The sequence below is a fragment of the Candoia aspera genome, chromosome 3 (genome assembly GCF_035149785.1).
Source record: "Candoia aspera isolate rCanAsp1 chromosome 3, rCanAsp1.hap2, whole genome shotgun sequence".
NCBI lineage: Eukaryota > Metazoa > Chordata > Lepidosauria > Squamata > Boidae > Candoia > Candoia aspera.
Genome location: NC_086155.1, coordinates 203,293,660 through 203,582,017, shown reverse-complemented (window position 1 = coordinate 203,582,017; position 288,358 = coordinate 203,293,660). Strand labels below are relative to the sequence as shown.

Genomic DNA, 288,358 nt, shown 5'->3' with positions numbered 1-288,358 from the left:
TGAAATCAATGGAGAACCCTACCTACATGAGTGGGATTTGTGACCGTGTCCCCTGTAATTGCAGTATCTGCTGTCCTCCTGTTAAAGTTTGCTGTCTTAGTCTTGTGCAAGGAAATAGACTCTTTATTTGAAGCAAATAAAAAAGGTGTCTTTTCTTTTTGCACAAGCCTCCCATCTGATCCAAGTGGATTCAGGCACAGGTAGATGTACAGTTTGATTGTGATGGGATTAGGACTTCAAAATATTATGTCAACCAAGCCTCATCTTCCATCAAAGTTCAGTAATACTGGTTTTCACTGAATTTGGGGAGCAAATTGATCTGAAGCAGTATCTTCCCCAAATGATCAGAAAGGGTTTGAAATAGAATTTAGGATCTCTCTAGTGTTAGGAAAAATATAACTCATCCAGTTTCACCTATTTTAAGATTTATAAATATTGTACCAGTTTCCATTGCAAGTTGCAAATAAAGGTGACGAATGTGCATTAGTTTCCTACAACTCCCCCTTTCTTCAAGATATCTTGCAAATACCTTGCTGGCCAATGGTCAATATGGAATGTTTATTTTATTGTGCCTATATATTCAATTTATTAGACATTTATTTATTGGCTGCCTGTTTGCTTGCTCTCATGAGTTCTGTATTGTCACCAGGAAAACTGCATAGCTCTCTCTTAGGAGAAAAATCCCTTTTAACCTCTCAATTTTCTTGTGGCTGTCCAGGTTTTCTGAACACAATGTAGCCTAATTTAGGACTTATTATATGCCTGCTTCATCTCTCTCTGCAGGAGTCTGTGAACAAAATGAGAAAAATGCAAATACAGAAGAAAAGAAAATTGAGCTGAACACAATGGCAGAGTTTGGCCCTACCTCATTATTTCCTTCAGAGGTTATCAACTGGACTGACTATCCAAACTGGACTGACTTTGAAAATTCCCTAATTTCAACTGTTCCAAATTTTAGTGAGAGTATCATCCTAAATGTCATTCTTTTTACTCTCTGCTTTTTGGGACTTTTAGGGAATGGAAAGGTCATTTTGATCCTTGGTTTCCATATGAAGAGGAATTCTTTCTCCATCTACATCTTGAATTTGGCTGTGGCTGATTCTGGAGTACTCATAATGCAGGTTTTGACTCAGATATCCCAGATCCATAGTCCAGATGATTTTAGACTATTCTTTATTTTCGACTTTATCAATTATGTAATGTACAATACTAGTCAACTTTTACTAATAAGTATCAGTGTGGACCGATGTGTATCAGTGCTCTTTCCAATTTGGCATCGATGCCATCGGCCAGCAAAATTGTCCCTCACTGTATGTATTATTATTTGGGTTCTCCCCGTTGTGTTACTTGGATTGGATATGGTAGTTATAAGTTCAGGCACATTTTTATTGTTCCAGCTTATTTTCAATAGTCTGATTTCTTACCCAGTGATGGTCATCTCCACTCTGATCCTGCTTGTTAAAATTTTCTTTAACCCACACCAGCAAAAGTGGAAAAAAGTGTGGAAGGCAACCTTGCTTGCGCTCACGTGCTTCATTGTATTTCGTTTGCCACTAAGCGTCCTTTCCGTTATTACTTATATTCTACTAAAAGACATAGATTTAAAATGGCTATTTGATCGTCTGTTTGGGGGCTCGCTAAGAGGAGAAGAAGAAGAAGTTTTGGCCTTTTTTTTCAATATTGTCTATGATATTCATCCCTGGCTTCAACATATATTTATTCTTTTATTGTTATCTAAGATCTGTGTCATAGTAAATAGCAGCATCAACCCAGTCCTTTATTTCCTGGCTGGGAGAAAAAAAGAGGATAAATCCAGAGTATCCATGAAGCTTGCACTCCACAGGGTTTTCAGAAATGAGGAAGACTCCAAGGAAGATGAGATGTAGCCTGGTGAAACCCAGTTATGAACTTTTCTGAAAAGATACACATGCCTTGCATTATTGGTTGGGCGAGGAGGATGTTGGCTTGTTTGTTGTTTTTTTTATGTACAGGAGTGTACAACGAACTCCCACCATAATTTCCCCCACATGTTACATGATGGAGATAGAAATAATATTCTAAAGCATAAGCCCAGAGAAGCTAACAATGCAGAATCTAACAGTGCAATCACTTTTAAATATAATTGTCTCCCCACCTGAAAACTGGAAAAATACTTGGGACAAAGCAATCATATGTCTGGATTTGTTAGATTTTAATGCATGCTGGACCACACTTCAGACTTCTTTGAGAAGACGGTATGTATGAGACTTCACTGCTATTATTTGGCCCAAAGCACACAAGGTTTGCCAAAGTCTCTAGTTTCCATCTTTCTCTGTACAACTCCATGTGTACCATAGAGTCAATTTAATGTTAAGATGTTATTTTTTTTATTTATGTCTAAAAAGCATTAGTGAAAACTTGCTGTAAAATGTTTTGTCTTAGCTTGCTATAGGGTTAGCTGAAAAATAATTTGTCACATGACCATGCTCGTAAAAATAATCTCTAATAAACTTTCTTTCTTTCTTTCGTTCATTCATCAAATCTGTATAGCCACCCATCTCACAGAAAACTGATTCTGGGTGGCTTTCATCAATCAAATAAAAAAACACATACACAAACAATCACTACAAAAGATATAAAAAACAATATTAAAAGATAAATATGATAAAAATCAAACATCCAGACCCTAGGCAAGAGAGCAGCAATGGAGCCATCTAATCATGTCTCCAGTTCCCTGTGAGACCCAGGGCTGGTGACATAACCAGGTCTTGAGGGACTTCTGGAAGGTCAAAAGGGGTGGAGCTAATCTAATATCAGGGGGAAGAAAGTCCCTCTTCTCTTTTATCAGGACAAAATAAACTACATATTTTAAAGATTGGCTGTCACAGGGGCTTCATGGGTTCATGAGACCTGACCCAACGTACAGTATACAAAACACCTTTGGGTGATTTTTTTCCCTCTCTTTTTATTAGCAAAACAAGGCATGTTACTGGTTCCATTTTCATACAGGGAAAGCATTTCAGACAGTACTTAGTTATGGAATCTAAACAGCAGCTAATTAAGCCAGATTCCTTTCCCTCCTTCCCCACCCCCCTTTCTGAAAAGGTCTGATTTATATGGGCAAACTTTTTAAAGTTAACTCTCTCTCTCCTGGATGTGACTGCAGCCTACAGCCTAAAGGGGTGCATTGTAGTTTCTAGAATCCTACTTAGAATCAAGCAAAGAGTAATTATTCTGGCTGGCATTCTCTCTCAGGCTGGCAGGATGTGGTCTTCCTCTCTTACTTTAGCTTCCCATGGAATATGCAATCTGCACAGGGAGACTTGTCCCTCATTGCTCCCTTGTTTCTTCACAGGTTTTGGATCCCCTACTAGCTCTTCTTCAAGAAGCTTGCTCCAGGCTCTCCTGGAACCAACAAACTCTCAACAGCCAACACTGTTCACAATCTGTTTTATTTTGCCATCTATTTATTTTCTTGCTCCCACTGGTCTCTCTCCCTACTACTGTCTCCAGGTCTCTCCACCCCTTGCTAGCACAGCAGTGACCCCCATTTCTTATTAGTTTATCTCTCCCTTTCTGCTGTCATCTAGAAAGACATATGCCTGATAAGACAAGATAGCCGATAGCCCTGGGTTACCGCTCACTGTGACACAGATCCTAATCTATAAATTTAGGGGTGAAGTCCTCCTACTGAGGAATGAGTGATACTGCTGAGAGCTTTTCTCATAGTTGGAAGTGTTTTGGCCAGAAGCTGATGGGTTAAGACTAGGGAAGATTGAGGAGAAAGGAAACGGTGCAGCATTCCCAGCATTTAGACCTCCAAGGAGACCAAAGCAAGGGAGGAATCAGGAATTCTGGCAGCTGATTCTCCCCCCTCTCCGTTCCAGAGTCTTGGGTGATGCCACTACCTGCAACCAGTCAGACCCCTTCTCGCCCTCCAGAGTCTGGGATCTTGGGTGGAGCTCGGCCCTCTGAGTCTTCTCCTCACCTCACACAGGAACTGACACTTGCCCTGCCCAGTTCTCTTCCCTCTCCAGCTCTTCTCCAGCCTTTTCTCTCCAGCTTCTCCTTCCCCTCCAGCAAAAAACTTTTACTCTCCACTCCTTCTCTCTCTCTCTCTCTCTCTCTCTCTCTCTTTCTCACACACACACTCACACACACACACACACACACCAATTTTGGGTGATTCTGGCAGCACATGTCCCACAGCAACTGAGGAGATGGGTGCCCCCCCCCCGCTCTAGTCCCCAACACCTATATGCCTCCGTCTACCAATGGAACTGCTCACTCAAAATCTCCCCACACCAGCCCTGGCTAGCAGCACAGCTGCCCTCCAAGGCCATGACTGAGCTCTTCTCTCTCTTGCCCAATCACACGACATTTTATAACCAGTTGGTTACTGCATGGAAAGGAACCCTCCACTGCAACCTTCTTCCAGCAAGGTGACCTATCTTACTGCACCTTTACAATGGGATGTACCCATTTCCTGTACTTGAAGACTCTGGCTATAATAATAACTTAAGCACCCAGGTTGTTCATTTGCTGTGTTAATCAACTCATGAGTCATTTGCCTCCCTGCAGTTGAGGGTGGTTTCTCCTTTGAGGGACTATAGGCCAGCATCTCAACACAAGACCAGGACATGTTGTTTCAGAGAAAACATGATAGCACCCCAAGGAACTTTGTGCCTGGTTAAAACTTTGTTGAGGCAGACCTTTATAATAAAAAACATTTTGATATTACTTACATGCAAAGGAGCATGTCATTGTCCCATTCCATTTGCGATCTACAGTAATGCTTTCTAGTGTAGTTTTTCTGAATTCTACAGACTTATTGATGACCATTCTTTGTGAACATATCTACAACAAATTCAAGCTGAAGTGTTCAACCATCTGAACAACCATCTTCATGGACTTCCAGAGTTGAAGACTTCAACTTCCCAGATTTTCAGCAATGGCCATGCTGGCTGAGGAATTCTAGCGGGTGATGTCTACTCATCTGGAAATTGTCAACACTAGAGCAGATGATTCACAAGACATCAGTTCCTCCATGGCTGAAGAAATATTCTATTCAGACTATTGAATTTTGATAACTGCTGCTGACTCCTGAGAGTCAAACCTTTCTTGGTTTGCGAGTTTCATAGAGTATCAGCAGCTGGGAGACTGCTTAGGAAAGGCATGCTTTTAGGTTTCTCACAGAGCAATATTTGAACTAGATGGAACATATATAGGAGACCCAAAATTCTTCTTCAGGTCTCATGTCTCTTTCTCCTGCCCATGCATTACCACAGGCTGAGAGTTTCTTGTTCTAGAGCAGATAGAACAGATAATGCTTGTTCTATCATAAAAGAACCTTTGTTTCTACCTTGCCCCCTCTCACCCTCATACATAATAATAAGAGTACAAAATCACCATCAGTCAATTGCAAAAAGCAGTTTTATTTGGAACAGCTTACATCCTGTGACAAGACCATTAGTATTGTGGAATCAACACAGGACTCAAAGCAAAATTTAGGGATCCCTATTTCAATGAGCCCTTAAGACCTGGCTCTACCCAGGCCCCTGACTTAGTTTGTGAATTCACAAAGAAATACATTTGCTACTTTCCTGGGTGGATCCCTCTCTTAGGACCTTTCCACTAAGATGGGTTAGTTTCTGGGCCCTTGTCTTCTCATTACAACCTCCTCTGATTTTAGTTTAGGTGGAGAAAATCTTCTGCTTTTTATTTTTATCTTCATTCATTCATTCATTTCATTTCTATGATCACCTACTTGCTAAGCAACTCTGTGTTTGTGTGAGCAGCCTGTCTTTCGCTGCAGTCCTCTCTTCCAAGGTCTGCAGCATTTCCATTCACTTCCAACTCCCATGGGGTCTTTTCAATAGTAGTGCCCTGAAATTTTTCCATAGTTCTGCCATGAAAACACACAAAACTCAAAGCCTCCAGATCTCCAGCCAGAAGGTATTTATTTTCAGGATCCAAAGCGAGGACAGACAAGGGTGCCATAGCGTGATTGACAAGAACCCCAGAAGCTCATTCATGCTCCCGCTGAGTTACAACTGCTCACCATTATCTCAAGGAAGCAACAGGAGCAAACAGGACTACTCTTACATGGCATTTAGCAGTTATTGCAGATTTTCCCCACCTTTGGTAAACCTTTCTCTCTCTCCCCCCACCCCCCACTTTATACTGCTTTATTGTATTATTGTAAAACACAAGTAGTCCATTATATTATTTGGGTACAGTGGTATGTATACAGTGTGGACTGGAGATTATGAACACTCTCATGTTTAGGTAACGTAAAATTTTAAAGATAAAGAAAAAAGAAATTTCTATCAATAGACTATGCACTAAATGTTCATGTTGGTAAGCATAAAGTTGTTTAAATTTTACATCTACAGCTAAATGCAGCATTAATAGACAACTACAAAATACATGGAGTTATTTGTCATATAATAATGGTTTCTATCTTAACATTGATACTTAATTTTCTCTTCTCTATTGTTACTAATTACTGTTTGTACATATAAAAAGGGAAAAGGGAAATGGAAACAAACAAACAAAAATAAACAGCAAAAAGATCAAGTTAAAAAAAAGGCTCTTTGGCTTCCAACTCCCCCCCTTTTAGGGTTCCCGCCCTTCCCACGCTAACCCTAACCCTAACCCTTTTCTCCCTCTCCCAATCTGCAGTATTTATAAGCATTTAGGACCCCTTAGAAGCCATCCTGTGCGTGACCATATTTGCCCTGCTGCCTGGTAAACCTTCCAAAGGGATGTCTCTCCCTGCAGATTTGTGGAACTGCAAAGGACCTTTTAGTGCCCACCCGTAGCTGCTTCCCTGCTTTACTGGCCATCTCGCCCTCCTTCTTTACTGGCCTGGGGACCTAAGATTTGGCCTGTGGCGTATTTTTCTCTTCTGTGGCTCTGGAGCCATGGCATATGCGTGACAACCGTCTCTCTTGCTCTTTCCTATTTAGCTCAGGGGTGAAAGCCTCACCGTCGATTGCTGAATTGGAATTGGATTCAAATTGCTTCTATTTGAATTTTATTTATTGTTGATTCATTTCAGAAATTAATTAGCTTTGGGAGACATTTCTAAACAAGGGGAGGAGTGGGGTCTTGATGCCTTCCCTGTATTTGTAAAACTCTTATTTTTCGCAAGCAAAAGAAACTGGTTTCTTTACAAAGGTCACGCAGTGATCCTGCAGAGAATTAGTTATGAACTAATGCATACGTGTCTTGAAATGCAGTCTTTTATCTGTCTATTCAGATGAAAGAGCCAATGTGTTCAAAGAGGTTCAGTATGGCCATCAGATTATAGCCTTAAATGCAATCTTATTCAAGATTCCTCAGAAAGAAATGCAGAGGAGCTGGATTTGAACTCTTCTCTGTCGCTCCAGGAGCTTCCCCTTCTTTGAAGACCTTTTGCAAAATGATCTTCAGGCCCTCCTTGGATTGAGCTTGCTTCCTTCTCCCAAACAAAAAATAGATCACTGGATTAATACTACTGTTGAGGCAGGAACACAGCATAATAATCAAAAATGGCAGTCTAGGGGAAGTTCTGATTCTAAAATGCCAAACAAGCACCCTAGAGACATTTAATGGAAAAGCAAGGATGAGATAACAGAGAAGAGTAATTAAGATCATCAGTAAAAGCCGTCCCCGTTTTTTCTGTTTGGATTTAAGACCTATTTTGATGAAAAGAATCACAGTAGAGACTGCGATCGATGGCAGGCAAAGCACAGCAGTCACCAGGTAATGGAGACTAGGGAGGTGGTAATATTCAAAAACTCCCATGAATAGCATAATGTTGTGAATTCCACCCAGGAGGAAGGAGAAGATCCAGAGGAGGGCACACACAGCAGGGGACAAATATTTTGGCTGGGAGCAGCGATGCCAGATTGGGAAGAGGACAGACACACACCGGTCGATGCTGATGGCTGTCAGAAGAAAGTGACTATTGATGTACATGATCTGGTAGAAAAATGCACAGATAAAGTTGAAAATATAGTCTTCTGTAATATCAGTAGCTTTGTTGATGTAACGCAGAGCTGTAAGTATAAGGAACCCAAAGTCAGCAATGGCCAAATTAAGGACGAATGTGGTGAAAGCGTTCCTCTTTATCTGGAAGCCAAGTAGCCAGATGACGTATCCATTGCCCACAAATCCAGTACAACAGGTAATTAAAATAAGGCATATCAAAATAATCCATCCTAATTCAGAATAGATTGTCTTTTCCGCATACCTATATGAGTCATTGGTATTGTGGTATCCATAATATTTTGCAAAAGCATCCCGATCTCCCAGGCTGGAGTTCATGGATAAGCTTGTGTAATCTTCTGAAAATCTCTTCCTTTTGAATAAAAGTTCCTTTTAGAGGAAAAAACAAAGAGAGTGGATTCAGTCATTCCAACCTCCTAAATAACACCAATCTTGTCATTTCTTCATTTCTACCTCCTGTGTGGACAGCTTGAGGGACTTGGCCTAAGGAATTAGCCAACTCCTTGACCTGTTTGTTACTACTCCTAATGTGATGGTGGGGGAATACAAATGTGTTCCTGCCTCCACGTTTTTCCATCAATATCTTTAAATGTATTTGGTATTGGATGGTATTGGATGGTTTCAATATACTGAAGTTCCGCAAAGTCCTCTCTACCATTTTGCCACCATTGCTCTGTTACATTAAAAATCCCCATGTGAGCTATAAAGCCAAACTAAAAGAATGTTGGTAACTATGTAAGGAAGCATTTTCCCCAATGCTTGTACAGTTTGAGCATGGTGGACGGTGCCTGGAGTATAAGACGGATGGAGTAAGAGAGGTCCAAAAAGAGAAGACTCGTTCTCCATTGGGAGTAATCTCTGTGGGGAGAGAGTCATATCTGACTTGAGACCAGGAGTTAGGAGATGACCTGAGAGAAGGGTTCCAGCCAAGGGAGAGATGGACAGATTACACACTTTACAGAGACACATATATTCCCCTCCCCAAAAAAGGAACACAGAGACAAAAAAACAAAAACAAATATACATACAAACACCCCACCTTAATCTACTTAAGTGTACACGATTTCCTGTATGTGTGTGTGTGCAGACTTTCTGGGATTAAGTGGGAATCCCGAAGCTGATGCACAAACAAATGGCATAAATTTTCATAAGGAAGAGAAGAAGAAAAAGGATGAAAAAGGATATTGGGTGAGCTAAAACGAAAATGGTGGAGCGTCTTGAGACTTCAACCTCTGCAGCTGTGGGTTTCGGACAGTTTAATGGCATGAGAGATACTTGTATCATTCTGTTCTGATGGCTGCAATTATGTTGGAAAATGAGTTCAAACCAGAAAAAGTCAATTGAGATTGGTGTGACTATCAGCCTATAAAGATGGGAAGAAACATTCTGACCTCAGGTAGAGAAAGATACAGCTACTGAAGGAATGGCTATGACTGTATTGGCATGTCCCTGGATCAGATTAACCCTTCCAAAATACCTGAAAGTCGTGGTCCCGGGTCCCCCAAGTTTGTGAGGAGAAGATTATTGTGTCACGGTCTTGAGGGCTGAAGCGACTGGGGCTGGCAGAACCTGCAGACAAAATGTGGTGGATTTTTAGTCCTTTTTAGATGAAGTTCGGAGAGCTCATCGACAGAAGGAAAGTGGATTGAATTTACCCCGTCCTTGAGTTATAATGTTCCAAGTACTGACTGCAGAGTTTGATATACCTGGAAGTAGATCCTGAGCAGAAATCTTCAGATGTGTTTTTCTACAAGGCACAGGATTCAGTGCCAGAAGAGGAGGTGATGATGAATCTCAGGCGGAAAACATGGAGCACCTTTGCTGCTGGCATGAAAAGAAAGTCTAAGAGCTGCACACAAACTCTGTGCCTTGCCTAATCAGGAGGTAGCATCGTGTGACACAAAGGTGTGGCCCTTTTGCTTCTTAAGATAATCACCCACAGGAAATGTAGGAGGAGGGTACTGGCAATGAACCTGGGCCATTAGCAAGGAAAGGGGATATTTTATATATATCTCTGTGACTGGCTTCCTTATCTGAGAAATTTTATCATGAATTTCTCCGCCAAAATCTCTCATCTCTTATCTCAACACTAAAAGCTGCCCTAGGTCCTGTTTGTTTGCACCGTTATCAAATTCATGCAGAATGTAGTTTTGAGTGATGTGTATAGAATTCCTGGGGCACATTGGAAGGCCATCAGGAAGAAGCTGAAAATTCTCACTCCTATGCCATGGAATGACGCTTCTTTCGATCTGTAGAGAGGAAAAAATGTCCACAACTTGTATCTGTTCTGGCAAAGCCTCAATTAACAAGAAGCCAAACAGCAGTTATCAATGGATTGCAGAAGATTCTACCAATAAGACCCCATTAATTTGAATTAAACAATCTGAGAATTGCTAGAGATGGTCTCATCCTACTGGGAAACCAAACCTCATCTCCATTTAGATGTGAAAAGGGTGGATTTGTGCATGTTTTGCACAAATATAGAGATGAAGGTGGGTGCTCAATACAGCATATAAAATGGCAGCTAATGCAATCAAAAGTCAAGTCAGGCAGAGTTAATTTCCAAGCACTGCTCAGGAAGTGTAGTGGCTTTTTCTGAACAAAACCTTTTGGGAACAGGCAGAGTATATTTCTTGTAAGAAGCTCTGATTAGAGACACCCTTAGCTGACTGACGTGGGAAGACCAAAGAGCAAACATCACTGACGGTTGGATTTCTCAGCTGATAAATCTTACTTGGACCACTGAGGAGAAGACCCAGCAGATCACAGTCCTCCCACTGTACACTCTGCTCTTTTGTTCTGATACGGTCTTCTCCTTAGTGCTCATTTCCCCTCTTTCATCGTTAGAAATACAGGGGTGATGCCGGGAAAGCTTAACTTCCCGCCTGGGGGTTCCTTTCTGCCAGTGCTCCTGGAGGGGTCATGGCAAAGGTGTTGGGCCCAAAGCCTGTTGTGAGAATCCTTCCCCACCAAGGGCCATCAAGTCAGCATCCTGGGACCCCCCCCAGGCGAGGAGAGCAATTCTGCCCTGTTAGCCTGGTTTAGCCTTTCACAGGCTGCGTGTGTGGGGTCCCTCATGCCCATCTGCCAAATGGTTTCCGTCATAGGACATAGGACAGAGGAAAGATCACCTGGTGTCCTACTTTCTGTCTCCATTCTGCTACGATTATGTACATAAAAGGGTTGAAGCTGGGAAAGACAGAGGCCCCTTCGCTTGGGAGCGTCCCTGGTAATTTCGGGGGCTCTTGAAACTCTGTGCCTTTGGACAGGCATCAGCAGATACACAGTACAGATCATGGAAATGGCTGATTTCAAGTCGTCTCTCCTTTCTTGCAGTTTGCCCGCACCCTGCGGGTGTTTGGGAGGGCCCTGAAGACCCTTGTGACCTGTCCAGAGCCACTGGGAGGTGTGCAGTATATGGATTTGATCCCTTTTCTGGCTGTTCCCCTTCCCCTTCCCCTTCAGTCATCTCTTGCCTGATTTCAAGTGTTTCTCTGCTTTTGACCATCTTTTCATCCCTTTTCCCCAACTAAGAGCGTTTGTGTTTCCTCATGTTCAGGAAGGAAACTTCCAGCTATATTTCTGAGTAGCTGAATTGTGCCTGCTCCGATCTGGATTCAGGGCTTCACCGGGAGTGAGCTGGGTGTAAACGGAACTGGGAAGGACCCACAGCCTTTTACCAATAGTCGAAACTCAGCCAGATTCAGAGATTCAGACCGAAAGGGGAAACGTGTTCCGTCAGTCCTGCTGCAGAGAGGAATCCTGTTGCCTCCAGATATTGCAGAACTGTCTCTGGTCTGAATCCTGTGAAATGGTCCCCTGATTGGTTGGCATATTTCTCCATCAGACTGGAAATGCAGGTAGTCCTCGACCTACAGCCATTCATTCAGCGACGTGCAAACTTACGACGGCACTTTAACAACCAGTTCTTGGAGTTCTGGCTGTCCCAGCATCCCCACAGTCACGTGATTGTCATCTGGGTGCTTGGCAACTCATTGGCACTTAACAACAGTTGCCAAGCACCCCACGATCATGTGATCATCATTTGCAACCTTCCCAGCTGCCTTCCCCAGAAAGTCAAAGGGGAAGCAGGCAGGGATGGTCACAGGTTGCTGGGGTAATTCTCGCCCCCATGCTCACTCCTCCAGCCCCTGTGTGCTCATGCCACTCCAGCAACCCGTGCACTCCTGCGCACCCTCCCTGACCCTTGCCATACCTCCCCCACGCTCTCTAGTGCACCATCACACACACTCCCTGACTGACACAGCGTCTCTCAAGTGCCCCCTTGCACCCTCCCTGACACATGCCTCTCATGCACCCTCCCCAGCCCTCCCTGATCCACACTGCATCTCTCTCTCACACTCACACAACCTCCCTGACACACACAGTCCCTCCCATGCACCGCCTTGTACCCTGCCTGACCCATGCCTCTTATGGACCCTCTCTGACCTGCTCACCTCTCGCACACCCCTCATATGTTCCCCGCACCCTCGGACACTCCCCGACCCCCTCTCGCACGCTCACAAACACTCCACATTGGATTCTAGCTATGAGCAAGCAAAGAGTACTGAAAGACAATGCTTTTTAAAAACAAGAGGACCGCCGACCCCCAGATTTGTTATGAATATCAGAATTGAATGGAGGTGACAGGCCTTTAACAGATGGAATTCCACTCCCAGTTCTTGTGAACTTTCTTCATTCCAAAATATAAATTAATGTGTGGAGTCTCTGGTCGTCTCTGAGCTTGGTAGTTTGCCTGGAGACGTTTCATTCCCCTAGAAGGTAACAACATCCGTGCACTGATGAAGTTACCTAGTCTGGCAATGAAATGTCTGGAAACAAACAACCAAGCTGAGGGCACACCAAAGACTCCACTGTTCAACCCTGAGCTACAGACATTCTCTTCTAATTTAGTGTGTATCTATATCGCTAGAGAATCACGTTGCTATTGTTGAACAATTGGGAATCCAAAGTATTACAAATCCCAGTCTGTGGAACTTCTAGCCTTGGGAGTCACATTCGTCCCCTAATTCTCTTGTCTGAATCTCTAAGAATTTGGTAACTTTTGTCAGGCCTTTAATTGTCGATAACTGTCCTGTTCAGACTTTGAGGCACCCAGGCAGATTTACTAACAAACTCTTTATTAAAAACAACTATTTACATCAGCATTGTTTGGTAAATAAATAAGGTAACCAGTTTCATTCAAGACCACCGAGGCAATAATGGATGAACAGGCAAGGCTGTAGGATCAGACTGTGGCAGATCAGCAAGGTTGGACTCGGCTAATTCTTTGATTAATGTGGTCAGACTTGGTGAAGCTAGGGCATGTGGCAACATAGGTTCTGGCGGTAAGGTACTGTGGATTGGCAGGAGTGGATCAGGCTGGAACACGGAGTCTAGGCGAGTCTGGACTGGAACCAATAAACAAGGCTTGACTCTGGAGACTAAGCTAGGCTGGACTGGAAAACCTAGGCAATGCTGAGAACTAGAAGCAAGGCTGAACAGGACTGGAGATTCCAGGCAAGGCTGAGAACTCAAAACAAAGCTGGAGTGGACTAGAGAATCTTAGCAAGGCTGAGAACTGGAGGCAAGATTGGACTGGAGAATCTAAGCAGGACTGAAGACTGGGAGCAAGACTAGGCTGGACTGGACTGGAGAATCTAGGCAATGCTTGAATCTGGAAGTATAGCTGGATCACACAGGAGCATTGCAACGAGGCTTGGAGCTGAATGTGAGACTGTGCTCTGCAGGAACTTCAAGAAGAGGCTCAGCTGGAGTGATGGATGCAGAAGGCGAATCTGTGGAGGTAGAAGACTCTGGTGCTGATTCCACTCTGGCTATAGGCAAGGCTTCCGACGTAGGTAAGGAATTTTCTGCAACTGCTGTGAGGTTGAAGGATCAGTTGTCTCCGGCAGTTTGCTCTTCGAGCATCTTCCTTTTATGCCAATCCTTTCCGTGTCTTTTCTCTCCGGCAGCCAATCAGGTTGCTTTCTCATTCAAGCGCTTCTGAGCTGTCCTGTCCCAAGCGCTGATTGGAGAATTCAAATTCTCCTCCATGGCTTGTCCAATCAGTGTCTGCCAGTTCTCCTGCTCTGCTGAGTCACTTCCTTGTTCACTTTCCCCAAACCTATCCTATTGGGTTTCGTTTTCCCCTTCTGACTCTGAATAAGTTTCATTTTCAGAGTCAGAAGCAGTCTGAAACCTTACAATTACAATAAGAATGTATTTGTCATGTTCACCGTTTCAATGTTCCTGCTACATCGTAACGTTTCGCATGTCATTTACCTGATCCGTGTTTGATCTCGGGAGGGAGGAGGATTCCACCTCGGGGAGTCGTTATCTGTTGGCTGCTGGTTTGGAATGTGTTTGGGTTATCTCATGTGTTCAAGGTTACTTTCCCAGGATCAGTGGAAAACGATTAACAGCACCTGGGAGGGGGGTGGTTGCAACGGCCGAGCAAGGGGAGGGATTATGTTTTGAGCCAAGGGTTTTTAGTTTTATTTGGCACGCTTTTATTCATTCTCAGCTTTCTCTGTATTTGCATACTATTCTTACAATAAATCAGATATCATTAAGTTCCTGCTTGTGAGTCTGACTCTGTTAGGATAGGCAATCATTACAGTATTTCTTATGTTCTAACTCATTTGGGTTTCTTTATTTCTTTATTTTCTTTACCGTAATTTTTCCAAACAATACATTTGGGCCACCCTGTCATGTTCACATGTTTCAATGTGCAATGTACATCGTAACATTTCACATGCCAAGGCGCTGATGCGCGTTTCTAGTTGGGAGGGAGCTGCTGTGAAACCTTGCGCTCCGTTCTGTATCTATGTTTGTTTCAATGGAATGTGTTTGGGTTATCTTTTGTGTTCAAGGTCTGTTTCTCACGGATCAGCAGAACTTGTTAGAAGCACCTGGGATTGTGCACTTGAGACGGTTCTACGGGGGGAGGGATTTCATTTGCATCAGGGGTTTTAAGTGTGATTTTGGTGCACTTTCATCATTCTCAGCTTTCTTTGTACCTGCATGCTATTCTTTAATAAATCAGATATCTTTGTATTCCTGCTTATGAGTCTGAGAATGTTTTAGAATAGGCAACCATTACATAAAGCTGAGAATTACCAAAGTATACCGTTAGCTCCTACCAAGATTCATTCTTGCAAGGGAAGTTAGTTAACGATGGCTGAGTCGAAACTCACAATCGGAGGACTTGAGGAGCTGGCTAGTTCGGTGCCCGAGTCGATGGTCTCGAGTGGAGAACTGACCCCCCTCCCTCCGAACTTTCATACCACCTGAAGCATTCGGGGTCCAGCCCTGAGCTGGAGGAATCCAGCAAGGGGGGAGAACCAGAGTAACCGGGACGGAGTGAATCGCCCGTGGCGCTGATCACTTGGGCGGCGATGGAGAAACCCCTGCCGGGGGTGTCCCAGGCATCCTGGAAGACCCGGTTCCCACTGACCCCAGATGTGGGTTCCCCCACAGTAGCAATGGGGAGACGGCCTAATGGGACAAGGAGGGAGGAATCTCAAACCCCTGAAAGGCTGAGAGTGATTGAGGCCAAAATAGAATCGATGGAGTTTATGTTAAAAAACCTGTCTTTATCATTGGCTGGGCAGGGAAGGCACGACGGAGGCCCCAGCTTCGTGCAACCATCCCCCATCCTTCCACCCAAACCGCCGGTGGAGTGAGGGAGGAGGTGGCTCCGGGCTGGATCTCCGCCTCGCAGAGGGGAAACTACCATGTCCCGGAGCCCCACCACCCAAGCAGCCGCTGGTTCTGCTTCAGCAGGAGGGGGAGTGAAGGACTTTTCTGTCAAATTTGACGGAGATCCAACCAAGCTATCTTTCTTCCTCACTAATGCAAAGAGTTACATGCGGCAATGTGGACAATGTTTCCAGTCTGAAGAGGCTAAGATAATGGCAATTGCCACCAAGTTAAAGGATAGAGCGGCTGATTGGTATGTACAATTAACTGAGGCTGACTCCCCTGATCTCGAGTATTTCGAAGACTTTATGCTGGCGTTAAAGCTGCATTTTGAGGATCCTTTGGCCAAGACAAGAGCTAAGAAAGCACTGAGGGACCTCAGCCAGGGCCAGATGTTGGTAGCCGATTATGCCCTGGAAATTAAAGCTTTGGCCGGCAAAATTCCCGATTGGTCTCAGTCAACCCTTATAGAATGGTTTAAAGAGGGGCTCAGTCGGGACATCCTAAAATGGGCGCCGTGTAGAGATGACCCAGAGTCGTTGCATGAGTGGATCTGTCTGGCAGGGAAGGCTGAACATGCCCAGCAAACTTTCATGCAAACCAGCTGAGCTGAGAGACCACCAGCCACCATGAGGGGACCCAGAAGTGCCGCAACTGCTGCCTGGCCAGGCTACAGGGCCTGGGAAGAGGAGAGAGGTCGGCGCTACATGTGGGGTCAGTGTCTCCAATGTGGAAAGGAAGGCCACTGAGCAGCAGACTGCCCAAAAGCCAAGGGGGCCATTCGAGCGGCAAAGGCACCAGCCAAATCGCCCCCCCCCCTTTGCAACAGGGGACAGCAGCCAAGGGAGCAGCCAATGAGGAGGAAGAGCTTTACTTCTTCGAAGAGGCTGAGGCTGCCTCTAAGGAGCCGGCGGGAAACGCCAGCCACCTGCCCTGAAAAGTGCCGGCGGGCAGGTGGAGGAGGACGGGCGTGAAGACTCTATGGTGAGTTCCGATTGCCCCACTTTAACAGTGAAAGTGAAATTGGGCTCCCGCACTAAGTCTACGGAAGTCTGGGCTCTAGTTGACTCTGGGTGTTCCAGGTGTCTCATCCACCCTGATTTGGTTGCTGCTTTGGACTTGCCTAGCTTTCCCCTCCAGCAGCCTTTGATCTTTACCCAATTGGATGGGTCACTGGCGGGAGGGGGCCCGGCAACCCATTTCACTGGAACTGTCGCAATGCAAATGGGCAGCCACAGGGAGGCTTTAAAATTTAAAGTGGCTCCTGTTGGCAATCCCTTGGTGGTGCTGGGGATTCCTTGGTTGACTATGCAAAACCCATAAATAAACTGGGAGCACAGGACTGTGACTTTTAAGGATGGGTTTTACCAAGCTCCTGCACCGGAGAGAGCTTCACATGTGGGAGTGAGAAGGGCCGCGATCGCCATGCTGTGCCCCAGCTTGGCACCCTTAGAAGGCTTGCCCGATTGATACCGAGGCTTTGCAGACGTCTCTGGGGAAGTGGAAGCAGATCAGCTGCCCCCCCCCCCCCATCAGAAGACTGACTGTGCAATAGAGTTGGTGCCCAACACTCAATTGCCCAAGCCAAAAATTTATCTGATGACTCAGAAGGAGCTTGGGGCCTTACGGGACTTTATTGACAAAAATTTGTCAAGGGGGTTTATTGAACTGGCTAATTCCCCAGTGAGGGCTCCTGTGCTATTCAGGGAAAAGAAAGATGGCACACTTCGGCTCTGTACGGACTATCGGGGGTTAAATTCCATCTCAATATGCAACAAGTACCCTCTCCTCTTAATCAAAGACATGTTAGCTCATCTATCAAAGGGCAAAATTTTCTCCAAGCTAGATCTCTGCGAAGCCTACTTTCACATTCGCATAAAAGCTTGGGATGAGTGGAAAACAGCCTTCAATTGCCCACTAGGCTCATTTCAATACAAAGTCCTCCCATTTGGCTTGGCAGGGGCACCAGGAGTCTTCATGCAGTTGATTAATGAAGTCTTACATGATCATTTGTTTAAGGGGTTTTGGTTTACTTAGATTATGTCCTCATTTACACTGAAACCGAGGAGGAACACGAACGCCTCCTCAACCAGGTTAAGCAAACTCAGAAATGCCAAACTGAATGCCAAGCTTTCCAAATGTGAGTTTCACAAAACACAACTTGACTATCTGGGTTATAGGGTGTCTGATAAGGGCATTGAAATGGACCCTGGAAAGGTTCAAGCGATTTTATGTTGGGAACGTCCCCGCACCCGGAGGCAATTACAAAGCTTCCTCGGGTTCAGCAATTATTATCGCCAGTTTATCCAGGGGTTTGCTGAAATTGCTTTACCCCTGACTGATTTGCTCCATACCAAGGGCTTGGGGGAAACACACAAGGTGAAACACCCTGGGGCAGTGCTGAATTGGATGCCTGAGTGTCAGGCCACGTTCAAGAGGTTAAAAACCCTCTTCACAGCTGAGCCCATCCTACAGCACCCCGATCCTGACTGCCCCTTTGTGGTCCAAGTTGATGCTTCTGACTTCTCAGTTGGAGCAATATTGTTGCAAAGTGATTCTGACGGTCACCTAAAACCCTGCGCTTATTTGTCCAGAAAGTTTTCTGAGGCTGAGCACTGGTGGCATGTTTGGGAGAAGGAGGCTTTTGCTGTGAAAACCGCTTTGGACGCCTGGCGTCACCTCCTGGAAGGCGCTAAATGCCCTTTCAAGGTGTGGACCGATCACAGAAACCTGGAAGCCCTCCGCACCCCCCGGCACCTCAGCCCTAAACAAATTCGCTGGGCTCAGTTTTTCAGTCACTTTGACTTCTGGTTGAAATTTATCCCGGGCAAGAAGAACTTTTTGGCTGATGCATTGTCCTGTTTACCTCAGGACATCGACCAAGTGGACAATGTGGTTGGGACTGTTCTCACTGAACCACAACTGGGCTTGGTTGCGGTCACCCGCAGCCAGACCCATGCGCAAATGGCACCGCCCCAGACGCCTTCTGCAAAGCCAAAGGTCGACATTCCTTGCCAATTGCGGAAGGACTTTCTCCAAGTCCTGAAATCTGACACTTGGTTGCTAGCTAATAAAGACAAAGTTTCTTTTGATGACGGCCTGCCATGGATGGCTCACCGCCTTTATGTGCCTGAGGTTTTAAGGGCTCATATTTTGCAGCATTCCCATGATGACAAACTGGCTGGTCACTTTGGGTTTGTCAAAACCTTGCATTTACTCCACCATCAATTTTGGTGGCCCACCTTAAGATGAGATGTCAAAGACTATGTGGCTTCATGCCCTGTTTGTGTGATGTCTAAGTGTAAGGCGGGGAAGCCGCAAGGGCTTCTGCAGCCTGTGGCAAGCCCCTCCCATCCCTGGGACGAGATTTCTATGGATTTTATTGTTGATTTTCCTCCCAGTCAGAAGAAAACTGTCATTTGGGTGGTCAAAGATTTTTTTCCCAAACAAGCCCATTTCATTCCATGTGCATCCATCCCATCTGCCCAGCAGTTGGCATGCCTCTTTTTACATCACATCTACTGTCTCCATGGTAGACCCTCCCACTTGGTCAGCGACTGCGGGACACAGTTTACTTCCCAATTTTGGAAATCATTTTTGAAATTGACTGGCACCAAACAGGCACTCTCCACGTCCTCGCATCCCCAGACTGACAGGGCCACGGAGATTTTGAACTCCACCAATCTCAACACTCAGAGAAATCCATGACCAAATCATGGCTTCCTCTAGCTGACCAACCCCAAGGTGGAAAGTCATCATTGGTTGGTTCCCTTGAGCAATCCCAAATCTGGGAAGAATGCCTTATTTCATAGAAAGGGGCTAGCAATTCGATGCAGCAGAAGGAAAGGTCATCCCCTCTCCCCCATATTAAGAGCTGTCACACCTATGTCCTGGAGTGATTCTTTAAATTCCATATTTTCTTCCATGTTTATAAATGTCTGTTGGTCTTCCAATTCTAATGATCACACCTAATTCTCTAGAAAGGAAAAGTCCCATAATGTGTATCTGTTCTACACATTAGTCTCAGTTAATAAAAACCCAACAGGGTTCCCCAACCTACTTTCTACCAAAATTTGACTCCATGACTTTTTCCCAAATAAGGAATGTAATAATTGCTAGATGTCCCTGCTGAAGGAGAAAGGACATGGTGGGAAGCATGATACCACTGACATGGATCTGATCCAGGTGCAGGGAAAGGTGAATTTGGGGTTCAGAGTAGGTCAGAACCAGGAAGAAAAGAGCTTGTTAGGAGTATATTGAGACAGTGAAGCCACACTGAAGGAGAAGGAAGTTGTAGGAGAAAGGGAAGCTTGTTGGGGCAAAACTGAAGAAGGTTTGGAAATTTAGATTGTGAATAGATTATTGGTAGCCACTTATGGATCCAAATTAATTTGTTTTTGCTAGACTTCATGAGTTTCTTTCAAACAGCAATAATGCAGAACAAGGATACCACGGCTGCTTATTCAGTAAGCAGTAACTTGGGAAAATTCTTACATACCTGGAAGGCAAGGTTGATCATTAATCTTAACAATCCATGAGCAGAAAGTACGTATGTGATAATCACTCTTTGAGGGATGGAAGGATGTTCAGAGAAAATGGTCCATTAGGGACAGCATATGGTCTTTTGCAGCAAAGCACTGGTGTGCCTCAGATTATCTGCTGGAAAATGATATTTCAATAAACCTACTTAAAATGCAGTGGCCTCATCCATTTTTTCTTACCAGATTACAGGAAGATCATGCTCTTTTATTGGCTGTTGAGACAAGTGTTGAAAAGGGTCTGAGGAGCATTCCCCCCCCCTTTTTTCAACTTATTGCGGCAAAACTGAAGAAGGTTTGGGAACCCCAGCATCTCTCTGAATTCTCTCCAGAATCAGATCATCCTATTAAAGAGATCATATGACCCATTCAGTTGAATCCTCTGCTCAGTGCAGGGATCCTACTTAAACCGTCTCTGAAAGGGAGCTGTCTAGACTCTGCCTTGTCACATTAAGGTCTCACAACACTCCTCCTCTGAGTTCCCAACTTGAAGGGACTGCTCAGGTCCTGGGCACTCTGTGGTCAATCACACAACAGACAAGTGGCCTCAGGCAGGAAGCTTACTGTGGGACCCAAAGGGTTTTTGGTCCTACTTGCTTCTTTTTGTGGGATAGTACATGCCCTGACAGCTAAAACTCATGGGGCAGAATTCATTAGAGAGCAAAAAAAAAAAAACTTCTTCTTTAGTGGAAATCTAACAAAATAAATAATAAGTACTCCAAGAAAGTCAAAGAAGGAAATCCTGCACACTGTAGTAATTAGCAAGCTTTGATACCATACCCCATTTTCTAAATTCTAAGCCTTGACGTTCAACCTAATCACACACTACTACAGGCTTGGCCTTACCTACTTTAAAGAATAGCTGGAGGGAGAAGTTGAGATAGATGGCACATTCTCTCAGTTTTGGCCTCTCTCCTTCTCCTTGTTTGGTGCTGGGATGTCCTGTGTGGGTCCATGGCCTAGAAGTTTTTGATGGGAGTTCACTCCAAGAGCATGCAGAAATATGGGGGAAAACAACTTCAGGGCATTTCCCACAGCAAACTATGGGAGATCTGCCTCATGCGTCTTTCAGGGCTCACCCTTGGAGCTCCTGGCTTGAGCAAGGCTAATGTGATTGTCATGATCTAAAAAAAATGGGAATAGAGTAAAACTTGGCAGATCATAATAAAGGCATGCAGTTGATTTATTATTTTTTCCTAAACTCTATTTTCTTGTTGAAATATTGGCACATTGACAGTGGTGGCCTCTTCCACTAGAATAAGCCACAATAAACAAACACACAAACAAATAAATAAAAGACAGCCAGTTTGGCCTAGTGGTTAAGGTGCTGGGCTAGAAACCCGGAGAGTGAGAGTTCTAGTCCCACCTTAGGCATGAAAGCTGGCTGGGTGACCTTGGGCCAGTTGCTCTCACTCAGCCCAAGAGCCAATCAGGCGTGGTATGAGAGTTCTAGTCCCGCCTTAGGCATGAAAGCTGGCTGGGTGACCTTGGGCCAGTTGCTCTCACTCAGCCCAAGAGCCAATCAGGCATGGTATGAGAGTTCTAGTCCTGCCTTAGGCATGAAAGCCAGCTGGGTGAGTTGGGCCAGTCACTCTCTCTCAGCCCAACTCACCCTCAGGGTTGTTGTTGTGAGGAAAAGAGGAGGAGGAAGGACTGTTAGGTATGTTTGCTTCCTTGACTTATTTATAAAAATACTAAAGGTGGGATAAAAATTAAATAAAGAAATAAAGAAGAAGAAATAAACAATCTATAGGTTTATTCTAACAAAGCAAGTAGAAGCTGGGGAGGATATAATTAAATCCATGAAATGCAGTGGAAAAAGGTTTCATCTCCCCTCTAGAGCACTTGTAGTAATCATCATTAAAGCTGTTCTTTATCTCATTGAGATCTGGATTTCTGAGATGGAACTTTTGGATAGAGTACATATGTCCGCCCCTCTATTCGGTTAAGAGAATGTTTTCCATATATTACGATGCCGTGAAGCTTGAAAGATTATCAAACTACTTACCTTTACCGCTGTAGGTGTCCCACATATTTGCTGCAATGGTTACATTGCCATTTTGAAGAATCTGGTGCAGTCACATTTCACACCCAAGTGTGATCTTGGTAGAGAGCATGTTGCTGAGCCCTGTTAAGTTTGATGTTGATGTTTTGGTAGGAGAAAGTTACCTCCCCATCCCATATTAGAGGGGTAGAGTTAACTGCCCCCCCATCAGAAATAATTGATATAATTTGATAGTTACCAGAGATTATACAAGAGCCTCCCCAGCTGAGTCAGTTGCAGTTCTGATTCCAGAAGAAGAATGGACAACAGTAGATAAAATAAATGCAACCAGCAAAGCTTTATTGGCTCCTGATCGACTCCAACAAACATGGTGGAAAAGGCCAACACCAAGGCTCACACTCATGCTTAGGGGTCTTTTGGTACACACTTTTGTAGCCCAAAACTCCACCATTCTATCTGGAACTGGGAAACAGTGCTGGGGTGATTGACCACCGAATGGACATTTAGTTATTTACATCAGCAAAAACACGAGTGCAGGAATGGGGAATAACTGTTGCTCCCTGCACTGAGTGTGGGAAATTGATTGATGAGAATGGGACATTAGATACATGACTAGGGAGAGTGATGGGTCAATTATGTTGTTAGCAATAAAAGGAAGTTTATTTAAAAGCAGAAACCACAGGAATCTTATCTCCCGTGTCTCCCAGTGCAGAGAGGCAGCAGAAGGTTCCTTGGGGTAAAACAGGAAAGTGCCAAGAAAAGGCTAGCCTCAGACGGGGGTTCATGTGCTGGTCAGCCACGCAGAATAATTTTTAGATCAGAGAGGCAGGCATTTGACAGCATCACTCCATGGCGGTGTGGTAAGAGCATTCAGCTTCTTTTGGAAGGCCTCCCCTTGTAACACAATAAATCCAGACCCTTGAACTGACACCTTAGTCTGCAGGAGCCAGAGTATAGGAAGGATATAAGCAAAGAGGAATTTGTGACATGTTTAGCATGAAGATGAGAGATTTAGGAGCAGAGGTTCATGAGAAAACTTCTCAGATCAGGGGACCAGTCCAGTTCAAATAAAAAAAAGGATGTCCCTCTTCTTGCCAGCTGCCTAGGTTCAGAGGCAGTCTCCTCCTTCTACGTTCACAGTTGGTGATTATCTGGAAAGACAAGAACCAGATCTTTGTGTCACATGATGTAACACACTGATCAGGCAAGACACGGAATATGTCTAGTAGTGTGGGGCTTTTAGCAAGATCTGCTTTCCTGTCCCAGAACAGAAAGAAGGTTTTCTGCAAAATATCTGCTTACCATCGCCTGCTACTTGGACATTAAATTCTGTTAATTATCCAATAATACATCTGGCAGTTTCAATTTTGGACATTGTAAGCAGAGCCCAGTATGTGTGGAACCTACAGTTCTTCATCTGAGGAACTACAAGTACCCTGACTAGGACTTAAAACCCATCACATTTTCTCTGCAAGTTCTGCTTTGGCCATCATCGGTCACTCCAGCCGTCAATACTATGAAACGGTAACCTTCTTCTTCTCACCAACCTCTGGGAGTTTTGGAGGGTGGAGCAGCAACTAGTGATGAGGTCTGGGGAGATTGTATTTGGGGGTTTGGGGGGAGCTTGTCTTTTCTTGGTCAGCTGGAGGAAGCGGTGATTTCTTCATGGACTTGGGATTATGAGAATGGTGGAGATACAAGTGACCATCTTTGATAATTCTGAGCAATGCAAATGTTAGTATGTGGAATGGATGTACTGGCTGTAGTGCGCTTAGACACGGAACAACTGCCAATATAAATCTTTACCTTTAATCATAAGATACAATTGGAATAGGACAATTTTCAACTCAGCCACTATTTCCTGGGATTTGGGACTCTCTCTATACCTGGGTGAGCCATGAGAAATTTTTGTAGATGAAACTGATCTGAGGAATCCCTTTTTTTATGACCTACAAACACGGGGACGGAGAGGGACCTTCATAGATATGGGCAGAAAGAGCTTCATTTAGAAGCAAATGTCCATCAAGCTAAGGAGATGCATTTGCTGAGCTGGTTTGGTAATCTTTTACATCCCTAGTGTGCTTCAGGTGGGACAAAATGACTGGAAAATTGGCAAGGGGCACATTGATCCCCCTCTGGGGTCAGGCTGCATCAGTTAGTGCTAAGGACTGAACAGAAAGGGCATGCGGAGCTTCAAAGGAGAGCCTTATCGCAAAGAAGCTTTGAAGAAAGCATGTCCTGCAAGCTGAAGAGTGAAATTAGGCATGTTCCACATGGTAAAAATAACTTTTGGTGGATAGTAGAAGCAATTCCCTCCCTAGTGGGAGATATTTTTTAATTGGTTTTATTGTAATTCTTTGATTTTTTATCATTGAGAGCTGGCCAGAGTCACTGAGAATTGGGAAGCATACAAGGTTAATAAAGTGTTCTTCTTGTTGTTGTTGTATTTATTATTATTATTGGCAGAGGTCAAAAAGTTGGCTCAGTCTTTCCACAGGGAAGATAGAGATGAAGATATGACAATTATTGAGGAATGATTGAATCCACTCTTCTTCTTTTCTTCTAATAGCAACTTCCTTTCCAAAAGAAGAGATTTTTGGAGCGTTACCAACGTCTCTTGATGAATTTCAGCCTGGGAAACATGAACACTACAGAAGAATATTATGAATATATTACCAATGATTACCAAAATGAGTTCATCTATTCTGAAACAATCAAACTGTCAGTCATATTTATCATCTGCAGTCTTGGACTCCCAGAGAATGGGATTGTCATCTGGCTACTTGGCTTCCAGGTTAAAAGAAACTCTTTCACCTGCTTGATTCTTAATTTAGCTGTTGCTGACTTCGGGTTCCTTATATCTATGGCTATATGTTGCACTCATGTTTTTACAGGTTTTATACCACCAGGAATTCCCTGGGTGATCCTTGTATCATTCTTGTACATCACATATATCAGTGGTCTATTTCTTGTGACAGCCATCAGCATCGACCGGTGTGTGTCTGTCCTCTTCCCAATCTGGCATCGCTGCTCCCGGCCAAGATACTTGTCCCCTGCTGTGTGCGCCCTCCTGTGGATCTTCTGTTTCATCCTGGGAGGAATTCAGAACATTCTGGAACCTGTATCTGAACGTGATATCAACTATCTTCATTGCCTCGTGACTGCCGTGGTTTGCTTCCCACTGATCACAACCTCTGCTGTGATCCTATTCATCAAAATCAGCCTTAAATCCAAACAGAAAAAACGGGGAAGACTTTTAGTGATGATTTTTATTAGTCTTCTCTGTTTCCTTATTCTTACTGTTCCATTATATATCACTGTGGTCATTGATATTTTTTTTGACAACAGTTATTTCTTTGGATTTCCTGAGTTTGATTACTATTTTAATCTGTGTGCCTGCCTCAACAGTAGTGTTAACCCAGTGATCTATTTTCTGGTTGGGAGAAAGAAACAATGTCAATCCAAGGAAAGCCTGAAGGTCATTTTTCAAAGACTCTTCAAGGAAGGTTAAACTCCTGGAACAGATAGTAGAGTTCAAACCCACTTAACTCATATTCTGTAAAAGCATATTTTTAGCTTGTCACTAATGATGAGTATCTCTTCTGAGTAGAAAAATATTTTTCTTGCCATAGAAATAAAATGTAAAAGGTTTATTTTTTTCATGGAAGAAAAAGAATGTTATTAGAGTTCATTATGAATATTGGGAAAAGATCTGGGAAGAAAACATTTTCTCTCCACTGCTAGAAGCCACAGTAGGTACCAGAACCAGGTCAGAACCAAAGGTGGTGGTGTTGCAACTCCAGAGGGTCCTGGATGACATGGATTATCTGGACCCCTTTCAGTCAGGTTTCAGGCCAGGATTTGGGACAGAAACTGCATTGGTTGCACTTATGGATGATCTCTGGTGGGAGCGGGATGGAGGCAGTGCATCCATCCTTGCTCTCCTTGACCTCTCAGCAGCTTTCAATACCATCGACCATGGTATCCTTTTGGGACGGCTCAGGGAGTTGGGGGTGGGTGGTGTAGTTCTGCGCTGGTTCACCTCCTTCCTCCATGGCTGGTCCCAGTCGGTGGTGATAGGAGAAGAGAGATCCGACCCTCGACCCCTCCATTGTGGGGTGCCGCAGGGTTCGGTTCTCAACATCTACATGAAACCACTGGGTGAGATCATCACCACGGGTTGAGGTATCATCAGTATGCTGATGATACCCAATTATATATCTCTATCCCGTGTGAGGTAAGTGATGCAGTGACTGCCCTTTCTCAGTGCCTGGGGGCTGTGGGGGTCTGGATGGGGAACAACAGGCTTGAACTGAACCCTGGTAAGACGGAGTGGCTGTGGATTGATGGTGCTTCATCTTCCAGGAAATTGTCATCCTTAGTTCTGGATGGGGTTGCACTGCCCCAGACAGACTCAGTGCATAATCTGGGGGTTCTCCTGGACTCACGACTCCTGCTTGAAGAGCAGGTGGCAGTCGAGCCAGGAGGGCCTTTGTGCAACTTCGGGTTGTGTGCCAGTTAAGCCCGTTCCTGGATCGAGAAGCCCTCCGAACAGTCACTCACACCCTGGTTATCTCCCATATAGATTACTGCAATGCCTTCTACATGGGGCTACCCTTGAAGAGTATCCGAAAGCTTCAGCTGGTCCAGAATGCAGCCGCATGGGCTATTTTTGGTGCCCCTAGGTCGGCACATATAACACCGTTTCTGTGCAAGCTGCACTGGGTTCCAGTTTGCTTCTGGGTCCAATTCAAGGTGTTGGTTATTACCTTTAAAGCCCTACATGCCATGGGGCCAGGTTACCTGAGGGACCGTCTCATCCCCATTACATCAGCCCGCCCCACCTGATCATCCAAGAGAGGGCATGTTGCGGACCCCGTCCATAAGAGAATTTCATCTGGCGGGGTCCAAGAAACGGGCCTTCTCTGTAGTGGCCCCCGCCCTCTGGAATATCTTGCCCCCGGAGGTGAGGCAGGCCCCCTCACTCCTGACCTTCCAGAAGGCCCTGAAAGCCTGGTTCTGCCGTCTCGCCTGAGGCAGGAAAGCGAATAACCATTTTTGGGGGTGGCTCGCACCTAGAGTCCCTCCCACCAGCCTGGATTTTATACCTTTCTTGGATTTTATTTATTTACTGTATTTTATTATAACTGTTTTATGTGGTTTTAATGTTATATTTTGTGCTGGATTTTATTGTAAACCGCCCAGAGTCCCTCTTTTCAGGGAGATGGGCGGTGGCTAAATTTGAGCAATAAATAAATAAATAAAATAATCAAACCGGCAACTATAGTTGTCTATCCATAGCTTCCACTCCCTGATATAATTACTAATCATTTGTGGACGCCTCACTTTAATTCATGATTAGCCACAGACAAATCCTTTTTTATGACCACCCGATGTGAACAATGGGGCTTTCAAAGGTGGCTTATAATTTTAGCAGTGCTGCATGTGTATGGATTCAGTTAAATGATGATGCTCCTAGGATCATTGTTCGTGGTAGAGGGTATGTCTGTGTTGCAACACTAGATCCAGTTTAGTGGGAGAATGGAAGTTTATCTCACTCACCAGTTAGAGAATGTTGATGTAATGTATCCCAAATTCACAATACCACTGGATATTATATAACAGTAGAGTATGAAACAAAAGCTTTAGGCTGGGAGGCTGAAGAATGGAACTTTAAATTTCCCATGGGATTTAATATTAGCTCAATTACTCAGTTAATATGGAAAAGTAATCAAGTACAATCTCAACTGCAAGCCCTATTCAAAACTGATAAAGGAATGATGTTAAAAATTAAGCATGAACATGCTGAATTAGTTAGAATTACTCAAGATACTAAGGATTTAACCATCCATCACTGGTGGGATATTTTTTCAGGATGGATCCCAACTATGACCAATATTTAAAATTTGGCCTGGCACCCAGTAATTGTTTTTGTAATAGCTATTTGTATTCTGTTAATACTGATGTGCATTCTGTATGTTAAAGTTAAGCAATTGTATACAAATGTACAATTTATTACTTGAAGACATGGAATTTATAAAATATAAAGGTGTGAGGAAAAAATTAAAATATGCCAGGGGTGGAGTGTAATGGCAATGCAGAAGACCATTGCATTTCGAGGAGGTTAGGTGACATATTTTGATTTTTGTCCTTCACACAAAGAAGCTTAGAGTTTATTTTGAGTTATACTAATGTTTAGCTGGCTTGTTTTTTCTTTCTGTTTGAAATGGGGTGGGGGGAGAAGAGAAAACCCCAAGTTGGTTTATGTTAGCACTAGGTTATCTGTATAGCTTCCCAGGCTCTTGGATCATGTCATAAACAGGTGCTGCAGACCCTGGTGACTATCCAGTCAAGGTCAGGTCCTGCAGACTCTGTACCATGGAAACAGGATCATGAGGCTTTAGGGCCAGACTCTGATAAAAACCTCAGGATTGCCTTTTGAGTTTGGGAGCTTCTGCACAGACCTGAGCGCTGGCTGCTGTGGAAATTGAGCTGCCCTGGGATGCTTCTGCTGTCCTTATTAAGGGGCTCCTGGCAGCCCATGGGAGATTGGCTATCAACGTGCTTGGTATGTAATGATTTTTTTCTTTCTTTATGCCATACATATTATTCTTCCGTTTAATCTGCCTCAACTGTGTTTCTGCTTAAATTTGTTTCAATCAATCACATTGCAATTCTTGAACAACTGGGAATCTAAAGTCTTACAAATCGCAGCCTGTGGAACTTCTACCCTTGCGAGTTATATTCGCCCCCTAATTCTCTTGTCTTGGTCTTTGAGAAATCTATAACTTTAGTCAGGCTTTTAATTGTCGATAACTTTAAAAATGTATTACTTATTTTGTAACTCATTTGGGGTCTTTTATTTTTTATTTACCCTACCTTGATTTTTCCAGACAATAAGTTTAGGCCACACTTTTCAAATCATTTTTTTCAAAGAGAAAGGCAGCATATCAATCAAGCAAATATATAATAAAACTTACACAGAATTATAATCAGCCTTTGAATTGATCTTCCATTCATCATCATTTTGATTGCACACTTTTCTTTTCCTTTTAGCACTTGCAGTGGGTCCTGTCCATAGGACAATATTTTAGGACCTTTGTTGTCAGTGTGATGTCTCTGCTCTTAACTATTTTATCGAGATTTGTCATTGCTCTTCTCCCAAGGATTAAGCGTCCTCTGATTTCCTGACTGCAGTCAGCATCTACAGTAATCTTCGCACCTAGAAATACAAAGTCTTTTACTGCTTCTACATTTTCTCCCTCTATTTGCCAGTTATCAATCAAGCTGGTTGCCATAATCTTGGTTTTTTTGAGGTTTATCTGCAAACCAGCTTTTGCACTTTCTTCTTTCACCTTCATCATAAGTCTCCTCAGTTCCTCTTCACTTTCAGCCATCAAAGTGGTATCATCTGCATATCTGAGATTGTTAATGTTTCTTCCAGCGATTTTAACTCCAGCCTTGGATTCCTCAAGCCCAGCATGTCGCATGATGTGTTCTGCATACAAGTTGAATAGGTAGGGTGAGAGTATACAGCGCTGCCACACTCCTTTCCCAATCTTAAACCGGTCCGTTGTTCCGTAGTCTGTTCTTACTGTTGCTACTTGGTCGTTATACAGATTCTTCAGGAGGCATACAAGATGACTTGGTATCCCCATACCGCTAAGAACTTGCCACAGTTTGTTATGGTCCGCACAGTCAAAGGCTTTAGAATAGTCAATAAAACAGAAATAGATGTTTTTCTGAAACTCCCTGGCTTTTTCCATTATCCATCGGATATTGGCAATTTGGTCTCTAGTTCCTCTGCCTTTTCTAAACCCAGCTTGTACATCTGGCAATTCCCACTCCATGAATTGCTGAAGTCTACCTTGCAGGATCTTGAGCATTACCTTACTGGCATGTGAAATGAGTGCCACTGTTCGATAGTTTGAACATTCTTTAGTGTTTCCCTTTTTTGGTATGGGGATATAAGTTGATTATGTAAGTCATATGTATAGTTATACTCATAATTCTCTGTTGAAGCATCGAGATATGCCAGGCTGAAATTCATCAATAAGCTTTTGCAATTCTCTGAAAATCTCTTCTTTTTGAATGGATGTTCCTTTTAGGGAAAAAAAAAAGAGTAGACTCAGTCATTCCTGTCTCCTAAAAAACACCAATATTGTCACAGCTTCATTTCTACCTTCCCTGTGGACAGCTTGAGGGTTGTGGCCTGAGGGATGAGCCAACTCCTTGACCTGTTTATCACTACCCCTAAGGGGGAAAAAAAAATGGAAGTCTGTTCCTGCCTCCACGTTTTTCAGTAAATATCTTATAATGTATTCGGTATTTGATGGGATTGGGTGGTTTCTATAAATGTAACATTGCTCTGTTACATTTAAAATCCCCATGTGAGCTATAAAGCCAAAATAAGGAAGCATTTTTCCCAATTCTTGCACTTGTTTTAGTATGGTGTGATGGTGCCTGCAGTGTAAGAGGCAGGAAGTAAAAGAGGTCCAGGAAGCAGGACACTCAGCCTCTATTGGGAGGATAAGTGCGAATAATCTCACACAACGCCTTAATCTACTAAAGTATACAAGATTTCCTATATGTGTTTGTGTGTGAGTGAAGACTTTCTGGGATTAAGTGGGACTCCCCAGGCTGATGCACAAACAAATGGGATGAATTTTCATATAGCAGAGAAGAGGTAAAACTGATGAAACACAGTGTCGGGTAAGAAAAAAGGGGAAATGATAGAGCATCTTGCGACCTTGACATTTAGAACTGTGGGTTTTGGAGAGTTTAATAGATTGTGATATACTTGCATCATTCTGTTCTGATGGCTACAATTAGGTGGGAAAATGAGTAAAAACCAGAAAAAGTCATTTGAGATTGGTGTGACTATCAACCTATAAAGATGGGAAGAAAGATTTTGATATCAGGTAGAGAAATATACAAATATAGAAGGAATTAGTATTTACAAATTTGCATGTCCCAGGATCAGATTAGCCCTTCCAAAATTATGACATACTTGGAAACAGTGGTCCAAGGTCTCCCAAGTTGGTGAGTAGAAGACTATTTGTCACACTCTTGAGGGCTGAAGTGACTGGGGATGGCAGAACCTGGAAACAAAATGTGATGGATTTATAGTCCTTTTTAGATGAAGTTCAGAGAGCTCATCGACAGAAGGAAAGTGGATTGAATTTACCCTGTCCTTGAGTTATAATGTTCCAAGTATTGCCTGCAGAGTTTGATATACCTGGAAGTAGATCCTGAGCAGAAATCTTCGGATGAGTATTTCTACAAGGCACAGGATTCAGTGCCAGAAAGGCAGGTGGTGAAAAACTCAGGCAGAACACATGTGTGACGAACCTGACTCCATTACTGCACAGCTAGATTGCACGTCTCTCACGTAGCCTCAGAATGCTGTATATTCCCTTATAAGGGCATGACTTGTATTTCCCTATTCTCTTTGTACTCACTCCCCCGCCCTGATAGAACTGCTGAATAAAAGGAGGTGGGGGCGTGGCACGCAGGAGGCAGCACCAGCATCCTCCTGAGATGTAGCGTCTCTCACCACAAAAGAATCCTGTACCTACCGTTGTTTTTTCGACCTCACCCTTGCGAGGGAATCGTTGGCTCATTCCCCCCCAGGGAATCCCATAGACCGAAGGGCGAAGGACTGGTCGCGCGACGCGACAACTGGGGGCTCGTCCGGGATCCCTTCGGTCTCACGGTGTGATCTCTGTCTAGAGGTGCACTGCCTTCACTCTCGTTACTACGCACCTGGAAAAGGCTCTGCAATCGTAAGTAATGGGCTCCCCACTCTCCAAAGTTTCGTCAGTTCATAGGGACGAACTTTATGATTTAGTGAAGAAGGCTAACTCTTGTCAAAAGGCTAACGGTACGACCATCTTTCCCATTTCAAAAAAATCGGTGACTCAACTCCTACTGTACATGGAGAGACACTGCCCTGTCTATCCTTCAGAGGGGTCGCTCAAAGCATCCACTTGGGAAAGGATAGGAAAATATTTTCATGATACCCCACGAGCACCCGTGCCTATTCTGACTGCCTGGAAGGCTGTCATGGCGGCCATCAACACTCTTTACCCTCCCCCGTCTTCCCCGGAGACTTGCCCTTCTCCTCCCGACCCAAAAATCCCACCCCCTCTTGCCGCCCATCTCGATGCTGTCTCACCACCACCCCCTCCATACCCAGCCGTTCCTTCTCCCCCTTCAGCTCCAACGCCCGACTCCCCTCAACACCACCCCCTCGGAGGCGCCATCACTGAACTCCTCTCCTCCCCCCTCTCATTGGAAATGGAGAGTCCCTCTGCCTTTCCCATGACCATCGGCCTAGGGGCGGCGGGAGGAAATTTGTATAACAATATTGAACTTAAGGTTTTGAAACAAATCAAAGATGCTGTAACCACCTACGGCTTGCACTCTCCTTTTACTAGGGGAGTTTTAGACTCTTTAGTTACTGCTAACACTGTTATGTTATTGTATGATTGGAAAATGCTTTTTTCTATGCTTATGACCCCGGCGCAATACGTTGTGTGGCAATCTGAATACGACAAAGGGGTGGAAGTAGAAATTAGAAGAGGTCTTCCCGCAGGGGTGACCGCAGATCAATTATTAGGAAAGGGACAATTCGCAACCTTAGTCCAGCAACAGAACTCCCCCCATCGTAGTTTTGCTATCATTCACATGTGCGCCATGAATGCTCTTAAAAGAGTGGATGATTCCGACTCTCAATCCACCCAAACGTTTCTGAAAATTATGCAAGAACCAAATGAACCATACGCTTCCTTCATAAGTCGCCTTCAGATTGCTTTAGACCGACAAATTGATAATGCCACGGCTAAACAAGAGCTGCTAATGAAACTTGCTTTCTCTAACGCTAATCATGACTGCCAGACCATTCTGCAACCCGCAGTCAATCAACCGGGTGTAAAACTTGCAGATTTCCTGCAACTTTGCAGAATCGTTGGCACCACCTCTCACAAAGTGAGTGCCCTCGCTGCCGCCATTACCACCTCGCTGCCTTCTGCTAACCCCTCCTCTCAGCTCCATTCCCCGGAAGCCCTCGCAGTCACTCGTCATGGAAATTGCTTCAATTGTGGGAAGCCGGGCCACTTTAAGAATCAATGCCGTGCACCCGGGGGAGGTGGTGCGCCCCCTTCCACTCAAAGGGGGCCGCCCCCCCCTTCCAAACCTAAAACTCCTTGTCCCCGGTGCCGCAAAGGCTACCATTGGGCCTCGCAATGTCGCAACAACTCCTCCCTTCACCAGCCTTCGGGAAACTAGATCGGGGGTTGTCAGCTAACCCCGCCCCAAAGGCTGAATTACCCATCACCAGCTTCCCTGTGGAGTTGGCAGAGGATCTTTTGTATGACGATCCGGGGGCTGTCCTTTCCCTTCCTCTCGTTGTCACGCTGAATAAACCCCTTCCTCCTCTTACCCCTGCTTTGCTCATTCCCAACTCCTCGCTCACGCTTGAGGGAATGGTTGCTGCTCCCTACTTGTATGACTCGTCAGATCTGACACGAATTGCTCTGGCAGGAGTGGGAGATAGGTGCTTTTCCTTAGATAAAGGAACAGTTGTCGCCACGCTCATACTTCTCCCTTCTCCTGATACGCCATCATTGTTTGCCTTGCAGCAACCAGTCCAAACCTCTAAACCCACCCTCCTTGTCACACTAAATGGTCGCTCTTTCGAAGGCTTGATTGACATCGGCGCCGACGTCTCTGTCATTCGTTCCGCTGAATGGCCCTCCTCCTGGCCTCTCGCCGAAGCCTCCTCGGTGCAAGGAGTAGGCGGAGCACAGGCCGCTAAGGTCAGCTCTCATTGGCTTTCTGCTGCGACTGCTCATTCTAATATCACAGCTTATCTAAAGCCTTATATCCTGCCTTTACACTGCAACCTATGGGGCCGTGACTTGCTTTCACAGTTCCACGCTTTTATTCAACTTCCCTAATGGCTTTGCAGGACCCTTTAGGGTCTCTCTCTCTCTCTCTCAAAACCTCTGTGCCGGTATGGGTTGATCAATGGCCACTCACCAAAGAGAAACTGGACGCCTTACATATCCTGGTCCAGCAGCAGTTAATTGAAGGCCATATCGAAACCTCCACCAGCCCATACAATACTCCGGTATTTGTCATCAAAAAGAAGTCTGGCAAATGGCGCCTCCTACAGGATCTTAGGGCTATCAACACCATCCTTCAGCCCATGGGACCTCTGCAGTGTGGACTTCCCAACCCCAACTTGATTCCGGAAGGGCACGACCTCATTGTAATAGACCTCAAGGATTGTTTTTTTTCCATACCTTTGGCACAAAAGGACAGAATTATTTTTGCATTTACGGTACCGGAGCTCAACAATTCAAAGCCTACTGCTCGGTACCAGTGGAAGGTCCTCCCACAAGGCATGTTGAACTCACCCACAATGTGCCAATTTTTTGTTGATAAAGCATTGCAACCCTATAGATCCCAATTTCCGCATTTTCTTGTGTATCATTATATGGATGACATTTTAGTCGCTGCTGAGGGCCCGAAAGGGACAGTTCAAAAAACTTTTCCTACTCTTTTAGCCACCCTAGCAACGGCAGGGTTACACGTTGCACCAGAAAAGGTCCAGTCTCGTTACCCAATGCAATATCTAGGCCACAAAGTTTTAGCCTCCACGGCTGCCCCACTTCTACCTATGCTCACGCTTCCCCAGCCGACCACTTTGGTCCAATTACAACAATGTCTGGGGGTCATTAACTGGGCCCGCGCATACCTCGCTTTAACTACACCCATGTTATCACCTTTATTCCAAGCGTTAGTGGGTTTGACAAATCCAGCTGACAAGGTGTACCTTACAGAACAACAATTGCATGCCCTACAACAGGTTAATGCCGCCCTTACGACCCAATGGGTGGACCGTGCGCTCACTGACAAACCACCCTCTCTTGCCATTCTTTCAACACATCAATTACTGACTGCCATCATTGTCCAAACGTCTGATAAGAAACATCTACATATTTTAGAATGGCTACACTTGCCACACACACCTAAGACATCCATCATCACCAGAGCAGCACAAATGGCCTCTCTTGTTGAGAAAGGCCGGAAGAGGATTAGAGCCCTAATGGGACTGGATGTTTCCACCCTGTACATTCCCCTTAAGGTTACTCAATGGGAACCCCTCCTACAAAACTCCACTGCATTGCAGGATGCCTTGGAGGACTGGTGTGGCCAGGTGTCATGCCATCTTCCCCCTGATCCTCGATTGCAACTGTTGCGAACAGTACCCTTCACACTAACCTCGCCGTTCGTTCAGCAGCCACTCAAGGAAGCCCTCACTGTTTTTACAGACGGCTCCAAAACCATAGGGGCTTGCATATGGCAAAATAATCGCAAATGGCAAAAACGCCTAACAGCCCCACAAGCATCCGCCCAACAGGCTGAATTAGCCGCTTTTCTGTTAGCCTTGTCTCTTTTCCCAGAACAGCCTTTGAATGTTATATTAGATAGTATGTATGTCACTCAAATGGCTGTGGCCATGTTTGATGCATATATTTCCCCTGTTACCCCCCCCTCTCTCATGACGCTTTTTTTGCAGCTTCAAACTTTCCTGAAGGACAGAACATCCCCTTTGTTTGTAGCGCATATTAGAAGCCACCAACAGCTACCCGGTTTCCTGTCCGAAGGCAACCACATGGCAGATGAGGCTTGCAAAATTATGGCCTCTTCCCCTCTTCCTCCGCAGCTTTTAGCAGGGGACAGCCATGCTTATTTCCACCAAAATAGAAAGGCCTTGGTGCGCCAATTTGGCATTACATATCAAGAAGCTACCGCCATTCTTCAACAATGTCCAACCTGCAGTTTGCAGGCAAAGTGCATCCCTGAGGGTGTTAATCCCAGGGGTGTCCAAGCTTGTGACACATGGCAGATGGATGTCACTCATTATCCCTCCTTTGCACCTTGGAAGTACATCCATGTATCTGTGGATACTTATTCGGGATTCATCCTGGCAACTTTGCAAAGAGGAGAAGCCACGAAAAACGTAATCAATCATTGTATTCGCACTTTCGTCACATCGGGATGTCCCAAAACTTTGAAAACTGACAATGGCCCTGCTTACGTCAGCACTCCCTTTGCTGAGTTTTGCCGTAAGTGGTCCATTACCCACAGATTCGGTATACCATTCAACAGCCAAGGTCAGGCTATTGTGGAAAGGGCTAACCAGACTCTAAAGAATGCCCTTGATCGGCAAACGGGGAAAAAGGCCTTAGGCCCCCCGAACCTCCCGATGTTACAAAATCTCCTTAATCTCACCTTGTTTACCTTAAATTTCCTTAATCTTACCGGTACCCCCTCTGCTACGGCCGCATCTCGACACTTCTCTAAGCCAGTAGTTCCCTCTTCCCGTCCCCTTGTTTATTTTAGGCAACTGCCCAGCCCTGAGTGGAAAGGCCCTGCGCAACTCGTCACCTGGGGAAAAGGCTACGCTGCTGTGCAACTTCCTGATCGAGTGCTCTGGGTTCCTGCTCGCTGTATCCGGCCATATCATGGGCAGCCTCCTGACAAGCACCTCCTTGATCCTCCTTCTCTGTTATCTCTCTTCCATCTCTGCTCCCCTCACAACGAACCCTAAAACAACCTCTCTCATTCGAACCCATCGTTTACGCTACCCTGCCATCATCGGCCGCAGCTCAGCATCCAACGCCATGGAATGTCTTCAACGCTCTCCCATCAAAAGCAAAGGCACCTTCTGGCGCTGGTTCCGCAACAACACCCTTCTCCAAGATGGCGATTCCTACTCCATCACTTATCACTTCCGCCAAACTACCCTTGCTGTCACCAACGTACAGTTGACCGATCTAGGACAATACCACTGTGAAATAACAAAGTTAATTAAGGGGTTCGCCACCTCATCTCGCCTTACGCTCACCTTGTTTCAACTCTCCCTTCCTGAGCCCGCCCGTTGGCAGGGACGACGCCTGCTGGCATCCGACGCCCAGGAATCGCATCGCCCTTACAGTATCACCTGGACAATCCGCGATGCCTTGGGTCAGGTCCTGAATACCTCCTCCTGTTATAGCCCAATTGCATCTTGTTTCCCTAACCTGTATTTTGACTTTGCAGAAATGCTTCTAGGAGTGACAGCCTATAGGAGGCTGGACGGCACCCCATCGCCCAGCCACTCCATCGTTAAAAGGTATCCCCTGTATGTGTGCCCAGGACATGACACCCGCCCTGATCACGTGCACGACTGCGGAGGCTTAGCAGATTATTTTTGCAAGTCTTGGTCCTGCGTTTCCACCGGCCACATCGACTGGACCCCTCCATATAAGACTGATTACATCACTCTCACTCGGTTGAGAGAGGACATTAGGTGCACCGCAACCAGAAAGGGTGCGGCAGGACAGGGGGGTTGGAATAGATGTAATCCGGTTATTGTACAATTCACTGCTGCAGGGAAAGCTCAGGGGAATGCCTGGGACTCAGGTGTAAAATGGGGAGGTCGTATGTATGCCAGATGGCCCGGGTTTCATCATGGCAACATATTCTACATTCAACGACAGGTCACTCTCCCTCAGTCCCCACCTGTTGGGCCCAATGCCGACGACATTCACTCCACCTTTCTTAAACCCCTCAACAAACAAATAAACCCCCTCGTCTCTCTTCTTAACTCCTCCTTTTCCCTCGTTCACACCGCTTCTAACACATCTCGATGTTGGCTTTGCTTGTCTTCCTCTCCACCATTCTATGAAGCAGTCGGTTCTCCTGACCCTATCCGAAACTCTACCTCAGCCTCCTCCTGCCGCTGGCAAAACACCACGTTGACTATCACCTCTATAATAGGGCAGGGCTGCTGCCTTGGCCGTGTTCCTGCTAACTATACTCAATATTGCCTTAATTCTTCTCATGATCACTGTGCCCTCTATCTTCCAAAAAATCGCTTGAACATCAACGGTTACACCGGCCATGGTGGCTACGGTGTACTCTACACTGCCTCTGGTAATCTCTCTGCCCGATTGACAGGGCAATACTTCATCCCTGGGAACAACTCTGTTTGGGCATGTTCTTCTGGCCTCACCGCATGTGTATATGGCGATACCTTGTTACGAACTAACGCCTTTTGTATTCAGGTGCTCCTACTCCCCAAAATCTCCATCTATTCCCCTGACGAACTTATCTCCATCCTAGAGCCCCCTCATTACCCCCTCAAGGCTAAGCGCGAAGTAGTGACTGCTGTAACTTTATCAGTCCTACTGGGCTTAGGTGCGGCCGGAGCCGCCACCGGTGTGTCAGCCCTTGTTGTCAATGATCAGAACCTGCGTCACCTTAGTGCTACCATTGACGCTGACCTTCGCGCTATCGAACAATCTATTGTGGCGCTACAAGATTCCCTTACCTCTCTATCCGAAGTGGTTTTGCAAAATCGTAGGGGTCTCGACCTTCTGTTCCTCAAACAAGGGGGACTGTGTGTTGCTCTAAAGGAAGACTGCTGTTTTTATGCCGACAACTCAGGAGTAGTATTGGACTCTATGAAAGAGCTAGATTCCCGTTTAAAAACAAGGGAATCGGAGCGCCAACAATCCATGTCATGGTATCAAAATATGTTTAGCATTTCTCCGTGGCTAACCACACTGCTGTCCACTCTGTTGGGGCCCCTCCTTTTACTGATTCTCGTATGCACCATAGGCCCCTGTGTGCTGGGTCGCGTTCTCCGCTTCTTAAAGCAGAGACTTCATACATTGGACTCAGAGGTATCCGAGACAAAGATTGCTGTTCAACACCTGGTCACTGCTGTAGGTATGGAGAAAACACCACTCTTGGGATGGTCCTCTGATAGTGAATCGGAAATGGACAAGGACCCCCAGTCACACTACCCCCCGGAAGAGGAAGCTGGGATGGGTCTCCTTGGACTGAAGAGTCCCTGGCTCCCCGACTCAGACCCTCTGGGGGGAGGACTAAATTAAATAAAAAAGGTAGAAATGTGACGAACCTGACTCCATTACTGCACAGCTAGATTGCACGTCTCTCACGTAGCCTCAGAATGCTGTATATTCCCTTATAAGGGCATGACTTGTATTTCCCTATTCTCTTTGTACTCACTCCCCCGCCCTGATAGAACTGCTGAATAAAAGGAGGTGGGGGCGTGGCACGCAGGAGGCAGCACCAGCATCCTCCTGAGATGTAGCGTCTCTCACCACAAAAGAATCCTGTACCTACCGTTGTTTTTTCGACCTCACCCTTGCGAGGGAATCGTTGGCTCATTCCCCCCCAGGGAATCCCATAGACCGAAGGGCGAAGGACTGGTCGCGCGACGCGACACACATGGAACACTTTCTCTTCTGGCATGAAAAAGAAAGTCTAAAAGCTGCACACAACTCTGTGCCTTGCCTAATCAGGAGGTAGCATCATGTGACACAAAGAAGTGGCCCGGTTGAAGATACCTACCAATTTTATCATGAATTTCTCAACCCAAGATTCTGATCTCTCTTCTCCACATTAAAACATGACCCAAAGTGCACCCACTTGCATCCTCATGCACCCTTGCTGACCTATCTTTGCACCCTTCCTCACCCTCCCCACACTGCTCCCTGCCTCTCACTCACCCTCCCCAACTGTCCCCTGTACCCTTGTACACCCTGTCACTCCCTCCCCCCTCTTCAAATTACATCTTATTATTATGGATAATAATAAACATTTAGATAGGCATTTTTGAAGATCCTAAAATGAGCCACTGAGTCTCTTCCAGCCCTTGCCTTTGCTTCCTCAGAATTACCAGCTAGAATTACTGGTATTTCCACCAATCTCAACACTCAGAGAAATCCATGACCAAATCATGGCTTCCTCTAGCTGACCAACCCCAAGGTGGAAAAACACCATTGGTTGGTTACCTTGAGCCATCCCAAATCTGGGAAGAATGCCTTATTTCATAGAAAGGGGCTAGCAACTCAACGCAGCAGAAGGAAAGGTCATCCCCTCTCCCCCATATTAAGAGCTGTTACACCTACATCATGGAGTGATCCTTTGAATTCCATATCTTATTCCATGTTTATAAATGTCTGTTGGTCTCCCAATTCTAATGGTCACACCTAATTCTCTAGAAAGGAAAAGTCCCATAATATGTATCTGTTCTACACTTTAGTCTCAGTTAATAAAAACCCAACAGGGTTCCCCAACCTACTTTCTACCAAAATTTGACTCCATGACTTTTTCCCAAATAAGGAATGTAATAATTGCTAGATGTCCCTGCTGAAGGAGAAAGGACATGGTGGGAAGCATGATACCACTGACATGGATCTGATCCAGGTGCAGGGAAAGGTGAATTTGGGGTTCAGAGTAGGTCAGAACCAGGAAGAAAAGAGCTTGTTAGGAGTATATTGAGACAGTGAAGCCACACTGAAGGAGAAGGAAGTTGTAGGAGAAAGGGAAGCTTGTTGGGGCAAAACTGAAGGAGGTTTCAATTGTAGTGAAAGACAGGCTGTTCACACAAACACAGAGTTGCTTAGCAAGTGTGCAGTCATAGAAATGGAAAGAATGAAGACAAAAATAAAAGACAGAAGATTTTCTCCACCCAGCACTAAAATCAGAGGAGGTTGTAATGAGAAGCCAAGGGTTGAGGAACTAACCTATTTTAGGGGAAAGGGCCTAAGAGAGAGATCCACCCTGGAAAGTAGCAAGTGCATTTCTTTGTTCCTTTGTTTATGAAATTTGTAGGTGCCCCAATCTCTTGTAACTCTGGGCAGCTTAGGAATAAATTTAGATTGTGAATTGATTATTTGCAGCCACTTAAGGATCCAAAATAAGTTTTTTTTTTCTCTAGTCTTCATGAGTATTTTTCAAACAGCAATAATGCTGCTTATTCTGTAAGCAAGAACTTGGGAAATGTCTTACATACCTGGAAGGCAAGGTTGATCATTAATCTTCAAAATCCATGAGCAGAAAGTACGTATGTGATAATCACTCTTCGAGGAATGGAAGGATGTTCAGAGAAAATGGTCCATTAGGGATAGCATATGGTCTTGTAAGTAAAAATGTAGATTAACCTCTTACTTTATGGTCATACTATTATGTAGAGTTTTCTATAATCTTTTCCCCCCCCCTTATTTATTTGTTTATTTATTTATTTTCTATTGCACCTTTATTGTTTTTTTATAAATAGCTCAAGGTGGCAACCATATCTAATACTCCTTCCTCCTCCTATTTTCCCAACAACAAGAACCCTGTTAGGTGAGTTGGGCTGGGAGAGAGGGACTGGCCCAAGGTCACCCAGCCGGCTTTCATGTCTGAGGCGGGACTAGAACTCTCATACCACGCCTGATTGGCTCTTGGGCTGGGAGAGAGGGACTGGCCCACGGTCACCCAGCCGGCTTTCATGCCTGAGGCGGGACTAGAACTCTCCTACTACACCTGATTGGCTCTTGGGCTGAGAGAGAGGGACTGGCCCACAGTCACCCAGCTGGCTTTCATGCCTGAGGCGGGACTAGAACTCTCCTACCACGCCTGATTGGCTCTTGGGCTGGGAGAGAGGGACTGGCCCACAGTCACCCAGCCGGCTTTCATGCCTGAGGCGGGACTAGAACTCTCCTACCACGCCTGATTGGCTCTTGGGCTGGGAGAGAGGGACTGGCCCAAGGTCACCCAGCCGGCTTTCATGTCTGAGGCGGGACTAGAACTCTCATACCGTGCCTGATTGGCTCTTGGGCTGAGAGAGAGGGACTGGCCCAAGGTCACCCAGCCGGCTTTCCTGCCTAAGGCAGGACTAGAACTCTCATACCGTGCCTGATTGGCTCTTGGGCTGGGAGAGAGGGACTGGCCCAAGGTCACCCAGCCGGCTTTCATGCCTGAGGCGGGACTAGAACTCTCCTACCATGCCTGATTGGCTCTTGGGCTGAGAGAGAGGGACTGGCCCAAGGTCATCCAGCTGGCTTTCCTGCCTAAGGCGGGACTAGAACTCTCATACCGTGCCTGATTGGCTCTTGCGCTGAGAGAGTGGGACTGGCCCAAGGTCACCCAGCTGGCTTTCAGGCCTGAGGCGGGACTAGAACTCTCAGTCTCCTGGTTTCTAGCCTGGTGCCTTAACCCGTAGACCAAACTGGCTCTATATAATAATCATCAAATCCATATATAATAATTTCCTTTTGTTTGTTTGTTTCCTACAAAAAGTCAGTAAGGGGATTCCGGGGGTTTCTGGTGAAGGAGTATGGCAGCAGGTCGAGCTCTGTAAGAGCTCGGAAAAATTAATATCTACAACGCTGCGGTTGAGAGTCCTGCGGAGTCAGAGAGAGATGGGCAGACCTTGTAGGGAGCACTAGAAAAGGAGCGCTGCTGGCAAAAGACTCCAGCAGCTTCGGAATGGCAGGCAAAAGCTTTGCTTTCTCTTTCAACACTTTCACTTTCGCCGCAACAATAAAGTAGCCAGGAAGCCTGGAGGCACATCTGTAGAACCCGCGTGAGCAGCCTAGCTAGCTAGACAATTCTGCAGCCCCCTTCATCTCTATTAAAAGAAACAACAACTTTTGACCACAGAAGAGAAAAAGAAGAAACTTTCTAAGCGGGGGAAAAAAAAAAACTTTTCTATACTTTGGAGACAAAAAATCTTTACTGCCAGTCCTCACTTAAAAGGAACTGAATTAATTAATTAATTTCTAACACCATATTGGACTATATTGCAGATGTTTATAAGATTATCTTGAATTGTATGCTCTGTATGTTTTGATATAAATATTATACATTGCTTTATATAGATAAATATAACATTAGGTGTAGTGATTAAGATGAGTAAATAAAGATTTTTATAAGAACAAAATGAATACAAGGAGACAGAACAGGAGAGGCTCAGAAGCCGGGGAAGGAGAATGGCTGAAAGCCATGCTTGAAGATCTTACGCAAAAAACAATCCAAAATATTACTCAAAATCTAACGCAGCTATTAGAGGAGAAAATAGATGGATTTGAAAAAAGGTTAGGTCATAAGTTAGAGACAATGGACAAAAGAATAAAAGCAGACATTCAAGAGGTAAGAGAAAGAGTGGAGAAATTAGAAGTAGAGAATGATATAGAATTAGACCGATTAACTATGTTAGAGTTAAAAGAAAAAGAACATTGTGTTGGACTTAGAGGTGTGCCTGAAAAAAAAGAGGCAGAAATAAGAGAAATAATGGTTCAAATGCTTGCAAGTTTAATTGAATGGGAGGAAGAAAGGCTAGAAGAAGATATAGAAAAAATGTTCAGAGTTAACTCGAAATATGCAAAAACTAACCGGAAACCAAGAGATATAATAATTGAATTTGCTAGGAAAAAGACAAAAGAATTGATAATACAGGCCTCCTATGGGAAAAAAAATAATATCGAAGGAGAGGAGATTATGATATTGAAAGACATAACACTGAGAATATTAAAAAAAGAAGAGATTATTTCTTTCTCACTGAAGTCTTTAAACGAAATAAAATCCCCTTTAGGTGGGAAGTATTGGAAGGAGTTAGTGTCACATTCCAACAACAAAGATATAAACTGAATACTATTTTTAAGGCTCAGGAATTTCTCAGAAAATATAAAAAAGATTTAGAACCAGAAACAGATAGAAGGGAAAGGCCAGAAAGTAAAGAAAGTAAAGTGAAACGTTTAAATACAGAGGAACAAAGTGCAGAGGAACTAGCTTCAAGTTCTAAAGAATTTGCAATACTCCTCTCCAATGAGTGAACTAAAATGCCTTTCCTGGAATATAAATGGAGCCAATACTCCAGCTAAAAGGAAACAAGTTTTTCACTATTTATAAAAATTAAAACAAGATCTTATATGTCTTCAAGAAACTCATATTGTGAAAAAAGATAGTAAATATCTGGTAAATAACAAATTAGGAAATGAATTTATAGCAGCAAATGAAAAAAAAATGGAACTGTAATATATGTAAAGCCCCATCTAAATCCTAAATTAATAAGTGATGATAAAAATGGGAGATATTTAATAATAGAATTAGAACTACAAAACTCTAAAGCAATATTGGTTGGAGTATATGCCCCTGATGATAATCAGAATAAATTCTAACAAAATTTATCAAATGAACTTTCCGAATTATCCTATAACAATTGGATTATGATGGGAGATTGGAACGGAGTTACCTTACCAATTATTGACAGAAAATCTGAACAACAAATAAAAAAAATCAAGGAAAATTGCCCCAATCTTTTTTTGATATGTCAGAAAATTTGACTATTGTAGATGGCTGGAGATATAAAAATGGTACAGCTAGAGATTATACATTTTATTCAGACAGATTTAAATAGTTCTCCAGGATCAATATGATATGGTTATCTAAAAAATTGGCGAATAAAAGCCAGAATTGTGATTAACGAAGAGATAACACAAGAATGTCAAACAGAAAAAGGAACAAGGCAAGGCTGTCCGCTATCTCCTTTATTATTTATATTGGTATTGGAGGTTCTAACAGAAGCTATCAGAAAGGATCATCAAATTGAAAGGATAAAGATTAAACAAGAAACATATAAATTAAGAGCCTTTGCAGATGATTTAGTTATCACTTTACAAAACCCGTTAATATCAATTGATTACTTATTAAAGTCACTACAAGAATATGGAGAATTAGCTGGTTTTAAAATAAATAATCAAAAAACGAAGGTGATAAATTTAAACATGCCACAAAATAATCAGAATGTATTAGAAATTAAATCAGGATTTAATAGTGTTAAAAAAGTTAGATATCTAGGGATAGAGATTTCAGCCAAAACTAGTGATTTATTTCAAAATAATTATGTTAAAATATGGAAGGAAATTAAACAAGATTTATTGAGGTGGGAAAAATTAAACTTATCACTTATGGGACAAATCTCTGCACTTAAGATGAATATTCTGCCGAAGATGCTACTTTTATTTCAAACCATTCCAATAGTTATAACTGATAAAATTTTTAAATTATGGCAAAAAGATCTTTCAAAATTTATTTGGCAAGGGAAAAGACCAAGAATTAAATTCAAATTACTACAAGAGGATAAGGAAAGAGGAGGCTTGGGTCTTCCCGACTTCAGGTTATATTATGAGGCATGTGGTCTATTATGGTTAAAAGAATGGATTACCCTACAAGATTATAAATTACTAAATTTAGAAGGACATGATTTAAAATTTGGATGGCATGGCTTCTTATGGTATAACAAATTGAAAGTAAATAAAACATTTAATAATCATTGTATTAGACAGTCCATTCTTAAAATTTGGGAGAAATATAAATCTATTTTAACATTGACAATACCGCTATGGATATCTGTTGTATATCTGATGGGCTGGGGATGCGATGGAGGGAGCTGGATGGTGGGCCATCTTCAAAGAATGCACCCCCAGTGTTTATTACTGGTGGCATGTTCTGACCCTCCATGTTCAGACCCAGGCCCTGGACAGTGGACTTGTGGGGGTCCTGGTCTTCGGCTGCTGCTTCTTAATGTCAGGTGAGTTAACAGCAAGTCCCCCCTCATATGTGATTTGATCATGGAGGAGGGGGCTGACCTGGTGTGTATTACCAAAACCTGACTGGGCTCTGAAGGAGGAGTGGCTTTGTCAGAGATGTGCCCGGTCAGGTTTCAGGTGTGGCACCAGCCCAGATGCCAGGGTAGGACAGGAGGGGTGGCCGTTGTCATCCTAGAGTCTCTAGTGGCCTTCAGGGGTGCTGCTCCACAAGTGACCAATTGTGAGACCCTGTTTTTCAAGTTGGGTTCCCGAGAACAGTTGGGAGTGCTGCTACTGTGCCAGCCTCCCTGCTGCATAGCAACCTCCCTGCCTGAGCGGCTGGGGTTGGCAGTGGAGTTCTCCAGGCTTGTGGTTCTATGGGACTTCAACCTGCCTTCCCTGGGGTGGGCCTCGGAGGCAGCGTGGGAGTTCATGGCCACCATGGCGACCATGGGCCTATATCATCTTATTCGGGACCCAACTCAAGACAGTGGTCTCACGCCAAATTTAGTTTTCTTGTCGGAGCAGTGGCAACATGATCTGAGGGGAGAGTTATACCTATCCCCGTTGCCATGGTCAGATCATGCCCTGGTGATCTTGAGATTCTCCTATGCTGCCCCCTCCACAGGGAGGCAGGATCCATTTGACTGGTCTGCCCCTGGTGACTGATGAACCCAGCAGGGTTTCAGAGGGAGCTGGGGGTTATCCCCAGGGAGCTGCTGCAGGGTCCAGCAGAGGCCCTGGCTGTGGCCTGGAATAGGGAGGTGGCTGGGGCCTTGGACAGCATTGTGCCTGTGGAGCCTCTCTTGTCCCATCAAACCCATCACTCCCCATGGTTTACAGAGGAGCTGAGGGTTTTGAAGAGGATTAAGAGACATCTGGAGCACTGCTGGAGAAAGACAAAGACTGAATCTGACCGAACACAAGCTAGAGCTGCTGTTAAGGCCTAGCTTGTGGTGGTAAGAGTGGCGAAATGTCAGTATTTCTCCACTCTTATTGCATCTGCAGAATGCTGCCTGGCGGCCCTGTTTAAGATCACCTGATCCCTTCTGGGGAAAGTGGGGTAAGGATTCCACCTACAGGGCTGTGTTGAGGAGTTTTCTGGGCAATTGCAGGATAAAATTGCTCGGATCCATTCCACGTTGGACTCCCAGTGTGAGACAGGGTCTGCGGAGATGTCCAGGGAAGGGACTTACCCAGTTATCTGGGAACAGTTTGATCCTGTTGGGCCCAAGGAAGTGGACAGGTTCCTCTGGACTGTCAATGCCACCACTTGCCAAGTAAAACCATGCCCCTCCTGGCTGGCGAAGGCAGCCCGGGAGGGGATGTATGGCTGGGTCCAGACAATGGTAAATACGTCTTTGAGAGAGGGAGTGTTTCCAGTGGCCTTTAAGGTGCATTGGTGCACCCACTCCTCAAGATACCATTGCTGGATCCTACTGTCCTGGACAGATTTCATCCAGTCTCCCACCTCCCCTTTCAAATTATCTAGAAAGGGAAAAGTCCCATAGCTTTTATCTCTTCTACCAAAGTCTCAATTAACAAAAACCCAATGGGGTACACCAAGCTACTTTCTACCCAAATTTACTCCATGACATTTTTCCAAATAAGGAATGTATATTCCTTATTATGGAACCTGTATTTAAACATGATGGCATCCTGTATCTCCATTGCCTCATGACTGCCGTGGTTTGCTTCCCACTGATCACAACCTCTGCTGTGATCCTATTCATCAAAATCCGCCTTAATTCCAAACAGAACAAACAGGGAAGACTTTTAGTGATGATTTTAATTACTCTTCTCTGCTTCCTTATTCTTACTGTTCCATTATATATCACTGTGGTCATTGATACTTTTTTTACTGACTTAGCTTGTCAGTAATGATGGATATCTCTTCTGAGTAGAACAATATTTTTCTTGCTATAGAAATAAAATGTAAAGAGGTTTATTTATTTTTTTTCTCCTGATAATGTTATCAGAGTTAATCTTGAATATTGAGAAAAAATGTGGGAAGGAAGAATTTTCTCTCCACTGCTAGAAGCTACAGTAGGTACCAGAATGAGACCAGAACATCATCAAAATTACTGTACAAATACTAAAACTGTTTTGCAGTTGAGATTAATGATACCAAGCTATATCACAGGGATAGTACAGAGAATAAAGTCCCACATTTACTACCAAATTTATACATATTGAAAGGGGAGTAAATCCAACTGGTTCGACAGGATTCCTTTTGAGTAGACATGAATGAGATTGTACTTTATTGCTATAATCTTAAGTCTGGGATTCAATCTCCTTGAACATATTGATTCCAGCTCCTGAGTTGAAGTTTAAGAGACATCGACCAACAGTCCTGAAGGAGTGTTCTGGAGGGCACTGTCCAGGCTAACTTATTGCCCGGTGGCTTGGGAGGCTCTGAGAGGCTGGTGAAAGGCCCTTTCTCTTTAGGATGTTAAATTGCAGCAACTGTCAGGGAAGAAATGGTGAACTGAAGACAGCTCCACAGAAAGTACCAGCGACCACAGTGGAATGAAGGGCCGGCGAGTAGACTGACTCTTTGTAATTCTTCTCCAGACACGGAGAGGACTTGAGATCATCCACAAGTGCTCCAGAGAGTTGCTCCTTGTGAGGAGACTGCAAGGCAGCGGTCTCTGCTGGGTTTATTGCTCTGGGAGATGATGCAAGGCCCTCTTCACTCACACCAATGTCAGTGCCTTTATGGACACTGGGTTTGCATTCCTCCTTTTCTAATCACTTTTGGTGAAATTGCTAGTTAACTGCTTTTCACCTATTAGGAAACTTTGGATTGACAGGTATATATATTTGGAATAAGAAGCAAAAGTGAGAATAGATGTTGATAAAAGTAGGACACCAGGTGATCTTTCCCCTGTACCATGTCCTATGACAGACACGATCTGGCAGGTTGGCATGAGGGACCCAACATACACAACCTGTGAAAGGCTAAACCAGGCTAACAAAGCGTAATTGCCCTCTTCTCCTGAGAGGGTGTCCCAGGATGCTGACTTGATGGCCCTGGGAGAGGCAGCGGGAGGATTCTCACAACAGGCTTTGGGCCCAACACCTTTGCCATGACCCCTCCAGGAGCATTGGCAGAAAGGAACCCCCAGGCAGAGAAGTTAAGCTTTCCCGGCATCACCCCTGTATTTCTAACGATAAAAGAGGGGAAATGAGCACTCAGGAGAAGACAATATCAAAACAAAAGAGCAGAGTGTACAGTGGAAGGACTGTGATCTGCTGTGTCTTCTCCTCAGTGGTCCAAGTAAGATTTATCAGCCGAGAAGTCCAACTGTCAGTGATGTTTTGCTCTTTGGTCTTCTCACGTCAGTCGGCTAAGGGTGTCTCTAATCAGAGCTTCTTAAAAGAAATATAGCATAGATAACAAAGCTGCCTGTTCCCAAAAGGCTTTGTACATAAGAAGATGCTACACTTCCTGATGGGATTTCCAAGTGCTTGGAAATGGACTCTGCCTGACTTGACTTTTGATTGCATTAGCAGCCATTTTATGAACTGTATTGAGCAACCAACCCTCATCTTTGTATTTGTGCAAAACGTGGCCTAAGTCCTCCTTTTTCACATCCAAGCAGAGATGAGGTTGGGTTTCTCAGTCGGATGAGACCATCTCTAGCAATTCTCAGAGTGTTTAGTTGAAATTGATGGGGCGTGATTAGTAGAACTGCTGCAATCCATTGATAACTGCTGTTTGGCTTCTTGTTAATTGAGGCTTTGCCAGAACAGATACAAGTTGTGGACATTTTTCCTCTCTACAGATCGAAAGAAGCATCATTCCATGGCATAGGAGTGAGAATTTTCAGCTTCTTCCTGATGGCCTTCCAATGTGCCCCAGGAATTCTATACACATCACTCAAAACTACATTCTGCATGAATTTGATAATGGTGCAAACAAACAGGACCTAGGGCAGCTTTTAGTGTTGAGATAAGAGATGAGAGATTTCGGCGGAGAAATTCATGATAAAATTTCTCAGATAAGGAAGCCAGTCAGAGATATATATATATATATAAAATATCCCCTTTCCTTGCTAATGGCCCAAGTTCATTGCCAGTACCCTCCTCCTACATTTCCTGTGGGTGATTATCTTAAGAAGCAAAAGGGCCACACCTTTGTGTCACACGATGCTATCTCCTGATTAGGCAAGGCACAGAGTTTGTGTGCAGCTCTTAGACTTTCTTCTCATGCCACCAGCAAAGGTGCTCCATGTTTTCTGCCTGAGATTCATCATCACCTCCTCTTCTGGCACTGAATCCTGTGCCTTGTAGAAAAACACATCTGAAGATTTCTGCTCAGGATCTACTTCCAGGTATATCAAACTCTGCAGTCAGTACTTGGAACATTATAACTCAAGGACGGGGTAAGTTCAATCCACTTTCCTTCTGTCGATGAGCTCTCTGAACTTCATCTAAAAAGGACTAAAAATCCACCACATTTTGTCTGCAGGTTCTGCCAGCCCCAGTCGCTTCAGCCCTCAAGACCGTGACACAATAATCTTCTCCTCACAAACTTGGGGGACCCGGGACCACGACTTTCAGGTATTTTGGAAGGGTTAATCTGATCCAGGGACATGCCAATACAGTCATAGCCATTCCTTCAGTAGCTGTATCTTTCTCTACCTGAGGTCAGAATGTTTCTTCCCATCTTTATAGGTTGATAGTCACACCAATCTCAATTGACTTTTTCTGGTTTGAACTCATTTTCCAACATAATTGCAGCCATCAGAACAGAATGATGCAAGTATCTCTCATGCCATTAAACTGTCCGAAACTCACAGCTGCAGAGGTTGAAGTCTCAAGACGCTCCACCATTTTCGTTTTAGCTCACCCAATATCCTTTTTCATCCTTTTTCTTCTTCTCTTCCTTATGAAAATTTATGCCCTTTCTTTGTGCATCAGCTTCGGGATTCCCACTTAATCCCAGAAAGTCTGCAAACACACACATAGAGGAAATCTTGTATACTTAAGTAGATTAAGGTGGGGTGTTTGTATGTATATTTGTTGTTGTTTTTTTTCTCTGTGTGTTCCTTTTTTGGGGAGGGGAATATATGTGTCTCTGTAAAGTGTGTAAGCTGTCCATCTCTCCCTTGGCTGGAACCCTTCTCTCAGGTCATCTCCTAACTCCTGGTCTCAAGTCAGATATGACTCTCTCCCCACAGAGATTACTCCCAATGGAGAACGAGTCTTCTGTTTTTGGACCTCTCTTACTCCATCCGTCTTATACTCCAGGCACCATCCACCATGCTCAAACTGTACAAGCATTGGGGAAAATGCTTCCTTACATAGTTACCAACATTCTTTTAGTTTGGCTTTATAGCTCACATGGGGATTTTTAATGTAACAGAGCAATGGTGGCAAAATGGTAGAGAGGACTTTGCGGAACTTCAGTATATTGAAACCATCCAATACCATCCAATACCAAATACATTTAAAGATATTGATGGAAAAACGTGGAGGCAGGAACACATTTGTATTCCCCCACCATCACATTAGGAGTAGTAACAAACAGGTCAAGGAGTTGGCTAATTCCTTAGGCCAGGTCCCTCAAGCTGTCCACACAGGAGGTAGAAATGAAGAAATGACAAGATTGGTGTTATTTAGGAGGTTGGAATGACTGAATCCACTCTCTTTGTTTTTTCCTCTAAAAGGAACTTTTATTCAAAAGGAAGAGATTTTCAGAAGATTACACAAGCTTATCCATGAACTCCAGCCTGGGAGATCGGGATGCTTTTGCAAAATATTATGGATACCACAATACCAATGACTCATATAGGTATGCGGAAAAGACAATCTATTCTGAATTAGGATGGATTATTTTGATATGCCTTATTTTAATTACCTGTTGTACTGGATTTGTGGGCAATGGATACGTCATCTGGCTACTTGGCTTCCAGATAAAGAGGAACGCTTTCACCACATTCGTCCTTAATTTGGCCATTGCTGACTTTGGGTTCCTTATACTTACAGCTCTGCGTTACATCAACAAAGCTACTGATATTACAGAAGACTATATTTTCAACTTTATCTGTGCATTTTTCTACCAGATCATGTACATCAATAGTCACTTTCTTCTGACAGCCATCAGCATCGACCGGTGTGTGTCTGTCCTCTTCCCAATCTGGCATCGCTGCTCCCAGCCAAAATATTTGTCCCCTGCTGTGTGTGCCCTCCTCTGGATCTTCTCCTTCCTCCTGGGTGGAATTCACAACATTATGCTATTCATGGGAGTTTTTGAATATTACCACCTCCCTAGTCTCCATTACCTGGTGACTGCTGTGCTTTGCCTGCCATCGATCGCAGTCTCTACTGTGATTCTTTTCATCAAAATAGGTCTTAAATCCAAACAGAAAAAACGGGGACGGCTTTTACTGATGATCTTAATTACTCTTCTCTGTTATCTCATCCTTGCTTTTCCATTAAATGTCTCTAGGGTGCTTGTTTGGCATTTTAGAATCAGAACTTCCCCTAGACTGCCATTTTTGATTATTATGCTGTGTTCCTGCCTCAACAGTAGTATTAATCCAGTGATCTATTTTTTGTTTGGGAGAAGGAAGCAAGCTCAATCCAAGGAGGGCCTGAAGATCATTTTGCAAAAGGTCTTCAAAGAAGGGGAAGCTCCTGGAGCGACAGAGAAGAGTTCAAATCCAGCTCCTCTGCATTTCTTTCTGAGGAATCTTGAATAAGATTGCATTTAAGGCTATAATCTGATGGCCATACTGAACCTCTTTGAACACATTGGCTCTTTCATCTGAATAGACAGATAAAAGACTGCATTTCAAGACACGTATGCATTAGTTCATAACTAATTCTCTGCAGGATCACTGCGTGACCTTTGTAAAGAAACCAGTTTCTTTTGCTTGCGAAAAATAAGAGTTTTACAAATACAGGGAAGGCATCAAGACCCCACTCCTCCCCTTGTTTAGAAATGTCTCCCAAAGCTAATTAATTTCTGAAATGAATCAACAATAAATAAAATTCAAATAGAAGCAATTTGAATCCAATTCCAATTCAGCAATCGACGGTGAGGCTTTCACCCCTGAGCTAAATAGGAAAGAGCAAGAGAGACGGTTGTCACGCATATGCCATGGCTCCAGAGCCACAGAAGAGAAAAATACGCCACAGGCCAAATCTTAGGTCCCCAGGCCAGTAAAGAAGGAGGGCGAGATGGCCAGTAAAGCAGGGAAGCAGCTACGGGTGGGCACCAAAAGGTCCTTTGCAGTTCCACAAATCTGCAGGGAGAGACATCCCTTTGGAAGGTTTACCAGGCAGCAGGGCAAATATGGTCATGCACAGGATGGCTTCTAAGGGGGCCTAAATGCTTATAAATACTGCAGATTGGGAGACAGAAGAAAGAGGAGAAGTTAGAAGCCAAAAAGCCATTTTTCACTTGTTCTTTTTGTTGCTTATTTATTTTTGTTTCCCTTTCCCCTTTTCCCTTTTTTTATATGCCTAACAAAAGCAAGTAATAATACAGTAGAGACCTAAGTACTGAGTATCCAGCTTAAGAAACAAAAGGTTATTATATGACAAATAATTTCACATATTTTGCGGTTGTCTATTAATGCCACATTAACTTTAGATGTAAAATTTAAACAGTCTTATGCTGATCAGCATAAACATTTAGTTCATCACAATATTGGTTTAAACCTCTTTTTTTTTTCTTTTTCTTTAATAGTTTAAGTTATCTAAACATGAGAGTGTTCATAATCTCCAGTCCACACTGTATAAATACCACTGTGCCCAAATAATGTAATATACTACTTGTCTTTTACAATAATACAATAAAGCAGTATAAATCACGGGGGGAGAGAAAGGTTTACCAAAGTGGGGGAAAGTCTGCGATAATCGCTAAATAGCATGTAAGAGAAGTCCTGTTTGTTCCTATTGCTTCCTTGAGATAATTTATTTATTTGTCTTTATTTATCCAATTTGTCCCCGCCCATCTCCTCCCATCGGGGGACTCTGGGCGGTTTACAACAATCAATTGAAACAACAATCATAAGATATACAGTGTAAAATTACAATAATAAATAATATAAATAAGAGTAAAGATAAAAAGTCCAAGTGGCAAAAGAATCTGGTGTATAATGGTGAGCAGTTGTAATTCATGGGAAGTGGGAGCATCAATGAGTTTCTGGGGTTCTTGTCAACCACACTGGGGCACCTTGTCCGTCCTCGCTTTGGATCCTGACTGAGTGGAAATGCTGCAGGTCTGGGAAGAGAGGACTGCAGTGCAAGACAGGGGCTCACACACACACACACACACCCTTGGTAGCTGTCCACAGCAGCTTACCAAGTGGGCGGTCATAGAAATGGAATGAATGAACAAAGGTTAAAAAATACCAGGCAGAAGAACTTCTCAGGCCAGGACTGAAATCAGAGGAGGTTATAAAGAGAAGCCAAGGGTCCAGGTATCAGGCCAGTTTAGCGGAAAGGGTCTAAGACAGGGATCCCCCCAGGAAAGTAGGAAGTTTATTTGTTTGTCGGTTTATGAAATTTATACGCTCCCCAATCCAGGGCAGCAAGTTGGGGTGGGCAAGCGGGGCATGTGTCCCAGGCGTCACGCTGGGGGGGATGCCAAAATGAGCGCTGGGGGTGTGTGTGTGCCAGAATGGGTGCAGAATCCATGTTTTCCCTGGGTGACACAGATCCTAGCTGCAGCCCTGCCCCAATCTGTTGTAACTCTGGGCAGCTTAGAACATACAACTTGCAAGTTTCTGTTAATGTAGCTTTACAATCATGTAGAATGAGTTTATCTGTCCATCTTTCCAGTCTGGTCTACCTGGTAATGCTGACATCAATCTTGCAAGTCTGAAAATACAATTCGCCCCCATCTCTTTTACAGCCCGAGAAACTAGAGAGGGTCCCTTCTGAGCCTCTTGAACCACCCGCCATCCTGTCCATTACCTGACCGTTCCCTCAGCAGTGTCTCTTGGCCCAATCTCCCATGGTCTTTCCCATATACCATTACCCTTAAAACTCTCTTCCTTAGCCATGTTGGTCAGAGAAGTTTCATGGTTCTTTATTTGGTTTCCTTTCCTCCTCCTAAGTCCATCCTCATCCTCTCTCTGCCCTCATCCTAGGCCTTAAAGAACTACACTAAAGGCTTACCAGTACTACCCTTCCTTCTGTATAGACATGGATCAGATTATACTTTAGGGACATTGTTCCATATATATTTAGTTGGGAAAAGGAATCCTGAAACTCAAAGGGTTCTTATCTTCATGCAGAAGTCTGCATGAAGATAAGACTATAAGTGACATTTCATGTGCCTGAAGGAATCAAATTATTCCAGCCAATTGGTACGTTGTAGAATACTAACTTCCTGCTTCATGTGTGGATGAATTAGACAAGGATTAGTGGTTCAACCCAGGGAACCAGAAGGGATTCTTAGTGGGTAGGGAATAAACCTCAAAAAGCCTAAAACATAATACAGTGTATCTCTACTGCTCCTGTTGATGTTCGTTGTTTGCTAGTTAAGTAAGAACAATGGTTATAATATATATATATATATTGTAAATAATATATATAACAAAAAAGTATGTAGAGTAGTGAAACTAACGAATACTGTTAGTTTCCATCCATTTTTAAATCTTTTGCATATGCTCAATGCTAAACCCTTAAAGATATTAATATTTATTTGCCTATTAAAATTTCATCTTGGCATAAGCGGCTTTTCCTCACATGCAGCCACTTTTCCTAAGGAGTTCAGAATCCAAAGAATCACATTCCCTAGTTTCCAGGATAATCAGGCAATGTGAATTTTGTCACTTTCTTTAAAAATGCAGGCTCCTAAAATATTGTCCTATCGACAGGACCCTCTTTAAAAGAAAAAAAAAAAGAGATGAAATCAAGAGGATGATAAACAGAAGATCCATTCAAAGATCCATTAAAATGATGCATAAGGTTTATTATATGTTTGCTTAATTGATATGCTGCCCTTCTCTTTCAGAAGAATGCTTTGAAAAGGGTGGCCTAAATGTACAGTTTGGAAAAATCGAGGTAGGGAGAATGAAGAAATAAAGAAACCAGAATAAGTTGGAACATAATATATTGTTATTGTTATCGACAATTAAGGGCCTGACAAAATTTACGGATTTCTTAAAGACAAAGACAAGAGAATTAGGGGACGAATGTGACTCCCAAGGCTAGAAGTTCCACAGATTGGGATTTGTAAGACTTTGGACTCCCAATTGTTCAAGAATAGCAACATTATTCCCTGGAGATATAAACACACACTAAATTAGAAGAGAATATCTGTAGCTCGGGGTTCAACTGGGGAGTCTTTGGTGCACGGATGTTGTTACTTTCTTGGGGAAAGAAACGTCTCCAGGCAAACTACCATGCTCGGAGAGTTCCACGAACTCCTCACATTAATTTATATTTTGGAATGAAGAAAGTTCACAAGAACCGGGAGTGGAATTCCATCTGTTAAAGGCCTGTCACGTCCATTCAATTCTGATATTCATAACAAATCTGGGGGTGGGCGGTCCTCTTGTTTTTAAAAAGCATTGTCTTTCACTACTCTTTGCTTGCTCATCGCTAGAATCCAATGTGGAGTGTTTGTGAGCATGCGAGAGGGGGTCGGGGAGTGTCCGAGGGTGCGGGGAACATATGAGGGGTGTGCGAGAGGTGAGCAGGTCAGAGAGGGTCCATAAGAGGCATGGGTCAGGCAGGGTACAAGGCGGTGCATGGGAGGGACTGTGTGTGTCAGGGAGGTTGTGTGAGTGTGAGAGAGAGATGCAGTGTGGATCAGGGAGGGCTGGGGAGGGTGCATGAGAGGCATGCATCAGGGAGGGTGCAAGGGGGCACTTGAGAGACGCTGTGTCAGTCAGGGAGTGTGTGTGACGGTGCACCAGAGAGCGTGGGGGAGGTATGGCAAGGGACAGGGAGGGTGCGCAGGAGTGCACGGGTTGCTGGAGTGGTGTGAGCACACAGGGGCTGGAGGAGTGAGCATGGGGGCGAGAATTACCCCAGCAACCTGTGACCATCCCTGCCTGCTTCCCCTTTGACTTTCTGGGGAAGGCAGCTGGGAAGGTTGCAAATGATGATCACATGATCGTGGGGTGCTTGGCAAGTGTTGTTAAGTGCCAATGAGTTGCCAAGCACCCAGATGACAATCACGTGACTGCGGGGATGCTGGGACAGCCAGAACTCCAAGGACTGGTTGTTAAAGCGCCGTCGTAAGTTTGCACGTCGTTGAATGAATGGCCGTAGGTCGAGGACTACCTGCATTTCCAGTCTGATGGAGAAATATGCCAACCAATCAGGGGACCATTTCACAGGATTCAGGCCAGAGACAGTTCTGCAATATCTGGAGGCAACAGGATTCCTCTCTGCAGCAGGACTGACTGAACACGTTTCCCTTTCGGTCTGAATCTCTGAATCTGGCTGAGTTTCGACTATTGGTAAAAGGCTGTGGGTCCTTCCCAGTTCCGTTTACATCCAGCTCACTCCCGGTGAAGCCCTGAATCCAGATCGGAGCAGGCACAATTCAGCTACTCAGAAATATAGCTGGAAGTTTCCTTCCTGAACATGAGGAAACACAAATGCTCTTAGTTGGGGAAAAGGGATGAAAAGATGGGCAAAAGCAGAGAAACACTTGAAATCAGGCAAGAGATGACTGAAGGGGAAGGGGAAGGGGAACAGCCAGAAAAGGGATCAAATCCATATACTGCGCACCTCCCAGTGGCTCTGGACAGATCACAAGGGTCTTCAGGGCCCTCCCAAACACCCGCAGGGTGCGGGCAAACTGCAAGAAAGGGGAGACGACTTGAAATCAGCCATTTCCATGATCTGTGCTGCGTATCTGCTGATGCCTGTCCAAAGGCACAGAGTTTCAAGAGCCCCTGAAATTACCAGGGACGCTCCCAAGCGAAGGGGCCTCTGTCTGTTGCCACTTCAACCCTTTTATGTACATAATCGTAGCAGAATGGAGACAGAAAGTAGGACACCAGGTGATCTTTCCTCTGTCCTACGTCCTATGACGGAAACCATTTGGCAGATGGGCATGAGGGACCCCACACACGCAGCCTGTGAAAGGCTAAACCAGGCTAACAGGGCAGAATTGCTCTCCTCGCCTGGGGGGGGTCCCAGGATGCTGACTTGATGGCCCTGGGAGAGGCCGCGGGAGGATTCTCACAACAGGCTTTGGGCCCAACACCTTTGCCATGACCCCTCCAGGAGCATTGGCAGAAAGGAACCCCCAGGCGGGAAGTTAAGCTTTCCCGGCATCACCCCTGTATTTCTAACGATGAAAGAGGGGAAATGAGCACTAAGGAGAAGACCGTATCAGAACAAAAGAGCAGAGTGTACAGTGGGAGGACTGTGATCTGCTGGGTCTTCTCCTCAGTGGTCCAAGTAAGATTTATCAGCCGAGAAATCCGACTGTCAGTGATGTTTGCTCTTTGGTCTTCTCATGTCAGTCAGCTAAGGGTGTCTCTAATCAGAGCTTCTTACAAGAAATATAGCATAGATAACAAATCTGCCTGTTCCCAAGAGGCTTTGTACATAAGAAGATGCTACACTTCCTGAGCAGTGCTTGGAAATGGACTCTGCCTGACTTGACTTTTGATTGCATTAGCAGCCATTTTATGAACTGTATTGAGCAACCAACCCTCATCTTTGTATTTGTGCAAAACGTGGCCTAAGTCCTCCTTTTTCACATCCAAGCAGAGATGAGGTTGGGTTTCTCAGTCGGATGAGACCATCTCTAGCAATTCTCAGAGTGTTTAGTTGAAATTGATGGGGCGTGATTAGTAGAACTGCTGCAATCCAGGGATAACAGCTGTTTGGCTCCTTCTTAACTGAGGCTTTGCCAGAACAGGTACAGTGTGTGGATGTTTTTCCTTTCTACAGATCGAAAGAAGCGTCATTCCATGGCATAGGAGTGAGAATTTTCAGCTTCTTCCTGATGGCCTTCCAATGTGCCCCAGGAATTCTATACACATCACTCAAAACTACATTCTGCATGAATTTGATAACGGTGCAAACAAACAGGACCTAGGGCAGGACCTAGGGCAGAAATAAACAAGTTTTTCTCTTCTTCCTAGTTTCACACTGCCTTTTCTCCAGAATGATTTGGGAGAATATAAAGTCTTAGATGAGAAAATTATCTTCCAAAAATTCTTTTATTTCAGACAGTACCCATTTTAACCTCTGATTTACCAATTAAACAATGCAGAAATATATACCCAAATTTGTACGGCAGGATGAAAAACCAAGGGTTAAGTACAAGTTGTTACAGGATGCAAAGCAAAGAGGAGGATTGGGTTTGCCTGCTTTGAAACTATACCTTGCAGCGTGTTGCTTAGGTTTGATGAAAGAATGGATGTTGCTGAGAAAGAAAAGGCTTTTGGAAGTAGAAGGACATGACTTGAGATTTGGTGGCATGGATATTTATGGTACAATGAACGTTAGGTTAATGTAGACCTTAAAAATCGTATTTTCAGGAATGCCATATCGAGAATATAGAACAGATATAACTTAGGTTGTACCCAAAAATACCTCTGTGTTTCTCAGCACCGGAAGCTTTTTATAGAAGATAAATTATAACTAAACATAAATGGTTAACTTACTCTGATATACCAAGATTTTGTCAAGGAGAATGTAAAATAAAATCAAGAGAAGAGTTGGTGGCAGAAGGATCTACTTGTCAATGGTTTTCTTATGTACAATTATTAGAAAGATTTAGGTAGGTAAAAGAAGTTTTGATTTTATACATTGTAAGACTGAATTTGAAACAGAATTGTGTGCAAATGATGAACATGTTATTGCTAAAACATATGAACTTTTACTGAAATTTGAAACAGAAGAAGAACAGGTGAAAGACTGTATGATTAAATGGGCTAAAAACTTTGGTTATAATATACAAAAGGATCAGTGGGAGAATATGCGGTTGAAAGAGTTGAAATTTATATTATGTTATGTTATGGCCTTAAAGAGAATTTTTATAAAATGATGTATACCAATGACTCTGGAAAAACTGTCTTGAATGTATAAAGGTACTTCAGATTTATTTGGAAAAGTAATCAACAAGAAGGGGCATTTTATCATGCCTGGTAGACACGTAAAATAGCTAGAAAATTTTGGACTCAACTACATATACAGAAGATTTTAAAGATTAATATAAAATTGGGACTAGAAACTTTTCTTTTGGGACTGATAGATAAAATCATGGAACTTTGTTCTTGTATATGACAACTGCAGTGAGATTGTTATAGGCAAAAAGGTGGAAAGATTCAACTTTACCCACAATGGAGGAATGGATGGTGAAGATGATGGAACTTGCTGAGATGGCCAAACTGACAGCTTTAATTAGAGTCAAGTCATTATCTAAGTTGTATGCTGATTGGAATCCCCTTACTGATTTTTTGAGGGAAACAAAAAAATGAAATTATGATGTATGGTTTTGATGATTAGAAAAAAGAAGAAAAATAGATCATACAAAAAATGTTAGTAATAGTGTAACGATAGAATAAGAAGTTAATTTACATTTTTTACTTATCAGTGCTGTAAAGGAAAATCAGAAGTCATTTCTTTATATTTCTTTTCTCTTTCTTTTCTCTTTTATTTTTTCTGCCCCTTTAGCTTGTCTTTTCCTACTTCCTTCTTTTATCTTTTTTTCCTTATTCTAAATAAAAGGACTGGTAGCTTTTTTAAAATCTTTTTTTTTTTTTTTAATTTCAATAATTATTTGGACAAAAAAAGGAAAACTCTCCTCACTCAACACTTACCTCAACAACCAATAAAAGAGCAGGATCTTCTTGTAATCTGATAGCGGCTAACTGATTAGGCCCCTGCATTTTAAGTAGGTTTATTGAAATATCAATTTCCAGCAGATTATTTGAGGTACACTGGTGTTTTGCTGCAACAGACCGTATGATTATCCCTAATGGACCATTTTCTCTGAACATCCTTCCATTCCTCAAAGAGTGATTATCACATACATAATTTCTGCTTGTGGATTTTGAAGATTAATGATCAACCTTGCCTTCCAGGTATGTAAGAAATTTCCCAAGTTATTGCTTATAGAATAAACAGCAGTGCTATCTTTGTTCTGCATTATTGCTGTTTTAAAGAAACTAATGAAGACTAGAGAAAAAAATAATTTTGGATCCGTAAGTGGGTACTATTAATCTATTCACGATCTAAACTGAGTCATGGTCTTTATGTGCATGTCCATGCAGTAGTGTGAATGTACATTTATGTACTATTTTTCAACAGAATCTTTTTCACCACGACTATAAAGAAATATCACCATTTCCAATGCACATAAAGAAAACATAAAATTATAATTATAATTCCAAAGGTCAAAGTGATAAGAAATGCTGTGTTTTAGACTTCTACTGCATCTAACATGTTTACTTGTTGCCTCGCCTTGTCCTTCCAGAAGACAATCTGCATGGCTTTGTACAAGATGTCACTGCCCTCGTCACATCTGTCAAGTGAAAACTGGCAAACCAATGTACATAATGTACCAAAAGCAGCAGAGCACTCAAAAACTAGAACACGAAGATGTATGAGGCTTATGTTGATTTGCCTACCCAGATACAGGCAGTCCTCGACTTAGGACAGCCGTTGGGGCCAGAATTTGTGACTACCATCAACTGTTGCAAGTGACTGCTAGCAATCGGGACTGCTAGATTTGCATACAAAAGAAGGAGCTGACTGGTTAGCAAAATAATTAGCAAAACTAATTATTGCATAACGTCAGAAATTTCTTGAAAATGTAACACTTGATTTGTGGATTAAAAGATCTTTTTTGATTTCTTTATTTGAAAAAAAAATACTGACTGAATAACGAACTTTTAGAAGCAGGGATCACATTTTTATCAAGTTCAGGAAGATTACATTTATCATGTAAATAGAAATGAGTCTTGGTATTTGGATATTTGTGTTCTGTGCTAGGTCTGGTGTGTTATATAGGAGGGTTGCAATAGAGCAGGTTCCTCAACCTGGGCAACTTTAAGATGCGGGGACCTATCATCTGGTGGAAGTCTGACTGCTGCAGAATAAAATGATCTAGGAGTGCAGTTCAGAACTACATTATCCATCCTTCCTTCCTTCCTTCCTTCCTTCCTTCCTTCCTTCCTTCCTTCCTTCCTTCCTTCCTTCCTTCCTTCCTTCCTTCCTTCCTTCCGTTTTTCCCCCCTCTCCCTCTTTCTGTCTGTCTGTCTGTCTTTCTGCAGCCACATTCCATACTCATCTTTAGCTTCTGACTGACAATAGTCCTGGGATCCAGTTCAGGCAGAGTTTGCATGGTGCTCTGCACTGACATTAAGTGGAGTTGAATAGGTTGTGATCCAACATATCAAGGGTAGCCAGTCAGGGCCTCCAGTATGATTTTATTTCTTTGGGATGTTTTGTGAACACAAAAATTGTATTTTATTATTCTATGTTTAGAGAGAAGCAGATTGAGTAGATGCAGCAATATATTGCTTTCAGATCGAGTATTATGATGATATACTGTATTTGAAGAAGTCTTGCACATCTCATCACACTCCCAAATAAATGGAAAAAAATTGGAACTTTTCCACTTTGGCCTGTTGCATTTCATTTTCTCTCTTTCAAGCTAGATATTTTGATCGGTGTCATTTCAAATTTTATTCCAGTCTTCTAGGTGACCCTGTTGTGTCCTTGGCAACATTTCATGCCTTTATCTAACCCACTGATTAGAACACAGACAGACAGACAGACAGAGTTTACTGCACCCAAAATTGCTGTCTATTCTTTTTTTTTCAAAAGGAACCACTGTTCTACATTCTTGGTTTATTGCCTTCTGACTGGCATCATGAATTGTAGAGACAGTGTGGATTTTCACTGTATTCTGAACTTCCACACAACAACTTGAAAACAATATCCTGAGTCATAATACTAGCCTAAGAGGGTCCAGTTGGCCTGAGTGCCTCTAACCTTTGTAAAGATGGCAAATGTCTCCACCCCTATCAAAATAATGTGGCAGGTGACTACATTGTAACTGGGACATACATAAAAAAACATCTGGGAAACACAGTTTGGGAGCATTCTTAATATGGAATTACTTCAGTTCCTGGAATGCAGCAATCAGACTGTGTGTGTGTGTGTTTGTGTGTGTATTCATTCATTCATTCATTCATTCATTCATTCATTCTATATATCCACCCATCTCCAACCAGTGACTCTGGGCAGCTAAATATAACAAAGAACAGGCAAACAATTAGAAAAAATATATAATTGTTACTATAAGAACAAATGTTAAAAAACTGATCCATGCCCATCTAGTTTCTATACTGAGTTGGACAGGCTACAGGCTTGCAAAATTTGTTTGGCTCAATACACTTGATTCAAGTTATGAGCAAGCATACAGTAGTGAAATGCAATTACCCTTACTCCTTCCTTCTTATACTCCAGGCACCATCCACCATGCTAAAACAGGTACAAGCATTGGAAAAAATGCTTCCTTACATAATCACCCACATGCTGATATTGTAGCTTTAAAGATCACAGGGGGATTTTAAATGTAACAAATGTAACATTTCTACCACATCATGTGCATCAAATGTAAAAATGGCAGCAAAGTGGTAGAGAGGACATTCCTGAACTTCAGTATATTGAAACCATCCAATTCCATCCAATACCAAATAGATTTTAAGGTATTTATGGAAAAACGTGGAGGCAGGAACACACTTGTATTCCCCCACCATCACATTAGTAGTCGTAATAAACAGGTCAAGGAGTTGGCTAATTCCTTGGGCCAGGTCCCTCAAGCTGTCCACACAGGAGGTAGAAATGAAGCTTTGACAGTATTGGTGTTATTTAGGAGACAGGAATAACTGAATCTCCTCTCTTTTCTTTTCCTCTAAAAGGAGCTTCCATTCAAAACAAAGAGATTTTCAGAGGATTACAAAAGCTTATTGATGAATTCCTGCCTGGGAGATCAGGATGATTTTGCAAAATATTATGGATATGGCAATACCAATGGCTCATATACGTATGCAGAAGAGACAGTCTATTCTGCTTTAGGATGGCGTCCAGATAAAGAGAAACCCCTTCACCACATTCATCCTTAATTTGGCCATTGCTGACTTTGGGTTCCTTAGAGCTGTACTTATGTGTTCTATCACCATGGCTTCTGATATTATAAACAAGCATAGTTTAAACTTCATCTGTGGGTTTTTCTACCAGATCATGTGCATCAATAGTCACTTTCTTCTGGCAGCGATCAGCATTGAGTGGTGTGTGTCTGTCATCTTCCCAATCTGGCATTGATGTTCCCGGCCAAAATATTTGTCCCCTGCTGTGTGTGCCCTCCTGTGGATATTCGCTTTTCTCCTGGGTAGAATTCTGAACAACATGATAATTACAGGAGGCATTGAAGATTACCACCTGTTTGGCCTCTATTACCTGGTGACTGCTGTGCTTTGCCTCTCATTGATCACAGTCTCTACTGTGATCTTTTTCATCAAAATATGTCTTAAATCCAAACAGAAGAATCAGGGATGGCTTTTACTGATGATCTTAATTACTCTTCTCTGTTATCTCATCCTTGCTTTTCCATTAAATGTCTTTGGGGTGATTATTAGTTTTTCTACTGTTGAAAGGAAATCTGAACTGAAATATTTGGGTAGTTTTATCATACTTTGTTCCTGCCTCAACAGTAGTGTTAATCCAGTGATCTATTTCCTGGTTGGAAGAAAGAAACAAGCTCAATTGAAGGAGGGCCTGAAGATCATTTTGCAAAAGGTCTTCGAAGAAGGGGAAGCTACTGGAGGGACATAGGAGTCCTCTGCGCCTCTTTCTGAGGAGGCGTGAATAAGGTTGCAGTTAAGTCTATAATCCTATCAGTGGGACTGAATCTCTTTGAACACATTGGCTCTTGAATAGGCATATAAAGGACTGCATTTTGAGAGAAGTATAAATCAGGTCATAACTAATGCTGTGCACAAACACTATGAGCTTTATAAAGGAACCAGTTTATTTTGCTTGCTAATAATAAGATTTTTACAAACACCGGGAATGCACCAACCCCCCTCCTTACCCCATTTCCAAATGTCCCCAAGAAGCAATTAATTCATGAAATAAATCAACAATAAATACAACTAAAATAGAAACAAATTCAGCAATCAATGGTGAGGGTTTCACCTCTAGCTGAAATAGGAAAGAGCAAGAGAGACAGTTCTCAAGCATATGCCATGGCTTGGGAGCCACAGGAGAGAAAAATACACCACAGGCCAAATCTCAGATCCCCAGGCCAGTAAAGAAGGAGGGGGAGATGGCCAATTAGGCATGGAAGCAGCTAAAGGTGGGTACCAGAAGTTCCTTTGCAATTCTCCAAATCTGCGGGGAGAGACATCCCTTTGAGAGCTTTACCAGGTAGCAGGGCAAATATGGTCACTCACAGGATGGCTTTGAAGGGGGCCTAAATGCTTATAAATACTGTAGATTGGGAGAGGGAGAAAAGGGGGGAAGTTAGAAACCAAACAGCCTTTTTTTAACTTCTTCATTTTGTTCTTTGTTTGTGATTCCTTTTCCCCTTTCACTTCTTTATATGCACAAGCAATAATCGGTAACAATACAGTAGAGACCTTAGAATTAAGTGTCCAGCTTAAGGTAGAAACAGTTATTATATGACAAATAATTTCAAGTATTTTTGTCTGTTAAGGCCACATTTAGCTTTAGATGTAAAATTTAAGCATTCTTATGCTTATCAAATTGAACATTTAATTCATAGTCAGTATTGATAGAAACTTTTTTTTTCTTTATCTTTAAAGTTTTACGTTACCTAAACATGAGAGTGTCAATAATCTGCAGTCCACACTGTATAAATACTACTGTACCCAAATAATATAATGTGCTACTTGTGTTTTATAATAATACAATAAAGCAGTATAAATGGAGGGAGAGAAAAAGGTTTACCAGAGGTGGGAAAAAATCTTGCCCATTATGGCGCCCTTTTCTTTACTTGCTTTGGATCCTGAAAATAAATACCTTCTGGCTGGAGATCTGGAGGTTTTGAGTATTGCATGTTTTCATGGCACAGCTATTGAAAAGACCCTATTGGAGTTGGGATTGATTGGAAATGTTGCAGGTCTTGGAAAAGAGGACTGCAGTGACAGACTTGCAAGGCTTCCCAGGTAGACCGGACAGGAAGCATGACCAGACAGGGTCATTCTACTTTATTGTAAAGTTACATTAAGAGAATATTGCAAGTCTGAATGTACAATTCTCCCACCATCAACTTTACAGCCTGAGAACTTAGCGAGGGTCCCTTCTGAGGCTCTTGCTCCAACCACTAGGCCGCTATGGGATATCCTGCCTCTTATCTGACCATTCCCTTGGTAGTGTCTCTGCTCAGTCTCCCAAGATCTTTCTCACATACACACATGGGATCCCCAAGCCCAGTTGGACATCCAGGTTTTGACGGTCTTCCAGAAGGCCACTATGGTTGGGGGCAATCTCACCTCAGGGGGAAAGATGTTCCTGGGGATGGGTGCCATGGCAGAGAAAGCTGTCTTCCTGGGTCGTGAGACATGAAGCTCCTTGGCTGATGGGATCCATGGCATGCTGTTTTTCTGGACCTGATGGGATGGATAGATGTAACTGGGGGAGGTGGTCCCTCATGTTTCCTAGTTTGTGTTCTCTGCTAGGTTTCGTGTGTTATACAGGAGTGTTGAAATAGAGTAGTGTTTCTCATCCTTGGCAACTTAAAGATGTGGGGATGTCAGGGGGCTGGCTGGGGAATTCTGGAAATTGAATTTCCCACATCTTAAAATTGCCAAGTTTGAGAAACACTGTAATAGAGTCTTTTGCCGATTTTGGTTAAGTGGAGGTGAAGAGGGCCATGACATCCAGGAAAACCACAATTTCATCATCACTTCTGCTCAGGAAGTGGGGTCAATATGTTGAAAGAGATTTAATCCCAGCTATAAGATTACATCCTTAAGTACTCTCCTATTCCTGTCTACTGAGAGAGAAGTCCTCTTGAAACAAATTTATTTATTTATTTATTTTCATTCTCATCTTTATTATTTTTATAAATAGCTCAAGGCAGTGAACATACCTAATACTCCTTCCTCTTCCTATTTTCCTCAAAACAACAACCCTGTGAGATGAGTTGGGCTCAGAGAGAGTGACTGGCATGAGGTCACCCAGCCGGCTTTCAGGCCTAAGGCGGGACTAGAAGCCTTCCTTATGGTCCAGCTCTCGCAGCCATATGTTACTACGGGGAACACCATTGCTTTAACTATGCGGACCTTTGTTGTCAGTGTGATGTCTCTGCTCTTAACTATTTTATCGAGATTTGTCATTGCTCTTCTTCCAAGGATTAAGCGTCTTCTGATTTCCTGACTGCAGTCAGCATCTGCAGTAATCTTCGCACCTAGGAATACAAAGTCTTTCACTGCTTCTACATTTTCTCCCTCTATTTGCCAGTTATCAATCAAGCTGGTTGCCATAATCTTGGTTTTTTTGAGGTTTAGCTGCAAACCAGCTTTTGCACTTTCTTCTTTCACCTTCATCATAAGGCTCCTCAGTTCCTCTTCGCTTTCAGCCATCAAAGTGGTATCATCTGCATATCTGAGATTGTTAATGTTTCTTCCAGAGATTTTAACTCCAGCCTTGGATTCCTCAAGCCCAGCATGTCGCATGATGTGTTCTGCATACAAGTTGAATAGGTAGGGTGAGAGGATACAGCCCTGCCGTACTCCTTTCCCAATCTTAAACCAGTCCGTTGTTCCGTGGTCTGTTCTTACTGTTGCTACTTGGTCGTTATACAGATTCTTCAGGAGGCATACAAGATGACTTGGTATCCCCATACCACTAAGAACTTGCCACAATTTGTTATGGTCCACACAGTCAAAGGCTTTAGAATAGTCAATAAAACAGAAATAGATGTTTTTCTGAAACTCCCTGGCTTTTTCCATTATCCAGCGGATATTGGCAATTTGGTCTCTAGTTCCTCTGCCTTTTCTAAACCCAGCTTGTACATCTGGCAATTCTCGCTCCATGAACTGCTGAAGTCTACCTTGCAGGATCTTGAGCATTACCTTACTGGCATGTGAAATGAATGCCACTGTTCGATAGTTTGAACATTCTTTAGTGTTCCCCTTTTTTGGTATGGGGATATAAGTTGATTTTTTCCAGTCTGATGGCCATTCTTGTGTTTTCCAAATTTGCTGGCATATAGCATGCATTACCTTGACAGCATCATCTTGCAAGATTTTGAACAGTTCAGCTGGGATGCCGTCGTCTCCTGTTGCCTTGTTATGATCTCTTCTTCTTCTGTTAGGTCCTTGCCATCTTTGTTTTTGATCATACCCATTTTTGCCTGGAATTTACCTCCAATGTTTCTAATTTTCTGGAAGAGGTCTCTTGTCCTTCCTATTCTATTGTCTTCTTCCACTTCCACACATTGCTTGTTTAAAAATAATTCCTTATCTCTTCTGGCTAACCTCTGGAATTTTGCATTTAATTGGGCATATCTCCCCCTATCACTGTTGCCTTTTGCTTTCCTTCTTTCTTGGGCTACTTCTAGTGTCTCAGCAGACAGCCATTTTGCCTTCTTGGTTTTCTCTTTCTTTGGGAGGTATTTTGTTGCCGCCTCCTGAACAATGCTGCCAACTTCTGTCCAGAGTTCTTCCGGGACCCTATCTACTAAGTCCAGTCCCTTAAATCTATTCTTCACCTCCACTGCATATTCCTTAGGAATATTAGTGAGCTCATATCTAGCTGATCTGTGGGTCTTCCCTAATCTCTTTAGTCTGATCCTAAATTGTGCAAGAAGAAGTTCGTGATCTGAACTACAGTCAGCTCCAGGCCTTGTTTTTACCGACTGTACAGATGTCCGCCACCTTTGGCTGCAAAGGATGTAGTCAATCTGATTTCGGTGTTGTCCATCTGGGGAAGTCCATGTATAAAGCCGTCTCTTAGGTTGTTGGAAGAGAGTGTTTGTTATGCAGAGTGAATTGTCTTGGCAAAATTCTATCAGCCTATGTCCTGCTTCGTTTTGTTCTCCCAGGCCATACTTAACTGTAATTCGAGGTGTCATTTGACTGCCCACCTTAGCATTCCAGTCTCCTGTGATGAAAATAACATCTCTTTTAGGCGTGTTGTCCAGTAGGTGCTGCAGGTCCTCATAGAACTGCTCTACTTCAGCTTCTTCAGCATTTGTGGTTGGGGCGTATATTTGGATCACTGTGATGTTGGATGGCTTGCCCTGAATTCGAATTGAGATCATTCTGTCATTTTTTGGGTTGTATCCAAGCACTGCTTTAGCCACTTTACTATTAATTATGAAGGCTACTCCATTTCTTCTGTGGTCCTCTTGTCCACAGTAGTAGATCTGGTGGTCATTTGATGTGAAGTGGCCCATTCCAGTCCATTTCAGTTCACTGACGCCCAGAATGTCTATCTTTAATCTTGACATCTCACCAAGAACCACATCCAATTTGCCCTGGCTCATAGATCTTACATTCCAGGTTCCAATGGTGTGTTGATCCTTAGAACATCGGATTCGCCGTTCACCACCAGCACCGTCGGCTGCTAGCCGTCCTTTCGGCTTTGAGCTAGCTGCGTCATCACGTCTGGGGCTAGTTGAGCTCATCCTCTGTTCCTCCCCAGTAGCATTTTGACCATCATCTGACCTGAGGGTCTCATCTTCCGATGGTATACCGACATATCTCTGGTTGCACCGATCCATTTAGTTTTCACGGCAAGAATACTGGGGTGGGTTGCCATTACCTTCCCCAGGGATCGCATTTAGTCTGACCTCTCTGTCATGACCTTCCCGTCTTGGGTGGCCCTTCACGGTTTAGCTCATGGCATCATTGAGGTGCTCAAGCTCCAGCACCGCGACAAGGTAACGATCCTTTGCTGAAGTCTACTTAGGAGGAGCTATCAATAGGTTCAAAGAGCTTCCATCCCTAATGTTACAGCTATAATCTTATTCATCTCTACTCAGAAAGAAGCCATGTTGAAACAATGAGACTCCCATCTGTATTTATGTTAGTAAACATGGGACACAATTCTCTGCCCTAACCCTGAGATATTTGTTTGCACCATTAATGTCACTTGCAAAATAATTTTCCTTAAGTCAGAGTCGTTCTTTTAGTTTTCTGGTGTGGTTCTGAGTACTTGAAGGCATAACGTAAAGATGTCGAGGAAGAAGGCTTCCATATCCCTTGAGATGATCCAGCCAAGAAGCCAAACCCATGATACTAACACAACTTCTATTGTAAAGCTACATTAACAGTTTTGAAAGTCTGAAAGCACTTCTCCCGTTCCTCACCTTTCCAGAGAACAATTCTGAGATGCTTCCAAAGGTCCTTTTCCTTCTGCAGGCTCAGATGTCTCTTGTCAGTCCCCTCCCTTCAGCCACCCAGGTGCAGAGCTCCTCAACACAACTCCAGAGAGAGAGACTGCGAGTGCTGGGGGAGAGGGAAGTCTAGAGAGGAGAGAAAAGGCAGGTAAAAGGATTGAGACTAGCTAGAAAAGCTTTTAGAAGCAAGAATCACATTTTTATCAAGTTCAGGAAGATTACATTTATCATGTAAATAGAAATGAGTCTTGGTATTTGGATATTTGTGTTCTGTGCTAGGTCTGGTGTGTTATATAGGAGAGTCGCAATAGAGCAGTGTTTCTGAACCTTGGCAACTTTAAGATGTGTGGACTTCAACTCCCAGAATTCCCCAGCCAAGACCTGGGTGGGGGGAAAGGAAAGACTGAAAGAACTAGAAAATAGTTAAGGTAGTGTCAGCCCTTCCAGGTAGACCAGACAGGAAACATGACCAGATCAGCTAATTTTACTTTATTGTAAGGCTACATTAACAGAACCTTGCAAGTCTGAAAGTACAACTCTCCCAACCTTCCTATTTATCACTTGGGTGGTCAGGGAGGGTCTTTCCTAAGTTTCTTCTTTAGACGGTCACCCTCTCTCGGACTTCCTTTCTTTTTATCTGATCGTTCCTGAAGCATCATCTGTTCTCCAAGGTTGCCCTCACATTCCATCACAGGCAGGAACACAGAGATTGAAATTGATAGTTTAAATAAGAGAGAAATAGTTATAAACTTCCTATTATTCTAGTAGGAAAACTGTGGTAGGAAAATATAGGTAGGAAATACAGATAGGTAGGAAAATAGAAAGTTCAGAGTTAGCATTGCATTCAGAAGTAAGGAATAGGAGTTTAATTTTGTATAATAAAACAGTTTCTGTGGGATAAAACAAATGTAGTCTTTGGGTCTCTCCTCTGTGCCTAAGGTTCCCCCTTCACCAAATTGTTCCTTCGATGGTACAGAATAAGGAGGGATCACCTGGGGTCCTACTTTCCATCTCTGTTCTGCTGCTGTGATGTACATAAAAGGGTTAAAGCTAGAATAAGGAAAGACCACTCCCTCTGGGACCGTCCATGATAACTGCATGGTGTTGTTACCATTCATTACCTGAAGTTTGGTGGCTATTGATTGAGATAGAGATAATGTTAGAGCTGATATTAAGTCATCTACCCCTTAATCTCTTTCCTGTTTTTCTTTCTTTCTTTCTTTTTTGGCCCTGCCTTTTATCTCATTTTCTCCCTTAGCTGTTTTGGTGCTTGCTACTGTATAATTAAAAAATAATAATCCAGCCATAGCTTTTTGTAGATGAAATGAGTGGTGGATATGCTTGGTCTGATCTGGACCCAGGGATTAACTGGGAGTGTGCTGGGTGAAAACTAAACTGGAAATGTCCCACAACAATTTTCTAACAGGGTAAACCAAGCTGATGTGGTCTGCAGGTTATGGCCAGAAGATGCGAGACACATAAAAAATAGGTGGAGATTTCATTACACCATCGTTGCTGCCATCTGGACTGTCTTGATCATATTCTGTGGACACCTTTGAACCCAGCTGCAGATTTCAGGCTGAAAGATGAAACTGACTCACCTTTAAATCACATTGAATGCAATCATGTAGAAAATAAGGCCTTTGGAAAAATATAAGCAGTCTGAATTGTTAAATCTGTGTGGAGTGGTCATTTCAGGTTATAAACTGAGGTTTACGGCTGTTGAAATAAATAAATAAATAGCTGCATAAAATCCTGGGTTTCATTTAGATGAATGGTATTTATTTGAGCAGTTCATCTAGGACTCTTTCATAGAAAAGCCAGAGAATGGGATGTTGTATAAAAATATGTATTGATTAGGATATTACCCAAGAAATACCCTTACCCAAGGAATACCCTAATCAAGGAGCTACCAAGGAGAAAACCACACTTCCACCAACATTGGAAGGGCAAGCCACTGTATATAACCAGGGAGCAAACCCGATTCCCTCAAACTGATGATGTTACTTAGTTTCATCATGAAATGTCTGCAAGCAAACAACCAAGCTCAGAGAGCACTACGGGCTTCACAGTTCAACCCTGAGCTACAGAGATTCTCTTCTAAATCCAGAGTGGTGGTTTTTGCAAAAAGATGTGTCAAATGCAACTCGCTCTTGGATGAGAAGCCTATCGAACAAATAGGTTTTTTTTCCATATTTAGGGGTGGGTTTTACGGATACAGATCCTTGGGCTAACCACTTCAAATGAAGTTCAGTGAAAGCCACAGCAAGCTCTAAAATGCTAATTACTCAGTTATAGCCACTCAAGCATTCAGATCTTCATTTTAAAGGTCCACAAGGCAAACATTGCACTGGTGTTAATGTATGGTACAGCATTGTGCCTAACAGTAATTAAACTCTCTAATTAATGGTGGAGGAACCTGACAGTTGACCAACAATGTGTCTTGAAGAACAGATGGGCACATTTCAACCCACCACATGATGAATCAACTTCTCAAAATCATCTCACAGCTTGGCTTCTTAGCACAATATCTATTCTCAGCCAGACCCCAGGCCAAAGCAATATTAAAACAGAGTGTTGGACATTAACACCTAAACTTACGTTGAGTCACTTGCCAACATCAGGTCACTGAAATGGCTGGCCAAGAATAAAATGTCTTTTCAAACAGAAAAATGGGTCTGATTCGGTACCATAGGAGAGCCCTTACCAGGGCAAAATTTGAGCAGCTGGGTTCTATAGTTAAATACAGATAATTCCAATAGAAGATAATATCTGTAGTTCAGGATTGAACTGTGGAGTCCCTGGTGTCCTCTGAGCTTGGTTGTTTGCTTGCAGATATTTCGTTGCCTGACTAGCCAACGTCTTCAGTGCTGGGTACTTTAGGGGATCCATACATATAGATCCACACATATAGGTGATCCAGTGCTGAAGTTGTTGCCTAGTTGGGCAACAAAATGTCCGCATGCAAACAACCAATCTCAGAGAGCACCAGGGACTCCACAGATAATTCCATCAAGTGCCATACTATGAGAGAGTGTGTCTTTGTGGAACACCAGAAATAGAAGACATTTCTCACGTCCTATTTGACTGCCAACTATGTCCCCCAGCAATGGGTCAGTATTTACAGACACTACTTGATGAAACTGCACATTGGGACTGTCACAAAGGATTATCTTATTTCCTCCAAGGCAGAAACACATATATAGTCCTTAGAACTGCTGAGTGTATAGTCAGGACTGCTCAACTGAGAACACATTTTATGGAAACATTGGGGTAGCATGTAAAGACGATACATTCATCTAAACACATACTGTTTTGCATTTTAGTACTCATCTTAGGTTTCTGTATTCTATTTTATCTTACACTATTTTATCTCACTCTTTTACCTTTTCTCTTATTGTATTCTATTTTATCCAGCTTTCTTCACTTTACCTTATTTTATTCTCAGAAGCCCTGCAGAATAGCTCATTTTTGTGCTACTAATTCAGATTCACATATTGCACACAACATCTATATTCTTTCATTGCTTTTAACATACTTTGGCAAGACAGTCACAATTTTTGGCAAGCATCAAAGAAAAATTTGTGGCAGACAGAAGCTCGTCACTCAGATTCAGGTGACCTGCAGTGTTATCTAATATCCAGCAGATGGCATTATAAACTTATTGAAATGACCCTTGATCCTACAGGAATGGTCACTACTTAAGCAGTTAGTTATTTTTTATCTATGTTTTAATTTATGTATTTACCATATTTATAAGTTGGCCCAATCAAGTGGGAGTCTGGCCAGGGAACAACAGAATTGGTATACACACTTCAGATCATAATATAAAATAAATATTAAATAAAGAAGGGGCAGCAGGACCAACTATCTCTGCTGGAGTAACACACGTTTAACTTGCTTCCTAAATACGAGGAGGGGGGGGAGGCATGATCAATTATTGGGATAAAGGGTTCTAAAGCATGAGAGCCACCACTGAGAAGGGTGATCATCATGCCCATCGACCTTGCAGAGTGGGTTGACCCCCAACAGGCAAATTCTATCTCTGCAAAGTCTTGCTAATACAACCTGGTGCAGTCTTGTGAAGGGCTTTAAAAACAATGATTAGCATTTTAAATTGGGCCCAGAAGTCAAGTGACAGCCAATGTAGTGACTTCAGGTTAACTGTGATTCTATGCTAATGGGGTTGTCCCATCAGAAACCATGCTGCTACATTTTGAACCAGCTATATGTTCCATGTATTTTTATAGCATGTATCCGCAAGATGACCTATATATGTGGATCTACAGCTCTAAGTTCTCATGTTCATCAACTTGATCAAAGGACTTGGGGGCCTCTTGTGACTCTTGTGAGAAGGAAAAGGGCCTGGAAATGAGGCAAATCAAAGCAACTTAATGCTTTGCAGACCTACCTTTGCTGATCTTGAAAAACTAAGCAGTGTCAGACCTCAATTAATACTTGGATGAAAGGCTACCAGGAAATCTCAAAGTTCTGGCTTGATTGAAAGCATAAACAACACCACCCCAGAAGAAAGTAATGGTAGACAACTTCCATTTGCTGTAAAAAAAGAAAAAAAAAATTAACATGGTCATGCCCATGAAGTTGTCAGGAATCAAGCTTGATTTGAAGGGGACTTGAAAGCTACAAGTGTGTATATGCACAACAGCTTCTCCATAACATTGTTCTTCTATTAGAGCAAAATTAACAAAACCCAAATCGCATTGGTTTTTGCAAGTGATTAATCCCATTTTATTGTTGTCAAACCAAATCTGTTCCTCATCAGCTGAATCTTGTGACCTCACCTCTAGGTTGTCACTTAGCAAAAATTTATAAGACATCTTGGTATATGAGCATTGCATCTGAAAATGCATCATGTTTATGGAGTGTGGTTTGTCCAGACACACACAATTTCTTTTTTTATTATTTTCTATTTTTTTAAAAAATGTAAGCTGCCCAGAGATGTTCTGGAATTGAGCAGCCTCTAAATTTTAACAATAAGAATAAAACAACCTTCCACCTGTTATGTCACAGTTGCTAGATTTTAATTAATAAAACCATTAAATCTTTTGTGCTTTTTTTTCAAAAACAAAAACAAAACACCACACTACTTTATTTGTAGTTTATCCCTTTCCTTATTATAAACAATTTTGTAACCATCTTTCCCTAATGAGTTGTTTTAATGCAATTATTGCAATGTATTTTTTAATACAAATTTCAAATATAGGCTCTTTGAGGGATATAATGACCCCCTATATAAGCTTTTGCATACATGGTTGAACCACAATCAGGGTACATCAGTAGACTGAACCTGTTATCAGAATTTGATGGATTGTACCAAAGTTCTTCCCATGTAATCTGTAGCAAATGTCTTTTGAATCCTTACTTGCAATGTGCCATTGGGAAAATCAAATGTTTGAATGCCCCCAGGTGATAAAAATAGCACTAGAAGATGCATTCAACCCTTTGCTTTGGGCAGCACAAGGTTCAATAACAAAATAATACAGAGTCTAATCTCCATTCAGTTTGTACAAATCTTACAGGCAAATCTTCTCAGCCAATGGAGAACCTCACTTCTCATAACAGATCCCTGCAGTTAGTGGTGTCCAATAGATCTGGACAAAATAACCTGGGAGTTGGATCAAGAGAGGATGACTGCTGAATTGCTTTCCAAACAATTCCTACATTTTATTTAAGCTGCATGTCAGAAATCAATCTGGCACAGAGCTGTCTCCTCCAAATATTTTTTTTTGCTCTCCCAATCAGGCAAGATCTATCCTACTTCCTTGTTGTCTTCTTAACTTTTCAGAATGACACAGTGCACCATACCTCAGTTCAGAATTTCAAAAGAGGGAGGGAGAGATACCAGTTTTAATATTAGCTGAGCCTCTGGTGATCTTAATAGCCAGCAGTGTCAATAGAAGTTAAGGATGGAGGAAAAATGTGTTCCATCTGCATCTTTGCACAAATTTACCCATTTGGTACCTTCTGGTTTGATATGCAAACTCAAGCTGTTTGCATGCTTGTGAAACCCACATTTTCCAGAATTTGGTTCAAAACTAAAAAAAAAAAAAAATGTCCACAGCAAGATACAAAATATACATATTACAGGAAATTTCTCTCTCTCTCTCTCCCCCCTCCTCTATCATGCATTTATTTAAAATACTCCCCTACTTAAAAATGCTGCACATTTTAGGAAAGATGGTTAAAGAGGCACTTAGACATAAATTTGACTTTATAATGGTCTTCTTCTGGTACAGGACAGAAGACCTCAGAATTTCTTATCCTGAGTGTATATTTTCTCCTCTTTTAAAGCCTCCCTCCCTCCCTCCCTTCTACCATAGACGCAAACAGTTAAATCTTAGGATACCTTTCACTTTGTTTTGTCTCTAGACCACATTGCTCCCTTTCTCATGAAGCTTTTCCTAAAAAATCCCAAACTTTGCTCGCTGCCCTTTTACCCTTTCCACTGCCTATGTCTTATTTGCTTCAACATCTGGGCAGCAGCCTCTATGAAATTTTGGCAGATCTTGAGAAGCTAAACTGAATCAGACCTGGTTAGTATTTCGATGGGAGACCACCAGTCAATTCCAGAGTCAGAGGCTAAAATGGGCAGTTCAAAAAAGATCCCAGAAGACAACAGTAATGTTGCCAAACTTGGAGTTCAGGTCCATTTGTGACAGCATCTCTGACTCTGCTCATAAACTTAACAGGGTAATTTTTTACAGGAGTGCTCAAAAGATAATCCCCACCATAGAAAATTGGACTTTCCTGAAAAGAGAAATGTGTTCGGGGTTGCACGTTGAAACATTTACCTATATTCTTCCTCCCTCCTCCTTAAACTCCACTCCAGCCTCCACCCCACCTCAATTTACACACCCTCATTCCTCCTACTGACCCCTCCCAAAATCTGCTTGACTCTCTGCTCTTGTCTGCTTTGCATCTTTCCAAAGTTAGCTTCACTCTGAGCAAGAGGGACATGGAGATTGGTCTTTTCTGCTGCAAAAGCTTTGGAGGTGAAAGACTGCCTCCTCCCTCTCTTGCCATTTCTCTTTGGGTCTGTTAAGGGGGAAAAAAAAAGAACTTGTAAGGAGTGTCTTCGAGTCTTTGGATAGAAGAGGGCTGGAGAGACATTCTTCCCAGCTGTCTTTTCCATTTGAAAGTTGCCCCACACTCTGCCTGGATTTGGTTTGCTTTTCATGCTGGCTGTGAGTATGACCTGAAGGGCTGGAACTGATCTGCTTCTCCAAAAGCTGCTGGAAGACTTCACCCACTTTTCCTCAACAGGTAAGAGGCACCACATAGAAGAGGAAGGGTGCTTGTGAAACCTGAAGGCAGTTGGCACTTGCTTTTTAAAAGCAGCTTTGGTGGGAAATGCACAAGACTTCCTTTCCACTGCGGATTGATTTGTCTGTTTCTGAGCAGGGGTGGATGGATCTGCGGCTTCTGTCTGGTCATCCAAGTGACCCAGTTCTAGGTGTTTACTCTGCTTTGGAGAATCAAGTTGCTCTGCTTCTGTGCTTTTAATCAAACTGGGCCAGTTTGGTTGGGTTGCCTGTTCTGCTTTGAGGAAAGGGAATTTGGGGCAGGCGAATGCAGGCACTAAAGCACATTTGTCAGAGTGATGTAGCTGCTCTGACACTTTGACCCAGGGCATATCTTCAATTAGTTTCTTGAAGGAGCTGCTTTGATTGAACTTTCAGTGAACAGAAGCACCTTCTCAAATAGATTTCCAGGCTACCTACCTGTTCAGAAACAACACACTGAGTGTCTTACAATTAAATTAAATTTAGAGCGAGTGATCTTGTGATTCCTTCTACTAAAATCTAGAAATATCTGAGATGCTGAAAGCAAGTCTTCCTGATGGCAAGCATAGCAAAAACTCTTTGGGTGCATTCAGCTGGTAGACTTGGATGACTTTCTTTGAAAGAATGAGCTAAAGCTCACTTTTTCACCCTATCCCTATTGCCTACAGAATCGTAGCTGGTTTAAGAATGCAGATGAGTTTTCTAACCTGCTTCTTTCCAGTATTTTGGTCATGTTTGTCTTCTTTCAAAGCCACTGTTGCTAAATGATACATGATCTACTTTGCTGTAAATAGCTGGTGAAATAAAAATACAACTCTGCTGTAAATTATAGATGGATTCCAGCTTTGGTCAAAGTCACGCTGCAAACTGAGTTACACTGATTCTCATTCATCTGTAACTTCATAAAGTAGTGTCCATATTCTCATTAAAAAACACTGTTTTGTATCATATTTAAAGCACGACACTTCTTGGTATATTCAGCTGCTCTCTAATTATAAGTTACATTCTTGGGTTTCAACATGGATTTAAGAATAGTAGGCTAAAGTGGGAAAACCCAGCCTTTAGGGAGACCACACAGAGTGATACCACCACTCTCAGTAGGACAAATAACATCTACAAAGGATTTTCTAGAGGTGGCACCAACATTGTGGATCTCCCCTGACATTCTGTCAGGTTGTCAACACAATATGAGTGGAATCTGCAACCAGATCCTGACATGTAGTATATTGATGCAGAAGAAAATGATGTCCAAGCAGGGCCCCATCTGATTCCTTCTCCTTTTTCCCACCAACTGTGACTTCTTCAATCTTGGGTCCAACTTCTGCAGCCAGAGGGCATGTTTTGATCCCACTGTGGTGGCTTTTCTGCATCCTTTAGCTTTTGGATAGATTTGGAGGAGTTTCCCTTGCAGGAGGGTGTGTTCTGACTACCAGTGGAACAGTGCTTTATGTTACAAGTCACGTTCCCTCATTTTGAAAAGGTTGGGGCTGTTTGATGATGATGATGGGTTCCACGTGGGATGACTTGGCACCTTGCTTGACAAGTAAGAATCCCGTGCAAATGAAAGCAGAATTGGTGTGGAAAAAGCTGTCTCCTAAACAGCAATTCTGAATATTTAAGTTCTTCAGATAGCGTTTTTACCTTCTACTTACTATAGAGAGCTGGTTTAGTGTAATGGTTAAGGCACCAGGCTAGAAACCGGGAGACCAGGAGTTCTAGTCCTGCCTTAGGCACAAAGACAGCTGGGTGACCTTGGGCCAGTCACTCTCTCCCAGCCCTAGGAATGAGGCAATGGAAAATCACTTCTGAAAAACTTTACCAAGAAAACTGCAGGGACTAGTTCATGCAATTGCCAGGGGTCAAAAACTGAGTCAAAGACACCCCCCCCTCAAAAAACCCTTACTATATAAAGCAGCAAGTAAGTTTTGCATTATACTCATAGCTGATAGAGCAGCACCAGTGCACATCACTTGACACTTTAGATCCAATCACAGTTACCAGCAATAGTGCTGATCAAATAAACAGCCCAAATTGCAAGTTCTTCACACATAAGGGATTGCAGGAGACTCACATAATATTGTTAATTCCGCATCAGACCAAGCTTAGATTTTAAGGTAGATTCTACTATACTGTTTTGCTGTAATGAACTAACCATGGGGAGAAGATCCTTCTTTGGCCATTGACTCTGCTCTTGAGGAGGAATATCAGTGAACATTCTGAAGCTCAGACTTTAAATGGTTGGTTGCAGACTTAGGTGGTTGTCAAAAAAAGAGAGATAACAGTACCGTCAATTATGTTACCTCTCTTTCTCCCTCTGCCTCTCACCCTTTCTATGTATCACCCAACACCTCTTCCAATTTATCTCTTCCGAGGCAAATCTATTCAGTTAGTAATGTAAAATGCCTTCTGGTGCTTTCTGAATTATGCTACTTCAATGTGCATGCATCAGTAAGGACCACATTGTATGATGGTTACATACTTAGAAGCATGCTAGGGTGAATGAATGAACAAATGAATGAGAAGTTCTTGAAGTGTCAAATCAATCACTTCTGGTGCAAGGATGCTCAGAAGACACAGACCTCAGTGGTCTGCTCTTACTTGTCAATGCATGGACAATACTTCTGCTGGCACTCCCAGCTAAGCAGTGACACAGAGGACAGGTTGCAAAGGGGCTGTGGAAAACTTGCAAGGAATGCAGTTGCTCTAGAGGAGACATGCTATGATTGCACTAATGGGCTATGTGAAGGTTCGTTTTCAAATGCATTGCACAGCCATAATTAGGGTGCCAATAAAGGCCCACTGGAGGACATTTTTATCTATTGCAGCCAAGTTGAGTTGTCCACTTCAGGTGAGATGATGGCCATTTCTAGCACGCTAGGCATTGGCAACCTGAAGATCATGCAGGACTTCACAATAATTGTAATCAAGTGAGTGCTAGCAAAACATATAAACAAATTCCTTTTGGATTCCTATTGCTGATAGTTTGGGGGCATGCATTTCTATGCTACATGTCAGAGCTAGAATTTGCTGCAAAAAAAAGCTGAGAATTTTTCAGAAGATACTTGTCCCTTTCCTACTAGCACATGCTATAAAACTGTTCCATACATAATTCTTATGGAATGCTTTGGAGAAATGTATTTTCCTCCCCCCAAAACTTTCTTTTTCTTTTTTTTCTCTTTTCTGTTAAATGTCATCTTCTGATAAATGCCACTTCAAGGCACATACTTAATCACACTTAAATCTTGCTAAAGAGAAAGAACCCTCTTTCTCTTGAGAATGAAAGCCATCTCTGAATTGGCAGGGAAAATTGATGATGGGCATTTTCTGCTACATGTTTTGAATCTTATGTCTTAGGGATCGAGATATATGGCCTGAGTGTTTTTATCAAGCATCCCAGAGTTGGAAAGAGACACTGAGACCCTCTTGTCTGACCCCCTGCTCAATTGAGGCATCCAGCTAAAAGCGTTTCTGACAGTTTGCTGTCAAGTTCCACTTGAAGTCATCCAAGTGGGGAACCTTCATGTTACTTAGGATGATTCTGTGTTCTGTGTTCAGTCAATAGTTACTAGTTCAGTCAATCAACCAAGGAACAAACAACAGCCCAATCAAGGAGAGGACAACACCTCCACCAACACAAACTGGACAAACCACGGTATATAAACAGAGAGCAAGGCCCACTCCCTTTTCGCACTGAAGATGTTGCCTAGTTTGGCAATGAAACATCTGCAACAAGGCTAGACGTATCTAGTTCCCGCAGTCCCTCTGAAACTTAGTTTCAAGTCTACAGGTCACCCTCATCCCCATTATCTGAGTTTTTCTTTAAATATGTGCCCGAAACCGGGTTCTGTACTCATTGAGGTTCACCTTACTTCCAAAAACCAACTGTTTTCAGCCCTAGCCTCGAATCTTCAAACTATCACTTCCCTGATCCTATTATTAAGAAGCAGGGTGATCCCATTTTTTTTCCATTCATAAAAACCCTGTGAAATAGGACAGGCTGATACCAACTAGAGGTTCATTCCATGAGCATCAAAAGTGGTTAAGTTCAGGAGCTGTGCTCTTCTTGTTCTAACTGAAGTGCAGGGACGGGGAATCTATAATTTTTCAGATGTTTGTTTGTTTGTTTGTTTAAAACATTTATATAGCCGCTCATCTTAAAACAATTCTGGGTGGTTTACAACCAATAAAATAATATAAAAATGATATAAAATGATATAAAAGTGTATAAAAGCCAACAACAATAAAAATAAAAACAGAAAAACCTGGCACCACAGCCACACTTCTCTAATGCACCCACGTTCTCCTCCCACCCAGGTCTCACCCAACCCCAACACCTGGGGAAAGAGACAGGTTTTAAGCACCCTCTGGAAGGGTAGAAGTGTAGGGGCATGTCAGATTTCAAGGGGAAGTGTAATAATTGCCTATTCTGACATACTCAGCCTCACAAGCAGGTTCTTAATGAAAACTGATTTATTGAAAGAATAGTGTGCAAATACAAAGAAAGCTGAGAATGACCAAAAGCGCGCCAAATACAAACTAAAAACCCTCGCTTCAAACCCGATCCTGCCCCTCGCCCCACCATAGCAACCACCCCCTCCCAGGTGTTAGTAACCGTTACACATCGGCCTGGGAAAGTAACCTTGAACACATGCAATAACCCAAACATACTTTTCTCAGTAACAGTAAGGAGATTACAGCCCGGCACGGCTGAAATACTCCTCCCAGAAAATGACAGACACAGATCAGGAAATTGACATGCGAAACGTTACGATGTACCCAGACCATTGGAACAATGAACATGACAGGAAGGGTGTTCCATAGGGCAGGGATTGCAATGGAAAAGGTATGCTTCCAAGGCCCCACAAGATGGCAATATTTAAGGGAAGGGACCTGGAGCATGCCCACCCTATTCACTCTGGTGGTATGGACAGATGTCCTCAGGGAGAGGTGGTCCTTTAGATAACCTGGTCCCATGCCATGCAAGGCTTTACAGGTAATAACCAGCACCTGGAATTGCACTCAGAAGGAAACTGGGAGCCAATGCAGCTCGTACAATGGAGATGCAACATGGGTGAACCTAGGGATGCACACCTCTGCATGTGCTGCTGCATTCTGGATCAGTTGTAACTTCTGGGTAGTCTTCAAGGGCAGGCCCATGTAGAACACATTGCAGTAATCCAAATGGGAATGTTGATGAATTACGATTCTCAGCACGGTGACTGCTGTGGGATTCTGGAAGTTGTAGTTCAGCAATATCTGGAGGACCCGATTGATTAGAGGATTACATGCCACTGCCTTTTGATCCTTAATACCTAATCCAATTGTCCAGCTTCTGTTCTCCCTTGCCAGCTGATGAATAAAGAGATGAATGAAAGCATTTCATAATTCCTAAGTCTGCAAAGAGTATGGGTCATTTGAATCAATCCACATATATAGCAAACCTGCAGCGTATCGATTTGATTTTCATTCTTGTTAGAAAATGCTCAGAAATGACTAACAATAGAGACGGAGCAATGGAAAGCAATAGACAATGCACCAGACACAGAAGGAACAGGTGCCAAGAGAATAGGCAGATATGTTTGGATGCATGTGTAGACTGGAGAATGAACTGCATGTGCCCTGTCTTCTATTGCTTTAGCATATGAGTTGCTTCTCAAGTATCTGAAACATTAGAAATAGGTGAGTTTCTGTTTCCCAAAGAATCACCAGTCATGATTGGCCTTATTCATCCAGCTACATCTTGATTTACTAATTGCTTATGTGACATCAAGTTGTTGTTGATTCTTAGCAGCCACATAGATAGGTTTTTCTCCATGATGATGTCTCCAACCTGGTCCTTCAGGTCTTCCAATGGTGCATCCATGGCCACTGTAACTGTGTCCATCCACCTTGCTGCTGATCATCCTCTTCCCTTCCCTTCCACCTTTCCCAGGATCAGAGCCTTCTCCAGAGAGCTGGGTCTTCATATAATATGTCCAAAGTAGGATAATTTGAGTCTGGTCGTTGTGCCTCAAGTGAAAACTCAGGGTTGATTTATTTAATAATCCATTTGTTTTTTGTTTCTTCCCCCCTTGGCTGTCCATGGTATTTTGGGAAGTCTTCTTCAACCCCGAAGTTCAAAAGCATCAATACTCTTCCTATCCTGCTGAACAAGTGGTAGTTATGACCACTCCTCATACTTTTGGTCATTGCAGCATCCCACAGTCATGTGATCATGATTTGCAACCTTGCCTGTGACTTCCAACAAGCAAAGTCCATGGGAAAGCCAGTCAATGGGGAAGCTGGCAGGAAGTCACAAGTCATGATTATGCAAGGTCCTCACTTAATGACATACAGCTCTCACTTTATGACAGCAACTGGGACTGCTGGAGCTGCTGGAGCTGCACAGCACAGTCACATGGTTTGTTTGTTTATTTATTTATAACTGTGTTGCTTAACTATGGAATTTCCAGTCTCAGCATTGTTAAGCAAGGAAGACCTGTATTTTAAAAGAATTAGGGCCCCTGACAACTACACCCTCCTTAAAAAAAAAAGGTTCTGTCCCACTCCTTACCATAAATGTTATATTCTTGGTCTGTATGACCAAGCTGTTTTGCTTCTACTCATGCCTTTTGCTTCAAGTACAGCTTCCTTTCTCCCTGTGGGATGTGGAGTGCCATCCTTGTTTGGCTTTAGGACGTGACAATATGGTCCGTGCTTGCTTTTGAGAACAATACAGGACTATAATTTACAGCAACTGTAATACATTCCTTATGGAACCTTTCCATTATTTTGCACATCTGGCTGTACCCAAGTTAGGGGCTGATAGCTCTGTTAGCCCAAGAATGCTGTGTCTCATAGCACCTGAAGCTGTCAATCAAGTGTCCAAGCAACATCCTCTAATAACAGAGTTTAGAACTTCCTGTCTTCCTCTCCCAACTTGGCGCAAACTTAGCTGCTGAATTACAGACCACATAATAACAAGTAGCAGACCACTTAATGGCAGATGCTACAAAAAGAACAGCATCCCAAAATAGACATATTTTGGGTGAAAAGAAATAGCTGGTGGCTTGGAGAAACAGCTGGAAGATTCATATGGCTTAAAATCTTGTTTAACAGCTTTTATCCCCTTCTTAACATATCCATAACTTTCTTGTCTTCTGCAGTGGAGGAGTTAATGTTAAATCCAGCCCTCTTCTGTTAAAGTTGGCATTTAAACTCCCACATGGAAAGCAGACTAGGAAATAGTAAGACATTACAGAGATAAAGGTGAAGACTGGGAAACAAAGCAGCCATCCAAGGCGGAAATGTCCTGACATGTGTTTTAGGAGAAATGTCAGGGTGGATAGTAGAACATATTTTTAAACTATATTTTAAAGTGGGTGAGGCTTACACTAATTACACACAGATACACCAATCCTGCTGATTATTTCCTGAATCCAGATTGGTTTCTTGGCAAGATGGCACTCTACTGAGTGAGTGTAAATCTGATTTTTTCTTACATAAAGATAGGTATGTATGACTTTCTGCTTCACTGCTAGAGACAAATCTTTCAGCATCCTGCAGAACACCACTGCAGTATAATGGAAGAAGTGGAAATATTGGGGTTGCAATATTGTGGTAGCAAGCTCTGCCTTCGATCACAAACCTTAAGTGGGCTTAAACAAACTCTGAATGCCCTGGCCAATTAGCTTGGAGAAAGCGCTTGAAATCAACCATAGTAAAACTAAGATCCTGATCTTGGCAAAGAGGCCCAAACTGCACACCTGGAGGATAAATGGCCAGTGTATTGAACAAGTGAAATATTTTAAATATTTGGGCGTGGTTTGCCATCATCAAACTCAGTGCACACCAAAATTATGTCATACAAAATGCTCAAAAAACAGAGGCTGCAATTCGGTCTTTTCACTTCACAGTGAAAGCACAGCATATCCTAGCAGCACTGAAGCTATATTCAGCTAAGGCTCATGCACAACTACTTTTTGGTGCCCAGTTAGGACCTTACACTCCCTTTACTCCTCTTGAAAGGGTCCATTCTAAATTCCTAAGGGCTAGATTCCAGGTGACAACCAGAGATAAGTCGGTATACCATCGGAAGATGAGACCCCCAGGTCGGAAGATGGTCAAAATGCTACTGGGGAGGAACAGAGGATGAGCTCAACTAGCCCCAGACGTGATGACGCAACTAGCTCAAAGCCGAAAGGACGGCTAGCGGCTGTCATGCGCTGCCTACCACTGAGAGAAACACAGACACTGATTCAGGGAAGAGCAGGTTCAGGTTTATTTCAGCGTAGTGCTAGACGAGAAAAAAGCTGAGAGTGAAGGGAACACGCCGGTGCGGGGTTTAAATAGCCCGCGCCGGTCAGCGCCCCCCCCACTTTGGGTTGTGTCATCCCCCCCCAGTCCTGCATGCTTCCGTGCCGGTAGGTGAAGGGTTGCAGGGCCCCTGCTGGTGCCCCGGGCTTCGCCCATAATCGGTTTCTTTCTCCGGCCGGTGATTGCTGTCAGCTGGGCGATCATCCGGCCGGGGTCATTCCCTTCTCCTCGGGGTCTGTGTCTGTTGTTGTGCGTGCTTTGCTTATCTTAAATCCCTTCCTCTGCTTCCTAGGTATTGTCATGTGTGCCGTTGTGCTGATGCCTTCAGCTCAACGGTACTCATGACAGCGGCCAACGGTGCTGGCGGTGAACGGCGAATCCGATGTTCTAAGGATCAACACACCATTGGAACCTGGAATGTAAGATCTATGAGCCAGGGCAAATTGGATGTGGTTGTTGGTGAGATGTCAAGATTAAAGATAGACATTCTGGGCATCAGTGAACTGAAATGGACTGGAATGGGCCACTTCAGTGAACTGAAATGACCACCTGATCTACTACTGTGGACAAGAGGACCACAGCAGAAATGGAGTAGCCTTCATAGTTAAGAGTAAAGTGGCTAAAGCAGTGCTTGGATACAATCCAAAAAACGATAGAATGATCTCAATTCGAATTCAGGGCAAGCCATCTAGCATCACAGTGATCCAAATATACGCCCCAACCACAGATGCTGAAGAAGCTGAAGTAGAGCAGTTCTATGAGGATCTGCAGCACCTACTGGACAACACGCCTAAAAGAGATGTTATTTTCATCACAGGAGACTGGAATGCTAAGGTGGGCAGTCAAATGACACCTGGAATTACAGGTAAGTATGGCCTGGGAGAACAAAACGAAGCAGGACATAGGCTGATAGAATTTTGCCAAGACAACTCACTCTGCATAACAAACACTCTCTTCCAACAACCTAAGAGACGGCTTTATACATGGACTTCACCAGATGGACAACACCAAAATCAGATTGACTACATCCTTTGCAGCCAAAGGTGGCAGACATCTATACAGTCGGTAAAAACAAGGCCTGGAGCTGACTGTAGTTCAGATCACGAACTTCTTCTTGCACAATTTAGGATCAGACTAAAGAGATTAGGGAAGACCCAGAGATCAGCTAGATAGGAGCTCACTAATACTCCTAAGGAATATGCAGTGGAGGTGAAGAATAGATTTAAGGGACTGGACTTAGTAGATAGGGTCCCGGAAGAACTCTGGACAGAGGTTCGCAACTTTGTTCAGGTGGCGGCAACAAAATACATCCCAAAGAAAGAGAAAACCAAGAAGACAAAATGGCTATCTGCTGAGACACTAGAAGTAGCCCAAGAAAGAAGGAAAGCAAAAGGCAACCGAGATAGGGGGAGATATGCCCAATTAAATGCAAAATTCCAGAGGTTAGCCAGAAGAGATAAGGAATTATTTTTAAACAAGCAATGCACGGAAGTCGAAGAAGACAATAGAATAGGAAGGACAAGAGAGCTCTTCCAGAAAATTAGAAACATTGGAGGTAAATTCCAGGCAAAAATGGGTATGATGAAAAACAAAGATGGCAAGGACCTAAAAGAAGAAGAAGAGATCAAGAAAAGGTGGCAAGAATATATAGAAGACTTGTATAGGAAGGATAACAATATCGGGGATACCTTTGACAGTGTGGTCAGTGAGCTAGAGCCAGACATCCTGGAGAGTGAGGTTGAATGGGCCTTAAGAAGCATTGCTAACAAGGCAGCAGGAGACGATGGCATCCCAGCTGAACTGTTCAAAATCTTGCAAGATGAGGCTGTCAAGGTAATGCATGCTATATGCCAGCAAATTTGGAAAACACAGGAATGGTCATCAGACTGGAAAAAATCAACTTATATCCCCATACCAAAAAAGGGGAACACTAAAGAATGTTCAAACTATCGAACAGTGGCACTCATTTCACATGCCAGTAAGGTAATGCTCAAGATCCTGCAAGGTAGACTTCAGCAATTCATGGAGCGAGAATTGCCAGATGTACAAGCTGGGTTTAGAAAAGGCAGAGGAACTAGGGACCAAATTGCCAATATCTGCTGGATAATGGGAAAAGCCAGGGAGTTTCAGAAAAACATCTATTTCTGTTTTATTGACTATTCTAAAGCCTTTGACTGTGTGGACCATAACAGATTGTGGCAAGTTCTTAGCGGTATGGGGATACCAAGTCATCTTGTATGCCTCCTGAAGAATCTGTATAATGACCAAGTAGCAACAGTAAGAACAGACCAGGGAACAATAGACTGGTTTAAGATTGGGAAAGGAGTACGGCAGGGCTGTATACTCTCACCCTACCTATTCAACTTGTATGCAGAACACATCATGTGACATGCTGGGCTTGAGGAATCCAAGGCTGGAGTTAAAATCGCTAGAAGAAAGATTAACAATCTCAGATATGCAGATGATACCACTGTGATGGCTGAAAGTGAAGAGGAACTGAGGAGCCTTATGATGAAGGTGAAAGAAGAAAGTGCAAAAGCTGGCTTGCAGCTAAATCTCAAAAAAACCAAGATTATGGCAACCAGCTTGATTGATAACTGGCAAATAGAGGGAGAAAATGTAGAAGCAGTGAAAGACTTTGTATTTCTAGGTGCAAAGATTACTGCAGATGCTGACTGCAGTCAGGAAATCAGAAGATGCTTAATCTTTTGGAGAAGAGCAATGACCAATCTCAATAAAATAGTTAAGAGCCGAGACATCACACTGACAACAAAGGTCCGCATAGTTAAAGCAATGGTGTTCCCCATAGTAACATATGGCTGCGAGAGCTGGACCATAAGGAAGGCTGAGAGAAGGAAGATGGATGCTTTTGAACTGTGGTGTTGGAGGAAAATTCTGAGAGTGCCTTGGACTGCAAGAAGATCAAACCAGTCCATCCTCCAGGAAATAAAGCCAGACTGCTCACTTGAGGGAATGATATTAAAGGCAAAACTGAAATACTTTGGCCACATAATGAGAAGGCAGGACAGCCTGGAGAAGATGCTAATGCTAGGGAGAGCAGAGGGCAAAAGGAAGAGGGGCCAACCGAGGGCAAGGTGGATGGATGATATTCTAGAGGTGACGGACTGGTCCCTGGGGGAGCTGGGGGTGTTGACGACTGACAGGAAGCTCTGGCGTGGGCTGGTCCATGAAGTCACGAAGAGTCGGAAGCGACTGAACGAATAAACAACAAAGAGATTCCAGGTAACCCCTTGCATTCCAAATGTAGCATTAAGGAGGGAGGCAGGGCTGTCTAAAGTCGAAATAGGTGCATGGACCTGTATCATAGCACACTGGTTGAAGTTACTGTTCTTTCCCACAGGTTTGAGTTCTTTCTATTTTGAAGACAATTACCAATCAGTATGGTTCACAAGAGTCTAACAAAAACTTCAACATCTTGGGTCTTCCAGGGAGGCACTCCTAATGATGGGTTATGAATGTGCACTCAGCGCATTTAAAGAAAGACTTGGAAGCCCAACCGGACCAGCCTGCTCTACCTAAGAACATTTTGCTGAGCAGTCAAGCCCTTATTTACAAAACATTGAGATACTTAAACCACCTGACTGTTTCCAAATTCTGAAGAGCGCTAACTTTAGCATGCTTCAATGCTCCCCTACAGCAGTTTTGGAGGGCCGATATAAAAAAGTCCCCTATGAGCTGAGACTGTGCCCCTGTGGACAAGGGGCTGTTGAAATTACAGCTCATGTCCTGCTATACTGTATCCTCTATAAGGACTCAAGGACCCACCTTATAACTCCTTACCTGGTAAAACAGCTGGGAAATTCTGATCTTTTTTATGTACAGTTGTTGTTATCAGTTCAGATCAAACATCTTTATTACGGTCTTTGACCAGACTTTACAACAGAAGAAGAAAAATACTTTAGTCCCACAATTCATTACCAGGAAAGGAAGGAAAGCAATAAAACAGTAAAACAACATATCTAATTAAAAGTTTTGTGCAATTGTATAACTTGATAAAAAATATTTGGCCACCTGGTGTGTGAGTGTGGAGCCAGTTGTTATCAGATGAGTATGATTCCATCTCCTTGAACGTAGCTAAATTTTGTTATACTGCCTGTAAAATTAGGCAGACTTTGATTATCCACTGATGAACTCACCACCAAGTGTAATATTTTATCTTGTTTTGTTTTTACTTTATTTTTAATGTGTTTTTGTTTGCAATTCTGGTCAGTGACTGCAATAAAAACATTCATTCATTCATGGGGGCTGCAATATTTTGGGAGCAAAATTTGCTGGTGAGGGAACGTAGACCATCACTCCCTTATCTAAGCTACTGTATCTATGGTTACAATGAAAGTATAACCATAGCTTGAAATACAAATGGAAACTATAACCAGGGCTGTATCTTCCACATTATAATGCAATTCACTTTACTTAAAGTTCTCTTTAAGAAATACATATTCAGGGTTTCTATTTTCACAAGGATCTCATTTTCCCTGCATTTTTAATAGAGTAATTGTTATTTCTGGACTCAACACAAAATGGTGAAATAGTTGTGGATACAGATTTTTCCGAGCATCTAAAGCTTTTTAGCATTTCATTTAGCATTTCATTTCATTTCATTTCATTCCATTTCTGTTTGGCCCTTGCGACACATAAAATTTGAGATAAGTTAATGAAAGGTGGTATAAAGGTGATATCCTGTATATATATAAAAAAACACTTTTGGAATAACAATTCAGAAATGCAAAAATATTCCACACAAAACAAACCGCTGCAATTTGACAAAACAGCTTAACAACCAAGCTTATCCAAATAAGAATATCTTTGTCTGGACGTGGAGAATATCAAAGTTGAAACTAGCCTGAACTTCCTTGGCAGGAAAGCTGAGTTTGGGAGCAGACATCTCTCAGGTTCTCACTGAAAAAAACAAAACAAAACAAAACACATAATCTCTTCCAAGTATGGTGGGAGAAATTGAGGAGGTTTAAGTGTCTCTTATTGAACATTTCCAGGAATGGTGCAGTTGTTGCACTAGACTTAACTAGGAAAACATTAAACATGTATCCATGAATGCTTTACCATTTGTTTCTTTGTTGGGCCCAGAAAAAAAAAAAAAGACATTTGTACTTCATGCTCCCATAAGACGGTAGCTGTGGTTATATTTCTCACTCCCACCCAAATGTGACCCTCAAGACTCAGGGCTGCATCCATGTGGACATAAAAATCTGAGTCTTCAAGAGGAGTGTAACCTTATTCAAGACAAACTGAACACCTGTTGACTGATCTACATTTTGACGGAGAATTGTGTCCCTGCCTTAGTGGATTGCACTTCAGTTTGTTCATCCTCATGAACACTACATTCTAAGTCAACTCCTGCCAATTAAATATCATTATGCAGAACATAATGCAAGATAGAACTTTAAGGAAGACAACAGTCCAATGACAATGAAGATGAACAACAGTCCTGAAGGATTGGGATGGTCAATAATCTCAGGTTGTATAGAGGTCTAATAAAATTAAGAGGCACATGTCCAGATGCCAATTGAAGAGAATCTTTGTAGCTCAGGGTTGAACTGTGGAGTCCTTGGTGCTGTCTGAGCCTTGTGGTTTTCTTGCAGACGTTTCATTGCCAGACTGGGCAACAACATTTACGTACCATTCAAAAGAGACAATAGAAGAGAGACAATAGAAAAGCCAAGACCAGAACACCTCCTCAGCAGCAAAACACCCAGATATGCAAAGATTAACACCAGGACTAACATCAGATGAACAATCAAACTGGACACAATACCCTAATCAAGGAACTATTAACTCAGTCAATCAACCAAGCAGCAAACAACAGCCCAATCAAGGAACTCCCAAAGAGAGACCAACACCCCCACCAACACAGTCAGGGCAAGCCACGGTATATAAAAAGAGAGCAAGGCCCACTCCCTCTTCGCACTGAAGATGTTGCCTAGTCTGGCAATGAAACATCTACAAGAAAACAACAAGGCTCAGAGAGCACCAAGGACTCCACAGACTAGATACCAGTATAGTCTATTTTTCCCTAACATCCATGGTTTAACCTACCCTGTGCTTTTTGGGGAGGTTTGTGGCCTGCAAAAATGATGCCACTTCTTCTGGACATTATTTCATTCAAAGTATGAAAGGAATGCAAAACAGGAACATGGGAGGCTGGGGAAGAGGGAAATGGACAAAATCGTAGAGTTGAGTGGTTTAAATTCCTTCTGTTGAATGGCAGGATGATGGTGGATCTTTGCCACAACACCAACCCAAGGAATGTAGATTTGGGCTGGAGAAGGCTAAAAAGTAGTTAAGCAAATTCATTACAGAGACTCTTTTCCTTTAAATACTACCTGTTGCATTAACATATGCAAATATATCAACAAAACCTTTTTGGAGAATGCAGCTATTCTGGTAACAAGTAAATTAAGAACTCAGGAAATCTCTCAACTTCCAGTTTCCTTACATCTGATTTTATTTTCCTTCCAAAATAAGTTAATTATGGTCCTTTTTACCAAGAAAGTTGCTAATTTTCCTATATTCCTTCAAACTTAAAGCAAATTCTCATTAGAGGTGGGTGGATCAGATGAGCTTGGCTTTGCTTAACTAGAAACAAATCAAGGTATAAGTGTCGTGAAAGGTGTCTGTATTTATCTTCCTATGCCTTTTGGTTCACTGGTGTACTGAAAAAACTAATAAATCTTTTTAATGGTCTGCTTTGGGGACTAAACTGCTAATTGGTCATATGTTTGTTCTGATAAAGTCAATATTTACAGGCAGATTGGAAGTAGGAGTACAGGAAAGTTACATTCTGAAATGATTTATTACTGTCCTTTAATTTTTAAAAAAAGTTTTTGCATTTAGAGCAGCACAGAAGAAGGTTTTTGTGGCCTCATAGCTATTACAGGAAGCTCTGGAAAAGAACTCTCAAAGCCTCAAAACGATGTAAGTGCATCAGGCTTTTAAAAATATTTATTAAAAATATAGGTGAGGACTTCCACCTTGTAGAATTTAGAAAGCCAGCCCAACTCACCTCACAGGGTTGTTGTGGAGAAAATAGGAGGAGGAAGGAGTATTAGGTACGTTGCCCCCTTGAGTTATTTATGAAAATAATAAAGGCGGGATAAAAACAAACAAACAAATAAATAAATCACCTTGATCACCTCGATTGACCAGACTGTTGCCAGACAGAGTCCGGCTAGTCGCAACTCACTTTCCATTCATCTCGAATCCTGGCTTTTCTTCTCCAGGTTCGGCCAAAGTGCTTGACTATTGGATCTTCTCATCTTTTTGGAGGTCAGCCAAACATTGCAAAGCCCTGCCTCACACCTGGTTGCACACCTGGTTGCAAAGCCCTACCTCACACCTCTTAGTGGTGCAGCAGTGACCCTGGCTGTCTGATGGTGAAGTACGGCAGAGTGTGTTCTCCGGCAGGTTCTGCCAAGCCGTAAAGGTGTCAGACTGTCAGCCAAAGGGTTTTACCCTTTAGGTCATGGCTAGCTAAGTTGAGGAGGCACGCAGGTCACTGACAGCCGAGCCAGCGGGTGACTCAAATCTGTGGATAAAACAACAGCTTGCGAAACAAACAAACAAGCAAACAACTAAGTACATTTTTCTAGTACAAAGACCTCGATATACTTACCTACTGGCAAAGAAGCAACAACTCTAATTCATCAGCACAAAAACCTAAACAGAATTTGTTGCCTGCCTGAATGAACAAATCTAGCAAACCCTTTCTCCCAAACCCTTTGTTTTCCATTTATGACAAAATGTATGCTTCACACTCCATTCTTATCAAAACACCCATGAGTTACATTCTTGCCCATCCTGCTCTAGAAAAGAAACATTTTTCTACCTCTAATGCCTTTTGCAGCCAACCCTCTCCTCTGTCTCATTCTTTCTCTCTTGTCTACAAATTCCAGACTGTGAGAAAAAGCCCATGCTTTTCTCTTTGATCAGTGATAAGCCGGGGAATTCCTGACCCACAGGAAAATGTTTAAAGCCCTGTTTCCTCCACTTTGCTTCATGTTTCCAGATATTTTTATTCAGTTCACTCATTTATCTGTCTTGGCTGTCTATTATTTGCTATTCTTTCCGGGGACCACCACGTAGGAAATAGATGTCTCATCACAGGCAATTTCCAGACTTCTGAATGTCTGCATTATTGTACATTTGTGAGCTGCCACAGTCAAGAATGATTTAATTTATTGTATTGGATATTATGTTTAGACCAACTTTTCTCAACTTTTTGACCCTGGAGAAACCCTTGAAATATTTTTCAGGGCTTGGGGAACCCTTGCACATTCAGGCTCAGATATAGGCTAGAAGTTACAAAATGATTATATTCTTTTCATGGGTAGGCCTGGATATATGCACTAACAGTGTTCTTAAACCAAAAAATAAAGAAACTTACCTCTTTAATATGAAGTTGCCTGAATTTAATATTTTTTAAAATAAATCCTGATCTCCCAGGGAACCCCTAGTGACCTCTCGTGGAACCCTCAGGTTTCACTGAACCTTGGTTGAGAAACCCTGGTTGAGCTCAGCTTCTCATCTTTTCATGGTCACATCCATGTCATTCTCTTGGCAACAGAATATAAATGATTTGCCATCATCTTCTGGGATTATATTTTTTTAGATGTTTAGATATTTTATTCTGCCTGTATTATTTTTATAAATAACTCAGGGTGGGGGACCATACTTAATATTCCTTCCTCCTCCTATTTTCCCCACAACAACAACCCTGTGAGGTGAGTTGGGCTGAGAGAGAACAACTGGCCCAAGGGCACCCAGCCAGCTTTCCTGCCTAAGGTGGGACTAGAACTCTCCTACCACGCCTGATTGGCTCTTGGGCTGAGAGAGAGGGACTGGCCCAAGGTCACCCAGCCGGCTTTCCTGCCTAAGGCGGGACTAGAACTCTCCTACCACGCCTGATTGGCTCTTGGGCTGAGAGAGAGGGACTGGCCCAAGGTCACCCAGCCGGCTTTCCTGCCTAAGGCGGGACTAGAACTCTCCTACCACGCCTGATTGGCTCTTGGGCTGAGAGAGAGGGACTGGCCCAAGGTCACCCAGCCACCTTTCATGGCTAAAGTGGGACTAGAACTCTCAGTCTCCTGGTTCCTAGTTTGGGACCTTAACCACTGGACCAAACTGGCTCTTATTTCAAACTGGATTTTATTTCAACTTCTCAGTCTAACCTGCACCCCTAGGATTACTAGTGATCTTGCATCCAAGTATTAATCAAGTCTGATCCTGCTTAGCTTTCCAGCACCAGCCAACGTCATCTAGATGCTCCCAACTGAGTTGTCCCTTACGTTGAGCCAATCTTTTGATAACTCTATGGATACATTCATGTAGTTTTCTTGGCAGTAATATTTTCCATTGCCTTATTCCAGGATTGGTGGTTGCTGTTGTTGAATCCCTGATTCCTCTGGAATCCCCTGGTGGTCCCCCATCTAAGTACAAACCAGGCTTAATTCTGCTTACTGTGTAGAACAACACAAGATCCAGCAGATTTTGATGAACATGCTGAGATATCCTGATGTTCAAAGGTTAATCAAGCTTTGGGCTATATTATTTATTATTTATTTATTAAAGAGATTTATATGGCAGTCCATATACTCTGGACAGCTTACAAAAATAATAAATATTACCAAAAGAAGCATTCCTTCATATTTTGTTCTATGTAAGAGAAGCATGGACCTTTCTTTTTCTAAACCAGATTTAAGCTTATTGCCTCCTCCCTTCCTCCCCTACCCAGTGTTCAAAACCTATAAAAAGGCATGACACATTAGTTCTTTTATTAACACAATTCCTGAACTGTACTAAAAAAGAAAAGGTTAGATTTCATCCCATGGAGCCAGAATAACTTCCCTCCAAATATAAATAGCAGGAGGCAGTTGCGTGTATGTCTCTCTCTGTCTCTCTGTTTGTAAAAAATGGTGTCCTCTAAACAAATCTCTTAGTAAGCATTTTTGGAAACATTGAGAATCATTCTGAGATTATTTTGGTGCTCCTCAAGAACGCTCAGGCATTTGAATCCAATTCAAATTCTACTTGACTTCATTGTCATGTTAAATTTGATTTCATTTTAAAGCTGCTCCTAAAGTTTATTTAGACAGCAGTCCAGGGTTTTCCATCGCCCTCTCCCTTTGTACAGCATAGCCCAGAAGTGTAGAAAAGTATGAGGTTTTCTGAAGTTGAGAAGATTGAGAAGTGATACACAGCCCCTCAGGCTCTACAGTCCTTCCAAAGTCACAATCAAATTGGTAATGTTTTAAGGCAGTCAAAGGGGAAAAATATGAAGGAATGGGAAATGATCATCCTAATTGTGTTTCATTAAGTTCATTCTAATTAAATTGAAACATAAAATTAAGCAAATGTAATCCTTGCCTAGGTCATTCTTATTTTAGGAGGGTGGCATCCCATATGCCAGCAGTTCTCAAACATTTTAGTCTCGGGATCCCTTTACACTCTTAAAAATGATTGAGGGCCCCAAAGACCTTTGGTTGATGTGTGTTATATCTATTGATATTTACTGTATTAGAAGTTAAAACTGAGAAATTTTAGAATACGTATTTGTTTGACTTCATGGAGCCCCTGAAAGTGTCTCCGAAGCAGTTGAAACCATCCATTGCTGTTTTTCTTTTCAGGAATACTTTTAATTTACTTAAGTGATAGTGAAGTTGCTAGGAGAAACCCCTTGATTGTAACAGTTGTTTAATAGGGAATTATGAGAGTCTGGGGTATGCTGTCCTTTGAGCAGAAGAGATAGCTGCATTTCTGCCTATAACCAAAGGTTGTCTGAGATTGTCTGTGAAATCCACTTCTGATAGTGAGATCTTCTACACAAGGGCTTCTCCTGCTGATCTAACTGGTCAGGTGCTCAAAAGAAGAGATGTGATCCCTCAGACAGTCCTACAGCCAGGAGACCTCACTTTGTTAGCTCTTGGCTGTGAAGTCTATTTTGAAATTTAAAAAGTCCCCACACCAATACAGTGATTTTACCTCACATTCCTTCTGCCTGCTTTGCTTAAAATTTACTCCTCTTCCCTTCAAATATGGGCAAATTTGAGGTACAGCTGGAATTCTAGTTGAAGCTGGTTAAAATTGCTCCAGCAGACCTCAAGGACAATTATTCAGGGGTGAAAATGGCCCATTAGGAAAGGGATCCTCAGATCAGTATGGCCTGTTGAATTGAAACATGTGCATGCATGGTGATTTTAAGAGGAGCAAATTCCCTGTTTTGCAAAAATGAGGGAAGACATAGAACACTTTATTGTCATAAAGTAAGGATGAATGGTATCACTGTGATTTTTGAACATTTTTTTTAGATAGCTGGATATGTCTTTGACTACCAAAACTCTTGGTGGCTACATATAGTATTTGGAATACTATATATAGTTCTATCACTGAGTTCCAGCCAGGATGTAGGGGTGTTGGCAAAGTTGTGGAAAAAGAGAATCAAATGTAATTCACAATCCTTTGTACATGAAGGTTCGTCCAGTGATGAGGGATGGTAGGAGCTGAGATCCAGAAATATCTAGAGGGTCATAAATTTTCATCCCTGCTGTCCAGGGGTGGAAACAGAGCAGAAAACGGGTACGATTTTGATCCCAGAAGTGATACAGTATCAGTTTTGAAAATGTGATGGGAATGTACCAGTATGTTCTTGTGATGTCATTATGTGATGAAATCATGATGCCAGTGATGTCACATGCCCTCCTTCCTCCCTGCTTGTGGATGTCCATGAAGTAATTGATAATGTGAGAATGATCAAAACACCATTTTAGAAGGACAAGTTATCACCCTGGACAAAAACATTGAGCTGATTATATGCCAGAGAATCCCATCAGTATTTAGCTACAGACTCCACATGTCTGTCTCCAGCAGGCAAAAATATATTTTCGAAGTCTCAGCTGGCCCTTGTTCAGGAATGTCCAAACTTCATCTGTGTCAGGAACCATTAATAGCTTCTTTTAAAAGCAAGAGATCAATATGGGTGAGAACTCGGATCTAAACATAGTATTAGGAGCAAGGAATTGCACTCAACAACTGCAAAAAGGTTAACTTAAATTCCTTTTTTTTAGTCTTTACATTTTTGTAGTAATTTTATTAAAGATTATAATTAAAACGGTAAAAACTAATACAAGCTGAAAAAATGAAGAATAAAAAGAAAGAGTAAAAGGTGCAGAAAAGAAAGGAAAAAAGAAAAAAAAAGAGAAAGAAAAGAAAGAAAAGTTATATATATATACACACACACACATATATGTGTGTGTGTGTGTGAGAGAGAGACTTCCCACCTTCATCACAAGTATACCATTTTAGTAACATCACCTCCTCTTAAAATACAACAAATGATATTTTCTTCCTATATCCCATTTCTTATCTATATAAAAAAAATCATCATCATTTCAGTCCTGGTGTCAGCAAAACTACATTAAGGGTTACCAGAGATAACAACATATCTATTTTAACCTTGTTCTAATAAACCAACTTTGTATTCCTTCCTTTTACTTCTAACAATCTTAATCTTTAGTCCATTCAAATAATGTTGTAGAACTTGATTTCTTTTCTTTTCTTTATCCCTTCTCACAAGATTTTTCAAAACTTTAGCAAGTCGGTTTTGTAAATCCAATATAGGAAAATTATCCGGTCACTCTATTGGTTTATTGTATGTACATCCCTTTTAATTATTAAGACATCAGCCAGTTTCTTTTGTATGACCAGTGTAACATCTTTTTCCATATCATTCTTGTAGCCTGTCATTTGTAAATCCACTTTCAACTCAGTCTCAGTCTTGTTAGGTAGTACTTGTTCCTCTTCCATAACATCTTTTATACATAATCTCTCCATGGAGACAGATGTCTCTGTTGACACTATTAAAATTAACTTCTGAGTCTATTGTTCGAAAATATCCTTTAATATGTCCAATGTTAGAATATTTTGCTTCATTCTGTGATTGTAAATCTAGATTATGCATTCTTCTCCTTTAATTGTAATCTGTAGTTCCTTCTAGTTCCCTCTACTGTCCCATATTTAAAATCTTATTGAAAAAATCAAAACAAAAGCATTTTCCACAAGAAGGATGCTTTATAATTAATTCCAAAATCTCATTTCAAATTTATCTAGACCCTTAGTCCATTTGTAACTTTCTAAAATCAGGCTATTAATCACCATTTTTTTCTTTATTCCAAAAAAACAATTCTTAAACTTGAAGTTAAAACTTTCTTTCGCTAACAATTGAAGGAAACTTACCTGGTGCTGCCAAAATTGTTGATCCAAAGGTTTCTAATAGTTGAAAAGCAGTTAACAAGGAATTTCCTAAAGTAATTAGAAAAGGAAGTATGCGAACTTAGTGTCCTTTCAAGGTTGCTGACTGTTGTTTGAGCAAGAAGTCTATTCCCTCATCTCCCAGAGCTCTAACTCCACTGGAGACTGCTGTCTTGCCATCTCCTCACAAGGAGCAACTGTCTGGAGCACTTGTGGGCAATCTCAAGTCCTCTCCTTGTCTGGAGAAGAATTACAAAGAGTTGATCTACTTGCCAGCTTTTCATTCTACCAGGGTTGTCAGCTCCACTTTTTGTGGAGTTGTCTTCAGTCCACCATTTCTTCCTCCAGAAGAACATTTTTTTTTTGAGTGTTGAAAATAACAATTACATTTCCACTGGGATAAATCATCAAATAAATTTGCAGGGCCTGGATGTTAAAATTATTCATGCTGTGGAAAAGATCCTCCATATTATTAAAGGCAGGAGCAGCTTTGAAAGTCAAGTTAGGGCAGTTATTATCATTATGGTTATTGTTGTTACAAAGAAAATTGTACCAGTACAGGTAAATAAGAACATGGGAAGCACTGTAGAGTAATGGTGAAGAGCATCTTCCTTAAATTATAGCTAATTTATGATAACATGCTATATCTCAAGACCTCTGGGATGTATCCTCCAGGAAATGCTTCGGAGATGATTCGTCTCAATGTTTCTTTCACTTCACTCAAAATCCAAAATGCTGATTAAATTGTGCGTAATAAAAGTTGAATCTCAGCAAACTGGGATCATATCTATCACCTAGGTTCACCCAGTACATTAAGCCATGGCTTAATTTTGCCATGGTTTATAGAAGAAACCCCTACTGCTTGAACCATACATTGCACTAATCCAGAATAATGGTTCACAAACTGCAACAGCTAGATTCACCCTAGATAATAAGCCAAACTGAAACATCAATGTACTTCATCCAGACTCCTTCAATAGTTTAGGTTTATGGATTAGCCTTTCCCAATGAGGTAACCGTAACAAACTGGGAATGGGAATAATTTAAAACCTCCCTGCCAGACCCCTTTTTTCAGGGGCTCCCCTTAAAAGGTACTCAAGGATAGGTTGGCACCAGTCAAGTTCAACCTCTGGACCTAGAGTCCATCCAACCAGAAGAAGGCCTGCCGTAGGCATCCATACCTAATCATGATAACTCCTAACTGACAAATTGTACATCAGGATTCATCATGCATTTCCTCCCTTTTGCACTTGCGACGTGACACTGCAGACATGTATTAAAGAGGTGACATCTTGATGCATCCTTTGTCACTTGTACCTCTGCTCCCTCTTCCCTTTGAGGCCTGTGAATCCAGATCTAGAGCAATTTCCAAAGTCACTTATAGGAGTACACCCTAAATTCATTGTCTTTTCATCCAAGCAGGCCTGTTTCCTTTCCAGCCTAAATCAGCATTCCTCAACCTTGGCAACTTTAAGAAAGGTGGACTTCAACCCCCAGAATTCCCCAGCCAGCTGTGCTGCCTAGGGAATTCTGGGAGTTGAAGTCCACCTACTATCTTAAAGTTGCCAAGGGTGAGAAACACTGCAATAAATGGTTAAATTTACAGCTGACAGAAAATTTTGTTTTAGTTTGCATCCCTGCCAACAGTGCTCTGTGGTCCCCATTTTGTGAGAGTGCCCCCAACATGCTTTCCAAATTCCAAATCTGCCTAATAGGCTGAGAGTTTGCCCAAACTACATATATGGTCTAACTGTGTCAATACCTTAATTGTACTAAATATTGGCTGCACTCCCCTTATCAAAAAAAAATTAAGTACCGATTAATGCATTACAGGAAACCTGATTTTATTATTAATGACAGTAAGATGCTCATTCAAGAGACAATGGAAGGGCTAAGTCCTACATCAGCCTAGGTATTCTATGCATCTGATGAATTAAGCTACAGGTCATGAAAGCTTTTCCCTTTTAAAAAACTTTGTTAGTCAACCAGAGGTGCTACCAGACCCCTGATTTGTTTAAGCTACACAATGTCGCTAATAGGAGAGAGAAATGAACATCATCCTTGCAATGTTTTAAATGACAGCATTGGTATTTTCCAAACTACTTAATGCCAGGATTTGCTGAACTGGATTGCAGTAGTGTGTCACTGTTTTGTCTCTCTCTCTGTGTGTTTTCCTGCAAAAAGCTTCAACTGTGTCTTACAGTGTTGCTAGGACACCTACTGGACAATGGTTAAAATATACAGCCTGGCACAAAACCCAATTTTTAAAACCAGCTGCTGTGAATGCTGGAAGGTTTCCAAATTCTGAATAAGGCTTTAGAATTTGATCCTGAAAGAGAAAATGTTGCAACCTCATCTGGGATACAGTATGTTGACGGGGAAGTAGTTCCCACTGATTTAAATGTGGTTTACTCAAAAACAGATGTGCATAGAACTTCCACTAAGGTGGTATCACCAGATGTTTCCTGAGCTGTTAATGCTGGTTGTGGGTGATGGATGCTGAGGTGCCACAGATCTGGCAGACACCACTTCTAAATTCTCAGTTAAATTCAATGATACCCCTACTGGATTTTGATGCTTGGTATAAATGCGCAGCACAATGAAGTGGTGAATAGTGAACATGTTTAGAAGGACCAAAATTAGCAAAAGCACATCTGCCTATCTTCCAATAAGTTTTAAAAAAAGTAGGACTGTGTATACCACAAACATATTTCAGCACCACTGCTTTTGTCTCTGCTTTTCCCTATAGTATCTTGTCCTTTTTCATGCTTATGCTTGAGCTAAAAAAAAGGGTGCAACTAGTTTAAGAGTTGCATTAAAGCAGCCACAACTCCCTACTCCTCTCCCCAGGCTGCTTTAACACATAGCAGAGACAGGCTGGGCTTAAACTCATGCAACATCTGAAGCACTTCTTCCAAATTATTTCCAAGAATTAGATGATAGATAGATAGATATGAGAGGCAGAGGCAGAGGGATAGATAGATATGATAGATAGATAAAGAGAGAGAGAGAGAGATTAGACATAGATGGTAGATAGATAGATAGATAGATAGATAGATAGATAGATAGATAGATAGATGGATGGATGGATGGATGGATGGATGGATGGATAGATAGATAGATAGATAGATAGATAGATAGATAGATAGATAGATAGATATGAGAGGCAGAGGCAGAGGCAGAGGCAGAGGGATAGATAGATATGATAGATAGATAGATAAAGAGAGAGAGAGAGAGATTAGACAGAGATGATAGATAGATAGATAGATAGATAGATAGATAGATAGATAGATAGATAGATAGATAGATAGATGGTTGATTGATAGATGATAGATGATATAGCCAACATAGTAAGACATTTTCTGCCAGATGTGCTACCTTCACTGTGGCTGGAAATAGCCCATTTCTCCCCCTACTAACATTTCTGTTGCATTAACATTCTCAGCAGTTTGGATCCACCTTTCTCCCTGATAGAAACTGCCATTTTAAAAAAAAAAATATCTGTGATTCTTCACTCACTTTTCCACCAAAAGATAGACAAACCTGTATTTGAAGACCCATTAAAGGTACAGCTGTAAAAATCACACATACACAGAGAAACATAAACTTGGTATCCATCCAACCTGAATGGGCAAAATTGCTTTACCCATCAAAACCCAGCCAAAACAGAAGCATTTCTTCCCACCACTGAAGAGTAGAAAGTTCCAGCATTGGAGGCGGAAGTTTCTTGCAAGTATCTCTGATAAGAGGGGATGGTATGAAAAGCTTCTCCCCCACGTTCTACCACCCCAGCAGGCTGCTAGAGAAGAATGATATCCCACACCGATTCCTAGCAATGCAGGACTTTATGTATTCCAAACAACCACTGTTCCATTCCCCACCTTATCTTCTAACTGTGGCAATCCTTCGTATCCTCATGCGTGTATTTATAAATATTCAGATCTATTCAGGACATTCATTTATGTCCTGTGAAGAAGCACCATTTTTTTTTTTAACCCAGGGACGTCATAACTATGGTCAAAGAGACAAGAGAATTGCTACAGCCAGCCCTGTCAGTAGCCTGCAGCCTACTTTAAATGTTTCAGACAGTTCAACTCAGAAAGAGCTACTGTAAATAGGCCCAAGTCTCCACAGAAGAGGAGAGGAAAGCCCTGAGGATAATTTCCGGTCTTCTGTCCTCAACAGTTTTCTGTCCTTTTTCAGTAATCTTCTCCCTTTGGGACTCCAACAAAGACCTTTTAATCTGCTCTTTCAAAAACGGGTGAATTTGCAGTTGCTTTTTCTGTATATAATCTCCAGCCCTGTCAGTTAAAAAAGATTGACAACATTCCCCTTCTTCTTAATCTCACCTTTTGGGGATGATTATTAAGGAACTGGGGAACCCATGAGAAAGCTACACAGCTGACAATTGTGCCATGTACAGAAGCTTTTGTGTGAGGTTCACTTTGGGCTATATTTATTTCTTAGAGACATGGGGAAGCTAAGACCCATTCAGGAAAAGTCAGGAGACTAAATTCATGAGAGAGCAGAGGCAGTTTTTATTTCTTATTAAGTGAAAACTTGACAGTAAGAATCATGAGCTCTCCAAAGGGTAAGATAATGAAACAGTGCACAGTATAGCTCAGGGTTTCTCAACCTGGGCCACTTTAAGATATGTGGACTGCAACTCCCAGAATTCCTCAGTCACAGCGATGCTGGCTGGAGAATTCTGGGAGTTGCAGTCCACACATCTTAAAGTGGTCCAGGTTGAGAAACCCTGGTATAGCTAGTAACAAGCCTTGAGACCACATCCCAGTTAACAGATACTAAGCTTAAATTCTAAGTTAATTCCATACCAATTAAAAAAAAATGATCTTACCCACTTTAGAATAGAGCTGGGGGAGCCATGTCATAGATGTTACATGCTCACCTAGTGTGGGTGACCCTCCTTCCCTCTTTCTTATGCTTCTTTCAAAGGGAGCGTCTGCTCTTCCTGCAAGATCTGCAAGCAGAGATCACTAGGGACACAACTTCAAAATGATTCCTGTAAGAGGCCCTTGGCTAGTCTCTCCAAGTAAGTCCACAAACCCTAGTGACTTCTGCCTGGGTTCTTATCTAAGCCTGGTTGCTATTAAATTTCATGATTAAGTCAGGGCACTGTGTTTTCATATCTTTCTTATCAGATAGCTGTACAGGTAGTCCTCAACTTATGACCATTCATTTAATGACAGGCTGAAGTAGCAACAGAATGGGTGCTTTATGGCCTGTAAAGCACTTCTGAGCATTGCAAAGTGTCACACACACCCCCATGGTCACATGATTGCATTTCAGGCACTTGGCACCCAGCTCACATTTATGACCGGTTGCAGCGTCCCACAGTCACATGATCACATTTTGCGATGTTTTTTGCTGTTTTCCAGCAAAAAAAAAGCCCATTGGGGAAGCTGGATTCGCTTAATGACCACTGTAAAACTGGTTGTAAAATCGGGTCCAGTCATATGGTAACTTGACTTACGACCTCAATGATTTACAGTGGAAATTCCAGTCCCGATTGTGGTCATAAATCAAGGACTACCCGTGTGCCTACTTTCCATGAAAACCAACTGCTCAACCTACCTTTCTCTGTAGACCATGGCTAAGAAGTTGTCTTTTAGTGAATTATACTTACAGTCCTTCAAAAGACATTCAGAACAATGAGGTCCCGAGGGAAACGATGTACAATTGGACAACTACTGTATATCTGATATTCTCCCTAAGAGCCTGTCTCCTTGGTGCTACCCTTTTAAGCGGTGGTTTCTTAACTGAATAATTTCTTTTCATTATTATCATTCCTCTCTCTTTTTAAATTTCCTCTTTTCAGACACGGGTCTGTAGAATAATTCCCAATACTGAAGGGGAGGATAAAAAGGCCGTGCTGTCCCTGGGAACTAAGAAGACATGCCTCTTGTAGGAAGATACTTGGTCACTTCCATTTTGACACTACTTCTTCTTTGGGGTGGAGAGAAGATTAAGGCTCACAGGGCAGGTAAGTGCAGGTATTCGTTGCAAGGAATATTCATGTAAGCGGGGCATAAGATCTGAAAATTGCAGGGGGCAAAACAGTGACAAGTTTTATTTATCACTTTACATTATTTCACATTATTTCTCATGTGGCCTCAGCATTATTTATTACTTTTTGAGCAAAGAAGACATGCTCTGTTTAGATGCACCAGTTGAAAGCATTGAAAAAGCATCATTCACTCTTGACTGCCTGTCTCATTTATAAGAGCAAAATGAAATAGTGTCTCTGCTACTTAAAAAAGCGGAATAATGTCCTTCTTCAATGGGCCACTTTTGGGTTTTTCAATGAAATCGTTGTTGAAGCCTAGTGGCTCTTCGAAGCCCAGTGTGGCCTCTTTATTAAATTCTTCTAAAATACAAGTGGCTGAAACAACCAAATATTCAGATTGATTCGAAGCCCCAAATCTGATTGTTTCAGTGATTCGGTCTGAAGGTTTGTTTCAAAAGGATGATTCAGTCAAGTTGTTTTCAGCCCCTGTTTGCAGCTTGCCAAGTTCCTCTAGAAGCACTTGCTCAAAGTAAGATCTGAACCAGGGAGTTTTACATGAATGGAGTAGGTAAACTCCACTGAACATGATAAGACTTGCTTTAGAAGTATGCACTCAAACACCATTATAGCTCTGATGTAAAAGGTGCAGAGCCCTGGGCCACGCTGCAATTTTTGAAGCATTCGTTGGAATCTATAAAACCTTTCATTTAGTCTTTGAGCAAAAGTAACCGATATATAAAGAGCTGAAGGATTTGCCCAGCCCCAATCATCACTAGCCAGACTTTGAACATGGCAAGCATTTATCCTGCTATTTATTTATTTAAATGGGCTGCCTGACTTTGGGTAATATAAAACAAAGACAATTAAAATTGAATAATACAAAGAGCCTACAAAACAGATGTCCAGAGAAAGAACATCAATGCCACCAAAGCAACATTCCCACCAGGGTCCACCAACCAGTCTAGCTTAAGGCCTGCGGGAAGAGCCATGTTTAAAGGCATCCTTAAACAGGGTTAGGATGAGGGCCATACAAATCTCTGAAGGACACCAATCCAGAAGGTAGGCACTGTGACAGAATAGGCCTGTTTCCTGCATCAAATAAGTAACTCTGTCGAATTTATGGGACCCAAAGCATTCCAACTTTGCCTGATTGTGTAAGATGAGCAAAAGCTACAGAAGATGGATGCCGTGATACCAGAATTCCTGTAGGAATGGAATTCACTCCCAGCTAAATTTATGGTAGATTTCTTTTAGATACTTACTTCTGGGGACAGAGTTTGAAAACCCTCATTCAGCTATATGAATAAATACATAGAGAAAGATGCTTCTCTTGGCAAAAGAATTATTCTGAACCTGTTTTCGTACCCAGTGAGTCACCCACCTGACAGGATCTGTTTTTGTTTTGTTTTGTGAAAACTTCTCACTGGTGTTAAAGAAAACAGTTCTTCAGGCTAATGATTAATAAAACATAATAGCACTGGTTAAGAGAGAATATGGTATCTCAGCTGTAGAAACGGAGAGGCTTGGTTGAAAGCAGACAACCTGCTTTTCAGCCTGTTGCATTAAAGGGGAATGGAAGGCGGGAGAACAGAGCATTGTCTGTTGGGATTTTTTTTTTTTTAACTTGCCTCATAGACATGCAGATGGAGTAGACAAAAGAACTGAGCCAAGACATAGCAGTCCGCAAGGGAGAGAGAAGGAGACAGAGGAGATTTGCATACTACAGCAAAAAGCAGAATTCAGAACTAGTTTTAGAAACTGCAATTAAAAAAACAACAACTTCTAAGGGAATACTTAGCAGTGGATCCCTCAGGTGAAACATGTTCAATGCTTTGGAGAAACAGAGAGCTGCTAAGTCGTTCCCTCAGGTAGAAATTGCTATGCTGGACAGAAATGTCTATGAATGTTGTGGTTCTCCTGGCCGTCTTTCTCTCTTGTGCTTTAGGAGCCTCTCATATTTCCCTTGCAGGTTGTAAGAACGTTCACTATGATCTCGTCTTCCTCCTGGACACTTCCTCCAGCGTGGGGAAAGAAGACTTTGAGAAGGTCCGCCAGTGGATAGCTAACCTGGTGGACACTTTTGAGATTGGACCAGACAAAACCCGTGTGGGGGTCGTCCGTTATAGTGATCAGCCAACTACTGAGTTTGACCTTGGGACCTATCAAACTCAGCAAGAGATAAAAGAAGCTGCAAAGGGCATCAAATACTACGGGGGGAACACTAACACAGGGGATGCCCTACGGTACCTCAACAGTTACAGCTTTTCTGCACAGGCTGGTGGGAGGCCAAATGATAACACCATCAAGAAAGTAGCGATCCTTTTGACTGACGGCAGGAGCCAGGATTACGTCTTGAGTCCTGCCTCAGCAGCACATAAGGCAGGCATCAGGATTTTTGCTGTGGGTGTTGGTGATGCCCTTAAAGAAGAATTGGATGAAATTGCTTCTGAGCCGAAATCTGCCCATGTCTTCCATGTCTCTGATTACAGTGCTATTGATAAGATACGTGGGAAGCTGAGAAGAAGGCTTTGTGAGAGTAAGTAAACAAACCGTTGACTTGCCACCAAGAAATTGTGCCGGGTGTGTTGATCAGTTTACGAAAGGATGACCCTATAAATTCTAACTCTCTCTCAGTGTGGAAAAGGGAAAGTGTTCTTAAGGCCCTCACCTGCACAATTAAATCAGCCATTAGTAAATTTATTGCAAAATTCATGCCTTGACTATTTATGTAGCCATTTAAAATGCTGAGATCCCTTTCTGCAGGGAAACCACCTGAAGAGTTTTACTTTAAGTCACAGTTTATGTTAACAGAGAAATGTGCCAGTTCTCGTTATGGATACCTCTGGATATCTGCAGTTGGAAGAGCCCATCTTAACTTTCTTTCCTGTCATTTTAGATTTTACCAGGATAAAGTTTGAGAAAATCTGGATACCTTTGCAAGGGGTTGAGCAAAATATTGGCTGGATTTAGGGAGTGAGGGCAAGTTGGCTGAAGGATAATCTTCATGAGTGTTCATTTAGAAGGTTATTCATAGATCATATCACAGAGAATATTGTATGTTGTATTTTTTTTTCCAGAAAGGAATAAGCACTGATAAGACAGGGTAACAACTGAATAATAACACAAATAAGATATTATAGTAAGTTTCCTCAGATGTTTCCATCTGGGTAAAGTATGCATGAAGTTTGATCCTTGTAAAGAAGCTTTGAAGAGACCTTTGGTGTTGCATTTAGGAGAGCCAATAAGACTTCTCCAGCCTTTATACCATTCAGGGGTATCTACCAGCTATAGTTAAAAAGTCAAGATGGTGGCCACAATGATAAGGTTGAAGCTCCACTTGGTTTTTATGTGTGTTGCTTCTCAGCCTTTTGGCTAAGATCAAGTGTAGCACATAAAACAGGAGGGGCTTTGTTCATACCATTGCAGCCACTGTCTTGACAGTTTTGACCACATACTGAAGACTACCCTGATGCCATGAATGAACAACCTGTACAGCTGCATGATAACTGTGGCAACTAGCTTGCTATAGGGGAGCCAAGCCACACTCTGTAGAAGGCTGCCAATCAATGGTTGCCAGTGAAAGGAATGTCTCCAGGTGGGATCCTGGCTGTTCTGCTGCTAATCAGTTGATTGACAGACTAATGGTTCTGTTGGACTTGGGAAACCTATTTTCCTCAGTGCAATAATGATTTGTAGTTTGACAGGCTGCCAGCGAGGAAGGGTTTTTTTTTTTTAAAGTGTGTGTGTGTGTGTATGCATGTTCCTTCTCTTATGCAGATGTTCTGTACTTCTGACTTATATTCTATTCAATTTAATCCAGTGATCAACTGGTGGACAATTAGAGCCAGATTTCACTTGAGCAACATGTTATCCAGATCTCATGAGATTTTTCACTTTAATCAAAGTTAACATCTTTGCCTGATATTTTAAAAACAGATAAGTCTTGGATCTCATTTTGTTTTACATGTTCTTTGCATGCCCAGTAGTGAGTAGATTGGATTGACTGGCCAACTAATGCTTCCCCCCACCTTCTCTCTGTAGTACAGCTCATTGTCTGTTTTGCAGCTGCTTGATTACTTATGCTAATCAAAATTGCAGGGTTCACGTCCTAAACTCTCCTTAGACCTCATGAAGTTATACCCAACGACAAGACTTCCTACTTTCAAACTACATTATAATCTCCAGATGTCACACAAAGTTGAGCCTGGTTGACATTTTCATTTGATGGATATCACACTTTGGTGTGATAGTACATCACTCTTGTCCTCTACTTTGGAGTTTACAACTTGGAAGGAGGAAAATAATAATCTTCTAGGGAATCCTGCCTTAGAGATGAAGGGGAAGTTATTTTCTTTCTTCCCACACAATGATTCTGTCAAATATAATGAAAACTACACTTACAGTGGAACCTGGATGGGATAGAAGACCAAGACTTAGCTGTTTATTATTTTTCTCCTAAAAGGACATGCATCTTTGTTATCCTTAATGATATTTCAGTCATTGCTTTGGAATAATCTGTTCCCTTCAAGAAGTGATGCTCTCCCTCTGAACTGACTTTGCCCTCAGTGACATTAATATTTATCTATACTTATCAGAATCTGAATGATATTATCTTGTTGTGTAGCATTCATCCTAATCTTTTGGGACTGAATGAAAAAAAAATCTGGTCCATCATTTACTGAACATGTGAAAAGATTTAATATTGTCTCCACCAGGTAATACTTTCAAACAAATCTACATGGATCTTTCCTCCAAAGCTGTTTAAAATGTATTTTAAAAGTGTTCGAAACTTAAAGCACACACTTTAAAAATGTGTTTCAAATGCATCACAATCAAGCTCCCTGAGACTCTAACTTTTCCATAACGATACTGATGTTTACCCTGCTGCGAATTGCTTCGCCTTTGCTAATTTATTCTCTTCTACTTTTGTCAGTGCTGATATTGCTGTTGGTTACAGTTCAGCAATTTTTACTATCAGTGTTATTTAGTTCCACTGTGACAGATGATTACTGTTGTGGCTGCTGCGGCTGCCATTTTTCTGATTTAGATGCTTCAGTTTTTATTGTGGTGCTTTGAAGTATGAGTTTTAATGCCACACGTTGCTGGGAGTGTGAACAGCTGGGAAATATTACAAATAAGAACAAATAATGAGAAGATGCTTTCCCATATGGAGTGATTCAGAGATAATTGGTCTGGAGGCTTCTTGAGTTGTGTTGTCGCATTGTTCCTGAAAAAGATCTTTATATCTCCCTTTTTTACTACTATCTCATGATTTCTCAATGCCTGGAATGGAATGAATGAGCATAGCTAGGACCGATAGCTATCAGTTGAGGCCAGGAGTGGTTATTCAGGCTTCTAGAGATTGGGGCCAAGATTCTTTCTTGCCAGACATTGAACTAAACCCTTTCTTCCATCACACTGTATCTTCTGCTATTGAGTTATCAAGTCCTGAGAAATGGCAGGTTGTTTATAGAGATGAGCCCAGCTACCTGGCAGTATCTACCTGACTCTAGCTGATCTTGAAGAGCCAGGTAGGGTTAGATCTAATTAGTACTTGGGTGGGAGATCACTAGGAAGCCCCAGGGCTAGACTGGGAAATTGAAATAAAACATCCAGGTAGAAGACAGTGTTGAACCACTTCTGGAATGTTTTCAGGAAAATCATATAGGTGTATGTATGAAGTCACCAGAAGTGAAGACTGACTCCAAGGAAACATTACTGTTTACCATTAGAGACATGGACTTGTGCTCCTAAGTAGAAATTGCTTTCATGCAACAGTCTTTATTACAGATATTTGAAAAAAGTTAATCTTTATTAACAAAGCTGTATCTCCTGAGTAATAGGCAGGCAGGAATTTTAATCCACTATCATTTTTCACGCTGATATGAATTGGACATAGACAGGTTTGCCCAATCCTTTCTTTTGTATTATTTGACAATATGAGTGTTGATAGATTCCATGCCCTCATCCTTTAACACAGTTTTCCCCAATCTATCATTAGTGAGTGGCATCAGGAGAGTAACTCAAAGTATTCCTAATCCAAAAACCGTGCTTGCTGGGAATTCTGGGAGCTGAAATCTTAAGACAATTGGATTGTGCCAGATTTGGGAAGGCTTCTCTAATATCTATATATAACAAATTAAACATGGTTTGCTCAGATCTTCTATCAGTTTCTGCTAAGCAGCTTGCAAACCTAGAGAACATCCTAGGAGTTCAACCCTGACCTACCTACAGTATATTAGCTTCTACTGCAAAGGACATTCCATTAGCAGTTTTATCTCTGTCTCAGTTCCTGTAAAACCATTCCATCGATCAAAAAGGGAGATCAAATTTTTTTTTTTTGAATTAATATATAATGGATTTCTGTTAGAAAATGAAAAGAAAAAAAAAAGTCAGTACCCACTCCAGCAGTTGTTTTTATGGTTAGCTGAGGGAAGATGAGTGATCTTCAGAAAACAATGCCTGGCTTTATATTTCCTCAATCCTTCATCTCCCATGGTGCCACCCACAGTTCCAGAATCCATGCAATATCAGAAACTGGCTGGTTATTATGTATCTATTTATCTAGTTATTTATCTACTTATTTCTCAGGCCCTGGAAAATAAAAAACCCACACAAGTCTGGAACTTCTCTATAGACCTTTGTCTACTTTTCAAGTCTCTGAATGACTTTTCCTTTCCTGATTGTACTGCATCCTTCCAACACTTTGAAGTCTATGAAAACCTCCACATTTTAGCTAACTCCCAAGGAATGGACAAGAATCTGGAAAATGAATTTCTGCAATGCTGCCAGATGTTCGGGTGTCATTGGCACTAGATACTTTGATTCAACTATTACTTATTTGCTCATAAAAGGGGCAACTTCCCAGGGCCTTTTTGGAAAACCAGGTTAGCATGCTCCCTCTTAAATTTCTCAGCCTGGAGGTAGGTTGGGATGAAAAAACGTAAAACCCCATTTGTGCATTGTCTATAAAAATGTCTTATGTATGTGCCAAGTTTCCTTGCTGAATCCAACTCCAGTAGTACAGTGTCCCATTGGTCTAGTTGAGACATTTAGGATTAGCAGCCTTCTGGAAGATGAAGGTACATGTATACAAATGAGCTGCCATCTCACCTTTAACATCCTACATGTTCTAAATTGTCCCATAACCATATTATCTGTACCCAAAGCAGCATCTTATGTTGAGATTGATAAAAAAGTAGAAAGATTATTGCTTCTCCAGTCCTTCTTATGGAGGATGAGCTTGAAATATGCACTTTTGGCTTAGATTCCCTAAGGAACTTCAAAGCACACAGTAGCCCAAATGTAGCACTATCAACAACTCTTTAAAACATTCTCTTCTTTTTCTGGGATTAAACAGCAAAAGTATCATAATCCAGGGAGAAGATGCAGCTGCATTAAAGAAATGCAGACAGATGTGAGGCTTTCACCTCTATACACTCCAAAGTAACTTTTCCAAGTTATTTCTGGAGGGTTACAGAGCTGTGTGGCTCACTGAACCTTCACTGTGTGGTGGATATAAAACAGTTCAACCATGGAATAACAGGCATTCATGATTCACCCTTGGGGTGATGCAAGAAACAGGAGAACTAAGAATGAATGCCTGCAACATGGCAAGAGTTATAGCAAGAAGTAAGAATGTGTTAGAGTTCCTTCTTTTGCTGTCAGCATAAGATTGTTGATAGAAAGTTTATTTTTCCTTCCAAAATAGGACTATGTTTGATGCTGCTGAAGGTGGGTGTAGATACAGAATCCTCAGCTGATCCTAGAATACTCAAGGCACTAATTGCTTGTGGCCCCAAGATAAATTTGCTTCCCTTTTTATAGCTTCAGCTAGAGGGTGATTCACACAGACAGACAGACAGACACATGCTACTTTGGTAAAATGGGATTTGCCCTTTCACAAAATGCAAGCATCATAGAAATTGGGACCACAGAGGTAACCAAATCTGCTATTCACAGTGGGTGGATCAACTGACCACTGAAGCAGATACTGACCCTAGTTTTCAAATACCAGGGAAGGATTCTTACTATAAATTAGGGGTAGCAAGCTGTGGCCTTTTGATCCACCTTCTTGTGGTCTCTGAAGCCCTCCAAGGGTACAGATGGCTGTAAGCTTCCCAGCATTTAAAACTGGAAGCAAATGAACACTGGGCTCAAAATAGGATTAGCATGGGGTTTGATTGGGGGAGGGGGTGGAGACAGAAAAAGGAAAAATCTCAACTTAACAACAGGGGGGAAAAAAAACAACCTAGAAATTCCTAAGTGCAAAGATGGATGATATGATCACACCCACTTGAGACATTCCTCCACCCGCTTCTCTCCTGGCTGCTATAAAAAATATCAGGGAGTTCAGCTCCTGGCCATGGCCCCCAAAAAGTTGCCCATCCTTACCATAATGTTTAGTCTTTGCAAAAATATTCTACTCTTCCTTCACATTTATGAGCCCAGGTTTTCACCATATTTGGGGAAAGCTATACATCTCAAAGTAGCTTGTGGGCTCAGCTAAATATTGACATTTCCCTCAAGTCAAACTTGAATCCTGGTTACTCCATAGAAACATCCATGCAATTTTCTTGGCAGCAATATGGAAATGGTTCGCCATTGCCTGCATTTTTGACTTCCTAGTCTAGCCTAAAGTTCTGAGACTTCCTAATCAGATCCAACTTTGCTTAGCTTTTCAAGATCAGTCATGAATCGTGGTTGGCTACTTGTAGGGAAAGGTAAAGACTTCCTTGAGTTGCACTTGACTTATGGAGATTACAAGGAGACACCCTTGTTATTTTCTTCACACCAATATGTAACTGGTTTGCCACTATCTCCTTTAAGGGTATCCTATAGTCTCCCATTCCAGCACTAACCAGATTCAAACCTGCATAGCTGTTTTTTGTAGTATAATCCAAGTTTGGCTAAGGGCTGCCATTGGCGGTGACTCAGACTCAACAATCCAAATGTTAAACTGCATGTTGCTTTCCATTTTTGTTACTCGTTTTAGTTTTATTATTCCCCTTGGAGTACAGTCTTCTGAGACCACCTTTGGATTCTGCTTTCTCTCCTAAGCTTATATGGCAAGGAAATAATGTTGATTATAAAAAAAAAATGAATTTCACCAATGATTTCTTAGCCTCCAGCATTCCTGCTCCACTCAAGTGAGTCTAGACTTGTAACTCTACTTCTTTGTTTATTCAATCAGCTCAAGTGAATCAGTGTATCCAAGCAGTGGAGGATGCAGTCGAAAAAAGAGGGGGTGGGGGTGGAAACCGCAGTCCTCTGCAGCAGTTTAGAAAACAAGACATGGATTTATATAGAGAGTGACAGGCAAGCTGGAGACTTTGTTTCTGCATAAGGTGATGGAGGGGGAATCCAGTTGCTGCAATCTTGGAAGCTCTCAAATTTTGCTTTCTTGCAATATACAGGTGGGGCAAGCAGGGAGGCCAAGCAAGGGTTTTAACTTCTCCTGCCAGCTTCTCTTAAGTGCTGAATGAGTAAAGGGCATGTTGTTTATTCATTTAGTCGCTTCCGACTCTTTGTGACTTCATGGACCAGCCCACGCCAGAGCTTCCTGTCGGTCGTCAACACCCCCAGCTCCCCCAGGGACGAGTCCGTCACCTCTAGAATATCATCCATCCACCTTGCCCTTGGTCGGCCCCTCTTCCTTTTGCCTTCCACTCTCCCCAGCATCAGCATCTTCTCCAGGGTGTCCTGTCTTCTCATGATGTGGCCAAAGTATTTCAGTTTTGCCTTTAGTATCATTCCCTCAAGTGAGCAGTCTGGCTTTATTTCCTGGAGGATGGACTGGTTTGATCTTCTTGCAGTCCAAGGCACTCTCAGAATTTTCCTCCAACTCCACAGTTCCAAAACATCGATCTTCCTTCTCTCAGCCTTCCTTATGGTCCAGCTCTCGCAGCCATATGTTACTACGGGGAACACCATTGCTTTAACTATGCGGACCTTTGTTGTCAGTGTGATATCTCTGCTCTTAACTATTTTATCAAAATTTGTCATTGCTCTTCTCCCAAGGATTAAGCATCTTCTGATTTCCTGACTGCAGTCAGCATCTGCAGTAATCTTTGCACCTAGAAATACAAAGTCTTTCACTGCTTCTACATTTTCTCCCTCTATTTGCCAGTTATCAATCAAGCTGGTTGCCATAATCTTGGTTTTTTTTGAGGTTTAGCTGCAAGCCAGCTTTTGCACTTTCTTCTTTCACCTTTTATTTTTTTAACCCTTCTTCTACAAAGCCTTAGCAGGACCATCCAAGCATAGTGCATGTGTCCAAAGAAGGCATCTTGGAGGGTGCACCAGCAATTCTTTTCTTACCTATTGTGTTCTCAACCCTCCGATATTTCAAACGTTATCATCCTGAGTCAACTAACATGCTAACAGTCAACACTCAGACAAGCCAGGAAAGGAAGGGAGAGTCCTTGTTCTGTATATATAAACACAAGTAGGCTCGGTACAAAAGCTGATGCTAGGAAGTGCATGGAATAGGTGATTAACTCCAGGGACATGGTGTTAGATTTGTCCATAGGATAGTGACAGACTGTAATGGTATGTGAGAAAGACATTGAAATACAGGGCGAAGAGATGCTGCCTAGGGAATGGTCAGATAAGAGAGACCATAGCCTGCAGCTGGATAAAGGGCACGACAAGAGGCTCAGAAGGGACCGTCCCTAGTTTCTCAGGCTGTAAAGGAGACCGGTGGGGTGGGGGGAGAATTCTACTTTCAGACTTGCAAGATTCTGTTAATGTAGACTTACAGTAATGTAGAATTAGCTCATCTGGTCATGTTTCCTGTCTGGTCTACCTGGAAAGGCTGACACAGACAAAGAAATCTGAGATACTAACTACCTGTGATTGTAGTAACCTCTGAAATCTTTGGAGTTTTTCCTTCCATATACCACATCCCCCCTCCTTCCTAAAGATGGGCTTTTTCTGAAAAGTTTGCAAGTGGCCACTCTTGACTTCCTGTCCTGCTAAGATGGTTTATAAAAATCCTTGTGTGAGGGGAAACCCAATGGAACTGTGCTTGCTGTTGGTCCTAAATTCCTGCCATGAAAGCCCCATATCAAAGTTGATGGACAGCCTCAGCATTTTACAGGTTAGTGTGGAGGTGCTCCTGATAGATCTAGACCAGTGTTTTTCAACCTCAGCAACTTTAAGATGTCTGGCCTTCAGCTTCCAGAATTCTCCAGCCAGCCATGGTGGCTGGGAATTCTGGGAGTTGAAGTCCAGACATCTTAAAGTTGCTGAGGTTGAGAAACACTGATCTAGAGGTTTGATGGAATGAAGTGTTCAAGCTTTAATGAGTGGATGGATGGATGAATAAATAAATAAATAACAATATAATGGAGAGATTCCCTCAAACTGAGATCAGCTTCTAACAGCTACATGTCTAGATCTGTGGTTTTCTTGGCAACAGTACAGAAGTGGCTTGACATTGCATTCTTTCAGACTTTTTTTTCCAGCTTTCCACTCTCATTTTATAGCCCAGGGATTTTCTGGTGGTTTTGCATCCAAGTGCTAACTAGGAATAGCGGCTAAGCTTTCTTTAGGATCAGCCAAGTGCAGCTAGGTGCTACCATCCACTACAAAATAATTAAAACATTATTAAAAGCAGACCTAGAAACACTGTTAAAATACATTCCCTTCAAACAACTTAATCCTCCAGCATGGCAACAGTTTCAGCAGGCAAAGCCTGCTTATCTAATAAATAAATATATTTTTACCTGCCTCCAGAAAGATAACAGAAAGATAAGAAGATTGGTGGCTATGTATGGTACCCTGTCCTTGTTTATGTGGCCCCAGGAATACCAACCCCCAAAACTCATTTGGCTAAACCAATCAGTGTGGCTCTCTATTTTAAGAAGAAAAGCACTCCAAGAATGTATGGGAGTCATCTGAAGTCATCTGTATTTTGAGTTACATCAATAAATAATCTGAATGTAGCTCAGGTTAAATATAGGCCAGAAGTTACAGAATTATTATATATGTTTCATGGATAGGTAAAGGTAAAAGTTTGAAGTTGCCTGAATTTGAAATTTTTTAAAATAAATTGTGATCTCCCAGGGAACCCTTAGTGACCTCTCACAGAAACTTAGGGTTCCACAGAACCCTGGTTGAGTAACCCTGTCTTAGAAGTGCAACCCTTAGGCTTTGAATCTCGTATTTTGAGGTTGAGTAATTGTTGTAAATCACACAGGTGACTCAAAGGGAATCTGGGTCTGGCAATCAGATCTGGGCTGCAAAGCTCCAGATGACCACTAGGTGGCAGGAAAGAGATGCAGAATATTCTAACCCTTTGCTACCATCTAGAAATCATCTGGAGCTTTGTGGACAGGGCAAAATAGTGCAAACAGCCTGGATTGTCATAGTTTATTTATTTATCATTTTTTTTATCACCGCCCATTTCCCCCACATGGGGGACCCTGGGTGGTTCACAATGAAAACACTTAAATTTCAATAAAATCATAAATACAACCATTAATCAGCATAAAATGCAATAAAAATCCAAGCCATGGCAGATCTAATTCAAACCATAAGGGCATAAAGCTGGTCCCCGCAGAACTAGGGAATCAACCAGCCCCAAGAATGGCTCTTCCCCTCCCTATTCCAGGCAAGGCGACAAAACCAGGTCTTCAGCTGTTTTCTGAAGTCCAGGAGGGAGGGGGCTAACCTCACTTCTGGGGGAAGGGTGTTCCAAAGGGCGGGAGTTGTTGCAGAGAAGGCCTGCCTCCTGGACCCCGCCAGATGGAATTCTCTTACAGACGGGGTCCGCAACATGCCCTCTCTGCACGATCAGGTGGGATGGGCTGATGTTATGGGGATGAGACAGTCCCTCAGATAACCTGGCCCCATGCCATGTAGGGCTTTAAAGGTGATAGCCAACACCTTGAATTGGACCCGGAAGCAAACTGGAACCCAATGCAGCTCGCACAGTAAGGGTGTTACGTGTGCTGATCTTGGAGCGCTCATCACTGTTTCAGAATGCTTCAGAAGTGGGACACGTGGAAAGCTAAAGCAAGTCTCTAAAGTGTTTCCATTGGCGTTATGTTGGGCGTCTTCCCTTCGATCACATAGCTGGCATTCTCAGGCACAAGATTTCTTACTAACACAATTGGTAAGATGCTACTGCTTCTCTTTATTTTTCTTTTTTTCTGATCACCATTTCCCCTTTAAACCTGAAAGCAGCAGTTGTTCACCCCACTAAGTCTGAAAAATTGGAGCAAAAAGCTGTAATGACAACTGTTGGAAGCTTTTAAAATGTCAAGGGTTTTTGCTAGGGAACTCTATTTAACGACACCAATAAAATGCTCTGCATACACCAGTGCTTTTTATTGAATCACTTGAGTAGAAGGTATTTGTGGCCCCAGTGAAGGCAAAAATCATTCTTCAATGCCATAGTCCCAGGGAGTAGGGGAATTGGTAGCTGGGAAAAATAGAGGCATAAAAAGCCAGATTTTTCACCCTTCTTTGTAAAATCATATATTTGCACATGAGGATCTGTGTGCCAGTAGATCTTGATGTTAGCACTATGCTTCTGAGAAGCTTTAAATCACAACTTTAAGTTGTGTGGACTTGAATCCCCCATGCTGGCTAGGGAATTCTGGGAGTTGAAGTCCAAACATATTGAAATTGCCAAGTTTGAAAAACGCTGATTTAAATAATGGAATCATAGAGTTGGAAGGTACCATAGAGGTAATCTAGTCCAAATCCTTCTCAGTGCAGGATCCACTAGAGCATGACTATTCAGCTTCTGACTGAAGAATCCAGTCAAGAAGAACTCACTTCCCCAAGTAGCAGCCTGTTTCTCTGGTCACACCTCAGAAAGTTCCTCCTAATGTCTAGCCCAGGGTTTCTCAGCCAGGTTCCAAGGATCCCTGGGGTTCTACCAGAGATCATTAGGGGTTCCCTGGGGTGTCACAATTTATTTAAATAATTATTTCAAAGTCGGGCAACTTCACATTCAAGAGGTAAGTCTCATTCTTTATTTTTAGTCGAAGAACACTGCGGATGCATCTATACGGGCCAACACAAGAAACAAATATAATAATTTTGTACCTTCTGGACTATATTTGAGCCTGAGTGTACAGGGGTTCCCTGAAGCCTGAAAAATATTTCAAGGGTTCCTCCAGGCTCAAAAGGTTGAGAAAGGCTGGCCTGAATCGATTTCCTTAGGTGTTTTAACCCATTGGTCCTGGTCCTGTCTGTTGGGGCTTCACTCTGGGGAAGGTCCCCCCTCAAAGTTGCTTTGCAAAATAAACTGGCTTGCTAGTTTCTCGGAATTAAGTGAAATGGACCATGTGGCTGGCCTCACTCTGCTTTAGACCCCTTCTCAGACTGTAGTGCTTGAACTACCAGAGGAGATTGGGAGGAACTTTTCCTGAGGTGTTATCCAAATTGCTGACAATCAGGCCAATGCTATCAGATTCTTTTGGTGCTTGCCACAAGGTTTCACCACTGAACAACTTTGTCATGCAGCCTGGAAGGACTTTGTGCAGTACTGGAGAGAAAGGGTATCTTCTCCTGAAAGGCACCTTCTTCTGCTGCACCAGCCCAAAGTAGTCCAAGGCCACCTAAGAGTGTTAACTAAATTAAACAACCACCAATATGGCTGTATCTGTCCCCATTTTTTAAAGCATTGTCTGGTTTCTGCCACCTGTCATTCTGTTGGACCACCCTGTCAGAGTGTGCTGGAAAGTGTTTGGCCTGAGAGATCAGAAAAAAACACACACCAGGCATTTATATAAAAATAAATGTACTTACAGAAGGCACAAAAACATATTTACAAGCTCGTGCATTCACACGCGCAGAGCTGTGACTGGAAGGAAGGCTGCGTAAAAAGGAAACTGAAACAAGTCCAGGCAAATCAGGAGCTTTATCTCATATGGTCATTCTTTTCACACTCACAACTGAGGATACTTAAGTTTGACCTGTTCACCCTGCCAGAGTGATTTGTTACCATAGTAACCGTACTCCTTTCTAACACCCTGAAATACCAACACACCCTCTCATCTTCTCGGCATCTTCCTAATCGTCCTGCTGATTCACCCCCATCTCTCTCCCCTCCACACACACACACTAAAAAAGTTGTAAATGGTTCCTATGAACCAGATTGAACAGGCTGGATGAGGCTGGTGGCTACCCCAACTGCTTCATCAAGGGGAATTGGGTGGCCTCTTTGCAGCATTTTTCCAGGTGCACGTCTCATTGATGAAGCAAATCTAAGTTCACGCAGGCCTCACTAGCATCAATGGATCTGTGCAAACTTTGACTTTGCAGGTAGCTGCGATGAAAAGAGACTTGGATCCGGACTTTGGAGGGCTGAAGCTGGCAAGGGAAGAACAAAGGCCAGATGTTATGCAAACACAGAAAAGATGTTCACCTTCCAGGCTGGGAAGAGAAGAAACGGCAGCCTACTGCTTTAGAAAGGTTGGGGGCGAAAGTACCCTTAGAATTTTACCCCTGGTTCAAAGGCAGAGGATTTGTTTCCCGTGTTCTACAGCAAACTGATCTTCTGCATGCATAGAACTTCTTTGGTATCCACAATTAAAGCTATTTATTTAGACCCGCTGTGCATTTGAGGCTTCTGCATTTAGTTATTGAGTGGGGAATTGAATTCTGGAGAGGAGACTTATTATTCCCAGATCTGACAGCACGGTATTGTGGATTGTGGTGAGATATTAAATGGAGAACAACAGAAGGGAGGCTCTGTTATGGTGCCTGCAAAATGAAATGGAAGAGAGTCGTAATTGAATTAAACCACGAACTTGTTAGCACTGCACAGGAGAACATGCTAATGGTAGGGAGCACTTTGCGGCTGTAGAATAAGAAAAACACGTGCGCATCATTATAATAGATATTGGAGGAAATGCTGATAAATCTCCTCACTAGAGTTGAACCTTTTCTACCTGCAATTATCCTATGGAACAAGTTGTGAGGCATTAGGAATGGAGGTAGCAGCTGAGGGACTCCCTGATTGCTCCTGTCTTTGTCCCTGGGAGTGGAAGGCTGAGAAGGCCTTCCTTTCAGCCTCCTACAGGAAGAGGAGAGTCCATCCTTCTTTAATTTCCTTCTCCCTTCCCCCTTCCTCTCCCATCTCCCCTCCTCTTCCTTCTCTCCCCACCTTCCTCTCTTCCACCCTCCCCTCCCCCTCCCCTTCATTCCCTCTTTTCTCCTCACCTATCCCCTCCCCTTCCCTCTCTCTTCTCCTTCCTACCTCTCTCCCTCCCTTCCACTTCCTCCTCTCCCTCCCTTTCTCCCTCCCCTCCCCCTCCCCTTCATTCCCTCTTCTCTCCTCACCTATCCCCTCCCCTTCCCTCTATCTTCTCCTTCCTACCTCTCTCCCTCCCTTCCCCTTTCTCCTCTCCCTCCCTTTCTCCCTCCCCTCCCCTTCTCCTTCATTCCCTCTTCTCTCCTCTCTCCCCTCCCCTCCCCTCTCTCTTCCTTCCTTTCTCCCTCTCCCTCTCCTCTTCCCCTCCCCCCCTCCTTCCTTCCTTCCTTCCTTCCTTCCTTCCTTCCTTCCTTCCTTCCTTCCTTCCTTCCTTCCTTCCTTCCTTCCAGCCAATCAGGCATGGTAGGAGAGTTCTAATCCCGCCTTAGGCGTGAAAGCTGGCTGAGTGACCTTGGGGCAGTCCCTCTTTCTCAGCCCAAGAGCCAATCAGGCGTGGTAGGAGAGTTCTAGTCCTGCCTTAGGCATGAAAGCCAGCTGGGGGACCTTGGGCCAGTCACTCTCTCTCAGCCCAAGAGCCATCAGGCGTGGTAGGAGAGTTCTAGTCCCACCTTGGGCATGAAAGCCGGCTGGGTGATCTTGGGCCAGTCCCTCTCTCTCACCCCAAGAGCCAATCAGGCGTGGTCTGAGAGTTCTAGTCCTGCCTTAGGCATGAAAGCCGGCTGGGTGACCTTGCTCCAGTCACTCTCTCTCAGCCCAACTCACCTCACAGGGTTGTTTTTGTGGGGAAAATAGGAGGAGGAAGGAGTATTAGGTATGTTCACTGCCTTGAGTTATTTATAAAATAATAATATGATAATAATAATAATAATAATAATAATAATAATAATAAGTGGGAATATATGTATAAGAACCAGTAACATTAATGTCATTAAAAACAGAACTGAAATCAGAATCTTTAGAATTAGTTCACAGCCAAGAATAATTTTCCCTAGGCTGAATTCTCAGGGATAGACAGGAGTCAGCAGTGTGGCCAAAAGAACAACTAAATTAGATTGAATGAAATTTACATTTAAATTAAATTCATCGTAATTAATAGGGTTATTCTCTATGCATTTAATGCCTTTCCTTCCTTGTCAAATTAACAATTAAAAACTTGCAGTAATTTTTAGAGGGACTCAAAACTTTATCAAGGGTTCCATTCAGTAGTTTTAATTTGTTTATTTTACAAGTTTCAGAGAAAATACAGAAAACGGCAAAAGGAAACCAACTAACTGGGGGTGGGGGAAACCAAGAAAGACAAACTATAAACAGAAATAAAAAAGAGAAATACAATTAATGATAAACCATAATAAACAAAAAAAAAGGAAAGAAAAATAAAGTTACAACCAATATGAACATATTCCCTCTTTATCAAGTATTACAAAATCTGAAAATTTCAGCTGTACAGGTTAAATGGAAAACTATTTAAAACTTTTTGGTGAAAGAGAGAGAGCAAGTTTGATTAACAGGTAGAATAACACAAGAGGACAACTGTTTTGATCTCCCCTTGTTAACATAAGACTTAATTCAAGATCATCAGGGAACAATCCTAAAATCTGTAGTCTGTTCTGACTCTGTCAGACTTCACTGTGGTTTGTCAAAGTTAAGATCCGTTTAGTAAGGAGGCCATTTGATCCCAGAGGATTAAAACAACAACAACAAAAAACAAAGTGGGTACAGCAACACCTGTCTAATGAAGACCATCACCTTCTCTATTTTGTCATTTTGATGATAGATTCCAGGATTAAATATAGTATCTTTTTGCCTGTGTGGGTCATTAACAGTCTCAGGCTGTAGATCAAATGTGAAATGAACTGGTCTTTAGTTATTAATGGTGCATAGGAATTTTGACTCCGCTGGGTAAGGGTAACTATTTGCCATTAATTGTTTTGCTTTGCTTTGATCTGATGCCACACTGAATAAGGGGAAAAATGGGTCTATAAAAGTAATAAAAATGCCTTTCTTGTGCATGATGGATAAGAGGAGAAATGGGTCCATAAAAGTCATAAAAAAATCTTTCTTGTGCATGATCCATGATCAAAACATATGGAAATAAATTCTGAGGTAATGGACAACTCCTTTGAAGGCAGCTATAATTTTACTATATACAGTACACACACACACACACACACACACACACAGTATATATACAGTATATACATTTTTGGGGGGTGGCCAGTGATGCAATTGCATCATCAAAGCAGGTGGAGCCATGATTTTTCAGATGAGGGTTTTGTTTTGTGGTGGTGTGCATATCTGCATGGATGTGTTTGAGCCTTAATGAAGGCTTACACACTGTTTTGGTTTTTCATGCTCCCAAACAACTGGAAATTATTTCTACATTTTTCTGTGGCTCACTGTTGAAATTCATTGGGTCTAGTGGTTGAGGCAATGGTCTAGAAACCAGGAGGCTGTGAGTTCTAGTCCCACCTTAAGCATGAAAACCAGCTGGGTGACCTTGGGCCAGTCCCTCTCTCTCAGCCCAACCCACCTCACAGGGTTGTTGTGGGGAAAATAGGAGGAGGAAAGGGTATTTGGTATGTTCCCTGCCTTGAGTTATTTATAAAAACAATAAAGGTGGGATAATAATAATAATGTTAACAACAACAACAACTTCTGAAGGTTAGGGTGACTTCCAGAAAGGGGTTTAATGATTGGATATGGCTTGTGACTATGTGTAGTTCAGATATATTTTAAGACAAAGAGAAGCTTCTTCAGAACAAAGGTAAAAGTCAACCAACAAAAACTTACCCAGGTCACCTCTACAGGTAATCCTCGCTTAACTTTCACAATTGGTACCGGAATTTTGGTTGCTAAGCGAAGCGGTCATTAAGTGAATCTGACCCAATTTTACCACTTCTTTATGGCAGTTGTTAAGTAAACCTTGTGGTTTCCCATTGATTTTGCTTGCCAGAAGCTGGCCGGGAAGGTTGCAAATGGTGATCACGTGACCACAGGACACTGCAATGGTCATAAATGCAAACTGGTTGCCAAGTGCCCAAATCATGATCACATGACCCTGGGGGATGCTGTGAAGTTCGTAAGTGTGAGGACCGGTCGTAAGTTGTTTTTTCAGGTCATAAGTCTGAACCATCAATAACAAATGGTCGTTAAGTGAGGACTACCTGTACTATGATGTAAGACATGAGTTGATCCCACTTATATATACAAGAAGCAGGCAACATCCATCAAGGAAAATAAATGGATGGAAAACTAGCCACTGCCCATGAGTCACAGGAGGAGGCTTAACCAGAAGAAACAAAGGAAGAAAGAGGGTAACTCTTCCACTAGGCTTATTTCATTGTAGACATCAGCCTTGTTTTAAGATTATGGGGGTAGCTGTAAAAATAATCATGTAGCTTTCTCTATCTCCAAAATGGGCATTACTAATATTTTGGTTATATTCTGTTCTAATAATAAGCCACAATTTTATCCTCAGTTTGCAAGAAAAAATGTGTGACTTATGCTTTTTTGTTTCATTTTAAGTACATGCAAGTTAGAAAAGAAGTACCGCTGTCTTTGTATTCCTTCTACTGACTTCCCTTTGTATAAACACATCTTTTAGGGCAACACATTTTCCAAAATCCAGGCATGGCTTGATTAGTCTGAATATATATAGCCCAGCACTCTGAGAACTTAATAAACATCTCAGCCCTATTGACAAAAAAATGTTCAGTCCACAGCTTCTTTCTTTGTAGCTGTGCAACAAGAATATGAAATTATATAATCTTGCCAGGCTCCAAGATTAAAACTGCTATCAAAGAAGACGGGACTGCTTATTTTCTGTTTGACTTAGGAGATTTGGCCATGTGTTCCACTCCTGTCCCCATGTTTACTAGATATTACTCTTGTGGTACAACCTAGTTCTGCCTCTTGACCAGAAATGACTAGATAAAATCCTCTGTTCTCAGTAGATCCAACCTAATTCAGCCCTTTATCTGCTCAACTTTGCTAGTTAGATGGGTGGCTCCACATAGCTTTGAGCTTCGGAAGAAATACCACTTCTAAGACTTACTAGGGGAGGGGTGGAGATAGTTACAGTATCTCTCATCGGAATTCTCCAGTTCCTTCACTGGGGTGTCTATTTAGCAGAACATACTGTATGAGTACTGTAGAACCAAGCCCTTGAAGAACATCTGAAGACAGATTCTTATGGTCCAAAAGGACAAGGGACACTTATTAGGGAAGTGACATATTTCTGAACATTCACAGCTAGATATGATGATATCAGAATGATGAAAGATTCATGGTGATATCATGACACAAGCAACCCCCTTTTATCCTTGCATCACAATGTTGCACAGACAAGTATATAAAAGGTGGAGCTTGCATTGCAATATCTTGATCCAATGTATGGTTATTTGTCCCTCTGTTTCATGTCAGGAGAATGTGTTGTTTCTCAACCACTGGCAGTCAGAGAAGTATATCAAATGTGTAGCAAACACCTCATTTTATGGAGACTGTGCATTGGTTACATTTCATTGGTTATGACATAGAGGAAGGATTGTGTCTAACTTTGCTGTTTTTTCATAGTAAATCTGCTCATTCCACTAACAAATAGGGCTGCTTTCTAGCCAGATATATTCCTTTGTGAGATCTCTACATCCCTCTTTAACCTCTACTCTAGACAGCATTCCTTGCATAGTTTCTTGCTATACATAGATTGATCTCAATTAAAAGCAGCTCCTTCCAGTCCTTCATACATTATCCTTCTGTTCTTATGGAGACCTAATCCTTTTTTTTTAAATAATATTTTTATTGAAGTTTAAAAATACAAAGATGAAAAGGGCAGAGGGAAAAAAGGAAGGGAAGGGAAAATGGTTTTGTTTATAGATATGAGATCAGATATGGGACAAAGAGATTTTTTGTGTTGTGTTTTTAGAGAAAATAAGTTATGGAGTAAAGGAAAGGAAAATAATATGAAATTGATTTACTTGTTTGAGGTTAGAATATATATATCGCTATTTCTCTTAATGGACTTCTGCTGATTAAGACTGAATGATGAGGCTTTATTATCTGCTATAGATAAAAGATGAGATGGGGGATGAAGAGATATTTCATTGAAATGTTAAAGAAAGTAGTAAGTTAGTGAAACTGTTTGCACTTGTCTTGATGAAGGGGGAAGTCATTTCTTTATGGAGACCTAATCCTATAGATAAGTGTAACACCAAGGAACTGGTGAAGTCGCTGGGAGCCAGGTGGCTCATAAATTTAATAAATTATTGGTATTATTATTATTACTATTACTTCCTGGAACTACTTATCTCCTGGCACATCTGCAAGAAAGAACAGCTTGCTTTCCACTTGTAAGAACAATCCTTCTGACTTTCTAGCCTGCTTTGATGGGGTCTCATCTACTTCATTTTTCACATGGGTCCATTCTATACCTGAAAGCAGGTATAGAAAATACATACATACAAATATGCACACAACTACAAAACAAAATTATATATATATATGTGTGTGTGTGTGTACATATAATAACCACATTGTTATAAAAACTCAAGCACATTGTTCTAGCTTTATTATTATTTTGATTTCCAAAGAATGAATTCTAAATTTCTAGAAAGAGAGAGGGAAAAATAATCCATCGGTAGCCTTTTTTTTTTTTTTGCCTTGTTATTTTTTTGCCTTATGGGGTTTCTCTTGTAACTCCCCTAGTTTTTTTTTTCCTGGTCAACCTTGACAGTTGACACATGTTCAACATTCTTTACAATACAATTCCCCAAGGAATCTTTGACAGATGAAAGCTTACCTACTCTTGAAAGGAAGTAAAATCCAGAGAAAAATGGAAAAGAAAATCTCAGCTTAATGTGGGACAACAATAGGTATTAATAGGGGTTTGGGTGGAATGGAAGAGGCTTATAAGGCAAGAATTTATTGCCACAACTGGAAGCTGTAAATTTTCACAAAGGAAACCAAGGACACTTTAGGGTACTTTTAAGGTCTTGTTTTTCATGTGAACAATCTTTTCAAACCATTCTTGAAGAATCTATATCGGTGTTACAAACATATATGATGCATCAGTTTCCCACAAGGACTTAATACATCTGCCGTTATTAGAAACAACATGGAAACTCCCCATGGCTAACTGAGTGGTATCTCAAAATACAGAGCGTTGGATTAACAAAGGCTGGTGCAACAGGACAAAGGCTACTGGGACTACTCTGAAGTCACCTGGCTTCCTTTTGCTTAGGAGCCCAATACCAACAGGGCAGTATCACTGCCAACATCTGTGAGAACAATATACTCTGGAACGTTAAACTTAAAATTGTATAAGAAAACAAAACTAAAGTCAGTGTTTGCAAAATTAGGAATATTTTCATTGAAGTTGGTCATTGGTTACTTAATTTTTGCATTGAATTTTGGATGCTAAGAGTCTACATTTCAATATATTAAAATGACTGATCAATAGGTAGAGATAGACAGACAGACAGACGGACAAACAGCTTTGGAGATTCCACCCAGCAAAATCTGATCTGATCTTCTATTGAAACCTTTCCACATTCCAAGCTTTTTCTTAAATACCCGGTTTGGTCTGAGATCTGGATACGTGCCAGAAGCCAAACGAGCAGAACAGCTGCCATTCCTGTCTCATCTCTAATTTTGCCTCTGGAAATAGCATGAGCTGAAGTCCCAGCTGGAACTGACTCACTTGCTGTCCAATTGGCACTTGTTCTGCTGAGACGTGAAAGTTACAGGGTCTGATTTTATAAGACAGTCGGTCACTGTAATTGTTTCATCGCTCCCTGTAATTTGCTGTAGACAGAACAGGGATAAAACACTAGCTGGTTTCAAACCTGTATAAGGGCCTTCGTACAATCTTTAACATTTTGAAAATGCCAGCTTAATTGGTTTGCGAAGTTGCTGAAACTTCTTGTTTTACTTACTCTTTTCTCTTTTATGGGAGTAAGAGGTTTTTGTTTGTTTTTTTTCCCTTCCTTTAATGGGCCTAAGATATTTTTTCCTGCTGTTTTTCATCCATCAAAAATTCACATATTTTAGACATGTGATGGCAGTGGACAAAAAAAAAAAATGGAAACGATGACCATGCTTGGCAAAGTTGAGGGACGGAGAAGACGCTAGGTAAAATGAATGGATGGTTTTAAAGACATTACGGGACTGTCCTCGGAAAAGCTACAGGCTATTGTTTAAAGGCAGGTTGAGACGGTGAACATTTGTCCAAGCAATTCCCAAGAATGAAGACAGCAAACCATTATATTATTGTTTTATCATTATTATTTACAATTGTTTGCTACCGTATATATACACACACATACATACACATAATGGCTTTATGACCGTAAAACAAGGAATAATGAAAAAAAGGGAAAGAGAATATAAAATTCCAGCACCTGTATTTATAAGGGATAAATTAAAACTATTCCAAAGTCTGTCTTGAAGATTTCTCCATTCCCAAGCAGACACATACACGCACACACACACACACACACACCCTACACACTTTGGAACAGAGGCTTCTGTTTTTCTACATTATTTTTTTTAACTTCTTCCAAAATTCTCTTTTTAAACATGGTTTTGTAGATGATTAAAACCTCTTTGGCTGACCAGTTTGGCTGAAAGCAGTTTGGCTGACCAGTTTGAAAAGGCCTCACAGAAAGGAGTTTCTTCTTGAGGTTTTTCCTTGGAATTGAATTCAACTTCTGACCTTAAAAAAATTCAGTTATGATCTACTTTCTCTTGGTTTTGATTTGATTTGGTTTGTTTGCCTCCGATGTGGCCTTTCTTTATGAGACTCAGTCTCTAGATGATCCTGTTGCCAGTCAAGTGGAAATAAGTTACATTTTGCTTATTTGTCTGCAATAGAGAAGTCAACAAGGATGGAAAGAGATACTTAAGAGATGCATGCTGCTCTTCAGAGTAGAATGTAAAAGAACTGAAAATGGAAGTCCTCTGGGAAGTTTGAACAAATGAAGTATATTTTAGAGAATCAAAGAACTGGTGTACCTACAGTTGCCTTCTCCAAGTTGTGCATCCTCCAGATATGTGCACAACTTGGATTAATTAATGCATTGTCCAGTTTTAATTAATTCACCTACATACACTGGCAATTGTTCCAATTAACTAAATGTTCCAAACCTTCAACTCAATCTTACAAGCTTGAGCGCATGCTATATTAGAGGCTCATTTGTCTCCAGGGGAATAACTTCACTTTGGTCTCTCAGCATTTGAGCTTTCTGTGTCTCGTCACCCTTCATTTCCCCAAATCAATTCCGGTGCTCAGTTCTTTCAAGGCCAGCTGGAAGGCCAGGGAACTTGTAGGCTTTAACTCAAGACTTGTTAGCAAGGGAGGTAGCTGTTTATCTTGGCACTGGCAATTTGAATGCATGATGAATGGAAAGGAAATAAAAGGTATTTAGGCACAATTTTTACATGAAATTATGTTTGTCCTCTGTGTCTTAGGTTTTTTTTTTTTTCATTTTTAGCCCCATTAAAATGTGATATAGCTAGAAATGAGAGATGTTAGGTAGTGATATATAAAATTCCCTTCTCACCTGATGGGTGGTGTGTGTCTTCCTCCACGTCGGGTCCTCTACCAGAAGCCTGGGAGTTTGAGGCTTCTGTGCAGTATCTTGGCTGTTCCTAGCACTGCACTCTTCTGGACAGAGAGCTCAGATGTTGCTCCTGGGATCTGTTGGAGCCACTTTCCCAGCTTGGGGGTCACAGCCCCGAGTGCCCCTACCACCACAGGGACCACTTTGGCCTTCCCTTTCCACATCCTCTCTAGTTCCTCCTTCAGGCCCTGGTACTTCTCCAGCTTCTCATACTCCTTCTTCCTGATGCTGCTGTCACTTGGCGCTGCTACATCTATCACCAATGCTGTCTTCTGGTCCTTGTCTACTACCACGATGTCTGGTTGATTGGCCAGTAGCTGCCTGTCCATCTGGATCTGGAAGTCCCACAGGATCTTAGCCCTGTCATTCTCCATGACCTTCTGTGGAATCTTCCATCTGGACTTGGGAGAGTCTAGCCCATACCCTGTGCAGATGTTCCTGTATACAGTGCCAACTACTTGGTTGTGTCGTTCAGTGTATGCTGTTCCTGCCTGCATTTTACACCCTGCCACTATGTGTTGGACTGTCTCTGAGGCCTCTCTGCACAGTCTACACTTCAGGCCATGTCTGGTGTGGCAGACCCCTGTTTCTATGGATCGGGTGCTTAGTGCCTGTTCTTGTGCTGCTATGATCAGTGCCTCGGTGCTGTCTTTTGGTCCAGCCCTTTCCAGACACTGGTAGGATTTCCCAAGGTCAGCCACCTCAGCTATCTGCAGATGGTACATCCCGTGCAGGGTCTTGTCTTGCCATGGCACTTCCTCTGCTTGATCTTCCTTCCATGTCTGCTGCTGCCTCAGGCATTATCTCAGCAGCTCGTCTGTGGGTGCCATCTAACTGTTGTACTCCAGGATGCTCTGGGTCTAATTCAGGACAGTGGCTTTGACATACATAAATACATACATACAGTACATACATGAACCTAAAGCCATATTTAGATTCAGGCTGGGACAAGAAGTAAGCATATTCCATTGACATTGTCCATTTTCTTGTACTTATAAATGGCCTGCTTGCCTCCATGCCATGACTGTCCTCAGCTGCTGGCCCGTAATAACAAAGAGATGTAAAACCCTTATTTTATATTTCATCTGCATTATAAACGTCATAGGTGGAGTTCCCTTTTTTTTTTACTTTCCAACTTAGTTCTCCATTGACAATATGGGAATAAATTGCCAGTTTGGCAAGAATATCCTTCAAAGTAGATGAAATGTGGAGGAGGAGGAGGAGGAGGAGGAGGAGTTATGGAGATTGCTGGTGAAGAGGAGAGGGCCCCCCTCCTCTTCACCAGCAATCTCCATAACAGGAGGAGATTGTTGAACTCATGGTATGTGGATGTAAGAAGACTATGCAGACTGAATATTTAGAAAGACACAATCATTGATTCCTTGGAATCTTAGAAATAATTACAGTAGCAGCAAAGGATTGGTGGAATCCAAATACTGAAAAAGTATTCGAGAACGAAGAGATTAGATCCTATGGGGCTTCCAAATACAAACTCATAAACATTCAGCCCATAATGAGTAAATGTGATAAAGAAAGTCATAGTGGTGCCAATAGTGGTTGATGTGCTATACCAGAAGTTCTGGAAAACCACTTGGAAACAACAGGAATGGACACCATCTTAATTCATCAGTTATGAAAACTTGTGTTTCTTGGAATAGCAAATATATTATAAAAACATCTTTAACTATTCTAGATCCTTGGGAAGCATCCAATAGTTAAAAAAAAAGTTCCAGATCCAGTCAGATCTTGTAGACTGTGTGTAAACAGCAATCATCATCATCATCATCATCATCATCATCATCATCATCATCATCCAGACAATACTTTTGTTAGGTCCAATTCTCTAGAATTCTTCATCTATCTGTATGCAAAGAAGTTAAAAATGTGAGAATTTTAGTGGTGTTCATCTCTTCCCACAAAGAACATTAGTCTAAGGAAGCAAGTCTGCCTCCTATTACTGTGTGTCATTTGAGGTCCATGATGTGTTCCACTTCCCAAGAAGCAAAAAAGTTCCCTTACGACCTCTGGTGGAATACTGGAAAGGGCTGGGCAGAGAGTTGAAAAAGAGGAAAGGGAAAGAATTGCTCAGAGCTGGACCAAGCTGGACCATTCTGTTGGGAATGCTCTGTGAGCTTTTTTCTATACTTTGCCCATTGTTGTGGCTTTTTCCTGTACTGTGAGTCTTCACACAGATACACTGTCTGCTTTGATATGTCCCACTCTACTGATTGCTTCTCAGCAGAAGGTTCAATAGAAAAGGTTGTGAACAGTCTTATAAAAAATCTGGAAACCTTGAAAACACTTTGGGATAAATGAAGAAGCAACCTGTTCACCATCTAACACAGAGAAGAGGTATCCATCCCATATTTATAAACTTAGCCCTATTGCATAACAACTTGCTGAATTAGTCTGCTTTGGTTTTGCATGTTTCATCTTTTTCTCTCCCTTATTTATTTATTTATTTATTTATTCATTCATTCATTCATTCATTCATTCATTCATTCTAGCAGTGTACCATAATCTGGATACTTGTTAGATATGCAGTATCCTGCATTGGTTAGACAGATATATGCATTGGTGATACCTATTTATTAAAGTCTTAGGGCTGTAATAAACTTGATTTGATTAGATTTATTTATTAAAGTCAGGTCTAAAATTATGCACCTGATCTTGTTATATCACAGTTTTGCTTTTTGCTGGCGGGGAGAGGGCTACCTCTATTTCTCAATCAGTTGTTGTGGCTACGTGGGCTCATTTTGCAAACAATATAATGTCTGGTTTCATGATTGCATAAGGTAGGACAGGATTATTGCAGAGTTCAGTTAGGCAGCAGATAGTCAAAACCTTTCTTCAAAGGGCAATGGTATGTGTCAGAGGACAAGCATCCTTAGCATGAGATTAGTGGGTTAAATGATGCATGTCATAGATGAAAATAGTGCATGGACTGCTATGAATTATGTGAGCCTATTTTGTTTTCAAGTGCTGTATTCCTATTGCACATGGTAGATTAAAGATGGTACAATGATTCTCTTGATTAGCACAGCTTAGGGCTTATTTAGTTACCTATCCTTAGTTGTTGTTGATTTGCTTTCTTCAGACCCAGCTCACTTTGTTTGTTAGGAAGACCTGGATTTTCTTTTCCAAGTTCACCAACTAGTGCAATTTCAATCATTCCATATTTATGTTGGTAGACCAATAGGGTGGAAGGAAGGCCAGAATGTATTTCTTCCATAGTCAGGTAGTTCTTTAGACTTGACCACTATCTAATCCTGCTTCATCCTGGATAGAAATTTGCAGACAATTATTTCCTCCAGAGTCAGCACACCAGGACACATCAGTAATACAGGACATATCCCTTGACAGATGCTGGTCTAAATTTTAAGCTTTTGTTAGGGATTTACTCCTGCCTAATCAGGCAAAACACTGAATTGCAGATTTAGAAGGGGTCACTGAGACTGCTGAACTCAACCTCTTGCTTATTGCAGGAATCCAAATTAAAATAAGCTTGTACTTGAACGCACTGAATAAAAATGAGCTCTCAACCTCTCTGGATTATTGGTTCTAATATGAAATTACTCCTACTGTTAGGATGTTTCTCCTAGCATTAATCTAATTTGTTGATTGATCATGTTTCATGAAGTCGTTGTTGACTCTTAGCAATCACATAGATAGATTTCCTCCAGGACAAACTGTTCTGAACAGTTCCTTTAGATTTTCCAACTGTGCATCCATTGCTGTTGTAACTGAGTCCATCCACTTTGCTACTAGTCATCCTCTTATTCTCTTTCCTTCTACCTTTCCCAGCATTAGAGCCTCCTCCAGAGAGCTGGGTCTTCACATAATGTGTCCAGAGTACGATAATTTGAGCCTGCTCATTTGTGCCTCAAGTGAGAACACTGAGTTGATTTGTTCAATGAGCTATTGGTTTGCTTCCTGGGCTGTCCATGGTATTCTCAGGAGTCTTCTCCAACACCAAAGTTCAAAAGTGCCAATACTTTACCTATCCTGCTTCTTCAAAGTCCAACTTTCACTTCCATAAAGTGTCAAAGGGAATGCCATGGCTTGCACAGTTCTGATCTTTTCATCTAGTATTAGTCTTCCTATAATTCAAGGTTATTATTCCTTGTTCTGCCCTGTAAGACAACAAGTGATCCTTCAGGTAAAGGGTGTTTTTATGTCTCCCTTCAGTTTTCTCTATTCCAAGCTAAACATACCCTCAAGTTCTCCTTGCAGGACTTAAATTCCCCAGCTCATCTGCACTGGCTTTCTCAAAACATGTCCCAGTTTGCTAAATTCTTGAGTTCTGGGGGCCAGTCCTGGACACAATGTCAAACTGAAGCTGTGGCCAACACAGGACCAAGTGAAATCATCCTGCAGATACAACACAGCTGGATATGTTATTTGCTAAGGAGTGTAAATCATTTACTCTCTTTTCTCTCTGTATTGTATGCTTCTGGGAGAGATGATGACACTTTCTCATTTCTAATTTGAAAAAAAAAAACATGTGCCCTTTCAAATATAAATTAACAAAGAAAGAAGGTCTGTGTGGTGCAAAGAAAAGTGGCTGAACATCATGGGCTTCCCAAAAAGTATTATAATAAGTACCTCCTCTTTGGGGACAATTCTCTGCACTATGGTTAATGCACTGGACTGTTGTCAATAGTTGAGGAAATGCAGTCAGAGTACCCTGTTCTGTATCATCAAACTAGATTCATCCACCCACAATGACTGGCTGTGACTTGGTGATACATTGCCTGCATGCTGAGAAAATGCCTTGAGCTCTTCTAGTGATAGAAGGGATTTATCAGCAGCTGGCTCCATGCAGCTATTTGCCTTAGTCAGTCATGCCCTTTTCTGATGATTGTTTGGGAATCTGCCTTGGTGTGCAATGACATATTATTATCTGAATAACTGCTGGGTTGTTCAAAGGTGCTTTTCCAGGGAAGAGAAGGTATAAAGAATAAAAGTAGGCTGTTCCCAATGAAACCCATAGCTGGTTTATTCATCTCTTGGAATAGTGGTAGACCATTGCTCATTGTATGATAGATCTTAATACAAGGAGAATGAGGAACAGCATATGGGTCTTCCCAGGGCTCACAGGCACTTGATTTTTCATAGTGTTGTCAGAAGTGTGGAAAAGTGCTAAATTTCAGTTCTACTTTGCCAAGAGGTGGTAAGCCAAAAACAAAAAGAAGTTACCAATCAAGAGAGAGATCTTAGCAATGGCTCCAGTTTAAATGTCTCTTCCTTTTTATTCCCTCTCCTTGCAGATGTCCTGTGTCCGAATGTCCGCGTAGAAGGAGACAGGTTCAGACACAGCAATGGAGAAACAGATGACATACCAGGTAATGAAATATTATGAACAACCAGTTCTTGTTCTTGTCACATTGGAAAGCAGAGATGTGTTTTATACAGAGACCGTATCAAGCTCCAAAGTGGCATTTAATACTGGCTAGGACTGTACCTTCTCTTGAAAGGGAGCAGAGGGGATTATTTAAGAGTGCCATGCTGTCTTTCTTCAGCAAAGGATCGTTACCTTGCCATGGCGCTGGAGCTTGAGCACCTCAATGACAGCATGAGCTAAACCGTGGAGGGCCACCCAAGACAGGAAGGTCATGACAGAGAGGTCAGACTAAATGCAATCCCTGGGGAAGGTAATGGCAACCCACCCCAGTATTCTTGCCATGAAAACTAAATGGATCAGTACAACCAGAGACTGACAGGAAGCTCTGGCGTGGACTGGTCCATGAAGTCACAAACAGTCGGAAGCGACTGGACGAATAAACAACAACAACATGCTGTCTTTATCAGGCAAGGAGCAGAATGTTAGATGGGATCAGTTTAGATCCATTTGCTCATTTAGCAACAGCTTCAGGAATATGTAGCATTGAACCAAAGCTTTTGTTTGGTATAGCTTATCTTTAAAATAATGAAGAATAATGATGTGACTAAAAAAAGATGAAAACCTTTGACCAGCTTGTTTCTGCATTAGAGCATTTGAAGGGTTGTTGAGGGACATGTGTGTGTTTATTTTGTTTTGTATATATATGTGTTACTTTTGTGGGGGAAGAATTCTACAAGGTTGTAAAGAGCAGTGCTATTTTCATGCACCATGTTTTCCCATCTAGTAAAGCTTTTGGAATGATGCTTTATCATTCTGTATTCCAGGAATAACGTTTTGGGTGGAAATATGGTAGACCCAATTGGCCAGCAGTGACAAAGCATGCATTTGATGGAGTGCAGGGGAGAAAACCTGGCCGTATTAATATTTCCAATAAGTTCTTCTCTCGCACAATAAATACATATGTATTTTTTAAAAGAGCAGAAGTCAAAGCCAACAGAGATTTCTCTTCCCCAGGAGGGTCTGATGAAGAATTTCAAAAGAAGCTAAATGCATTTCAAAATGGGAAATGAGACATAGGTGTCTCTCATATTATTACAGAATTTCCATAACTAAGTCATACTTTTTTAAGTCTGAACCCGTAAGGTGCTTTCAAACAGCTGTAAATCATGGCTGCAGTTTAGAAGAGCATTTGCAACAGTGGCAATATATCAAAGAAGGATCCCATTAGAGTTGTTTCCAGGGTCTTTCATGGGGTGAAGCCTTTGGGCACTGGACAAGAATAAATGCCTTATTACTACTCCTGATTGAAAAGAGCACAGAGTCAAGGGAGGGGAATTTTTCCAGGAAACAAAATACCTATAAGGTAATTATTTGCAAGCTGTAATATCTTTAAAATTACAGACTTGGCAAAGGATCAAAGTGCACCTTCTACCATCCCAAACAACATCAGTTTTTGAACAGAGTGGAAACTCTAAGAGAGGGTCCTGAATTGAAGGTGTGTGTGTGTGTGTGTGTGTTTGTGTGTGTGTGTGTGTTCAAAGATGATGACTGGGTTTATATGGCATCCAAATCTTAAAATTGGGTAACAAAGTACTCTGTTTGCATAATGTGAAAGGCCCACACCAAATAACCATGATATGGGTGATAGCCAGGATCCTACAAAATGGTTGGATATCCCTCACATGTTGCATACCAAATGGATCAATCCTAGTTTAGATAAAGCATTCCTGACTCTGGCACTGAAAAGAAACTCATAGCTTACCATATGGTGAGTCTCCCCTTCCCTCTCTAAGGACACATCCATGCTGCACTCTTACATGGCTATTATCCTGTGCCCAGGTGAAATTCTTGGACCTCAAGTAACTGGAAAAACAATGAAAATGTGCACAAATAGAAGTGCAGGACCAAAAGTATACAGGGAAATATAGGCAATATAAGGAAGGAAAAATAGTATTAAAAAATTACCAGGCTTCAAATCCCAAACCTTCTATTTACAAGGCAAGTGCTATAACCACTGTGTTATTATAATGGTCTTAGTAAAAGTAATTCTGGAAGACATTAGTGACCATGGTAATCATAAACTTATTTCAGGGGATAACACCGCCTTTACAGAATAACCCATGAGCTGCTGGATGGGGCACCAGTCTAGCATGTTAATATTAACCTGGTAATTCAGTTCTCCTGTGACAACCCTTGAATTTAATATTGATAATTAGTACTTTTATTTAATATGCACTTATATCTAAGTGAGAGCCAGTTGGGTGTAGTGGTTAAGGCATCAGGCTAGAAACCAGGAGACCATGAGTTCTAGTCCCACCTTAGGCACAAAGCCAGCTGGATGACTTTGGGCCAATCACTCTCTCCCAGCCCTAGGAGGAAGGAGGCATGGGCCAACCACTTCTGGAATCTTGCCAAGAAAACTGCAGGGACTTGCCAGGCAGTTGCCAGGAGTCAAGACTGACTTGAAGACTATATCTATACACACACACAAACACACATATATGTACATACATACATACACACACACACAAAATACAAAACCTAATTTTCCTAATTTCTCTAAGTGAAATATTTGCATAGATTAAGGTTCCTTGTTTGCCATAATTTTATTTTCATATACTGTAAGTTGCTTAGTAAATAATAGGAAGGCTGTTGACTCTGCTGGGGAAAGTTGACCACCTCCCTTTAAATAGCACACTGATCAGATTGAGTTATTCAACAAAACACATTAAGGAACTTCCTTTGTGTAGAGGTTACCTGTCCATACCCATGACAACACTCTAGTGGCATCCAGAGCTTTTGAATTATAGCTCCCATAATCTTTTCCCATTGTGAATGCATGGAAATGCAGAATAATCTGGAGAGGCTCATATTACCTTCCACTGGCTAAGAGAGGGAACATTCCCAAGTTAAACTTCTGGCCACTGGCAGTCTGGACAAAGGCAGACTGGAGGTTAAGGGAAAGTCATTTTCTCTTTCATATTTTTTTTTGGCTGGATTCACTCTTTGCTCCTAATTACAAGTTTTCTTTAATACGATGTGCAAAGTCGCCAATGATTACATAAGGTGATGTGGGTGGCAGGACATCAAGACTGCTTGAAATCCTTTCTTAGCATTGAGTGTGACTACAGCATCTCTGTGGGAAGGTCCATGAAAGAGAGAAATGGAACTTAATTCCAAAGGCACAAAGCCAGCTGGATGACCGTAATCATAATCTGCTAACTCCAGATTATGTTGAGGCTTTGTTATCCGAACCAACATCTTGTCCTCACTGGGACATGCTTGCGCTCACTCTGAAGGAATTCAGTTGAACTAACTGTAACCATATCATACATGGACTGCAAAAGCTGAGTGAAGACTGGATAGTATCAGAGAGATACAGAAACACATGGGTTTTGCAGACCAAGACTGATCACCTTCTAGTGGACTTCCAGAGTTTTGCGATTGTAAAGGAATTTGGAGCTGTCTTGGGGAGAGGACTTACAGAAGTGATTTTGCGGTCCAGAGATTGAAGAAAGAGTGAGAGAGAGACTCAAAATACCCCTGCCTTGATTATGTTTAGTATAAGATAGTAGATAGAGAAACTTGGTCAGGTTTTCAAAACTCTGTTATTATACCCAGGACATTATACCCAGGATATCTGAGGGAACATCTCATCCCTATTACATCAACCCACCCCACCTGGTCATGCAGGGAGGGCATGTTACGGACCCCATCTATAAAAGAATTTCATCTAGTGGGGTCTCAGAAGTATGCCTTCTCTGCTGTAGCTCCTGCCCTTTGGAACATCCTTCCCCCAGAGGTGAGACAAGCCCCCTCGCTCCTGGACTTCCAAAAAAGACTAAAGACCTGGTTTTGTCAGCAGGCTGGGAATGGAAGGGGGAATAGTTATACCTGGGGATGGCTAGCGCCCTAAGTGATTCTGAGGGTCCTGTTACTCTCATGGACTGATTAAAATCTTTTGCCACTTAGATTTTTATATTTTTATTTTATTGTATTGTTGTATTGGAATGGTTTTAAATCTTAACTTCATTTTATTGTAAACCGCCCAGAGTCCCCCATGAGGTGGAGATGGGCGGTGAATAAATTTATATAAATAAACAAACAAACAAACAAATAAATACACTGCTATGATAAAGTAGCATTCCTGGAATATATGCAGAGTTTGTTTTTTGACTTGACAGGCTGACAGCAGTCCATATCTAGTAGCCCTGAGGAATATTGAACATCTCCTGAAATGCTTTTTGAGTGGGAGCAACATTGTCTCTCCAGTGACTGAAGCCAAAAAGTATTCCTTTTCAGGAACACCAATACTTCTAGCCAACTGCTTGGTGCCATATTTTAGGATGCTGATTTGGAACAATGAAATGGTCCTGTGTTCTTACTGTGCCTTCCAAAGTCAGTACCTCTTTTGTTTCAGATAAAGGAAGATGATGGTACAACCTCACTTAATACTTCTAATAGCTAATATGACTTTGGTGACTAGCCAGTTAATAAACCAGTGATCACTCCAAAGGGCTTAATTAATATATCTACCAACACTTAGATGTTACAAACCCATTTTGGTCTTTCATGTTTTCTTTTGTTGTTGTTTTGATAGGGTTTGACTTGATGGAATTATTTAGCGTACGAGAGATATTCAGAATGAAAGACAATGGAATCCTCAGCTCATATGTTCGACTTGGAAGCTTTCCCATTGTGCAGCGAACACAGTAAGTTCCCCCTCTTCCTTTGGACTTTTTCTTCTATTATTTCATTTCCCTGATATAGTTCTTTTAAATTCAGGCAGAGAAGGTAAATTATAGGTAAGAACCTTCGCACTTTGAGGATGGCTAAATATTGATGCAATAAGGCTTTTCTTCTATAGATTTTTAAAGGGGACAACAATTATTAAAAGGGAACATCATTTTATTATTATCTTTGTAAATGCAATGTTCAAATGTGTATTTGACCAATCCAGGAGATTTCTTCAGCTAAAACAGAGCACTGCAGTCATCAGCTCTACCAACAGAGTGATCAATTAATCATATTCAAAGAAAGAAAAAAAGTTAGGGTTGGGCTGGGGAATTGGAATCATCCAGTTCTCTAATACATCAATAAGACTTAACCTTACAGTCCAGAATTGCAATTCTCTAAATTTCCACAAGATTTAGATAGAGGGTAGTGACTAAATGAAACAGACCCACCATGTTCAAACAGGAAAGGAAACCAGTAACAAAGGACTTAATGAATGGAAACACCCTTCTCCCAGATGGTTTTAAAGGATTTCTCTTTTTTCTATGATCTTCCAGAACCATGGAAGTAGAAATACATTTAGAGGTAACATTTCTGGATCAACAAAATGACAAGAGGGCAAAAGAGGAAACAGTCTTGGATATGATCTAGGGGGGCAGGATGGGCCAGATGATTGTTGCTGTTGACCTGTGTGTTCTTGGTTCTTTTGGAAATGGTAGGGATGCTGAAATCCATGCATACAACCGTATTGCCAATAAAGTCAAGCCTACTCATTATTGCCTTCAGAAGAAACTTCTTAAAAATAATAGGTAACAAGAGAGTTGAATGGGATAGCCAGGAGCGTTGACTCTAGAAAATGTAAAGAATGACTACTGGGCACAATCATAGAAGCTTAGCTAAAATGTGTACTGCAGATGAAGGAAGTTTAAACCAAGTCCAAGTGGAATCCAATGTGATTAGGACAACTCAAGAAGAGAAATGAAGATGTCAAGGCTCTTTTCAGAAATGGAAGTCTGTCCAAATGAGAAGAGCAGAAAACCCACAGGTTCTAGCAGACACATTCAGTAGACAATAAAGGCTGTGTATGTGTGAGCATGAAAGACAGTAGGAGCTTCGTATTATAAAATAATTTGAAACAGCTTGTGTCCGATTAGGTCATAATGATAGTCTTAACAGAAGCAATGTGTTTTCTGCAGCAGGCAACTGTGATGAATATCATTAGCTCCTTTAATTCTGCATTAGCACCATGCAGGTTTCAAGGAGGAGGAGGGAATGTCTAGAATGTCACAGAAGAGTGGAAATTCTTTAAAGCCAACTGAGAGAAGGGTATCTCCATTCGTTAAATCCATTGCTGCTGCATTCATTTCCTGTTTGTACAAGACAGCACTGTTTCAACTGCTCACTTTCCAATATGTACTGCCGACTATCACTGAAGCAGCAAAATGCCCAAGCAGGAAATCATAAGTACCATAGCTGCTGGGCATGGCACCAGAGGAGGTTCTCAGCTTTTCTGTCAATGTAGGAGTTTTCAAACATCCAGGGGTTTGTTTCTTCTTAAACCAAGGCACAAGTATTTACTTACTATTTACACAGAGAAAGGAACTACAGAATGTATGGAGTGATTGTCAGACAGAAGTCATGGTTAAGTTGATCCTGCCTGCCAAATATTGAATTTTCAGGAAGTAATGTAAATGGATGCCCCACTTTTTCTGCACTGTTGCAGCTGTTTATGTCACAGGATTTAATTCCTCTGGTTCTCCTTTCTGCTTTCCCTCTTATGGCTAACAAACACATGCACATTAATGGCCCATTTTTTAAAAAGCAGCATCTACTAGGCCAAGGTTGATTTCAAAAACCAGAGCAGGAGGAGAGATCTCTAGGAAATCTCAGGGGTGCTGACTAGACTGGGAAGTTAAGAACATGTGGAAGAAGTCAAGTGCAAACTACATCCAAACTGTTGCCAAGAAAACTAGATGGAGACAAATTACCAGGAGTTGCTTTTAGTTTTTTTACAACCAACTAGAGAGCAGTTTGGTATCGTGGCTAAGACAGTGGGCTAGGAGCAAGGAAAGATTAGTTCTAGCCTTTGGGGCAGACATCAACTGGATGATTTTGGGCCAGTCACTCTCCCTCTCTGTCTCTCAGCACTAGGAAGATGGCACCAGCAAACCACTCCCAAAATATTGCCCAGAAAAATTCCATGGATTTGTCCATGTGGTCACCAGAAGTCAAGACTGACTTGAAGACAGATTCACACATGTGCGCACACATACACTAGCCAAATAACTTTCCTTGCCTTGTGTAATTAAAGTGACATCTATGAAAAAGAGGGAGGAGATTTGCAAATATACAGCATATGCTTAGGAAGAGAAAACTCTAAAGAAGAACCATCACCATCGTCATCTCCCCAAAATGATGTCCATAGCTTTCTTACTGGCTGTAGTATGCTAGCTGACAAGTGGCTGGAGAAATATGGAAAACCAAGGAAAGGAACAGAATGGAGTTCTATAGGAAGAGGTCATAATCAGGTGGCTACAACTATGTTCAACATCAATAACCTGCACTATACTGATGATACTACTCTGCTATGTGAAAATGCAAGTAATCTGAAAGCTGTAGGAAAGAAAGTCAAGGGCACAGTGAAAAAAGGAAAAAAAAAACTTAAATATAAAGTAGACTAATGATGACAGGTACAGGAACCAACTTTAAAATAGACAATGAAAGACAATGAAAGTGAAGTGGTGGATAGCTTTGGTTTCTTAGGATTGACTATCAGCAATAAAGCAACCAACATTCAATAAATATTCCAGAATAACACTGGGGATAAGCAAGAAAATGAACAAATGGATCATCAAACAAATGGATCATCAAACAAAGTTCAGACCTAGCTCTCTGGAGAAGGCTCCAATGCTGGGAAAGGTGGAAGGAAAGAGAAGACCAGTAGGAAAGTGGATAGACTCAATTACAGTGGCAATGGGTGCACTGTTGGGAGACCTGAAGGACCAGGGTGGGGACAGATACTCCTGGAGAAAATCCATTTATGAGGTTGCTAAGACTTCTTGCCAAACTGATGGCACATAGTCAATCACAACTTTGTTCACCCTAAGAAATATGGTTCTTATGGGAAATAAAGCAACGGTAGGAACTTTGAAAAAAATCTGTCTGAGCAAATAGACCAGCTATCCAATTATTTAATACATTATTCATTCCTGTTCTCCATCTCTGCAGGTTGAGAAAGAGGTTGTGACATTGGAAGCAGTAACATTTTAACTTCACTCCCATCCTAATTTTTCTTTGCTTCCTTATTTTTGGGAAACAATTTTTTAAATATGTTCTATACTCTCATTAAACTGTTTATTGCAGATGTTTATCGCCTTCCTTCCTTCTCTGCTATGAGAGCGGGTGAAACATTTAGTGCTTCCTACATATCCAAGGCCTGTTTGATCAATAACCATTATTATACCACAGGGAACAATGACTTTATTCTCCTGCTTTATGCTTTTGAAGAACCGTTGCCCAGATGTACATAACCCAAATGCTTCTCATTACTTTCTCTCCCCCCTCCTGCTTCCTCCAGAGATGTCTTCCCACAAGGACTTCCAGATGAATATGCCTTTGTCACCACTTTCAAGTTCCGCAAGTCATCCAGGCGAGAAGATTGGTATATCTGGCAGATCATTGACAAATATGGCATACCACAGGTAAGGTTGCTTGTTCAGCCTTAAAAAAGTTGAGCTTTTGTTTTCCAGCTTACTGTACAACACTGTTTTTTGTTGCCCATAGCACCTTGATTAATAAAACTGGTTTGGGTGTTCTAGGTCAGCTAGGTGACAGTATCTAGGTAGTCTTGGGCTGATCTCCAAATTTAAGGAAGATTAGGAGTGGTTACTATTTCAGTGGGAGTCCACATGTGAATCCCAGGACTGTAGCACACCATTTCCATGCTCTTGCCAGGAAAAGAACATGGATGGATCCTGAGGTCACTAGAAAATGAACCTTACTCAAAATAGAATAGTTCAAAATACAATGGCTGCAAAATTAAGCAAGATTCAGTTTGGTTGGTATTTGGAAGGGAGACAACTAAGAAATCTTCAGGCTGGAATGAAGGCTGAAAAACATTCTGGAATAAGAAAATACCAAACCACTTCTTTTTCCCAAAAATACCCAACACAGAGGTGTCCATAAAGTCATCGGTAGTCTAGCTTGACTTAGGATGTTTTACATTGTTCTGTACTAAGGCTGGGGAGGGAAAGATTTGTATGTTCAGGAACTGCACTGAATGTCTGGTGGGTGGCTGGGTAGCTGAGATCTGCAAAGTAGTAGAATCATTATATATGTAGATGCAGATGATATTTTGGGAAGAATTTCTTCATTGTTGCTGTTGTTTCAATTAAGAGATGCCTATTTTAGAGTTAACACTGTGCATTTCATTGATAACCTACCTCAAAAATTGGAGGAAATCGTGATGTCAGCTGACAACAGGCTCTAAGGGAGCAAAGTTTTTGAATTAGCTCCAAAGTTGTAATTTGCTCATCTTTGGGAAGACCTCTCCTCTCCTCATAAATATGATATGTCAGGATAAATGAGTGGGACCTTCTTTATGTGTGTCACCTAGGATGGTAGGAGGGTATGATAATAATGGCAAGAACTGGTATCTGAATCATGCATTTCCTAGACCGTAGGGCAATATGTTCTGCTTCATGCAGAAAAGTACCATAATTTGGAATAGCATAATTCTTCAAAACAACTCACAATCTCACTCCCTTACTGGTACAAAAATATATATATATGAAGATTTGATTGATGTCCATAACTACTGTATAATGAAGATTTAAGCAGTTTTAACAAAAATATGCTCTTCAAGACCGCTGACATTTGATTGAATGATTTTTGGCTGGCAAGCAGATCTCTCCAACATTGAAAGGGAAGAAGAGGTAATTCGATCCCCTGCCATATTTGTCAGTCATGATCACGCATCAACAACATAATTGGCTAGTGAGAATTGAGGCCCTACATGTTCACAAATTCCCTTGTGCAAAGATTAAAAAAATGGTTAGATTCCTCCTTCTCCCATGTGGAGGATTCTTTATGAGTTAAGGTTGGTTCATAAGTAGATTCCCTTCTCATGTAGGCCAAAAACAAGGCTAGGAGGCCATGCCTCTGCCCATTGTCTAGCCTATAGAAGCATGCATGAGTCAGTCTCCTTACACATGCATTGTATAGATGAAGGGATTTCTCTGAACTCCCAGTTAGTTTTTAAATATATATTTCCCACTGCTGAAGTGTCAAGCAAGTTTTGATCAACTGGAAGCATGATCAAAAATTAAGGTGGTATTAATCATGAAAGTGTCAGTGCAGTGGGTGAATAAGTTTCCAAATCAATTCAGAAATCAAGTACCAGAGATCCAGGTTAATATTTACATTAATCAGGACCACAGGCAAAATCAATAGATAACTGAGATGTTCTATTATTATTTTCTCTCTCTCTCCCCCCCTCTCCCTTTCATCTAGAACTTTAGCAATATGGCCAGCCTCAATTGCAGGCAATCCTGGCAGCTGGAAGGAATTCATCCTCATGACCAAGACCTCAATCTTCAAAATCTTTTTTACTTCAGAGGAAGCCTCTTTCTCATCTGAAAATTTCTTCATTAGAACTGACAGTTCACCATCCTGCACAGTCAGGGACAGGGTCTTGCTTTCTTCTTGCCTTTTGTGAACAGCATAGCATACTTGATACATGTAGTACTGAACTGGGAATGGTGGATTCTCAGAATCAGGGATACCCCTGGCTGCAGATCAGGGCTTCTTAAAGCCAGCAACTCTCTGGGACATCCAAGGCTGTTAAATTTTATTTACTGTTGTACTAGAGTCTTCCATAATTCCTCAAAATTGGATATGCCAGTTGAAGCATACCAGTTTTGTGGTCCAAGATATCCAGGGTACACCATAAAAATGGATTCTATACTTGATGAACTTTGTTCTTAGCCAACACATTTCTTCATATGTTTAATAGCTCCTTTGTTGAATGTTTGTTCTGTAAATGGTCCTGCTTTTACAGTCTTGTGTTTGTTTTCATAGGTTTCTATCCGATTAGATGGGGAGAACAAGGCCCTGGAGTACAATGCAGTTGGACTCACCAGAGATGCTGTGAGAGTGGTTTTTAGAAATGGACGCGTCAATGAGCTTTTCGATCGTAACTGGCATAAGATTGCACTGAGCATCCAGTCCCAGACGGTTTCCTTATACATTGATTGCAAACTGATCCAGACATTACCTATTGAAGACAGAGAAAATATTGACATTCAAGGCAAAACGGTGATCGGTAAACGCCTTTATGACAGTGTGCCAATTGATGTAAGTACCAGGGGCACGGCCCACAGAGAAAGGGGATCAGTTGCACTGCCAATCACATTCCTTGAATATTGTTTATTTACTTAAACTATGAATACAACACTTGTAATTCCATGCATCTTCAAGAGCTGTATAGCACTGAAATACCTTCAATACAGCATAAAATAATGACAGATTTAACATTTAGCCAGTGGCCACAAATAAAATGAAAATAGTTTCTCTTCTATTTATACATCTCTGAAGACAGAGTTTCTTAAGTGTACTAGAATCACACCATCTTTTTTTTGCTTCCATCTTTAGCATATATGATTTCTAGAGCTATCAGTACATTTGGCATGTTTAAAGAAAATAAGGATTTTTTTTTTCTTTTTAGATTATGAATGCATTCTATTTAAGCAGATGTGCATACTGCAAAAAAGCAAGGAAAGCTAATAGTCTTTTGGGGGAGATGGGCAGTAATTAAATTGAATAATAAATAAATAAATAGTACCTAGTTAGCCCTTCAGATAGCTTGAACTTTGAGAAGCAGCTCTGTCACTCATAACATGGACCAGCGTTTTTAAATCTTGCAACGAATTTCAGAATTCTGACACCAGCTTCAAAATGATCAAAACAAATAAAACCAAATAAAATCAACACACAGGAGGTTGTAAGAATGATGAAATGTTCAGTCTGTTTGCTAGTTTTCCTATCCCGACATGGATTTTAAAAGCTAGTATTACACAGAGAAGGACTCTGAGGTTCAGACTTCTAGATGACCGACATGTTTGCAGCTTGATGTCCTCAATCCCATTAACCAGCTTCCAGACAGTCCTACAACACATCTGCTGCCTTCTTACATTTGTTGTTCCAAACTTCCTGGCCATGTAAACATTTTTCCACTTTTTTTCTTTCTTGCAAGAGCAAATGTAATGATCAGGATTGACATTATGTCGGAAAATATCCTCTCTGACTCATTATTTAGATCAGTGTTTCTCAAACTCAGCAACTGTAAGATGTGTGGACTTCAACCCCCAGAATTCCCCAGCCAGACAGGCTGGCTGGGGAATTCTGGGAATTGAAGTCCACACATCTTGAAGTTGCCGAGGTTGAGAAACACTGATCTAGATCATTTTCTACTACAAACTTGGGGCAGAAGTGAGCTAATTGGCACCATTTCTTTTTTCCTTTAGTTTGACCTTCAGCGGATGGTTATTTATTGTGATTCACGGCATGCTGAGCTTGAAACTTGCTGTGATATTCCTTCTGGACCTGTAAGTTTAAAATGTAGACCTGCCTTGCAAATGTTCATAAGGGCATACCCATGCAACAATGACTCCTTGTTGTTCTTTCTTTCTGAACGGCTACACCTTTTGCTCCTTCATCTATATCCCTCTATACAGTACAGTCTTGACTGAACACCTCCCCATTTAGAGACTTCAGTTTCCACCCAAGGACTTCTCCAACAAAATAAAGGGCATCCATTGTCTTCAAAGTAGACCGGATGTGGCATTTAAATTTACATTAACTTATATATATTGACATGATTTGAGTCAATTTATGCAATTCACATAATGAAGTTATTACGGCTGCTGCAAATGATGTCACTATAATCACAGTGACCTCTTATACAATGGGTATCAATTGACAAGAACGATGAACTTTCAGATTTAACAGACATTCAGAAGTAGTGCCCCCCTCTCCCCGATGGTCATTAATTTGAGATTTTTTTATAAGCCAATGTAAATGCATTACAGAGAAGGGGACTGTGGGATATATATTGCCCTTGAAAGGTTATGGCACTTCCATGTGGTCCATGTCACCCCCAGTGGCCCATTGTTACCTTATCCAGAGCCATGATGTGACCAGTAAAATCTGACCTACTGTCCCTACACCTGGCCAAGAAGGGCCCCAGAAACCAGCTCATGACCTTGCCCCCATCCTTGCCTTACCATGTTAGCTCACAAGCAAGAAAACTTAAAACAAAAATACTTTGAATTATTATTGTTGCCTTCACCAAAGGACAGCAGGAGAGCTATGGAACCAGAAGGCAGAGACTGGTGGGAATCCCCATTCATGGGAAATAACTCCTCTGAGCCGAAAAGCATTGAAGAGATTAAGTTCCCTCAAATCACACACATCTTACTCCAAGCCAGAATGGGATGTGTTTGGCTTTACTGTAGCCTGAAATGTGAACTCTGTCATGGGTGAAGCACACCAGTGTGGTTGCCCGTCAGGGATGCTGCCTAGAGAACCATGGGGTATGATGCTACCAAAGCCCTGTGCATTGGTGTCCTTGATGAGAAATGATGAATGGGTTTCAGTTCTGCTGTAGGTAAATGCAAATAATTATGGGTGGGTTGGTGGGCGAGACTACTTTCTGATATGCAGTGATATTCCTGTTTCTGATTTTTATCAATGTAGTGTCAAGTGACAGTTGTTACAGATGTTCCTCCTCCTGCAATTCCACCAACCCTTACAAATGAGCAGGTTGGGTATATCAAGACAGTCAACTGCTCCTGTCCTCCAGGAGAAAAGGTCTGTATCTCAGTCAGCTATGTTATAAATAAGAGCCACTGAAGTCAAGGGGATTGCTCTAAGGCAGTGTTTCTTAACCTTGGCAACTTGAAGATGTAGACTTCAACTCCCAGAATTCCACAGCCAACAAGCTGGCTGTGGAATTCTGAGAGTTGAAGTCCACACATCTTCAAGCTGCCAAGATAGAGAAACACTGTTCTAAGGGATATGCCCTGGGTTGTGGTTTCTTAAAGCCCAGCATACCATAACAGAAATGGACAACCTGTGGCCCTTGGATTGCATGTGGCCTCTTACTCACTTTGGGGAGAGGATCCTCTGCTCATGATTCTGAAAACTGCAGGCATAGTTTTATGCTACTTTTGACATGGGAAACCGATAAAAACTTTAGCATAAGCCCTAAAATAGGTATAGAACTATTGGGGAAAAAACCCACAGGAAACCATTTTTAACAACCCCACCTCCTTACTTCATATGGTCCCACCTTTGCTCCTTCCCAGAAGTTAAGTGTAGCCACCAAAGGGTTGTCCCCTTCTGTTCTGAATGACATAAAAGAAAGGTGGATAATAAGACACAGTACGATTTAAGTAGGACTACAATATCTGGGCTGCAAACTTCTGAATGACAATTTGATGAAGCCGAGGAAAGCTGGCAAGGATACATTGCTGCCATGTAGTGGTCATCTGAATTTTACAGCCCAGAGATGGTAGCCCCAGTTAAAGCCACTGTGTTTTTTCTCCAGCTTCATGTAGCCGTTCCAGAAACTGCTTCCAGCTGTCCTTGCACATGTGTGGACAGTTTACACCAGGGTTTCTCAGCCAGAGTTCCGTGGCACCCTAGGGTTCCATGAGAGGTCACTAGGGGTTTCCTGGGAGATTATGATTTATTTTAAAAACATATTTCAAATTTGGGCAACTTCACATTAAAGAGGTAAGTTTCATTCTTTATTTTTAGATGAAGAACACTGTTCATGCATACTATATACAGGCCTACCCATGGAATGAAGATAATAATTTTGTAACTTCTGGCCTATGTTTGAGCCTGAATGTGCATGGGTTCCCCAGGACCTGAAAAATATTTCAAGAGTTCCTCCAGGGTCAAAAAGTTGAGAAAGGCTGGCTTACACAGAGCAAAAAAGTCAGGACTCATAACGTGTTGGAAGCAATGAGGAATTTTGCTATTAAATAGTCTAAATCTTTTGTTTCAGGGGGACAGAGGCCTCCCTGGATTTGAAGGATTGAGGGGACCGAAGGTTAGTGTTGTCCAAAGAATAAAACACATTTAAAAAATGAAATACAAACTACATATGCTTTCTTAAGGATTTATTCTTCTTTTTATTCCATTCACTGTCTTTCTGCAGCCTTAAATAGAGAAGCCACGTGCATTTATTTATTTGTTTGTTTGTTTGTTTGTTTGATTTCTGTAGCCGCCCATCTCAGCAAGTGACTCTAATTGGTGGCACTTTTAACTAATAAGGGAGCCTTTCACAAGAAAATATGAGAAATTGCTGAAAGAAGAAAACTATTGTCTGATGACCAAAACACTGTTATCTTTTAATAGCCACCACCTTAACCATGGCTGGATCCCAAGATGATTCCAAAAATGCTAAGGCCCAGCCAACTTAATAGAATGAAATGCAATTTTTGAACACGATGCCTGTTTTAGACATCAACCTTAAAAACTCAGTCCGTTTAGAGTGTCCCACGCCATCTCTAAAACTGTGCCAGGGACAATACAAATTCCTGCTTCTTAACACTTGAAGCAGACTTGCCTACACAATTTGTTCATTGTGCTGGGTGGTTTCTCTGACAGTGACATTGCATTAAAGGCTTTTTGTCAAAGGACATTTTCTTCTTCTTCTTTTTTTTCCCTTCTTCTTTCAATGTTTTTTTCACCCATGATTTAGGCTTGCACAGTGTAATGGCTGGATGACAATATTTTCCATTACCGTGTTTGCAGATGACACCTGATCCATTATGCAAAGCAATGCACTGTACTTTATAGTTATTACACTTTCATTCTTAGTTGATTAGAATTTAGGTCAAGGGGCACTAGAAGAAGACAGTACAGTAGGACCTAGATCAGACACACTGTCATTTTATTTATCCCAATTTATTTATAAGATCTGTGTAAGTGTGCTTTCTAACTAGCTCTGGAAATAGCAGGTACCATTTGAACATCTGCATGGTGGCAATATTCTTGCATACAGCTCTTGTCTACACAATCTTGAATCCTGTATTCACATGTGTATTTTCCTCAAGTAATCTCTATTTCTTTTCCTGGCCTATCCAGTATTTTCCTCTATCTAATTAACTGACATTTCCTATATCTTATAAATAGCCTTTCCTTCCTTCCTTCCCCCCTCCCTCCCTCTCTCCTCCTCCCTCCCTCCCTCTTCCTCCCTCCCTCCCTCTTAATTAATCCTTCCTTCCTTCTTTCTTCTCTGACTGTCTGTGTTAGATGAAGCAATGTATAGTTCACAATAAAGTTATGTTTCCAAAAAATATTGGCTGGTGTAATAAAAGTCAGTGGTGAGAAATCATATCTTTCTTGCTAACATATCTTTGTTTTTGTCAAGGGAGATATTGGACCAATTGGATTTCCTGGCCCAAAAGGAGACAAAGGAGAACCAGTAAGAAAATTTATAAGACCCTCCAATGTTCCCTTTCTGTCCTCAGATAGGCATACACTCATGAGAAAATTCATGCAGATAAAAAAATCAGAATAGGTCTTCATGAACTAGCTTAAACAAAATTCTAAATCCAGATATTGAAGATCCCAGCTGAGTATTTTAAAATAATTAGCTATGGAGGAGACCTGTAGTGATCCCATGAACTCTACCCACAGTTGATATCCCTGACCTTTCCATTGTAGGAAAACCAGATGTTCAGCCAGACATAGTTACAATTTCTGTTCAGTCCTTTGCTTATCCATATGGAGAAGTCTTGGTTGGAAGAGACCTCAGCCAGTGTGTTCATATCTGGTTTTCTTCCTGCTTCAGCATCTGGCTGAAGCATAACAGTTTTACTATGAATTATATCTGAAGGGATCTAAAGAACTAGCTAAAAAAATAGAAGCAGAGGTAATATTGACTTCACACATTAAAGAGATTGTCCTTCAATCCATCCCCTGTCTTGCAGAAGAAATTCTAATTAGAACTTTTCAGATCTCATTTATTGGAACATATACTTAAATCTTGGACTGATCTTTGGAACACTTCATAACAATTCCACTTCATGCCTGGTTACTCCAGCTAACTTCTAAAGGCCTCCAGTTATTATTGTGAAATATAAAATAATGTTCTGATCCTTCACCATTTCAAATAATTTAAATGGAAGGGCTAATAAAGTACAGGTTTTCAAGTGTTACGTTCAGGACCACACTTTGTCAATGTGGTTATTATCCAGTTGTATCAAAACAATTCCGCCATTTCCCAACAATCAACCATATTAGCTAGGAATTATGGAAGCTGAAGTTCAAGATACCTGGACAGCACCAGTTTGAGGGAGTTTCCTCCTGATCCTAGCTAAGTCCATAATAGTAGAGCCGTTTCCTTGATGTCCTGGTTTGAATCCTCCATACAGTCTGATTCATGCTTTATAATCTCTATAGTAACAGAAGATACAGTGTGTATTGATTGAATTCCTTCATTGCTATTTTATAGCTTGACCCAGCTGTTATCACTGTGCATTATTTCTCACACTCCTGCTATTCTTAGTGCATCTGCTGACCCTGGATTTATTGATTTCTCTTTTCAGGGTGGGGAAGCGTTTGGCCGAGCAGAAAAAGGAGAAAAGGTATGGTTAAAATATAAGTTGAAGAATACCTGAGGTGTGTGGCTTAGTTCTGTGTGTCTTCAAGGATATTCAGGCTGGACAAGTCACTCTATAGTCCAATTTCTTCCAAATTGCATTCCAATTCTTCCTTCCTTCCTGTTTGTATTGCCAAAGCTGCCAGCTCTATTAGCAAAGGAAAGGGGGAAATTTCCTCATGGACTCAACCCTTAAAGATCTCCATCCATAACTACTCTTCCCTTCGGCATCTGGGTTGGCAACAACATTGACACCAGAGAAATTCAGTTGTTGAAAATTGTCTGTGGCCTCTTTGACTAGGATATGCATTTGAATACAGCAGTTGATAGAGAATCTGATTGTTGTACTTCTCTGGGTTTTGTGATGTGATTCTCGACTATAAATTCAGCACATATTTAAGAGAAAATACACTCACAATAGTATATTTAAAAATGTTTAACTGATCATTTACATGAAGCTTTCAAAGAATGATATTTATTGTGCACATATCACAGTCACGTTCGAAAGACTTTTGCTCTATGATTCTATGTCTATCTACCATCCATCCATCCATCCATCCATCTACCTGTCCACCATCTACGTATCTACCCATCTAACCCATCCATCCATGGGTTAAAATCTGCAAGATGGTGAGTACAACTTCACAATCCAAGGCCCACCTTGTTTTGTATGCATGTAAGAGACATATACATGTACAAAAGGAATGGGGCTTGGATCGTGATCGTGACCTACCATCTTGCAGATCATGACCTCTCTCTCCCCCCATCAGGATGCCTGCCTCTCTGTCTGTCTGTCTGTCATGTCAGAAGTAAAAAGGTGCTGGCTGAATTAGCTGTCTCTTAAATTCAGCACCACTTCCACATATTCAGCTGTGATTCTGCTTTCTTTTGCTCCCTGCTTCTCTAGAAAACAAAGAACTCCACATACCTCACTTTGTCCCCATTGCTGTATTTTTTTTCCCTTCATTTCACCTGGCATTTTGACACAAGGGCGTGATGGGCGGGAAACTTCATTCTATGTTCGCACTGTGATGGAGATCTGTCCTTGAAAGGTCTCAGAATGCCAGCCCTCTTGTCCTTTCATGATCAGATAAAAAAACTAAGGGTTTTTGTGTGTGTGTGTGTTGTTTTGTTTTTTTCTTTTCCCTTTGGAACGCAGCAATTGCAGGGTTTCTGTTTTATTCACTGACCTGAAATACTGAGCATATCATGGTTTCAAGATCCCGTAATTGCGTGTCTCCGCAGCTGATCTCTCAGCACCACAGGAATTTCAGGGAGGGCAGACAGGCTTGCAAGTTTATTTGGCTGTTCTTCACTTTGGAGTGGCCTGCAATATTTTATTCTGATTTCCTCCTTCCTGGGAAAGCGAATGGCCTTTAATGGGAATACAGTGACATCTACTGGCTTCTTTGATATTGTGAAAATTTTCCCTGCAGGAAGCATTCAAGCAAACAAATTGTCATGCAAATTTTTCAGTTACATGGATTTATGTTTCTATTATTATTATTATTATTATTATTATTATTATTATTATTATTATTATTATTATTGTTATTCACAACAACGTGAAATCACAGCTGCCAGTTCTTTAGCTGGTGTTTGCCTTCATTCTCAATGAGTTCTTCCCAAGAACCTAGGATGGGGTAATGTACTGGCGTAGTATATGAGTGGATCCAAGCAGTGTGGCCTTTTGTAATTGACAGATGGAAATTTTCTCGATGCACAGATTTTCTGAGTGCCGTCCATGGCTTTTTAGAATGGCACCCAGTGTGCCGATAACCACTGGGACCACCACAGCGGGTTTATGCCATAATCTTTCAACTTCAATTTTCAGGTCTTGATACTTTGGGATCTTCTCCAATTCTTTGTCTTCTACTATCTGTTCTACTATCCCCTGGTATTGCCATATCAATTATCCACCCTTCCTTCTTTACAACCAGAGTTAAATCTGGTGTGTTATGCGCCAAGACTTTGTCAGTTTGTATTGGGAAATCCCACAATATCTTAACCTGCTCATTTTCAACTCCTTTTTCAGCTATATGTTCCCACTAATTTTTCATTACTAGCAAATGGTAATTTTTACAGGTGTCCAACTGAATCATTTTGGTGACTGTTTTGTCATTGTTTATAGTCAGTGTGTGCAATCTTCTTGCATGAGCTAACTGCTGAGTATAGCTGTTATTATTAATGTTAACATTATTATTATGATGGCTATTATTCCTGCTATTGTATGATTATTATTGCTATATTATTACTGCTATTATTATATTTTTCTAAGCATTCCTTTAGATTTATGTGGAGCTAAAAGCCATTGTGGTAAATAGCAATAATTGAAGCATGTCTTTTTTCAATGTTTTTACATTTATTAAAAGGATTTGAGGTGGGGGGGAAATCAAGTCAGGCAATTGCCTAAATGGAAAACTGGAAACATTTCAGTTGAAGGGAAACCAAGTTTGATTTTTCAGCATCCTGCACCCCACACTAATAATTTCCTCTTCCCAAGTGCATTAAAATTGTCCTAGTTATTTAACCAGCGTCATCTGTATTCAATTTATCTCATTTTCTCTTACTATTTGCCCCTTCCGTGGTTGGCCATAAGTCATCTATATAACTTAATTGCTTAAATGAGAATAAGGCTCAGTTGCTCAGTGGGATGCTTCATTCCAAATCTGTTAGCCAATGTTCTAAGGCAAACTCTTAGGAGTGATGGATTGCTTTCCAGGAACTCAAACCGCCCTTTGGTTACCATGCTTACTAAGATATTAAAAATGGTTTATTTGAATTCAGCTCCTAGACTTCTTCATTTACAATGAGATTTCTGGGGTTATCATGGGCAGCAATTTATGCATTCTTTCTTCTAGCAGGTTCAAGCTCTTCTTGCCACATGATCAATAAAGTTTGCAATATTTGCAGACATTAAATATTTTTTCTGGGCCAGAAAAAGCAACAGGGTTCTGCTTCTCTTTGTGTCACCAAGGGCATCTATGCCAGACAGGGGCACCCATGGCAAGGTTAAAAAAGTCAAGGTGATGGCCAGTATTGCATGATCATCCTCCCACTTTTTGACGTGCATCTCATGAACAACACATGTAAAACTGGGGTGGGACTTTGATTGCACATCTGTGACTGAGAAGTTAATGTTTGTTTTTTTTATCGCTCCTCTGCTGATATCCCTGCTTCCAGTTCAGATCTGATAGCCCTAACATAAAATTTAGAATAATTAAAATAAATGATTACGTTGCAAATGTGGAATCAATGATCTTAATCAGTGTGACTATTTTAATATACAAAAGATAGTCTACTGGAAAAAGCCCAGCCTTTTTCTCTGATATACTGTAGATCTGTTTTGGAAAATTAGATACCAGACATGATTGAGGGCTGTTCTTCCAAGATCTTGGAGTTCCACAGCTATGAAGGAGATTAACTTGGAAGACTTGGAGGTTATGCAAATAGCAGTTGTGTGGATGCCTCATCAGCTGTAGAAACAGCTGTAGAGAGATGGGAGGAGTCTCCCTCTATGTCATGGTTTCAAATATGCATTGCCTCTCCAGAATGGCTATTTGATTTCCTAGGGAAACTTCTACAGGTACTCCTTGACTTATGACCATTTGTTTAGCAATCGTTTGAAGTTATAACTGCTTCTTTCACTTACAACCATTGCAGTGTCCCCACGGTCACATGATCAAAATTTGGGCACTTGGCAAGTAGCATGTATTTACAATGGTTGCAACATCCCGGGGTCACATGATCACCATTTATGATCTTCCCAGCTAGCTTCTAACAAGCCAAATCAATGGGAGAAGCTGGATTCACTTAACAACCACAGTGATTCACTTAACGGCCATGGCAAACAAGTTTGGAAAATCGGGTGTGCCTCACTTAATGACTGCCTCACTTAGCAAGGGAAGTTCTGGTCCCAATTGTGGTCATAAGTCGAGGACTACCTGGATTGCAGAAGAGTATATTTTTTCCCAAAGCCAAGAACTCATCATGTTCTTTGTGTAGTACGTTAAGGTCAGACTCTAAAAGTAGCTCTGCCCAGGAGCAAAATGAAAGTTAATTCAACTTAAATTGAATTAGATAAGCATAGGAATAAGAGGCTTGGATCTTGCTACCTTCTGCCTAACCTACACAATCTTAAGGGGAAAGGATGCTATCGATACCTGCCTCTAGAGAGATCGGAGGGGCGAGAAGCCAGAAAATGGCATTTTCTAGGACAGCCCCATTACAACGGAACAGCTGATCCTCTGAGATCAGAATAGTCTGCACTCTTTTATCAAATAGGAAGCAGTTGAGGGCTTTTAAAACATGTCTTGGAAGATAATGGCAGATTAAAAAAAAGAAATTTAAAGATTTCATTTTAATATATCATTGACTTATCATTTTAATATATCATTGAAAGCGGGTTGTGGCCAGCAGGACTCTGTCAGGCAAGGTGATCAAGGTGATATCATTGCAAGCCACTATTGAATAGGTAGCCTACACATTACTGCAAAGAAATGAATGTTTCCTTCTATCTGGTTAAGAGCTGGAAGAGTTTTGAAAGCCACATTCAAGGCTTTGGAGAGCCACTTGTTACCTGGGTGTCCCAAACTGTGCAAAGTGGAGGTCAACAAAGTCAAGATGACATTTTGACTGCATGGTAAAATTCCAAGCCTTTTTTTATTTGTGTGCAATATCCATGTATGCACACATATAAAGGCTTTGTTCTTACTGTCATAACAGATATCTTGACATTTTTTACCCCCTCCAGACACCATTATGTGCAACCCTGATTTACTGACACCAGGATAGTTTCCTTTGAAATGCATGTAGCAGCTTCAGAGAAGAGAAACAGGTTAGAATCATAGGACAGGTGAAATTCCATTTCCCTTGCCATTATTCTTCCAGATTGCAAGCTCTTCCAACCTCCGTGTCACTGACATTCACAATGTGTTGACAGGGGTCGTTGAATCCCATTTCCTGTGTTGTGTAAACTCGAAGTGCTGTGTGGGCATCATGAAGTTTTCAGCTCAGAAATCTGCCTTGTTAGCAAAGCCTGTGATTCATTTCTTTTTCAAAAATATCAGCATGCTGCCTTGTGGATTTTAGGAGTTGTATTACTTTGACCTCTTTTAGGAGAAAGTTATATTTTATGCAAATATTTTTCATTCTGCTCTTTTAGGGTGAAAAAGGACCCCAAGGTTTACCTGGTTTAATGGGCGAGAGAGGAGAAAAGGTAATCATCTATACAAAAAAAGAAAAGAAAAAAAGATAACTATCTTTTAGTTATTAACTATAAGTTATTTAACTTATAGTTATTTAACTATCTTTTAGTTTTAGTATTTTAGTATTTTAGTTAGTATTTTCCAGGGGCATAAAAAAGAATACAGACCATGATTATAGTAGTTGGGATTTTATACGACTTTTTCTGCTGTGTTTTTTGTTAGTCAGTGCAGTTCAGTCAAATGCAAAAAATTGGACATCAGTGCAAATTGTGAAACATCAAGTATGACAGAATAGGAGATTCAGTAGAAAATGAAAACTGAAATCATAATCTTGATGGTCTACTGTGTGAATCATAATGACATGTTCAATAAATTTGCAGCTCTGGATAGGGTATCTGGCTATTCTAAAGCTTAAGTACAAAATCTTCCATTTCCCAAATCATTAATGTCTCTAATCTGATTTAATACCTGTCCATTGAAGCATTTTGGTGCAAGATAGCTTGGAAGAGAAAAGAGAAAGAAGGAAAACAATAAATAAATTAATTTGATATATAAATTAATAAAACAAGGATCAAGTGCGATGGAACCAGTTCTAACAAACTGGTATTTGGGTGCTAAAACATGTCTTGCATTGTATCCTTTCAGAACACAGCATTTTCCTGTGCTTTTAAGTATCTCAGGGACAGAGAAATTATAACCTGACTGCAACTTCTTAATGAATTATTTCTCCTAGTCCGGGGATATGTGGGGAAGGGAAAAGGGAAGAAGACTGAAAGAATTTGACAGCATTTTTAAGGGTCCTGAGACATGAACAAGAGTTTAGCTTGACCTGCTCATGGGTGAAATAGAGAAGGAAGTGGGCTTTTACCAGCTTACCATACAGATCAGTTCTCTGACATCTGCCCAGACCTAGAAATACTTCCAAGCACCATTCTCACAGAATCTCTTCAGTAAGTTTTATTAAGGAAAAAGAAAAGGAGGGGATTAAAGGAATTCTGGCAACTGAACTCTTTCTGATCTACAACCAATATATGCCAAAATACATTCCGTGGAAGAGAATATCTGTAGCTCAGGATTGAACTGTGGAGTTCTTGGTGCTCCCTGAGCTGGATTGTTGGTTTGCAGATGTTTCATTACCTGACTAGGTCACATCATCAGTGTGAACAACTGTGGGGTTTACTGCCTGTTTATATGTCAGTTTTGGTGGGGCTATGGAAAGGAGTACATTGCAGTACATTACTCCAACAGCATTTATCAAGAAATTAATTCACTGCTTAATCCCTGTATTTTGGAATTGGGTGATACACCACCCTTGAGATCACAACTTAATGTGGCCCAGGGTGAGAGTGATTAGATTTGCCTTCTTTATTATTCATGCCCTTCTGCTTTTAGCCAATGCTATTTTTAATTATCATTATGATTTTCCACAAATGTTTTGTTGTGGTAATCTTTATTCTTTTAGGGTTCCCTTGGTGCACCTGGCATCCCAGGGAGGGATGGTGCCAAAGGAGAAATGGTAAGCTTTTTCCTTCCTTCCTTCCTTCCTTCCTTCCTTCCTTCCTTCCTTCCTTCCTTCCTTCCTTCCTTCCTTCCTCCCTCCCTCCCTCCCTCCCTCCCTTCCTTCCTTCCTTCCTTTGTTTCTTTCCTCTTTTCCTTGTAATGTAAGCCAGGTGTTATGGATCAATCTTCACTGAATGGAATATGTCTGGGGGATTAATATTACTATTTCAAATCTAAGAAAACAAATAAGAGCAGGTTATTAAGCTCAACAATCCTATTTTGGGGCCAAGGGAGCAAACAAACTTGGTATAGATTATCTGCTCTTGGAAGCTCTGAGGAGGAGCATCAGTTGCCATTCATTAAAATGCTGTGCTGTGACTAGAGACTTCACAGGAGCAGTTGAGCAAATCGGATCAACAAAACACGGCTATTTATTTCCTTCCCAACAAATGTTTGCCTGCTGAAATTTGATGAGTAGAAACACAAGAACTCTGGTGGGATCTGAAAGCAATCATTATCCACTTCTGTGTCTACAATGGTGCAGTCAATCTTCTTAATCAACAGTACATAATTAAGAGGGTGCCAAAAAGATTTGGGGTGATGAAATCAATGAAGCCTCTTTCACTGGGATGTAGACTTCCATATTCCAAGATGTGACTTGTTGTAATGGTATGTGGGGATGACCTTGGGAGACAAGAAGAAGACCCCCAGCCTAGGCAACGATTTGATAAGGGGCAGCTCAGTCCGCAGGTGGGGGAAAAGCATGGGAAGCGTTTCAGGAGGGACCCTCCCTCGTTTTCCGGTGACTAAAAAGAGAGGAGGGGAGAAAGATTTTCAGTCTTGCAAGATTGATGTCAGCCTTGTGAGGTAGTCCAGACAAGAAGCACACCCAGATGAACTAATCCTGCTTTATTGTAGGGTTACATTAACAGAATCTTTCAAGACTGAAAGTATTTCTCCCCTCCTTCCTTTTTAATCTCTGGAAAATGAGGGAGGGTCCCTTCTGAAACACTTCCTGTGTGTTTCCCCCACCTGCAGACCGAGCTGCCCCTTATCAGACCATTGCCTAGGCTGGGGGTCTTCTTCTTGTCTCCCAAGGTCATCCCCACATACCATTACACTTGTATGGCATTCAACTGTATGTCTTCATCACACATCTACTCTGCTTCTCCTTAAGAATGGAGCTAGTCTATCAGCAGAAAAGAATGGTCTTTTGGCTAGCTGGGCTAGCTAACTATCAATGGACAAATCTAGCTTCTTTTTGGCACAGTTGTTCTTTCCACAACTGTGAAAGATTTCATGGACTTGAACCTGTCCAAGACCTCCAAACTTAGCTCAACACCTTAGCATCCTATCACATTGGCTGTCACAGCTATTGTCACACTTTTCGATTCTCTCTCTCTCTCTTTTTGGAGGGGGGAGGAGACAAATGTCAAAATTCAGCAAATTAATAATAAAAGGTATTAAGGGTTTATTTTAAAGTGCATACCTTGAACTCATGTTTTAACACTGACGTTTTTTATTAAACCATACCTTGAAATGTGCATAACAGTGACAGAGTAACCACTAGATCTGTATCTAGACCTCTAGTTTTTTTTTGTTTTTGTTTTTTTTAAATCTTTGAAATAGTTCTGGCATGAAAGATGGTTACAGATTAAGCCACCTTTTTCTTGAAAAAAATTCATGCTTGTTTGATATGGAAGCATCACTTTTTTCTAGACATAACTAAATGGCAGGGTAGGATTTCCAGTGCAGAAGATCTGATTTTCTTCCTCTTGAACCTTCATTTGGAGGATTTTATGCAGCAAAACTGGGGAAGATTTCTCTGCCAGAATCCTTGGAGTAATTGTATGGAAAAGCCTTCCAATTCTCTCAAAATAAGGCATCTTTTTGGTTTCATAGATCAACTAGCATATGATTTTTCAGTATACCCTGGTTTCTAAGGTGTCCATGGTAAACCTTTGCAATAAATACTATTTTGCCTTTTCTTTTAGGGAGAACCTGGTCTCCCTGGAGCACCTGGTCTTCCTGGACCATCTGGCCCAAAGGTGAGCATATATGAATATACTTAAGCAACATCATGAATGAGATTCATAGAACCTTCAGGAAAGATTTATATGTTTGGGAATTATACTGAAGGTGATTTCCAACTTAAATATGTCTACCAAAAGGGGTCAGGTGCACTCAATTCCTGGTCAGGAGAGACACCTAACTCACATTCGTAAGTAACAGTTTGCCTAAAATCTGGTTCACTGGAAAATGTTGTGACTTTTATCATATATTGTATGCAAAGAAAATGTACAGAGCCCTTTTGATGGTGCCTTTCCCCCATTAACTGCTGTTGCAAATAGCTGCAAAGTAGTATTTACTTATTTCCACTCTAATAAAATAGTACCAACATAATTCTATAAAGTTGTCAGCATATCTGTTTTCCCCTGCTCCCTTACTTCCTTAGTCAGCTTTTACGCTAATGTGGTGGCTCATTTATTATTTTGCCAATACTTTACTACACTGAGAATGTTGTGTTTGATTTCTAAAATATGGTAATAGCTTGCCTGGCTGAAAAGTTATTTGGGTCATCAAAGATTAAAAGTGGTATTAGTTTTGATTTGTACTCTCCTTTGTATCTAAGTTTCTGCATTTGTTTTTTACTGTTTCAGCAAACTATCCACCAGCATTTGCATTTGTTGTAACTTTCCAACCTAAAGAAGTAAATATAAACTCTATACTGTTTCTTACCAAGTTTTGTCTCAGGGAGTTGTAGGCCATTTATCAGAACCTCCAAACCAAACCACACTTTCAGTTTGTCCTCTAGCATGGAAAATGCAAGACACGGAAACTGATTTATCTTAAAAGGCAGCCAGTTTGGAAATTCTTAGGGAAAAAAAAATACAGTCGGGTAATAGACTAGTTTTAGGGTCCTGGTACATGGACAATTTTTGATGCCACCCTTTCCCTCCTTCATATCTTAACTCCTAGGATTTACTAAATTTATTCCTTCCACATTCCTTCCTTCCACATAAATGGCCAGAAAGGTATAGAGGTGAAGCCCTGGTGTCTCATGGATACATTCATGTAGTAGAAATTGGTTATTGTCAACTATATTATTATTGTTTTCTTCCAGGATGTCTTTCTGAGACATCCCTCTGCAGGTGGGCAGCTAATAAATTTGAATGAATGGATGGATAGATGGATGCATGCATGCATGCATGCATACATACTTACTTTGTCTTTTTACTTCCCAATCTAGCCCTCAGCCCTAAGATTATCTGAAGCTTCTGACTTCAGTGAAGATCAGCTAGGTGCCTTCACTTAGTTTGTCCAAACACATACAGTTCCTCCCAGATTTATTGCTGGTTTCTACCGGTGATAGAATAAGCTAAAGTAGCTGAGGTGTCCTTCCTCATCCCGTTGCCACATATGGACAAAACCATGACTTTTCATATTTATGTCAGTTTATCCAGAATTGCTTGATCCCAACCACAAAAATACGCTGGTGATTGGAAACACAGAAATACCCACCTGGTTTTAACACTCAAATAGTTTGCTTTTCAGGAAGGATAACACAGTGTTTACAATATTGTAGAATTACCTTTTAAAGAGGATTGGTTATGATGATAAAGGTCAGAAGAGCTGCACATTTGTTCATGTAAATAGCCTACCATAGATTTTGATTATGTTCTCAAACCTTGTATTTCTTTCATTTTGCTCAGGGAGAAGAAGGGCATCCTGGTCCCCCAGGTCGTCAAGGTTACGTTGGAGCACCTGTAAGTCAGGATTTCTTTGCTGTTTTTAATTTAATATCTTAAATGAATACAGCATAATTTGTAAAATTCAGTTGTATGACAAGTAGATACTTGATTTTCAAACCTGAATCAGAGCATCACATATTATACAAAGGCAATGGCAAAACCACCCCGCTATAGTCTGCCAAGAAAACACAGTGAAAGCTGCGTCCCTCCAAAGGGTCAGACGTGACTCAGTGCTTGCACAGGGGACCTTTCACTTCACATTTGGAGGATTATCAGGTTAAGGAAGTCAGAACACCTCCACTGAATAAGGTCAAAGGTAGAGCTGTGCAGCACTTCGGATTCAATTACCAAGATAGGTTTTCTGATAATCCAACCCTGGAGAAGATGAAGGGTTGAGAAGAAGCTCCTTTAATATCCCCTGGAGTGTGGACTCAACTATGAAATGCAGAACAGACTTACTCAGAAGTCTATTTAGTTTCACATTGTGTAACATCCATCTGGGAAGGTCAGCCATGGACATAATAGTTCCCTAGGAATTTGTATTTGAGCCATAGTACCTTGCAATCTGGGGATAACATATTGATAAGCCTATGCAATGAATTTGCATAGCTTCTTTTACTGTCTTCAGAACCTTAAAGTCTGAATTAAATTTTCATACATCTGAACCAGCTTGAATATTCACAGAACCAAACTGAGCAAAATAGAAAAAGGAAGGGAATTATATGTGCCAGAAGTAAACATTCCTAGTAGATGTGCCCTCTCTTCCCCATTCATTCATCATATTCCAGACATGTATAACAGTGTATGTTGCTTAGTGAGAAATATATGCATTTTTTTTAGTCTGTGCAACCTGTAATTTTGCTGTAACTTAATTATTCAGATTTCCAATGAAACAAATAAGACAAGACAAGTTCAGGAATAAGACAACTCCATAATAATTAGCCCTTTTGGTCTCAGTTTGTCTTTTGTAGGTTGTAAATATACCCCATCGATTTGATATTAGTTTTCACAAAATATTGAGGAGAATATTGAGGAATAACTTAGATTGTTCTCTGCAGTAGCTGCTTTCAAAGAAGTTATTCTGGCAAGCTGCTGTACAGTTAAGCTCATGGAGATGGTCAATTTTGTATAACTTACCCATGGCAAGTGTACATATACTGACCTCTCCAAAGCTCATATAAATTGATCATACCATGCTAATTCCATGGGCTCTTGTCACATGGATTGCATATTTTTCTCTCTTATATTGTCAACTTTTACTTCACTGTTCTTTAGATTAAGTTATGTCTTTTGCTGGAGAAGGTCATTCAGTTTTTGTTGGCTTCCCTGATCTGGTTGCAAAACATTTTACAGTATTCTTAAAACATCTTAAAACCAAAGGATTGGGGGTCTTGATGAATGCTCCAAGACCAATTAGCATAGAAAACTGTTTTCTTTTTTTCAAAATAACTATAGTTTTATTCTAGAAAGATACTTAATAAATAGAGTCTAAAATCAGTTCTTTCTTCAACAGTACTCAAGATCTGTGAGTCACTGTGTGAACATTCTTAGGGTACCAATAGCTCATCTGGTTTTGCTCAGAGATGTTTTTGCTGTGAATATGATCCCTGTAATTTCCTATTTTGTTTCTTTTTCTCTTTTAGGGCTTGCAAGGGGAAAGAGGAGAAAAAGGACCCCGTGGAGACAAGGTACAAATAATTTGTCAAATAGTATGCCATGAGTAAGAGAACAAGTTTAGAACAGAATTGGCTCATGAAGGACATTCCATGTCAAACATGTCATACTCAGGACAATATATTTCTCTGGAAGTCCACTTGAGCTAGATCATTTTCTAAGTCACGCTAGATATGAAATATTCTATGCAGGCTAAGTATTCCATGTAAGGTGACCAGGACCCTTCACCCTTGTCATCTAAGCTCATATACTGGGATCAGAGTTGCATTATGTCAAACAGTTCTGTAATGATAATGTAGCATATTGTGGATTCTTTTCAAGTAATGCTGGTTTTTTTGGCATTATTCCCCTCCGTTCTATTTTAACATCTTATTCAGCAATATGAACATCTAAAAATTTGACCCTAAATTTCATTGTAGATACAGTTTGATAACAATCATATCTGAAGCAAGACCTTCAAGTTATCTTGATGACATGTCCTCTGTGGCCTTGTTGTTTGCACAACACACTTAACGGGGTCAAAGGGGAAAATTAATGTTTCATAGGAATACTCCAGCAGCCCAGACAGAGAACCCAGAAAGGATGAGGTTTTTTGCCCCAAACTATTCCAGGCCTTTTGGTGGTTAAATTAATTTTGGTCAGTCAACCATGTCATGCAAATTGGTTACTTGTTATGAACTGTGCCTTGAATGGCTTCATGGAAATGAAGTTATTCTTGTCTTTTACTTCCCTGCCCCGTGGTTTCATGGTTGGGGGGAAAAAATAGACAGAAGAGAATGGGGGTGATATTTCTCTCTCTCTCCCCACCCCCAACCCCCACTTCTGATTGGATTTGCATTAAACCTGATCACTACCATCAAGCCTATTTCTTCCTTTGGCAAAAGCAAATAGGAAATGAAAGCCACACAGAATCTTTTGTAACAGCTGGGTGGACTCAGAAAATGTTGCTTACTAACTAACTAAATGATCCAGAGTCATTCATTGCTGGTGTGCCTGGGGCTAAATCTGAGGCCTGCATGGGGAAAGGAGATGACCCAGCCAATTGGATTGACCAAACATGGTCTCCATAAACATGTCAGTCCATATAGGAATTTGTCAAATAATTAATTCACTGCCTTTCAGATGTTCTCAATCCCAGCACTGAAACAAGCAAGCAAGGGACCTTCTGGGTCAAATTTTGGCAAAACAATATAGGGCAGCCTTTCTCAATCTTTTGACCCTGGAGGAACCTTTGAAATGTTTTTCAGAGCTTGGGGAACCCCTGCACATTCAGGCTCAAATGTAGGCCAGAAGTTACAAAATCATTATACTTGTTTCATGGGTAGGCCTGTATCTATGCATCAACAGTGTTCTTCAGCTGAAAATAAAGAATGAAATGTGAAGTTGCCTGAATTTGAAATAATTTCTAAAATAAATCGTGACCTCTCATGGAACCCTAGGGTGCCACAGAACCTTGGTTGAGAAATCTGAAGATATTATCCTGGGCAAATGAGAACAAAACAGTCAAAATCAGGTACACGATTAAGTACAGGTTGGCTTTCAGAATCCATGATAGGAAATCAAACAGAAATGGTTTTTAAAAGCCAGCAGTTCAAATGAACCTACTTACATGTTCAATCCCAGGTAAATTGTGCATGAGAATACAGCTCTTCCAAGACTACTTCATGGAATGAGACCTCCAACAGTGCTTTTATGTTTCTTTGCTCAGGGAGAACCTGGCCTTGACGGTTTTCCTGGGAAACCTGGCCTGGACGGGAAACAGGTATGTGGCTAGCTTTTTATGTCAATAAATAAATAAATAAATAAATAATTAATACCTTTTTTAGAGTTAGTTATGCATGGAAATGCAAGGACTTAGGGCTGGTGGTCATCTTCTGAAATGAGGCCTTTGCATCTATCTAACACCACATTCTACCACACATCCTCTAGATTTAAAATGGTAGCTCCCTCAGTGGTCTGATGGGGCAGCTGAAAGACAGTGGAAAGTATTATGGTCTATACTGAATGGTTCCCATGAACTACCTGATTCTTTTCAGGTCCTCCACCTCACAGCTGGAAGTGACACATCTGCTTGTGGGTGTGCTACTGGCCATTGATGGCTGGAGAAATGGCTTTCCCTCTATCGCTTTATCATTCCCCATGTTTTCCAATATACTGCAAAAAGTGTTTTTCAACCTGGTCTAGATGAGACCATCCTGCAAGATGAATGTGTTGGCTTTGCTCTTTGTAGAGACAAATGGAATACTTGAGTCCAAGGTTCAATCCTCCAACAGGCCAAATAATCATTGTGCTTGACGCCTATGAGTACTTTGACCAGTTTTATAACTGTTTTTATTATGATAAAACCTCTATCATAAATTCCTTTTTGAATTGATGTGCAGTTTTTATTTAGGAAGTAAAAATCAAATGCACAGGTATAAGATAGGGGATATCTGACTTGGTAATGATACCAAGAATGGTAGCTGATTTCACACTGCATATGAGCCAGCAGTGTGAGGTGGCAACCACAAAAATGACAAATGCCATGTTAGGCTGCATCAATAGAAGCATGATTTCTAAATCACCAAATCATGGAAAGGAATTATTGCAGTCTATTTTGCTTTGATCGGACCCCACCTCAGTTCTGGACAAAATACTTTAAAAAAGGATTTAGGGAAATTAAAACAGGTTCAGAGAAGAGCAATAAAGTTGATCAGGAGACAGGAAGTAAACCTGAGATTGAAGGAGCCGAGCTTGTTAGTTTTGAGAAGAATGACTGAGGGTGGAGGTGGGGAGGTGTATAGGTAGTCCTCGCTCAACGGCTATTTGTTTAGTGACAGTTTGGACTTACGACAGCGCTGGTAAAATTGACTTACGACCAGTCTTCATACTTACAACCATTGCAGGGTCCCCCTGGTCACGTGATCACAATTTGGGTGCTTGGCAACTGGTTCACATTTATGACCATTGCAGTGTCATGTGGCCATGTGATCACCATTTTTGACCTTCCTGGCTGGCTTCTGGCAAGCAAAATCAATGGGGAACCACATGATTTGCTTAATGACCACATGGTTTGCATAATGCTTGCAGTGATTCGCTTAACAACTGTTGCAAAAAAGGTCGTAAAATCAGGTCAAATTTGCTTAATGGCCACTTTGCTTAGCAACTGAAATTCTGGTCCCAGTTGTGATTGTTAAGTGAGGACTACCTGCAATAGCCCAGAAAAAATATCACGGAGAAGAAGCCCAAAACTTGTTCTCACAAGGACATCAAAGTACAGGACAAGGAATAGAGAATTTAAGTTACATGGATGCAGATTCTTATTTAATGTCAGAAAAATCTTCCTAACAGTAAGAGCAGTTCAAAACTTGATCCAGGTGACCCAGGTGAGGTCTCTTTCACCAGGTGGACTAAAGGAGAGGTTTGGTTTCTCATTTGGTTCTGACCCTTCATGATCGAATGGACACCATTTTGCCAGGATTATCTATCCATAACTGCTTCTTTGAATTCTTATGAGTTTACACTTGTGGCATTAATGTCCCATGCTTGTGAGTTTCCTGAAAGAATCAGGTTGGCCACTACGGAACACAGAGTGATGGATTAGATGGAGCATTGGCCCAATCAACACAGTTCTTTTTATAGAAGGAGACCTGGCTCTGCTGCCTCACCTGGGGTGGGAAGGGGAAGAGTTCCTCCTGGGGGTGGCTGGCGCCGTAGACCCCTCCTCACCGAATCAGATCTCATCGCCACTTGGATTTTATATCTATTTTTATCTTCTATTTATATTGATTATTTATATTTGCATTTTTATATGTTTATGGTTTTAATGTCAATTTTATTGTAAACTGCCCAGGGTCCCCTTTTTGGGGGGAGATGGGCAGTGATAATAAATTTGGAAACTAACTAACTAAATATTGTTAGATGGGTGGAAAGTCTGCTATGTTTACTAGTCTAAGCTAGACAAACCAGTAGTCTCAGTAGAATAGGATTTCAAATGTGAGTTGTATTCTTTTGCTTTATTTGCCTGTATGTTCCAAAAACAAAATAAAAGAACAAAAATCTCCTTTGCCCATCTCATCTAAAAACTACTGTAAGCCAAACTTGTTCCACCAAAAACTTCCCCCACGTCCTACTACTCACCTTCAAAGTAGGCAAGCTTACGAGTTTTTCATAGGAAATAATGATTCCTTTTCAGTGTTAGAGTACAGTACAGCACAGCTTTGATTTGAAATTGGATTATTTTTTTCCAAGACTGAGGATATTGCATTAAGTTCCAATATAACTTCATTCTTCTGTGCTGCTTAAGGAGACCTAATGCCTGACTCTTCTGATGCTTGTCTTCTTTAGTTTAAAGCTCATCACTGTTCCTCTTGAATACCTTTTGACATCTGCTTATTCCTATTTCAGGGCACCAAAGGAAGTCAAGGTCAACCTGGAGTCATAGGACCACGAGGAGAGAAGGTAAAATGAGGATTATGTAGCGGACCAATATATGTGTATTCATGCTCTGAAAAAATATCTTTAAAAGGTGCTTTGGAATGTATGGGACAGCAAGCTTGAAAGCAGACGCAGCTTCTTTAAGAAGTCTCAGTAAAGATACAGCTACCATAAATAGATGACCTCTTAAAACAGCTGCATCTTTTTCAGGCTCATGCAGCAGCCTGAAAAGAGATGTTGCTGCTTTAAACAGATCCATGCTTGCAATTCCTCAAAGTCTGATCTCTCTCTTATGGATCATTTTTGCAACCTTGATACAAATACTGTGTGTGTCTGTTTATATGTATATATATCATGCAAATATTTATTCATTCAATTTTATATTGTATATGTTGACTGTGGGAATCTTGTTTCAAAGGTCTTTAAACTGTACTGCAAAATTAGGCAATTCTCTAGCATCTGTTGAATTTCCTTTTGATACCTAGCTATTATCTCTATCTTTTTATCTCTATCTATCTATCTATCTATCTATCTATCTATCTATCTATCTATCTATCTAATCTCACCATTGGAAGACCTGAAAGACATGTATGAACAGTTTAGGGACAAATCATCAGGGACAAAATCTATTTAGTTTCTTGCTGACTTGATAGCACATAATCAATATTATTTAAATAATTTTCACTATGCTGCAGATACAGTAATGATATTTTCAGTGGCCACAGACCATAATTTTTGCATATTCCAGTGGCTGAAGTCTGCAGGGAATAAGGCATTGATGTAGTTTTTTCCTCTTTTTTGTACATTTGTTTGTTTATTTCCCACTGGAAAGTAGTGGAAGCTCATGTCATCTTGTGGTGGGATCAGTCTATGGCATGTATGTAGAGGAGTCTACTGCACTGTTTGAGGGGTCTATGAAGGCTTGGGAAGGCTGTGGGTTGCTGACCCTTTTTTTCAATTCTTCCCACTCAAGTTTTATATAAATCAGTGTTTCTCAGCATTGACAACTTTAAGATGAGAGGACTTCAGCTCTCAGAGTTGTGCTGGCTGAGGAATTCTGATAGTTGAAGTCTTCACATCTTATAGTTGCCAAGTTTGAGAAACATTGATATAAATCAGCTAAGCAGGCTGTAGGAGGCTCTTGCTGGTCAGCCATTTAATTATTTCTCTCTGATTTGTTTCCAAATATAGGGTGAAATCGGGCCTCCTGGGAAACCAGGCTCAGCAGTAAGAGTTATTCTATACACAGGTTTGGTGTGGGATGGTGAAAAATCACTTCTCGGGAATTTGGGTGGGTATTCGGGCTTTACAACTCTTGCAAATATCTCCTATTTTTGATATTTTTGATAAACTGCCCAGAGTCCCTCTTTTGGGGGAGATGGGCGGTAACAAAATTCAAACAATAAAATAACTGAATGAATGAATGAATGAATGAATGAATGAATGAATGGATGGATGGATGGATGGATGGATGGAAGCCATATTCATGTCCATGCATTAGTGCTAAAAGATTGTTCTGAAACTGGGATGTGTACAACAGTTTCTTCATTCTATGCAGGTTGGAGAGAAAGAATGAAATCTTCTCTCTTGGCTAGAGCTTCTAAGGATTATTGTAGTAGTAATTTGGGGATAATGAAGTAAAGGCCAATTTCTGACACATCTCTTAGCTTATGGTCCTGAAGTAGTTGGAAATTTACAGGGAAATCAATTATTTTGTACTCATACATACCAAACAGCCAAATAGGTAACAATGATAATGATGATGATTAGACTGTACATGCACATGGGTCTTTTTAAAAAAGTATATGCTGAATTTAATTTTTAACTACCCTGGCTGCTGTTTTTATTATGTTATCATGTATTCATTGTGCATGTTAACCATTGTTTAGAAGGTTCTGAAGAGTGTCATACAAATTAAATTAAATTCTCATTATTGATATTGTTATTTCAGTAGGTATGAAGTGCTACAGGCTGACAGGGCCATTTAATGGAGCAACACAAAGCAAAATTGTTCCATTTTTTATAGTCAGTACCACTTTTTTGTCAGGTAACTGAAACATATTCCATAGGTTAACTTCTCACCAGCTCTTAAGTTGGGTTGCATCACTTATGAAGATTCCCCATGCAGGCCAATCAGTAATTTCATAGAACAATTTAGCTGACTCGGAGTTCTGACATAGCAAAGAAGTTGGGATACAACTGTGTGGTGTAAATCTCTCTCTCTCTTCCCTCCCCTCCCTTCAGACAGTATCCTCATGCATGGACCTTAAAACATAGTCCCTATATGCTAGGGACCTGAAGACTATCTCCTGGATACCAAAAAAGACAGACTTCTTTTTCCCTTCTTTTTTATAGATAATCTTTTTTGTTTCAGGTGCAGATTGAAGGCTTGAAAGGGGAGCACGTAAGTCCTTTCTAAATGCTTTAGCACTGGTGATACACATACAGGTAGAATACACGCAGTGTTACTTAAACACAGACTCAGTGTGTTTGTTCAGGAATGACATTTCTGTCATGGAAAACTGACCAAAAATATAGAAACACTACTTCAAAGGTGGTGCTGCAGACCTTACCATATATGAAACAGCAGCATCTAATTAAAATAACAAAGTGATGCTGGTAACAGGGGTGTCTGCAGGGGGTATCAAAAAAGTCAAGATGTTTGCTGTGACCATTCCACTTAGAGAAGGATGAAGAATAAACATTGTACATTTAAGACCCCAGGACTCAGAGGTCCCAGGGATATGTTCAAATAACTGATAAGCAAATGTGAAAATAAAATCCCATGAGGAGAGTTTGAATACAGAACAAAACTTCACAGTGCCCATTTTAACTTTGAAATTTGTTTATAGGGAGCTCCTGGCCCACGGGGACCAATGGGGCCTCCTGGGACTCCGGGTAGCCCAGTAAGTAATTTTATTTCTGACCTATTGGTAATCTGAATGACCTGTGCAATGATAGAATATATTAAACATCAAATGAAACTAAGTTGCATTTCATTTTGAAGACAGGAAGTAATGCAATAATGATTTGGGAAACCTGGTTTAGGATATACTTCTGTTAAAGATCCAGGAGAATCACTATAGTATACAATGCTGGTTTAACAGATCAATAGTATAACTTAGTAGAAAGAAGGTAGGTGATTTTTTTTTCTGTTCTATCAAAATTCTCTTGTTTCAATATTGTGTAGTAGTACATTTAAAACTGCAGATATCAATCACTGTGCTAGGTTTAATGGTTAAAACATGTTATATATGTAAAAAGTATCAGGTATATTGAATTATAAATCTCCAGTGACTTAAAAAAAATCTGTCTGGGATTCTGGACAGCTGTCAAAATAAGAGTAGAAAAAACTATATTAGAGAGATAAACTATAAGGTGTAAGATGGCTTTCTGTCTTCCTAGTTTGCTGTGTAATAAAGATCTTTCTTTATAATCAATACCCATGTTTAACTTTTTGAGAATCTTTGGGTTGTAACAGATTTGAAATCTGTATCCCCTTAACTTTCTTTTCAAATGAAATAATGCATGCTCTCTGTGTGGTCAGATAAAATGTTCCAAGTATACAAAAAATCCATGATCCAAAATTCATGTACTAGAGTGGCACAAATAAGTCAGTCCACCCTTTCTTCTGTGGAGTTTAAAAGTTAAAATTCTTTAAAAACAGGTTTCCTAAATTAGGCTTTTTAAAAAATGTTTAAATAGTGTTTTCTGTGTCAGTAGAAAACACATAGAACTATGACAGTTGTTGGGATTCAGGATGTCCTTTGATACTATAACTTAGTTTAAAGTGACCCTGAGGAATGAAGCAAAACACAGATAACAAGTTGCAGAGTTGCATTTTGGGCAGAAGTGTGGAAAACAGGATCATCTGATAGTACTTATAACAATGAAGGTATGTAGATCTGGGTTAAGGCAAGATGACGGAGCCAGCCTTAAGGATTTCGGTGATCATGTTATTGCTTTTCCTGTCTATGTCATATAATTAATTATCCATCACTCTTGATGCACCTTTTCTCTCTCCTACATAATCCTTTGTCAATCTATTGGCAGGGTTCTCAGTAAGTTTGATTGGGAGCCCAGCAATCACTATTTCAGGGTATTTTTTTTTTCAGATCTCCATTGCTTTGGTTCATATCATAGGGGATAGCTATTTTTCCCATGACATGCCCCCAAAATGGAAACCATTTAATATCAAAGACAGTGTATGCAATCACACGTAAAAGAAGAGTATCTTCTTTTCAGGGACCACCTGGACTAGAAGGCAAGATGGGCCCTCCTGGTCTACAAGGTCTACGGGTGAGCAATCTTTCTTGTTTTTGGATGCCTCCATTCCTTCCCAGTAGAGTTCTCTGGTTTATTTGAGAGGATAAAATGCTGCCAATATCTCTCCCTTTTCTTGCTTCAAGCCTAGAAAATTATTTTTAAAATCACTTATTTATTTCTGTGTTAATGTACTGTAGTGCAGCCATGTAATTTTAGACCGGGATAGAATAGCTTTGCAAAGGAGATACTGCTTTAGATAGCCAGGGTTCCAGTAAGAAACATTTTTCATTTTTCCCCTCTCTCTTGCCTATTGACATCCATGATTTATAATAGCTTCTCTGTTCCTGAGATGTAACAGCAAATCCCAAATGATGGTTGCCAATCCAGATTGTATTCTGAGGATGTGTTCTGGCATTCATGTTCTGCCTTAGGGCTTGCTCCAGGCACCTTGCTGATCATTACAAAAACAGAATGGTGGACAATATTAGACTTTAGAATGACCCACCACAGCAAATCATGATGGATATAGCAATAAAATGAAAGCTGTGTTTGCTGCCATGCTGATAAGTGTGTATGTATTTACAATATGCAGAGGTGGCATATACTGTAGATTAGCAGATAGATAGCATATTTCCACACTAGGCTGCTTGCTCTCTTTCCTATAAAACTTATTTTAAGAATAAACAAAATAGATAATAGTGCATAGCCTAATAAGAAATCTCATGGTGCTCTCCTTGATAGACTTCTGGACATTTCTGAACAGTTACTGTAAGGGCAGCCAGGTTTTAAAAGAGTTATAGACATGCTCATGGAGGATTAAACTACTAGAGAGTAGTAATTTTTATGAGTGCTTACTACCTCATAAATCCTAGGCAGCATGCCTTCAGTACTGGATTCTGGGAAGCGAAGACATCCAATAGATGCCACTGTTATGTTAAAATGATGTGATGTGCCTGATGGTGTCATCGTGCAAACAATACAAGTACATAATGTTGGCAGAGTGCTAGAAAAGCCTTTGGCCCAGGAGAGATCAGAAAAGTCACACACCAGGCATTTCTATAAAAAATATTTTATTTACAGAAAGCAAACATATTTACAGGCTTTCAGTGAGAGCTGCTTAACTCTCTACATACCTACACAGAAGGGAAACTGAAACTAAAACAAGTCCAGGCAAGTTCTTCTCCCCAGGTGCAAAAATTAACATCCGAAAAGGGGACAATTAAATTCAACCTCTTCACCCGGCCAAAATGATGAGTTACCATAGTAACCTTAATCTGTAGTAGAAAACATATTAACACATAATTCATATCTTTTGCATGATGACACCATCATGCACACAGTGTTGCTTCTCTTTGCTGCAGCCACAGGGATACCAATTTTGGGGAATCATAGAAGGTGTCTATCACCCTCCAGTCTGGGCTTGTGAACCTCCCCAATACATCCATCTGGCCACTGTGAGGCACAGAAACTTGGAGTAGACAGGCCCTTTGTTGATGATTTGAATTCAGTAGGAGACCTTGTTAGAGGATATGCTCCTGAACATAAGCAGAGTGCTGAAAGAATACTAAGGGTTTAAATAGCTGTACATGCTATTAAAAATGTTCCTAATCAAAAGGAATATAGGTGTCTTCAATTTAGATACGGGGTCAGTCCAGCTATCAATGAATACTAAAAGGGAAACAGGCCCATGGATGGCATGTGAAGACCCTTCCCCTCATTTCTCTTCCACCATTTGCCATAGGGGTCAAAAAGCTCATAGACACAAAGAGATAATGCAATCTTAGACACCTTTGGCCAGATGGAGCAAAGCAGAACCAGAGCAGATAATGGCTGTGGGGTTGGATGGCTATGAAAGCTCCATTCCCAAATTCTTTATATTATTTTGGAATTAAATATCTGGTTCAGTTAAAGTTTTCTTACTTGGAATACTTGTTTGGTTGAGTTTAAACTTGGATCATCTTCTTCCTACTCTCATGAATTATTCATGTCTCACTGGGCCATTGTTTTTAATTGCTGATCTCTACACTCTGGGCTCCAGAATGAGAATTCATATTTTTTCTGGCACAATTCCATTCTGCTGCAGTAATGAAAATTGTACCAGGTAATCCAGAAAAAAAATAATGTAATGGACTCGAGGATAATAAATTCTCATATAGAAATGAGATTAAACTCTCTCTTGTGTGCTGTAAATCTATACTGAATTACAGATTTATTTTTCTTTGCTACTTCATTTTGCTGGAGCCAAAGTAGAGCAGTTAACAGCACTGCTTAGAATGAGAGGAACATGGTCTCTTTCAGAAAGCAATATAATTCTTTCCCATTTACTCTTGTTGCTCATTTGGACTGTGTCTTGCGCAAAAATGCCTTGAGCACAATATAGGAAACAACACAGATGGTGCTACTCCAAAGCGATCGTGGTTCCAAAAAAATTAATCACATTGGCTGACAATTAAATTCTACTTAGGTTGGAACAGAGCACTTCAACAACCCTTCTGGTCAAAACTGGACAATTCATGAATCTCCATGAATTTTCATTGGCTTCTTGTGGTACCAGAACATGGGGGAAATATTTGCTTGAACCTGGACTGGATCCATTCCCAAAAGCAGACCAATCTGAACTGGAGCCCATGTCACTTGCTTCCTTTCTATATGTTCTTCCTTCTCCTCATGCTGGACATGAACTTGGATTCATGAAGGAGAAGGCCATCAGTTTTCTATGTTACTCCCAATATCAGAGGCACATTTTTGCTAGGCATCATGAATGGATGGGTATGTAGTATTGGAATGGGAAATTGCCAGAGGGTTCTGGATCTAAAAAAAAAAAAAAAATGGGTCTCATTTTGCTGGAGCTTATCTGATGTTTTATGAGGTCTACATATTATGATTTCTGTCCACTGACATACTCATTTAATTAAAAATTAGCACTCTTTCCATCAATATACATTCATTTTCTCCATCTTCTTGCTGATTCATGAAGAAGAAAAGGTGTCAGTCTTCTGTATTACATCCAAAATCCAATAACATTTTTTTTTTGCCCCAGTTGTTGGGGATCATGAATGAAAGGGTGCAGTTGTACTAGAGTGCCAGTGGGTTCTAGAACTAGACACATCCTCAGTCTAATTTTGCTGGGGCGTATCTTGTTATGAGGACAACCAAAAGCATGGATTTCTACCTGCTTTGCACTTTCTTGTCAGCAGCAAACATTTGACTGATGGTGTAGGTTAAATCAACAGTGAAACTGAAATTTTCAGCAAAGGTACGTTGCATTCATTCCCAATTTGGCACAACTGAGCTATTTTCAAGTTGCTGATTGAGGTAATTCATGTGCCTCTGATTTATTTCAGCTGCACAAACAAGGCTTTGGTTTTTTGAGGGGGCAAACTGCATACACACACAGACACACAGACAGGAGTTATTTCAGTTTTTCCCACACATTTCCAATTACGTGTTATTGACTTTACTGGATAATGAGCAAAGGAAAAAATGCATTAAGGTAGGATGTAATGAGAAGAAAATATGTGGGAGCAGATGGGTGGGTGTGTTTAAATTAACATTCTGTCCCTTGAAAGTCTTGAGAAACAAACCACTGCGAACATCCATAGACATTATCACTGGCACTTCTGAAGTGCCAGCTCTGTCTGTCCTGCCACTACCCTGAATTTTTATTTTGCAGAGTTTAGATAGAATCATAGAGTTGGAAGTGACATCAAAAGTCATTTAGTCCAACCTCCTCTGAAGGGATGGAGGGATAGAGGGATGGAGGGATAGAGGAATGGAAGGCTAGACAGACAGACTGATAGATGGATATACATTGCATATGTGTATGTCTTTGAGGAAAACATTTGATATAAATCAGTGTTTCTCAACCCCAGCAACTTTAAGATGGTGGACTTGCTGTGGGAATTCTGGGAGCTGAAGTCCACAAATCTCAAAGTTGCTGGGGATGAGAAACACTGATATAAACAGATGACCCTGCTATGCCTTGTATGTATGTATGTATGTATGTATGTATGTATTTTAGTTCCCATAGCCGCCCAGAGTCACTTGTTGAGATGGGTGGCTATAGAAATCAATCAATCAATCAATCAATCAAATAAATAAATAAATAGGTTTGGCACACATGATACAAAATTATTCCAATTATCTTTGTTGCCTCCTGGTCAGGAGAATGTTATGCACTACTGGGGGAGAGATTCTCTTGTTCAGAATACACAAAGCATTGAGGATGCATATTTAATAAAAGTAGTTAATTTTCCATCATTATACATTAGTGTGTGTTTGTATGTATATGTACGTATGTATGTATGGAAGTCTGGCTGATTTACAGACTAGCACAGAAATGCTGCATTCACCTGAAATAGGAAGTGCTTGTTGCAGGTCATCTTTGAAACATGCACAGCCCTGTGGTTGGCCATTACCTTGAAAGTCTTTGCTTGTGCTTGTGTTAAAGTAACGTGGACCCTTTTTCTGAATCATCTTCCAAACCTGCATAGCAACTCTTTTGAATTGTACCTGGAAAATGGTTGACAGCCAATTAGAATCCATAGCTGTCTCTCTCCACTCTCCCCTCTTGTTTAAAAGGACAGTGGAAGACAGATTGGTTCATAAGGCACTTGCAGGTAACAATTGTTACATTAAAAATTAAATTAAGCTAAATTAAATTATTACATTAAAAGACAAATTACTTTTAAAATGGCCTTTGTTTTAATTACTGTGTTCCTATTGATTTTTTTGCCTTATTTAATGGCAGATCACTGATTATGGATTTTATGATCTATTTTAAATTTTCTTTCACTGAAGATAGCTTGCCTTTTTTTTTTCCTGCTCTAGACTTCTTAGGAAGGAAGAGAAGTATAAAACTAAAATAAACAGTAGCTCAGCTCTCTCTACAATGTTGCCATCAGGTACTGGTTAGCAACATTGCTACTGCATTTTGGCCCAGTTGAAATATCTGGACACCTTTCAAGGAAAGCTCCATTCAAAAAATGTTGCAGCACTCAAACCCTAATGTAATAAAATCATGGGTTATAAATTCTCCTTAACACAGATACCTGTAAAATTAAGAAGGCCCCTTGAATCCAAGGAATTATCTTGCTGTACAATCTAGTTTTAGTTTATGACTCATAATGAAACAGTCAAATAATCCATTGAACTTGTGTCTGTTCATAACTTTTAATCTTCTCTTCCAGGGCAAGAAAGGAGAGCTTGGTCTCCCAGGAATTGATGGCTTATCTGGACCTCCAGTAAGTAATCCTGATGAGATACAAGTCTAATCTTTGCCAAGGTGCTGAAAATCAAGCTTAATATGTTTGTGTTGTGTGGGATCAAGAAGTAGTTTCCCAGTGTGGAAATCTGAACGTTAGCTTTTATACTGTTTTATTTATAGTACCATTGGATGCACAGCTTGGTTTACTTGCAAGGCCCTCCATGATCACATTTACAAAATGCATCTGCTTTTGACTATGGGCAAACTTCCCAAAGCTCTTCATTTACACTTGGAACTGCCCTTTGAAGTGCAAATGAACTACAGGTAGAAGGCAGAGTGCCCCTTGTGTATGTGATGCTTTAGAGAACATCAAAACACAGATTCCAGGCTTTGAGAATTTACAGTCTATGTTTTCTTGGAGAAGGCTCAAAACCTACAATATGTTATGTAGTGTGAACTACTGAAATGGATTATTGACTATTTTTTTTAAATAATGATTTGTTTTGTGATCGCTATGTAAGGAGAGCCTGGCAATTCTTGCTCTTCAGGCTTTTATTTTTTAATTAGATTTTTATTCCATGTTAGTTACTGAAAAAGGAACAAGAATGAGAAGCTGATGAAACATCCACCTTGACATTTTCTCACTGCCGCTAGAAATCTGACATGAACAGCACAGAACAAATCCAACAAAGGCATTTTCTTCTCCCATGTTAAGCATAGACTGACCTTTTCCTAGCTCAGTTTCCCTTTTAACCACCCCATGCTTTCCTAATTGCTATAAAACTTCTGATAAATTGGGTTGCTTTTGGAGAGTGGGTCAGGAGGAGAAAAACATCCAAAAATATCTAGCAATATTTCTAAAGAAGACTGTGGCTAGGGAGTAAGTTCAAAGATACTTCATGCAAAACAAGAAGAGCACAAATGGATTTGGGGAACAAGAGAAATATTGCTATATGCTAATCAGTAATCACAACAACAACCAAAGCATGTATATGGACATTTAAAGATCAGAATTGTGCAAGCCATGGTATTCCCTATGTCACTCTATGGGAATAAACTTTGGACTTTGAAGAAGCAGGATAGGAAGAATCTTGATGCTTTTGAACTTTGGTGTTGGAGAAGACTCTTGAAAATACTGTGGACAGCCAAGAAAATGAACAAACAAACAGATAATTGAATAAATCAACCCAGAGTTGTCACTCGAAGCACAAATGACCAGGTTCAAATTATTCTACTTTGGACACATTATACAAAGACCCAGGTCTATGGAGAAGAGTCTGATGCTGGGAAAGCTAGAAGGAAAGAGAAGAAGAGGATGACCAGCAGCAAGGTGGATAGACACAGTTACAGGAGTGATGAGTTCACCTTTGGAAGAGCTGAGGGATCAGGTTAGGGACAGATCATCATGGAGAAAATCTATCTATCTGGCACTAAGAGTCAACAATGTGTTGATGGCATGTAATCATCAATCATGCAATGTCATACCATGGGATTTAATGGGAAATAGATATTTACTGGTTTCCAAATCCATATTAATCATACATTTATCTATTGTTTCCAGTGTCATCATTTGCAGTCTTCCTGGGAAGAAAGGTCCCAATGTTTTCATTGATGTTTACTCCCCAAACAAGGATTTTCAGAAGTAGAAGGGCAATGCTGATAGGTGGCATTGGTCTCTCCATCCTCAACAGAACATCTGAAATGAAAAGCAGTTCAAAATTCAAGGATGGGCAACTGCAGGATATATCTTCTCCTAGCCCTCTACTGATGAAAAGTCCTTTCTGAAGGCCCCAGAGCCTCCAGGGATCACAATCTTTCTGTGCTTTAAGGCTTCTTCCTTCATGGTAGAACCCAGTTAGGGAGAAGGTATTTGGGGAGTCCTATGTGACTTAGAATGAGGTGATGGCCTCATCCTTGGGGGAGCTGGGGGTGTTGACGACCAACAGGAAGCACTGGCGTGGGCTGGTCCATGAAGTCATGAAGGGTCGGAAGCGACTGAACGAATAAACAACAAAATGTGACTTAGAAAGTAAAACCTCAAAGGGGCCTGGCCTGGCCAAGTGGTCTTCAACAGGATAGGTTGTGGTATCCAAAATACCACACTAATAGAGCTATCAGCAGAGGAACCCAAGGTGCTCAACTGGAGGGTTTTCATTGAGAGAACTTTCAAAGTTTTGCTAACCCTCCTTGGCCTGCCAGATGTTATAATACCTGACTGCCATTAAAAAAAAACACAATGTAGTATATTAAAGCATAATTATATTTTAGTTGTTCGCTGAGTCCTTGGAGCTGCCTTTCAGTTGATCAGAAAAGCACTGAATTCCCAATTTGAACCAGTTTTTCAATTAAAAGCTTCAGCAATACCTGAATTTTTTTGGGCTTCCCATCAGTTCTTCAGAAGTGCCTATTAAACTAGACATTCTTGCATTTCAGTACATTGGAGATGTAATTTGAGGTTCTATCTAGTCTCAATCCCAGACTGGCTGTGAGAATTAGGAAAATGGATGGAGACTGTCCATACAGTTCGACTAGCAAACTTCATTAATGTTTTTCTAAAGTTTTAAGGGAGGCCAGCGCCTTCTAACATTTCACTAGTTTCAGAAATACTCTTTTGTCAAGAATCTTTGATATTTTGTTTGAGTAAAAAGGGAAATCTTTAAACTGAGATGTACTCCTGGTGACTTCATGGATACATCCATACAGGGTTTTGTTTCTGTCAACACTAAATAAATAATTTGCTATTGATTTCTTCTGATATGTTAAGTTCACTTCCCAGTTTGGATTGCCTTGCCATCTCTCATCCAGATCCATCAGATTTGATTTGACTTAGCTTTTTGAGTGTGGACTCAGTTGCCGTTGCCTAGCTGAGCTTTGCTTAAGTAGGCTCCAAATTCCTTTGAAATTTTCATATTAGACAAAATTGGTTACAGTTATCATACAGACATACTTCCTCCAGCAGCTTCTTTTTTGTTCCAGGGCATATGAAACAATTTCAAACATCTTCCCCCCTACAGGGGGGAGAGTGGGGTTATTCATTTATTTGTTGACCATTGGCAATTTCCCTGTATTGTTATTTCTGCTTGTTTTGCCCCCTCCTTGAAATGCTTAAGGCAAAATTTCACAGTCCTTAGTGGTTAAGGCAACAGGCTAGAAACCAGGAGACTATGAGTTCTAGTCCCGCCTTAGGCCTGAAAGCCGGCTGGGTGACCTTGGGCCAGCCACTCTCTCTCAGCCCAACCCACCTCACAGGGTTGTTGTTATGGGGAAAATAGGAGGAGGAAGGAGTATTAGGAATGCTCCTTGCTGTGAGTTATTTATTAAAACAAAGGCGGGATAGAAAATAAATAAAATAAACAAATAAATTCTGTGCAACTGTTACTTTCTCTCAATTGCTTCCCTATCTCCCTAGTCATTCCATACTGCTGGAAATAAATTATGTAAAAGGGGTCAAGCCTCTGCCTCTTGGTCCATCTCAAACAATAATTGTCCAAAAATGGAACAGAATACACCCACCATTGGTGTCGAGAGAGAGTCCAATGAAAGAAAGACTGAGTTTGAAAATGGTCAGTCCGACCAGGGATCATGGAGAAAAAAAATCCAGAAAAACAAAACAAAAACAATGCTTCCCAGTAGGACAATCAAGCAGCAGCTCAGAATATGGATGATTGTCCCATTCCGTTCCAGACCACACCCCCATCTCCCCTTGGTTATGGGCTCCAGAGCAGACCATATGCAGCTACCCCTACAGTATGCTTACTGGTATAGACATAGACATAAGCACATGGCTGCTACTATAATAGGCTGGAAAGAACTTCAGGAGCCAGGCTCTGCATGTTTTTCCTATTTTATGTCTTTTCTCTCTCCTTTGTTTATTCCTCTGAACATGTGCATGTACTTAGGGACAAACATGATAGAAGATACCACTTACAGTACTTCATTGTAACTGACCCTCGCTCAGATTCAGGAGTTAAGTTGCATCTGTGCTAAAGATCGAACGGCTCTAGGCTGTTGTTTCCTTCCTTGACTGTTGGTTAAATCTTATCAATGCCATTTATATACAGTACTATTTAAAAGTTATCACCAAAGGACAAGGAAGGGAACATGCAGCCCAGAACATACTTTTCCTAGCAACCCATATCCATAGGAGCAGGAAACAGCACCAAATAAACAGGAAGAAACAATACCCTAATACAGGACCCATCAAGGAAGAAATCATAATCTAACCAAGACAGGCAAGGCAAGCTGCTATATATAAACAGGCAGGAAACCCCACTCTTCCTTGCACTGATGATGCTACCTAACCTGGTAATGAAACATCTTAAGGAAAACAACCAAGTTCAGAGAATGCCAAGACCCCACCAGTTCAACCTTGTGCCACATATATTCTCTGTTATTGGATCTGACATATTCAGCTCTTGCATAGATTTGCTAACAGCTCATGCTGTTGGTAGGTGACTGTATTGCGACTGAAAACTCTCCCCCTGACCTGAGTTTGATCCCAGCGGAAGGTGGATTCTCGGGTAGCTGTCCCAGCTTGACTCAGCCTTCCATCCTTCCGAGGTCAGTAAAAGGAGTACCCAGCTTGCTGGGGAAGGTGACGACTGGGGGAGGCAATGGCAAACCACCCCGCTCTACAGTCTGCCAAGAAAACATCGCGAAAGCAGCATCCCCCCAAAGGGTCAGGCATGACTCGGTGCTTGCACAGGGGACCTTTCACCTTTTTTTCATAGATCCGCTACCACTATGAGAAACATAAGGGCATACTCATCTGTTTTCACAGCAACCATGGATCCTTGGAAACAGTTAGATTTTTATACATTTTTCTTCCAGAAGTGAAATGAACAGTTTGATATTTATTTCTTGTACTTGTGGACAGAGAGTGGACTCTTACCTTCAGCAATTCGCAGAAGAATAATACTGGGTACTCACTTCATTTAGATCACTTACCTTTCCTCTGAAAAGGCAGGTGTCACTCAAGTGCCATTCACTGGCTGAAAAAAAAAAGGCTTACATTGATTATATCAGTAAAAGCTCATTTTCACTATTTACACTTTTCAGTTCTCCCATCAGTTGCATCTGTCTTCTGGGTAAACTGTACTATAAAACTTTAGTGACAGGAAAAGTAGTATTTGTTGAAGTCGTCTCACTTGTACACAGAGAAGAGAAACCTTACTTGTAGCAGATAAAGGAACTGTTATTCATCTCTGCAAAAACTGAAAGTTAGAAACAATGCTGGTGAGAAAAATCTACTGATGGATTTTATGTAATTGTCTTCTACATTTCTCTGCAGGGTCCCCCAGGGCCACCTGGAATTGATGGTTCTCCTGGGCTTGCTGGATCTCCAGTAAGGAACAATATTTTTATAAAAAACATTAAAGTTAGCAACGTTTGATAACACTCCTTATCTGAGGTTTGGAGGTGATCCATTCCAGAAGATCTTTCTCTCTGGGAGTTCAGTCTGCTTGGCCAATCTCAACTTCATGGCCAATGCAGGACCCAGAAAAGAAGTTGGGTAAAGGAACTTTCCTGCATAAAAACAACATTCTTCTTATATTTATGAGGCAAAAGAAGACAGGGCTGAAAAGAGGAGAATGCAAGCCTAATTCGTTATTGACTCTAGTAAATAATCTAAAAATAAGCACTATACTATAATGAGAGCCCATTTGGTGTAGTGGTTAAGGCACCAGTCTAGAACCTGGGAGACCGTGAGTTCTGGTCCCACCTTAGGTGCAAAGCCAGCTGGGTAACCTTGGGCCAGTCCCTCACTCTCAGCCCTAGGAAGGAGGCAATGGCAAACCACTTCTGAAATCTTACCAAGAAAACTGCAGGGGCTTGTCCAAGTAGTTGCCAGGAGATAAAAACTGACTCAAAGGAACCTCAAAAACAAAACAAAACAAAAACAGCAATAATCCCATAGTAGCTCTTGTCGTATACTTGGCTGGTGGGAAGGGGTGGCAGATAACACTACGGAAATCTGAATCTGATCATCTGTTCTGTTCTGTTCTAGGGTCAACCTGGAGAAGTTGGCAGAAATGGTGAACGTGGGCCACCGGTGAGTTCATGTAATAGAATCTTCACTGCCTGAATATGTGTGCATTTGGGTGAATATAAAGGTAAAACAAGCAAACAACTTCTTTCTAGGTCAGGATTTATTTTGCTATTAAAATTTTGTTGTTTTTCAAAGGTATTAAGATAATTAAAAAAGAGTAACAATCTAGGATAAAGACTATGGGTTAGTCACATTATCATTTGCTAGCATCACCCCATTTAGATAGCTCCTGTGCTTCTAGGCCTTTCCTATGGATCTACAGTGAAAGTGACATATTCTAAGAATCATATATCATATGCATTGCGTATCAGTGAAGATTTTAGCCTGCTACTTAAACAGGATTAGAGATGACAGTACCTGGTTCCACCCACAGCTTCCAAGATTCCAGGGCTTTCCTGTAAAATGGACAACTCTTTTCATCCTTGTACATTTTTTATTTAATCTAATTAACACACTCAATATGCATGGTACCTGAACATTGCGAAGAAACATATCTACATCTAAATCTAAATTCTGCAAGGAATTTAACTTGTAAATGTAGATTCAGGTGTGTTTAAGGGGTGAAATAGAACAGAAGGAACAGCAGTAGCGAAGTTAGCATGGAATGAGTGCAGGGAAATAAAAATTCTTTTAACATTTGTCCCTTGATCCTAAGACTGCCTTGATAGATTTTCTTATTTCATCTTGGAAAGAAGGGGGGCAAAATCAATCAAACCACCAAACAAACAAATCTTTGCAGGCATTCAAACTTAAAAGCTTGGTTTTCACATCTGACGTCAGACAAGATGGGTGGGGTTTCTTCCACAGAAATACTGTGGAAGTCCACAGACTTTTTGCACTGACTTTTTCAAATGCCCAATAATTTCCAAATACTTAATCTTGAAAAGGCTTCTGTTTTACCATCACCTGGATGATGAAGACTATGGTTGAATGCACCAAGTCTAGAAGCCATGCTTATGGCTTGGAGTCGTGTTTCTCAACCTTGGCAACTTTGAGATATGTGGACTTCAGCTCCCAGAATTCCCCTGCCAGCATGGCCATTGTTAAGAATTTTGAGGTCTACCCATCTTAAAGTTGACAACGTTGGGAAACACTGGCTTAGTATAATAAAAATGAAGCCTTTGTGGCTTATTTAATAAAGCAAGATTTAGCAACGTGTATGTAAAGTTGATCATAGTTTTCCATAGTTTTTGCCTATATTCAATAACTATTTTCAATGTACTCCAAGTTTTCAATGAACTTTGAGATACTTTCCTTTGTCATTGCTGACATCTTGTGGCCATTGCTGAGACTGCTCTCTTGAACTCCTTTAAAATATGGTCATAACCACAGTTACTCAGATATCAAATCTGCTGAGCGCTGTGAGGTTTATTCCCTCATATACATTCTTAGGACTACAGCCTTGGTTCCTCTTCTCCAAACATGAGATAAATTTCTAACGCTACACTGGCAGACCTCAGAGAAAGAATCTCTTCCCACCTTTTCCAACGTTGGCCTTAAGGCATAGATTCTCATACTTCAGAATAGCTATGTGCTTCTCAAATTGTTTTTCTGTTGATTGATGGGAAGATGGAAGGCTTCAAAATCATTTGCCATGTCAATTGACAGTTATTTTCATTTTTTTAAAATAAATTATTACAATTAATGAAACAATCTTCAATCTAATAAAATAAATTAAAATTTTAAAAAAAAATTAGAAAAGAGACCGCCCCAAATCAAGTGCAGATACAAACTAAGAAAGAAAGGAAAGAAGAAAAAGAAGAAGAGAGAAAAAAAAATCTACCTTACATTTTATATTTATCAATAGTCACCGACTTACTAATGAATTTTCTACTATAAAATGAATAATACAATATTATTGTAAAATAAGCAGTATAATATTGTAAAATGTCACAGATTCTCTGCCATATAACTCATGTTGCCTCATTCTTTGATCAGTAGAAAATACTGCCTTTTCCAAAACAGATAGATCACACATTTCCAACAAGCATTCCCTGATATCTGAAATAATACCACATTTCCAATTTCTCAGTATGATTCTTTTGGCTACCCGCCACATTGATACAGCCATAATTCCTGATCAACAGTCAGATTCCTTGATAGCTCTGTTCCTCTTGTGGCTGGCTTATTTCTTACACCATTTATTTATTGTGTCTTCTTGTCATTAATATTATATCCAGGGTTTACTTTCAACGGTTTGTTTCAACATATACTAACAAAATAGTCCATCATGTGGGCAATATAAATCTTGGAAATGAATGATAAGTATTACAAATGTGCAAAGCTAATACACTGGAAGATGAAAACAAATGTCTGGATGGAGAGATGGATTGAAAATAAGAGAACAAAATTTAATAAAGATGCATGAAAAGGTCTTCATTTAAGGAAAAGACAACAGAGCCAAAGGATAGGATGGGAGATTAACTGGCATGGAAACACCACATGTGAAAAGCAACTTGAAATTGTAAGGGATTCGTAGATGATTATGATTCAGCAACACAGGTAGTCCTCACTTAACAACCATTCGTTTACTGATGGTTCAGACTTATGACAGTGCTGAAAAACTGACTTACAACTGGTCCTTTACATTAATGACTGTCACATGATCCCCACGGTCAGATAATCATGGTTTCGGCACTTGGCAACTGGTTTGCAGTTATGACCATTGCAGTGTCCTGTGGTCATATGATTGCCATTTTCGACCTTCTCGGCCGGCTTCTAGGAAACAAAATCAATGGGGAATGCATGATTCACCTAACGACCTCATGGTTTGCTTAATGCCCATGATGATTCACTTAATGACTGCCACAAAAAGGTGGAATCAAGTCAGATTCACTTAATGACCGCTTTGCTTAGCAGCTGAGATTCTGGTTCCAATTGTGGTCATTAAGCAAGGGCTACCTGTATGCCTTGCTGCTAAAAAGGCGAATACTTCTTTAGATTATATCAATAAAAGTGTAAATTCCAGATCATGGGAAGTGAGAGTTTCACTGTACGCTGTGTTGGTCAGTTCCACCCTTTGGATATTTTGTCCATCACATTAAAAAAAGAGTTTCAGAGACACTGGAAAAGACGCCAAGAAGGGCAGTGTGCATCTTCAGGATTGGAAGCAAGATTTACAAAGAGGGAGCTGAGTATGTTGTGCCCTGAGAAAAACCCTTCTAGGGTTGTCACCCAGATAAAGTTTAGGACCCATTCTTTTTAATCCCGAAGGAATTCTGTGCTGCAGCCTAAATGGCTTGTCTCTCATACAGTTTCTTAAGCCCAATCAGAAAGTGTAGCCTGAACTTCAGCAGGCTGGCCGTGGGGTCAGGCTGGTGCTGGGTCTGCACTACAGGACCTGGGTGGTTGCTCCCCTGATTCTTGCCCTTCCCATCCATTCAAGGAAGGCAAGCTTTGCTGGCTGGATGTTGTATAGACTGTTCTACTGTGCCCGCTTTCTCCTTTTAGGAATTGTCTCCCTTTCACTCTTCTGGTGCCTTTCCTTTATTTTGCCAGATATTTGCACATGCGGATTCCTTCACCCTCCCTTCTCCGTCTCCACATGCCCTCCTTGGATACTAAAGCAGACCCTTCCTGTTTATGTTCATCTCCCTTCTCTCTTCCCTCCCCCCTCCCTCCCTTCTTTTTTGCTTATCAAAGAACTCTGGAGCTATTCTATCTTGACTGATGGTAAATCAACTGTTGAGTCGATCCCATCAAAATTCTCAAAATCTCCACCCGCTTCTCAGCTCTTATGCAGTCAAAATCTTCAGCTAGGAAAGTTTTTTGGTTTTTTTTAAAGAAAAAAAAATCCCAGGCAATAGGATTTAATCTCCCCAGCACATCAGCTACTTGTTCCAAGTTAAACAGAGCATAATACTGCAGAATCAGGTTTGGGGTATGTCGCAACCCTGTTTTGACTGTTTAGAAAGAGGTGGTAGATGACATCTGACCTTCAGTTATTTTCGGATAACCTTTACCTTATCATCTATTTACAAGGCAAAATCTGTAATATGCATTGCTGTTATCAAAGTATGGGACCTCATGCTAGTTTCTTTGATGCTTTGAAGAACATGGGACAATCCTTGATCATGAAGATGTGGATCTCTGTGTAATTAAATCATCTGAATAACTGGCTTCTTTAGCTTCAGTGCAGCTGTTGGGTTTGAATGCTGTGGTGGTGATGCTTTGGTAGAAACCAGTAAATTATCCCAGATTGATTCAAATTGTCAGTCTGGCTCAACAGCTTGATTTTGTTCAAATCATCAGTTTGATTCACTAAAAAAGGGTGCTTTCACATTTACAAAAATGTGTCAATTAACAAAACTATTCTCATGCACCTAATGCATTTTAAAATCATATAACAACTGAAGCTTTGTGATACCTCATGTCTTCTAATGGTGAAGATTGAGCTACCCTCTGTAAAGACATATCTGAACCCAGGAATAAATGCATGTGGCTTGTTTTTCTTTTCTTTCTATTTTTTAGGGTTTACCAGGAAAATCTGGTCAAGATGGTTTACCTGGTCTTCCTGGCTCAAAAGTAAGTAAGCTTAGTGGCACATCTATGCTGATCTCATTCCCGGAAAGATTTAAGTTAACCATTCCATAGCCTGATAATTTCAAACAATCATTAAGATCTTTGCTTCTTTACTCAGTCCTAAGATGCATGATAAATTTCTGGCTAAATTCAGTGGCTAGTGGTTGAAACATCATGGTTTATTAGTTCCAAAATAAGTATATTAGAAAAGGGGGAAAAAAAAAAAAAAGTTCCCAGGAAGCCATAATAGCTGTTTCAAATATCTGGAAGATACCATGCGGGATATAAAATATAGAAGCATTCCAAAAACCCTTGTGTTAGTTGATTGTTTGCACAGATTGGATTATGCACCATTTCCTTGCACAAACATGGCAGCCTCCATATTTGCATGCATAAAACATGTCAGCCACCATTCTTGCACCTCTTTCCCTACCTGAATTTACATAAATCAAAATTTATATTTCTTTTACTTAAGAAGGAAGAACTAGAACTGATAGAAATTGTGAGAAAGCAGTTTTCAGTAAAACTGTAGACAAAATAGGCTCTCTTCTGTTCTTAGGGGAACCCCAAGCATTCTTTGAAGCATCTAATTCTGTCCTTATTTAACAACTGTATTTCCTGTCGTTGTCTTTATGGCTAATTTTCTTCTGTGTTTTTTTAACAGGGAGAACAAGGAGAAAGGGGAGAAGATGGTAAACCTGGCTCCAAGGTAAAAAAGAAAATTCAAAATTCAAAAATTAAATTAAAAAAAAAAGAAAATAAGATATTGGAAATATTGTAGGTCTATCCATGTAATTGCTAAGAATTTACTCTGACTTGATGGCATATAATCAATCAAAATGGAAAATGGGCAAAGGTTATTCTCAGCTAGCTCTACCTGTGTTTACCCCTCTTCAAAAATGTTGCAGATATGGTATGTGGAACTTCTTGCCACCATGTATAATAAAATTCCCAAAAAGAATTCAAGAACCTTTCATTCATTACCATGGAAAGTAACTTCTCATGCTCTGATTCTATAGTCTAAAAATAAGATGGAATCATTATGAAAACTTTTGTAGGTGAAGAGATTGAAAGTACTTATTGAGGGAATTATTAACCAAAGGAAATACAGAATTACTTTTTGAATAGCAGGTACATGGATTAACTAAATTATGATCTATGCTTTAGGGCAGAATATGTGGATAACATCAATACATACTGCAATTTGCAAAATCCAATTCCATTAATATGGCACCCTCCTTTCTTCCGTGTGTCCCCATATCTTCTTTCATCCTTCATTGCTCAGAAGTCGGAAAGGGCAGGAGAGGGTTGTTAGGTAAATCTCCATATAGCTGTTAAATTAATAGCTTTAAATTTATTTCTAATTTATTTCTAATTAACAATTTTGGGTGTAAAGTATAGCAGCATCAATTGAAAGGCAGGAATAATTTCAACAAATTGTTTTGAACAACAGAAGCAAAAGAAACACATTCCAAAATTTGCAGTGATCAATTGTTTGAAGGCAAATTTACATTGAAAGAAAATTATGCTATGCTACAGTTTATATTGACAAGATAATTCCTTCTCATTAGTTCACTGTTTCTATGATTCAGTCACGGTTCAAATCTTGCAGAAAGGAGGTTTTCTTGAAATATTTTGCAGTTTAGAGTGCCTTCATGATAATTAGATGAAAGAATGGTTCATGAAGGTCACAGACTAACATAAGATAATTTGATGCTTATGCAAACTTTTCAGATCCCACATGTTTAACAGCAGGAAAGTCATTTTCTAAGAAATGCTTGCAAACTTGTATGCAAATGTGCAAAACTTCTGCTTGAAAAAAAATAAAGTAGAAAGTCAGTTGAAGAATGGTCAATAGCATACACATTCTCTGTGTAGACTGATTGATGGGAGGAATTTTAAATTGCAGATAATTTTTTTTAGCAACAACATGGAAATGATTTGCCATTGTTTCTTCCCAGTCTAGCCTGCAGTCCCCTTATTTCCTTGTAGACTCTTTTCCAAGTATTAACTAGGTTTGATACAACTTAGCTTTGTGAGTTCAGCTAGCTGCTGTCATGTAACTAAGTATTGGGTAAAGCCAGGATAAAGACATGGGCAAGGTCAGAATAACAAGTCAACATAACATCTTTCCATTTAAATAACTATCAATTACATTCAATGAACTATAATTAATATGATTCATCCCTATGTGTTTAATAAATACATATCTGGCATCCCTCATGAATCTCTGTTTGGAAGAGATTCAAATGTCTACAATAGATTCTTCCTTTACCAGAGGAAAAAAGAAACTAAAAGTAATTCTGCTTTCTTATTCATACTTTAGCTTTAGATATAGATATATAAAAGTTTAGAAAACAAGAGGGAAAATGTCTCCTTTTAAGCCTTGAGGAAACTTGCTATTTTGCTATTTTTCAGGGTGAATCAGGCCCCCCTGGGCCCCCTGGCATAGTGGGTGAGAGGGTAAGTACTGTCTGTGCCAAAGTAGTCTAAGTCTGTAAGGCTATTTATTATTATTATTTTTTATTTGTTAGATTTATAACCCACTTTTCTTCTGAGAGCTCAGAGCTCAAATGGAGATCTCCCTTCATTTCATAGCCACAACAACAATTCTGTGGGATAGGATGGACTGAGAGGGACTGACTGGCTCAAGGTTACCCAGGGAATTTTGGGGGAGCAAGGTAGAATTGACCTGGATCTTCTTCATATTAATTCAACACTGTAACCCCTACTCCTCACTGTGCCACTGTTTCTGGGTGGTCATTCCATTGAAGCAAGAGTCCTTCTCACAACATTCACCAGCCAACAGTACATAATCTATAGAAGCATTGGCAGCAATCTTAACTGGAAAGATTAAGAGGATACATGTGTAGGGACTCAATAATAAAATATTTTTGTGACCTATATTGGCTGCTAAAAATGAAAGCTTGGCAGAAGCGACCCAGTAGGATGTGCAAATCATTCCAGAACCACTTTGATTTGAGTTATATATATATGATGTGTGAGCACACACACAAGTCCACCAAATCAGTGAATCAATTCAGTGGTACCCAATTTGATTTCTTGCATCAAATCCATTGAGTAATTCCGTTGATTGGTTCGATTAAGTGGGTTAATCAAACTGAAATTTCCCTGCAGTTGAATCTTCTACAACTTTAAGTATATTATATTCTCTTTTGTCTTGCTTTAGGGTGAAGCTGGTCTTCCAGGCTCACCTGGTTTGCCCGGTCTAAGAGGAGAAAAAGGAAATCAGGTATGCAATTCAGGATGTTTACCCACTTTTGTTTGATTCGTAAAAGAATGGAGACTTCCACTTGAAGAACAGTTGGTATGTGCCAACCCTCTGGGCTTTCCCACAAAGAAGTATGCAGTGATCTTTCTCTCACTAAACTCTGTTTTACTGTAATTTACTGCTTTTTAAATGTCCTGTCTTTACCCCTATGGTTTGAGAGTAATAACATATGGCATGAGGTGCTGGTTTAAGGTGGTGGTTGACATCTTTAAATCTTTCATGGCTCAGACTTTAGGGATCTACAGGACTTTTATTGGGCCTTGCTGCCCACCCAGCTTGATCAGGAAGATTGGGCACCTTCTCAGTGCCTTTCTTAAAGAATATCATCTACAGATTGCTGGAACAGTATTTTTCATTGCTGGAACATTATTCTCCCAGAGATTTTACATGCCCCAACGTAATTGAAATTTAAGAAGGCTGTGAAAATCCTGTTAATTCAGCTTGCCTTTATAAGGGAGGTAATTTGAGAAGGATTCCTCTTCTGTAGGAATATACAGTTATGTGGATTTTATGATTCCTTAGCATAGGGATATTTTATTATGTAATATTATTTCTTGTTTGGTGATTTTTTTTTCCTGTTTTAACCTGTTTCTTGTATGGTAGGATTGTAAGCTGCTCACAGTCTATTGATGATTGGAGTGGCATAGAAGCCAATGAAATAAATAAATGAGGGTATCCATAGATGCAATAATTTAAAAAAAATGCAAAAGTGTATTGGGAAATAACTAATTATGGGGCAAATGCTTCTTACTTTGTTTTTCATTACTGCCTGGGGATAATTAATTTTTTGTCTTGGGGCAATGGTATTATTCTAAGGCCTTGTTAAGTCCATCTTGATATCTTGAGAAGGTCTGAGAATCACAGAGCTTCTGAGTACCACAGTACCATTTACTTCATGGATGGGAAATGGAGACCCTTGTACAACCTTTAGACCTCTTTCTGGCAGACTGTATTGTCATACCAAACCACTGAGGAACTGAGCCATGCAAGACTTCTTCTACCATCAAACTCCTGACCCCATCCAAACCTCAACAAAAGTCCAGAAATTCAAACCCTGATCACTTCTACAGCATCACCATCTGACATTTGTGCCCCTTAGTTGTAATATAAAATGTGTGGTCCGTAAGGGTGCAAAGGTTTTCCTCTCCTGATTAATCAGCTTCCGTTCCCATTTCAAAGTCCAGGAATTCCAGCCCAGCAAAATCATTGTCTCCTTCCCGCAAGGAAAGGAAGTTGTGTTTTTTAATGAGATTTTGAATCTGTTTTAGAAGTTGGTACAGCTTCTCCCTGTTAAACCTCGGTCCTTTTTCTCCTCGAAAGGACTTGTGCAATAGGCTCCTGTTGAAAACAGAAATTACAGCAGAAAATATTTTGGATCTATTTTTGCCACCCAGGATCATCCTACACGCTCTTATTTGTGTTTACAGGGTGAGAAAGGAAGAGCTGGGCTCACTGGCTTCAAAGGTGAGAGAGGAGACAAGGTAAGTTTCCTGATAATTGAAGTAATTCCATGGTTTCTATGCACATATAAGCCTATAGATACATTATAATATTAAGGGAATATGCTTACAACCCATTCGGCATTATTTAATAAAAGGTAATTCAACTTCTGGCTTAAATATTAACAACATGGCAGGCATTCTGTATTTTCCCCATGTTCCATCTAGATTTATTATCTCAGGAACATACTGTATAAAGAAATAGAAGAGAAGAGGAAAAGCAGAAGAATGTCCAAATGAGGCAAAAGTTTTGGCGGTGGTAGCCAAGCCATTAGATCCTGAAGAGATTATTATAATTATTTAGTAATGCATTATTTATTAATTAAACTTGTATGCTGCCAGGTTATTCCAATTCCAAGTGGCTTTCAACAAACCAAAATGTAATACAAACATCTACAGTAAGAATGAATACCTGCACACACACACACACACACAGAGTATGAATGGACATCTGCATATTGTGTATGCAGATCTCTGTGTATATAAAATAAAACATGCCCTTGTGAAGAGAGATCCCTGGATTATTTCAGCTACATCTTAATTTTGAAGAAAGAAGGAAAAATCCAAAACAAGGAGGCCATGCAACAGACCTTGGAAGGAGACAATCAAGGAAAGCAATTTGATAAAGTGTCCAGCTAAGCCAAACATATTGCTCTCTGGAAATCATACATCCTTGAAGTGGAAATAGTAATAACAATCAGGGAATGGGAGAAACTGAAGAAATATTGAGTGGTATGGACAAGGGAGCCAGATCTCTTTTCCTTCTAATAATAATAATATTAGTGAAAGGCCTTGTTGTGGCTTCAGTCAGTGGCTTGCCTGCCTTCAGAACTTGAGAGCATTTTTTATGATCCATGGCAGAGACTACCTTGTAGAAACAGGGCTGAACGTGATTCAGCAAGGCAGGGGTGCCCACAAGACAGGAAGTCAAAAATCAAGATGGTAAACACATGGAAAATATGGTCAAGGCTCTGATTGTACAGTTGTGACTGCCATCTTGATTTTTTTTACTCCCCCATGTAGGCTTTCCTGGGCATCCTTGAGCTATTATAATGGTCTGTGGGAATATCCTTGGGAGAAACATAAGAAATATAATATCCTTGGGAGAAATATAAGAAATGTAGCCATAAAAAGTAGTGATCAATCAACTTGTGATTAGTCGTTACATTAGGCATTTTTTTTAATAATTAGAGAGTGCATGAAAGGAGTAACAAACTGATTGCGAGGTCATGATATTGGCAGAAAGGAACCTTATTTTTTCCCAGGATTGGCCTGATTAAAACTTCCTATTTAAGGAGAAATCATTGTCTACAATTGCCGAAAACACTACTTTTATCATGTCTATTTTAACTGTATACCATCATGAATGCTTATGGAATGTGGCAGTATAAATATGTGATGAATATTTATTACATTTATGGCAGATCCCCTTGTCATTGAAAGATGAGTTTGTCTACCATAGTTTACATTTAATAAGGTTGGATATGGAGCTGGGGCTCCATTACTTGTTTAATTCTCCTCCCTCCCTTCCTTCCTTCCTTCCTTCCTAGGGTGAAATTGGTCTTCCTGGTCCCCCAGGTTTACCTGGAAAAGTAAGTAGTTTTTACTCACAGACTGAAACACAATTTTTAGCCATCTGGTTTCTATTATATTTTATTATATTTTATTATACTTTATTCTTATTGTATATTTATTATGGTAGTTATATTGATACTGAATTTTAATTCTGTTTTTGTAAACTGCCCAGAGTCCCTCCGCTTGGGGGGGAGATGGGCGGTAATAAAATTTGATAAGTAAGTAAGTAAGTAAGTAAGTAAGTAAGTAAGTAAGTAGAACTGCATTTAAAAAGCTATAAGGATGCCTAGTTAGCCTTGGTTGATTTCAATAAGCTCAGCAGGGTTAGATCCCATTATTTCTTGGATGGGAAAATCCCATCACTATAGACAATGCTGGGAAGTGTGTATTTGTATGTGTATGCACATATACGCTTGACTTGAAGTGTCTTTACCTTAAGAGAAACTGCAGGGATTATGAAGGAATGAGGACATTGGGTGGAAAAGTGATAACAATGTTTCTGAAAATCAATGTTTCTTCTGGCCTTTAAGGTGAAGATGAGTTTCAGTCAGTCAACTGCATTATTTGGTTTGTGTAGAGCAGTGACCTGCAGGCATGTACAGAAAAAGCATTATGTAAAGCTGCTTGAAGAGGAAATATGTGAGTTTCTTCTCATGGAAGGAAACAATCATAACGGACATAAGTCAGTTGGAAGTTCTCCAAAGCCCTCTTAGGGTTATACTCCTACAAAACTTTGGCTTCATGTTGCACAATTTTGTGAAGTAAAATTGCACAATGTGTAGATCTCATGAAGGTGCTGAGCCACAACTCATATTGCCCATCAATAGTAAGTCATGCTGAGTATTGTGATTCAGCACATCTGGAGAGCCATACTCAGTGCATTCATAATATGATTTTCCCATTGCCTTTGGGGTATGTTATGTTTCTGGACAAAGTAAAAATAAAAAAGGAGTATCACTGTGTATTTATCACCATAATGCTATTAGGTTGTTGTTGCTGTTATTATTATTAATTTACAAAATTGATACTGAAATCTCTTGTTATTTCCATTGTTTTCATTCTAGGCTGCCCTATTTACACCACGGCCTAGTATTCCTGTAAGTAATTTTTATTTCTTTGATGTCTTCCTGGTTATGCTTATATTTAACATGCTTACATGGGCAAACTATTAAATGTTAAATAATGGTTTCGTATCCCATGCACCTTTTAAAAAGATACATGTAAATGGCAGCTGCTGGTGAAGATCATGGGGTTCCTTCTTGCAACAGGAAGGAGGCTGCAGTAAGTATCTGTGAGAGCCAAGCACTCATGGGAATCTGGGATCTTGCAACATCAGCCCTGCAGCTGGATAAAATGAAGCCTCTGGAATGGCCAGACCTGGTATAGATGTCCACCTAACCTGGACCTCAGAATAAAATCTCCAGATTTCATCTCTAGCTTAGCTCCATCAGTTGGCCTCTGGGAACAAGATTTCCTATGGCCCATGGTAGCACTGCACAGAAATCTTGGGCTTAGCTTCCTTCTGAGTAAGACTTTCCCTCTGTAATTTTAAGTCAACTGTTGAAAGCAGACTGAGCTGAAAGAAGGGTTAAATTCTGTTGACAGACCATTCTGTACAATATATGGAGGGAAACTTTGCGTGGGTGAGCAACTCCAGTTATTTCTTGATCCCTCTGTTTTAACAGGTGGAAGATCAATACCTTTTCCAACCTTCCTTTCAATATATCTTAAAATATTTCAAAACGTGCAAGGAAAAAAGGGTGAAGGGAGAGAATATCAGGCTACCTTCCCTAGATTAACTGTCTGCCTTAGTTTCAAAAACAATAAGAGTTTTCCTTTTTCCTTACTCAGTATCATCCTTCTTCTTAATCTAATTATTACACAACATTGCCCTTTAGGCAACGGTATGATTAAAGAAGGGACTACAAGCTTGCAGTGGTGTTATTAATATTTTCCCAAATGAGCAATCAGAAAAACTGTTAGTAAAGGTGGTTCAAATAGTACATTAATTTAAGCAGCTCACATTTCCCTGTCATGTTCCTCTAGACCAGTAGATGACAGCAGATGTTCTTCATAAAAGAATGATGCAGGCATGGCTACTTAACATAGATATTTAGGTTTGGTAAAACCTTTAAGAACAATAGAATAAGTGTTCTCTGTTTATCTGTCCTCTTTCTGGGGGCAGATTTCTTCTAGAGCATTACACCCCCTATTGTTGTTTATTCATTTAGTCGCTTCCGACTCTTCGTGACTTCATGGACCAGCCCACGCCAGAGCTTCCTGTCGGTTGTCAACACCCCCAGCTCCCCCAGGGATGAGTCCGTCACCTCTAGAATATCATCCATCCACCTTGCCCTTGGTCGGCCCTTCTTCTTTTTGCCCTCCACTCTCCCTAGCATCAGCATCTTTTCCAGGGTGTCCTGTCTTCTCATTATGTGGCCAAAGTATTTCAGTTTTGCCTTTAATACCATTCCCTCAAGTGAGCAGTCTGGCTTTATTTCCTGGAGGATGGACTGGTTTGATCTTCTGGCAGTCCAAGGCACTCTCAGAATTTTCCTCCAACAGCACATTTCAAAAGCATCAATCTTCCTTCGCTCAGCCTTCCTTATGGTCCAGCTCTCGCAGCCATATGTTACTACAGGGAACACCATTGCTTTAATGATGCGGACCTTTGTTGTCAGTGTGATGTCTCTGCTCTTAACTATTTTATCGAGATTTGTCATTGCTCTTCTCCCAAGGATTAAGCGTCTTCTGATTTCCTGACTGCAGTCAGCATCTGCAGTAATCTTCGCACCTAGTAATACAAAGTCTTTCACTGCTTCTACATTTTCTCCCTCTATTTGCCAGTTATCAATCAAGCTGGTTGCCATAATCTTGGTTTTTTTGAGGCTTAGCTGCAAACCAGCTTTTGCACATTCTTCTTTCACCTTCATCATAAGGCTCCTCAGTTCCTCTTCGCTTTCAGCCATCAAAGTGGTATCATCTGCATATCTGAGATTGTTAATGTTTCTTCCAGCAATTTTACCTCCAGCCTTGGATCCTCAAGCCCAGCTTGTCGCATGATGTGTTCTGCATACAAGTTGAATAGGTAGGGTGAGAGTATACAGCCCTGCCGTACTCCTTTCTCAATCTTAAACCAGTCCGTTGTTCCGTGGTCTGTTCTTACTGTTGCTACTTGGTCGTTATACAGATTCTTCAGGAGGCAGACAAGGTGACTTGGTATCCCCCCACTAAGAACTTGCCACAATTTGTTATGGTCCACACAGTCAAAGGCTTTAGAATAGTCAATAAAACAGAAATATATGTTTTTCTGAAACTCCCTGGCTTTTTCCATTATCCAGCGGATATTGGCAATTTGGTCCCTAGTTCCTCTGCCTTTTCTAAACCCAGCTTGTACATCTGGCAATTCTCGCTCCATGAACTGCTGAAGTCTACCTTGCAGGATCTTGAGCATTACCTTACTGGCATGTGAAATGAGTGCCACTGTTCGATAGTTTGAACATTCTTTAGTGTTTCCCTTTTTTGGTATGGGGATATAAGTTGATTTTTTCCAGTCTGATGGCCATTCTTGTGTTTTCCAAATTTGCTGGCATATAGCATGCATTACCTTGACAGCATCATCTTGCAAGATTTTGAACAGTCCAGCTGGGATGCTGTCATCTCCTGCTGCCTTGTTATTAGCAATGCTTCTTAAGGCCCATTCAACCTCACTCTTCAGGATGTCTGGCTCTAGCTCACTGACCACACCGTCAAAGCTATCCCCAATGTTGTATATCCTTCCTATACAGGTCTTCCGTATATTCTTGCCACCTTTTCTTGATCTCTTCTTCTTCTGTTAGGTCCTTGCCATCCTTGTTTTTGATCATACCCATTTTTGCCTGGAATTTACCTCCAATGTTTCTAATTTTCTGGAAGAGGTCTCTTGTCCTTCCTATTCTATTGTCTTCTTCCACTTCCGCGCATTGCTTGTTTAAAAATAATTCCTGATCTCTTCTGGCTAACCTCTGGAATTTTGCATTTAATTGGGCATATCTCCCCCTATCACTGTTGCCTTTTGCTTTCCTTCTTTCTTGGGCTACTTCTAGTGTCTCAGCAGACAGCCATTTTGCCTTCTTGGTTTTCTCTTTCTTTGGGATGTATTTTGTTGCCGCCTCCTGAACAATGCTGCCAACTTCTGTCCAGAGTTCTTCCGGGACCCTATCTACTAAGTCCAGTCCCTTAAATCGATTCTTCACCTCCACTGCATATTCCTTAGGAATATTAGTGAGCTCATATCTAGCTGATCTGTGGGTCTTCCCTAATCTCTTTAGTCTGATCCTAAATTGTGCAAGAAGAAGTTCGTGATCTGAACTACAGTCAGCTCGAGGCCTTGTTTTTACCGACTGTACAGATGTCCGCCACCTTTGTCTGCAAAGGATGTAGTCAATCTGATTTCGGTGTTGTCCATCTGGTTAAGTCCATGTATAAAGCCGTCTCTTAGGTTGTTGGAAGAGCGTGTTTGTTATGCAGAGTGAATTGTCTTGGCAAAATTCTATCAGCCTATGTCCTGCTTCATTTTGTTATCCCAGGCCATACTTACCTGTAATTCGAGGTGTCATTTGACTTAGCATTCCAGTCTCCTGTGATGAAAATAACATCTCTTTTAGGCGTGTTGTCCAGTAGGTGCTGCAGATCCTCATAGAACTGCTCTACTTCAGCTTCTTCAGCAATTGTGGTTGGGGTGTATATTTGGATCACTGTGATGTTAGATGGCTTGCCCTAAATTCGAATTGAGATCATTCTGTCGTTTTTGGGGTTGTATCCAAGCACTGCTTTAGCCACTTGACTATTAATTATGAAGGCTACTCCATTTCTTCTGTGGTCCTCTTGTCCACAGTAGTAGATCTGGTGGTCATTTGATGTGAAGTGGCCCATTCCAGTCCGTTTCAGTTCACTGACGCCCAAAATGTCTATCTTTAATCTTGACATCTCACCAAGAACCACATCCAATTTGCCCTGGCTCATAGATCTTACATTCCAGGTTCCAATGGTGTGTTGATCCTTAGAACATCGGATTCGCCGTTCACCACCAGCACCGTCGGCCGCTAGCCGTCCTTTCGGCTTTGAGCTAGCTGCGTCATCACGTCTGGGGCTAGTTGAGCTCATCCTCTGTTCCTCCCCAGTAGCATTTTGACCATCTTCCGACCTGGGGGTCTCATCTTCCGATGGTATACCGACATATCTCTGGTTGTACTGATCCATTTAGTTTTCACGGCAAGAATACTGGGGTGGGTTGCCATTACCTTCTCCAGGGATCGCATTTAGTCTGACCTCTCTGTCATGACCTTCCCGTCTTGGGTGGCCCTTCACGGTTTAGCTCATGGCATCATTGAGGTGCTCAAGCTCCAGCACCACGACAAGGTAACGATCCTTTGCTGAAGTTCACCCCCTATAGATTTTGTATTTTACTGTATTTTTCCCTTGAAAAAAAATCTGCAAAGTAGTCCTAGACTGTCTGGGGATAGAAGGTTAGAGTTGGAAGTTCCAGGGAATTTAATGATGCTTTATTTAGGGAAGTTAGTGGAACTTTATCAGCTGTGCTCTATATCCCCAAAATTGACAGTCCTATACTGTTGCCAAGAAAATGACAAGAATCTGTCCATGAAATCACCGCAAGTCAAGCCTGACTCAAGAGAGCCTTTATTTTTAATTATCCTAACAAAATATGGAATCAGTCCATGTTCCTGCAAAGCTGCCTGTGGCCATTTAATTAATATGAGTGTCAGCTTGGGAACAGAAAAGTCAATTCAGCAACTGAAATGAAAGGACTTGTTAATGGATTTCCATCTCTTGACAGACAGAGGTTGTATCATTCTGCTGTAATGGAGGTTGCTATATTTATCACTTCTATCACTCTTTATCTAAACAAAATACAATTATTTTGTTTTCTATTTTACTCAAGGGAGAACAAGGGCCAAAAGGTGAAAAAGGTGATCATGGAGAAAGAGGTGAACCCGTAAGCAGATTATTATGCTCTTTCTTTTTTAGATAAAACATTCCAAATGAGTAGAAAGTTGAAATACAGGCAGTATGGTCATTTAAAAAAATAAATTGTAGAGTTAGATAGATGTGCATATCAGATTTAAACATTGAACATTAATCAACTAAGATGGATAGCTTTAGGAAAATGAACAGAGTGAGTTGTTATTACTATGTCTGTGTCGGTTTCTACATTATGTACTGGAATTCCCCTTGTCTAGCTTTCAAAATGTTCAGGTTATGGTGCAGGAGAAGGTGAAAAACCTCTTCTAATGCTAAAATAACATCTCTTAGTTCAAGATATTCAGTTTCACTACTAGTGAAAAAAATATCACATGTAACTGAGATCATTTATATGTGTTTCTTTTCCTGCCCCTTTGTTTCTGTAGGGAGAACGGGGTGTTCCAGGAAAACTGGGTCCAATTGGACCTGCTGGGCAACAGGTAAGTTAAACCAGATTGAAACTATTGAATGTGTAGTAAACTAACTCATATCTTACGATGATGCAAACTATTCATAGGACCACTGCTTAAGGCACTGATATGGCTAACTTAAAGGCCTGTTGTACTGTCTGAACTGGCTATCCCAACTGAGCTGTCTTCTATGGATTTGCATGCTCAGACAGTGTGAGGAGGTGGTCATCCCAATGGTTCAAGAGGACATGCCACCTCAATGTTTCAAGAAAAAGGTTTGCAAGATCATATTCATATCTATCATCATCATCATCATCATCATCTTCCCATCTTCCCATCTGTGGAATGAAATCAAAGAATGGTTTGAGGATGTGGGAATAAGTATAACAATTTTGTATTTAACTTAACTATGTGTACATGAATGTGCGACTTGTGTAATTTGTTGCTCATTCTGATTGATTTTAAGATTCTAGGAACTGCCATTGTTGATCATGTCCGAGGCTTATATAATCCATTCTTTCCCAATATAGTCAACTGGGTGTTCATACAAAGTGCAATAAAACTTTTATGATCACTATGAACATGTTCCCCAGTAATTGGTATTCTGAGATACACCATCTCTGGAAATATTTAGCTTTGATCTTTTTTAAAAAATAAAAAGCTAACTTTGATGGATATTTTTACCAGCAGCCTAGAAACATTTGTAATAAACTAGTAAATTATTAAGTGTGTTCTTGGGGCATAACCATTTCTTTTTCCAGAAGAATCTGCAGCTGGGAGATCAGCCAAAGTTGGTAAAAATTGTCTTGACTATGAGTGACCCTGAGAAGCACCAAATCTAGGAGATTCCCAAACTATGTAACTGACTTTTAGTGGAAGGATAATTCTTTTCTGACATATTTATACACCTTCATCCTGATCATCAGATTTACGCAACCAAACCTACCATTTACATGTTGCTTTTCCATTGTATCTGTGGAGGAATAAATGTATAGACTGCATGAATCCAGCCTCTACTTGCAAGAAAGGGGGAACTGATGATAATAAGAACAAAACATTCATAAATACAGAAAGTCATATTTATGATGTGTGTGTGTGTGTGTGAGAGAGAGAGAGAGAGAGATATTTCTGAATATGTTTTTGAACTTACACAAATTCTGGAACAAGGAGAATCTTAAAATTTCTATTTCTACCTTCATTATACTGAGATCTGGAAAAATGGTATTAGTTTCAGCTGAACAAATATATGAATGCAGAATCATAAACTGCAAGGCAGCAAGTGGCTGTTTACATAAATAAAATAAAATATGTAATATTTGAATGGCAGGTGTCCAGAGCAGATTGAGATCTTATAATGACTTTCTTAACCTACAGGGGAGCCATGTTGGTTTTTTTCCTAAAATTGTTTGGTCTTATGTTTTCTTTCTTTGAAAGAAACCAGCTGAACTAACAAAACCAACCATGGCCTTCTTTTGCTGTCCTCCATTTTTTGCTCCTTGAAATTATTTGCAACTGTATTTTTAATACCTCCTTCTTTAGGAACTTTACCTATTTTATACCCTTTTTCCTATTAGCTTTTCCTGCAGTGAGATCCTATTTATTGTTTATGTCAGGTTATAAAAACCCACATTTCTGAAATCCAAAATACATATTGAACTATGCACACTTTCAGTTTTCCTTAAAACCAAATAGTCCATAGTACATGGTCCTTTCTTCCCCACGTTTTGGTTATTTCTACCTCTTCAGCTAAATCTTCCCTATTGATTGGTATCAAGTCAAGGATAGCTGGTTCCCCTGTGCCTACTTCCACTCTCTGAATGAAAAAATGTTTTCAGAACATTCAGGAATTTCCTGACAGGGCCATGCTTTGCAAAGTTGGTCTCCCAACAAATATCAGAGTAATTAAAGTCTTCTATAAATAGGACTTCATTTCTTTTTAAAAAGATTTGCCATTCTTTTTCTTTTCTTTTCTTTTCTTTTCTTTTCTTTTCTTGATTTGCCATTTTTGAAAAGCATCATCTGTGTCTTCTCCTTGGTTGGCCAGGTAGTAGGAGACATCAACAGCAATATAGCTTTTATTTGTTATCCAGATGTTCTTTACACACTGCCAAGTTCATTCATGTAGATTGCTGAGCAGGAATTAATATTCTTAACACTTCTTTCTTCCTTTTGCTTCTGTTCCTTTTCAACAAATTGTATCCTTCAAAGTCAGATGATAAAGACATAGTCATTTGTCCTGGGTATCTCAACTTGATGCTCAGGAGTTATTATCTTTTAGTGTATGAAACCAGGGAGCAACATTCTTTTCCTTCAACCATTAAAGCTCCTTGAACAGCTGTTTTGGCATAATTTATTGACTGCCTGAGCTTCTGAATATTTGTCCCTTCCACCTCCCCAGCTTAACCATTGTTTCTTTTCTTTAGGGTCTGAAAGGGCAAGAAGGAGCAGTAGGTCAACCTGGACCTCCAGGAGAAATTGTAAGTCACTGCCTTAAGAATAATTTTTCCAGCTAAATAAAGGTCTAACAAATACTGGGTTACATTAGAGCCTTTCCATACCTGAACTTGTACTTTTTTTTTTTTCCAAGACACATATGGATTAGGAATCATCATCATGCATTAGGAATCATCATCATGCATAATGCATTCAAACATGATTCAGCAGCCAAATAAAAACCATTTGTCAAGGAATACAGGAGGCAAAAAAAACCACAAACCTCTTAGTCTACTGAGAAGTATTGAGCTTTGGACCAAAGCCCCGTTCATTTCACTGGAGTATACATAGGAAAAAAATCTTGCTGTGTTTGATCTAAAAACTCTGATCTAATGGCCTAATTAGCTCTTATGGCTGTTTTGACATGGTGAAGAGTTTAAATTAACAAGTGCATTTTTCTAAGTTTTCTCAGTTTTATCAATTGTGATTATGGTGGCAGTGAGTACACCACTGGGAATCTTGAAAGACCTGGCTGGGGACAGATTGTCATGGAGAAAATCTGTGTGGTTGCTAGGAGTCAAAAACAACTTGATGACACATAATCAAATCAATTTTTCTAAGTTTAGAATTCTGGTCTTTTGACTATGCCCCCCCTCCCTTTCATTTTCTCAGCCTAGAACTTATATCGCTACTGCCTACCTAAACCTGTGACTTCAAGGCAATCAGATCAAGGGCATCAAAGTTTAAGTGTTCATGTGTGCATAGTACAGTATATCCAGATAAGATATAGACCACACAATTGTACTGTCCATACCTCTTTGCCAAAAAGAATTGTAATCAGGGCTTACTGTCCATTTGTCAATAATAATAATAATAATAATAATAATAATAATAATGCAAGAGCTTTGCTGGATTAGGTGAAGGAGCCCATCTAGTCTAGCATTCTGTGTCATACACTGGCCAACTGGATGCATTGTTTATAAGCACAGGTAATGGGGGTGTCTGCAGGGTGTGGTTAAAGAAGTCAAAGAAGTCAAAGGATGGTCATGAAGGTGCAACTGAAGTTCCACAGCAATGCCCATAAAATCAGGCAGAGTTTTGATGGCACCATTATGGCTGCCATCCTGGCTATTTTTTACTGTGCATTCTCATGGGTGGAGTGAGATGTGCTTCCCGTGATTTAGTTGTGAGGTGGCCAGTGGTGTTGAAGTGAATGTGTTATTTTTTTATGGCACCATGATCTCTTCTGTGGTCTGCAGCCCCCCTGGATTCCTACACTTCCATTCAATCCCAAGGGAAGACCTCATGAGGTGGCTTTTTCTGCTTTCCAATCTAAAACAGCCAGGGAGACTAAAGAACAATAGAAAGTTATGTAATTGTAGTAGTCGTATAACTAATTCTGCAAAAAAGCAGCATTTGCACACTCTACTACCTGCCACAGTCGAGTCGGTTCAAAAATACCATCAGGAAATGAAAATGAAATACTCAAAGCACCCTGAGAATATTATAACCAAATGGAAGCCTCTGTGACACCAAAATGGCAAAGTAAGTTTTAGGCATAGCATTCGCTGATGCTTAATGCATAATCAGAACCGTAGGAAGAGACTGCCCAACCAATTTTTTTTTTTTTTTTTAAATGAGAAATACACTCCTGGACTATTTAATCATATGGCTGAACTGGAAAGTTCTCCCTTATTCAACATGCATGTGTTGACTGGTAAAGCTTGTAGAATTTCATCTAAATGTCATTGCAATGTTGAATTTGGGAATAAACACGGTGAATAAATAGAGTGAACTAACATAGCTTGAAGGTGATGCTATGTAAGAATCATCCCCTTTCTTTTGTCCATGGGAGTTGGGTGGCCAATAAACTTAAATAAAGAATTTTGAGACCAAATTTACATAAAAGTCAGGTTTAAGCACCAAATATCCTTCAAAACTGTGGCTATGATTTATTTCCACAGGGTACCCCTGGTCCTGCAGGACCACCTGGCCCACGCGGTTTGCCTGGAAATGTGGTGCGTATACAATGGCAAGGAAAGAGCTGATTATCTGACAGAAGAGTAGCCCTGAACATGATTACTAGCTTAATGCACACTGGTTATCCTGGTGGCTCAGGTTTATCACATTTGTAGGGGAAGGAACTTTACCCCCATCAACTGCATTTGCATGGCTTCTCCCTTGAGACCTGCTGTTCTTGCCTTTAGAGCTACTGCATTTGAAAATGCTTCAACAAGCTGGGATCTGTCAGGAGACTTTGATGGGAACAGCCAGACATTTGGAGAAACTTCACTGGCTTTATTAGAATTCACAGAATCATAACATTCTAGGATTCAAAAGGGCCTCTGAGGCCACTGAATCCAATCCCCTACGCACTGCTGAAATGCCAGTGAAAGCATCCTGGATAGGTAGCTGCCTAGTTGTTTGCTTCAAGTCATCCAAGAAAAGATGAGTTTTTCTTGCAGTCTATTGAACTATTCTTACAGTTCAAAAGTTTTTCCTAACATGCAACTACTGTCCTGTAGCATAACTGCAAGGAACATGCTTCCTCAAAGTACCCTGAGATATTTCCCTTGCTGTTTCAATGTGGTGCCATTTTGTGGGAACACGTCATCTTTCCAATAAAAGAAAAGAACATTTGTGTACCAAATGATCCTTGCTGTTTCTTGCCCCTTTTCTCTCTGCTTCCAAAGAGAGAGGGGATTTTGTTGTATCCATTTTGAAGGAGGGTCAAATTCTTTGAAAATGAATTGGACTCTGTTGTAGGCATGAAAGACACAAAGCTATATTTTACTTCAACATGCAGCTGCAAGGATGTTTCTAATTGCTCTTGGTTGAAAGAGTGCTGCATTTGCTCTACAATACAGCATGCAAATATTTATTATAAACAGTTTTGAGATTTTTAATGGGAAGTGATATACAAATGTTACAAAGAAATAAATATGGAATATTTAATAAAATTACCATGATATAATATTCATTAAAGAAAGTTAAAGAGATGATTGCAGGCAATTTCCATGTTTGCTTTCCAATGAAAAACATAAAGCTTCTGAAATGCTCTGATATCTCAGGAGCGTCATGATTTCAGAAGAAAAATAAACATGAAACTAGTTTCATGTTTATTGTTGCAAATAATCTGTTTAACCTGTCACATACCTGAATCAAACCCATATAATTCTCAGTCAACCTGTTCCACAGCGGAGTTTGAATTGTTGCATATTATTTCTTTACAGGGTATACCAGGAGGCCCTGGTCAGCCAGGAAGTGATGGACAGAAAGGAGAAAAGGTGAAAAACTGAATCTACAGCTAAGGTGTAATGGCTATTAGCAGGAGGGAAAGGGTGAGGGGTAAACGTTGAAACAATTATAACAACATCAAATGCCATGTCTTATGAATGCATCAAACACTGTGATGTTAGTGTTAATATGTTTTCTACTACAGATTAAGGTTACTATGGCAACTAATCATTTTGGCCCGGTGAAGAGGTTGAATTTAATTGTCCCCTTTTCACATGTTAATGGTTCCATTGCCTAAGGGAGGAACTTGCCTGAACTTGTTTTAGTTTCAGTTTCCCTTCTGTGTAGGCTTGCAGAGAATATGCAGCTGAGAGAAATCTCTCCTCTCAGCAAACAGCCTTTAAGTATGTTTGCTTTCTGTAAATAAAATTATTTTTATAGAAATGCCTGGTGTGTGACTTTTCTGATCTCTCCTGGGCCAAATGTTTTCTAGCACTCTGCCAACAGTTAGTACCTAAGAGTGGCATTTGCATGATGAAATTACCATGTATGGGTCATCATTTTGGCACCACAGGGGTTTGCAGAAGATACTCTTTAAATAAGATACAATCCATATCATGCATTATTTGAAGTACTTACCTGTACACTTTTGTATCTCTTCGACTGGATCTTGTGCATTTCAAATACTCTCCTGCACTAGTCTGAACAGCAACAACGAGGGTAGCAATTAGTACACTTCCAGTAGTTTTATTAGCTGAGCCATAGCAGATAATATTAAAGCTGTGGGCTGTAAATTAGGCGGAGAAAGCTCCATAGAGAAGGTACTCCTGAACCCTCTGTAGTTCGTCACTGTGGCTTAAACACAGCCAAGAAGAGAAAGTCCACTGCAGTCTGATAGTCTGGGGCCAAAGAAGTCCACAATATCTAATCCAGGGCTGGTTGTAAACCAAACAACTGCTTGTAGGACAAGGAATCAGGAGAAACTAAGAATGTGAAGCCAGAGGAGTGCAGGTCTAGTAGGAGAACATTGTTTCTAACAAGAGGAAGGGACTTGGTGGAGTCTGAGCCCTTGCCTGGTTAGAGGGCTTAATGCTTTCTGCTCTCAAGGAGGTGTGCCAATATTGGCTGCTCAGCCCTCCTTAGCTAGCAATGCGTTTTAGGGCCTGCACTCTCCCAGTCTGAAGATTCAACTCCTTCTTTGCCGAATGGGTAATCTGCTCTGGGTCTGAGTCATTATTCCCTGGCGGCCGATAGCCTATTTTCTGCCTAACTGCAGGCTGGGAATCTGCCTCTTCAGCCTCAGAACCAGAGAAATCCATGATACGCACTTCCTGCTGCTAGCCTCTACGTGAACAGCACAAATGTCTGCAACGAGGGGGGCTTAGCATTTCTTTTTACAAGATCTGAAATCATGTGCTGTGACGACAGTGGCTCCTGTAAGCCATGGGCTTCTGCAGGGGTGACAAGGGAAGGCAAATCATGACACGTGTCTGACGATCTTATCATGCAAATGGCACAACCTGCATGCTTGTGTCAGGCATCGTGAACTCATTACATAATTGTGCCATTTGTGATGACACCATCACACACACGGTCTTCTCAAGGTCATCGTGGCTTGTTGTGGACATCACTGCTCTTGGCCAATGTTTCTTGCATTACTTCTGTGCATCACTTCTGTGCATTATCCTCCAAGGCACATAGATGGCAGTGAAGAGTTAGGACATATCCACGTCTTTCATGTCAGCTTGGTAATTTAGCGCCAATGAGGCATTTCAGACCTCGGGAAAGATTACAGTATAACACAAGACTTGCCAAAGACCAAGGAACAAAGATGTGCTTCCCAGGAGGCCTAAACTCTCTCCTTAAATATGAAAAAGATGAAAAAGAGTCCCTCATTGGTGGTCATTTTAGTCTCATTATTTCCTTGTCATGCAGGTAGATAAAGGATGGATAAATAGAATGAATTCCATCCTTGAAGGAAACCTGATACAATGAGGCTATTAAAAATCCATGTGATTTAAAGAAGTGTTTGCAATCCAAATACTAAAGCGCTTATATTGATTTCCACGTGGTCTTTGGGAGAAAGGTCTAGATTTTTTCCTTGGCTTCTCTATTTAGGAAGAACAGGTGGTATGCTATCCAGAGTCACTGCCATTCTGAGTGAAAACTTCTGAAATGGATTAATAAAACAGGTAAAAGGCACTGCCTGTCTCAGATCCTCTCCTAATCATCATCTACTCCCATTGTCCTGTCTGCAGGGAGAACCTGGCAAGGAAGGGCAACCAGGTCCACCTGGGCGAACAGGTGAACCAGGAGCTGTTGGAGAACCTGGATTACCTGGAAAGGGTCAAGTTGGAGAAAGGGTAAATCCAATTCCTAAAATATTTGTGTAAGCAGATACTTGTCAGATTCAGAATGATCTGATCAACCCAATTTCCTTTTTGTTTTGTGAGTTATGATTGGATTCTACAGTGTTCTGTACTTTATCATTGGTTTACCTGAACCAGTTTGTTTGTTTTTTAATTGTAATAGCTGCATTTTCAGCTGGCATCTCTTTTCCTATGAACTGTTTATGAACATGCCCAGGAACCTAATATGGGGAAAAATCATATTAAACGACTATGTCAGAAATGTTGCTACTATTATTCATTCATGTCAAATTTTAATCTGACTGGATCACACATACCCTTCTGCATCCTGGCAACTGTTAGAGGAAAGAGTCTGAAACTGGAAGGACAATAGGTTGAACAAACTGTGAAATTAAACATGAACACACAAAAGCTTTGGAGCTCATGGGTACTCTGCAAACACAATTAGGCAATCTTCTCTGTAATCCAATGACTTGTTTTTGCCAGTGATTTAGTGACTGACTTAGCTGATTTTTCTGGGTTCATTAAGTACACTGAATCATCAACTAATCCAATAGGCTAGGTTTCTACAAGGTGTTAAGCCACACCTACACACACACATGCACACAAAAACCTACGTACAGTTAAAACTAACCAAGTGTGATATGTGCAAATAGAGCCTCTGTGTAAATTTGGAGGAAGATAATTTCTTAAGCACCCCATACAATAGACACTAAAAGCAAGGTAATTATTGGAAGATTGCAGACTAAGTATTAACTAGGCTTTTATGAAGCAAACAAAAGTGCCAGGAGAAGCCTAAAGGAATTTGAGGGAGTGACACAAAGAAAGTGAAAGTACTTTTGATATGTCCTCACTCCAAAAGAGGACATGGCATTACTTACTTAAACTTAAAACATTCATGAACATTCCAGAAGAGGGCCCTATTATATTATGTTCAGTCGAACACAGAAAGCATATCTGGTACAACACAGTATCATCGGTACTCCTCAAACTTCAGAAAAGAGGAGAAAATCCTATCCCAAATGTGGTCTATTCAAACATTTCCACGCTATAGCTTGCATCTGCCTGTAAATGATGCAGCTAAAATAATTTCCTCAATGTAAATGTCTCCTTACTGGTTTCTTAAGAATATCAGAGTTGTAAAAAGCTTCAAGATCAACTTGTTCTAGTCCAAGACCTTGTCCTTGCCTCAGTCCAATACCTTCACCACATCATGGCTCAGTTGACAGAACATAACATGTTGGTTGACTAACATGGTTTGAATAGTTTGTGGGTTTCCATGCCATTGTCTTTGTATGTGTTATGAACTGGACCATCAAGTTAAACAATCAACGCATGCATTTGTTTGGGAGTACCATGTTTTCTGAACATAATAATATAGTCCACCTTGATGTAATGGACCATTTGGGGGTGCTATATATTACTTCTGAAAGTCTGCTAAATTTGAAAGTATTTTGATTGCATTAATTTATGCAATTTCTCTAATGACATAAATATAACAAAATTTAATGTAGATATAAATGCCCTTTCCAGACTACTGTGAATAAACTTGTCTGTTATTTCAGGGGAGAATGTCCAAACAGAAATGTTTTCCATTGCAACCACAGTCTATTAAATTGAGGGTTTCCTTGTAATATATTATTACCCCAGGTTTAGGGGTTCTGATTTGCCCCTTGTAAATGGGTTCTCCATATGTCTATTCTTGAGGATGAGCAGACTCACGGCTGGAATTCATGTTCTTTTTCAGCGGTCTAATAAATGGATGTATGGAACCTGGTTTTCCAGTTGGGAAGATCATGTTGACATCTTTTACATTTGTGTGCATTTCTAGGGTGAAAGAGGTCCACCAGGTTTACCTGGACCCTTTGGGCATAAGGTAAGCACCTGCTTTGCCATTCTGTTATAAACTAAGGACTGATCTGCATTTCCTGCTTGTAGAGGAACAGGACTGGCCACATATTATTTCAGGAGGATAGGAATGGAGAATGTCATCAGTTTGCCCCTACCTTGCTCATATGTGATCTTTACCCAAGGTCTTTGCAAATGACATAGTGCTTTCCCACCTCTGGTGCAAACAATGATATTCAGTCCATCTCTGGTCACTGATGGTCTTCTGGCATGAAAAGTTGGACTTTTCTATTATTTCAGCAGAAGAACAAAACAATGCCTGCCTGGCTGCCTGGCTGCCTGGCTGCCTGGCTGCCTGGCTGGCTGGCTGGCTGGCTGGCTGCCTGCCTTCCTTCCTTCCTTCCTTCCTTCCTTCCTTCCTTCCTTCCTTCCTTCCTTCCTTCCTGTTCTGCCAAGATTCCCTTTCTAATCCAAGGGATAGGAAGTGTTATGAAACTGTTGCCCTTTTTTTCCCTACCAGTTTTCAGAAGACCATCCCACAGAAGGGAAAGCCATTGGACCTTAGTTTCCTGGCATAGCTGAGGTGGGGGATGGGGAGGGGACTCTACCAATCAGGGAATGCGATAATAGTAGTACAAAACACCTGGCCATCATTGTAACAAAATGGAGGAAGGGGTAGAAATCTGGAAAAGGATTCTTAAACCAGCTTCATTTGCAACCAAATGAACCAATTTGCTGGCAATGAAATTTGAGGGTTTTTTTTTTTAAGCTGGGGTTTATTTTTAATTGCAAGATAGAAAGCTGTTTCAAAGCAAAGTTTCTCAATGCAAATATTGTTTTAAAAGTGAATGGTTTCATCACCGAGTTGAAAGTGAATTTTTCATAAATTTGAAATTTGGTTGAATTACTTAGTTTGGATTCCACTCTATTTTTAAATGGAGGGTTTACAACCTGAGAAGTAATAGGTTCAATCTGTTTTAAAATATTAAAAATAATAGTTTCAATCTTTCATTTTTGTGATAATTTTTCAATTATGTCATGCATTGTCAAATAAATTCAGCACGTTCACCACTGTGAAATAAGGATGTTACATGTACTTAGCAATGCAAGATAAATTCATCTGGTTTACATTTCAGTGTGGCCGTATCCAAATACTATAACAGTTCACCAAAACTATGTAGGAATTGGAACAAAATATTTTTTTTCTCCTAAATTTTGCAGTAGTTTAGAAATTAAAAAAAGAAAGAAGGAAATAATGGTGATGATGCATTCTATCCTTTCTGCACAGTGAGGAAAGTATACATAATATTTTGGGAGAAATTATTTGTAAAATGTATATTTAAAGAGTCATTCAGGTAAAATGCATGAATGTACAACTCTTTATGTTTGTACAAATAAGAATGAGATGGAATTACTTTAAAAATGGAAATGTAAAAAAACACTGAGTTAAAATCACTTTAATCAAATCTATCCATCCCTATTTCTATTTCTTTATTTTATTTCTTTCCTTTTCCCCTAACATCTAACAGGATGAATTTCACAGCCCCCAAAATAACCCAGCCAGCTGGGTGCCATTTTTTTGCAGGGGAGGGGTGCCTTCGAGTCATTGTTGACTCCTGGCAACTGCCTGGACAAGTCCCTGCATTTTTCCTGGCAAGATTTTGGAAGTGGTTTGCAATTGCCTTCTTCCTAGGGCTGAGACAGTGTGGCTGGCCCAAGATTACCCAGCTGGCTTTGTGCCTAAGACAGAATTAAACTCATAGTCTCCAATTTTCTAGCCTGGTACCTTAACCCCTACACCAAACTAGCTCTGCCTTAATAATAACCTGGAAATATTTGATATACAATCTAAATTTAATATGTACAGTACTTTTGAAAGGGAGTAGAGTCACATATTTCCTTTCATTCTCCATAACTCATAATCCAACAAGACCATGAGGAGAAGAGCATGTGTCCTAACATAAATGGATATAACATGGACATGTTAAAAGGTCTGGAAAATAAGACATATGTTCCTTTATTGAAACATACACTAGTTAACTTGTCTTTGTTAGGGAGATCGAGGTGCCCCAGGTATTCCAGGCCAACCAGGAGACAGAGGAGCCCCAGGCATTGGACTTTCAGGACCACCAGTAAGTATGAAATGTGTTGCTTACTAATTGGTGATGAACCTCAATGAGTCTTTGAAAGGTGGACCATGTTTGGATTTGTGGTCTGAGCCATCTACCCTGGGGGAAAGGACAATATCAACATACATTATTACCGAGTTACCTGTGCATCTCTCTGCATTTCCACCAAAAGCAAAACAATGATGCTGATTATTTGACTGATAAAGGATTTGCTATGGCTATTTATTCCCTTTTTATTCTGCATCTTTAATACTTCCCAGGTAGCTTCAATTATTATCAGTAGTAGCATTAATGTTAAAAACCAAGCAAATGGCATTATTATTATTATTATTATTATTACTCAAATTTTGTTACCACCCATCTCCCCCAAAAGTGATATACATAATTAACTGTAAATACATAATTAACTCTTCAGCAAAGGATCGTTACCTTGTCGTGGTGCTTGAGCTTGAGCACCTCGATGATGCCATGAGCTAAACCGTGAAGGGCCACCCAAGACGGGAAGGTCATGACATAGCGGTCAGACTAAATGCAATCCCTGGGGAAGGTAATGGCAGCCCACCCCAGTATTCTTGCCGTGAAATCTAAATGGATCAGTACAACCAGAGATATGTCGGTATACCATCGGAAGATGAAACCCCCAGGTCGGAAGATGGTCAAAATGCTACTGGGGAGGAGCAGAGGATGAGTTCAACTAGCCCCAGACGTGATGACGCAGCTAGCTCAAAGCCGAAAGGATGGCTAGCAGCCAACGGTGCTGGTGGTGAACGGCGAATCCAATGTTCTAAGGATCAACACACCATTGGAACCTGGAATGTAGGATCTATGAGCCAGGGCAAATTGGATGTGGTTATTGGTGAGATGTCAAGATTAAAGATAGACATTCTGGGCGTCAGTGAACTGAAATGGACCGGAATGGGCCACTTCACATCAAATGACCACCAGATCTACTACTGTGGACAAGAGGACCACAGAAGAAATGGAGTAGCCTTCCTAATTAATAGTAAAGTGGCTAAAGCAGTGCTTGGATACAACCCCAAAAATGACAGAATGATCTCAATTCGAATTTAGGGCAAGCCATCTAACATCACAGTGATCCAAATATACGGCCCAACCACAGATGCTGAAGAAGCTGAAGTAGAGCAGTTCTATGAGGGTCTGCAGCACCTACTGGACACCACACATAAAAGAGATGTTATTTTCATCACAGGAGACTGGAATGCTAAGGTGGGCAGTCAAATGACACCTGGAATTACAGGTAAGCATGGCCTGGGAGAACAAAACGAAGCAGGACATAGGCTGATAGAATTTTGCCAAGACAATTCACTCTGCATAACAAACACTCTCTTCCAACAACCTAAGAGACAGCTTTATACATGGACTTCCTCAGATGGACAACACCGAAATCAGATTGACTACATCCTTTGCAGCCAAAGGTGGCGGACATCTATACAGTCGGTAAAAACAAGACCTGAAGCTGACTGTAGTTCAGATCACGAACTTCTTCTTGCACAATTTAGGATCAGACTAAAGAGATTAGGGAAGACCCACAGATCAGCTAGATATGAGCTCACTAATATTCCTAGGGAATATGCAGTGGAGGTGAAGAATCGATTTAAGGGACTGGACTTAGTAGATAGGGTCCCGGAAGAACTCTGGACAGAAGTTCGCAACATTGTTCAGGAGGCGGCAACAAAATACATCCCAAAGAAAGAGAAAACCAAGAAGGCAAAGTGGCTGTCTGCTGAGACACTAGAAGTAGCCCAACAAAGAAGGAAAGCAAAAGGCAACAGTGATAGGGGGACATATGCCCAATTAAATGCAAAATTCCAGAGGTTAGCCAGAAGAGATAAGGAATTATTTTTAAACAAGCAATGCGTGGAAGTGGAAGAGGACAATAGAATAGGAAGGACAAGATACCTCTTCTCAAAAATTAGAAACATTGGAGGTAAATTCCAGGCAAAAATGGGTATGATCAAAAACAAGGATGGCAAGGACCTAACAGAAGAAGAAGAGATCAAGAAAAGGTGGCAAGAATATACGGAAGATCCGTATAGGAAGGATAACAATATCAGGGATAGCTTTGACGGTGTGGTCAGTGAGCTAGAGCCAGACATCCTGAAGAGTGAGGTTGAGTGGGCCTTAAGAAGCATTGCTAATAACAAGGCAGCAGGAGACGACGGCATCCCAGCTGAACTGTTCAAGATCTTGCAAGATGATGCTGTCAAGCTAATGCATGCTATATGCCAGCAAATTTGGAAAACACAAGAATGGCCATCAGACTGGAAAAAATCAACTTATATCCCCATACCAAAAAAAGGGGAACACAAAAGAATGTTCAAATTATCGAACAATGGCACTCATTTCACATGCCAGTAAGGTAATGCTCAAGATCCTGCAACGTAGACTTCAACAATTCATGGAGCGAGAATTGCCAGATGTGCAAGCTGGGTTTAGAAAAGGCAGAGGAACTAGGGACCAAATTGCCAATATCCGCTGGATAATGGAAAAAGCCAGAGAGTTTCAGAAAAACATCTATTTCTGTTTTATTGACTATTCTAAAGCCTTTGACTGTGCGGACCATAACAAATTGTGGCAAGTTCTTAGCAGTAGGGGGATACCAAGTCACCTTGTCTGCCTCCTGAAGCATCTGTATAACAACCAAGTAGCAACAGTAAGAACAGACCACGGAACAACGGACTGGTTTAAGATTGGGAAAGGAGTATGGCAGGGCTGTATACTCTTACCCTACCTATTCAACTTGTATGCAGAACACATCATGCAACATGCTGGGCTTGAGGAATCCAAGGCTGGAGTTAAAATGCCTGGAAGAAACATTAACAATCTCAGATATGCAGATGATACCACTTTGAAAGCTGAAAGCGAAGAGGAACTGAGGAGCCTTATGATGAAGGTGAAAGAAGAAAGTGCAAAAGTTGGCTTGCAGCTAAACCTCAAAAAAACCAAGATTATGGCAACCAGCTTGATTGATAACTGGCAAATAGAGGGAGAAAATGTAGAAGCAGTGAAAGACTTTGTATTTCTAGGTGCGAAGATTACTGCAGTTGTTGACTGCAGTCAGGAAATCAGAAGACACTTAATCCTTGGGAGAAGAGCAATGACCAATCTCGATAAAATAGTTAAGAGCAGAGACGTCACACTGACAACAAAGGTCCGCATAGTTAAAGCAATGGTGTTCCCTATAGTAACATATGGCTGCGAGAGCTGGATCATATGGAAGGCTGAGAGAAGGAAGATCGATGCTTTGGAACTGTGGTGTTGGAGGAAAATTCTGAGAGTGCCTTGGACTGCAAGAAGATCAAACCAGTCCATCCTCCAGGAAATAAAGCCAGACTGCTCACTTGAGGGAATGATATTAAAGGCAAAACCGAAATACTTTGGCCACATCATGAGAAGACAGGACACCCTGGAGAAGATGCTGATGCTAGGGAGAGTGGAGGGCAAAAGGAAGAGGGGCCAACCAAGGGCAAGGTGGGTGGATGATATTCTAGAGGTGATGGATTCGTCCCTGGGGGAGCTGGGGGTGTTGACGACCAACAGGAAGCTCTGGCGTGGGCTGGTCCATGAAGTCATGAAGAGTCGGAAGCGACTAAACGAATAAACAACAACATAATGAACTGTATCTTACATAATTAACTGTAATCTTATATAATTAACTGAAATATTAAAATTGTCATACAGAAAATTCACCACAGATAAAGCAAAAACAGATGAAACACTATCCCTGGGAGAATCAGTAGTCAAATTCTGATTCAAATCATCGATTAGATTTGAAAAATCAATCCCATTTGATCCCATCATTCCCACTGAATTGTCAAATAGTTTTGAAGGGGGAAAACAAACAAACAAACTCTGCCCATGTGTAGAAGCATTCAGATCAGTTTGGAAGCACTGAGTTTTTGATTTAAACAGACTTCCAGATTTTAGTTGGAAAGTCAATTCAGTTCAGATGCTTAATCACATTACCTTCAGAGTACATCTCCAACCTGAATGTTGGCAACACTATAACTAATTATAACTACTTTTCAAAACAATTGGCCAGAAATTTAGAGAGGTTGTTTTGGATAACTATATCCACTGATTAACGTATAATTTCAGAAATTGTCCTTGTTGTATATTCATTTGATATTATGTGCCCAGCTATATTTATGTTATTCATTATCTCCATTAAAATGAATGTGAATTATTATTATCAATGTATTTTCAGGGACCTGTGGGACCTCCAGGAGACAAAGGGCCACCGGTACAGTAGGTCTTTCTAACTGTATGCAGTATGTGGTAGGAAATGGGATGGAAAGATGATTGTGTGCTCTCTCATTATATCACCTTTTGGTTTGCCGGTGGTGGTAGAAAATTCAGATATGTACAGTATCAGTTAGTACAGAAATATTGACTCCTTGATTCTATTCCCTACATTCCCAAATGTCCTACCTTATGATATTGCTTATGATCTACAGATGTCCAGGCCCCAACACCTTCTACAACTTCTGGTGAGCATGGGTTCCTGGGCAGCATTCTGAGCAGAATGCCCCAGGGTTGAATTATTATGGGATTCATGAAAGAAAAATTGTGCTCACTTCTGATCATCTCCATTTCCATGCTCTGTTCATTTGCTGCCAGTGGGCATGATGGTACCTCTTTAGACAGAAGGCATTTTCAGAAGCTAGGGATCAGAGTGTTATGTGTGATTTGTCCCCATTAGAAAAAAATCCTATATGCAGTCAGGATGCATCAAGTGCTTCTCCTTGTTTCACCAGGGTTCCCGAGGTTTACCAGGCATCCAAGGCCCCCCTGGACAGAGTGGTCAGGATGTAAGTAAAAAGGCTGATGGTTTGTTCATTTATGAAATGCAGTGCATTGTTGGTCAGAAATAATTACACTAGTGGACACATATTTTTCCTTGTCTCTCCAAAGCTAACACACACACACACACACACACCAGGCCCAAATAACAATATTTTCATGAAATGTTTGAATCAAAATTTCATTGGAAAATGGGGAAAAGGTAATGGATGACTAAGTCACAGTCATTCAGTGTGTGACTTAGAGTAACTTGTATACAGATTCTCAAAGATCTTCTAGTAGGTTATTTGAAAACATATCTCAATAGCTTGTTGGTGAAGTACAAAATAAAGCAGGTTAAACTGTAAGATATATCAAAACTATTCCAATAATGCAATACTGATAAGGCAATCCATATAATCAATAAATACAGTCAACTCCCTGTGTTAAAGGAAGAGGAAGGCTTGAGGAAAGGGGAAAAAAATTCTCAACACTCTAACGATCCTGCCTGGAGATGTTGTGTGGTTAGCCACTAAGAATCCATTCTTTTAATGATCATGGATCTGTTTCACGGTGTCCAAGGTTTCTCCAGGTGACCGATTCTAAGAGTTAACTTATTATTCATACCTCATTTTTCCAGGGTTTCAATCAGTAGTAACTGCTTTCTAGAAATATTTCTTTTCTATTTTTAAGGGAGATGGAAGCATAGAGTGATACAAACTTACAGAAGGAAATAATGAGTGAATTCCTTCTTGGTTGCTCTTCCCATGTGCCTCCTGTTCTAGCTTAGCTCAGCAATGTAGAAAGAAATAATTACAGTAAACAGCCAGCGGTATGAAAGGAAAGGAAAATGTAGACAGATGGAAGTAGGGGGTAGAATTGATGTTCCAAAACTCTGCTTTCAACTTTTACACAGGATGACATCGATGCATTAGTTGAAGAGTGCTAAGTAAGATCCCTTCTCTTTTCAAAGACCTAGGTGGGAAGATTTGAAGTATGATTGACTGTTTTGTTTTGTTTTTTTCATGAGAAAAGGAATGGTCAACCTATTGCCCCATGTGACCTCCAAGGCCTTTTCTAAAACATCTATCCAGATTACATCAGGATCATGTCACCAGAATTTGGAAGAAACCACTGAATGTCAGCATATGTTGTAGAAACCTCTAAGTGAAAATAGAACACATGCATACATTGACAACAAGAACCCTTTCTTCTGTGGATTGTGAAGTCTTTAGGAACCTGGCATAACTTCCTGAATCATTTATTTATTTATTTAATTTTATTTTATTTTCTATCCTGCCTTTATTATTTTTATAAATAACTCAAGGTGGTGAACATACCAAATACTCCTTCCTCCTCCTAGTTTCCCCACCACACCAACCCTGTGAGGTGAGTTGGGCTGAGAGAGACAGTGACAGCTTTCCTGCCTAAGGCGGGACTAGAATTCTCCTACCACACCTGATTGGCTCTTGGGCTAAGAGAGAGGGACTGGCCCAAGGTCACCCAGCTGGCTTTCCTGCCTAAGGTGGGACTAGAACTCTCCTACCACGCCTGATTGGCTCTTGGGCTGAGAGAGAGGGACTGGCCCAAGGTCACCCAGCCGGCTTTCCTGCCTAAGGCGGGACTAGAACTCTCCTACCACACCTGATTGGCTCTTGGGCTGAGAGAGAGGGACTGGCCCAAGGTCACCCAGCCGGCTTTCCTGCCTAAGGCGGGACTAGAACTCTCCTACCACACCTGACTGGCTCTTGGGCTGAGAGAGAGGGACTGGCCCAAGGTCACCCAGCCGGCTTTCCTGCCTAAGGCAGGACTAGAACTCTCAGTCTCCTAGTTTCTAGCCCATTGCCTTAACCACTAGACCAGATCATGCTACTTACATGTACTGTGGAACTTTCTCCCCCCAGAGATGAGGTCAGTCTCATCACTCCTGAGCTTTCAAAGATCTCTCAGGACCTAGTAATGTCAGCAGGCCTGGGAACCCCCAGAGATGGGGTAACTAGAGAGGTGGCTCTATTAACATCCCTTTGCCTATTATTTTCTTTTTCTGTTTCAGTTCTGCTTTTATAGTATTTAATGTTTTTTTAAATAATCATTGTATAATGGTTTTAGGTAATGATTGTTTATATATTTATTGTTTCATTGGATTGTTGTACACCACCCAGAGTCACTTTTCATGAGAGGGGTGGCTATATAAATTTGATTAATAAATAAATAAATATGACTATTGTGAGAATAATTTTACTAATGGAACACATTGCAGCTAAAGAGAAAAATCTTGGCATCTCTGCGTATCTCAGTGTAATTGTATTGTAGGGATGCAACAACACCATGTTTTTGTTTTGCTTTTTTGCAGGGCTTACCAGGAAATCCAGGGGAAAGAGGACCACCAGGAAAACCAGTATGTCCCTGAATGATCTTTCCCTCTTTCTCTTCATTTCCTTTTCATTGGCACATTTGATTAAGAAATCAATTTTGTTCCAAGTAAATAGCTTTACTGAAGATCTATGAATGAATAGCTGAGAAGAAACTCATATTGTAGATGTCTCTACCACTCTTTTAACCTACATCAATGGTAGTGGAGCTTCTGCTCTTTTGTGAGATGTGATTCAATAATGTGGTCCTTCAGAAAGACTTGATCCATTGTAATTGGGTCAGTGGGTGGATAATCTATCACGAGCTCTTTCATGTTCTACCAGACTTTCTGAAAATGACTCCCATAAATGACGTGGGTGTTTTTAACTTTCTTCTCTTAGGGTTCCTCTCCTCTCCTCTCTCCTGATGATATCAGTCTCTTAGTTAAGGTAAGGCCTTTTCCCAGGTGTCCAAAGACCTAACACTCAGGGAGAATTGATGGAAATCAACAAAATCTATAAATGCTTGTAAAACTTACTATGCATACAAAATATAAGAACACTAGTCTCAGGAGAAAAATGTAGATGTGCAGAAGGTGTTCACTAGAGCGGAGGAAGTACATTTATTTCCTTTTATTTTTTCCTTCTCCCCTTAAGTAAAGCCTTCTTCCAGTCATGCTTTTGGTGGACATCATAGACACATTTGCCCTTTTTTGGTGGATGGGCAGGGCAGCAATATGAAAATCATTTGTCATTGTCTTCTTCTTGGATAGTTTTTCAACTTCTCATTCTAGTGCACAGCCCTGGTACTCCCTACTGATCTCCCAACAGGTCTCCAATCCAAGTACTAACCAGGCCCAGCTTGAGACCCTCCTCTCCCTGAGGCTTCTAAGGGGAGGTGATCCATATTGTACCTTTTGATTTTAGAGAGACATAGAAGAATAGGATGAAAGTGTCCAAGTAATTCATGTTTTCCTCCTTCAAATATTTGAGACCATTGAATGACTGGATACTCCAGGTCACATTTTGCATGGGTAAAATGGCATGTACAAACAGCCTAAGATAAGCCTGCTGGAGCAGGTTAAATATCAAACCAGGACCATCCAGTCCCAGTCTTTTTTTCCCACAGTGGCCAAGGTACTTCTAGAAAGTTCACACAAAAGGAGCTGGTGTAGGTACTTATCTCCTGCCTGAAAGAAATGCCAGATGATTCCAGGATAATGCTATTCTGAAAGAGCACTTATCTCAAGTTCAAAATGAACATGGCTTTCAGCTGATATCTACTGAGACCAGGTTCCTTCAAAATGTACCCATGAGAAATACTTGTGTAAAACCAGAGTCAGTTTTGATGGATGACTAAACCTGCTAGTCTAGTTGTCTGTCAGAACTTGCCTTCGCCTCAAGTCTCATTCCCAATTCATGTTAAGGAGAGTGATTGGTGTGTGTTTTCCTGGTGTTTGTGCTGTTTGGTGGGAGAGAAAAGGAAGGAAAACTGGGGGGATCCACCAGTTCCTGACCTTAACAAGCCCTGTACACTGCAAGTATAGACATCCCCATTTGCTTCCATTCTGCATTTGGAAGGATAGCAATTGCCAATGGGGGCAGTGCTGGCTCAAGGACTGGTAGATAATGCTAACTCAGCTATGAGGAAGACCCCAGAAAACCTATGATTTACAAAGTTTATGACCTATAAACTAGTAAAACATGAGCATAAGTGTGTAGTGCACACAGATCCATATAAAGAAACAAAGGGTTGTTTAACCTACATACAGTACAATTCATAATTCAGTATAGTAAAGCCAAGGTGGACTTGCATTTGGGAAGAGTTGTCTGCAGTTTCAGTGACACTATGATTCTCCTCTCTTAGGATGTTTGCAGTGATTGTCCCCCTGGACCATCTGGTCTCCCTGGAATGCCAGGACAGAAGGGTGATAAAGGCCCCCAAGGCCCACCTGGGAGTGATGGCCCAGTTGGAAAGAGGGTAAGAAAGACTTGGAGAATAAGAGACATCACTGCAGATCTTGCTGTTCTTCCTTGTAGATGTTATTTTGTGGGCCAGAGGAAGAGAGAAATGAACTCTGCTAGGATACTTGGCAGATTGTTCTTGCAATAATAATGATCCTTCTTTGAGTACTTCAGATTAGTGATTTATTGGGCTGTCTCTGTGGCCTGCTTGCATTACCGATGTATCCCCAAAGCAATGTCTAGAAGATGTTGTAAATCACTAGGACAGAAGTCCTCCTTGATTCTGTTTAGGTAGTGTCAAGATATAAGGCAAATTGTCCAACTTGTCCTTCCACAAGGCCCTAAAGACCAGGCTCTTTCCCCGAACATTGGGCCAGACTATGGGATAAGCCCATATAGAGGATAAGACCTTTGAATAAAATATGTATTGGTTGGCTTTGGCTGCTTCTGTTATTATTGTTATTTTTGTTATTCCATTATCCTGTTTTTTTTTCCTGTTCCATAGATTTATTGTATTATTGTATTGTATTGTATTGCATTGCTTTGCATTGCATTGCATTGCATTGCATTGCATTGCATTGCATTGCATTGCTTTGCTTTGCTTTGCTTTGCTTTGTTTTGTTTATTTTATTTTATTTTATTTTATTTTATTTTATTTTATTTTATTTTATTTTATTTTATTTTATTTTATTTATTTATTTTCCTTCTTTCCATATTTCCTCAAACTGTAAGTGGTCCAGAGCCCCTCCTGCAAATTGGGCAGGCATATAAATCAATATGTCAATAAATGAATAGCAAACAAACAAACTTAGAGCTGCAGTTGATAGGATTTTTGAGGAGGGATGACCATGTCGGCAGATGGTCAATACAAAACAGGGGTGGCTATTGCATTCAGGTGCATGGAACTGCGTTAGTTTTTGCCATTTGAAAAATGACATGCTGTCATTTGTGTGTGTTTCCTGCTTCAAAATGGAAGGAAACAGAAATTCAGCAGTGTAGTCAGAGGAGGTTCTCTAGATTCCAACATTTGTCTAGCAATGGCTCAGAAGTAGAGCAAGTCATTTGTGAAAATTGAGTACCACAGGTAGTTCTGACAATATGCACACCATTGATCAGACTGTCCTCCTTGCTCAAGTCCTCAGGTCATGTCCAACTTGTCTAAAAAGTCTGATATCCTGATCTACTTCAAGCATCACCATGTTGAGGACTGAGGAAATGAATTAGTGTCTGAATCATGCAGCACAATAAAAGGCATGTTTTTTGGTCCCAGGAATGGGAAAAACACCACTGGGATCTTTTCATCTGGTAGTAACATCCTGTACATGATACTGCTTCAGGTTTCCCATGTCACAGGCCCTCTCCTTATCAAAGGATCTCATGCAATAAAGCCAGCAGGCAGAGGGACCTCTTCTACACAAACAAATGGCATGATAAATCTGTGATCAGCCTCTACCAAACTATATTGGGGCAGAACCCAAAGTAAAATTAATTAATCAAATCCATCATCTAATATGATTTCTCCCTTCTGTTTAAGTATTCTCTCCTTCTTCTATGTTTAAAACAACAACACAGGGAAATGGGATCACCATGTCCTTCCCATGGGCACAGACCATTTTATGATACCAGATTTTGCCAGGATACTATAGGAATGAAAAATCAAGCTAGAAAATGTCTATTTGTAAACTTTGTTTTCTTTCAGGGAGAACCTGGACTCAGAGGTCCCCCTGGGCCTCCAGGAGTGGAAGGTCCCAAGGTAAGATGTACATTCTCTCCTATGTGGCTCTTGCTTCCCCAAAAAATATGTACTTGAAAGAAACCAGTTGTCTAATCTGCCATGGGAAGGGAAGACCCTTTTTAGGAATGGAAAAGAGCTATTCAAAGGAGAAAAACATTCCAATTTCAAGGTCTATCAAGTCTTGCTTCCTACAAAAGTGCTCCCTTTTATTCTAGCATTTAACAGTCTGAATATGTTCATCTCACCTATTCCTTTTCTAAGAAATGAGATGAAGTAGGTAATACATGAAACAATTCCAGAAATTTGACCCCATTGGCATGCTCAAGGAAAACTTCTTGTATTCATATGGAGATTTGGGTTTCCAAAATTTTTGCTCCTCAAAAGGTTGAGCTGGAGGAAGATAAGGTGAGTTGGGCTTCCATGGAACATCTGTTCCCAGTAGATATTAAATCTTTAAGAAAGAATTACCTGTGTCACAATTCAACTCTGTGAAACTAACCATAGACCCTAACAATGCATCAATCAAAGCAGGCTCACCTAACCAGATGCCCTTCAGTTGTATCAAGACTGCACTCCCCACAAGTCTCAGCCATCATAGCACTTCCCCAGTCAGAGGTGGTGTGCAGTTTGGGGATCTTCCTGGACTCATGGCACCTGCTCAAAGAGCAGGTACCAGCTGTGGCTAGATGAGGCTTTGCACAGGTTCACCTTGCGCAGAAATGCATCCATTCTGGACTGGGAGGCCTTCTCTCTTAATCACCTCCCACTTGGATTACTGCAATGCACTCTACATGGGGCTGCCTTTGAAGAGCATTCAGAAGCTGCAGCTGGTCCAGAATGTAGAGGTACAGGCAGTTTTTGGCATCTCTCGATGTGCTCATATAACACTGCTGCTCCGTGAGCTCTATTGGCTCCCAGGAGGCTTCTGGATCTGATTCAAGGTGCTGGTTATCACCTATCAAGCCCTACATGGCATAAGACCAGGCTATTTGTGGGACTGTTCGTCACCCATTGTTTTTGACCACCCACTAGGTCCAGAAGGAAGGGCATGCTCCATATCTCTTCCAGTCATCTTACTGGACTTTCTTTTTTATTAGGGTCCTAAAGGAGACCATGGGGCATCTGGTGAGGCGGGACTGAAGGGTGAACAGGTGAGATAAAACAAAGAAACGGCATGATTTCTTGAAATAATTCAGTAAGCAACAGCATCCTTGACCATTCCTTACTCCCCAAATAAAGATCTGTGTCCTGCTTTTGAGTTATGATTAACTTATGCACCGAGCACATGCCAGAATATTCATATGCTTCTAGGTATAATCATCATGGCTCCTGTAAGAATGAAAGTCATAGGTTGGAAGATAAAAATGAAGAACTAGCCATTAGTAAGGCATCTGATTTGCATAAGTAATAAAACATGAAAGGAAAATTTAGAAGACTGAAAAAAATAATTTCCTTTGAAGGTATCATATTATCCAAAATGAGAGAGAGAGTGTGTGTGTGTGTGTGTGTGAGAGAGAGAGAGAGAGAGAGAAAGAGATGGAGAGAGAGAGAGAGATGGAGAGATGGAAGGAGATATATATATATATATATATATATATATATATATATATATATATATATATTATTCCATGACATTTGGCTTTTTTGAATTGAGTTATCAGACAGCATAATTTATTAGAAAAGATAAATCTTGATGTTTATATGAAAAAGTGGTGACAGAATAGCTGTTGATATTTCCCCCGAGAGCATTATCAAGCCAAGAATGAAAGCAGATTTTGTTCTATCTCCTTAGAGGGCTTCTATTACCCTCACAATCTCGGTATCTGCCTTGCTTGGTCTGACACAGGAGAGCCTTGATCTTAGCAGCTGCCATTCCATTTATGCTGGTTATCAATCTCGGCTGCGCACTATGATCGAGAAAACACTTAAGATGCATCCCAGCAATCTCTGTAGCAAATGCAGCTGTTGCACTGCTGCACACAGGTTTACACATGGGTGCATTTACAAGAGAGAGGAATATTTAGAATGTCTCTAACTGGGAGCTGCTGTTTGGAAGCAACCAGATTGTTCTAGAACAGCGCTTCTCAATTGCAGCAACTTTAAGATGTGTGAACTTCAGACCCCAGAATTCCCCAGCCAGCACTTTGGGAGTGGAAGTTAACACATCTTAAAGCCACTGAGGTTGAGAAACACTGTTCTAGAGTTTCAAAGCAAATTTGAGAAACTTAATTTAATGATGTCTGGCCTCCGAGGAAAACTTGAACAAGTTAGAAAGCCAGCTATTAGAAATATGATGCCATGATGTCTTCAAAGGAGAAACAATACAAAAGAGGAACTGGTACTTCCATGGTATCACCTCTTTGTACTTTGTCAGCCTCAAGGAATGGAGGCAGGAAAGTGAGACAAATTATTTCTTTTTTTCCTCCCACCTGATCATCTATTTTCTTTAGCAGCAGTGCCAGGAAAGTTTCACTGTAGCATAAGTCACCATATTCAGACACCAGAGCCATTGCAAACAAACAGCATTGTGATGTCTGAATAATGGAACATCTGCCTTGTATGCTGTTCATGTGATGTCCAGATTTAGCCATGGATTATACCCAAGTAGATGCTGTGGGGTTAAAGTGAGTTTTGGCTTTGTGCTACAATTAGGAGAGGAAAAATAGCAGAGGGGACCTGCTAAACCAGCCTTTCTCAACCTTCTGACCCTGGGGGAACCCCTGGAATATTTTTCAGGCCTCGGGGAACCCCTGCACATTCAGGCTCAAATATAGGCCAGAAGTTACAAAATTATTATATTTGTTTCATGCGTAGGCCTGTATAGATGCATTCACAGTGTTCTTAAACTAAAGATAAAAAATGAAATTTACCTCTTTAATGTGAAGTTGCCTGAATCTGAAATAATTTTTGAAATAAATTGTGGTCTCCCAGGGAACCCCTAGAGACCTTTCGCAGAACCTGTGGGTACCACAGAACCCTGGTTGGGAAAAAACTGTTTGATAGCCCCCATGTTTTTCTATCTCAAATTGCTTTTCACAAAGTGAGATTAAAATTGCAAGGCTTCAATTCTGCGAGGCTGAAGCAACTTTTTCAATTGCAGCAGCTACATCAGGTCCCCAGGAAGGTTTTAATACCCTTTCAGAGAAATACTTTGTTGCTCCTCCAGATTTTGTTCTTCACACACAACAAAAGTAATTAAAAAAACCCCACCAATATAATTCAGCTTTATTACAGATGCATATATTTATTTGCCTGCATTTCTGATACATATTCATGTGCAAACACAAACAAACATTTTTATTTATTCAAAGATAATTATTGCTATGTGCTCAAGGGAAAAATAATAATCCATGCTATATTATATGGAAACCATTTTCCTGGGGAAAATAATTGACCCAGCTAAGGATGAAAGTAGGTGAGATACTTTATAACTCATATTTTGTCTGAAAGTAGTAATAAGGCCAAGAAGATGGTTTATACCTTGGAACCAAAACATTTTGGCTGGTAGATTGTTTGCATACAGAAATGTGTGTAGACCCCTTATTCTATTCCCCTTTGGGGTAAGTAGCATAATGCAGAGTGCAGAAAAGAAAGCCAAAGAAACGAAAGAAATGGGATCCAAATAAGAAAAGGAAATATAGTTAAAATTAATGTACACCAACAGTATACTTCTCCATATCTTTCTATTATTACAAACCATTCTTGGTTACACCATGCCCATAGGCTGCTTCATACATTGCTTTCATTCTTTAAATGATCCAACTTTTTTCATTTTTTTTTTTTTGAGGATGTCATGCATCCCATCCAATTATATCTTTCTTAATCTTCTCCTTAATTTTCCCCTGTTCACTCTGCCTTCATATATTTGTTTTGCAATTTAATTCTCATCCATAGCTCTGTATGACAAAACAGCCATCTAACATTCACTGCAAATTAGCCAGGTTGTTAAACATATAATTCTCTGCATATAAGAGTACACAAGCATTCATGGATCCACCAAGATACCTATTATGTAATCACACAAGTATTCCTTATATATCTATCCATCAATACACTAAACAATCAAGGGGACATCACATCTTTAATTAACTCCCTGTTGAATGTCAAAACATCAGTTAAACATTACATTTATTCTCATTCAGGCTTTATTTCCATCATATACTTCTCTCATTACATTCAGCAACCAATCTTCAGCCATATTTATGCAAGAATTCCATAATTAATTAACATTCATTTTGTCCCATGCTTTCATTAAATCAAAAAAACAGTCTCACTTTCATGCTTTCTCAAGGACCTGCTGAAGAGCAAAATCTACTTGCCATAAAGCTGCATTGCATTCAAGTTTAGCTCTTGTACCTTGTGAAACCTTCTCCAGGAAATAAAGCCAGACTGCTCCCTTGAGGGAATGATATTAAAGGCAAAACTGAAATACTTTGGCCACATCATGAGAAGACAGGACACCCTGGAGAAGATGCTGATGCTAGGGAGAGTGGAGGGCAAAAGGAAGAGGGGCCGACCAAGGGCAAGGTGGATGGATGATATTCTAGAGGTGACGGACTCATCCCTGGGGGAGCTGCGGGTGTTGACGACCGACAGGAAGCTCTGGCGTGGGCTGGTCCATGAAGTCACGAACAGTTGGAAGTGACTGAACGAATAAACAACAATGTAGTGTATTAATACACACTTAGGGTGGTAGGTTGTTTGCTTGTAGCCCTTAAGGAGAACATGAGCAATACTGTGGAAATAATATTGTGTATAATAAATATTGTTTTTGTCTGTAGGGTCATCCTGGAATACCTGGCTTCATGGGTCCCCCTGGGAGTCCAGGCCCAGCTGTAAGATTTTTGTTTGCTTTTGATCTTCCTCTATTAGAATGGAAACCAAATTATTGTCTTGTATCTATTTGAGATGATGATGATGGTGATGATGATTCAATAATTTTGATGTTGTTGTTGATGATGATTCAACAATTTTGTCCCACAGTACCTTGCAGTATCACATAGACTCCTGCAGCCCAGATCTCAGAGGTGTAGCAGATGTTGTACCATGGCAGATGGCCTGACCTTAATAAGATGACCCCATATAAAAACAGTTGCAGCACTGATGTGCCAAAGTTGTTTGCAAGCCATATGAGGCTTGTTCAGAGATATGAATTCTGTATCAACAGAATGATCACATATGCTTTTGCAGGGTGTGGCTTGAAAACCTCAGATCTGTCATTTGTAATAGAAAGAATTGCTACATAAACAAACAAGTTTTCTCATTTTGTTTAGGGGCCAGAGGGCTCCCCAGGACCTGCAGGACCTCCAGGAAATCCAGGAGAAATGGTAAATTGCTGTTCATTCAGAATATTGGAGAACCCCTATAGAAAGGGGTCTCAGGGCTTCTAGTAAAGATGGGTGGGGGAACTGAGATAGTTAAGCCTAGGAGTGGTAGGTTCCATGAAGGTGAAAATTCTAAAAGCTACCAGAACAGCTTCAAGCTTGTTTCACTGAGGCTTTGAGACATTTCTTAAGACTTCTGGAGTTGTCCCTTTCTCCCTGAACTGATCTTGGTGATAAATTTGGAAAATCTTTTGGAGGGACAGAGGGGGGTGGATATGTCTTCCCAAAAAGCTATTGTAGTCCTTCAGCTCTGGGTGAGAGACAGGAACTGGTGCAATGACTGTACTGAGCAGGGACCTGATCTTGCATCTTCCTGGTCCAAGCACCTTAACCACTACAACACAGTATCATGTCTGGGTCTCTTTGGCAGGGGAAAGGAGGTCCTCCAGGGCCTCAGGGACCCCCAGGATTACCTGGACTTATGGTGAGTATGAATAACATTTCTATATATTGATTCGAGATTTAATCTGGAAAATAGGGTCTACTCTCAGTCCTAGGGTCAAATGGAACTATGGGCAATATTTTTACTGGATCCTGAAATATTTCAGCTGGAGTGGAGGTACAAGTGTATCTCAGGCTGAGGAGAAAAATTCATGGGTGGCTAAAGATTTTGTGCCTATTATCTCCCCACCCCCGCCCCCTTGTAGCTACACGGCAGGTTAAGATGGTACACTGTGCACATATTGCTTGACATTTTAAAAATTCTCTTAATTTGAGTTGGCATGCATGCAATCCAATAAAAATTGTCCTGATTTGAACTTTGTGATGCAGTCTATTAAGAGAAAGAAAGAGAACTCATTTGCTGAAGGAAAAAAAAATATATAAGAGGAGGAAAAGATAAGCCAATGGGGTGAGAGGAATCTATTAAGAGATCAAGGTAGTCCAATATCACTGTGATAGAAAGAATACTTTGCCTGCAGAAAACTCCAAAATCTCCACCATCAAAGGATCCTAGGAGATCTTTTTACAGCTCTGCATCTCATCATCTTGAAGATCTGTTCTACTCAGAATCAAGATTATTGGCCAAGATGAATCCATAATTTGACTGAGGATAGTTTTACAATCATGCATGGGTAACTCTGCTGCTATGTTCAGTCCTCTGGTGTTGCCAGCAGCAGTTCCTCCCACCCTCATTCTTTGTGCTGAGCTTGCTTTTTACAGCAAAGTGGGAAAATATTGTTCAAGAGAGTCACAAAGCCAACCCTCAGAATGCGTAGGGAGATTGGGAACATGGTTGTTTTAATTGATTGTTGTAAACTGCCCAGAGCCCCCTGATGCGAGGAGATGGGTGGGGACAAATTAGATAGATAAATAAATAAATAAATGGTGTCAAGGCACCACAGCACCTTGGCTGCAGAAAGGAAGGGGGATTCCAGGAGCCAGAAGGTGGGATGAAACAAGTATTCTCAGCAGTGGGAAATGGCTTTGCTATAGCTCTGGAGGAACCCTGCAAAACTGCCTTTACAGTGCTTATGGCTAAGAAAGGAGCCAATAGTTAATCAACTTAGTTTTCTGAGCTCCCTAATGTCAAGGAGATACAGGGGAGTGGTATCCTTCCATGTGTGAAATGGCTCCAGATTATATTCACTGTGGAACCAGGAGCTCAACTATATTATCATCCATGGACATTTAATGGAAAAAGATGTGAAATTATCTTAAAAAAATGACTGGAGTGGGTGTGATGACATAGGTCAACCTAAGTCTCCACCCACTCTAAATGAATCCCTTCTGCACCTGTGAATCTAACTGTGGCTCTGGATCTTGACTAATAATGATGGATCTTCTAATTATGCAGCTTGTGGTGAAAGATGATGGGACTGTGAGGCCTGGAGGCAGTTTGAATTTTATCACAGTGATATGATAGCAAGCAAAACCTCAGAGGTTCACTTAGCAAAATAATTCCAGTGAAGAATATTAACTAAAAGAGCTTATACTCTTTAGCAGCATCCTCCCAAACAGAATATTGATTTTCACCAGGTGTATGAATGTGTGAAGCTATGTTGGCATGGAACTAATCGGCAGTAAACACCATTAATGAACTCACTAACCACTTATTGCTCCACCATTAGAAGCATGACCTGATGTGTTTGAGGTGCTTATCTGTGAAAAGGGATACATCATTTTAGATAAACTAAGTATTATTTTGTGTATATGCATTTTATGCATTTGATTGGCTCAGACACTGAAGCAATGAACCTTAATTAGTTGGTTTGACTTGCTATTTCTCATACAGCCTAGGTTTTTCTCTGTGGATTTTCCACACCACTGCACTGGCAGGTTTGCTACTGGGTGTAGTCTAATTGTGTCTAATGTTCCTAAAATAGTCATCTTAGGTCAATTTTTCCTTTTGTTCCTGCCCGCAATAACTTTAGGAAACACAACTGTGGATACCCACAACCACCCCCAAAAAGAAATAATGCAGAATGCCTTCGCGTCTGTAATCTTGTTTATCTACTTGGGGTTCTGTTTTAGGGTATGGCTGGAAAGGACGGCAAAGATGGCAAGCCAGGATCACCTGGGGAACCAGTAAGAAGATAGTTTGTTATTAATCTAATCACCTAATGTTCTTTGTCACTGTTCTTTGCTCTTTGGCTGAAGTTCTCTGATGTCACAGGTTCCCCTTATACTCATAATATTGGGTGAGATAAGACACTTTTCATGCCATGCTTTTATGCATTTGTATGTCCCTCTGTGAGGGAACTAAAATGTCATTTAGCCTCAGAAAAAAGCTCTGGATCAGTGAGACTGTTGGTGGTTTAGAACTTAGATTAGAGAAAACAAGGTCTGCGTGATACTTAAAGTCTGCTACAGTATATGGGAAGGTGTAAAATGCTCTGTTTTCTGTTTCAGTTTGCCTGGGCAAGTTAATCTGATTGCAACCCTAGGATTTATCTTGTGACTTGAAGCTGGATGTAATCCTAGAAATATTATTTCATTTCAGGCTTTAAAAATGTAGTCACTGGTCCCCTCTAGTTTTACTATTGTAAAATCCACTGTATTAAAGATATAATGCATACAGGGAAATTAGGGTGGATTGGACTTCATCTGCTTTTTATTGCATATGGCAGGATGGACAGTCTTTCCTTCCCTTCTCTTCTCTTGTGAGCTGAGAGTCTTGCTTGGAGGTGGCTGGATTGTGAGGGCAGGACCTAAGAACTGAACTACAATATTGCTGGCCAAAATTTCCAGAGCTCCATCAGAATATGTTTGTTTGGTTGTGGCACCACACATCGTATGAACTAAGCCGGTCAGCATGGAAATTTGATTTATGACTTAGCAGTACATGAATCTGTCCTAAATGTCCTTTGTCTGTTTCAGGGTAAGCTGGGAGAACCTGGGTTACAAGGCCAAGAGGGTGCTAGAGGAGTGCCGGTAGGTCCTGTTGTAGGCAATTCTGGGGCAAGGGAAAGGGGTGACTTTTTTCCATGAGATCATTCTCCAAGTGGAGAGGCTTACAGTATGTATAGTTGTACATTATCTAGTTCAGAATGACCACTTCTTGGATGAATAACATGGGGCAGCCTATCATATGAATGATGCCAATATTCAGCAAGGCACAAAATCTGTTACTGGAGAGAACTGGATCTGTTTTTGGAGTTCAGGTGTGTGTGTGTGTGTGTGTGCGCATGCGTGCGTGCACATACACACATGTATACATGAAAGATAGTTTCCATAGTTTCAACTGGGAAACTGTGAGCATCCTAGACCAAGCCAAATCCAAAAACGCCAGAGAATTCCTGGAAGCCTGGCACTCAGACAAAGCAGCCATCAGCAGACACACAGAGGTAAACAACATTTACAGACCATTCAAAAGAGACAATAGAAAAGCCAAAAGACCAGAGCGCCTCCTTGCCAGCAATCAACACCCAGATATGCAAAAATCAACACTAGGAGTAACACCAGATGAACAACCAAACAACACAATACACCCTAATCAAGGAACTATTAACCCAGGCAATCAACCAAGCAGCAAACAACAGCTCAATCAAAGAACTCCCAAGGAGAGAACAACACCCCCACCAACACAAGCAGGTCAACCCACAAGAAGGTCAACAGAGGGCAAGGCCGATTCCCTTTTTGCACTGAAGATGTTGCCTAGTCTGGCAATGAAACGTCTGCAAGAAAATAACAAGGCTCAGAGAGCACCAAGGACTCTACATACATGAAAGAAAGGGAGAACCTGTTGTTCAAATATTGTCTTGCAAGGGAACTCACTGCTATATGTATATGTCTGTACGTCCCTCTGTGTGCATATTCCATGTGTGTCATGCTCTGCGTTTAAACCTAGAAGCAAAGTAGACATCATCTCCAGGGAAAGGAGATGGTGAGATATAAAAAGAAAAATAATGTGTGAACAGAGCTTAAGCCAAAAGCAGGGAAGAGGTTAAGAGAACCATCTGAAGTACCCAGTTTTGGGAGAAGAACATTTAGAGGTGTCCATCTCTTCTCTTTCTTCCAGGGTTTTAAGGGTCCAAGAGGAGATACAGGAACTCCTGGCATGAGAGTAAGTAATACAGATATGCTCAAGTAGAGTCTTGGTTTTGTTGTTGTTTATTCGTTTAGTCGCTTCTGACTCTTCGTGGCTTCATGGACCAGCCACACCAGAGCTTCCTGTCGGTCGTCAACACCCCCAGCTCCCCCAGGGACGAGTCCGTCACCTCTAGAATATCATCCATCCACCTTGCCCTGGGTCGGCCCCTCTTCCTTTGCCCTCCACTCTCCCTAGCATCAGCATCTCCTCCAGGGTGTCCTGTCTTCTCATTATGTAGCCAAAGTATTTCAGTTTGGCCTTTAATACCATTCCCTCAAGTGAGCAGTCTGGCTTTATTTCCTGGAGTGTGGACTGGTTTGATCTTCTTGCAGTCCAAGGCACTCTCAGAATTTTCCTCCAACACCACAGTTCAAAAGCATCGATCTTCCTTCGCTCAGCCTTCCTTATGGTCCAGCTCTCGCAGCCATATGTTACTACGGGGAACACCATTGCTTTAACTATGCGGGCCTTTGTTGTCAGTGTGATGCCTCTGCTCTTAACTATTTTATTGAGATTTGTCATTGCTCTTCTCCCAAGGATTAGAGTCTTGGTACAAAATGCTTTTTTTTTAGAGGTCACCATTGCTAGTTATAACTTTGAGGTGGGGGAAACAGTATCCACTGGATTTCTGAAGAAGAAAATGTAGAGTTTGCCAACCACATAAAAACATAGGGTGACTGGTTTCTTGTTGAAAGCTGATCTGCAACTATGCTGGGGCAAAGGAAGCAGTAGAATGGGTGTACTTTAAATTACATGATGGTGCATTTAGAATCCTTAAAGGGCAAGATTTACTATGCTTTAATTTTGTTTTCATTTCCTCCATCCTTCTTCTTTATTACAGGGAGAACCAGGTCAACCTGGAACTCCAGGCCGGGAGGGACAATCAGGAAAAGATGTAAGTGTTAGGAACAATGAAACCTGTATGTTAACTTCAATGGGGAAAAAATCTTAAAAATAGTAACAATAATATTTCTAGAATTTACTTCCAAATGTCCGTCATCGGAAATTAATTCTGCTCTCTGTGCCTGATTTACTTTACTTTACTTTACTTTACTTTACTTTACTTTACTTTACTTTACTTTACTTTACTTTACTTTACTTTACTTTACTTTACTTTTACTTATTTTTATTACATTTGTAAACCGATTCCCATTGACTCCATATCTCATCCCCCTGCTTTAACATTTCAATCTTATCACAAACTAGATGACCCATGACCTGTTGGGTCATCATTTCAGAAATATTTCCTTACCAGATTCTTCAATACCTTCAAGAATGGCAGAGCATCTTATGTACTGCCTTCACTGAAAAAGTTCTTAAAAATTCAGGGAGAGATGTATCTGCCTTGAAAATAGCCAATGTTGAACTGTATAGCCCAGTCAAACATCAGGAGTTAACCACAGGAAATGTATTATGACATTTTATATTATGTCATAAAATGTTTTATAAGATTTGCCAAATTTCTATGCCATGGGAGACATGACTCCTGGATTTTGGAGACATTCTGTAAGTTAGTCCTTTTGAGGTACCTTGGTTCAAAAATTGTTGCCCTGTGATGCACCGTTTTGCCCAGTTAAAGGTTACAAAGTATCAAACAAACACAAAGGTTTTAGTAGTATATAGATAGATAAGCACGGTTAAGATGTGAGTTGCCCCCAAAATGGCCTCAGGAGGCAAAGGCAAAGGAAGTGAAACAGTTAAAATGCCTGCCTCTTTAAGAGCAGTCAGGTCTATGGCCATCATAAGACAGGTAGTGTTGGCTGTCTGAGGTCAGGAATCAAACAGTTCTGAATCCTAAGATGAGCAAGTATCCTTTGGCTTCTGACTTTCTTGATCTTCAATAAGGCTATGCTATATGACTTTTTTCCCCCCTCTTCTGTTCCAGGGAGATCCAGGGCCTGCAGGACCACAGGGCCCTCGAGGACTCCGAGGAGTAGCAGTGAGTTATTTTGCCTAGTGAACTCGGAACAAGTCGTTCTAAGATTAACATATCCTTCAGGTTCTAGGAGAGACCCTACAGAATCCAAGTGATTCAGGAGAATTTCACTATAGAGAGTCCATGCAGTCTAACAGTGAAGATGTTGCAAAGGAATTCTGTATACAGTTCATTTTGGAAGCAGATTTTTGCAGCTTCCTGGGAAATGTAAAGAGTTGGGGGGCAACTTAATTGAGAACTTCTTCCTTTCCTGATCTGGAAGATAGATAAACAGACAGACAGACAGACAACCCAGAGTCCCTCTGTTGGGCGGAGATGGGTGGTGGCGAAATTTGATTGATAAATAAATAAATAAATAAATAAATCCCTTTGGTTGGGGTTGATTCCTGGTGATTATATGGGGCAGAGGGATCCCTTCCCTTCCCTTCCCTTCCCTTCCCTTCCCTTCCCTTCCCTTCCCTTCCCTTCCCTTCCCTTCCCTTCCTTTTTGCTGAGATATTTCTGTGATTGATTGTTCATGTGCCACCAAGTTGATGCTGACTCTTAGTGGCCACATAGGTAGATAATAAAAGTTCTCAAAAATCTGATGAATTTGTATGTTGCTGAAGAGTAGAAAGGTATGAGTTTTAAGGGAACCAACAACAACAACAAAGCCTTTAGCTAATTATCACATCAAACCTGAAGTCCTATGCAAGTTTGGGGTTATTTTGTGGCATGTCACCAAGTTAAACCAGATGGCTAGGGCTTGATAGCCAAAGGCTGACAGAGCAGTTTCTTCCATGACCCTTGGAGAAAAGCTGACGGTCCAAAATATATTATCCAAAAGAGAAGAAGATGAAAATGTTTCTGATCACAGGACTTCGGTTTCATTCATCAGGGCTCTTCATATGGTTTGAGATTGATTGCTGTCTTCTTTCCTTTAGGGCAAGACAGGACCTCCAGGTGCCCCAGGAGAAACTGGTCCTGCAGGTAACCCAGTAAGTACTGTATTTACTGTCTCCATCACCAGTATGAGCTTACAATAGCACAGGCAATCAGAGCAGCCACAGTGAGGCCATGTGCCAGAGAGGCCAACTGTATACATGGTCTAATTTGCATCAGTTAACAAAGTACCATGCATTATTTGTGTACTGAAAACTATGCTCCCCCAAACTGGCTGTTTGTTGTTAAATTTCTGCAGGATGATCTGCAGAGGCCTGGGGGTTGGCAGCATGGGATCTGGAAGCCACAGAAAGCCCAAAGCCTGCAGGATACCCATCCCTTCCCTAAACTAAAGAGAAGAGTGTCTTACTGGTTCATTTGTCCTCATCAGGTGGTCACAAGAATCAAGAGACTCCACATTTTTGCAGGCATGCCACAAAGAACTGTTTAAAATTAATTTCAGGGAGAAAGAGACCTGGGAACTGATTATATCAGTCCTAACATTCTTCTTCAAGGTTTTGCTCAGGAGACTTAATCGGCATCTCTTATGCAAGTAATAAACAGGTTTGTAGTGTGCTGTACCGTCATTAGGATAATCTGCAAACTTTAGCACTTTGATTGGCTGCTGGCAAGTCAATGTGTTTATCATGTTCTGAAGAATTGGGGCCGGAGGTGGCTCTTGGGTCTCAACTTCATATTCCTTCTGAATGATACTGATCAGAGTATTCTTTAGCCCTTATGTCTTCTCTTTTTCACCCCAAGGGCTCCAAGGGAAGCAAAGGTGAAACTGGTAGCCCAGGAGTCCCTGGTTTCATTGGGCCACGAGGTCCTCCTGTAAGTAGCAAATCGATGATGACCATACTGGGGTTAGAATAAGAACCCAAAATAATTAGGAAGTCCTCATGAAGGTAAGGTAAAGATGAATCTGAGTCAATCTTAACTCCTGGTGACTGTGCAAGAATATTTTTTGTTGTTTCCTTGGCAATAGTGCTGAAGTGGTTAGCCATTGCCTTCTTCCTGGATGTTCCTTTGGCTTCCCATCTACCCTGGGATTCCTTGATGGTCTCTCATCCAAATCCTAAATTCCATCCCTACTTAGATCCCAGCCCAAAACAAGGTTGGCCTGGTCCTGCCACCTGCTGAAATACTTTCTTCTTCAGTAGCTCATGGTACCAGCAATTCATATAAGTAGTGCTTTGTGTGGTTGTTGGAAGCAATGAAGTGTATAGCCAAGAAAAATACATTAGTGAAATTGCCTTTTTTCCCCAGTTGCAACAAATAAAATACAGTAACACTAGCCTTTTTTTTAAACTTTCTTTTTTTCTCCTTTTTATTGTATTGTTATAAATCTTAATACATTATGCTATTTCAGTACAATGCTATTTATATGATATAGTAATTACAAATTCTTGACATTCTATTATTGAGATAACGTAGACTACTGGAAATAAAGGAAGGAAAAGAAATAGTTATTCTATCAAAATTAGCTAAAATTTAAGATATCAATGTTATGAGCAGTAAAATTATTTGGCTTTTTTATTCAAAATTAAATATAACATTGGAAAGGAAAAATAAATAAAAAAAGAATATACTGGAACTTGCATCAGGGTATATGTTATATAACAGAGGTTTCGATCTTAAACTAAACTGCTTAATGTTAAAATCTTCATTGGTATCTTGGTATCTGTGTGTGTATACACACACACACACACATTAATGAAAGAAAACAAAATGAACAAAGCAAATTTAACAAAAAGTTAAATACCAAAAAGTAAAAAAAGAAGAAAAAAGGAAGAGGAAAAAAAAAGATAATACTTTTTTTTTTTTTTTACAAAAAAGAACTATTACGTTTCTGACTTCCCCCTTTCTATATATCTGCTAATTTGCAATATTTGTACATATTTAGGCCCCTTTAGAAGCCAAACTGTAGGCCAGTGTTTCTCAGCATTGGTAGCTTTAAGATGTATGGATTCTGGGAGTTGAAGCCCACACACCTTGAAGTTACCAAGGCTGAGTAACCCTGCTGTAGGTTATTTGCCATGCTGCATAATGTGGTTTATCTTTCTGTTCCACAGGGCGAACCAGGTGAAAAGGGGGTCCCAGGGAAAGAGGTAAGTATATTGTTACCTTCCTCACACATAGATGCTGTTTCATTAGAGCTACTAAGAGTGACTGCAAAATTTCAAATACCCCTGAAGCTGATTTTTAAGGTCAGAATGGTGGAATGTGCAGGACAAATTGGGAGTTGCTACTAACTGGCCTCAAATACAGCGATGGCTGCAGTTTCGAAATAAGGCATCACCTCAGTCATACAACTTGTAGATGAAAAACCATGATGGGTAGAGAAATCAGAAGTTACCATATTCCTCTTGTAAATGTATTAAACCTTTGCCTAATATATTTGTAATGTGTGTGGATCACGTCATTAATTTGATCTGTAGCATTAATTGTGACACAAAGAATCCAGTTGATCTGATACTTTGATTCAAAGTGTTGAATTAAATTTAATTAATTAAGTCAAGTTAACTGCCATAGGCTAGTTTGCCAGGAGTGTGTGGGTCAAAATTTGGCATTAAATAAAATAATAATAATAATAATAATAATAATAATAATTATTATTATTATTATTATTATTGATTAAATAAAAAAAGTAGGGGGGGCCTCACCTGCATATCTTTGTAAATCATTCAGTTGATTTAGATCAAAAACTGGGTTTGACTTTCCAAGTTTAGTTGAAAAGTTAATTCAGTTCAGAGATTCAATGAACTGGTTTTAAATCAAATCTCAGAAATCAAAGTTTCATACATCCCTAATAAATTTACTATATTTTTGCTTGCTACAATAAATATTATGATAATTAGTGCAATATAATTAATTTTCCCATTCACATTAGTACGTATGAATGAGAGATCACCCCCCCCCCCAAATACTATCTTTATAGCTGTTCTTTAGACCTCTTCTCCTTTTTTCAGGGCACCCCAGGAAAACCAGGAGAATTTGGAGGAAAAGGTGACAGGGTAAGTAAGAGAGCTTTGTTCATATCCCAGAACTTTAAACCAAAACTGACAAATGTCAATGTTAGCTTTCTGTGACACTTCAATAGCAGATGACGTGTAATCACATTGTATTTGCTCATAGGTAAACTAATTCTTGCTATTTAACCTATTTCTGAACCAATTTCATTGAGATCATCATCACCCCAGCTAAATTTCAGAATTTACAGGATTCATAGGTCCCTGATTGTCAATTGATAGCCTCATATCCAGATTACAGTAGGTGGAATTTCCCCTTTTCACCCAGAAAGGACATCTGAAGGAAGTTCTGTGGGAGATGAGTGACTGCCACCTGGATTTCCCCACCACCACCTAATGGAGTAGTGTCTGGTCTATCTATCCAGCATTTTTAATAGCTCTCTGCTGAAAAGTTATCACCCTTCATTTTTTGCTTAATCAAATCTAATCCAGTCTGATCTGTCTTTTTTGTCCTTCAGGGAGACCCTGGAACCAAAGGTGAAAGAGGGCCAGCAGGGGAGAAGGGAGCATCAGGTGATCCAGGAGTTCCTGGTCGCAAAGGACACACAGGATTAATGGGCTCCCCAGGACCATCAGGAGAGTCAGGACAAGTTGGGCCTCCTGGCCCTCCAGGACAACCTGGATTTCCTGGACCTAGAGTGAGTTTAGGGGAATGTAATTTTGGTAGGCTAAGACAGAAGTCTGCCGACATGGGGGGGGGGGGCAGGGAACACAAGGAAACCAAATGGCAAAACATGTGGTGAGGTTATGATGCAAACTCTGACCTGTTTGTACCTTTGATGAAATTATGTCCTGCTACAGTTGCCTCTGTATGCATCTTATCAGTTGTTGTATTTTATTTTTTTAACTCATCAACTATGAAATGCAGCCAAATGTTAAAAATTACAATGGGACAACTATCCAATATCTCATATCTGTTTCATTGTGAACTATCCATCATTGTCAATTACTGGCAGTCTAGTTATTTTAATATATTGTTGAGGGCTCCATGAATAATTTGCTATGTGGAGTATCTGGAATCTCTGCTAAGGACAAGTTTGAGGAATAGCTTCTGGAGGAAATGAATTTTGGGTTCCAGGTTTTCTTCAGAATCCCAAAATGCCTTCAACACCATTACTGCCATCACCAAATGCATCCATTATAGCATTTACATGCTATTATGTGTATTATTTAAGACAGAGAAATATTGAGGAATAATCTCATGCTTCCTTCATGAATGATTATTCATGAAGGAATAATCCTCCATTTTCTTCTTATAGATACAGTATGCCCAACCCTTTCCTGTATTAAAATCTGGAACCATTTAGAGTTATTACACTGTAGTTGATTCCATTCTTCCAAAGGTTTGCGACCAAAGGCCCTAGGAAGCCTTTGAAATGCTAGAGTGTGTTTCCTAAAGATTTTCTTGAAGATGCTATAGTATCACACATTTTAACTTAAGAAAGAATGAGTGAACTTTCTTAGCTGCTTAAGAAGGAGATTAAACTCATTCATAAGCATCAGTATTTTAAGCTCTGGTATCTTAAGGTATCTTTTTTTTTTCTCCTAGGGGGATCCTCCATCAATAGAAACATTGCGAAGACTTATTCAAGAAGAGTTAGGAAAACAACTTGATGGTGAGGGCTTGTATTGTGAAATCCCAAAGTGGATGAGGGATTCCAACATGTTAAAGAGGATCAGAAGAGGAAGGGAGGATAGGGAGTTCTCCACTTCTCTTTCTTTTATATAGAACATATCTAAATAAGCCCTTTAGACTGATTATGTGCCATCAAGTTGTTTTCAGCTTCTAGAGACCATATAGATAAATAAGATAAATAAGCCCTTTTAGCATCCTTCAAAAACAAGCAGTCCTCAACTTACGACCATTTGTTTGGTGACCATTTGAAGTTACGATGGTACTGAAAAAAAGTGACTTATGACCGTTCGTCACACTTACGACCATTGCAGCATCCCTGTGGTCACATGATCAAAATTCAGGCACTTGGCAACCAGCATGTATTTACAACGGTCGCAGAGTCCTGGGGCCACATGATCACCATTTGCAACCTTCCCAGCCAGCTTCTGGCAAGCAAAGTCAACGGGGGAAGCTGGATTCGCTTGACAATCACATGATTCACTTAATGGCCACAGCGATTTGCTTAACAGCCAGGGCAAAAAGGGTCATAACATTGGCCCTGACTCACTTAACAACTGCCTCAACGGGAGTTCCAATTGTGGTCACAAGTCGAGGACTACCTGTACAGTATCCCTGATAATTTTGAGCTTCTCTGGAATTCTAAAATTCTTGCCTGTCTGTCAGTACTGTTTCTTAAATATGCAGGGTGCACAGGACAATTTTATACCTCCCTGCTGCTCTCACATACCAGCCCTGCTGCAACATATAATGTTGCCAGGTTCTTCACAGCAGGGCTTGAAATTTGCAAGATGATGACCTGTTCCATACTCTAGACTTAATGAACATCTAGTTTTTCCTACTAAGATGCTCTCTAACTCGATAGACATAGTCTGCCATATACTAACCTTTATGGTCCCCCACAACCATCTAATGCTCCTACCCCTCCTTTTAGATCCTTTTAGGCCCTTGTTTTTTATATGTACTTTCTGTTTTATATCTTTTAGCTTTGCATAATTTTTAAAATATCTTTTATGCTTTTAATTGACTGTACCCCACCCTTCTTATTACGGTCTAGGACTGTAATAAAAGTTTGCTTTGATTTGTTTCTTGGTCACCTTTCACCTCCTATCCTGGTCCTTTGTGTTTTTTATCTTTCCTTTTTGTTGCAGCTACATCGCTGCTGCAAAAAATGCTGTTTTTGAACTTCTTTGAACTGTTTCTAATTCTGTTTTTTCGTATCTCCCTTTTTAAAGCAGCCCTGCCTTATTTGTCCTCCCTTCCCCACTAGCTTCACCTGCCATGGAATTCTATTTATTGTTGCTCTGAGTTAATTAAAATCCCCTTTTCTGAAATCCAAGTTATGTAGGTGGTTTAGCTCAGAATCAAGAACTGTGGAATTGCTCAGTCATTTTTTTCCCAGCGTTTCTTCAGTTTTCATTTCCTTGACTAAGTCTTCCCAAGTCTTCCCGAGGGAAGCTGACATTCTTAGCCTTTCCCCTACCCCTGAAGGACAGAGTTGGCGAGGCGAGGCATTGCTGGAAGGACCATGTTTAGCAGAGTTTCCTTATTTTATTTTATATTTTATTTTATTTTATTATTTTATTTTTTTAAAATCATTGCTTTTTAATTAATAACAGAAAAAAGAAAAAGAAAACACAAAACACAAAAATAGCAATGTTAAGACACATGCACTATCAAGGAAAAAAAAACACAGAAAAGTGCTAATACAAAAAAATGAAGAAATATAATGAAGGAAAATACACGTGTCTTAGTATATTGTTATAGTTACAAATCTATATGTATTTCTCTAATGTAAATACTCTTCAAGTGCATATACATTTCTAATACATTTATATGACTACTGTGTGTGTGTGTGTATCCTACTGTATTTTGTATAAATGAGTCCCGTATTTCATTATACTTGTCCATACAAAATCTACATCTATTGGCAATCCGCTCATAAGTAGCAAGCACAGTCAGGTCTACTTATGGCATTGGGAAGATAAATGTATGCTCCTTTGAATAAATGGACCACACATTTATCTTTCCAATGCTGCAGTTTTGGCCATAGTATGGGTACAGATAATCCATTTATGCTGCCCAGATGTCAAATTCCATGTATTAGGTATATAGTTCAAAAGAATATTATCCTCCGAGAATTTTAGCTTTTGTTGCACAATCATATTTATATAGTCTATTATTTTCTCCCAAAATGTAGTAAGTATAGGACATTGCAAAAACATGCTTTAAAGAGGCATTGTCCTTATTGCACCTCCAACAAAATGCTGTTTCTGACAATCCTTTTCCATACAAACGTTGTGGAGTCCACTAAATTCTAAATATTACTTTTTGTTGTATAAGTCATAGTTTAACGTCTATTGACACTCTTGCTATAGAAGTTAAGACACTCTTCCATTCTCTAGCCAATATAAAAACCTTCTAATTTTTATTATGTTTAGCAGAGTGACCTAATGAGTATCAAAGTAATTAAGGTAATCACTATTATTTCATGCCTCTTTGAGTTAGCTGTACTTTGCTTTTGAGAATCATACTCTCCTCTGGTGGGCTGGTGATAGTAGACACCAGCAATAGGGTTGCCTTTAATAGCAGTTCGAAAACATGCAAATGTGAGTAGATTAATAGGTACCGCTTTGGCGGGTAGGTAACGGCATTCCATTTAGTCATGCCGGCCACATGACCACGGAGGAAGTGTCTTCGGACAAACGCCGGCTCTTCGGCTTTGAAACGGAGATGAGCACCGCCCCCTAGAGTCGGACACGACTGGACTCAATGTCAAGGGAAACCTTTACCTTTACCTAGTTGCTCTCTACAGCATTGCCAAGTTCATTCATTTGGATTTCGGGAGGGGGGCTGTTTCTAACATACATACAACTCCTTTTCTATAGCTTCTGAATCCAATGTTATTTAGAAGATTTGCATGCTGCCCTCTCTTCAATAGATTCTAGAGTGGTAAATAACAAATATCATAAAATAATAAAATATGCATGAAAGAAAAAAAACATTAATGATACTATGTGGCAACAGCTAAAATCATTGTGCAGGCTAAAGCATTTTTCGAAGTAAATTCCTAGGGAAAGTAAAAATGTCTTCACTTGGTGTGAGAGGTACATTATATAAAGGTGCACTATTATTTATTATTTCATAGTGGTGAGGACTTTCTTGTTGTTATTGCCTTCTCTTTTTGAATATTTAAAGAGGCAGGCTGTGTGCTTCAAACCCAGCTGTTATGTGCTCTGGAAAGCAGAGCTCAACTACCCCTAAGGACATCACAAATACCCCTAAGGATATCACTGTGAGCTTGTAAGCAAAACCTTTCCACATTGCTCCCTCTACATAAATCCTTGGGGAGGTTTTCACAATTCCCAAACTTCTCTTATTTAAAAAATGGGGAAATAAAAACTGCCCCCCCCTCAAGACCAAGCATGGCTCTGATTTCAAAGCCATTGGTGAAGAGAGGATCTAGTTCTGGGCTGAAAGAAAATCACAGATGCAGAGTGAGAGAAAATGTGTGTGTGTGTGTGTGTGCGTGTGTGTGTGTGTGTATCCATCAAAGCTGCTGCAATGGATTGTGGAAGAGTATAGGAGAGGAGGAACTGGTGGAAGGAATTATTTGAGAAGAAAGATAAACATTAAAATTAAACATTTGTGTAAGATTTTAATACCAAGGGCTCTCCCCCATGCCTTATTGTCACAGGTCTGGCATTTAGGAGAGGACCTTTTCTTGCATTGTTCCACAGCTTTGACATGTTACGATTTGCTTGAGACTTACATTGGAATTGGCCCCCACTTTCTCAGCATTTGGAAAATCTGAAAGGATGCATCTCTTTTCCCATGCTTTTAATTCTTAAATTGTTTTAGTGTGGATTTTAAGATGTGTTCTGAGGTTTACCTTTAACTGGTAACTGTCACAGAAGAAAGGTGGCATATAATCCCCAAAATTAATACATCAATAAGTATAAAAAAAGTTTTAGCTCCTGAAGAACTTCAGTTTTTTCTAAAAGAAAAATCTGAATGCCTAATCTTTATGATGAACAAGATTTCTAATAGCTACAGCTAAAACTTCAATACCTTGAATCTATCTTACCCCTTGCCATTACCAACCAACCAAACTAAATCATGCATAATAGAGGAAATTATGCAAATAAATAATTTAGCTTGCTTTGTTACATACTACTGATTGCTCATCATTGTACTTAAAAATACTCTTGCTTATAGAGTATGTCAAGGTAAATAAAGGCAATGAAATGCAATGAGGTTCTTCCTTAATATCAATGGTTTGATATCAATGGATCAGAATTAGCTGATGGAAAAAAGAGGACATTCCCTTTGAGGACAGGCTGAAAGAATGGATGGGATGTTCAGTCTGGAGAAAGGATGACTTCAAATGACTTATATTCTAGCTGCATAAAGGTACATAAATGGAAGCTACAGGTATCTATTTTCCATGATCTCAGAAAACAGGAGCACAAATAACAGGTATAAGTTGAAGCTACCTTTTTTCATAAGAAAAAAAACTTCCTGATGGTTAGAATTGTACAGCACTAGAACGATCTATCTAAGGAGGGTTTGGGTTCTCCATTTCTGGAGGTTCTTCAGAAGAGACCAAACAGCAACTACTCATGAATGTTTTATTTATTTATTTTATACCCTGCACATTGCCAAGGATTAGAGTAGATGATCATTGTGGTCCCTTCCAACTCTACATTTCTATGATTCATTGCAGAAAAGTATTTGGCCAGTTATGTGCTATAGCATTTCCTTTTTTCCTGTGTCAGGTATCCATGCATTAACAATGTTCTCTCTTTCTCTTTCTCTCTCTCTCTATATATTTTTTTCCTGCAGCCAGACTGCCCTACCTCATAAGTCAGTTGCAGCCTTCCCATGTCAAAGCACCTCAAGGTAGACCAGGGCCTCCTGGATCACCTGGAAAGGAAGGCCCCCCAGGTAGAGTTGGCCCTCCAGGAGAACCTGGCCAACCTGGACAACCAGGTTCAGAAGGACCATTGGGACCGATGGGACCAAAAGGTGAGTAGATCTTCACCTGGAAAGCAGCTCTAAGATCCAAACACTCCTTCTGATTTAGATATTTCAGGGACTATGGATAACTTTTTGCAAGGCGAAATATTGCCTTATCAAATAAATAGAAATGGCTATGGCAAGACATTTTTGAATGTGTATTCAGATCACAGGAGGTAGAAGGACATATGAGCTTGATAGCTTTTGATTTATTGGCTTACTCATTATTTCCACTCTCTTCTCCATAGGATTTTCATAATACAACTGAAATCAAAATCAGACATTTCTTGTCCCAGTCATTCTATCTGGGTGGATAAAGAATATAGAACAGCTGAAGATGGAACCAAATGTATTTAGATTCCTATGTTTAGATAAAGACACCAGTCTACATGTCTATCGATGTATTATAATCAATTTCCATGTTTAATGAAAAATCTCAGACAAAGTCATATGTATTCTCGAGAATGCTGATTGGGGCTGTTTGTACTTCAAAAATGTTTTGGAAGTAGTGCTTTGGACCTCCCATAAGTGTAACAAGCATGGTACCTCCCTGTTATTCATTAAAATGGCCCAACTTTTTCAGGCTTATGCACAGGACTTTAAAAAAAAAATACTGCTTTAAAGAATTCACTCAGTCAAGTTATTTTGATTCTTGAAGCAGCTGCACTTTCTCCCCACAAATTTTCATGATCCTGAAAAGACACAGGCTGTTTTGATGAATAGCAGCAAAGTGCTATCCTCCCTCAAGGACTGAAGCATTTCTTCCATCAGCAGTCATACTGTTCAGCAACACCCAAATGGGACCTGAAAGACCTTAAATCTATGGAATGAGATTACATTTTTCAAACATTTTGAAGAATAACCAGGACTTCACATTCACGAGTGACGTTTGTTCTATCACTTGCAGTCCCTGTATTTTATATTCTATAACTCTGCATGAGTGTCTCTAGAAAAATGTGAGGCTTGATTTCTCCATTTGTGTTCATTCAGTAAACTGTCTTTTCTGCAAGTATGTTCTTCTGAACTCAGTAGTGCCTGCTTCTGGACAGAAATGTAAAGAAAGTATACATCCTTGTAAAGAAGTGTAAAGAAAGATAGATAGAAATGTAAAGAAAGTATACATTTTTGTAAAGGAAGTATACATTACTTCTCTATAGAAATGCAAAGAACTGCATGCTAAGGGCCTGAAAATCTGAATTTATTTATTTATTTATTTATTTATTTAAGATATTTATATGGCTGCCCAACCCACTCATGGTGACTCCGGGAGACTTACAGAAATAAAACCCCAGTACAAAACCCACTACATCCCTACCCACCTGGCGACAATAATACATTTAGACACACCACTTGATGGGCTCCACATTGACCTGGGATCCCCAGGCCAACTGGCAAAACCATGTCTTCAGGGCCTTTCAGAAGAGCATTAAGTTGGCGGCCAATCTTTGTGGGGATGATGTTCCACAGGGAGGGAGTCAGCACAGAGAAGGCCCTTCTCGATCCCACTAGATAGACCTCCTAAATGGGGGAGGGGGGAGGTGGACCTACCCTGCCTCTCCGATCTGGTGGATCAGGTAGATGCAATTGGGAAAAGGTCCTTCAGATAAGAACCTTTTTCTGTATAGCAACAGCAAGGGACAGATCACATGCAAACTGATATTGTTTCTGAGTTCAGTTATTAAATATGAACAATTGATGGATATTTATAATTGGTGAATGAGTGCAAATCAAGAATGCCTTACATTTTCACTCTGCAAAAGTGTGAAACTCTAATCATTAAAATGTATTCCGTTGCCTCCGACAGGTGGCAGAGGAGAGAAAGGAGAGAAAGGAGACCTTGGCATTGGTCAGCGGGGTGAAATTGGTCCTCCAGGAGTAGCAGGTGGGTGGTAGCTTATTCTCTGCAAACGGGAATTTGTGTGGCCTACTGCGACTTTCCCCAATCTTGGCCAAGCCAGAAGTTCCAGAATTTCTAGCCAGCAACTGTTGGCATATTCAGCAATAAGCTTCAAAGCTTCCTTGCAGCCAGGAACCTTCTTATCAGGGATGCTATTTGCACAGATGGTTTCTCTCTACACTCAAGCCCTTTTCTGTAAATGTTTGTGAAGAAGGCATTACATGTGCACTTGGGTGTTTGTCAGCTTGGCATGAGGTCCTGGTTGACTTCCCTGCTCTAAAGCTTGCACAGAGCTTCCTTTTGACTCTTCCTGTTCCCACAGGAGGACGTCTGAGAGGTCAGCACTTTCCTTTAACAAGTAGAAATAGTGATTTTTAGAACAAGAAAACAATTCTCTCTCTACCTTTTGCTTGAAACACTTTTGGCAAGTGGTGCTGCTAAAAAAAAAAGGGCACTGCTGTTTGAAGTGAGGCAGTGTCAGGGTCAGCCTCGCGACTCAATAAGACACAGACTCACTTAATGGGTATTAAGGATTTCTGGTTTATTGGAAGGATAGCTAACAGAACGAAAAACGGGAACAGGGTAGGTGGTGTGGAGGTGCCCTTTTTATACCCTCTTGTATTGCCCCGGGCTCCCCACCCCACATTGTCCCGATCCCTCTTGATGGGACCCTTGATGGCTGCCTGGGCGTTTTCCCGGTGTCTTCCTTTGTCTCCCAGAGTCGGTTGTGTCCTCCAGGGCACCAGGTGCGGCTTATCTCCGTTCCTCCGACGCCCTTCTTTTCAGCTGCCTATGGGTCCATGGGTGTGGGTGCTTTTGGGTGCTTGTGTTAATCCCTAGTTTGATTATCTCCTTCCTCTATTTCTTAATGATCATGATCCACGTTGTGAGGCTCTTTGTGCCTTGCAACGAGGTCATGACAGGCAGGGGGCTAAAACAAAGAAAAGCTGATTTACTAATAAAAACTCCTTACAACTGTGGTGGAAACCTGCCAAGAATATTGACCCTCTCTCTTGCTGGGGAAGACTCCCTGCTGATGAGGGCCCTGTGGAGTTGGTCCTTTGACTTCATTTTTTCCCCAAAACAATGCTTTGTAGGCAGATCAGCAGACCAATGCATGAAGCCACTGCATCCTGAATTGCTAATTCTATCATAATTCTGTCTACTAAGATTGTCTACTCCATGGCAATCACATTTACCCACAACACTTTGTTCTGTAGGTGTTCCAGGTGAACCTGGCTATGGTAAAGATGGGATTCCTGGAGCTCAAGGTCCTCAAGGTGAAGCTGGGGCTCCTGGCCTTATGGGCCCTCCAGGGCCTCCAGGGGCCAATGGACAATGTGACCCCTCCCAATGTGCTTATTATGCAAGCCTGGCTGCTCGGCCCAGCAACGTCAAAGGTCCCTAAAAAGGTAGCCTCCATCACTGCCTGTGGACCTCTCATGGACCTACTTTGGAAAACTCAGATGAAGCAAGGGAGTTGGGAGATCCAGATCCAGATCTTTGCTTCTGTTCTTTGACAAGGAACATAGAGACTCTTAAAATCAAATGCTGCCGGACGGTCAAGTTTTTTATAATTAAGAAATGATTAATTAGCATTATTTTATGCAGTGATAAGTGATTTTCTGGGAGGGGCGGTATGTTCTCCAATGTCAGGTCAAGTTCCCATTTCTTTTTAAAAATATTTTTATATAAAGCTTGAGGATTAAATTTTCCCATTTTATAGACTGAGTTCTATAAAGTTCACAAAAACAGAAAAGAAAGCAAAACTGAGGGTAAGTAGGTGCTAGGTGCCCTCAAGAGATTTTTGACTTCTGTTTGCTAGCTTAGCCACCATTCATGGGTGAAATCTCTGGAGATGTTGTGTTATTGGCTATTGATGGCTTGTCCTGCAAGTATTCAGTAGAGATTTAGATGTAGCAATCTAAATCTCTTGGGGACAACAGGACACACAGAGGACACAATTTGCACATGTGTTTGCACACTCCCTAGGAAGCTGTTTTGCTCACCATGGCTGAGCACATACCTGTATGTCAAAATTAGAAGAAAAATGAGGAAGAGGAAAAGCAAGGAAACAGTGGCAGACAGGAGTATGGATGACTAACGACCCCATTTTCCCATCTGCTATCCATGTTGCTTCTATGTATCTTTCACTGAGTCCAATTCCCAGGCCCAGAACTGTTCCATGAAAATCCTGGTGTGACACTTAGTCCTAATTTGAATCAGAGAACTTCACCCATATCCAGCTTTTTGTTTTTTGTTTTTGTTTTTTTGCAGCAGAACAACTGATTTTGCCATTATTTGCTTGTTCAGTAAAATGCATCCATTAAAATTCATTTTTCATTTTTTTTTTAAATATTTGGCCTACTTCCCAGTAGGATAGCTGATCCTTTAGCAGTGCAACAGTATGTACGTATGCTCAGAAGTAAGGTATGTTTTTTTTTTTAAACCCTGTATTCTTATGGTGCTTGCTCTCTTATAAATAATATGACCAGCAGTGCATCTTCAACAGAAATTATTGGGAAATTTGGGGAAAGGGTCCTGCCGCCACCACCACCACCACCACCTTTTCCAAAGGTTGTTCAGCTAAGCTCACTACTGTCTTCCCTGGCTACTTAGCAGCAGTTCACTAAGAACTCAAGCAGTGTTGATTTTTGATCCTAGCATTCTTTTTTCCTTAAAGGAAGATAACAGAGCTTGAATTAGGATCTTATGCATGTGAAGACATTGTTTTTGATTTGGATTCTTGCAGTGCATGAATTGTACCTTTTAATACACATTGCCATTACATGAGGATGTGTTCTTTGTCAGACTTTGCCCAAGGTCATCATGTGTGTGTTTGTGTGTGTGTATACACAGGGGGTCTTCTATTTCCTTTGTAAAATGATCTAACCGTTAACTTTGGGCTCCGAAGCAGGAAATGTACACAGGAGCCAGCCAATTACTCATCAGTTATATTTGGAGGGATGAGGGAAATTATTACACATGAAGAAACAAAACCCCACTTTTTCAAACCCAGTTCTTGGGCTACCCTGTTTAAGAATGCTTAAATGAGCGCTTAGTGCTATAGCCAGATGTTATTTATATATTTTAAAAGGTGCTATTTTTAATGTGGATTCCATGGCATCAGCAAGGTATCTATCTATCTATCTTGTGTGCAATGTGACTGAATTGTTGTGTTTATAACAGGCAGGTTATTCTCCAAGCAATTCTGCGGCTTGCTTTGTTTTGTTTCTGGAAGATAAAGCATAGAAAAAATTTGTGGCAAAGAAATACGCTTGCCAAATTATTTAAAAGGGAGCTGGCTTTGCCATTTTTTTCTGTTTCAAGCTGGACTGAATCTTCTTTTCTTTCTGTGGGGCAAGCTTTTGTTGATGTTGAGTGGGGCTGAGTTTTTTTAAATTAATTATTACTATGATTATTATTTGTTTATTTTCTCTGCTATCATTGTGAATGGTTTCTTTCCCGCAGCACTACCTTCAGATATTAGTTGCTGGAAGTGGTGCTACTCCTGTTAGGAACAGGGCTTTTAAACGGTTTCCCATCCAGTTGTTCCACAGACTGAAAATGTAGATGTGTATAAGAGATGGTTTTTTGGGGAGGATTTGTGTGAAAACAAACCAAACCAAAACATATGTTGTGTGATCTGTTTCTCATTTTGACTGTTTTCTGGTTTAACACTAAGAGTTTGGGATGCTAATCAAAAGGCTAATCAAAGTGCAAAATACATTTAGACATTTGGGATTTAAAGGGGAATACCATTTAATGAAGAACTGCAATATTAGGCAGGACAGACCTATGTGGAAGCACCTTGAGAAGACCAGAGATGTTAATTTGGTTTGGTTTAATTTAGTTTATTCAGTGTATGGTCATAGACCAAATAATACAAAGATAAAGGAAAACTGTGCCTTCCAGGTGGAGGGAGGGAGGGAGGGAGGGATGGAGGAAGAGGGAGGGTTAAATCCTTATTCATGAATAAATATTTATGGTGCTGGGTCATAGGCAGAACAGACCTATGATGAAACACCTCGAGAACTTTCACATGCCAGAGATGAGAAATGGATCAATGTATCCACGCATCCAGCAAAAGTGTGGATGTTACTGGGTCCAGGTTACTTGAGAAGGAACCTGTCCTATATCAGGGTTTCCCAAGCTTGGCATCTTCCAGATGTGGACTTCAACTTCCAGAATTCCAAAAAACTGACTCGGGAATTCTGGAAGTTGAAATGTCATGCAGAATAGGGATTGGAATTATTTGTTGTTATTGTAGTGTAAGTTAAGGTTACAAGGAAAGAGGTTCAGGCTAGACATCAAGGGAAACATCCTACTGTACAAGCTGTCAACCAGTGGTACAGGCTGCATCATGACATATTTATTCCTTCACGGTGGTGCTGCGAGTTAAACCGCTGAGCTGTCGATCGGAAGGTCGGCGGTTCGAAACCGCGCGGCGGGGTGAGCTCCCGTCGCTAGTCCCAGCTCCTGCCAACCTAGCAGTTCGAAAACATGCAAATGTGTGTCGACTAATAGGTACCGCTTCGGCGGGAAGGTAACGGCATTCCGTGTCGTCATACTGGCCACATGACCATGGAGGAAGTGTCTATGGACAAACGCCGGCTCTTCGGCTTCGAAACGGAGATGAGCACCGCCCCCTAGAGTCGGACACGACTGGACTTTACGTCAAGGGAAACCTTTACCTTTACCTTAAAGGTCTTCAAGCAGAGGCTGGATGGTCATCTGTCCGAGATGCTCTAATGGATCTTTCACTGGCAGGGGATTGGACTACGTGATCTTTAAAATCTCTTTCGGTTCTGTGGTTCTGTCATTCTGTCTGCAAGTTGCCAAAGTGGGGAAACCTTGTTCTACTTTACATGATTTCCTCTCACCACTGAACTCAGGGCCAAGCCTACTCTGTAGCCACTCCAAGCATCCAGTATGTGCTCCCTTGTGAATGGAAATATCTGATCTCTTTTTCAGTATTTATAAAAACACACCTTTTAAAACAGATTTATTACCACTGATTATTTTGATCAAATGACTGGTAGTTGGTGGCATAGGAAATCAAGGAAACAGACATATTAATAAAAAAGCAAATAACTGTGCCACTAAAAAAACACCTGTGGGTCCAGGAGCCACGTGTGCTCCCTATAAAGTTTAATTAAACATAAATTTTGATTAGATTAAATTCTGTTTCTGTTCTGACACTGCTCAATTACTTCTCCTGGCCACAAGAATTTTGGGAAATGTGTTCCCCTGCGTGCCATCAAAAGCCAAGTATAGCTTTGGGCTCCCTCCCAGTTCCACATCTCTGAGCTATATACAGAGTAAGAGGTGCCTGCTATGCTCTGTCAACAAGTTGACATCGCTATCTTGAGCACTAAGAGGATTTTTTAAAAGGGATTCAAGTGATCTCCTTAATTGAATCCAATAGCTTCAGAGAAATGTCCAAGCAATTAGCAAAGGTAAAGGAGAGATCGGCAAACAGGTTGCTTCTCTTGAACATTGAATTAATCACAGTGCTGTACTAGCTACAGTACGGGGGAGGGAGGAGGGGTTAACAGAGAGATCTGTGATAATTGCTGTGGATTGTCCTGTGTAAGTCTTAGAGAACATCTGCGTGGTTGCTCATAGTTAACACTGACTTGATGGCACATAATTAGTCAGTCCTGTCTATGTAGGTAGAATGAAGACTTTGAATCCTTCACACTATTAGCATCTAGTCTGTTTAAACTTCACATCAGCCTTTTATTTATCTATTTATTTATTTTTGAGCCCACGGGACTCGGGAAGTTCCTCTTATATCAAAGCTGATTCATGGGTCCTTCTTGATGTTTGACCTCCAGTGATGTTGGACCTTCAGTTCCCACAATCATTTGTCCCTGGCTTGCTGTCTGGGATTGATGAGAGTTAAAGACCCAAATGTCTGCAGGACATCAAGTTGACTACTTAGCTGATGCATAGAGCACTTCTCCATGGTTTCAGGCATCTTGCACACTTCTATTTGGAGATGCTGTGGAACTGAACCTCAGCTTTTTGATTGCAGAAAGCATGCATTTTCCCACTGTATTACTTCATGTGCATTTTCTAAAAAGCCGTCTATATAAACTTACATTGGACTGCATAAATGAATACAGTTATAGTGGAAGAAATAGCACCCCCCAAAAAAATGATAAAATCAGTTTCCTAGAAAATCAGTTGCCACTGAATTTGGTGCAGCAGTACATGACATTGTGTACTTGAATACCAAACGGATAGTAGAAAGGAGACAAGTGATTTGGACAACCTGGACATTTACTTTAAAGAGGTTAGATAAGGTTACCTGGAATCTGTTCAGTGATGCCCAGAAACTATTTCTGGCAGGTACTACGTAGGTGCCACACATGCTGTAAATCAAATCTGTTTATCAGTTAACTCATCTGTGCAATTTATATGCCACTGAAGTCCCAAAGGGCTCCCTTCAAATCCAGAATGCTGCACTGACCTCAAAACACATGGCTACTATTTATTTATTTAATTAATGTAAATGATTTACATGGCCGCCCATCTCATGACAGTGAATCTGGATGGTGTACAGGGATTAAAACAATAGCTACAATAATCCATGGTGCCCAAGATAAACAATACAGAACAACCCAATTGTGAAAAACCATATAAGCAGAGCGCTCACATAACCATTTGGCCCAAATATCTAGGGAAACAGCCAGGTCTTCAGAGCTTTCTGAAAGATTAACAGGGTTGGGGAAATCCGTATCTCCAGGGGATTGCTGTTTCACAGGGCTGGCACTGCCACAGAGAAAGCATGACTCCTGGATCTAACAAGATGGCATTGTTTAATAGAAGGGTCCTGGACCATGCCCCCTCTGCTAGATCTGGTGGTGTGGGCGGAAACAATAGGAGAAAGGCAATCTCACAACTAGCCTGGCCCTGTGCCAGGGAGGGATTCATAGGTGATAACCAGCAGCTTTTCTTATTATTCTTATTATTGTTATTTTATTTCAAAATAAAATAAAAAACAAAGTATTAGCAAAACCCTAAATATAGCGTATAGTCCTGAAAATGAAACATGTGCTCTATTATATGTTGTTCCAAGAACTTGCCATGACTGCAAGGGAAATAGGTAATAGCTTTCCAACATGACCCATAAAGGATAATATTCCACTATATTTTCATTCTACGTAGTGAGAGTTGATAAAATATAAGACCAATGATATTCCTGCAAAACTGATATATTAAGAACCACCTTCCTCAAATTTTAGTTTCAGTTTAGCTAAACAAAACTTTGGTGGTCCACCATCCCATATAAATCCATTAAGTACTACTGTTAGTTTTCCCAAGGAAGCTACGTGGAATGTCCATGAATTAATAAACAATCCAGCTGAATTTGAAGGAGGCTTCACTTTAAGTTTTCTTAGATAACAGAGTTCCAAAATTTGAATGAAAGTTGAGAGAGAGAGAGAGAGAGAGAACGCAGTACAGATATCTCAATATTGCGGGAGATAATTTAACCTACATTAAAAAAACAATAAAATGTTTGACACAAGAATATTTTATGATTTGGGAAAGAGAATGATATTATCTGTTCATAACTATCTGTCAGATAGGAGACATGAATGATTAGGTAAATAATGAGATTTTAAAATGTATAAAAAGAAACTTATAGTTGCATACTACTACTACTTTGTCTTAGTTATATTTTGCTACTGTTGACATTTGTTTTGGTCTGTAATAGATTTGCATTTTAGTGGGGAAAAAAAGACACTTCTTCAAAACATGTTTTAAGAATAAATACTGTGTGTGACTATAATCCTAACAGCCAAATGAATTGCTTAGCTAAAACGGTCACACTGTGAGTTTTTGAGGGCAGAGCAATTGCATGCATAGGAAAATAAGACATGGGAGACAAGCAAATCCTGCAAGAATGACTTTGATCGATGGTGAGAATCAAGAACGCTGAAATGCAGTTTGGTGGGGCAGAAGTGGGCTTGGCTGTTTACTTTGAGTCGAAAGCTGTACTGAAGATTTAAAACCTTAGCTCTCCCATGTTTACCTACTGGATGTAGCTGTGCAACCTACAGGTTCTGCATTTGCTTTGTTAAATAAAGCAGGAAGAAATAGGTGGACTGAGAACTTAGCACTGGGAGCAGGAGATGGTAGAAAATTTCCCTTCTGTTCTGACCTTTTCCCTTCTGTTCCTACAAGGGGAAGGGTGGACCTGATTTGAAACTGTCTTTTGCCCATTCTCATCATGGAGCCACAGTGGAAATATCTGGCAGAACACGATCCTCAGTATGAAGGTGGGAAAAAACTCAAATTGGAAGGCAAGGTACTCATGTCTATTCCTCGCCGGCTGTTTGCACTGGAAGGGTTAAAGATTTTGGAGATGAGCCCAGAGCGAGAGAGCTGCCTCAAGTACAGGATGGCTCTCATCCCTCGTGAAATTGGTCACTTGAGGAACTTAACCTTACTCTACCTGGACTCTAACAACTTAAAAAAGGTTCCTGCTGAGATTGGCAGCTTGACCAAGTTAGAAAGGCTCACCCTTAGCAGCAACAGTTTAATTTCTCTGCCTGAAGAAATAGGAGGTCTCCACAGACTTCGCAGCCTACATCTAGCAAACAACTGCCTGACAGAACTTCCAGCACCCGTTTGTCAGCTGAGGAACCTAGTTTTCTTAGATGCAACTGATAATCGCATTCACACCATCCCAGACAGCATTTCCCAGCTACAGAAACTGGAGTCTCTACTTCTGCTTTACAATTCTCTCAAATGTTTGCCCAGAGGACTCTGCTTCTTAAAGGCCCTCAACACCCTCTGGGTTGGTCACAACAAGCTAACAGAGCTTCCTTCAGACTTTGGTCAGCTGGTTAATTTGGACTGGGGTAACAACAATTGCTCAGGCAATTTTGAAGGGAATCCATTGAAGCACCCACCCCCTGAAGTATGTAGTGGGGGACCTGCTGAAATCAGAAACTATTTTGCCTCTCAAAGGAAATAAAAATATATGGGTGTGAATTAGATGGGGGTGGGGAGGAGAAATGCATTGCATTTTCTGGAAAGAGACATGTTATAGTTTTGTGTGTACATGGTAGATAGTCCAGCTGCTATGGTAGAATGACTGTGCAGTTTTCTTTCCATTTTAAAATAAATTGAGAAGTCTATAATGCTGGGAGAGGTGGAAGGAAAGAGAAGAAGGGGATCAGCAGGATGATGGGTGGTCTCAGTTGCAATGGCAGTGGATGCAACAGTAGATGTTCTGGAAGGCCAGGCTGGGGATAGATCCTCCAGGAGGAAAAAAAAAAAAAAATCTTTGTAGTTGCTTCAAGTTGATACAGACTTGATGGAGACAGATGGACAGACAGGTGATAGATGATAGAGGATTGATATACACTCATACATAGATACATATGTGTGTGTCTGTGTGTGTGTGTGTATTCTTCTACATTTTAATCATTTTCCTTCAATAGATAGAAAATAAATTACTTGTTTTTGTTCTCCCTTTCAAAAAAGTAGAAGATTTCAGTGAAATACTCATGAACTGGGTTCAGGGTCCTTAGGCCGTTGAGAAGATCATTACGGAAAGTAAGAGTGTCCTGGCTTTTATTATGCAACTTTCTCTCAAAGAGTTTACAGCCTGCTGGTTTCCCATGTTCCCATTAAATCTGTTGGGAAGTGTCGGAAGCCAGGGAGGCAGCAGAATGATATGCAACAGGAAAAGCAACAATCACAGCATTGGCACCTTCTGTCCCACTGCAGTCATTCCATAAGCCCAAAATTCCGCTAAAGGAAATTTAAAAACATTGTGAGAATGAGGTGGTAAACCCAGATATATTTTACGCAGGGAGAGAAAATGCAGCATCATTCCTTTCAAAAATAATAATAATAATAATTGGGTGAAGTTAATGCCAATGTTTTTATTACTGCTATTCTATTGTATTTTTCTATTTCCCCCACCCCCAAGCTTCCTTATACAGTTGAGTAGGAAAAATCTTGTTTGGGGGAGGGGAATCAAAGAAGAAAGATATTTTGGATGAAATTCTCCAGAGACATGGGATTTTGAGGCTTATCTTTATTATGTAGTAACTGAGGGAACTATGTGATTGTCTTGATCTTCAGTAGTTAGTCATCTCTGATGTCTGCAGTCCCTTCGTTTCCCATGCTTTGGTCATATTCCAAAAGTCAATATCATAAATAAACTATAATGTTTTTAATTTTCCCAAGATCAGGAAGTGAGGGTGCATGGAGAGGCTACAGTGAGGTGTTCAGCAGAAGGAATAACACCTAACACTTTTGACCATCTCACAAAAGTCAGCAACTTCAATAAAAACTAAAAAATGACAGCAAAAGAAATTCAAAGTGCCTTGAGGATAAAGCAGAAAATAGAAGCTTCCTTCTCAGAGGGAGAAACAACAGAGATTGGGAAATGAGAGTTTTACAATAATTTTATCTTTGATGGTGGATATTTCACAACTACATTTCTATTAACTTTCATGTGTTTTGCTTAAGGTTCAGGGGGAAAAAGCTAGAAGAAGAATAATTCAGCAATCCTTCCTATGGTATCTGTTAGGAAACCTTCCATAATTCCTTTGCAAATTGTTAGGCATGAGAAAAAAACAGAGTCTGCTTATTCCTAGTTCCCAGGATCAAATTTCATACATCCACACAACATATGTATGCAGAATTGTCAACTTGAGTTGTTGTAATTGAATTATATTAACATCTCATCTTAACCTATGCTTATTTGTGATATTTGTTATTTGATACCATCTCCTGTACACCACGGTTGGTCATTGCTGATAAAAGTCTCCACTTGCCATCCTTTGCAAATCTGATTGGTTCACTGAATTTTCTTTGATTAGCCTGAAATTGGGGTATAAAATAATTCAACCACAAATTCTTCTCAAAGTAGATGCAGAGTTTTTTTTTTTTTTCTTTTCCTCTAGAACAGTGTTTCTCAACCTTGACAACTTTGAGATGGATGGACTTCAACTCTCAGAAATCCCCAGCCAGCATGGTTCGCTGGGGGATTCTGGGAGTTGAAGTCCACCCATGTTAAAGTTGCCAAGGTTGAGAAACACTGCTCTAGAAGAATCCATGGGAGGGGAGGGGAGGGGACCCTAGCTACTGGTGAAATCCAGCTAAGTGTGATGGGACTAAGTGACTACACTTACTTTAAATGCTGAAGGATGCCTAAGGGTTTCAGCAACACTAACTTTATTGAAACAATTAAAAGCCTATTCCACTTACAGCTCAGCTGAGTTTTTTACAGATGAGTTTATGCTAGTGCTTCATGGAATGACTATATGGCCAATCAGAAGTATGTATCCATGTTGTCACTCCTGGGAGAGTCATACTTATCTACAAAGAGTCTATTGCTACTATAAATGTGCTGGGATTTTTAAAGGTTGGGCATCATCTGGAAGAGATTTCTTGGCCACCATGTACATTTTAGAAAAGTAATTCCATTTTCTGTCCATGTTGTCTGTTGTATTTTTTTACTACTTAGGAAAAAAAAATGCTGAAATAAAAATGCCCTGGCAGCACAGAATGAACTAGATTTTTGAAGATCAGCATAGGCACACACAATTGAGAATACCGGAGTAGAAATTAGTATTATAGAAGAGAATCACAGAGCTTTCAAAAGGATCACTGAAGATTATTGAATCCAACTTCCTGCTCAATGGAGAGATCCAAATTAAACTATTTCTGGTAGATAATTAATGATCTCTCTTTGACCACATCTAGTAAAGAGGACCACACCATATCCCTTGGTAATTGGTTCCACTGCTGAAGCACTCTTAGTTCCTCTCCTCCAAATATTCAACCTTCTTATATAGAATTGAATAGATTTGCCACCTAGAGCCAAGCTGTAATGAAAATCAGACAGTAATATTATGAAAAGAAAACCTAATCAAACATTACAAAAGTTGTTGCCTCAATAAATACCTTTTAACCTCTGTTCTTTCTTCTTGCTGATTTAGAACTTTACAGCCTCCAAGTTTTCAATCTGAAATGGTAAAATCCAGTTCAGATTTCCAGATCTTAAACTGGCCATCCATAGACTGTTTGGACTATGGCCATTCACCAAATAAATAAATTAACAAACACCCTTGAAATTAAATGAAAGTGACTTCTCTGCCAAAAAAGAAAAGAAAAAAAGAAATGCTTAGCAGTGGAAGGCTCTGAAGATCATCTCTAATATCTTGTTTGCAGAGTAGCATGCTATGTTGCAGGTATTTGCAGAAGACACTACTGTTTTTTATTGAAATGCCATCTTATTTTATTTATTTATTCATATTTATTGTATTTTTATACTGTCCATCTCAGAATGACTCTGGGCGGTTTACAGAAGATTTAAAACAATGACAGTTGAATATCAATTAAAAATACATCATAAAAAATGTAAATCTACAAATATAATAAAAATTCTAAAATATAAAATATCAACCCAAGATGACGAAATTGCAGTCTTGTTAAAATTTCCTGAGGCCACGTCAGGGCGCCAGCCACCCCCATGATGAACTATCCCCTCTCCCACTCCAAGTGAGGTGGCACAGCCATGTCTTGAGGCCCTTATGGAAGGCCAGGAAAGTGGGGACGTCTTATCTCTGGGGTTAGCTTATTCCAAAAGGCGGGTAGCTTATACTAGAAAGCAGGGGTTAAGGTGCCCAAAAAGATAAAGGAAATTGGGTGAAACGAAGAGGGAGGATGTAAATGAACATCTATACATTAAATTAATGAATAAACCCAATAGTTTTCCTCTGCCATCAGCTAGCCACGTGCTACCAAGAAATGCAGAATAAGCAAGAAAGCCCTATATATTTGGCTATTAGTGTTCCCTTCGAAGGTCAACTTCCCTTGCTTTTCCATGATTCTATCTCCTATAATAATTCATTAAAACATAATTCTCCAAGACTAATTAAAAACCTCTTAGCTTCAATTAAAAACCAAAACAAAAAACCAAAAAACCAACACACTATTAATATAGCCTTGCTTAATCCCCACAGGGCTTATTCACCCTACAGATTAATTTCCTGTGATATATTTCTGTAATTATCTGTCTTACACTTATTTGTTTTCTTCTCTCCAGTATGGACATCTATGGACAGATGTCCCATCTGATACCTTTTGAGCACCATGCAAGATTCAGAGCCCAGTTATGCATAGCTGGAGGTAGATGTCTTCTGTGTGCTTTTTGCCCTTGCTGTAAAAAGGCATTCCTCAATATATGTATATATTGTATATCTGTATAGCATTCATAAAGAGAAGCAAGAATGCAAGAAAATTTTCCCTTTTTCAATAATTCAGGAAGAACCCTATTCAAGTTTAATCAGTCCATGTATCTATATGCTACTAAAACTCTTGTGTCTGTTTGATTGTTTGTAACCTTCAACGGGGCAAAAAGGTGCATCATAGGACAACAATTTTTGAAACAAGGTACCTCAAATGGGGTAACTTACAGAATTCATCCAAAATCTGGGACCCATTACTCCAGTGGGATTGAACTTTGGCAAAATTGTGGCCTCTTCAGCAACTGGCCACAGTCAGTCACAGCCACATGACCATCATTTCCAATGCTCCCTGCCAATGTCCCACAAGGGAACTCAATGGGGAAGCCAGCAGGGAAAGTTGCACCTCCTTCCCTGGTCTTTCTGCTCTCCCACACACACAAAACCACCAGCACCCTTCTTGCCAGCTTCCCTGGGTTTTCATGAACTCCACAGCCTCTTTCCCCATATGCACCACAGCACCACCCCTCCTCCAACTTGTGCATGGCCTCCTCCACCCCCCTGTGGCACCCTTGAGCAACTTACCTGGGACTTCCTCTGCTTTCCCCCCCGCAGCACCCCTACAGCAGAGGTATCTGCACATCATCAAGCCAAACTCAGGGGCAGAATACAAATATGATTTACAACACAAATGAGTTTGTGCATCAGAGAGAAAGGGAATGGGATTTTATTTATTTACTTACTTACTTACTTACTTACCAAATTTGTCACTGCCCATCTCCTCCGACTGGAGGAACTCTGGGCAGTTTACAGTATAAAACAATAAATACATAATAAAATTCCAATAAAATCCCTCTAAAACAATTTCTCAACTACCCCATCTAATAAAATCCAGGTGGCTGTGATCTCCTTCAGTCATTATGTAGGAGTCATTATGCACTTCAAGGCACTAGCTAACTCCAAGTATGGGGATTCTCTTCCCTGCCCCAAGCCTGGTGGCAGAGCCAAGACTTCAACTTCCTCCGGAAGGCTAGGAGCGATGGGGCTAATCTCACCTCCGGGGGCAAGATGTTCCAGAGGGTGGGAGATACTGCAGAGAAGGCACGCCTCCTGGACCCTGCCAGATGGAATTCTCTTATCGACGGGGTCCATAGCATGCCCTCTCTGCATGACCAGGTGGGATGGGCTGATGATACGGGGAAGAGACGGTCCCTCAGGTAACCGCCTCTTCCTGGCATCGTATTTATATATTTAAGTATATAAATATACTTAAATATATAAATCTGGAGAAGATGCTGATGCTAGGGAGAGTGGAGGGCAAAAGGAAGAGGGGCCGACCAAAGGCAAGGTGGATGGATGATATTCTAGAGGTGACGGACCTGTCCCTGGGGGAGCTGGGGGTGTTGACGACCGACAGGAAGCTCTGGCGTGGGCTGGTCCATGAAGTCACGAAGAGTCGGAAGCGACTGAACGAATAAACAACAAAAATATATAAATATGTGTATTTATATATTTAAGGGCATATACTACATCTTTATAACAATGATCAAGAAAACAGAAATATTAAAACTGGACAATTAATGTTTCAGACTTCATGTTTTTCAGTTGCTCTACTGTAAACAACTGGTTTTTTTTTTTTTTTTTCAGTCAGTGGTGGTAAAAAGGACAGGAATCAAACAACTTTTCTTTAAAAAGGGGCTTGTGGTTTAAGCCATTCCAAAAATTCTGTAAAAAATATCATGAATGATAAAAATGTTTTAAATAAGCAAGGTAAATATTCAGCAATGTATTTCACTGAATTTGATGGAATTTATGGAAAAGTGGTTACAGGTTTATTAGATCATACAGACAGAGTTTGTAGGAATAGTTTGTATGGATTCTAGCAGTTTATTTCTGCTATTGAGGATTTAAACTTTAAGTATAATGAACTCAGTTTTCAAATATGTCACTAATACTGTGCCCAAAATCCTACATTCCAACCTGCAAATGTAATATATTTTTTCTTCATTGAATCGGTTATTATATATGCCTCTAATATTTTAAAAGTCACCCAACAACTCTCTGTTTGGAGGAATAAACCAGGATTTTTTTTTTTAAAACGTTTCAATTCCACGATCGAATTTAATTAGAAACATTAGATAATTTACTACGTTTAGCTTTTGGGGGTATTTTAATGTCCGCATTTAATTTTAATGCAAATGAATAAAACAAACAACATTTTAAAAACAATTTAACCTACATATGTCTATCTGAGGGTAGGTCCTCACTTGCTATCTCAGTCTCTTCCCCTCACTTCAGTATTATATTTAAAGTTTCAGATCAAACGTTCTGGATTGTGAGGCCTTGATGAATTCAGATCATCTACCCATACCACTTTGTACCTCTGCATGTACTGTAGAAGAGACAAGCAGATGTGCAGAAAAGACAAGTCAAAAGCTGGATGTGAAATATTTTGTACCAATCGAAGCGAATATTTGTAGCTCAGCATTGAACTGTGGAGTCCTTGGTGCTCTCTGAACCTTGTTATTTTCTTGTAGACGTTTCATTGCCAGACTAGGCAACATCTTCAGCGTGAAGAGGGAGTGGGCCTTGCTCTCAGTTTATATACCGTGGCTTGCCCTGCTTGTGTTGGTGCGGGTGTTGTTCTCTCCTTGGGAGTTCTTTGATTGGGCTGTTTGCTGCTTGGTTGATTGACTGAGTTAATAGTTCCTTGATTAAGGTGTATTGTGCTGTTTGATTGTTCATCTGGTGTTAATCCTAGTGTTGATTTTTGCATATCTGGGTGTTGATTGCTGGTGAGGTGCTCTGGTCTTTTGGCTTTTCTATTGTCTCTTTTGAATGGTCTGTAAATGTTGTTTACCTCTTTGTGTCTGTTGATGGCTGCTTTGTCTGAGTGCCAGGCTTCCAGGAATTCTCTGGCATCTTTGGATTTGGCTTGATTTAGGATGCTCACAGTTTCCCAGTTGAAAGTATGGTGAAGTCTGTCCACATGTTGGGAGATTAAGGAGCTTTCATCATGTCTTCTGACTGCTAGTTGGTGTTCGTGGATGCGCTCTGCTAGTCTTCTGCCTTTCTGTTCTACATAGTGGCTGATACAGTCCTTGCACTGTATGTTGTAGATGACTCCTGTTTTTTTCCTTCTTGGGCTACTGGGTCTTTTGGGTTATTTAGGATATTTAGAAAACTTTTAGTTGGTTTATGTGCTATGGTGATGCCATGTGGTTGTAACAGTCTGCTGGTGGTTTCTGAGATGTTTCTGTTGTATGGCAGAGTTATCCTTTTCATAGCTTCTGATGGTTGGGTTGTAGTGGGTTGAGTGGTCAGACACTTTTTGATAAAGTTGGGGGCGTATCCATTTTGCTATATAGGTGATCTGTTTCTTTTTCTGGTGTTCTGGGTTGCTGCAGTGCATTAGTGCTTGTCTGAATAATGTTTTTATGCAGCTCCTCTTGTAGGAGGTTGAGTTGTTGCTTAGGTAATGAAGAAGGGGATGGCAGAGGATGCGATGGTTAGATAGCATCACTGAAGCAATGAACATGAATCTGAGTAAACTCCAGGAGATGGTGGAGGACAGGAAGGCCTAGCATGCTATGGTCCATGGGGTCACGAAGAGTTGGACATGACTTAACAACTGAACAAAAACAACCTATCAGAAAGATTTTGGGTGCTATTGTTTTCCCCATCAAACAATTTAGTAAACAACACACATCATGTTTATGCTGATGACAGTAATTCACTGGAAGGAGTTTGGATTAATAAAAATAGAGGATACCTATATACACTTTCCCCAAAAAAGTCAATTTAATCACACCTACCTTTGCAGCATTTAAGTTTCGGTGTATTTTGTCAGACCCACTGCAAATGAACACTTAGATAATGAATGGCATTAGTAAACAAATAAGTAAAGGAATTCATTTCCATGAATGTGTTCCAAAATCACTGTTACGTTAAATGCTAAATAACAAGTGCAATATAAGAATATAAGTAATTTGCAAGGTCTTACTCAGATTCATGTGGTCTTCCCTTGACTTCTTATGGGATTTTTTTAAAAGAATATCCAATCTGAATTCCTGGTGAACTCCCATCCAGATGCTATTAAAGTCCAAGCTTGCTCAATTCATCATCTCAGCCAAGGTCAACTTACTCTCCACAGAAAAATGAGCAAATAAACAAGGGGGTGCAATTGAACATAGAGATACTAGGAGTTACCAAGGTGGCTAATATTTTTGTCCTTCCCAAAGCAGAGAACAAGGATAAATATTGTCTTTCTTTCAATCTTTACATCAGTATAGCAATATGCAGGTTGCATAAATTAACTTCTTTGTCTATAACCCTAACATGATAACATTAAAATCCTGCAGCCCACCAATCTTTTCACAACCTTGCTCTTTGATACTATAACTGCCATAGCTCTACATCCCTAAATGTAGGATCAACAACAGAGGCACTTAGAAGAAGAATTTTCCATTGTCTGTTCACTTTTTTTAAATTATTTTTATTTATTTATTTGATTTCTATAGCCGCCCATCTCAGCGAGTGACTCTGGGTGGCTTACAACAATAAAACCATAAAACGATTAAAACAATTACAGTTAAAATATAAAATAAATACATAATAAATATACATGGCTGCCAAGTGAGCAATGCATAGATATTAATACAGCCAGGAGATGGGACTATCCACACGCTCGAGGCCCCAGGCCTGGGCACAAAGCCAGGTCTTCACGGCCGAGGCATTTAGTCATCACAGAGGGAAGTAAGAGAAATTTGAGGGACCTGGTGAACTGAGCATTGTATCTGTAATGCAGTGAAAGGTTGACTTCTGGGATGTTATGTTCTTTTAATCACCTGGAGCAATTTGTTCTTCAACTATCTTTACCAGCACAGCATACTCTGGGACTGTGGTACAGTCAGGTCTGGTTTGAGCAACCGTCATGTAAACCACCCAGGGTTGCTCTTTGAGTGACATGGGTGGTGACTAAATTTGAAATACAAACAAACAAACAAACAAATGTGCTGGCAGGGACAGGTCATTTTTTTTTGAGTAAAGTAGGGACAAAGGGACTTTTATTATGCACTGAATCCTTTTCCAGTTCTTTCCTTATCTAGTTCCCTCCAATCTCCATATCTGTATACAACCCTGGAAGCAGGAATGTCCACAAGGGATGTTGAAGGAGGAGGAGGAGGAGGAGGAGGAGGAGGAGGAGAATGGTGCAATCAAGCTCCACAGCTTGGATTACACCCTTGCAGCAGCCATTTTGACTCTTTTTATCCTACCCTACAGATACCCTTGAATGGAAGAGAATAGTGAAAATGTGAATAGTAGGCAAATGATGCTCTTGTACCAAGCTAAACCAGCATTCTGATTCTAATCAGGGTTTTCTTTTGCAGCTTGATTTCAGGAAGTAATATTCAACAGGGTGATATGCAGAATCCCTTTAGTTCTCATATGATTTATAAAAGGACTGAATTGGGGACAGGGTACTTTCCTATTAGAGGATTTTAAGAAATCCCTTTTGTAGACAGTTCCCTTCTGGGGCCCCAATTTTTGGGGAGGAGGTTCTTGTTAATATGTTTTCTACTACAGATTAAGGTTACTATGGTAACTAATCATTTTGGCCTGGTGAAGAGGTTGAATTTAATTGTCCCCTTTTCACATGTTAATGGTTGCATTGCCTAAGGGAAGAACTTGCCTGGACTTGTTTTTAGTTTCAGTTTCCCTTCTGTGTAGGCATGTAGAAAGTTAAGCAGCTCTCACTGAGAGCCTGTAAATATGTTTGCTTTCTGTAAATAAAATTATTTTTATAGAAATGCCTGGTGTGTGACTTTTCTGATCTTTCCTGGGCCAAATGCTTTTCAAGCACTCTGCCAACAGTTCTCTCTATTTACTTTGGCCAATGTGAAGTAGTCTTGACTGTTTTACGTTTTAAAAAGTTATTAGTTTAACAACGCCCTGCCTTTGCAGAGGAGAAGAGTTCCTGAATAGGGATTGTTAGAACTGGGTGACTATAATAATAATAAAATAATAATAATAATAATAATAATAATAATAATAATAATAATAATATTTCAGAGGTAGTGTGAATTAAAAATGGCTATCCTGCTTCAAATGAGTTAAAAAGAGCCTGAATCACTGTGAACTATCTTGAATGCAGGCTTCCTGAAATGAAATAGATCCTTAGTTTATATTAAAACAGAACTTCTGTCTGTACCCTTCAGCTTGATAAAAGGGAGACTGGGAAAGATTAGACTTCTTTCTCTTCTTTGAAATACTCTCCATTACCATCAGAAGGTCCTGATTTTCCCTTAGATTCTTCAGCCTCTTTCCTAAAGCTTCTTCAAAGATAAGAATCTCAAAGCAGAATCATAGATTGGATCCCAAAGCACCAGATGGCTAAAGAGACAGTTTCAGTACACGGCAGGGCACTTCCTTATTATAATGTCTTGTTGTGAAAAATTTAATTATAAGTCCCCTTGGGAGCAGATTTTGGATGAGAGGCAGATGTAAACAAATGCAATGAAACCTAAGAGGACATTAACAGGTGATGCTTCTTCACCCTTCATAATCTGTTGCTGTTGTTGAGTTCCTAGGAGAAACAATTCTAATCGAACTCACATTGCATGATCTATTCCAACCCTGAATGTCAAAGGACTTCTGGCTCTTTCCAATAGTGATCTAGGCAGCTGGACATTCCGCATCATAATTTCATCTCTGGTATTGGCTATGCCCTGGCATTTTGAGCAGTGGGTCAGTTTAAAAAATGGAAGAGTCCCCCATTGGATCTCTGCCTATTTTGTAGGATCAATGAGTGTTTGGAAGAGTTTTCTCATGCCAGGAAATGAAAGGATTACCAGAAGGCAGGATGCTATTTTGGGCCATGTGACTCATATTCTGAAAACCCCGGTGCTGTTGAGATGTTCTACATCGTATTCATTAGAATTTGCACAATAATTATGAGTGAATCCTCAGCATGGAACCATTTGCACTTTAATTCCCTTGCCATTTTATCAGTCGCTGGAGACTTCTACAAGCCTCAGCAGCTATTGAATGAGGTTGCATTGTGAAATTGCTTCTCCCCCACCCAACTCCTTATTGTACAGAAAGATCCAAAACCTTCAATGCATTCAAAATCTTACATGATATAGGATTATGCTAAGAATGTACTCATAACCAGTTCCAGCAATGCTGCAGTGCAGTCACAAACAGTTCCATAGGATAAAGTTCTACTCATTCAGTTAGGCTATTCCTTGGAATATGGGTAGAAGAAAAAACCAGAACTGGGTCTTTGCCTTGCACAACCTACACATTAAATCATTCTAACTGTTGTGCTACCCCCTTCGTTGCACAAATAAATAAATAATATTGGCAGTATAATATCTAGAACACATTTTGAAGCAGAGTGCAGAAGACGGGCTTTCGCTATGGGTTTATTATTCTCAACTAGATTTCACAGTTGGATCTAGATCCCTCCGTTAGATGATGTAGCTTCTGGTCAATCCTTGAGTCACCTCAAGTTTAGAATAATGGGCTGAAACTAACAGAAAAAAAAAGGTGAGTGCAAAATTCTTCACTTAGTAACAGAAAGGTAATACACTGGTATAGGATAGGAAAAGCTAGGCTTGGGAATTATATTTGTGAAAAGTATCTTGGAATACAGTAGACTCTCAGTAACCGGCACCCATGGGGATTGGCAGATGCTGGAAACATGTAGTTTCTGGTTGCCTGAGAGTTATTATTAAACTCTAATACCCACTAGATGGCAGCAGAGAGATACAGTTGTTTTTGCCGGTTGCTTGAGTTTTGGTTAACTGAGAGTCTACTGTAGTTGCAAAATAAATATGAGCAAGCAGTGTAGGATAGCTGTAAAACCAGGAAATGCAATATTAGGGTGTATCAGCTGAAACATTATTTGCTTTTAACCATGTTTTATGGATTGTTGTGAGCGGCCTAGGGTCATTGTATGAGATAGGCAGCCATGTAAGCCCTATAAATACACAAATAAATACATTTACAGTCCAGTGGACTATGTGTTGCTTGTAGCACTTGGCCAACTTTGTCAGTGTGGATGCTAAATAAAAATCAGACCTGGTTATGACTAAGATGGACCATCTCGGGAAATTCAGAGCTTTAGATTAGACTTGGAAGCCAAATGATATCCTGAAAGAAGGTGGTTTCAATCTATGCGCTTATTCAGAAATGTGAAATTAGACTTTTTTTTTTTCAGATGAGGTCTAAATGGATGTTTCCCTCATCCACTGCTGAGAGATGCTTCTCCTAAACTCTAGAAAGTCATTAGCAGTCCTTACTGAAAATTTTCTGCTAGGTGGATTACTATGGGACTAGACCAGGGATCTTAAAAGTTCACAAGTGCCATTTTGTTCAATATCCAGGCTGCAGTCCTGAAGTCTTTTTTTAATATGCTGATACAAAAATCTCTAGTCGATCGGAAGGTCGGCAGTTCGAAACCGCGCGGCGGGGTGAGCTCCCGTTGCTCGTCCCAGCTCCTGCACACCAAGCAGTTCGAAAACATGCAAATGTGAGTAGATTAATTGGTACCGCTTCGGCGGGAAGGTAACGGCGTTCCGTGAGTCATGCTGGCCACATGACCCGGAAGTGTCCTATGGACAACGCAGGCTACAAGGCTTTGAAACGGAGATGAGCACCGCCCCCTAGAGTCGGACACGACTGGACTTTACGTCAAGGGAAACCTTTACCTTTACCTAGGTCAAAAGCAAAGCTCATGCCGAGTATTTTCTGCAAAATAGGACCACTTCACCTGGCCGCCAAGCTGGCAGCATTTTTCATTAAACAGAACACTAATGTTTGATTTTATTACTAGGTTGAATTGCAATACATTTTCAAGATCATATCTAGCATGTGCAGTATGGGAAATCCATCCTAGTAATTGCTGCTCAGATCCTGCTTTTCTCTTTGTTCCCCTTTCACACCAAGCAGAGAGATCTTTCTTACCTTCAGCCTTTTTCTCATTCACTTTCCTTTCTCTTTCCTTGTCTGGCAAGGTCATTCTGTCTTTCATTTAGCTAAGCAATCTTTCTTTCTCACTCAATGTCTGGGTCCAGGATGAGACCCTCCTGCCATGGTGGTAAACCCAGCCCTCCTCCTTGACTGCTTCTTCCCTCTCTTCCTTGTCTCCTAAACTTGCCTTTCCTGACCACACCTCACCTCCCCATTGCCGCTGCCCCAAAGCAGCAACCCCACATAGCACAAAGGTAGGCAGGGTTTCCTAGGAGTCAGCAGGAGTCTCAGAGCACGGACTAGACAGCCTGGCCAACCAAGTCATGCGGTTGCTAGATGACCGGATGAATTGGGCCAAGGCGAGCCATCAAGCCATCACTATCATGATGCTTCTCTTCTTGGACCATTCCCATGACCCAACCTGTGCATCTGTCTCTGGGCCTTCACCTTATTGGGCAATAGACAGTCTCTACAAATACAGTTATGGGTTCCAGAAAATGATTTGGAGGACCCCATAAGGGTCATAAGCTAGATAAGCTCTTGTGTAGATAAATACATGATGCAGTGGCCAGATCCACAGATTGCCCTAAACTTGCCCCAAGATTGCCCTAAATTTGGCTTGTTTGCTTTTTAATTAGGTAAACAATATGTAAAGGTATTCATCAACTCCATGTTGAACAAAAGATAGCTAAAAATATGAATCAGTAAAAGGTAAACATTCTCTGTCTCTGCAAGCAATGTTTCCCAGATTTGGTTGTTTCTTCTGAAGGGTTCCACAGGAAACTAGAAATCCTTGATATAGTGAATGCCCTGCAAGGGGAAATTTACCTAGGAATGACCTTTTCAATAAGTTCTGAGACTAAAAATGTTAATTAAGAGGATTCTGAATGGGCAGGGCTTACAATGGTCATATCAAGTCTTTGCAAATTAGTTCATTATCAGGGAGGGCCTCACTCAGTGATAGCAAGAGCAGCCTCTGTAATATAGAAATGGCAGAACAGTGGCTTTTCAGAAAAATGCCAAAGGGGAGGCAAAGTTGAAGCCAGATCACTCTCCACGTGCAATGTGGAATGTAAAGCTGGACTGCCTGTTAATCTCCTTCTCTTCCTCCCTTTTGGCTTTTTGTTCCCCTCTCCAAGATGCAGGATGTTCACTCTAAAGCTGATGGCTGCAACTTTGCTCCCTGTCTTCATCTCAGCAGGTCGCACTGCACTCAACAAGCTGCCCCACTGTGCCAGTGCCACATGTTCCAGCCCAGATCCCCAAAGCAGAGGGTAACAAAGGCCTAAACTGTTCATTTTGTGCCAACTGGCACAGAACTGGCTTCCCTGCCTCCCTCTGCAGAGAGGTTTATTGCTTTGGCAGCTAAATAAATACATGTGGGATGCTGGGAGGTCTGGAAGTCGCAGAAGACAGGGGAGCCAAATTGGTAACCTGGTGCCCAATCAGCATCTGCAGGCAGAAGGCTCAACCCAGGTTGAAATGCCAAAAGGGTATTATTGAATAAATATTAAGAGAGATAACAGAATATGTACATACATACATAAATCCATGTCCTTTCAGCATGTCAGGATCTTCAAGAATGGCAAGAGACAGACCCCCTGAAGTCAGTAGTTGCATGGCACCCTCCCCGGACTTTGGGTCTACCCTGAAATTCAAGCTGTTTGAGTGGGAGGGGGTTACCACCTTCGAAATTTTTTTCTCAAGACAGCAGGCAGTATAATTAGTAATACCTGGGGAAGGCTTTGTAGAAGATGTTGTCAGGGACTTGATCATCACTTTAAGCAGTGGAACTCCTGCCAAGAATATTTTAGGGGTGGAAGGTCTCTAGCAGCCAGCATCTGGGGATGGTGGGGTGACATATCCATGATTGTTCCCCCTCCCCTTGGCAGGTGCTAGAATAGGGAGCTGATGCTGTCCTCTTTATCTTAATGGTTGCAAGTGACAATACAGATAAGAGGCAAGCATTAACAACACAATGGTGCAGTCTGCAAAGCTCTGCGAAGTAATTTCTTTTAAAGGCACATGTCTTTTGAATGTGTGAGTGGAGAAATAACCAAACTGCCTCAGTCAGCTAAATAGCCCTTATTGCACAGATAGTTCTTGCATGTGCAAGAGAAAAAGGAGTCCACACCGCTCACTCCTCACTGATCTTCCATGGGGTCGATACAGGAGATGCACTAGAAAGGAGAGTGGACCCTGCAATTGCTAGAATAAGAAGAGAAGAGGGTTCAAAGAGGTTTTGCCTTCAAGCCCAGGTCCCCTTCACTTCTCCTGGAGGTGAGATCCTCAACATCCCCTCTGTATGCACCCATGGATTGGGCACATTTCCACCCACAAGGGATGGTTCCAAAAGTACCTGGGAACTGTTGGCAGATTGCTGGGAAAGCCTTTGGCCCAGGAGAGATCCGAAAAGTCACACACCAGGCATTTCTATAAAAATAATTTATTTACAGAAAGCAAAGCATATTTAAAAGCCTTCTGCATTCTTGCAGGCAGCTACATGCCTACACAGAAAGGAAACAGAAAACTAAAACAAGTCCAGGCAAGTTTCTCCCCCCAGGTGCAAAAATCAACATCTGAAAAGGGGACAGTTGAATTCAACCTCTGCACCCAGCCAAAATGATTAGTTACCATAGTAACCTTAACCTGTAGTAGAAAACAATATATTAACAGGAACCAAGCCATATAAGGCTTTAGATCAAACTAGCACTTTGAAGAGGACTTGGAAGCCTCATGTCTACCGGTGCAGAGACTGATACTAGCATAGAACTGTTACCACCTGCTAGCACCCTGACAGCCACATTTTGTACCAAGGCAGTCCCCTGTAGAGTACATCATGGCAGTCTAGCCTTGTGGTGGTAGAAACATAGAGTTGGGAGGGCAATTGTTCAACAACAGCTGATGTTGTTGGACCTCATCCCCTGCTTAGTGCAGGAATCCAGATTAAAGTATACCTGGTAGGTGGCTGTGCTTTGCAAAAGATCAAATATAACCACGAAGCAGAGCCAGGTTCTGCCAGCTGGGTGTTCCTGGTTCTATTGCCAATGAGAACAGTTGCAGATTTACTGCTACTTCTGCAGAGAAGGGGTTATGTTTACTGTTTTGATTACTTGGGGAAGATGCCCTTTTTCCTATTCCTAGTCCAGCAAGCTATAGACCAGTACAGCATATCCTTACTCATTCTTTCCTGCTTCAACTATTTCCATTCTCCTTATTGTTGCTACAACTATTTCTGAACATGGATCTAGCATTGGAATAGTAGACATATGTTCAGAAATAGCCCAACTGACAGGTCACCCGAGTGGGAAGGAAACTGAAACCACCAATCAATTTCCCTAACTTGTCCCACTTGAACATGTAAGGGACCAGGACATCCTCAGGGTATGTATACATGTCCCACAAATCAACATTGTAGCTGTAACTGCCCAGTTGAAGCCCGTCTCCCTTTTACATGCACTTTGCACACACATTCACCAGCTTTCACAGAGATTACCCTAAGGTATTTCTGATGGCACTGATGCACTTAACTCCTTGCCCCGAAGTGTCTGTTCTCCATAGGCATCTTGTCAGATTCATCTGAAACACCCTTTGTGCAAAGTGGCAATGCCTAAACTAGGGCTACCCACAGGGATGTGTGTGAAAAGGTGCCAGATGGTCACTGCAGTGTCATGTTACTTATTTAGGGTGTAAAGATGCTGGATGCAGGGTCACAATCAAAGCCTCACCCAATGGTGTATGCATGTAGAAAATGGGTGAGGCTTTGACTGTGATGCTGCGTCCAGCATCTTCCACATTTTGACACATGTACCCAAAGATGCCACTATCCTGAGTCCCTGTTACTTGGTGAAGGTCTCTGTATCAGAGCAGATGTTATCTTCTTTTCTCTCTCTCCCTTGGGCCTTTTGCGCAGAATGTTCTTCCTTTGCAGTTCTCTCACAGCTATCTGGAACTGCAGAGCTGTCTGTGGACAGCTAGTAAAAATGCTCAGCCCATGGCAACATCTTTGAGATCACTGCTTGGCAGAATAGCTCCATTTAAAATTATCATTCTTAAATCCTTTCCTTTCCTCCTGCAAATACTTCTGCCTTTATTTCCTAATAATTGGTTTCTTATATGGCTAAGAATGTGCTTCTTATATACATATACATGTGCATGTGTGTGTATTTGTGTGACTATCTCTCTCTATCTATCTATCTATCTATCTATCTATCTATCTATCTATCTATCTATCTATCTATATCAGCATATGGTATGATAGAGATTTAGGCATTCCAAACTTGAACATTATTTCAATTTAGGCAATAGATTCATACCCTTAGAGATTTAAATAATGTTCATTGGATTAGCATTGGATTTCCCATCCTTTGTGGACATTAAGAAGTTAATATCTATTATCTTAAATCCATCCCTAATATTTATTCAAGACAATAGAAAAGGACAACAATAATTCTTGGTGTGTGTGTGTGCATGTGTGTGTGTGCATGTTATGCCCTGAATAAGTAACATGAGACAAAGTCAAGGGCAAATTAACAACACAATTTAGAAATAATTCAGAAGAGCATGAGTGAAACTGTTCTTTAAAGCAGTCGTATCTTTGATATGGCTCATTAAAGCACTTGCATATTTTTCAGATTCTATGAACATATTTGTGGGAATATGAGAAGAAATTAAAACATTTTAAATTTCCCAGTAAATAAACCATGCTAATCATTTCTATCATTCAGAAAGTTGGGTTCTGTTCTGGGTGTTTTCCTTTAAAAAGAGTTATGATTGTAAATGAAATCCGGTGGTGATAGTCAGCCATTTTAAGGCAAAAAAAGATCTCTAGAGGAAAAGATGAGAGGGAGCATGTTGAATATGGAAGGTAAGAGTGAATATGGTACCTACAGTATTTTAACTACTTGAAAGCTTGATGATGTACAGAAGCAGTTAAGAAAAACAGATTAAATAAAACTAATCTGGACTCATTATATTTTAAAAAGTTTCCTGCTATCTAGAGAAAACTAGAAGTTGAAGGAAATAGTAATTGAAAAAAAAATCCGGGGTGGATTTAACTGGCAATCTTTTATACTAGGGCACTGACAGTTAAGATACAGTCTTAGATGCTCTTAGATATTCCAGCCATTATTGTTTCAAAGGAGACTGTATTTCTTTCTCTGTAAAGCAGCCAGTTAGGGATGAGCCTGTTAGAAGTAAAGTGCTCTAACCAAAATGGATAAGAGTCCTCAAGATAACACAAGAAGAAGACACTACACTCAAACTGAAGCAGGAAAATGCATCCAGAAGTCAAATGTGGCTGAGCAGGAGCTGAGCAAAAGCTGTGGTTGTCCATTTCATCCCTCAAAACACAGTGGCTTCATGTCCCATTCTGGCCACAGGGCAGCTAGGCACCATGGACGCACCCTTAGACTAACTTTCTGCTGCCTTGGAAACCAGGACTAGAAATAATGCATTGAAGTTCATTGTATAAATAGAACCTACCTCAGATTTCATTAGGCACTCAACACAGCCTCAATAATGATATAAATGTGCAGCAAACAAGGAAGGATTTAGGAAGGAATGCATTCCCTACAAGATAATATTTGCACACAAGTTGTGTACAAAAGCAGTGTTTATTAAGGATGGTTATGTTTATAAAAATCATACCATAACAATAACTCTGTGTGCTTCAGCTAAATCCAGGTACACAATCCCATATATTATGAAATGATACAGAAAATATACATATGTTAGAGAAAACTGTACCTATTTCTGTCCCATATTTTAGGTGTTCCTACCCAGCAATTTCATTCAAGCCAATCAGTTGATCAGCTGCTTAGACACATGGCTTGCTTTAGCGTACTGAATTTAGATCTGACTAAACCATCTACATTCAGGCAGTTGGAAATGCCAAGCAATTTACTGTACATGCTACTATTCCGTGGGAATATTACCCCTGTGCAGCAATTCAAAGGGGAGAAATTATCTTAAGACTTTCACCTGGTGAAGTGAGGGATCCAGGATTTCACATCATGTTTTACCTCTCCCCAGTTCTGTTGACAGATATTAAATAATAATAATAATAATAATGATAATAATAATAATAGTGTAGAGATGGGGAGTTGCAATGAATGCAGCTTGCTGCCGAATACAAGCTGCCATCTGTGATGAGAGAAGGATCTGTTACAAGCCTCATACATTTCCTTCCTTATACCCCTTTCCCAATGGTGGCATTCTTGCTACTGTTGATCTAGCTACCCAACAGTATAGCCACATGATAGAGATCACTCTAAAGGGGTCCTCAGAGTGATATATTGTGGTAGAGTCCAAAGCACCTCTTAATACATAATTCTGAGCCTTATGCATAAATATGGGCAACCATTGTTAAAGACACATTTAACATTTGGGGGACTGAGGCCCAGGACGTATGTGGGCTGTGAGCCATAGTATATAAATATATAGAGCCAGTTTGGTCTAGTGGTTAAGGCAATGGGCTAGAAACCAGGTCACATTTGTAACGTTTTCCCCTTCACGTTAAAATTTACTATTTGCTAAAAAGAAATTGCAAGATTCCAGGGTCAAAATTTAAAGCTTTCCAAGACCACTTATGGTTCTGAGACCTCCAGCTGGTGTACTTCTGGCCTAGTTCAGGTGTCCCGGTCATAGCTTTCTTGTATTGGATGTACAGCAAATTATCAACATCCTAACGCCGACACCCAGTTTGAGCAACTAGTTGAACTATAGTGATGGGGACAAAGAGTTGCTTTATTGTCTTCCAACTTCCTCCCGCCTGGCTCAGCCGAGAATTCTCCTATATTCCTAATCTTAACATGTTTGGAACACGCTTGTAAGGGAGCTTTGGGGGAGTGGAGTTCATTCTAAACCTTAATCCTAGGTAACAAAACACAATTCACATGACACATTGACCAGTTTGGTCCAGTGGTTAAGGCAAGAGGCTAGAAACCAGGAGACTGTGAGTTCTAGTCCTCCATTAGGCATGAAAGTCGGCTGGGTGACCTTGGGCCAGTCCCTGTCTCTCAGCCCAAGAGCCAATCAGGCATGGTAGGAGAGTTCTAATCCTGCCTTAAGCATGAAAGCCAGCTGGGTGACCTTGGGCTGGTCACAGTCTCTCAGCCCAGCTCACCTCACAAGGTTGTTGTTGTGGGGAAAATAGGAGGAGGAAGGAATATTAGGAAGATTTGCCACTTTGAGTTATTTATAAAAATAATAAAGGCGGGTTAGAAAATAAATAAAATAAACAATAATACTAAAGGGGTTGAAAGCTGCTAGATGGTGTTTGACCTCTGCTTATTACAGCTTGTCCTCAGATTATGACTTGGGCCAGGCTATCATTTAAAGTATTTGTTTCCTTGCACTTAAATATACACTTTTCTGAATCAATCATAATTGGAAAACTGTGCTAACCCAGACGGTATTGTTCCATGCTGGTGATTTTCTTTATTTGTGTGCAAATAGGATGCTTGTTAAACATCTCCTTCATCTGTCCCTATGTTGGTGCAACATGTGAGTCGAATCCAGCCCCACCAAACAGCTGTTATCTGTATATTCTGTCTTCGTGTCACACTTCCGGCAGGGAACTGAAGAGGCAACGTGGGATTCAGTTTTTGGTGAATAGTCCATGGTGTTTTCCAGTCTATGCCTGTGGTTGTAACTGTGGATTATCTAGATGGCTTTGCAGTGACTCACTGAGAGAAGAGGTCCATGTATCTTATTATTCAATCTCATCTCCAAGCAGTTGTGTTTTATGTTCTGATCATTTTAGAAGTTGTCTTCCTGGCTTTCTATCTCAAAATGTATTTTATTCATCGAGCCTTCTCTGAAAGTTCCCCATGGCATCATTTCTATTTTGATGTTCCAATTTTCACCTTTTGTGGGTTTTTATATTCCTGCTGGTATCAAAAACTCAGGCAGAGAGATGTGTTTCTATTAATTATATTTTCCCTTTGGATTTTTGCTTGATTGTACGATGAATCTACACACTCACACACTCCTACATATTTTCTTAGTTTGGATCTCAGTCAAATTGAAATCATATGCATATAATTCCCCCAAGACATAATAGACCACACATTTCTAAGAGAAACAGCAAATCTTGAGTCTTGAGATCATTAGGTGACTTCAGCATATAATCTTTAAGAGAAGAAGGTGATCTGGCTTCAATATCTACTGTACCACTGCATTGATAGCCAAGTTTGATTCATTGCTGGCTAGATGGGTATAATTGCTTTATATGGGTATTCAGTGGAAATTATAGTACGTACTTCTTGAAAGCGGACAACCACCCCATATATGAGGGTAATGTTCTTGGGGGTGAACAATATATAATTGTTCTACTCTCCTTCTTCCCATAAGCTGAACATTCATAATGTATAAGAACACATCAAGCACCCTGTGATTAGGAATGAATATAAATGGTGAAAGACCAACATAAAAGTACAGAAAATCCACACAATAATACACTGCATAATAAAACAGAGAGTCCTGTAACATAAAAGCAGTTGGAGTTTATATATTATAACTGGAGAGAGAGATGGATTATCCAATTCAGCTACTATTTCCTCATTTTTGTTGCTTTGCACTACATACTCCTCTGCACAATATTGCCACGTTCTCAGTAGTGGTAGTAATAGCAGTAGTGTGTTGATTCTGAAAGTGGGAAGACGTTCATTTGGGTGACCTTGAAAGCCTACTAAGAGGGCATAGGAAGTTTATGGTAATGATTCCTATAACGTTTGCAGTGTAACAGCGCATGCTTGTCTGTTACAACATCTGCTGAGCTGCAAAAGAGCGAGGACTCAAAGGAGGTTTATTTAGCTAGCCCTATCCCTGGACAGAGGTAGGCAATTGCCTTGGGTGCAAGATGCAGAGACACAGCTGTGGCAACTTCAGGCTATTTTGCTTGAGCTACTGGCCTGTCCCTGTCTCTTCTCAAGGATAGCTTTAGTTCTCATTAGATGTATAGCTTCCCAATCACAGAAAGTCAAAGGGTGGGGGGCATCCAGACAGCTACTTTGATGGGCTTCCTTCCATCTTTGAGTCAGCAGAAAAATAGATTGACATAAATTGCACTCCTGAACTTCACATCACTTCGGCAATGAGGTCCTATAGCATTGCTGGCTATCTTTAGATTTTTTTTTTTTTTTAATGGACAGTTTCAGGGTAGTGATTGGTGGATTAATGTATTGGTGTGTGGCAATTTTTCTTCATGATTGCTTTTATGCCACTTCAGACTACGCCACAACATGCAATATAAAACAATGCAATAAAAGGCATACAGCAACATGGTTTTATGATTGCCAATTGTATTTTTTTTTTTTAAAAAAAAATATTTTCGTTTTTTTATCATTCTGCTGATTACTGCATTGTTTTATATTGCATGTTGTGGCTTAGTCTGAAGTGGCATAAAAGCAATCATGAAGAAAAAGTGATATTGAAAAATTTCATATAATAATAACCAACCAAAATAAAAAAGGGGGGGGGACAGAAAAATGCAAGAAAATAAAAATAAAACCAAAATTAAGAAACATAGGTGAAAGAAGGTGAAAGAAGAAAGTGCAAAAGCTGGTTTGCAGCTAAACCTCAAAAAAACCAAGATTATGGCCACCAGCTTGATTGATAACTGGCAAATAGAGGGAGAAAATGTAGAAGCAGTGAAAGACTTTGTATTCCTAGGTGCGAAGATTACTGCAGATGCTGACTGCAGTCAGGAAATCAGAAGACGCTTAATCCTTGGAAGAAGAGCAATGACAAATCTCGATAAAATAGTTAAGAGCAGAGACATCACACTGACAACAAAGGCCCGCATAGTTAAAGCAATGGTGTTCCCCGTAGTAACATATGGCTGCGAGAGCTGGACCATAAGGAAGGCTGAGCGAAGGAAGATCGATGCTTTTGAACTGTGGTGTTGGAGGAAAATTCTGAGAGTGCCTTGGACTGCACGAAGATCAAACCAGTCCATCCTCCAGGAAATAAAGCCAGACTGCTCACTTGAGGGAATGATATTAAAGGCCAAACTGAAATACTTTGGCCACATAATGAGAAGACAGGACACCCTGGAGAAGATGCTGATGCTCGGGAGAGTGGAGGGCAAAAGGAAGAGGGGCCGACCAAGGGCAAGGTGGATGGATGATATTCTAGAGGTGACGGACTCGTCCCTGAGGGAGCTGGGGGTGTTGACGACTGACAGGAAGCTCTGGCGTGGGCTGGTCCATGAAGTCACGAAGAGTCGGAAGTGACTAAACGAATAAACAACAACAACAAAGAAACATATAAATGGCTTCCAACCTTCTTTTCAAAAGATAATTACATTCTTATTGCCCTTCCCCTCTCTTAGGTATTTTACAAGTCCCTTCACCCATTCATTTAGTCCTCATCTTTCTTAGCCTTCAAATCCCTCAATCATCAATTCATTTTTTTAATCTTTCAGCAAAAAGTCCATATAAGGCTTCCCATCTTTCAAAAAAGTTTTTATTGTTTGTTCTCTGACCAAACATGTCAGTTTTGCCATTTCTGCAAATTCTGACATTTTCACAATCCATTCCTCCACTCTGGGAATTTCATTATTCTTCCCTCCTTGTTGACTCATGTCATTGAAGAATCAGATTGATCCCAAACTCAGATACCTCTGCCCATTCATACTTCAACTCCCAAATAAGCATAGAGAAAAAACTCTTTGTTTTTAAACACTTCCTGAATATTAAGAGGGAGGGCATGATTTATAGATCTGGTGAGAAGGCATTCCACAGAAGAGAAGCTCCAGCAGAGAATGATGACCTCCGAGTCCTCTCTTGTCACCCCTCACAAGAAGTGGGGACTTTCAACAAAGCAATCTCTACTTGGGCAGGAAGATTCTATTTGGACTCAAGGTCTCTGAGATAGCAGCATTCCCTGCTCTCCATTCCTTCCCACCAGCATCATCTACCATTGGGAAAAATAACCACCAATCACTTTCCAGAATGTGTGGAAGGGTGGGATGGGGACTCCGTGCACTCCCCCTTCATCTCATACCCCTCTGTGAACCCATCACCTAGTAAGCTGTGAGTTTGTTTGTTTGTTCTTGCCACAGGACTATTGATCTTCTGGATGATTGGTAATCCAGTGAGGGGGAAAAAATGGGGTGGGGGCAGCAAACTGAGTTAACATTCAGCATTTTGCCCCATGCGTTATTTTGCAATTGTTAGTGTTTTAACTTGAATGTGCAGCAGTAGAGACAATATTTTGAATAAGTATTCAGATAAACAGGAACTGGAATAAAGATGATCAGATGAGTAGGACCTATGGAGATATATTGGAGGAACTGAGTATGTTTTGATCTTGAAGAGGAAGGACTGAAGAAGGATCTGGTAACTCTCTTCAATGCTAGGAAAGGATGTCACACAAAAGACACCAAGATTGTTCTTTTACATTCTAGAGAGCAAGTCAGGGAAAAATTGTCCTAAGCTGCAGAAAAGCAGATCCCATCTGAATGTTGAATGAAGATAACTGCAACTTATGTTGGTTTGCTTATTTATTTAATTATTACTATATTTATACTTAGTAATATATGGCTGCAAGAGCTGGACCATAAGGAAGGCTGAGAGAAGGAAGATCAATGCTTTTGAACTGTGGTGCTGGAGGAAAATTCTGAGAGTGCCTTGGACTGCCAGAAGATCAAACCAGTCCATCCTCCAGGAAATAAAGCCAGACTGCTCACTGGTGGGAATGATATTAAAGGCCAAACTGAAATACTTTGGCCACATAATGAGAAGACAGGACACCCTGGAGAAGATGCTGATGCTAGGGAGAGTGGAAGGCAAAAGGAAGAGGGGTCGACCAAGGGCAAGGTGGATGGGTGATATTCTAGAGGTGACGGACTCGTCCCTGGGGGAGCTGGGGGTGTTGATGACCGACAGGAAGCTCTGGCGTGGGCTGGTCCATGAAGTCACGAAGAGTCGGAAGCGACTAAATGAATAAACAACAAATATTTATACACCATTCTATTCTATAGACTCACGTATATGAAAGTTGGCTCAAATTATTTCCATAATTATTTATTTATCAAATTTATATAGCTATCCATCTCACAAAGATGGCCCTGGGTGGCGTACAGTAATTAATCTTTCTTTCAATCGTATTGCTCATTAACTGCTATATTAAGCATCCATTTGAGGAATAAAGCAAAGCTAGATGGAACAGGGAACATATGGCTGCACTGAAGTATAACATTTAATTGTGTTCTAGGCAAACATATGGAACCCAGACTCAATCTTAAGGACTGGGAAAACAACACATTCCTTCCTTTATTTTTATTTTTTTTTAATGTGGATGTTAGTTTTTGATAATGGGTAGCAGTATGCTCTGATTTGTCATGAAAATCCTAATGAGCATGGAAACCACCATTTTCCTAAGTTGCCCATGTAATTTGGGATGAATTTTCATCCTACACTTTCCTGATCTTCTCTGGCTGGAAATATTTGGTAGAGTGCCTCTCCCCAATTCTATAATATTAAATCTTTTCAAATAAACTCCATGCCCTTGGATCTACCTGCGGGAACTCTCTTGCATCAGTTGACTTTTGGTGATTTAGCATCCATGTCTGCATAACCTTATTGGAAACTGAATCAAATCAGTTTATTGGAAACTGAATAGAATCAATATTGTAGAATCATTTGGTACTGCTTTCTTACAATAGTTTTTTTTTTTTTTTAATTTCCCAGAGTAGATGATAGCCCTTATACTATCTGGCCTCCCATCCCAACAGTGAACAAATTTGATTCTGTTTATATCAAGGACAGGCTAAAATGTCTAAATGAAACAGATCATGCCACCTGTCACACATTTGACCACATTTGTTTTTCCCCCATTTGGTGGTCCTACTCAGATGGTGGGTGGGACTGGGATGTGAAAGAAGGTGGGTCCAAGTTGCTCAAAATAGCTGTGGCCAGGGGGGATGTGTTAGCATCCCTTACATAGTGGATGGCTATATACATTTGCATCATGGATTTATTTATGGAATAGGCCTCCTGCCCATCTAATGGCCATACAACTTGTTGTCTTCTCCATATCTTCTATTCCTTGTCTATAGGAGGAGTATTTGATATTTCTAGGATGGCACAAGAGAAGGAAGATAAACATCCTTCCAGTCATAGCAAACCAAGTGTAATGGTATGTTCAGAACCTGAGAGAGATTCAAAGGTCAGAGGGAAAAACATCCTCATGTCCATTCCTTGATTATCTGGGAAATGAATGTCCTTCTCAATGGTTCACAGAGAAGCCAAAAGCTCTCCACCTTAACAAGCCGAGATATTTATTTATTTATTTATTAAATTTCTATCATTGCCCATCTCCCCACAAAGGAGGGACTCTGGGCGGTTTACAATAAAAACCAAGTTAAAATTCAATACAATTATAAAAACAATAAATATAAATTGAACTCTAAGGTTAAGGTAGTCCAGTTGTTGAAATTCCCATAAACATTTTCCATTTCCTTTCAGTAAACCTTGTTAAAAAGAACTCTGGAAGAATTTTGCTTTTGGTTGAAGTCAGCAGCCAAGAATTTGACCCTGAGTTAAATTCTGCACATGTGTAGCTGTATATTTTAAATTCCAAGGTTACAAGAATAAATTGCAGTTGGCTTTTGTTCTCCTAATGCTATACATGCAGATATGGAAATCAGCGCCTTTTGATTGGATAAAAGGATTTGTTGTTGTTTATTCGTTTAGTCGCTTCCGACTCTTCGTGACTTCATGGACCAGCCCACGCCAGAGCTTCCTGTCGGTCGTCAACACCCCCAGCTCCCCCAGGGACGAGTCCGTCACCTCTAGAATATCATCCATCCATCTTGCCCTTGGTCGGCCCCTCTTCCTTTTGCCTTCTACTCTCCCTAGCATCAGCATCTTCTCCAGGGTGTCCTGTCTTCTCATGATGTGGCCAAAGTATTTCAGTTTTGCCTTTAATATCATTCCCTCAAGTGAGCAGTCTGGCTTTATTTCCTGGAGGATGGACTGGTTGGATCTTCTTGCAGTCCAAGGCACTCTCAGAATTTTCCTCCAACACCACAGTTCAAAAGCATCGATCTTCCTTCGCTCAGCCTTCCTTATGGTCCAGCTCTCGCAGCCATATGTTACTACAGGGAACACCATTGCTTTAACTATGTGGACTTTTGTTGTCAGTGTGATGTCTCTGCTCTTAACTATTTTATCGAGATTTGTCATTGCTCTTCTTCCAAGGATTAAGCGTCTTCTGATTTCCTGACTGCAGTCAGCATCTGCAGTAATCTTTGCGCCTAGGAATACAAAGTCTTTCACTGCTTCTACATTTTCTCCCTCTATGTGCCAGTTATCAATCAAGCTGGTTGCCATAATCTTGGTTTTTTTGAGGTTTAGCTGCAAACCAGCTTTTGCACTTTCTTCTTTCACCTTCATCATAAGGCTCCTCAGTTCCTCTTCACTTTCAGCCATCAAAGTGGTATCATCTGCATATCTGAGATTGTTAATGTTTCTTCCAGAGATTTTAACTCCAGCCTTGGATTCCTCAAGCCCAGCTTGTCGCATGATGTGTTCTGCATACAAGTTGAATAGGTAGGGTGAGAGTATACAGCCCTGCCGTACTCCTTTCCCAATCTTAAACCAGTCCGTTGTTCCGTGGTCTGTTCTTACTGTTGCTACTTGGTCGTTATACAGATTCTTCAGGAGGCATACAAGATGACTTGGTATCCCCATACCACTAAGAACTTGCCACAATTTGTTATGGTCCACACAGTCAAAGGCTTTAGAATAGTCAATAAAACAGAAATAGATGTTTTTCTGAAACTCCCTGGCTTTTTCCATTATCCAGCGGATATTGGCAATTTGGTCTCTAGTTCCTCTGCCTTTTCTAAACCCAGCTTGTACATCTGGCAATTCTTGCTCCATGAACTGCTGAAGTCTACCTTGCAGGATCTTGAGCATTACCTTACTGGCATGTGAAATGAGTGCCACTGTTCGATAGTTTGAACATTCTTTAGTGTTTCCATTTTTTGGTATGGGGATATAAGTTGATTTTTTCCAGTCTGATGGCCATTCTTGTGTTTTCCAAATTTGCTGGCATATAGCATGCATTACCTTGACAGCATCATCTTGCAAGATTTTGAACAGTTCAGCTGGGATGCCTTCGTCTCCTGTTGCCTTGTTATTAGCAATGCTTCTTAAGGCCCACTCAACCTCACTCTTCAGGATGTCTGGCTCTAGCTCACCGACCACACTGTCAAAGCTATCCCCGATATTGTTATCCTTCCTATACAGGTTTTCTGTATATTCTTGCCACCTTTTCTTGATCTCTTCTTCTTCTGTTAGGTCCTTGCCATCTTTGTTTTTGATCATACCCATTTTTGCCTGGAATTTACCTCCAATGTTTCTAATTTTCTGGAAGAGGTCTCTTGTCCTTCCTATTCTATTGTCTTCTTCCACTTCCGCGCATTGCTTGTTTAAAAATAATTCCTTATCTCTTCTGGCTAACCTCTGGAATTTTGCATTTAATTGGGCATATCTCCCCCTATCACTGTTGCCTTTTGCTTTCCTTCTTTCTTGGGCTACTTCTAGTGTCTCAGCAGACAGCCATTTTGCCTTCTTGGTTTTCTCTTTCTTTGGGATGTATTTTGTTGCCGCCTCCTGAACAATGCTGCCAACTTCTGTCCAGAGTTCTTCCGGGACCCTATCTACTAAGTCCAGTCCCTTAAATCTATTCTTCACCTCCACTGCATATTCCTTAGGAATATTAGTGAGCTCATATCTAGCTGATCTGTGGGTCTTCCCTAATCTCTTTAGTCTGATCCTAAATTGTGCAAGAAGAAGTTCGTGATCTGAACTACAGTCAGCTCCAGGCCTTGTTTTTACCGACTGTACAGATGTCCGCCACCTTTGGCTGCAAAGGATGTAATCAATCTGATTTCGGTGTTGTCCATCTGGTGAAGTCCATGTATAAAGCCGTCTCTTAGGTTGTTGGAAGAGAGTGTTTGTTATGCAGAGTGAATTGTCTTGGCAAAATTCTATCAGCCTGTGTCCTGCTTCGTTTTGTTCTCCCAGGCCATACTTACCTGTAATTCGAGGTGTCATTTGACTGCCCACCTTAGCATTCCAGTCTCCTGTGATGAAAATAACATCTCTTTTAGGCGTGTTGTCCAGTAGGTGCTGCAGATCCTCATAGAACTGCTCTACTTCAGCTTCTTCAGCATTTGTGGTTGGGGCGTATATTTGGATCACTGTGATGTTAGATGGCTTGCCCTGAATTCGAATTGAGATCATTCTGTCGTTTTTTGGGTTGTATCCAAGCACTGCTTTAGCCACTTTACTATTAATTATGAAGGCTACTCCATTTCTTCTGTGGTCCTCTTGTCCGCAGTAGTAGATCTGGTGGTCATTTGATGTGAAGTGGCCCATTCCAGTCCATTTCAGTTCACTGACGCCCAAAATGTCTATCTTTAATCTTGACATCTCACCAATAACCACATCCAATTTGCCCTGGCTCATAGATCTTACATTCCAGGTTCCAATGGTGTGTTGATCCTCAGAACATCGGATTCACCGTTCACCACCAGCACCGTCGGCCGCTAGCCGTCCTTTTGGCTTTGAGCTAGCTGTGTCATCACATCTGGGGCTAGTTGAACTCATCCTCTGTTCCTCCCCAGTAGCATTTTGGCCATCTTCTGACCTGGGGGTCTCATCTTCCAATGGTATACTGACATATCTCTGGTTGTACTGATCCATTTAGTTTTCACGGCAAGAATACTGAGGTGGGTTGCCATTACCTTCCCCAGGGATCGCATTTAGTCTGACCTCTCTGTCATGACCTTCCCGTCTTGGGTGGCCCTTCACGGTTTAGCTCATGGCATCATTGAGGTGCTCAAGCTCCAGCACCACGACAAGGTAATGATCCTTTGCTGAAGGGATAAAAGGATAACATACCATAAATGTTAAAGTAAGTAAACAAGCAAATAAATTATAAAATAAGTACGTGTGACCATCTGCATGTCCAGCTGCTCATCTGCAATGAGCTTTGTCTTTCTCTGACTCTCTCCACATCCACACCCATACCCATACCCACACCTCTCACTCTCTCTTTCTACACACACACACAAACAAAGAGGGAGAGAATC

General features: G+C 40.9%; 5 protein-coding genes and 1 pseudogene across 5 annotated transcripts; 5 read left to right on the top strand and 1 right to left on the bottom strand.

Annotated features, from left to right (window-relative positions):
* Window positions 1-7,308: 7,308 nt before the first annotated feature.
* On the bottom strand, window positions 7,309-8,292 carry LOC134494748 (mas-related G-protein coupled receptor member H-like). The gene has a single exon (XM_063299994.1). It carries the CDS (start codon window positions 8,290-8,292, stop codon window positions 7,309-7,311), a length of 984 nt encoding a protein of 327 aa, XP_063156064.1.
* Window positions 8,293-13,753: 5,461 nt separating this feature from the next.
* Window positions 13,754-25,732, top strand: LOC134494747 (mas-related G-protein coupled receptor member H-like). Its single transcript, XM_063299993.1, has 2 exons — window positions 13,754-13,835; window positions 25,116-25,732. Exons 1-2 carry the CDS (start codon window positions 13,754-13,756, stop codon window positions 25,730-25,732), a joined length of 699 nt encoding a protein of 232 aa, XP_063156063.1.
* A 25,656-nt stretch (window positions 25,733-51,388) lies between these two features.
* Window positions 51,389-52,372, top strand: LOC134494745 (mas-related G-protein coupled receptor member H-like). The gene has a single exon (XM_063299992.1). It carries the CDS (start codon window positions 51,389-51,391, stop codon window positions 52,370-52,372), a length of 984 nt encoding a protein of 327 aa, XP_063156062.1.
* An 11,422-nt stretch (window positions 52,373-63,794) lies between these two features.
* LOC134494744 (mas-related G-protein coupled receptor member H-like) lies at window positions 63,795-64,448 on the top strand (annotated as a pseudogene).
* Window positions 64,449-104,780: 40,332 nt separating this feature from the next.
* COL22A1 (collagen type XXII alpha 1 chain) lies at window positions 104,781-250,570 on the top strand. The gene is made up of 64 exons (XM_063299991.1): window positions 104,781-104,868; window positions 106,862-107,428; window positions 134,952-135,026; window positions 139,626-139,737; window positions 143,337-143,460; window positions 145,838-146,113; window positions 147,283-147,363; window positions 148,514-148,627; window positions 149,832-149,876; window positions 151,203-151,256; window positions 152,383-152,421; window positions 159,105-159,158; window positions 161,137-161,190; window positions 162,856-162,909; window positions 164,538-164,582; window positions 166,277-166,330; window positions 168,955-169,008; window positions 169,872-169,880; window positions 170,176-170,211; window positions 171,359-171,388; window positions 171,837-171,890; window positions 173,230-173,283; window positions 178,440-178,493; window positions 183,747-183,800; window positions 184,464-184,508; window positions 188,976-189,029; window positions 189,691-189,735; window positions 191,445-191,489; window positions 192,217-192,279; window positions 193,746-193,799; window positions 195,368-195,409; window positions 196,457-196,489; window positions 201,334-201,387; window positions 201,800-201,853; window positions 204,247-204,300; window positions 206,221-206,274; window positions 207,490-207,543; window positions 209,752-209,856; window positions 211,694-211,738; window positions 213,765-213,842; window positions 218,068-218,103; window positions 218,618-218,671; window positions 220,996-221,040; window positions 221,396-221,443; window positions 222,861-222,974; window positions 224,658-224,711; window positions 225,791-225,844; window positions 229,475-229,528; window positions 229,967-230,020; window positions 230,448-230,501; window positions 232,550-232,603; window positions 233,396-233,449; window positions 234,537-234,581; window positions 235,450-235,503; window positions 236,494-236,547; window positions 237,468-237,521; window positions 238,228-238,299; window positions 239,541-239,576; window positions 240,438-240,482; window positions 240,956-241,135; window positions 242,047-242,113; window positions 246,976-247,158; window positions 248,954-249,031; window positions 250,267-250,570. The coding sequence occupies exons 1-64, from the start codon at window positions 104,781-104,783 to the stop codon at window positions 250,452-250,454; spliced, it is 4,791 nt and encodes a 1,596-aa protein (XP_063156061.1). The 3' UTR covers window positions 250,455-250,570.
* Window positions 250,571-257,288: 6,718 nt separating this feature from the next.
* Window positions 257,289-258,038, top strand: LOC134494742 (leucine-rich repeat protein SHOC-2-like). The gene has a single exon (XM_063299989.1). It carries the CDS (start codon window positions 257,289-257,291, stop codon window positions 258,036-258,038), a length of 750 nt encoding a protein of 249 aa, XP_063156059.1.
* Window positions 258,039-288,358: the final 30,320 nt, after the last annotated feature.

Bases quoted from the DNA above. Each gene is read 5' to 3' on its own strand.
- LOC134494742 (XM_063299989.1), top strand. From the start codon at position 257,289: ATGGAGCCACAGTGGAAATATCTGGCAGAACACGATCCTCAGTATGAA.
- LOC134494745 (XM_063299992.1), top strand. From the start codon at position 51,389: ATGAACTCCAGCCTGGGAGATCGGGATGCTTTTGCAAAATATTATGGA.
- COL22A1 (XM_063299991.1), top strand. From the start codon at position 104,781: ATGCCTCTTGTAGGAAGATACTTGGTCACTTCCATTTTGACACTACTT. The intron at 206,275-207,489 runs GTGCGTATACAA...ATTTCTTTACAG, and splicing joins GCGGTTTGCCTGGAAATGTG to GGTATACCAGGAGGCCCTGG. The intron at 213,843-218,067 runs GTAAGTATGAAA...ATGTATTTTCAG, and splicing joins TTGGACTTTCAGGACCACCA to GGACCTGTGGGACCTCCAGG.
- LOC134494748 (XM_063299994.1), bottom strand. From the start codon at position 8,292: ATGAACTCCAGCCTGGGAGATCGGGATGCTTTTGCAAAATATTATGGA.
- LOC134494747 (XM_063299993.1), top strand. From the start codon at position 13,754: ATGGATGCAGAAGGCGAATCTGTGGAGGTAGAAGACTCTGGTGCTGAT. The intron at 13,836-25,115 runs GTAAGGAATTTT...ATGTTTTTACAG, and splicing joins AGGCAAGGCTTCCGACGTAG to GTTTTATACCACCAGGAATT.